This window comes from Mesoplodon mirus (assembly GCF_964341445.2).
Source record: "Mesoplodon mirus genome assembly, chromosome: 13".
NCBI classification, from domain to species: Eukaryota; Metazoa; Chordata; class Mammalia; order Artiodactyla; family Ziphiidae; genus Mesoplodon; species Mesoplodon mirus.
The window spans coordinates 88,478,063-88,713,397 of NC_138989.1; the positions used below are offsets into that span (position 1 = coordinate 88,478,063).

A 235,335-nucleotide genomic window follows, 5' to 3' on the forward strand; every position below is an offset into this window, starting at 1 on the left:
GTAATTCCTATTTGAATTTAAATATATTGAAATAAATGTAATGAGGTTTTCAATTATGGGAATCAGTCACTGAATGCATGCATTACTGGCATAATGGTGAAGGATTTTAATGACACTGGTTTTGGATTATGAATATACATGGGAAAGGTCATTAGCTACTTGGTAACAAAATGATGAAATGCAACAATTTTTAAGGCAAGATACACTTAAGAATGAAAACTAGGATCTTTTCTTGAAGTTTTTGGAAGATGATTTGTAATTCATACAGGAAATTAAGAAGAGTGGGTCTAGCTATACCAAAGAAATGGAGAGGCAAGATATAACTGTCCAACCAGAGGTGGTACAAGATTCAGAAATAAATCACAGATTTTAAGAAAGCTAAAATAAAAGAGAGGATTTTTACTTATAGTAGTTCTGTCCTGCAAAAATGTTTAAACTTTCAGTAGATAAAAACCATCAGAATCTTAATTTTATAGCTTTACCCAAAGCAGATCCTGGGAAGACTGTACTTGGTACTAATAGGCAAGGATTCCGTCCTGATAAATGACGCCTCTGACTTCTGAAATTACGCCTTTCTAGACATGAAAGAAGGAAGGTAGCATAATCTGGTGACCAAAGAATTATAAAAAGAAAACTCAGAAGGAGATATAAAATTGATTGATGACCTTAACTGTACAAAGCTTAGCCCTGAACCAAACAACTGTCTTGGCAAATACATACTTTTTATTTTCCTGACAATCTAAGAGAAACATTAACTTTTTGTGAATTATGAAAGAATGTGTGTGCTCACTGCTATACAAGTGGAATTTTCCACCCAAAGCTTTCTTTCCTTTGGTGCCGTAAATCTAACCCAACGGTGGAAAAGTAGCCTAAAAAGCAATCCAGTATCTTCAGCAAAATGGGCACAATCAGTTGTTGAGAAAAACATATTGTGAGTTTTGTTGAGAAAAATATATTATGTTTGCATCATTGAAGCATTTAGACATGTTCTGGACTATAGAAATAACAGAACCAAAATCCTCTTCACACAGGTAAAGTTTGTTTTAAATTCTGAAGTAAACTGATGTGGTCCCAGCAGCAAAGATGAATCTTCCCAGCCTGTGGGACCCGCTGCAGGAATATGAAACTGCACCAAGGAAAAAGAGTTTAGACAAAAAGGAATGCATTTCCAAGGTAGCCACACAGAAGGGTCTTTATACTGGAAGTGAAGATTCAAAGAAGCACCAGGACAGAGTTTGCCAAACCCTGCATTATCCAGAAAGCCCCCTCCTGGGGTGGATGTGAGTGACAGGTACCATTTCAGGGGTATTTTGCTCAGAGGTCTCTTTAGAAAGGGAATGTCACTGATGTGATTTGGATCCCCCTCCAAACCAAGCATGCTGTGTCAGAGGGTACATCATAATCCCCCAGTTCCTACTTTTCAAATTGTTCCAAGCCAACAGATCTTTGGTCATTCAAGAAACAACTACATCTCATCATCTGTTGGTTTCAAGGTTAAGGATCTGTGCTTTCCGAGTGGTTGCTGGTACCACTTTCGGTGCCAAGGCTGCTTTGAAAAGAGCTTTGTCTTGGTACCGGCTCCTCCTTATATCCGGATTTCAGTCTAAACCGTAGCTGGGTTGCTGCAGTCCACAGTCAGAGCCTAGATGACTTTGTATTAGATATTCCTTAAATTCGAGGGCAAAATCAACAGAATGGTATTTCCCAAAGCAGTCCTTGACCAACTTTGAATTTCAGTGTTGGACCATTTAATTTTTAGTTTGTTTTGACCAACGGTCACAATCTCCATGTGAAACACCCTTCAGCTTAAGTTCTTGCTCTGATTGCTCCCCCAGGTAATTCACATCTAGAAAGAATGTGTTGATCAAGTAGAGAAGGAAGCACAGGCGAGGGCGTGGGCCTGGGAATCGAGTTATTTGGGGAAACACTTGGGGAAGTTAAGCTGCGTTTCTGCTTTGCAGGACTTGTCAGAGCCTTAAATGAGCTAAGGAGCCTCGTGCATCTCCTGGAGAGGAGTGTAGTCTGTGTGGTTCACAGGTGTGGACCACAGAACCGAGTTTAGGAAACCCTGAACTCCACACCACGGCTCTGGCGACAGCCGCCATGTCCTAATGTGGACGGCCGTCCCCCAAACTCACCAGCCGAGATACTCCAGACACTTGCAATGGGTCGAATCCGCCCCAGGGCTGCCAGTTCCTCTTCTCCTCTCGTCACCTCATTTGTGCTTCGTTCAGAGGCCCTGGTCTGTAGTCCACGCTGCAGTCCCACCACCCCCAGATGGGATCCTAGGGCTGGAAAACAAAGGACCACAAAACTGGCTAAAAATGACGGAAACTCATTCTCTCACACAGCAGTAAGGCGTTGCAGGGCCGGGCTCCCAGGGGGATCCTTTGTCTCCCCCAGGCTCTGGTGGCTGGCCTGTTCCTGTCCCTGCCTGCTGTGTAGACGTGTGTGTCAAGGGCACCCTGTTGCAGGGCACCGTGGCCCAGTCACTGGTGTGTCCGTGGCTCGGGTGGCTCCACTTCCCACTGGAAGTCTGGGCGGGCACAAGTCTCACATCCATGGAAGCCCTGCGGCCGAGCTCCCAGCTCTCTGGGCCGGAGTCTGGGAGCTGCCCGGGCCTCATGGTGTGACCTGCGGTCTGAGGCCACCTCTGAGGGTCACCCGCATGGTGGGGGGGGGGTCTGTCCTGGCACCGCTCATCCCAACATCTGTCCTGGCAGCAGCCACGTTAACGTCAAAGCATTCACCTCGACCTTGGTTCTCTGGTTTGATTTCCATGCTTATCTTGTGGTCACCAACAGCAGAGAAATCTGCCCGACCCAGGTGGGCTTGGAAGGGCTGGGCTTCCAGGCTGGAAGGCGGGCGACCCTCAGCACCGGGGCGTCCCCAGAGCACGCGACTCCCCAGAAACCAGAGCGCGGGGCCCCCGAGTCATCAGGCGTCGTCTGGTGACATGGGCCCCTGGAAACAGCAGAGCCACCTGCCCTGGTCAGGAGGTCAGAGGGACGCCTGTTGTGTGAGTTCCCAGGAGGAGCCAGCCCAGAGGGAACTGCCCGGGGACCCACCTGGCCCGCACACAGCCCCTTCTCATCCCCACTGTCCTGTGGCCGCTCAGTAATGTCCCCTCAGCCTGAGCTGGGCGCCCTCACCCTGTCCACCCTGAGCTGCATCCTTCGTGTCCCCCCTTCATTTCACACGCACATTCCCTCTGCGTCTCCTGGGAGCTCGTCACAGGGGACAGAGAGGGTGAGGGAGGCCACCTGCTGCGCCCTCAGCCACAGACTCTGCCTTTGCGCAGTCGCAGACCTTGCTGAATCGGGTTTCCCACCTGGACGAAGAGGGAAGGCCACTGAGGTTGTACACATTGTAAACAACATCAGGGTGTTTTGTAGGTTAAATACATGATGTTTGTGCCTAGAATTTGGTAGGTCCTGTCACCAGCTCTGACGCATCCAGGCATCCACAGGCCCACAAGCTCACACGCTGCCCAGGACAGGCTCCGGGGTTCAAGGTGCCAGTAGGAGACACATGCTCCCCGGTGAGAGATGGAGAACAGCTCATCATTTGCACCAATGGCCAGAGGCCCAGCCTTTGGCCCCAGTTCTCCAAGCCCCGTCCCCACAGGCGACTCCTGCACACACAGGAGAGGGACCCTGAGCTAGGGCACCCGTGTCTCTCAGGACGCCCCTTCCCCGGGGTGGACGCCCCTCACGCCCAGCCTGCAGACGTTCTTGAAAAGCTGGTCTAGAGCACAGGGCACCCAGCGCTCCACCCACAGCATGGGTGGAAACGAGAAATCCACTGCAAACTGTCTCCCAACACTAACTCAGCCTCCATGGATGGCTTCATCTCAGGGAGAGACGCGAGCCCCTGCTAAAAATGGGTATTTGCACAGTGTTTCCAACACTGTCAGTTTATAGGTATCCAGACTCTGAGTCTTATTAGATAGAGAGATTTTGGCCTTATGCCTAAAAATCTGAATAAATGTCCAGATGTATGACGCCTCTTCCCTAGTACATGAACCAAATATGGTCTTCAGACCCATTTTTTCCTTTTGATTTTCTGTCATGAAACATAACGTAGAAAATAAAACAAAAGCAATGCGGTCACCTTAATCTTGTGGCTAGATTGGCTAAAACGGATATAATGACGACATTAAGAGTATTTCTCACAATTGTCGTTGCCTAATTCACCGTCCCAGAATGACACTGATGGAAAATTCCTTTCAAATGGATGACTTTTTATGCTGAATCCACTTGGTTGTAAGAAACAGAAATGAAATTCAATAGCTGGATGAAGCAGGAAAGCATTTCCAACAGTGTCACTAGGTAGAAAATTTCTCCTTGTTGCTCTCATTCCTATTATTAAGGAAAATTTCTGCCCGAAGATGCATTTCTTTGGGAGTTATGCTGACTGAATAAATCATAAGAAAAACCAGCTTGACTTGTTGCCGCATCCAGAGTGCCCACAGGCTTGCGGCCCCTCAGCGCTGCCATGGCTTGGGCCCAAGGAGGCTTCCGGTCCGGCTGCTCTAGCCCCGCTTCCTGCTGCCCAGAGGGAGCCTCAGCCCAGCCTCAGGAGCTGCCCTGAAGGCAAAGGCAAAGGTGCCACGCTTGCTTCAAGGTTGCATTCAATCTGTGGTTACTCCTAGTCACCCACCTAGCACAGCCCCACCAAATTAAATCACTGAGTGGTTATTAATTATTTTTTTGAATTTTATTTTATTTATTTTTTTATACAGCGGGTCCTTATTAGTCATCAGCTTTATACACATCAGTGTCTACATGTCAATCCCAATCTCCCAATTCATCCCACCATCACCACCACCCCCCAGCACTTTCCCCCTTGGTGTCCATACGTTTGTTCTCTGTATCTGTGTCTGTATTTCTGCCCTGCAAACTGGTTCATCTGTACCATTTTTCTAGGTTCCACATATATGCGTTAATACACAGTACTTGTTTTTCTCTTTCTGACTTACTTCACACTGTACGACAGTCTCTAGATCCATCCACGTCTCTACAGATGACCCAGTTTCGTTCCTTTTTATGGCTGAGTATTATTCCATTGTATATATGTAACTAAGTGGTTATTAACTATTAAATAACTAATAATTTTAATAATAATTATCTGGTTTTGCTGTTAAACACAAGTTTCTGTGATTAAACTTTCTGATTTTAAGCCAACTTCTGAATGAGGCTCTGTGAACCTCAGCACGCTGGGCGCACGGGAAAGGGACTACAGCCCCAGCCCTCAGTGCTCCCTAGTGTGTGCCCACACCAGTCACACCTGCATCCTCAGCAAGGAGGCTGGGCACAGGGAGGCCAGGGAGCAGCAGGATTTGAGCTCGGGCCCCAGTACACAGATTTGCACATCATCCTTTTGTAAGACGGGAACAGAGGAGGATTCTCTGTTATAAAGAACCTGAGTGGAAGACACCTGTCTCTAATGAGCGTAATGAAAGGATGAAGCCATACGGTCCTTTGCTGGGCATTCTGGGGACACTGAGAAGTCTCTAACTCCCTGAGCTCACCGTCTGAGGAATGATGCAATCATCACAAACAGCAGCGCACTGTGAATCCTGGCACTCTCCCATTCTGCTGCCTCGTGGTCTAGTCTGCCTTCTCTAGTCGAACCCCCGTCAGTAGATGCTTGAGACATAGACGTGATCTTAAGATGCTGGTACTCCGAATCCTGGAACAAAGGAAAAGGCTCTAACCTGCCTGATGACTAAGTGTGATGTGGGGGCCCGAGCAGGAAAAGCACCTCAGAGGAAAACTAAAATAGAAAGCACGCACTTCAGTTCATATCAGTTGTATCAGTATTGGCTCATTAATTGCAACAAGTGTGTCAAACCAATACAGAGTTTCTAATAAAGGAAACTGGATGTGGGGTGTATGGGGGTTGCTTGTACTATCTTTGCAATTTTTCTATAAATCTAAAACTGTTCTAAAATAAACCTTTATCTAAAAGTAAACCAATGAAAAGAATGGACTGAACTGATCACGTCTGACGTTATGGGTCGTGACAAAAGCTGTTGAATCTCTCTCAGAAATACGGAAACGATGCATACACGTAAGACTATGGATATTTGTTGGCGGAGGCGTTGCATAACCTCAGGTCACAAACCCTTTCCTGCATGAACAGGAAACAAGGGGCAGTAGGTGGGCCTCGGGACACCAGACAGCAGCGAGGTATAAACAGAGCTGGGACGCGCTCTGCATCCCGTTTCCAGAGCCTGTCTGAGTGGCTTTCATAGAATTCTGTCATAGGGGATGGCACCCAAATGTGTGTCCACACAGGGCCCATGAACCAGCCCGTTCAGCTAGAAAACCATGCAAGCTGGTTGCTCGAAACCTCTGGTTAAAAACCATCAGCTGCTTCCATGTCACCTGTGGTTAATTTCTACAACTGACCTTGCGTTGGAGGAAGCTACCTGCATCATCTCTATTGGATGACAAGTACATTAAAATTTCAAAAAAAGCGGCTTTTAATCCCGTCTCCTGGGAATGTTTTCAGAGTCTTCGGAAACCAATTGAATAGGATTGATTGTCTAAGGCATATTATCCTCCTGCTGCTGCTATTTTTAATGGTGCTTTAAATATATATTTACATCAAAAAATTTTTCTTCTTAGATAAACTCATTCCTGTTTTTAGAAAACATGGACATGATATATTAGTCCACTCACTTCTTATGACCTGCAAGCGTATCTAATAAAACTACAGATGGAAATTACAACAAACACCCATAATCACGTGACTATATAGGAATATTTTAAAGTATCTGTATGTGTGCATCATGATGTTTTAAATGTACATATTGATACATACTTTATATTCATAAGAGTAGAAGATACCACTTTGCAAAACTCCATAAGCAGAGTGCATGACATAAAATCGCACTAGTTCCAGACACAGACCGTGAACCACTTGCAAAGGAGGTGCCATGGGGCAGAGCTGTACCCCGTGTCTGCACGGCAGCTCATTATCTTTTCTCACAATTTAATCCTCTCTATAAACAGACACTTCCCTGACTGTGACAAAGACGTCGTTATAACGGTAAATACTACAACCTTGGGATGTTTACGTACCTGTTGACCATCAAAAGACTGATATTTACCCACGTCGTCCAAAGAAAGCCGCTCTATATTCAAAAACAAAGGTCGACATGAATGCTGCCACCTTGTCTGACTCTGAATGAAAGGGTCGTCGTGAGACGTTACAGGAAACCAGGGCACGAGTGGTCCACTCACCCCAGCACCGCGAGGTGTGGTCACTTCCCAGGAGCACGATGCCACTTCCTGCTGCGCCCACCGGAAAGTTCTTAAACACAGACGTACCTGACGCCCTGGATGGCATTTCCAGTTTACACAAACTCCCTGCAGCATATTAAGGTCTTTGTAAACGGAGGGAGGAAAATAGCTTCAGAGAGAGAAGTCACCAACCTGTGGAGTGTCCCCAGATGGTGTCACTGTGCAGTCAGAGTAACACACATGGGCTCCCCCCACCCACCCACCCAGGGATGAGCGTGGCTGTTCCTCACGGTAGGAGATCTGCTGTCCCCTCACCAGCTTGGGCTCCACCTTCACAACTGGACTCAAGCTTAGCATGCCATCCCGACCCTGTCTAGCACAGGCAACCCTGATTCACATCAGGCTCAGGCACAGCCCTGGGAAAAGGCATCAGAGTCATGGGTCTCGGGCCCTCCCCTCACCAAGACTTCCTAAGGAGGGCTGGAGGGCTGCCTTCATCATCTCTTGAGCCAGAGCTCTGAGCAGGAGTGCGCCAGGGGCTTGGGCCACCCCAGGTCAACAGGATCTGAGTAAAAAGGGAGCACTTGCCAATAGCGCCATGACAGGCCCCTGCCTTCTCTTCCAGCTACATAACTGCCCTCCTGTAAAGAGATTCTAGAACTGCCCACCTGTGAGGACAATTCAGCTCTACTCAGTTGTTCTGACCTGTCCCCCCAAAGATCCCCAGTTGGTACCTGGGGGGTCTGTGTGTGGAACCATCATCTTAAATATGGTTCCAGGCAATTTAGCAAAGGTGGACCGTTCTTTGAAAACCTGAGACCCAGAGCCACATAAAGATGGATTCTGGAGTCAAGAACACCAGGTAGTAACAGTCTGGATCTAAATCGTCAAGACGCTCCGCATAAGGAAGCTGCTGGCCCAGGCTCTGATGGGGATTCCAGGCTAAGACACACCATTAAGCTGGGAAGTAGATACAGGCACCAAAACACTCAGAGAATCTAGAAAAACCTCATGTCCTGATGTCTCCAAAAATTACCTTTAGGATGTGGTCCTTGAATATGAGTTTGGATTTAATCTAAACCTAAATATCATTCAGTAGTTTACTAACAAGAAGCTTGAACAAGCTTAAAATTACAAAAGATATAAAGGACCATTAGCTTAGGAATATTCTCTCTGTGGCCAAGGACAGAAACAAACAAACGATGTGGGAAGCACAGGTACCGGGATGAAGCCAGGGAAGCACAATGAGACGTCAGTGAGGGGGGTTCTGGACAGGAAGCTCAGTCTATAGGGTCAGCGTTTCTACAGATTTCTCCCTTAACAGCTCCTGGGGTTATTGGTGCAAGTCAAATTATCCAGCCCAACTTTCATGTGTTCCCGGAAAAGTCCTGCTAAGGATTAACCAGCTGCCTGCCTCTCCCTTGGTACAGGCTGTTGGGTTCCAGAATTGTCCCTATGAAAAATAAAACACTTAAGGTCTCAAGAGCTGCTTTTAATTAAGTCGCCAAGTTTCCCATTGGGGGTTATCTGCAAATTATGCTGCTTTCTTTTTTTGTGTAAAATGAGCATTGTTCAGTGGGAAATGCCGTGAAACCCAGGTCTGTGTCCCAGCCTGCCTGGAAGGGTGTGGACGAGTGAATCACACTGACACGCTCACAGACTGCCAGAGGAAAGGGGTCTGCTGTGATGGGGTGACAGTTACGGAGACATGTCCCCATAGGTGCAAAGTGCAGACCCCTCCCAGAGCAGGTCGGGAAATCTGAAATGCTCTGAAAACCAGCAGTGGTTCTATTATTTAATGGATGGTGAACCTGACCCGAACTAAAGTGAAGTCATTTACAGGAGGGGTGTGTGTGTGTGTGTGTGTGTTGTACACATGTGTATGTGGCTCTGCATACTCTCTGGCTGTGCGTGTTCACGTCTCACTGCAGACGTGCATGACTGACTGGCTGTAGGACTCTTACCTCCCTAGAGGGCCCTGGAGGTGTACGTAATGCATGTGTTACTTTTCTCAAATCCAAAAAAATCCTGAATTCCAAAGTGAAAGATCTCGGTAAATGGAGGGACGTTCCACGTTGGTGGACTGCAAAGATGCCCGTTTCTCTCAAAATTGATCTATAGATTCAGGACAATCCCAGTCAAAATCCAGCACTATTTTATAGAAGTTGGTGAACAGATTCTAAAATGGAGACGAGAGAGGGGCTTCCCTGGTGGCGCAGTGATTAAGAATATGCCTGCCAATGCAGGTTCGAGCCCTGGTCCCGGAAGATCTCACATGCCGCGGAGCAACTAAGCCCGTGCGTCACAACGACTGAAGCCCGCGTGCCACAACTATTGAAGACCATGTGCCTAGAGCCCGTGCTCTTGCAACAAGAGAAGCCACCGCAATGAGAAGCCCACACACCACAACGAAGAGTAGCCCCTGCTCACTGCAACTAGAGAAAGCCCGCGCGCAGCAACGAAGACCCAACGTAGCCAAAAATAAATAAATAAATAAGTTTAAAAAATAAAAAAATAAAATTGAGACGAGAGACTAAAGGGCCAAGAACAGCCAAGACCACCTTGAAGAAGAACAAAGTTTGGAGACTTGTTACTGGATTTCAAGACATGTTACAAAGCTTGGCTGACCACACAGTGTGGTCTCAGACAGCAGAACAGAAAGTCCAGACACGTCCAGGTAATTGTAGATGGACTCTCACTGTATGACAGAGTGGCAGTGCGGAACAGCAGGAAGGATGTCCTTTTTAGTAAAGACCAGGGGGTGATGTGTACACGCATATGAAACTTGACCTCTGCAACCCCACACCAAACCAAACAAAAAAATTCCAGGTGAATTATAGCCCTAAACGTGAAAAGTAAAATAATAAAGCTTCTAGAAAATAACATAAGATAAAATACCTTTATGGGCTAAGAGACTTTTCAAAGCAGAACATAAAAATGACCTTAAAAATTGGTCAAGGGCTTCCCGGGTGGTGCAGTGGTTGAGAGTCCACCTGCCGATACAGGGGACACGGGTTCATGCCCCGGTCCGGGAAGATCCCACATGCTGCGGAGCGGCTGGGCCCGTGAGCCATGGCCGCTGAGCCTGCACATCCGGAGCCTGTGCTCCGCAACGGGAGAGGCCACAGCAGTGAGAGGCCCGTGTACCGCAAAAAAAAAAAAAAAAAAAAAAAATTGGTCAAAATCAAGAATTTGCATGAATCAGAAGATGAAAGAGACAAAAACATCAAGCTACAGGTGAGAGGACATTAGACCACATAATTGCACTTGTGTTTCTGGGAGGAGGAGTAGACGTGCTTTTCCTTTTCCCTCTTGCTAAGGACAACAAAAACCATGGACGTTACACGTAAAGCAAACAGGGGAGACTGAAAGGGGGAAGAAGGCAGAGGGGCTGGGCCTCAGCCTGGAGGGGCAGTGAGGTGCTGGCTGCCTTGGGTTTCCCCAGACTCAGGGCTAAATTGTCCTCCACCCAGAAGCACCAACGGGCAGAGACTAACAGTGCCCAAAGGAGCTGCTCCCTCCAGACGAAGACCTGGAAGGGGCACCTGGCAGGACAACGTTTAGACCCCCGTACTCCAGCCCCCCAACCATGCCAGCAAAGGGCGAGTGGGGACCCGGATGCCCACTGACTCGAGGCTGTCACAGCACCCCAGGGTGGCCTCAGAGCATGCGCAGTGGGGGGGCAGGCCCCCCTCCTTCCCAGCCAGAAACGAGCACCCTCACAGGGTCAGGGCCTGGAGCCCACCCACCTGCAGCGCCCGTGAGGCGCCAGACTCTTATGGACCCTCCCACGTGCCAGCGGCGACCACGGGAGCTGGAGTCCCCACGGGTGCCCCAGCGGATGTTAGGGACAGCGGTAAGTGGTCTACTCTTCGACTGAGCCGGTGAAAGGCTGTCGTGGGCTGCGATGGTCACCTGCGTATGAAGTGATACCCAGAGCAATCACTGGAAAAACTGCACAAGGAAACGCCCTCAAAACACCACAGTGAGGGGCTTCCCTGGTGGCGCAGTGGTTGAGAGTCCGCCTGCCGATGCAGGGGACAAGGGTTCGTGCCCCGGTCCGGGAAGATCCCACGTGCCGCGGAGCGGCTGGGCCCGTGAGCCATGGCCGCTGAGCCTGCGTGTCCCGAGCCTGTGCTCCGCAACGGGAGAGGCCACAACAGTGAGAGGCCCGCGTACCGCAAAAAAAAAAAAAAAAAAAAAAAAAAAAAAAAAAGACCACCACAGGGAGAGGGCAGTCCTTTCTTGATAGTGTCCTTTGTAGCACAAAAGTTTTTACTTTCGATATAATCCAACTTTTCTATCAAAATCATACCTCTTGACTCTCTCTCGTGTTCTTTCTTTCTGATACCGCAGGTCCATCACCTGCTAGTAAAGACCCCTGTAGAAGCAAACCGGGACTTAGAACAATTGACAAAGATGAGCTGCATGGCCAGGAGTTTCTCTGGTCCCGACGCTGAACTCCACGTCTGGGAACGGGGTCCCAGGTGGGCTGTGGGACAGACGGGGGGTCCCCGAGTGCCCCTCTTCTGACATTGCTGGTCTGGGAACAAACGCAAGGAGCAAATGCAGATACGTAGATGTGGCCAGCCCTCGCCAGGCCACTAGGGTCTTGGGCAAAAGCTTGTCATTTCAGTGACAGTTGATCAGTGCCCCCCTCACTTCACACCTCCGCTCACTTAGTTATTAAAAACTTATTTTAAGGAGCTACCAAATGAGATGCATAAGAGGGTGAGTTCCTCTGCTACTAACACGGAAGCCTCTAAGGACTTCTTAAGGACACGGAAGTAACCCTCACTTTACTGGTCCCAGATTCCCCTGTGAATCTGCAGATGCCTGAGTCGCCAGGATGCTGACACGCGCACTTTTTATATCTCTGAACGGTTGTCACTGACGTCCTGCACGAGGCCAACACTCGTATTTTCATCAGGTCAACGTGAGCAGGGTTACCAGACCCTGGTCTCATCGTTACTTGATTGTTAACCATCACACATTTAATTCTGTGGCGGGAACCACGTGAAACAGGACGAGCGGACGGAGGACAAATCCGTGTTTGCACACGGTCCAAATCCCATCGCGGCCACAGGTGTGACAAAGGCCCACATTGCTGTCTCAGGCAAACACCGTTTTCTGTGAACCCGTATCTCCGCGCTGTCCCGAAACACCCGGTGGGTGAGGGCCTGCACCCCGCCCTGCGGCTCCTTCCTCCACCGGAGAGGACCCTCTTCCTCCCCACTCTGTGGTCTCTTCACAGTAAGTACATTTCCTCCAAGGGTTCCTGCATTTTCCATTTCATTCTTAACGATGAAATTTAAAAGAGAAATTTCTCTGCAATGAAATTTCTCTTTTAAAAGTTTTTTTCCCTCCAATTTCTCTATTATTCCGGTTCATTGTAGAAAATGTGGCAAATATAAGTAAATATATTTGAAATGTGAAATCCACCGCAAACCCCACTACTGCTGATGTGTTTTGCTAACATTTTCGCATATCTCCTCCTAGTCTTTCTCAATGTACATATATTCCATCTATGCAAACAGACAGCAGCGGCCGCAGAGCACAGGGAGATCAGCTTGGTGCTTTGTGCCCACCTAGAGGGGTGGGATAGGGAGGGTGGGAGGGAGACGCTAGAGGGAGGCGATATGGGGATATACATATACGTATAGCTGATTCACTTTGTTATAAAGCAGAAACTAGCACACCATTGTGAAGCAATTATACTCCAATAAGGATGTTAAAAAAAAAAAAAGACAGCAAGGTATGGTGCTGGCCCTGGACTTTTGTATCTTGCCAGATGACTCTAGTTTTGGAAACGTGGGCCACTGCCTGGCTGTACCGATGCTGATAGTTTCTGTGGGGTCTTCGTGTCACAGGGGCCCCTGAGGTTCTGCGATCACCATGAAGGTCATTGTTCATAGGTTTCCATGATGAGGTGACTGTCCCAGAGAGACTGAAAACATGCCTGTGTGGCTCCCACAGGGCTGGCCAGAGAATAAACAAAATAAAATAAGAGTGCGGTGGTCTGATAGGTTTCTTCGAATATCCTTCTAGTGTTCCTACACTTTAAGGACGAAATACTGGAGCTCAAATATTGAAAAGGAAACTGCATCTATGTCCATAGGTGTTTTTTTTCCAACCTTTCAACCATAAATATATTAAATGATGATAGCTGTTCTGGCCACAGGTATTTGAGTTGATACTTGCAGACACACGTTATAACATACATGTCTTGCATTTTAATTATACGGGCAGTGGTTTCGAAACAATGTGGGTCTCTTGCAACAGAAGCTATTAAATCAACTTTCCCAGTGCCTGTAGTTTTATTTTGTGTATCTAGATCTTTTCACACCATCATTTCTTTTCTCTTGGGAAGGAAAGTGCTGTTAACACATGCTATTATGTTTCTGTATTACGCTAAAAGATCATTTGGGTGCCAATCCATACTCCACAATTATCCAGGTTTTGACTGAGACCAGGTGAGCATCCATAGGAGGCTGGCGGCCGACGGGGCAAAGCTCACCTGGATGGGGGTCAGAGCCTCTATTCTGGTCCATGCCACCTCTGTTTAATGGCGCTGTCATTTACACGTCTCAGTGGACAGAATCAAAGGGTGATCTGAATTTATTCCAATTTCTCCTTTTGTTTTTCTTAATTCATGAGTATTAATATTCTTTAATAAGGATTTTTTATTTTGAGACTTTTTTTTTAGGGAGGGGGCTCTGCTTCCCTCCTTTCAGAGTGAGGAGCATTAGTGAACTCTAAGTGATGGAATGTTCTAGCAACTTTCTATAAAAAGGAGGGAAGAGAGGTTCTCCAATGACAGTGGATGACACTGTAATTCTAGGGTCTGGGGGAAGCAGCGTCGTCCAGCGATGACGGTGCCAGTCTGATGTCCTGTCCTGCAGGCTCTCCTGTAAGGGGCAGATACTTGGCCGACAAATATCTGAGCCAAGAAACGAAGGGTAGGTGGTGCTAGGGGAGGACCCAGCATTGTAATCACGTGGGCTGCCGGCTCCAGCCCTGTGCCGAGGACTGTACGCATTCTCATACTTCATTCTCACACAACTCTTTTGAAGTTGGTACTATTATTATCATTCCCACCCTTCGAGTAAGGAAGTTGATACTCGGCGTTTAAAACTGGCTCAAGTGCACAAGCAGGTAAGCAGGAGAGAAGAGATTAGAACCCATATGGCTTCCTCCCAAACAGCAACTCTTGGACCATAAGCTATATTCTGTCCTAGAATTTAATAAAGGCATCACTACACCTTAAAATACATCTGAAAATAAATTTGTCATATTCTCTGATGGGTGTTAAGTTTCCAGAGTCAAAACTTTTTGCCAAAAATTTTCAGTAGGAAGAGTGGAGAGTTATTAATAAAAAATAACGTGAAAATAATAATAAACATCCGTAGAGTGCGCTTTCACAAAACAAACTTAAAGTTGTTGGAAAAGTTAAAGTTTCTGGAGCTTCTCTTCTAGAGAGGAGAGGTCAGCGGGGGTGGCAGGGGGAGGGATGGGAGGGAGGGTTTGTGGATCACTGAGGGACATCCACCCTCCAGCCGTTCTCCATCCTAATGGGAGCCCAAGGCACACGTTGGACGGAGGGCTCTGTTTAAACATAAGACGTCCCTGGCATTGAGGGTGGTTGAACACTGGAATGCGTCTTTGAGGGGATTTGTGAAGTCTTTCCAGATAGGCTGTGCTTCTGCTGGTCATCAGGCCGTGGTGTCACCCGGCCGACCACTCCCGGGGCCTGGGCCCTGGGATATTAATTCTAAGACCTGTTCTGATTTTTACAACTGTATCAAGCACATCTGAAAACTCGGTTATAACAACTTGGTAAGTCTAGATGTCTGAAAACCCCAAAGGAAAAAGGGTTTCAGCATTTGGTTTATTCTATTTGACTATTAAAATAAAATCAGAAATACTCCACATATAATATAGGAAAACATATTATCAATAAAAACGAACATAGGAAATTAATGGGAAAAAAGTTAGCATTCATGTAAACAGTAACAGTATAAACAACGCAGGGAGCAGTGTTTCTGCTCTATGTCGACGATCAGTGCTGTCCATGATCAGGAGGAAGACAGATAAACGCTTCACAATGTATGCAACAAATATTTATCAGCCACTTAGGCTGGGTGAGACTATGGTGGTCACTAGAGGAAACAGATAAGATATAGTTTCTTTCTGCACGGAATGAATAAGCCAACTGTACAAACAGCAAAATACAGATTCGACTGTGTTATGGACAAGGGAAGCCCCACAGGTGCTAAGGGAGTTCAGAGGGGAAGAGATGTCTAACTGAGAGGGTCCCCCAAGGTGCCCCGGGCAGTGCGGCTGCCGAAACAGAATCTACAGCTGGGGGCATATCAATCAGCAGAGACGCTGGGTTCTCACAGCGCCGGGGGCTGGAAGTCCAAGATGTGAGCCCGCAGATCCTGAGTCTGGGGAGGGGAGGACCCGCGTCTTGGCTCACAGGCGGCGTCTTCTCGCGGTGTCCTCACATGGCGGGGCGTCAAGGGAGCGCTATGGGGTCTCTTACGAGGGCACAAGTCCCATTCGGGCGAGGATTCCACCCTCATGACCCGAGCGTCTCCCAAAGGCCCCGCCTCTAACAGCATCCCCTCGGAGGTTAGGTTTCAAGGTGTGCCTTTTCCGGGGACACAGACGTTCTGTTCATTGCACGGGATATTATGGATGGTGCTGGCGTTTGAGGGGCAACTTAAGGCGATTTCAGCAGAGACGGGAAGCACGAGGACCGCGGGAGGGCCAAGAGCTTTTCCGGCCCCTGTTCTTCAGCTCCCGCCTGCAGCTGCTGACTGTGTCCCGGCCTAGAACAGGGCCTGACGCAATTCACAGGGTACGATCGAGTCTGTGGATGAATTGTTCGTGGTTCACGCTTATAATGTAAAATAGTTTACGTAAGGATCTCTCTGGACTGCAGGCCAGCAGCCAGCCGCTGATGGGGGCGGGGGTGGGGTGTAAGGTGGGGGAGAGCTGGGCGGTGGAAGGGCTGGAGCGGGGCGCGGGGAGCACCGTCTGAGGAGCGCTAGCCTCCACGTGGAAACCCAGAGACTCGGTTTTCAAGAAAGCAGCTCATGAAAAAAGCCAAAATGTATCTCAACTATGTACCTTTTCCATGACAGTGAATGGAGTTCATGCGCTTCTTGGAGTTTAATAATTTAAAATACCTTCTAAACAGGAACAGTCAGAGCCTGACAGCAGGGCTCAGCCGGGGAGCTCAGGCACGTCTGTGTTACCGGCGTGTTTGCACGTGAAGGGTGAGCCTGGGCTGGGCGCCGGGCCTCCGCTGCCCTGTGTGCTTCGGACTGTCTTCCCACTGGGGGCAGTTCCTTGGGAATTTCACCCAAACGGTGGTCTCTCTCTCTCTCTCCAGACTTCTTTATCTTTGATACGGCTCCACATTTTCCCGGTCATCCTCAAAGCACCACAGACGGCATCCCTCTGGTTACGCCCCTGCCTTCGAAATACATCCAGATTAGGACAGCCGTACGGCAGTCAGAGCAATGTTTTACAAACACAACCCGGACTACAGAGCCCCGTGTTCCAAACCCTCCACCCCCTGCTCATCCCCGGAGCAAGGGCTGGAGTCCTCCCAGCAGCCACAGAGGCCCTGCTGGGGCGACCCCCAGCCGCCTTCCGACCTGGTCCCCTGCTGCCGTCCCTTTGGCTCACTGTCAGGCCCTGTTTTGCTGCTTCTTCTCACAGAGCGTGAAGCTTGTGGCGGGGTGGGCAGAAATAAAGGCGGGGTTGAGGCGAGCACGCAGGGCGAAGCAGAGGTGACTGCACCATCCTGCAGGGGCCAGGGGTGCAAATGTCCCGAAGGGACCTGGGGTAAGGGCCAGGCGGGGTGGGCTGCAGGGAGGGGGGTATCCAGGGTCGCAAGCTCAGCTCGCCCTGGGGGCTGCTGTGCGTTCCCTTGGACAGAGGGGTCCAGCCCAAGAGGGCAGGAGGGAACGGAGGACAAGCCTGTAGGGTTGGAAGGGGCTTGTGGGCCCGACAGGAACTCCACCCGGACCCGTCCTGAGCACAAAGGAAGGACTGAAAACCCAAGAGCCGGGCCCAACCTTTCTCTCAGGAAGACCCCCGTCATGGGAGGATGATGTGAGTGCACAGGCCACAGGTGGGCCCGGCGTGGAGGGCCACCACAGCTCGGCCCGTCACAGCCTGGACCCCAGCACGGCCAGCTCGTCTGCGCCCACTCGGGGTCCCCACGTGGAACTTTGTCTCCGTCACAGCATGGCTGTGACAGAAGAGCAGACTCCCCAGGTCGGGTTGAGAGTATCTGCCGTCAGCCGGCTGGAGACACAAAGCGGGGCAACGCGACGACGTGCTGTTTGACACGATAAAGCAGAATGTTACACGGCAACCCAGCCTCTTCCGGATTCACATTAATATCCCGGAATCACTCACATCTGGAACAAGCAAAGGTCATGTTTTTTCTGTCCTGAAATATCTAAAAGCGACACAGCAGAACTTTCAGTTTTAAAAAATGAAAGCCAGTAGACATCTTTGCATTCTGCCATAGAGGAGAATGGTAATGCATCTGTGCGTTCTTGGACACAATTAATATGAGCACTTAGTTTTGTCCCAAATAAACTTGCTCAGCTGTAAACAAACAAACCGTCACAGAGGTCGGACCAGATACCAAGCTCGTTGACTGGATGCTGGGGTAAATAAGGCCATCAGAGCCCTGCAGATGTCAGATGGACGAAGACTGCCTTTGCATCTTTATTGAGGTATAAATTACATATCAAAGAATACACCCATTTAAAGTGTACAATTCAGTGGTTTTCATATATTCACAGAGCCATGCAGGCATCGCCACGATCTAATTTTGGAAGATTTTCTTCACCTCCGAAAGAAATCCCATGCGCATTAGCAATTCTGCTCCTCACCCTACCCACACCCCCGCCCCAGGGACCACTAACCTACTTGCTGTCTCCATAGATTTGCTAATTCTGGACATTTCATGCAAATGGAATCATACAACATGTGGTCTAAGAAGGATTTTTTTTATTGTGATTTTAATAGCTTTCTACCCATAATAAGAACTTGTTATACTGCAACTTAGGTCGCTCGTCCAAATGACAAGCAATGGAAGAGAACCTGGTAAAGCTGTCAAGATGCCTGGACCTGAGGAGAGAGGAAGCTCCCGTTGCTTCCTGTGCGATGCTCCTGGTCACCTCGTCTACTGAGTGTGTTAGAACCGCAGTTGGGATTTCTACAGTCGAGCATCACTCATTTGCTGAGCGCTGGCCCATATCATCTTTCAAGGTCTGTGCACGCCCACGCCATATGCACTCTTGAAGGTCCCGTTTTCCACCACATGGTGACCCTGCATCTACTAAAGGGCAGCCCCACGGGGAACTTACTGCATTGGTCTCACTTCCAGGACAGTCTGTCTCTTTTACACATGGAGTCCAAGAAATCTTAACCAATCTTGGGGGAAAAAAATCAAGAAAATCACATGTTCTGACCAGCTTACAATTTTCCCAAGAGGTTAATTTTAATTAGCAATCTTTCTTTTGTATGTATTTTGTTATCATCTCTCTCTTCTAGACTGACTGCATTCTTCTAACAATATCAGCAAAAGCAAAGATTACCACTGATTATTACGTATGTTCTCTGTTCTCACAGTAGACGTTCAGAGCAGAAATTCCGCACAAAGGTAGTCGGACACACAATCGATTTATCATCCACGTGGAAAGTTATCATATTACAACAATAGTTAATTTCCTTGGTGATGTGTTTCCACACTAGAGCCACTTTTAGACTTTCTACTTCTGTCATTATTATTATCTGTTACTGAAGTATAGTTGATTTACAATATCATGTTAGTTTCAGGTGTACAGCCCAGCAGTACAGTTTTATGTATATTGAGTATAGTCCCCTGTGCTATACAGTAGGTCCTTGTTAGTTATCCTTTTTTTTTTTTTTTTTTGTGGTACACGGGCCTCTCACTGTTATGGCCTCTCCCATTGCGGAGCACAGGCTCCGGATGTGCAGGCTCAGCGGCCATGGCTCACGGGCCCAGCCGCTCCGCGGCATGTGGGATCTTCCCGGACTGGGGCACGAACCCGTGTCCCCTGCATCGGCAGGCGGACTCTCAACCACTGCGCCACCAGGGAAGCCCAGTTTTCTATTTTATATACAGTAGAGTAGTATGTATATGTTAATCCCAACCTCCTAATTTATCTCTCCCCCCCTTTCCCCTTTCCCCTTTGGTGATCATAAGTTTGTTTTCTATGTCTGTGACTCTCTTACTGTTTTCGAAATAAATTCACTTGTATCTTTTTTTTAGATTCCACATATAAGCGATATCATATGTTGTTTGTCTTTATCTGGCTTACTTCACTTAGTATGATAATCTCTAGGTCCATCCATGTTGCTGCCAATGGCACTCTTTTATTCCTTTTCATGGCTGAGTAATATTCTATTGTGTGTTTATCCATTCATCTGTCAATGGACATTTAGGTTGCTTCCATGTCTTGGCTATTGTAAATAATGCTATAATGAACATCGGGGTGCATATTATCTTTCCAAATTATGGTTTTCTCCAGACATATGCCCAGGAGTGTGATTGCAGGATCATACGGTAGCTCTATTTTTAGTTTTTTAAGGAACTCCATACCGTTCTCCATATTGGCTGAACAATTACGTTCCCACCAACAGTGTAGGAGGGTTCCCTTTTCTCCACACCCTCTTCAGCATTTGTTTTTTGTAGACTTTTTAATGATGGCCATTCTGACCCCTGTGAGGTGGTATCTCATTGTAGTTTTGATTTGCATTTCTCTAATAATTAGCGATTTTGAGCATCTTTCGATGTGACTTTTGGCCATCTGTATGTCTTCTTTAGAGAAATGTCTATATAGATCTTCTGCCTATTTTTTTGATTGGGTTGTTCCACTTCTTATCATTATTGAGACTATGGTATTGTGCCTAGAAAGATTCTCAAACATTAAAATGAAAGGTAGAAAGACCCTGTCAGCCACAAAGCTGTTGATACTGAACAGCCTTATTGATTCCAAATCCCAACCAACTGTAACGAGACTCCAAAGAGTAAAGCTTGTTTCCAGTTTATTTATTCTTTAGCTAAACCTTTGAAACTCTCCATGAGAAGCTAGTAATTGCATTTTTTCCCATTTTGATAGAATAGTTGAAACATCTATGGTTCATTACAAAGCAGTAATTGAATGAGTAGTTTAGAGGAAACTATGGACCCGCTAAATACATGGATCTAAGTGTACTTCAGCTGGATCCTAAACAGCCAGGAGTTCTTTTTCAAGTTATCGGTTTTCTAGGGTATGGCTGAAGTTGCAGGTGCCAAATAAATGCCACGTATACACGCACCCACTCACACACATGCACGCACACATGCTCACACACACATTTTTGTGGTTGACTTAAATTCTTCCTTCAGAATATGAGAAGCTAGAATAAATGACTGCACAAAAATAAATTCATTTTAAAGTATGAACTAGCTATAATTAATGTGAGAGCATTGTGTGGTGAATTGAATAAAAACTTTATTCTGTTGGAGTTACATTTTTCCCCTTTGTAAGAAATCAAGGCATCATAAATCTGGAGGGTACTTAATATTTCCCCTTTAAAATATATTTCTATTCAAGGAATGAAACATGATGTTGGAAATCTTGTGTTTTGGTCCACGTTGGGATCTTCCGAATCCAGATATATGTTAGAGTGGGTGGGAGTGAAGATTATTTTTAACTTCCCATCTTCCATCCCCTAGGTAACCTGTAGAGAGAAAGAATGCATTTCTCTAGAGGGAGAGTTCCATGAGAGCAAAGCAAAGAAAGTATCAGGAAGAAATCACAAGTGCTAAAATTGGCCTATAAGAGAGATATTTAAAGGCAGATTTTTACAAGATTCATATTTTATGGTAGTTTTTTTTTAAAAAAACCTGTGCCTTACGATAGCAGTCTTTGAACTTCTTTTTTGTTCATTGACTCCCTAGAATTTTGTAGAAGTATGTATTCCTTCACATTTTGTACTGATAGTTCAAAGTTTTAATTATAAGTGTAAATAGTTACAACTGATGCATTTTGGGCATTTAGTATTTACATTTAAAAAACAGAACTGTGACATCACTCTTTCAAATGTATCGAATGGCATTTAAATTCCATGATTCGATACCCAGTCATCGTTTTAAAAAATACATAAGGAAGCTCTTTTTCAATATTTGAAAATTTGCCTTTTTGCTAAAGTATAATTTTCGAGAGGTAAAACAACTCTCGTGCAGATACATAAAGAAGATGGGCCAAAATTTTTATTCAACTTATTAAGAGGGAAGATAGAGTGAGTCAGATATTGAGATCAGCTCAAAGGGTATTGCAGGACCGAGGTATTTAGAGGCGATTTAACACAGGAATGTTAGGGTAAGATTGCTGGGTTATACACAAAACTGGCTAATAGCCTACAGGACAGTAAAGTATATCCTTCAGGGTTGTCAGGTGTTGAGAGTGGCGATCTAGCCGGACACTCGAGACCCACATGCTATTGTGGCAACAGGCACTGGCCACCAGCTTCATTCACCACAGGGGGGACCTGCAGGGACCAGGTGCGCAGGGGCGCCGCCGGACGGAGGAGGGAAGGCGGGTCGGCCCCGCGCGCCGCCAAGGTTGCGCACTGCGCTAAGGAGGTGGGCCGCGCTCCGGTTCGATGGGGTCCCAGGGGTGTGCGGCAAGGCCCTCGGTGCCCTGCACCAGGCTCTCAGGAAAGTCCCCACGGGCGGGGGCACACCTACACTTCTTACTAGAAAGCGCTGCTGCTCCTGTGCGCTCAGCACAGTCCGGCCAGCGGCGCATGCGCGCACGCACCCGGCGCATCGCGGTACCCCTCGGCCGCCGCTCTTGCCGTCGCCGCGCGGTGACGTCACCGGCGGCCGACGCGCGGGGAGCCGGGCCTCCGAACGCCAACGCCTCCCGCTCGCACCCTCGCCGCAGGTGACGTCACCGGCCCCCGACGCGCAGGGGGCGGGGCCTCGGGTGCCTCCGCCTCCCGCACCGCACCGTCGCTGACGGCGTTGTCATCGGGCCCCGACACGTGGTGACGCCATCAGGCCTCGACGCACGGTGAAGGGGCAGGGCGCGCGGGCGGAGCCTCAGCGGCGTCGGGGCTGAGAGGAGAGGGCGGGGAAAGGCGGCGAACAGAGGGGGATCGGGGAGGAGCGGGAAGGTGGCGGCCAGAACATGGCAGAACAGATCCCTCTGTACCCGGTGCGCAGCGCGGCAGCCGCGGCCAACTGCAAACGCGCGACCTACTTCAGCGCGGCGGGGCCCGGGCCGGGGGTCGAGCGGTCCAGCAGGTAATGATGGTGCCGCCCCACCCTTCCTCCCAGGCGCCCCTCCCCGCCCGGCCCGGTAGGGTCCGCCCAGGGCGGCCGGGTCTGGATCCCCGCGGGTGCGCCTGACCCGGGGAGGGCGTCCACGCTCCGGGAGGGGCCTGGGCGCTGCCACGACCCTGGCGCGCCCCGGCGCCGGGCTGATCGCAGAGGAGGAAGAGCCTCGGGTTCGGGGGGCTGCTCCCTCAAGTAGCACGGGCACCGCAGGTCCCACGGCACCGATCACGCAGTTGTTAGTTTCCGAGACCCGTACTGTGTCACCGGAGAAATCGCGAAGATGGCAGATACAACTTCCAGTTAGTTTTAGAAATACAAACCTTGTTGGGAATCACTTTCGCAAGTGTAAAGAGCAAGTGAAGACATTTCAGTTTGTTTACTAAGTGCACGTTTTACTTGAACGTGTACATACAAAGTACTTTGTGTTGACAAGAATTTTTGCTCTTAAGAATGGGAAACGGAGATTCAGAAAGGTTAAATTGTTACAGTTAGTAAGAGGTAGAATTAAACAGTGCAGACCTTTGATTTAAAATGGAAGTCTCATACCCTAGTTGGTTTTAGTTCGTAACTTATTTCTTACCCAAAGGGAAGAATACTACACTTATAAATGATAGAGTGGTTAGAAAAAGAAACTTATAGGAAGGGGAGATAATGCCTTTCAGAGTTGTTAAAATTTTATTCCTGAGCAATTGTAGAAGCAATCAGTCTTTAGTACATAGAGTGAAAAAGTACAGGTTTCAATATCCAGTTGCTTCAGGATTCCAATTTTAGAATAGTTTTTGGTTTGGGCTATTTGAGAGGCTGTAACATGTAGTCAAAAGAGTACATATTATGATGCTACACAGCTGAATTGAATCTTGGTGCATTTCCGTATTAGCTAGCTGTTTGATCTTAGGTAACCATAAGCCCTAATTTCCTCTGCTGTAAGATGGGGTGGGGGGGCAGTATTTTTCCTCATAGAATTGTTGAGGGTTACAGGAGAAGTTAGTAAGGTGCCCATTTTTAGTGTTTGGCCCTGAAGTGGAGAAGTATCGTTTCCTTTCTCCCTGATATTACCTGGAAGAGTAATTGCGTAGGTAATCTTCTAAGTGGTTGATTTTAGGAGATATTATTTGAAAACGTGCTACCTATTTCACAATCGGTTTCCATCAAAGTTCGCATCTGTGGGTTTTTGCCTTATATATTTTAAGGCTCAGTCATTTGGTAAATATACATTTAGGATCTCTGTGTCTTCAGTGTGGATACTCCTTTTATTGTCAGGTAATATTTCTCTTTTTGTCTCTGGCAATTTTTTTTTACTCTGGAGTCTACTTTAGTAGACTGGTGTGGGGCCACATCTGCTTTTTGTGGATAAATGTTTGCATGGTGTTAGCATTCAACCTATCTAAGTTGTTGAATTTGAAATGAGTTTCTGTTGGATCATGTTTCTCCATTATTCAATCCGTCAATCTCTGTCTTTTGATTGGTATATTTAGGCCATTACATCTCAGGTAATTATTGATACATTAGAGTTTTTTTTAAGATTTTTTTTTTTTGATGTGGACCATTTTTAAAGTCTTTATTGAATTTGTTACAGTATTGCTTCTGTTTTATGTTTTGGTTTTTTGGCCCTGAGGCATATAGGATCTTGGCTCCTGGCCAGAGATCGAGCCCGTACCCCCTGCATTGGAAGGCAAAGCCTTAACCACTGGACCACCAAGGAAGCAAGGAAGTCCCCGATACATTAGAGTTTAAGTGTGCCACTTTATTAATCTGTTTTCTGTTTCTTTGGATTCTCATTTTTCTGTTTCTCTTCTTACTTTCCTTTTACTTGAACCCTCTTTTGATATCGCTACAGTGTTTTTTGGTGTAGGTCTTTGTATAGTTTTTGTAGTGTTTGCTCTGGGTATTACAGTATATGTACGTGACTTATCACCATAGTGTATTGGTATCAGTATTTTACTATGTGGAGTGATTTGTGGAAACCTCATTTTGGTTCCTTTACCTCCCTTCTCCCCCCTGCAATTTAAATATCATGTACTGAGTATCAGATGGTGTTATACTTTTTGTTTAAATCATCAAATATGGTTTATAAAACTTGTGATGATAAGGATAGGTTATTGTATGTACCCATATTTTTGCTTTTTGTTCTTCCTTCCTGATGTTTCAGGATTCTCTTTTTTCATTTCCTTTCTATTTCAAGACCTTCCTGTAGCCCGTCTTGAGGTTTCATCTTAGAAGGTCTTTATTTCTCCTTTATTCCTGAAAGATAGTTTTATTGGATATAGAATTCCTGGTTGACACTTCTTTTCTTAGTACTTGGAAACTCTTGTTCCACTTCCTTCCAGCCTTCATAGTTTCTGATTAGAAGTCCACTGTCATTCAAATTGGTGTTCCCCATAGGTAACGCGTCATTTATGTCTGGCTGCTTTCACGTTTTGATGTATGTTGGTATGATTTCTTTGGGTTTAACTTGTTTGGTAGTCACTGAGCTTCTTGAATCTGTTGTATTTTTTTTTTCTCCAAATTTAGGGAGTTTTTAGCCATTATTTCTTCAAGTCCTCTTTCATTTCCACCCCTTTCTCCTCTTCTTTCTGGACTCCAGTGATACAAATGCTGGATCTTTTGTTAGTTTTACGTGATTCCTTTAGGCTCTTTTCCCCCCGGTTTCTTTTCTCTGTGTTGTTCAGACTGCGTAAGTTCTATTTACTTGTTCTCAAGTTCCCTAATTCTGTCCTCTGTCATTTTCACTCTCCTCTAGATCCCATCCAGTGGGGGTTTGTTTCTACTGTTGTATTTTTAAGTTTTATAATTTCTCTTTGTTTCAAGAGGATTTGAAATGGACTGTTGAAGCATATTTATGTTTGGTGCTTGAAATGCTTGTTACGTAATTCCAGTATCTGCGTTGATCTTAGTTTTGGTGTCACTCGATTGTCTTTTCTAATTCACACGGTCAGTGTTTTGGTTCTTTGTATGATGGATGGTTTTTGATTGTTTCCTGGATATTTCATCTATTATATTGGGAGAATGTGGGCCCTATTTGTATCTTTTATTTTAGCAGATGATCACCCTGTTTAGATTGAGCACATAGGTCCTGGCCTCCCTCTGTCGGCTATGGTTCCAGTGACAGTTTAATTCTCAGGGTTGTGGTTGTTGGTGTGCTTGGTTTATGTGGTGCTACTGCAGCTCTTACTTGTCTCTACGTACGCTGCGGAGGAAAAGAAGGGATTTCCCTAGGCCCAGTGTCTTTTGGTGAGAGGTGGTGGTGTCATCCCACGTGGATGGCGAGGCTGTGTTGGCTGGGCAGTGGCTGTGGATGTACCCTCTCCATACGTGCCCCCTGACTTCCCTGGTGTGTCTTGGTAGGAGAGGAGACTCAGCACCACTGTGGCCAGGAGGCTTTCTGTGCCCAAATCCTTTTTTTCTGGTGCCCCTGGCCGCTCTGGCATCTTGGGGAAGAGGAGGGGCCGTGGATAGAAGCCATTTCCTGAGCTGCTTCAGTCGTGGGGTTGCACTTGTTGGTGCTGCTGGCTGCCCCCCACCCCGCCGAGAGACGGGTGCCTCAGGCTCATGGGGACACAGAGGCTTCCTGAGGCCTCTAACCTCTTGTTGTGGCAGGGGCCCTAACTGGCGCCACCTGGATGCCCTCGTGTCCCTGGCTGGGATAGGGGAGTCTCGGGCCCGTGGGGAAGGATGCCAATTCCCATGGCTACTTGTCAATCTTATCTTGCTGGTGGTGGTGGACTCTTGGGCTGCCTTTTCTTGCTAGGTTGGGAGTTAGGCAATGCTGGGCCTGTGTCCTTCCTTTTGTCCGGTGGGGACATATAAGATGTCCTGCCACTGCGTTCCTCCAGTTCTGCATCCCAGATCAGCCCAGCTCTCTTCCTCTCACTGCTGCCTTCTTCCCACCTTCCAGAGCTCTCCTGTGGTTGGCTCTTGCTTTATTTCCAAGGTTTATAGTTGTACTTAGGTGAGAGGAGCAGGGAGAAATGGATTGTGACTGGAAGTTGTGCTTCTACATCATTTTGTGAAGTTTGGCTTTGGTTGTATTTTATCATGGTAATATTTACATATAGTTTAAAAAGTTAATTGGTGGTAAAAGGCTTATGATAAGGTACTGTGGCTCTCTACCCCTCATCTTCATTCTCCCTTATCGCAGCCTCTCATCCCACAGGCAGTTACTTTGGACTCTTCTAGCTGTTTCTTCTGGCATTTACACATCTCCATTATTTCAGTGGCGTTATTCCTGACTTTGTCAGCATCTGAAATGACTATTTCTAAAGGCTTGCTTGATCTCAACCCCAGCCAGGATAAAATGGGATGCTTCTGCCAGGCTCCTGTAGGACTCTGTTTCCCCTCATACCACAGATTTCACTTGACTATAACTGCTTCTCTTCTCATTAGACTTTAAATTCCACGAATAGAGTGGCAGTGATGGTCAGATTTTACCCGTTACCTGGCCCCACAAGATGAGTAGGAAAATGTTCCCTTCTCTTTTACTTTCTGGCCCCGTGAGATGCGTAGGGAAATGTTCCCTTCTCTTTTACTTTCTGGAAGACATTGTGTAAAGTCGGTGTTACTTCTTCAAATGTTTGTCATTTTCCAGTGAAACCATCTGGACGTGGAGGTTTCTTTTTAGGTTGTTTTAATTTAAAAGTCAGTGTCTTTAACAGTTATTGAGCTATTCACATGATCTACTTCATATTTGGTGCGTTTTGATAGTCTGTGCCCCACGACCAGTTGGTTTGTTTCAGGTGAGTTGCCGTATTTATGTGTGTAGTGTTGTTTGTAGTAGTCCTGTACTTCCTTGTGATGTTGTTTCATTCAGGTGCTGGTGGTTTGTGCCTTCACTTCTATTTGTTGGGCATTCCTGCCAGAGGTTTGATCTTTTCAAAGATCCATCTTTAGTTTACTTATGTTTTCTATCGTTTCCTTTTTTCAACTTCATTAATTTCTGCTCTTTATTTTTTCCTTCCTTTGCTTACATTAGGTTTCTTTTTCTCTTCCTCTCATTTCTTAAAGTGAGAGCTTGGATTATTGATTAGAGACTTCTTTTTTAGTGTAAATGTTTAGTGCTGTAAATTTCCCTCTTGGTACTGACTTATCTGTGTCCAACAAATTCTGGTATTTTGATTTTCTCTGAGACATCCTCTCTGACCCATGGATTATTTAGAAGTGTGTTTGGAAAATTTACTATTATCTTCCTGTTACTAATATCTAGTGTGATTCCTTTGTGATCAAAGAACACACTTTGTGTGATTTCATTTATTCTAAGTTTGGTGCAGTTTGTGACTGAGGATATGGTCTGCACAGGTAAGAATTCCTGGGGCTCTTGAAAAGAAAGTGTATGGGGCTGTTGTTGGGTGAAATGTTCTGAAATGTGATTAGATCGCGTTAGTTAATGGTGTTGAGTTCTTCTCTCTTTGCTGGTTTACTGTCTAGTTGTTGTATGGGTTGTTGAGGGTGGGTAGTTGAAGTCTCTTGAGTGTAATCATGGACTTGTCTATTTCTCCTTTTAGTTTTTTCCATCTTTGCTTCACATATTTTGCTGGTCTGTTGTTCGGTGCATTTGTGTTTGGGATTGCTTTGTGTTCTTGATGGACTGACACTTTTATCCTTATGTAATTTCCTTGTCTGTCTCTAGTAATTTTATTGCTCTGAAGATTACTTTAACTTACATTAAAACAGCCACTTCTGCTATCTATTTTTTTTTTTTGGTGGTACGCGAGCCTCTCACTGCTGTGGCCTCTCCCGTTGTGGAGCACAGGCTCCGGATGCGCAGGCTCAGCGGCCATGGCTCACGGGCCCAGCTGCTCCGCGGCATGTGGGATCTTCCCAGACCGGGGCACGAACCTGTGTCCCCTGCATCGGCAGGCGGACTCTCAACCACTGTGCCACCAGGGAAGCCCTGCTTTCTTTTGATTTATGTTGCCTGGCGTATAATTTTCCATCCTTTTAAATTCAACCTACTTATATTTAAAGTGAGTTTCTTTTAGTCTGTATATGGTTGGTTTATGTTTTTTATCCACTCTGCCTATCTGTGTCTTAGAGTTGATGTATTTAGAACATTTACATTCATTGTAGTGATGGCTAGTTAGTGCTTACATCTGCCATTTTACTTTTTGTTTTCTGTGTTTTTTGTTTCTCTGTTTTCTTTTTCCTGATTTCTTGCAGGTTACTTTGAACACTTTTTAGAATTCCATTTTGATTTACTTACTGTGTTTTATGTTGGATCTTCTCTTTGTATAAATACTGTTTAGCAGTTCTAGATATTATATTATACATACATAACTCATCACAGTATACTTGTGTTGATATTTTATCAATTTGAGTAAAGTGTATAATCCTTACCTTACATCCCTTTATTCTCCCCTATTGGTAATGTAATTATGGGCATACCTTGCTTTATTGTGCTTTGCATTATTGTGTTTTTTACAAATTGAAGGTTTGTGGCAACCCTGCATTGTTAGATGATGGTTAGCATTTTTAAGTAATAAAGTATTTTTCAATTAAGGCACTCTGTTGTTTTTTTTTTTTTACACATAATGCTGTTGCACACTTAATAGACTACAGTACATTGTAAACATAACTTTTATAGGCACCAGAAGACCAAAAATTCATGTGACTCACTTTATTGCCATATTTGCTTCATTGCAGTAGTCTGGAACCGAGCCCACAATAACTCTGAGGTATGCTTGTGTCTTGTAAAATTATATGTAAATTTTACATATGTAAAAGTACTTAAATATTTCCCTTACATACAATTAGAATTGCACATCAGACCGTGTTATAATTTTTGCTTCATCTCTCAAACATCATCTAGAAAACTCAAGAGGAGAAGGATGGTCTATTATACTGACCCATATTTTTGCTATTTCTGTTGTTCTTTTATTTCCTGATGTACCGAAATTCTTTATTTTATTGTTTCTGTTCTGTTTTAAGAATTCCTTAGCTATACTTTGAGGGTAGGTCTGCTGGAAACAAATCTTTTAGTTTTACTTCATCTGAGGATGTCTTATTTCCCCTTCATTCCTAAAGGATATTTTCACCAGATACACAGTTTGGGGTCGAGCCCTTGAAAAATGTTATGTCACTTCTTGTTGGCCTGCATGATTCTTGATGAGAAATCTGATGTCATTTGAATAGTTTTTCCTTTGTAGGTAAGATATCATCATTTCTCCCTACTTTCAAACTTTGTCTTTAGTTTTCAGTAGTTTGATTATTATGGGCCTTAGCATAGATTTCTTTGAGTTTATACTGTTTTACTTAGTTTCTTGAATCTTTTGTCAAATAGGAGTTTTCAGCCTTTATTTGTTTGAACACTTATGTTTGGGACCTTCTTTTTTCTCTTCTTCTGATACTCTAGTGACACCTGTGAGATCTTTTCTTTTAGTCCCATATGGTCATGAGTTCTGTTCATTTGTTTTAAGTCTATTTTCTGTTCAGATTGGGTGATTTCTGTTGTTCTGTCTTCAAGTTCATTGATTTTTCCTCTGTCTCTTTCATTGTTCTGCTGAGCCTGTCCATTCAGTTTTTAAGTCTCTGCTACTTTTTTTTTCTCGTTTCAAAATTTCCAGTTGATACTAATTTATATTAGCTGTTTCTTTGCTGAGTCTTTCTATTCTTTTGCATATGCTTCAACATGTTTGTATTGCCCATTGAAACATTTTTATGATGAATGTTTTAAAACCCTTGTCAGATAATTGCAACATCTGCATCATTTTGATGTTAACATCTCTTGATTCTCTTTTCTCATTCAAGTTGAGGTTTTTTGGGTTTTGGTGTAATGAGTGATTTTTGCTTGTATCCTGGACATTTTGGTGTTATGCTATGGGGCTGTGGACCTTATTTAAGTCTTCTGTTTTATCAGCCTCTTTTAAAAAGAGACTCATGCTGAGAACAGATGCCTATTGTCTGATTATCTCTAAAGTATTAGTACGTTTCTTGGTAGAGGCAACACAATTTTTTATTTTAGTGTTAGTTTTCTCATTGAGTGTCTGCACACAATTTTCTGTGAATCTTAAAAATTTTACAGTTATCATGATGATAAAAAAATATTTTACTATTTGTAAAGATGAAACTTTTCCTTTGCTGTGATGGTTTGCAGTTGAAAGCTTTTTTAAAATACAGAATGATTAGTAAGATAGCATTTATCCAAGTACCCAGGCCCAGGATTCCTTGGAATCAGAGACATAGTCTTCAAATTTATAGAATTAATTTCCTTTACAGGGGCTCTAGTTCGCGCACGTTTACGACATTCTTCACACTTGCCAGCATGGAAATGTCTCACTTAATTTTCTAAACCAACAGTGTCAGCATGAAGATAGAGTTGGTGATTGGGACAGCACATCTGGGCAACTGGAGTGTGTGTCCTGAGCTAACTGGCCTGCTCATCTGTAAATTTCTAGATTGACATTTACATATATTAGATATCATACCATTAACTCTGATTCAGAAGTTTGTCTCCATTTATGTATAGCATTAGTGTAATTTCTTCTCTGAGAAGTTGGTATTCCCATCGCTTACAGAACATTGTGTAAGAGGCTACTACAAGGTTACTGCATACACAGTGTGTGGCTGGGGCGCCTCAGCTTGAGGGACTGCCTGACCCTTGTCCCTGTTGCTTGTTTTTGCTGCTGATGTCAAGGCATGCTGCTCTGGTGCTGTTCCTTTAAAATTTTTTTTTTTTTTTAAACTATTCCCTTGTTCATCTCCTGCTGCTGTAGGAAGGAAGGCGTTCCAATTTTTCGGAAGTTCATACAGTTTTGCTGCTCATTAATGACTCATCAGTGACACAGTTGAACTTGGAAGCTGTATTTGATGAAGAAAATATGCACATTTCTCTATAGCATTTTGTCGCTTTGTTTTTCTGCGTTATTTACATGTAGGCAAAGAGGGAGTGTTTATTTTTCTTAAAGAAGGTTTAAGCATTAGGCATATTTTAAATGTTTTTCTCCCTTTAATATCAGTTGACTCTCAGAAATGTTTCTCATCAAAGTGGAAACAATCAGGCTGTTGGATACTTAAGATAAAAATGTGAGTTTAAGATAGTTATTGTATTGACCTACTTTTACTTAGATACATGTAAATTATTCGTCTTCCCGTACTTGAATGTTTTGTTGAAAGTTCCTAATTTTTTTAAACCTTTGGCAGCAGCTAAGATAGCTGTCTTCAGTTCTTACCGTGGCGGTATTCTTGGGTTCCGTATCATGCATTCTGTCGTCTTTGTTCACACTGTTTTTACTCATTTTAAAAATATGTTTCCAGAATTATACTTAATTGCTGGAAACGTTGATCCTTCTTGAGTGACAAACCAATTAAGTGTGTATGACACCAGGCAACAAAGACACTTAATATTCTCTGCTTATTCTGTCTCTGAAAAATCCATTATTCATCATCGTATTGTTTTTAAATACTGAGGTAAATTTTTTCAATACAATAGGAAAATTGCTTTGGAAGCGGAATAAATTGCTTGCCAGTTCAAAGGCTCCATTTCTGAAGCTGAGTTACTCAACATGATGTTGCTTATATTCATTATCTTTCAGACTCATTGTACTGCTTTTCTAGCATTAAACTTGATAAGATTGTGACTTTTGCTAAAAAACAACACAATGGCTAAAAGAACTTAATGAAAAAGACTAAAAATCTCATTTTGTATACTATATTATAATATATTTAAGTGGTGTTTTGAATTTTAATTGCATTTTGTATAAATATTCATTTTCTAGTTGACTGTTTTAAAAGAAGTAATCTTACACAGAAGTAAGAAAAAATGAATTTTTGAGAGGAAAAGTATTAGTTCTGTTTTAGATTATGTAATTTTTTGCCTAAACCATCTCAAATGATAGGTTGCTTGCCGTAGGGATGTTCGGTGATGGTACCAGTAGTAATTGGAGTTGTTTGTAGAAGATCATATGGAGAGATTCAAACGAGTATCCCTTTGATCAGTGGAGTAAGGTGTTCAAAAGAGAGGTGAAGATAGTGACTGCCACTTCTCCTGACATATGCTTTCAGCCAGAGGTCTTCCGCCCTCTTGTTTTTTGTGATGATATGGTATTCCATCCTGTACTAAAAGCAACTCTAATCATTGCTATTAAGGTTTCCCCAGGCTTTTGGGGTGATCAGCACAGCATGGTGATCATTATCTTTGTAGATATATCTTGTATATATTTTTAATTTTATGAGATAATAGAACCTGGGCGTTAAAGTTTAATTGCATTACCAAAAAAAAAAAAAAAAAAAAAAAAGGCTTTCGATGCATCTTCACAAATTAGTCTCCAAAAAGTTGTTCACATTCTTACCAGCAATAAGAGTCCCTGGTTATCCGAGACCGTTGGCCGTGCCAAATGTTAAGAATTATTTTTTCAGTTGTTTTAATTTGCATGTTTTAAATGTCCTTTTTGAAAACAAAAATTGTTCCCAGGCTTCAAGCCTTCCACTGTCTTCCCCTTCCACTGTCTTCCGCTTCCACTTTGAATTCGCATTGCGCCCTTCCTTTCCGCTTCCCAGTCTGTGGGGCTTGCCCCGCTGCGTCTGCAGCTGCATTTTGCGTCTGCAGCTGCATTTGCCGCAGCTCCTCCCGGCTCGCTCCCTCCAGCCACACTGGCTGTCTCTCCTCCTGCAGCCCTCCAGGCTCTGCAGCCCCTTCTAGGTCTTCCTAGACCTTGGTGTGCTTGGCTGCTTTTCATCCAGGTGTCGCTTCTTGAGACTCAGGCTCCTGGACAATCTGAGGAAGACCCCTCCTGTCACTTCTGGTCTCATCACCCCCTTTATTGTCTTCCTAGCACTTTCCCCTTTGAAAATAGTTTACGTCTTGTTTTTGCCCTCTTAGTACCTAAGCTGTGTATGAGCAGGGGCTTTGTGTGCCTCTTTGCTTCTTCACCCGCAGGGACAACGCTAGCACATAGTAGACGCTCAAGTGTTTGTTGTAAGGTCCTATTGTGGTGGAGTGTAATTTTCTAAGTATAGCTGTATTTCTTCCTTTGTGAATTGTCTTTGTTCATGTGTCATTCAGAGTGTTTGCTTTTTTATTGATTTGTGAGAACTGCTTATAAAGAATCGTTTTTTCTGTCATGTGCTGCATATTTTCCCCCATTTTCTCATTTGCTTTAAAGTTTTCTTCTTTGATGATGCAGAATACAGATCTCTAGAGTGCCTGGCCATAGTAAGGACTCAGTAAACTTTAGCCATCCATTTTCCCGGGCTCCTTCGTCTAAGATGCCTGCAGGAGTTCTTTTTCATTCTGGTTTATTGTCTGATTGACAAGCCTGTTCTCCAAATGATGGATCTCTTGAGTAAAGTTGCCCGTGCGTAAGGGTGCAGCACACTGACTGTGGCAGCCAGCAGGAGCACGAGGAGAAAGGGCCCGTGCTAAGTGCAGGGAAAGCCGTGTTGCAGGAAGTAGCTCGGCGCGCTGAGGGTGTGCGTACTGGTGAGGGGATATCCGTCTTCCAGCGGTTACTTGGCTGCCGGGGAGCAAGGTATCATCAACAATAATTACAGAAATCTGTTCTTTTTAAAACAATTGTGGTAAAGTATGCGTAATATAAGAGATACCATCTTAACCATTTTAAAGTGCACAGTAAATGGCATTAAGTACGTTTACCGTTGTGTAACCGCCACCGCCATCTACCCACAGAACTTCCATCTTCCCAAACTGAAACTCTGTGGCCCTTGGACACTGGCTTCCACCCTCCCCCACTGCCCGCTCACCTCTGTCTTCCTTCTGTCTCTGGAGTTGACTGCTCTTGGGACCTTGTGTAAGTGGAGTCATTCAGTGTTCGTCTTCTTGTGTCCGGCCTATTTCACTGAGCATAATGTCCTAAAGGTTCTCGTTGTAGCTTGTATCAATTTTCTTCCTTTTCATGGCTGAATGATATCCCATTGTATGTATGGTCCACGTTTGCTATGGACATTTGAGTTTTTGTTCTTTCTTAGAGTATGGTTTTCTGTGTTAATTGTCTAAACCTGGGAATTAAATGAATCTATGTGACGTGCCTAGATCACTGCCTGAGAGTCTGAGCTCTCAGTAACTGTCAGCGCTGGTTTCCTCTCCTTGAGGTCAGCAGCGTCGTCCCTTCACCAGCGCGCTAGTGGTCAGCAGGGTAGTGGAGGGACAGGCTGGTGGTTCCTTCACTCAGCCTTCTGTTTTCAGCACAGCCTCCCTTCCCCAGAGGAGGGGAGGGGTGGTTGCCTAGTTGGGTGGGAGGGGGGCTGCAGTGTAAGGGTCCAGATGTTTCTTTCAGAGCTTTCAGTCGGTTCTTATTTCAGCGTCCCTGCAAAGCCCTCCCAGAGGCACCCAGAGCTGCCGGCCTTCAGCCCTGCTAGGGTCCTGAGGTTCCAATCCCTTGGTTCTCTGGTTTCTTCACTGCTGGCTTCACACTCCATTGTTGTGGTTCTGCTTAGTTGTTTACCATCCATCCATCTGCTTTCCCCCGCTTCTTACATTTTGTTGTCTCCTCTTTTGTTTTCTGTTCTTGTAGATTTATGCTTTTAAAAAAAAGCAATTTTTTGCATAATGAAAGTAGATTATGTATTTAATCTTCCATGAAAGATTAAACATGAAACATTTTAATCTTGAAACATGAAACAAGAAACATGAAACATTTTTTTCATTTTACACATATCTGTCTGATTCATTCTTCTCTTTCAGAAGACTGGTTTTCTGGGTTTCTTACTCTACGTACTGGCATAGACCTCCAACAGCTCTTATCACAGGAGATAGTAGCTTTAGTTATCGAGGGAGACTGCCGACTTTTTCTCAGCTCCAGTTGCAGAATTTTCCTGGGCAGCTGTGGCTTAGCTTGGTTGGCTGCCTGTCCCCGACCAACCACAGGAGGGTTTGAGGTCCCAGGCAGCTACACAGCAGTCCTTCCTGGGTGGTGGGTGGAGTGGGCCAGGTTCCTAAGGAAAGAGGAGCTGGTGAGGCCAAAGAATAAATCCCCCTCCACTGCTGACCTCGCAGCTCCTGCCTGCCCTTGCCGGGCCAGCTCCATTTGTTGCAGCTGCCTGCGTCATATTTCAGAGACCTCAGGCTGAAAATGAAGAAAAGCAGACTCAAGATTCTCCCTCTGCTGCCAGAAGCCTGCTTCTGCTCGTGTTTTCTGTCCTGCTGAGCGGCACTGCAGTCCTTCTTCCCGTACAGGCCGGTCATCCTTAGGCTCTTGTGTCCTCTGAGTTCCTAGTCAAACATCACCTGTCTGTCTGCTCTAGCTCTGAAATGCCCCGAAGCTGCCCACTTCTCTCCTTTTTTCCCCAGCTCCTTTGTTCAAGCACTGCCGGTCTCTGTCCTGGACTCTTGCAGCGGCCTCCTGACTGGCTCCAGCTCTGCCGCGACCGGTTCTCCAGGGCAGCCAGAGTGCAGAGCGAATCTCATGTGTGCCTCTCACCTGAAATGGTTGTCTTTCCTGGGATTTGCAAGGGCCTCCACTGCCAAGTCCTTCTGCCTTTCTGGGCTCGCAAGAGGCCCTGATCTTACGTCTGCACGGGCCACCCCTGCTGCCCCTCTTATCTTCCGAACTGCGTCCAGCTAAAGTGAATTTTCCGTACAAGAGGGGAGCGGCCTCGGCCATAGTTCATTGGTAGTGTAGGACCCCGTGTGACACCAAAGGTGATCTTCTTCCCCTTAAATAAGTAAATGTGTTCAGCCCCAGTCTGATAAGGCTAAGGTAAATTGCTTCTAGTGTTTTTGGTATTTCTCATAGCTCTCATATTGGTGGGAGTTTAAATTTGCAGTTTGGCAATATGTATCAAGTATTTTAGAGCTTATGACTTTACATAACAACTCTAGTCCTGGCAATCTCTGAAAGAATTCATCTAAAATATGGGAGAAGTGCTATGCACAGGTAATATTCACTGTAATATTTTTTAAGGGGGAGTTACAGATGTCTTCCCTGTTGGGGATAACTGAGTAACCTGGTAAATCCACTCGCTGGACTATTTTTTAGTTACCACATGTTGAGAAGACGGTAGAGAAACTTAGGTGGGAGGTTGGCATTGGCTTTCACGTCCAAGGACCTTTTTCCATCATAGAATTCCATTTGGGCTTGGATTCTCGACAGCTAGGCACTTGTTTTAAGAATAAAGTCTCATGAAGACAGGCTTTGGAAATCTTGCCTGCTGACCTTTTCACAGGATCCTAGTAGGCAGAGTGCTGCATGGCACCGTTGCCATACACTCACATGTGCACCAGCACACACAGGCACCCACCCACCCATGCACAGGCCACACACACGTGCACACACACAGAGTTCCCTGAGGATTCTAAAAAGATAGCTAACTGCAGATATAAAGCTTGTTATAAACTGTAGGAGATGCATTTTACTAAAGTTCAGAGCAGAATGGAAATCCTGTTAGTGTTGTTAGATATCCATGATTATCCGGAGTAGCACTCATCATTGTCCATCCTTCTGTAGGCCTTCATTTCCAAAATGTTGGCTTTCGAGAGTGACAAGAGAGCTAGAGAAAGAAGATAGTAATGATGGAGAAAATGACGAGTGTCCAGATGACTACAGGTCATAGAGGCAGTGGCAGGAGAAAGGATGGAGAAGCTGTGGCTGGAAGAAGTCATGGAGAGTGGACATCTATTCTAGTCTTAAAATTTTTTTCTCTTGAGTATAATTTCCCCAGTTCATTATAAGATATTTCAAGCCTACAGAAACATCACAAGAACGGTCTTTTATGTAGATAGAACAACGACACGTGGAAGGCCGCTTGGAGGGTTCCGCTCGCGGCATGGCACCGGCAGCTTCCTTGCACAGCCTTTCCTTTCCTGCTTACCTTGGTGAAGTTTTTTGCAAAGGAAAGTAGCATTACTGTGCAGTGTTACTTGTAATGGTTTGCTTCCCCTGAAGACAGCTTAGTATGAGGGAAAAAGAACAGTGTGATTAGTAGAATCGGGCCAGCACTTGCCCTAAGGCAGACCCGTGTCGTACACAGGAGACGGCTTGGCCTGGCTTACTGCTCTGTTCTTTCCTGTATCCAGGTACCAGCTGGAAGAGGAGTCCGCCCATTTGGATGAAATGCCACTAATGATGTCTGAAGAAGGCTTTGAGAATGACGAAAGTGATTACCACAGATTACCACGAGCTAGGGTCACGCGAAGAAAGAGAGGCCTAGAGTGGCTTGTCTGTGGAGGATGGAAGTTCCTCTGTACCAGGTTCGTCATCCATTGCTGCCTAACCTCCTACACACCAAGGTTCCACAGTTATTTATAAGCTTCGCTTCTAAACACGTTTGTTTCTATATCAGACTAAAGAAGCCACTCTCTAAATGACATCATGGAGAGTATTAATAACCTTAGTCAAAACCGAACAGTGCTAATCCAAAAGGGACAGAAAACCAAATTCACTTTTTTGTGAGATGCTTTAATGTTTAAAAGATGGAGAAAATTGGTGATTTTGTAATTACTGCATGGTAGAATTAATTCTGGTCACTGTGTTGACATTTATAAACTGTGTTCCTTTCTTTTCCATCTGTGATTATAGAGGCATCCCTTGGTATCTGTGGAGGACTGCTTCTGAGACCCAAATCAGTGGATGCTCAAGTCCCTTTATTTTTTCAGTTATACGTATATATATATTTTTTCAGATTCTTTTCTATTATAGGTTATTACAAGATATTGAATATAGTTCCCTGTGCTATACAGTTGGTCCTTCTTGTTTATCTATTTTGTATATAATAGTGTGTATACGTTTATCCCAGACTCCTAATCTACACCCCCCCTGCCCTCCCTGCTATCCCCATTGGTAACCGTAAGTTTTTTTTCTATGTCTGTGAGTCTGTTTCTGTTCTGTAAATAAGTTCATTTGTATCATTTTTTACCCTCCACATATAAGCAATATCACATGATATTTTATCTTTTCTCTGACTGACCCGCTTCACTTAATATGATAATCTCTAGGTACATCTATGTTGCTGCAAATGGCATTATTTTGTTCTTTTTTATGGCTGAGTAATATTCCATTGTATATCTGTCCCACATCTTCCTTATCCATTCCTCTGTCGATGGGCATTTAGGTTGCTTCCGTGGGTTACTGTAAATAATGCTGCAGTGAACATTGGGGTGCATGCACCTTTTTGACTTACGGTTTTCTCCAGATATATGCCCAGGAGTGGGATTGCTGGATCACATGGCAACTCTACTTTTAGTTTTTTCAGGAACCTCCATACCGTTCTCCATAGTTGGGGTTGTAAATTGGTTGTACCAATTTACATTCTCACCAACAGTGTAGGAGGGTTCCTTTTTCTCCACACCCACTCCAACATTTATCATTTGTAGACTTTTTAATGGTGGCCATCCTGACTGGTGTGAGGTGATACCTTGTGTAAATCTGTCATGTATTGGGTTGGCCTAAGACAGACAGTTCTGTCAGATCCAGAAGCAGGGTCTGGAGATGTAGGTTTGAGAGTTGTTGTTACTGTAGTGACAGTGGAAACCACCCGGAAGGATGACATTCCTAAAATGGCAGCAGTGTGGTAGAGGTCTAGGAAGGAAGAAGGAAAGGGACCCCTTGGGGAAAAGGACAGTGTTGGAAGGGAAGGCTAATAGTCCTTTTTTCAGGCAGCAGAAAAAATAGGGGAGGAAGTGTGAAATAGTGTTGGAGAGGATGACTTTTATCTTAACCTCAATTGGGAACATTAGTTCATTTAAGTGAGGAGGTGTCTGGGATACACACGAGGACTAAAAAAAGGACAAAATTGGTCATGCCTTGGTAGAGATCATCAGTAATCACACATCTGTATTGAACCCAGCATAATTTTATTACTGTTTGTCCATCAAGGAGAAACCTGAGTCCTTACAGAACCAGCTGTGGAAGCGAGGGGGTGGGCAGTTACGGTGGGAATGGTGGCCAGTGTTGTGAGTTGAAGAGACGGCCGCGGCAGAGGAGCTTTGGGCGGTGACACAGTTGCAGTTTGATGGATGTGTGGTGTGTGTTTTCCATTAGTGTGGGGTGGAAGAAAGAGTGGGATCAGACCCAGCGGTGCTGTTTGAGATGAGCATTCTCACTGCTGTTTACAGCCGAGAACTAGAAGGGGCCCTCTCCTGATAGCTCAGGGCCAAGCCAGAAGTTGAACCAGAGTCTGACTTGACTCGCCACAGCCTTTCCTTGCTCTTTGCTCCGTGGACTGGGAAAAGTGCTGGGACGAGGAGGTGTGGTCCAAATGCTATAGGTCCTGATTTGCACTCTTCAAGTAGATAAGTGCCTGGTCTCACCCTCCTAAAGGGAACCTGACGTGAAGATCAGTGGGATTGAGAAGACTGAGAATCGTACCTACTGTGCATGGAGGATCCCTGGATAACAGAGTTGCTAAAAACTGGGGACGTGGGAGTGGGTACTGATGGACCTAAAACTTTAAGGTCATAGTCTCGTGCTCATGGTGTGGACTTCAAGAGGGCAGGCCATGTTTTGGAAGTGATACTTATCCATACCAGTCAAACAGTTGCCAATAATTGTGGACATTGTTGAAGGCCGAGTGCATTGTTGAATTAATTATTTTTGGTCTTTTACAGGATTTTGTTTTTACCAAATGGAACATAGCCAAATTTTGGATTTCATTTGTAATATTCCTTTTCTTAAGGAAGATATTAAGAATATATTTGAAAATCTAGGTGTTAGTGGCAAAAACTAACATGTTTTGGGGATATTAAAACAGCTCAGTAATATATACTCGACACGTATATAAAGTCTTTATCTTAGTAAATGGTGATCATGTGGGCAGAGCTGACCGAACCGTCGTGGTGGCTTCGCTCACGAGTGTCTCTTTCCATGTGGACGAGTGACCTGAGACATGGCCACACTTCTTGTTCAGTGTGCATCCACTACACCAGGAAATTGTTATGGAAATTAAAACTGCACCTGACAGAACAAACTGTACAGTTAGCAACTTAGATGGGTCTTATTTTCTTTATTTCTTATAAATTTCCAGTTTTGAATATTTGCTAACCTTTTTATTTTCTAAATACCGGGCATTATAAAAGTCAGTGTTATTAAGGTTATTAGGCGATGGGTCAAAGAGTAGAAGGTATATAAAATTACTTAGTTTAATTGCAGAAGAAAACGTTAGTGAATATTGTAGTAAAGATAGATAGCAAATGATATTAATGGGTTGCAGATTATTTCATTGTATTTTTATTTGTAGATTCTGTGAGTAGTACGGTTTATTTTTAAATTATTCTTCTTCTGGGATTGAGTAGGCTTTAATTTCTTCATGGCTTAAGACCTGCCTTCTCATTTTTATTATTTGGCAGAAATTCCAGCTCTGAAAAATTTGACTCTGAAAAACCTTTTTCTGTTATCTGTCTTCTAAACCTTTGAGTGTCCTCCACGTGGGTTACTGTGACGCACACCGGTATGTAGTTCTGGGGGACAGTAATGCCTTTCTCACGAGGTTTACATTTCACTTGCTATCAAAAATCACTTTGTCCCCATGAAAGTGGAACCCCTGAATGGCATTTCCATATGAAGGGGGGGTATCAAATGCTAGGATTGTTCCCGGTCCTAAATGGCCTCTACACTTTCAGTTAATCTGCAACACGTTTGGAGTGCAGAAGCATGGGAAAATGCTGACTCTTGAGAGGACATGAGTGCTGTGTTGCTTTTGGCTTGGTAACCAAAGGTACCTGTTGGAGATATAGATATATATATATATATATATATATATATATATATATATATATATATTTATTTATTTATTTATTTATTTACTTATTTGGGAAGGAGGCTTTCTAAGTTTTGGAAGTTATTTAATTATGGCCCCTTAAAATTTTACAAGACAGGATCTTGGTATATAACGATGTGCTTTATTTAGTGTTGGAGTACTACTTTGATTGTAGAGGCATTTGCGAAAACTTACTAGTCCTAAACTGTTTTAAGAAAAAGGTATAGTTTGTACGCTACTGGATTTAGTTTCAATTTGACTTGACGGTGTAAGGCGATTTACATATAAATGGGAAAGTGTCTTCTGAATACTGACTAACTGAGGCAACGTGCAGTGCGCTTAGAACTGTTCCTGGGTAAAGCTTCTGGTTTCTTTCTTCCAGGGACTCATCTGCATCTCCTTCTCACGTACCGGTATTTACCAGTATGTTTTACTCTTATTACTTTGCCTTCAGAAATGGCCCATAGTTTTACTTTCTCCCTTAGCTCTACAGCTCCGCAAGGCTTACTTACACATACTTTTTTGGTTGCAAGTATTTTCTTTACGTGGGGGGTTTGTCTTCTCTTTCTGGTCATATTTTCTGTTTGCATGCTCTGGTGGCAATGCTGGCGGAGCCCCAGGCTTTTAAAACTTCGAGACTGTGTATTCATTTAACATTGTGGAATAGTGGGTGGTTTAATAGTGGCTCCCTAACCACTGCTTCATTCTGTCTTTGCATGAAGAAATAACAATAAGATTTTAATTTGGTAATAGTAGGAGCAAAGTGTTATGAATAATTTAATTACGTTTTGGAAGTCTGGGAATCTTAGTTTTTTCTATACAGTGTTATAGAGGAAGACGGAACTGTTGAATATGTGTTTTTAGCCCCTGGTATTTAATTTAGTTTCTAGAGTATGGGGCTTTGAAAGTTAATGGGATGTTCGTTTCACGTGCCGGTGACAGTGGTGTAGATGTTGACGTTGTTATCCTAGCGAATGTTTACAGTGTCATGTGTTGAAGACAGTGGTTTTGCATTTATAGATCTTTTTGCCTGTACAATATGTCGATACCAGCCTAAACTCTGGAAAATCCACATTTCCCAAGTTTTATTTATATGTTTTCAAACCCTGAGCTTTGGCTATCCTCCGTTTCATCTTAAGACTTGTCTGACTTTTGCACATTAAACCATTAGATTAGATAATTATGTGTTTCAGGAGAAAAATTGACATCTGAATACATTCCTGGAGGATTCTTGCTGCATTTGAAGTGCTGAAGGCAGCGTGCACACACGAGGGCTGCCGTCCTGGCCGCCGTGCTTGCCTGCAGAGTGCTGTGTGTCCCAGCCCTGCTCCAGAGCTTCCCTGGGATGCTGAGAATATTCTAGATCTGTGACGTCCAATATGGTAGCCACCGGACAAGGTGGCTGTTGAGTCCTTGAAAGGTGGATAATGTGACTGAGGAACTGGACTTTCTATTTTACTTAATACTAATTAGTTCCCACTAAAATAGCCACATGTGGCCAATGGATGCTTTATTGGACAGTAACTTCTTGTGCCAATTAGTGTGATAAGTTTGGAGACGTTTTGAATGTGACAGCGAGAGGCAGCGCAGTGGCAGCAGAGCTCTGAATGCTTCCCCTGCGGCAGGCACTGTGCCCGGAGCTCAGAGCGTGTCACCTGTAATCTCATCAGCGCTTCTGCGGGTGAGGAAACAAAGACTTAGACCAGGGGACCACCCCAGCGCCACTTGCCAGGAGTCGTTCCCAAAAGCATGACCTTAAAGTCCATGTTCTTCCCATGGAGTCTTGTTGCCTGCTCATACATTTTTCCTTTATTTCCGTCATCTGTTGAATGGCTGCCGTGCTGTGTGCTATGCTCAGGACAGGCCGTCTGTGAAGATGAGCAGGAGCCGGCCTGCCTGTTGTTCTCGCGGCAGGAGGAACACGGGGTTGAGTGGGGACTGAGGTCCGGGCTCTGTGTCAGCCCTGCCCAGTTGTTGCGCGTACATCGCTCACTGACCTCTGTGGCCTCCGGTTTTCCCTTGTGTACCGTGTGGGAGTTCGGCGTCTGTGAGTGTGGTTGCGGGGGTGCGAGACGAGGAGTGGGTGTTGTAACTGGACAGAGTCGGGCGGTGCGCGCCCTCCCTCCCTCCTGGCTGCGGGGAGGTGCCCCAAGGAGAGGCGCGGGTCCGGCAGTTTGGTTCCGCGTGGGTGTTGGTGAGGGAGCTTGGGCTGGAGGCAATCCAGGTCCTATTGTAAAAGCAACAGGAAGGTGAGAAATAGTAGTTTGAAGCTTATTATATTTTATTTGAAGCCTTATTTAATTTTTGTCTCATACAAGCATAAACAAGATAAAATATTACCAACATTGACTGAGATCTACTTGACCAGTCCCTCTCCCTCCCCCCCAACAAACAGTAAGGATGGGAATGCTTATTTTGACAATCTTAAATCGTTTAATAATACTGTGATTTATAACTGTTGGGGATTTAAAAGTATGCTTTATGTGTGGAGACACTCTCCGTTCTGATTTGTTTTTTAAAAAGTGATGGCAAGCAGTGATAAGAAGTTTCTGCTCTTGGAAAGTTGGGTCTTCTTTGTCTGCTCCAATTGAACCAAAAGACGGGGTGCGGGGAATGTTTTAGAGCTGATCTGCTTGGTATACATTTGGCGTTCCTGGACCCCCCCATGGGGTAGCTCCTCAGGACGGCAGAGCCTGACACTCCTGCAGGTGATGAGCTGCGCCCACGCCAGGAGGACAGGGCAGCTTTCCAAGGGCAAAGCCCTGTCCTTCCAGGATGAAGGTTTTCTGAGCACAGCCAAGAACTAGGTGGATACTTAGTAGGGATATACTGATTTCAGTTTAAAGACATAATGTATTCCCTCATACAGGGTGCTGCTGTGGGTGATTTATAAAGTAACACATCTGAGTGTGTTAAAGGGAAGAAAGACATGCAGTGAATTTGACACATAAGTCCTGAGGGGCCAACCTCATCTTATAATCATACCTTCTAAGGCTGTCATTATCATGCAGAATTTCATGTTAACTTTTGAGCGAGCTTTGTCACAAAGTGAAGTTAGGAATTTCTGCCTTATCCTTCTGGCTTGCAGTTCTAGCCTTGGCTACATTCAGAAGATGAAGTTTAATAACTTCCCTTCCCTTAGCAAACCTTTCGGAGTCTTTCTCTACATTTTGGAAATTTTAATTAAACTGAATTGTTAATACTGAAGTTTAAATTCATGATTATTTTATGCTTAATAGAGGTGAATTTGATACTTTTTCATCATTTTCTGAAGTATTTTAAGAAAAGTTAGCCCGCTAGAAACTTTATACTCTCTATTCAAATATGGTGGTTTGGATGTCCAGGAAGGAGAAGAGTTTGTGCTCCTGGAACCCTGGGCGGGGCTGGAGCAGGGTAGGCTTCGATTAAAATCTTCATTGCATAGATGAAGGTAGCCACATGGAAATACAATCAAGCTTTTATTACCATCAGAATAGTCCATTAAACATTGGTATCCTTTCTAAATACTGAATTGAGCCATACATCTTAATTTTATATTAACGCTATCAGTTAAAGGAGGAAAGTCATCACTTAAAGGAGGAAAAAAGTGACTGCTTAAGACAAGGGGGTGGGTCACATCCTAGTTAATTGACGTCTGAGAACCTTTATCACTGAATCACCAAGTAGTGTATCGAGAATTACCCATAATTACTGATAACATATGGTGATTCTTTTCTCAGCATGTAAAGCATTGACTGCTTCAGAATGTTAATGGTTTTATTTTGCCAATAAGAGGGTCTAAACGGGGAAGATAATTTCCCTGAGGTTCTAGGAGTCATTGCACACTTATTCAAGCTCCTTCAGTATCTTCGTATCAAATTTAAATTAGTATAGCTGACCTGTTTTAAGAAAACCCTCACAGATTAACAGTAGATAATGCTATTGGTGTCTGGTAAATACAGAAACAATCAGTATTGGCTCTAGATATGTAGAATTAATTCAAAAACTTTTGAAAAAGCGTATGCAATATGTATCTTTTGTTTCATGCAGTTGCTGTGATTGGCTGATAAATATTTGTCAAAGAAAGAGAGAATTGAAAGCTCGTACAGTGTGGCTTGGATATCCGGAAAAGTGTGAAGAAAAACATCCCAGAAATTCTATAAAAAATCAGAAATACAATGTATTTACCTTTATACCTGGGGTAAGATTGTTAAATTATTGAAAACGGACTGCATATCAGAGATTGCTAACTTTGTTTTCATTTTTTTCCCTTATTAATTCTGTTGTATCCAAATCAGAGTCCTTTTGCTTTGGAACCATGGGTGTTTCAAATAATTGTTAAGTAATTCATATGCATTTGTAATAGCCACATGATAAGGGTTCAACTCAAGAAAATTTATAGTTTGATTATTGCCTTCAATTCTAGATAAACATCACATTTATATTATTGTAGAAATAACCAAGTAAAGCTAAATAAAATTATCAGAAAATAAGTCATAAATTTTGCTTGGCTGGGAATTTGTTTGGCGGGAAAAGTGGAATGTATCTAATGTTTAAAGCCTGCCAAGGCTGTCACAATGAAAGTAAAATGACTTTTTACACAAACATGACTCCATAACAAAATATCTATAAACATTTATAGATTTCTTTTCTACTTCACATTGTAAATTTCAGGCCTTGTTGTATTGTTATATCAGTAGTTATCTTTAATTAGGTATTATGCTAAATTTAAATTCTGAAGTTTAAATATTTATTACTTTTTTTGTTGCCAGTGATATTTCTGGCTTAAATTATAAAACTGAGATTATATATATTTAGAATAGTGGAATTATTTTTGCCTTTTATGCATCATTCCCTATTTTAATAGACAGATTTATTTATCTTTTTAAAGGCAAAAGAAAGCTGGCACTGATTATGTTTCCAGTATCAAAGTTTTTGGTATGTTCTAGGTGTTAGCTCTTATGCTATTTTTCAAAAACCCCTCTTGATTATGTGAAATGAGGGCTGCTTTATCTTTCATGTTTTTATTTAAATAACCATGCTGCCTTTATATTGGGCATTGATCAGCCCTCACCACCACCCCCATCCATCCAATAGTTGTCAGATGCTTGATGTCTAATATGCTCCTTTATTAAAACACACGAAACTAATGGCTTCATAATTAAAAGACTGATCTTTTGTTAGGACAGTAAAGTGTAAACTCTCTTTCAGGCAGATAAATATTCTCAACTTTATTGAATGAAGCTACTGTTTTCTCCTTAGGTTTAAATTATTAAATACTCCCAGATTGGCTAAGTATTGTACATTTTCCTAAAGCCCCCCAGAATTTCACTCAGCAGACAATAAAGTCTTGATTGCAGTGGTTTAAAGTGGATCGTGCAGCTTAGTTTTGTTCCGAGTGAGTTCACATGGCTACCAGGATGGCTGTCCGGAAGAGACCTGTTGATGTGTCTGTACAGCTGTTACCGTGGGAATGACTTTTTTCTTAGATTGTCTCTTAAATTAGTCTTTTCATCTAAAACGTAGTATTTTAGAAACATCTGATAATTGCACAGTAAGAATTCTATGCCATTTTTAGCACGAATGGCAATTTCTGAATTGCTAATAGATATAATCGATGCTAACTGAGATTTTAAAGAAATCACTGAGGAAAAAGAGTTTTCTCTCCTGCTAAGATTAATTTATGAAATGATTCAAAACATTTTTAGACAGCAGTTGAACATGATTATGAATATAAATGTGTTATCACTGTAACTGATTTTTTTAGTCACACACATAACTGTGTGATGATGTGTATAACTTCATTATATAAAATCTGTGGTTCCAGACTCTTTAAGTCAACAATAAGTACTTAACGCATTGCTCTGCCCTTGTTAAAATTTCTGTGCCTTCCACGTTGTATTAAAAAATGGCATCCCAGGAGATTTTGATTGGCAGTTTGCAAGTCTGTAAGTTTCATTGTAATTGTAGTGTTGAAGGTCAGCTATGGTATATCAGCTATCATATAAAGAATATGCAGGTAGCTGTCTTCCTGAAAATTGGTCTGTAATTTACATATTTTTATATTTTATCATTTCTTATACTTTGAGGGAAGTAAATACAGGAGATTAAAGTAGGTTTTTTTTTGTGTGTGAAGTCATACCTGTACATGATTTGCTTGTTCACTCGATCTTTGTAAAGCTACCTAGATGTCCACATTCACAAAACGTGGCTATCATGTTTTATCGTTTACCATTTCATAAATACAAGGTTAGCACCACTTTTCCGTAAGATTTTCTGAGTTGATACGAAGAGATACGTTTGTATATCTATATTAACTGACTTACTAACATTGGGAAGGCTTTGCTGTCTCATTTGGTGTGCATGTAAAGATTTATAGAAGATGAGTGTGGGGACCTGGAAAATTGCATGCAAGAAAATAAGAAACTTTTAGAGGACACTTAACATAGTTGAAAGTCCTAATTGTCTTTTTTTTCAGTTTATTTTAAATATAATTTGGGGTAACCTTAGCTCTTTTTTGTGATTTAGTTATTGGAAAGCCATTGTCAAAATTAATGTATTGTGACTCAGGGCATATTTTCACTGTTTGATGGAAATACAGTTAGATATTATGTTGATTTTAATTATTTAATTAAGGTATGAAAGATTTTCCTTGAAGAGATTATGTTAATTTTTTCTTTTTCTTTTTAGGTTTTATATGAACAATTCAAGTTTTTCTTGAATCTCTATTTTCTGGTAGTATCCTGCTCACAGTTTGTGCCAGCATTGAAAATAGGCTATCTCTACACCTACTGGGCTCCTCTGGTAAAAAGAAAAGATTTTTGAAATTAAGCGAAATTATTAAGTATTTAAAATATAGTGTTAAGAGTGGAGACGGTTAAAAGATAAATCAGTCGGATTCTTGAAATGTGATATGTTGCTGTGTGTCACTGGACTTTTGTTACACGGTTTCACAGCCTCCTCTGCAGCCCCACAGGAGTGTGAGGGCAGCGTGCTACGCTAGGTTGGCTGGAGACGCTACAGAGCGCCTTTGCTGGTGGGGCTGGGCGTTCTGTCGGGCCCTCAAGTGGCAGCTGTGTGTCCCCAGCCCCGCTGCCCCATACTGGAGGAGCTCTTGGGAGAGATGGGGCGGGCCTGTGCGAGTCCTCTCAGCACCTCTGACATCCTGACGGATGGGCGGCGTTTCCCTCTGCCTGATGGCGACAGTTCTGAAGTATCTCAGTGAAGTCTGACAGCTGCTGGTCGACAGCTTGGGGTGTGACATTTTTGGAAAGGCAAATGATGTTTGTCATGGAATATTTCCATTTCAGACCCGCTATCTTGATAGTTTTATACTGTTTGCAGGTAGTTTTCATTGCTTTTCAGTTTACAGAGGTAAGAGGTATGTCTCCTTCCTTCTTTTCACCTAGAAGGAGGTGCTGCTCCCTTTGGTGTGCTCCCTCCTGGGCAGGTCACCAGAGTGATCTGGGCAAGAAAGCATGGCGAGTGAGGTGATGCCTGTGGCGAGGGGGCAGGGCGGTGCTCAGGTCTCCCGCCCTCAGAGCTGGAGATGGGAGCCATCTGCTCCCCAGTGGATCTGTTCTGCTTCGTGCAGCCCTGCCGCCTTAGAGTCTGTGCTCTCAGGTGCGGCGGGAGGGCCGGAAGCGGGGCTCAGTTTAAGTCCCTCTGCGCTTCCTGTTCACATGGACTTTAGGGTGGCGTGGATCTGAGCAATGAAAGCAACTTATGTGTAACCTAGATACAAAATTACTGAATAAATGAATACCTTTTCCACTTATTGTATTCGCCAGATCGACAGAGACATTGGTGCTGATGATGTAAAGCTGTGATTCTCATCCACTGTTGTGTAAACGTAAATCTGTGTAGCCTTTTTTGGAGGATAGTTTGGAAATATATATAAAATACCTTATAAATGGATTCAGCATTTTCATTTGAGGAATTTATCTTAAAGCAATAATGATCAGTCACAGAGTCTAAAAAATGTCTTTACTAATGTCTATTATTATTCTTTTAAAAATATTTATTTATTTATGGCTGCTCTGGGTCTTTGTTGCTGCATGGTCTTTCTCTAGTTGTGGCGAGCGGGGGCCACTCTTCTCTGTGGTGCGTGGGCTTCTCATCGCGGTGGCTTCTCTTGTTGCAGAGCACGGGCTCTAGGCGTGTGGGCTCAGTAGTTGTGGCTCGCGGGCTCTACAGCGCAGGCTCAGTAGTTGTGGTGCAAGGGCTTAATTGCTCCGCGGCATGTGGGATCTTCCTGGACCGGGGCATGAACCCGTGTCCCCTGCATTGGCAGGCGGATTCTTAACCACTGCGCCACCAGGGAAGCCCTGTTATTCTTGATGACAACATTATTTGAAAAGTCAAATGTCTAACACTGGATTGTTTAACTGGGCTGTATGCCATGCATTGTTGGAATACTGAGCTACTGTGTACCTTTGAAAATGATGTTTAGAAAAAGTATGGAATAACACTGAAGGTGTACATATTAGAAAAATGGGGAAAAGCATGTTCAAATATGTATGGAATGAAATACACAAGTCTTTGCTCAGCCCCCACTGAGTTCATTGGTGCCCAGCACTAGTCAAAGCAGTGTTGATTCAATAGTGAATAAGACAAACCCTGTCCTAACAGAGCTTATATTCTGGGGGAGAAAGACAATTTAAATGATCCGTGATGCCAGGAAGCCTGCCATGCAGCCGTGAAGCTGAAAATGTAAAGCAGGATATGGGGGCAGAGAATGACTGGGTTATTTTAATAGAGTGGCTAAGGAAGTCGCCTTTGTTGGAGTGGCATTTGACGACATCTGGATGATAGGAGGGAGGGAGTGGGCCGTGTGCAGAGCAGGTGTTGCAGGCAGAGGGCACAGTAGTTGCACAAGGTCTGGGCGCCTTGGAGTGTGTGGATGTGCAACTCTGGTGGGAAGGGGGCCCAGAGGGGCGGTGGGCGCTCAGATTTCATCCTGAATGGGATAGGGGCGTGTGTCTGTGTGTTGCGTATGTCACACGAGGGAGAACACTGAAGCTTACGCCACAGTTTTAAAAGTTGATTTTAAAGCCACACAGCCATGGAGAGGGAACATAGGTGACTTTTCCTTCTTTCTTTTCTTTCACTTTTCTTCTCATTGGAGGTAACCTCTATTCTGAATTTGAGGTCAAATTGCTATGTATCTCTTAATAATTTTGCTACCTATGTTTGTATTATTAAAACAAGATGCACTGTTTTGGCATGCTTTAAAAATTCTATGTAACATTTGTCTTACTCTAAGTATCCTTTTGTAACATGCTTTTTTGGCTTTACATTGATTTATAAAACTGATCCATGTGGACACATATATATCTAGTTCATTCGTTTTTCACTCCTCTAAAGTATTCCATTGTGTGAATGTATCACAATTGATTTGTCCATCCTCTTGAGAAAGGAGACTTTTAGGTTGTTTCTAATTGTTCTCAATTACAGGCTGCTGCATGATCAGTCAAATTGTGTATAATTCCTTACACACTTGTGCCAGAAATTCTGTAGGCTGTGTGTGCCCTCATTAAAGGTGCTGTTTATTTTGTCCATTTTCTAATAAAAGCAGTCTAGCATTACAGAAATTTTAGAACATAGAAAATATACTTGCTAATGCTGAAAGCACAAACTTATTTATGGTTTTCATGTGTTTATTTCTAGCCCCTATTTTCTATTCCTAGCTGTATAGGAATAGAATATAACCCTTTAAATATAACCCCTTAAATATAACCCTTTAAACCTACGGCTTAAAGATTCACCTGGAGAGTTTAAATGCCATTTGTATGTCGGGGCGGGGGAGGGCGTCAGTTCCCTGAAGATTAGAGGTAAAGGTACATATTTCAGGTAGGGCCTGAGCAAATCTGTGTTGCAAACAATTGTCTGGGTGATTCTGATATGCCTGTCTGATAAAAATCACTTCTTTAAAAATACTGTCTTCATTGTATAAATGAAGTATTCCTGACAGTCATTCTCCTCTTGTCTCTCAAGGTGAGTCAGTCACAGGTAGAGTTTTAAGAAATTACTTCCACACCATCACATGAGTCTGTAACAGTAAATATTCTCCTACACAAGAGTGGCTGCATAGAACTGTATTTTGTGGATTCATAGATGCATATTTTTCATGTTACTGAAATTGTGACTTATAAACGGTTTATGTATTTAAAGTGATATTGTCTTCCCACCAGGACTGTTACTAAACTAATAATGATGTATCTTTTTTTAAAATAAATCTATTTATTTATTTGTTTATTTATTTTTGGCTGTGTTGGGTCTTTGTTACTGCACACGGGCTTTCTCTACTTGTGGTGAGCAGGGACTAGTCTTTGTTGCGGTGCACGGGCTTCTCCTTGCAGTGGCTTCTCTTGTTGCGGAGCGCAGGCTCTAGGTGCGGGGGCTTCAGTAGTTGTGGCACGCGGGCTCAGTAGTTGTGGCACTCGGGCTCAGTAGTTGTGGCACACGGACTTAGTCGCTCCATGGCATGTGGGATCTTCCTGGACCAGGGCTTGAACCCGTGTCCCCTGCATTAGCAGGCAGATTCTTAACCACTGAGCCACCAGGGAAGTCCCAATAATGATGTATCTTAAAATCAACAGCATCTTTGAATTAGGGAAATAAAATATTTCATCATATAAGAGTATCATAAATTTCTTATTTGGACTTTCAGGTTTCCAGTTTTTTCATATTCAGTGCTGGGATCCTTGATTTTATTTTATTTTTTTCTTCAGGCTAAGTTTCTAGAAGTGAAGCTGCTTGGTTAATATGTGTATAAATTTTAAGGCTTTTGATAATACGAAATTTCTTAAAGCTAATTTTTTTGATATTTGATGCTTTTATTTTATTTTGTTTTATTTTTCTCTTACCTTTGCTAACCCTAGCTCTAATAAAATGATGAATTTGCATTCAAGATAAGAGTACTTCTCTGCCCCCAACTTATAGTTTCTTTGATGACCACTTTATTTCATCACGGCTTTGTCATGACAAGTTACCACCTTTGGAGAAGCTGGCCATTTGTCCCTAGAGCACAGACTTCCTTCTAGTATGGAGATACTTGGTCATAATATAGAAATCTCTCTTGTTCTTAAAATTTTGTACTTTGCACAGCTAACATACTTTTAATGGTAAAAGACTGGCTTCCCCCTAAGGTCAGCAGCAAGACAAAGATGGCTGCTCCCTCTGTTTCCATTCAACATTTTATTGAAGGTGAAATGAATAGTGCAGTTAGGTTAGGCAAGAAAAAGAAATAGGAGGCATCTAGATGGAAAAGAAGACAAGCTATCTGTCTCTATTCGCAGATGGCATGATCTTGTATATAGGAAAATCTAAGGAATCCATGCACACACAAAAATAGTGGGACAAGTTAGTGAGCTGTAGGGTACAAGGTAAATATACAAAAATCATTTGTATTTCAACACACTAGCAATGATCATCTGAAAATGGAATTAGGATAACAATTCTGTTTATAACAGCATCAAAAAGAAAACAATAGGAATAGATTTAGCTAAAGTGCATATAAAAAACTATAAAACATTTTTGAAAAAAATTAAAGAAGATCTTAGTAAATGGAAAGTCGTCTCACGTTCAAGAATTGAAAGACTTAGTATTACAATGACAGGACTCTCCAAACTGATCTACAGATTCAGTGCAATCCCAAGCAAAATCCCATTTGGCTTCTTTTTTTTCTTTCTTTTTTTTTTTTTTTTTTTTGGCAGTACGCGGGCCTCTCACTGTTGTGGCCTCTCCCATTGCGGAGCACAGGCTCCGGACGCGCAGGCTCAGCGGCCACGGCTCACGGGCCCAGCCGCTCTGCGGCATGTGGTATCTTCCCGGACCGGGGCACGAACCCGTGTCCCCTGCATCGGCAGCCGGACTCTCAACCACTGTGCCACCAGGGAAGCCCCCCATTTGGCTTCTTTTGCAGGCATTGACAAGCTGATTCTAAAATTCATGCAACAATGGAAGGGTCCCAGGGTAGCCAAAACAACCTAGAAAAGTAGATCAAAGTCGTAGGACTCATACTTCCCCATTTTGAAACTTCTTACAGAGCTGTAGTAATCAAGAGAATGTGGTACTGGCAGAAGGATAGATATGTAGATCAAGGGGTACAATGGTGAGTCCAGACATAAACATTTATGACAAATGGATTTTCAACAAGGGTACCAAGACGGTTCAATGGAGAAAGAGTAGTCTCCAACAGATGGTGCTGGGACGTTTGGGCAGCACGTGGGAGGGAATGAAGTTGGACCCCTGCCATAGCGTACACAAAGCGTCACTTAAAATGGATCATAGACCTAAATGGAGCTGAAGCTGTAGGACTCCTAGAAGAAAGCGTGGAAGTAAATCTTTGTGATCTTGGACACTAAAAGCCCAAGTGACAAGAGAAAAAACTTGAGTAAGTTGGACTTCATCAAAACTAAAACTTTTGTGCATCAGAGGACATCATCAAGAAAGTAAAACGATAACCCAGAATGGGACAAAGTGTTTGTAACATCATATTTGTAGGTCACATATTTGACAAGGCACTTGTATCCAGAATGATATAAAAGGCTCTTCCAACTTAACAATTAAAAGATAAGTTGACCCAGTTAAAAAGTGGGTGTACGATCTGAATTAACATTTCTCCAAAGAAGATATACACATGGGCAATAAACACATGAAAATTGGTGTAATCGTTCTAGAAAACAGTTTGGCAGTTTGTCAGGAAGCTAAACGTCGAGTTTACCGAATCACCCGTAATAGGCAAATCCACAGAGATGGAAGGTAGATTAGTGGTTTCCAGGGCGGGAACCGGAGGGGGAATGGGGGCTGGTTGCTGTTGGGGTTTCTTTTGGGGGCGATAAAATAAATAAATAAATATGCTCTAGAACTTGGTGGTGGTGATGGAGGCACAGCTCTGTAAATATACTAAACAAGTGACATGCATGCTTTAAAAGCATTTTAGGGTATGTGAATTAATCTCAACAAAACTGTTACTAAAAAAAAAATGTGTGCTAAAGGTCCTGCTATGTGAGGATCACACTCTGCCCATCGTCAGCTGTCTTTAGCACGGTGATGGCAAATCCCTGGCACGTGCCGTGCCTGCCTTCCTCTCTGCGGGTGGGGCCTACCAGCAACTGTTGTTCATGGCTTCCCTTTCTGATTCCAAGAGTAGCTTTGGAATACTTCTTAAAATAGTGCTTTTAGCAACCACTGGAAAGACACTGGCAAAGACCGGATGGGAGACGTCATGGTGTTTCAGGAGCCTGCTGCTAGTGTCCTGGCGTTGGAGGATAAAAGCGGCATTGAGTGGCCCATGAGGCTAGAGGTCTGTCCTTGAGGCTGTGCTTTAGCGAAGGAGCATAAACAGCGGGCACTGTTGAGTTTTCAGGCAGTGAATTGCTGGGGCCCATCCCTGGAGGAGGATTTTGCCACATATCTGTCAAATTTTTATTGCAGAAGATACTTTGGGAACTGTGGAGGGATGACTTTGAGGGAGATGAGGCTGGAGGCGGGGGGCTGGCCCAGTAGTGATGGCGGCCGTGAGAACCAAGGGGGCCTGGGCCGGGCTCCCACATCGCTGCTGAGAGTGGTCCAGGCCTCAGGCGTGCTGGGAAGCACAGTCAGCAGGTGCTGATGCGTGATGACACTGAGAGTCACAGAGCAGTAGTGACTCTGCTTACAGGTGGTGCCTGTACCATGAACGTCAAGACGGAAGGCTACTGGGTGAGTGGAGAGCTGGGCTGTGTGCACTGAGCCTGGAGCCTCACACCAGCCTTCAGGCACGACTGCTTAAAGAGGACTGCACTTCAGTAAACACAAGAAACATTCTCCCGAGGCCTACTTACTTTAGCCTATTGGTTAGACAGAAAAAAACCTATGTAGAGCTGTTCACTTTGCTGTACGGTAGAAACTAATACAACATTATAAATCAACTGTATTCCAATAAAAATTAATTTAAAAAAATAAAACAATAAAAGTGGGGATGGCAGACTTCCCTGGTGGCACAGCAGTTAAGAATCCACCTGGCAATTCAGGGGACACGGGTTCGAGCCCTTGTCCGGGAAGACCCCACATGCCGTGGAGCAACTAAGCCCGTGCGCCACAACTACTGAGGCTGCACTCTAGAGCCCACGAGCCACAACTACTGAGCCCACGTGCCACAACTACTGAAGCCCACACACCTAGAGCCCGTGCTCTGCAACAAGAGAAGCCACCGCAAAGAGAAGCCCGTGCACTGCAACAAAGAGTAGACCCTGCTCGCTGCAACTAGAGAAAGCCTGTGAGTAGCAACAAAGACCCAATGCAGCCATAAATAAATAAATTAGTTAATTAAATTCAAAATAAATAGAAGCAGGGATGGCAAACCATGGGCCAAATCTGGACCTCCCTCTGTTTTGTACAGCCTGAAGGCTAAGAATGGTTTTTAAACTTTCAATGTTTGAAAAACATCAAAAGCAGAATAATATGCTGTGACATATAAAAATTATATAAAATTTAAATTTCAGTGTCCATAAACAAAGGTGTTCTTTTAATTCAAAAAAACCCCCAAAAACCTGGAATAAGAGATTATTGTACTTTAAATGGAAATTCATCCAGTGTTGTGTAATTTACATGGTATGCTGGAGTATGTTTGTCATTAAAATGAAGCCTACTGAAGAGGTCTCTGTTTAGTCATAGGGAACTTGACTTGAAGAATATTCTTGTATTGTGTGTCAGAAAATACATGTGTAGCCTTTAAAAAAGATGGACGTTAGCCATGTGTTAGTAACAGATTTCACAATAGATTACAACCATACAGAAGTTTTATTTCGATAGCATCAAACTCATCTGTTCAGGTTTTTACTTAACAAAATGAGAGAAAAGGAGCACTGTGGCCATACCTGTGCTCTCAAATGCACTTGCATGGTGATGCATGATGTAAGAAAGTTGATGTGTAAGTGTCATATATGGGAATTGTTCTGTGTTCCTAAATGCTTTTATTCTATCAGAAAGATTTAAGTGCACATATTATAAGATTTTTATGTCAGTCTTTGTTAATGTGATATTTGAATGCCTGAGTGTTCTAAATATAATTCATGGGTTTATTGAAGATTAATTTCTTTTTCTTTGGGTTACTAAATATTTTCTGATGTTTAGCTTGAAGTACATATTAAGGTGTGAATTTTTTAAGTTTTCTGGGGTATAGTAAGAATTGTAAATCTTTTACTATGCATTACTATGTTCCTTTTGTAGTGATACTTTTTGTCTTTTTTCTTTGTTTTCATTTATTGTATATTTTACAACTAATATAAATTGAACGAAAAAAAGTAAAGCTAAACAGTAAAAGAATTTTCCCTTTTTGTTGAAGTCCAGTGTTCTCAAATACTTTGTTTTATTTTGTTTAAAGGGGTTTGTCTTGGCTGTTACTATCACGAGGGAAGCAATTGATGAATTTCGGCGTTTTCAGCGAGACAAGGAAGTGAATTCACAACTATACAGCAAGCTTACAATAAGAGGTGAGCAAGACACTTTTAATTCAGTTTATCATTGTTTAATATAATCATCATTTTAGAATTAACATAAATGTAAGAAAACGTCTTAATTTTGTTACTGAAAGTAGTATTATGCGATTGTGTGTTGTCTAATTAATTTTCTTATAATAATATAATGCATATAATTTCAGGGTAGCTTTTTATTCTCTAGATGCTTGGATGTATGTGTTTATGAATATTAATATATACACCAACCCTTAAACGCATGCATGCACACATACATATACATAAATATTAATAGTTTTAGAGTGCGCTCTGTTACAGTTTGTATATAATGCACGTGTACTGGAGACACGTGAAACTCAACTGGTGTGTACACACTGTCTGTGAAGGGTAGTTATCACTTTCTCTAAAGTCTCTCTTTGCTTTATATTTTAAACGCAGTCATTAAGGTCAGACATCTGGTATCTTGGCCTTAAACTATACTTAAGGAAGAGGGCTTTGAGCAGCCAAAACAAAAGTCTTGGTCCAAAGTGGTAACTGATGTGCGCCGATCTCCCTGTAACCTTCATTTAAGGCTTTTAACCCTCGCCTAGTTTATGTTTTTGAGAGTTGTTTATTTGGCTTTTCAGTCCATTGTAGAAAAGAAGCAATGTATTAGGGGGAGAGTGGGTGAAGCTATTACAGGTGAGCGTGATGACAGTAGAAAGTGACAGTGAAAAACTACATGGATATTCATAATGACTCAGCGTGTTTAAAAATGGAGAAGTTTAGAGTGGAGTTTATGTCTTCTGTTTATACATGGACATTTGTACAATGAATTATTATTATTTTTAATTGTCCAAAAAGTGTTTTTATGCTTTATTGGCGTATTTTTCACATAACATAAAATTCATCCATTTAAAATATACAGTTCAATAGTTTTGGGTATATTCACAGAGTTATGAAACCATCACCACCATCTAATTTCAGAACGTTTTTAACATTCTAGAAAGAAGCTCTGAATATCTATTAGCAGGCATTTCCCATTCTTGCCGCTTCCCTATCCCACTCCAGCCCCAGGCAACCACTGATCTACTTTCTATCTCTATGGATTTGCCTGTTCTAAACATTTCATATAAATGGAGTCATGTACTGTGTGGCCTGTTGTCACTGTTTTCTGACACTTGGCATCATGTTTTCAAGGTGCGTTCATGTTGCAGCACATACCAGTACTTAGCGTCTTCTTGTTTCCAGGTGATATTCTACTGTATGATATATCATATGGACGGACATTTGGGTTGTTTCCACTTTTAGGCCATTATAAATAATGCTGCTGTGAACATTTGTGTACAAGTTTTGTGTGAACATTGTTTTAGTTTCTTTTGTATATATACCTAGGCATGAAATTACTGGATTGCACGGTAATTCCATGTTTTTGAGGAATTGCCAAACTATTTTCATAATTGTCTGCACCATTTTATGTTTCCACCAGCAATGTGGGAGGGTTCCAGTTTCTCCACATCTTCAACAACACTTGTTGTCTCTCTTTTTGTCTGTAGCCATCCTAGCGGATGTGAAGTGGTATCTCACTGTGGCTTCGGTTTGCATTTCCCTAATGACTAATGATGTTAAACGTCTTTTCATGTGCTTTCTGGCCATTAGTATATCTTCTCTGGAGAAATGTTTATTCACATTCTTTGCCTGCTTTTAAACTGAGTTATCTGTTTTAATTGTTGAGCTGTAGGAGTTCTTTCTATATTCTGGATTTAAGTCCCATGTTAGATATATATGATTTGGAACTATATTGTCTCATTCTGTGGGTTGTATTTTTTCTTTCTTGATGGTGTCCCCGATACACAAAAGTTTTTAATTTTCATGAAGTCCGAGTTCATCTGTTTCTTTCTTTTTGTCGCTTATGTTTTGGGGTTGTATCTAAGGAACAGTTTGCCAACCCAAAGTTATGCTTTACTTCTGTATTTTCTTCTAGGAGTTTTATAGTTTTAGCTCTTACACTCAGGTCTGTGACCCATTTTCATTTTGTATTTTGTATGTGATATGGCTTCTCACTCGTTTGCATGTGAATACCAAGTTGCCCCAGTATCATTTGTTGAAAAGACTGTTCTTTCTCAATTGAATTGAAAAATTAATTATTAAAAAGCTTTAATGCTTAAAGTATTGGCATGATAGAGGAAAGGTGTGTTGCAGAAAATAAGGTAAGCTTTAGCTTTGGGGAAAAGAATCCCCAGAATGGTCAGGTAAATTAGGTGTAACTTTGGTTTGTCTGTTTTGGAATACAGTATAGGTCCTGGCTTATGTTTTAAATTGTTTTGCATTGTGGAATTTGGGCTGAGCAGAGATTTGTTTCTGGGCACTAATTGTATCATTCACAAATAAACAGTGCGGTGATGTCAGCAAACATGACCGAGTACACAGCTCCCCAAATCAAGCAGAAAGCGGCAGAGCTAACTTCGTCAAAACTCTGGAAAACAGTCACACTTTACAGCATCCAGGTGGTTGTTGCATCCAGGAAAAGGCCTCCTAAAAATCATAGGAAAGCTTTTTGGTATCTTCTCCTGCCTCGCTCCACCCCCTCTCTGTCATGGCACCCACCTGGAAGACAGCAGCAGCCATGTTCCCAGTCTGGGCTCTGGACCCGACCGTGGAGGGCACAGAGCAGGCCCTGGAGGGCACAGAGCAGGACGAGCTTGCAAAGCACTGTGTCTGTCTGTCTGACCTGTCTGGGGGCTACCTGAAGGACTGACCCAGTTCGCTCGCCTGTCTTTCACCTAACCTGGGATTCAGGGCAGGAAGGCTGAAAAGCTGCAGGCGTTTCTTCTTGTGTAAGGCTCGGGTACAGCCGGAGTAGCCGGGCAAAGATTAGCTGGGGTTCACACACGAGAGTGTCACTTCCAGGCAGGAAAAGATGGGAGAGAATCCAAAGTGCCCCAGTTTGCTCGGGGAATTTTGAAAGCTACATTCAGGGCCAGAGCTGGATGCAAGCTCAGAAAAGGCCTGAGAAGGTCTTTTGCTTCTGACCAATGTCTAGGCTCAGGACAGGCGGACGCGAAGGCTGAGGCGGAGTTATAAACAGCCAGGCTAAGTGACAGGGTCCCCAGCACAGAACCACAGCCTGCAAAGGCTGGGAGAGGCTGTTCTTCCTGTCTGTCTTCTTTCCTCCCTCCCTCTTTGTCACCATATGTGACAAAGAATACATGCATCACAAAAATAGTTTAGAAAAGTCACTAAATATACACGGCTATAGCATATACCAAGCAGCAAAACAAACCCAGGAGAGGGGGAAATAGCTCATTTCCTGGGTTACCAGATTATAGTACTCAAAATGTCCAGTTTTCCACAAAAAATTACAAAGCATGCAAAGTGTAGCCCATTCACAGAAGAAATTAGCAAAAACTGTCTCTGAGGAAGCCCAGACATTGGACTTACCAGACAAACATGACGTCATCCGCCTCAGATGTGCTCAGGAAGCTAAGGCAAACAATGGACCAATTGCTAAAAGAGACCAGAATGATATGTTAACAAATGGAGAATATCAGTAAAGGTATGTAAGTTTTTAGAAAAGAAGCCAGAAATTCTGGTGCTGAAAAGTACAATAGATGAAGAGAGAAACTCACTAGAGAGTTTCAGTAGCAGATTTGAGCTGGCAGAAGAAAGAATCAGTGAACTTGAACCTAGATCACTTGAAATTACCCAGTCTGGGGAGCAAGAAGTAGAATGAAGACAACTAAACAGATCCTGAGAGACTTGTGGGGTAGCATCAAGTGTACTGAGGGACACGGGATGGGAATCCTAGACGGAGAGGAGAGAGAGAGCAGAGAAGACGTGAAGGAACAATGGCCATTAACTCCCCGAATGTGGGAAAAGACGCAAATCTACACGTTCAGGAAGTTCACTGAAGCCCAGGAGGGTAAATGCAGAGATCCACACTAAGACACATCACCATCAAACAGCTGAAACCCCAGGACGAAGAGCACACCCTGCAAACGGCAAGAGAGGCGGCGTAGCACATACAAGGGGTCCTCAGTGAGGTGATGGGCCACCTGCAGACTTCTCATCAGAAACCTTAGAGGCCAGGGGGAAGTGGGGTGACGTTTTTAAAATTGGAAAAGGAGAAACCGTCAACAGAAAATTCTATGCTAGTAAAACTGTCACTCAAAAATGAAGGCGAAATTAAGATATTCCCAGATAAATTTAGAATTAAAAATAGGGACTCAAATACAAATACACATATACCCCTGTTATCACTGCACTGCATACAGTCGCCAAAAGGTGATGATGACAGTCCAGATGTCCATCAGTGAATGGATGGATAAACAAATTATGGTCTCTTCATACATTGGGATATTGGGATATTATTTAGCTATAACAATTAATGAAATGCTGATACGTGATAGAATGTGAATGAACCCTGAAAATACTGTGCTATGTAAGAGAAGCCAGACACTAAAGGTCATATATTGTATGACGTCCTTCTTTTGAAATATGCAGAGGAGGTAAGTTAATAGATATAGAATGCAGATTGTGGTTGCCGTGGCCTGGGGAAGTAGGGAATGGCAGCTGCTTAGTGGGTATGAGGTTCTTTCATGGTGATGAACCTGTTTCGGAACTTGATAGAGTTGGTTGCACAATACTGTGAATGTACTAAGTGCCACTGAATCATTTACCTTAAAGTGGCTGACTTTATGTCATTTTCACCTAAAACAGTATAAAATGATGAGGAAGACAGACTGGTATACGTCTTTTACAATTCTGTAATATTTGAATTCAAAATACTCTAAAAGCAATTTCATTGGTTTCATTTCAGATGCAAGTGAAAATTCACGTTTTTAAAAAAATTGGTCCTCATTGCCTATGGTCTGAGAAATCGACATTTCCCATGTAGGTAGGTGTCAGTAGCCACAGCTGCTCTTTTGGACTCCCGTGTGTGTCAGAGCACTTGCCCTGTGCTCAGTCACATGACCTCCGCCCAGGGGTGGCTGGTGTGGTCTGCAGTGACAATGAGAAGCCTGAAGCTCATGCTAAAGAATTTGCCCTAAGTTGCCATCCTTTTTGGCACAGTTCGTGTTTGAACCTGGACCCTCTGACCTCAAATTCAGTGTTCTTTCAGCTGTGGCACATTGCTTTGTGGCTGGTTATTCTGATGCAAGCGATTGATAAGTAAAATTTCGTATATAGAAAGTGCATGTGTATGCTTATTATTGAGTGTAGTTTAAAATTTATTTTTTGAATGGCATTGATTTCTTTGATTTATTGTAGTTTGTTGTATCATTTTATAGCATGTGAACTTTTTATATTTAGAGTTCTCAAGCACATTCTTGTAGAAATACATTGAGAAAATGTTCTGTCTTGTTATTTTTTTCTTTTGAACAGGAAGGCCACTTCCACTGTTAAGTATGCTAACGACTTGAAGGTGCTGTGTTTGGAAGCAGAGGATGTTTTAGCTCTGGCATATGACCTTAGTGAACACTGAATGATTTTTAGTTTGCTCTGTATTTCATTGCCTGCTAAGCTGCTTTTCTTGCGTGGGAATTTTCCATACCTGTTGCTGCTACCTTCCTTCCTTTCTCTTTAGGACTACTTGAACTATTCATTATCTCCTAGTGAATAGCACCAGAGGCAGAGGCAAGGAAGAGCAAATGAAATAGATTCTCCTACTTCTTGGCAGCTTTTGCAAGGAGTTTGAATCGTGTGGCCATTCTGCTTTTGGATTCTTGGAAACAATGCTGTTTTCTTCCCTTGTTGCTAGGGCGTCTTGTATAGATTGTATACCTTGTGTGTAACCATCCAGATGGCTAGTTCACCATTCATTTCCACAAATATTTACTAAGTATCCACTATGTGTTGGATACCATGAGAACTTGCTGAGATTCAACCGTGGGTAAGTCCTGGACTGAGCTTTTTAAAGAGCTCATGCAGTCAGGATTCTAGCGGACAGGATCAATTCGGAAGTCGTCATTTCTTTGTCTGTGTTTTCATCAGCCGCCGGATCTCAGCAGGGCTAAGCCGTGTCAACCAACCACTATTACTGTATTTCCCAAATGTAAACTTAAGCTAACATGGAACTTGATACTTAGAAATGAAGCTTGAATTGATTTTCGGCTGCTGGGTCCTTCATACAGCTTGTGATGATTGTTTTCCAGTATATCTTAGTTATTTCTTTTTTATTTTTTAATAAATTTATTTATTTTTATTTATTTATTTTTGGCTGCGTTGGGTCTTCGTTGCTGCGCGCGGGCTTTCTCTAGTTGCAGCGGGCGAGCGGGGGCTTCTCATCGCGGTGGCTTCTCTTCTTGCAGAGCATGGGCTCTAGGCCCGCAGGCTTCAGTAGTTGTGGCTCGTGGGCTCTAGAGCGCAGGCTCAGTAGTTGTGGTGCACGGGCTTAGCTGCTCTGCGGCACGTGGGATCTTCCCAGACCAGGGATCGAACCTGTGTCCCCTGCGTTGGCAGGCGGATTCTTAAGCAGTGAGCCACCAGGGAAGTCCCTTAGTTATTTCTTTTACTAGTTCTGGCGTTTTGTCGTTTAACATGTTTTCAAGTATTCAGACATAGGAGAGAGAGAAAAATGTCTGTGACTTGAGCCTTATATAAAGTACTTGTGTTTGTGTGTTCGTGTGTGTGTGTGTGTGTGTTTGAGAGAATGTGAGAGAGAACATTTGTGTATTTACATGTCTCTTGTGGTCCAGTTTCCTTGCCAAAAAGGAACCTTATCTGTGCAGAGTATAGAAATTCTTTATTCCTGTGTATTTTAGCATCTTTGATTCATATTATCAACACTGTGTTGTCCCACACTTGTTAACATTCTTACTCTGTTTTTTTTACGTTAAAAAGGTATTTATGGAATGTCGAATGAAATTTTGTCATCTTTTAGTGAAATTGACTCTATTTGTCAGTAATAATCATTCCTTGAAAATCGAGAGATTTTAAAATCCCTCGTTAGTGCCTTTTACATATTGTCTATGCAATATGTCGCTTTCACTAAGTCATCTTTCTTGTCTGTGGTCTGAGCAGCATTTTAAAATACCCTCTTCCAATGCTCATTCCAGAATATTCAGCATACACTATTGCATTTTTACTCTAAGTAACATTTATCAATCCATTACTATATGTCAGGCACAAACACTTTACATACACTCCCTCATTTGTTTGGTTCTCTGTGGCTGTATCATGGTGGACACGTATCCTCAGGACTGGATAGATAGGCAAGAGTGTATGTACATACTCATTATCTGCATAACTGGTATTTTTACTTAGGTCACCCTAAGAGGACCTGTATGAATTCATTTCTTCAAGATATTAAGCATTTAACATTTTTTATTGCATTGTTTGGAGATTAGCGCCTGGAACCCATGAGATATAACTTTAAAAAATACTTGCTTGCACAGGGTACCTTCTCACACAGACGGGCGTTTCGTGTATGTCTGGATGCTGGTAGCATCCTCTGCTTCCCTCTAGTGACTGGCATTACTGTGCTGGTTACCTGTAATGACTGGACTCCCAGCCACACGTTTTTTAAAATTTCCAGCTTGGTGAAAAATGCTCTCATTGTGTTTGCTTGCTGTTTATCTTTTAACCCTTCACTATTTGTTTCTTTTCCTTTATGGAAGTTTATTCCCCTGTTGTTCCTGTGTTCGTCTTTACCTTATAATTTCTCTACTAAGATAAATTTATCACATGTGCCAAATATTTTTATCTTGTTTGATTAATTTTTTCATTTTTTTTCAGATGTAGATAAATTTATATTTTTTATGTAGGCATATCTTCTGATCCTTTACCTTTGTGGTTTTTTCCTCCATCTTAGGAAGTCCATTCAATACCAATATATTATAAGTGACTATTTAATTTTATTTCTTTTAATTTTTTTAAAAAATTTATTTATTTTATTTATTACTTTAGGCTGCGTTGGGTCTTTGTTGCCACATGTGGGCTTTCTCTAGTTGCGGCGAGCGGGGGCTACTCCTCGCTGTGGTGCGCGGGCTTCCCATTGTGGTGGCCTCTCCTGTTGCGGAGCACGGCTCTAGGCGTGCGGGCTTCAGTAGTTGTGGCATGTAGGCTCAGTAGCTGTGGCTCGCAGGCCCCAGAGTGCAGGCTCAGTAGTCGTGGTGCACGGGCTCAGTTGCTCCGCAGCATACAGGGTCTTCCCGGACCAGGGCTCGAACCTGTGTCCCCTGCACCGGCAGGGCAGGCAGACTCTTAGCCACTGCGCCACCAGGGAAGTCCCTCCATGTGACTTTTAGAATCAGTTTGTTAATTTCTATTTTAAAAAAGCCTGCTGAGGGCTTCCCTGGTGGTGCAGTGGTTGAGAGTCCGCCTGCCAATGCAGGGGACACGGGTTCGTGCCCCGGTCCGGGAAGATCCCACATGCCGCGGAACGGCTGGGCCCGTGAGCCATGGCCACTGAGCCTGCGCGTCCGGAGCCTGTGCTCCGCAATGGGAGAGGCCACAACAGTGAGAGGCCCGCGTACCCCCCCCCCCAAAAAAAAAATGCCTGCTGGGATTTTGATTGGGATTGCATTGAATCTATAGATAAATTTAGGGGAGAATTGACTTTTTAATAGTATTAAGTCTTCTGATCCATGAATGAGGTATATCTCTTCCTGTATTTAAGTGTTTTAAATTTTCTCTCAGCAATATTTTGGGTTTTTTTCAGAGTATAGGTCTCTCTCTTAATATAATACGATGTGATATAATATAATATAGTATAGTATAAAACTTGTTTCCCAACTACCCACTTTGCTTCATAATCTGTTTTAAGTTAGACTCCTACTTAAAATGGTGAGAGAGTTGAGGGAGAATGCCATTCCCACCCAAATAATGAAGACAAGCCCAATAACCTGCTGATGTCACGGGTGGTGGTCTGCCCAGGAAGCAATACCTGTTAATCTGAAGTGACCTTCTAGAGGGCTCCTTATATGCGATCAAGTGCTTTTTAAAAAAGTTGCTTAATTATCTTTCACTCTTATCTCCTTGTGTGTGTTTTGTTGGGAAATAAGTAATTAATACATTTTCACCCTTATTTGGTAATGTCTGTGTCTAGTTAGATGTGGTTTTTAAGGTTATGCTCTCTTTAATCCATTCTGGCATTTGACCCATTTTAACTGATTAGGAGTAGAATAGTTATCAACTCCTTCTGTTCTTTTAAAATGGGTTAAGTTTGGATACGCATTTGCGAAGAACAAACTCAATGTCCTAAAAGTGCACAGGATCTGAAATTTGGTAGACACTCAGGTGTTTGAATATTTATAGCATTATAGCATTTTAAGCACATTGTGTAGCAGTGTGTATAAAATCCTGCTGATGCTTATACAGGTTACAGAAGGCTTCATGGGGTTATATTTGCTGTGCAATTAAGGAGGTCTGGGGAGGGAGGGGTTTCAGTCAAAAGGAGCAGCAAGTGCAGAGAACCTGTAAGGATAAGCAAGGGCCTCACACGGTTGTAGGATAAGGTGCCAGACTAAGAGCAGGAGCAAAGGGAAACACAGACAGTAGGTAAAGCTGGAAAGTTAATTTGAGATCAGTTGTGAAGAATGTGTATACGTGCTGCAAATTTGATTATCTTCTAAGTAATTGTCCAGTAATGGAGGGTTTGGGGTGAGGATGAACATAATCCTTAATTTTTCACCTAGTTCGTTTGGAATTATGCTGAATTCAGAAAATAGTAACAGTGGCGACCATTTAGTTGTGTCTTATCTCTGCAGGTGACGCTGACGAGTGGCAGTGAGGGTGGTAGACAGGGCGCGTGGTTAGACGCTCTGCAGGAAGAGGAGCAGTTCTTGGAGTGATTTTTCATCTCTCTCCGGAGGAGCCAATCAAACTTGGTTCGTGGGGCAAGTGAGCTAGATGCTTGCCTCCCGTGAGAAGGAGCACATAAGCCATCATACTTTTGAGGCATAGTGGCAGGGAACATTTATTGCTAGAAGAAGGATTGAATGGAAGGATTTACCTGCAGTAGTTGAGAGAGAGGAAAGGACTGCTGTTACCTTACTTGGTAATAGTCACTATTCACTATTTCATCAAAAGAAAAAGGCTGGTGAGGTACGACTTCCTGAGTACGTACTTGACAGTAAATGGAGTAGGATGTTTTTAAGGAAAACTCATTAGATTTGAATACTGGTGTACACGTCGAAGTATCTTTGTTACTATATTTAGAACTTGCTTCTATCAAGTGTAGCTCTGAAGTTACTAAATTTTAAACGCCCATTCAGTAAACACTTTGTGTTGTTTTTTTTGTTTTTTTTGTTTTTTTTGTTTTTGCGGTATGCGGGCCTCTCACTGTTGTGGCCTCTCCCGTTGCGGAGCACAGGCTCCGGATGCGCAGGCCCAGCGGCCATGGCTCACGGGCCCAGCCGCTCCGCGGCATATGGGATCCTCCCAGACCGGGGCACGAACCCGTATCCCCTGCATCGGCAGGCGGACTCTGAACCACTGCGCCACCAGGGAGGCCCCCAACTTTGTGTTGTTGATGGTTCCATTGGTTTGTGAGAGCAGGTGGCCGTTGTGTGTCTTCTGTGCTGTGACTTGTAAAACTTCAGGAATATCTCTTGTTACCAGTCTCTTCCAACTCTGATATTAGCATGTTGCTAGCTAGGATCAGCTATCAGTTCCGTTCACAAAGGGTGGCCAGAAATCAAACCGTTAGTGGAGGCGTGGACTGTGCAGATTAGGCTGCGGAAGGTCACGATGCTGGGCTGTCAGTGCTGGACAGGTGCATGGGGAGTGGGTGGCTTTCCTCCATCTTTTCTGTCCGATGCCTTCGCTGTTCTTTGGGAAAGAGAACGGAGAAGAAGTCCGTGAGTTCGTGTGACAAAGGCTGTAAAGGAAGTGCAGGCAGTCCCCTGAACACAAGATTAGAATTATTAGAGAATTCAGAACTGTTGAACAATTTGACCAATTCTTCAAAATTTATAAATGTGTACTTTGAACAGATAAGTGAGGCAGATTATCATACTGATTTGACACTGTGCTGTGTTTAGCCTTCTCGTATTTTGTTCATGTTGTAATATTGTATAAGAGTTGAGAACTTGCAACAGTGCATTTTACCATAAACTGTTTTACTTAAACATGTAATTGCTAGTAAGTTCCATAGAAATGAATAGTGATCACAATTAATGCCTTAAAAATTAAAGGCTATTAAATATAAATTGTGTCTATTACCATGTGAGAGAATAATAAATCTCTCAGAAATGTAAGGTCTTGATTAAGGAGTCAAAAAAGGATGCGTTTTCTTTGTTTCAAAATAGCTTAAAATTATTTACATTTACTACATCTTATGACTGCAACCATTTCTTTTTCTCTCTTTTTTAAATGTGCCTATTAAAATGTAAAAAAGCAGAAGGAAGGAAAAGTGGATTGGAGAGTAGGAGAGAAAATAAAATTAAATGATAAGACAGGAATTCTGCTGAGTTAATACTCAGGGGGTATGAGATAAGTAATATGTGTTTACTGCCTGATGCTTAGCTATAAAAAACATAATAGTGGGAGTACAGACCTGAAGCTTGAAGTGACCAGCTGAAAAAAAAGATTTAAAGTAGACATTCTTTTGCAAGTGTTTTTTGGCTACTAATTGATGTATACTTATCACTTATGAAGATATCATAAGATTTGCTTCACATGCAATTCTAAAGAACTTTGCTACTTTATAATATGAATAAAAAGTAGCTTCATCTCCCCCCTGAAAAGTTACTCCAGCCCTTATGTATTTATTGTATAATTGAGGAACATGGAAAAATATAACAGCAAAAATATAATATTTACAAAACTTTTTGATATCCTCAAAACAAATTGTTAGGAACTGGTATGATTCTATTGAAACGCAGCTGCTTTAAGAGGTATTTAGGAAATAAGCCTTTATAATAAGTTGAATTGGTCTAAAAGTCAGTGTAATGACTGGTAATGTTAGTATTTGATAATGTAATATGAACTTAGCTCTTGTTCTGTTAGCTTTCAGAATAAACTGAATGTAAAAGAAGTGGACCTTTTCCCATGTCAAAACTGTAGTTACAAAAATGTAAAGGCAGATCCATAGGCTGTTGCTGGTTTCAAAAGGGAGATGGACAGAGGGAGGGAGACCAAGGTAGGGAGGTGGGGAGAGAGGGAAGGAGGGAGAGAAACAGAGGGGCAAAGGGAGGCAGGGAGGGAGGAGATACAGGGAGCGAGAACTGAGCCAAGTCTTGCTGCTGCTTCAGGACGGCATCTCCCATTGTCCACGCCAGCTTCTCACCTCCTCTCTGTGGCACTAACATGATGTAGATGTTGTGTGTTAGATTTTGTAAATGATTACAGTGCACTAGATACTAGAGAGACAATTTAAGAATTTGCACAGTATACCATGTGGAAGCATCACTTTTTGTGTAAATCTCTAGACCTTAGTTTTCAGTCCTGACCTGTGTCTCTAAAGCTACCAGTGGAGGGTGATTTTACATGTAATTTTCTTCGTTTCTTTTTTCTGTCAGTTATGTGCCCGTCAGTGCCATCCACAATATTAATGTAAGGATTTTACATCTCCATGATACTCAGCTTCAGTCATCAAATTATTTTATTTAATGATATTTTTGATCATCCGTAACTTGACTCAGACCTGAAATAATGGCAGATGTGGGAAGAACTTTCCAGATGGAATCCTCTTCCCCCATCTCGCACGTCTTTTATTGGGGGATAGTTGATTGTATTTGGGAGTTCACTAGGAGAAGTAAGCTTTCAGCGACTGTGTGTATGTGAAATAAATTTATTTTGAACGTATAAGTATAGTTAAATTTCTAAAGTGTTATTTTTTTCTCCCAAAGTTATTTCTAAAGTATTATTTATCAACTGAAAGTTTAACTCTGTTATGCTATTATTTCCTTGAGTTGATTCTACTTCTTCTTTTTTTTAAGGTAAAGTGCACGTTAAGAGTTCAGACATACAAGTTGGAGACCTCATCATAGTGGAAAAGGTTGATGCATTTTTAATATATTTTAGACATGTATATGCCAGTTATGAACATTTAGCCTGAGTGCAAGTAACTTTCGAATCCGAAGGAAATTGTTTGAGACATGTATTTTAAATCTTAACATCTTTGTGTAAGGTTTGATATATGTGAAGAAAAAAATATAGGTTTTTGTATAGTCTGTTTTGCTAAAGTACATTTCAGTGGGTGTAGGTAGTCATATTTTGTCTAAAATAAGACATGTTAACTGTTTATTGTTGCATTATCAGAATTATATCTTTTGACCAAAGAATTGTATTAGTTAGAACCTATTTATAATGGAATATGTTTCTGTTTCTAGAGCTTCCTTTTACAGACAGATATATGTAATTATTGGATATTAATTCTTATGGCTTAAAAACTTAACGAGGGGGCTTCCCTGGTGGCACAGTGGTTGAGAGTCCACCTGCCGATGCAGGGGACACGGGTTCGTGCCCCGGTCTGGGAAGATCACACATGCCGCGGAGCGGCTGGGCTCGTGAGCCATGGCCGCTGAGCCTGTGCGTCCGGAGCCTGTGCTCCGCAACGGGAGAGGCCACAACAGTGAGAGGCCCGCGTACCACAAAAAACCAAAACAAAACAAAACAAAAAACCTTAACGAGGGAAAGGTAAATGGAAACAAAAGAGGATTAGAAAGAAAAAGTTTAGGTCAATGTAGGAAGAAGCCATTTTAAAAACCCCACAGTGGTCAGACGTGGCCGTCGGCAGGCTGCTACTGGCCTGGAGTCTGGAGGCCTGGGCTGTCTGCCTTGGTGGAGAAGCGTTTCTGCCTGAGTAACAGTGACTGAGGGCATAGTCTTTTTGTTTTCCCTTTTTTAAGGCTCTAGAACAACATTTTAAAAAATATAGAATGAGAGGTTTTCATAAGGCCTCTTACAGAGGAGTGTGAGCCCCTGGTACCAGCTGATATCCACATGGGAACCCGTGGGAACATACCCAGCCTGAGCCGCCCATGGGGAGGTTGAGTGAGAGACTTCCTCCTCAAGAGGAAAGCGGTCTTCATCTCATTGCAGTAATCTGTACACAGAGAACGTTCTGGGCTGTGTTTATCTGATTTTACGGAAAGGACAAAATTAAACATACTGATTTGCAACTTACTTACTTAATATTCAGTTATATGGATACTGTAAGTTACTAACTTTTGATCCATTGTTAGATTTTGGATGGTTTCTCTTTTCTTCTGTGAGAAGTGCTATAATGAACATTCTGGTACATACATCCTTGCAGGACTCTATAGGATAAATGCTGACAAGAGGGATGGCTGAGCTATATGTTAGTCATATAAATTTTGATGCAATTTCTAAGAAACAGCAACCTTTGTTTTCTCAAGTTTCTGTGGTCAGGAATCTGGGTGCAGCCTAGCTGCATGTCCTGGCTCTGGGTCTCCCTTAAGGCTCTCAGTCAAGTTGTGTCAAGGTGTCAGCCTAGTAGCCATCACCTCCAAGTTCCACGGGGGTGGAGCTGATGCCAGTCTCATTCTTGGGGTTGTTGGCAGGACTTGGTGCCTCTTTGGACTCAGGGCCTCAGTTCTGCGAGCTTTTGGCTTGAGGCCACGCTCATTCCTGGCCACATGGGCCTCTACACTGGGCAGCCCACCACCGGCCTGCCAGCAGGAGGGGGAAAGAGAGAGTGTGAGTGCCAGCAGAAAGGTTGCACCGTCTCCGAGACCTAGACTCCAGAGTGATGCCCCATCACCTTTTGTTTTCCTCTTGACTTTTAGGAGGATGTCTCGTGTTTCTTGTGTCAGGTTAGGATAGAATCTTCTTCGTGAATCTAATGAGTACTGTTTGGCCTTTTCATTCTTTCATCTCTTATTTCCTCCTTAACTTTCCTATTTACCCTTTTTTTCCCTTACCTTTGCTGTTTAGTTTGACGTCGCAGTACACTCACCTTCCTGTTTTCCCTCAGTCCTCCCATTTTTACTGAGTAACAGGTGCACCCTTCTTGGCCATCTCATTAGTCATACAGGTAGATGTGAAAGAGAGATCTACATCTGTGTAGATCTACATCTGTCTGGGTGTTCCTCTTCAGTGTCTCTCTGGCCTCACAGGTGTCTTCTCCATCAGTGAGAAAGATTGGTGAGTGACATAGGCCTCTGTAGACATCCAGGTAAAGGTTTCCCTTTGATGTGGAGCTGCACCTCTTTGTGTTTGTTTGTTATTTCCGTGTCCAGTGGATAGCACGCTGTGGATGATGCACCAGTGTTACATATATGTGAGCATGTGTGTGGTATCCTGTGCTACTCTGAAATTTAAAGATTTGGTAGCAAAGCTAGAGGGAAGACTTATAAAATGTCTTCACTAGCCTTAAGGAAGCACTGCTGCATACTAAAAAATAGGGGTGGCACCACTTACCTGATTTAGTTTTTTATATATTGCCAATTGTACTTTCATTTTCATATAAAAATTTTTCATATATTTTACTTCCCTGGAAAACATTGAGTATTCTGAAGTTTGATAACATAGTTTCCAGTAACTACTGGGAAATGATAAATTTTTAGTAGTAGATTCATGGTATTTGTCAAACCAATTTTGTGATTTTTATAGTGATAAAAGGTATTTCTTGCCAGTTGATATAATCGTCATAAGGAAATAGCAGAGATGTGGTAGCAAATGGCTTTGTCCTTCTGCTTTTTATTTAAGACTTCTGGGAATACTTATCACTAACCAGAAAAGCTATTTCTCTTTTTTTTTTTTTTTTTTTTTTTTTGTGGTACGCGGGCCTCTCACTGTTGCGGCCTCTCCCGTTGCGGAGCACAGGCTCCGGACGCGCAGGCTCAGCGGCCATGGCCCACAGGCCCAGCCGCTCCGCGGCATGTGGGATCCTCCCGGACCGGGGCACGAACCCGTGTCCCCTGCATTGGCAGGCGGACTCTCAACCACTGCGCCACCAGGGAAGCCCCATATTTTTCTTTTATTTGACCGTATTCCTATTTATAAATTAATGTTTGGGTATTTCCATGGTGGATTTTATGTTATAGGATAGTTGTAATTTTTTATCTTAACATGGAATTAAAATCAGTACATCGATATTCATTTTATGGGTATTTACAAGAACAATGCTAATCAGCTTTGGCTCAGTGTTATAGATGTCGGTAGCCGTAGAACATGGGAGAGCAGCAGCAGCCTGGGACAGAAAGTGGAAAGAGGATGATGCGGCCTTCAGTGTTCACTGCATCTGGGTTTAAACTCCTAGTTCTCCAGTTTCAGATTCAGCCTAGGAGAAGTATGTGTTTGACATGTACCTGGAAATTGGGAGGGTAGGACCATTCAGAGTCACGGTCAGATGATCCTATATGCATGCAAGGTGAAGCGAGAAATTCCAAAGATTATCTCTCAGCTTAATAAGGAAACCTGAACACTAACTGAATTCTTACACAGATGTATGTATCAAAATCTCAGCAAGGTTTTTTCTTCGTTTGTTTGTTTTGGTTTTAAAGACAAAATAAGATTTTTCTAAAAATAATTTGGCAAGGCACAGGCCCTAACATGGCAAAAACAACCTTGACAAGGAGAATAAAGTGAAAAGAGTCACTCTCCTAACGTTAAGGCATATTTCCTACTATATTGATTAACATAGTGCAGAAGAAGGGTAGAAACAAAGATAGTGAAACATCAATGGAGAACCCAGAAACAGACCCACCCAAATATGCTCAAGTGACTTTTGACAAAGTGCAAAAGCAATTAAGATGGAGGATGGATAGCCATTCAACAAAACAGGCTGGAACTAGTGGACATCCATGGGTGAAAAATGAACCATAATCTAAATGTCACACCTTATATAGATATTACATCAAAGTGGACCAGGGACTTAAATATATAATGTAAAACTGTAAAACTTTTAGAATAAAACAGGAGAAAATATTCAGAATCTAGGGTAGGAAAATAGTTTTTAGACTTGACACCAAAAGCACAATGCATATAAGGGTGAAATTGATAGATTGCATCATTAAAATTAAAAATTTGTGCTTTGTGAAAGAACATGTGAATATGGTGGAAAAACAGACTGGGAGAAAATATTTGTAAGCCATATATCCACAAAGATTTGTATCTAGAATATGTAAAAACTCTTAATACTCAACAGTAAAAAAAAAAATCAAATTAGAAAATGGGCAAAAAATAAATAAAGGAACATTTAGCCAAAGAAGACATACAGATAGAAAATAAGCATATGAAATGTTTATTCAACATCATTAGTTATCTGGAAATGCAAATGAAAATACAGTGAAGTATCACTACGCATATAGCAGAATGGCTACAATGAAAAATGATGAGAGCACAAATGCTGGCAGTGACGTGAAGACAGCGGAACACTCATACAGTTCATGTGGGGATATCAAATGTTACAGCTATTCTGGAAAATCATTAGACAGTCTGTTAAAAAACTGAGTATACAACTATCATTTGACCCAGCAGTTGAACTTTTGGACCTTTATCACAGGTAACTATTAATTTAGATTGGCACAAAAGCTTGAACATGAAAGTTTATACCTGCATTATTCATGATAGCCAAAACTCAGAAACAGTTCAGATATCCTGAACGGGTCATGGTCCAAGAAACTGCTGTACATTATACCATGGTAATTTCATGTTAAGAAAACACAGGTCCCTGCTCCTATATTGCTCAGAGTCTTGAGAGGAGGGAAAAATAAAAAGTATCCAATAATTATTTTGAAGTTTCTAGTGTATTTATTAATGCCTCATAGAAAATAAAACAGGATAAGGGAATAAAGGGTAATGGTCTAAAATTAAGAGAAAACTTCCATGTATGATATGATAGTATCAAGGGAATAAAATACTTATAAATAAAATCATGGTTAAGAATAAACTTAACAAAAGGACAAAACCTGTACTTTGAAAACTGCAAAACATGGTTAAAACACAGTAAAGAAGACCTGGATAAACGGGACGACGTCCCAGGTTCATGGGTTAGAAATATTCATACGTTAAAATGTCAGTACTCCCAAACTGGTCTACAGGTTCAGTGCTGTCCCTCTTCACATCCCAGCTGAGTTCTTTGCAGAAATTGACAAGCTGATTCTAAAGTTCATGTGGAAATACAAGAGATTGAGAACAGCCAAAGCAGTTTTTAAAAATGTGAACAAAATTGGCCTATTCACACTTCTCCATTTCAGAACTTTCTACAATATGGACAGTATGGAATTGGCACAAATTAAACGTTGAGAGTCCAGAAATAAAGCCTTAAATTTCTGGTTAACAGATTTTCAACAAGGGTGCCTAGAAGATCCAGTGGGATGGGGCTGTGTTTGGATGGGTGCTTATTTTTGACCCAGTCCTGATTATGAGAGTCTTCATTTTGTTGTGTGCAGCTGTAATTCATTCATGTCGTGGTTACATAGTATGCCTTTTATCCATTCTACTGTGGTGGATATTTGGGTTGCTTCTACGTTTTGCCTGTTAGGAGTGATACCTCTGGGTCATACGTGACCATGTCTTCTGGCTCACATGTCCACACATTGCTGCTGCATGTGTACTGAGGAGTGGACTTGTTGGGTCTTGGGGTGAGTGTGTATGTTGCACTTGAGTACTTACTGCAAATGATTTTGCAAAGTGATGTATCAAATTATACTCAGATCAACAGTGAGTAAGTGTTCCCATTCCTTCATGTTTGCCAACACCTGGCATTGCCAACCTTTTAAGTTTACCATTTCCAAATTGTACATGGTGGTTGTGGTTTTAATGTGCATTTCTGTAAAGACTAACAAAGTTGGACACCTTTTCATATGATTTTGGATATCTTTCTTATTTGGGAAAAGCCTGTGAGAATCTCTTGCTGTTTTTCTTCAGAGTTATCCTTTCTTAACAGTTTGCAGGCCTTCAAGTATTCTGGATGGGAGTCCTTTATTAGTTTTATGTTGTGAATATCTTTTCCTTCCTAGCGTGCTTTGTGGAACAGAGATGCTTAATGAATTCAATATATTATCATTCAAAGAAAAATTCTAATGAAGTCAACCTTATTAATCTTCACAACTGTAATAAGTTTTTTTTAAATTGTGGTGGTAGGGGGAAGGAGTCTTGTTTAAGAAATCTCTTCCTACCAAAAAGTCATGAAAACATTCTTCTGTATTATCTTCTAGGTTTTATTGTTTTGACTTTGACATCTAAAAAAATTTTATTTATTTATTTATTTATTTGTTTATTTATTTATGGCTGCGTTGGGTCTTTGTTGTGGTGAGTGGGGGCTACTCTTCATCGTAGTGTGCGGACTTCTCATTGCGGTGGCTTCTCTTGTTGCGGAGCACGGGCTCTAGGCGCCCAGGCTTCAGTAGTTGTGGCACATGGGCTCAGTAGTTGTGGCTCGCAGGCTCTAGACCGCATGCTCCGTAGTTGTGGTGCACGGGCTTAGTTGCTCCGTGGCATGTGGGATCTTCCCGGACCGGGGCTCGAACCTGTGTCCCCTGCATTGGCAGGCGGATTCTTAACCACTGTGCCACCAGGGGAGTCCCTGACTTTGACATTTAGAAGTATAATTCGTTTGGAGTAGATTTTCTTGTTTCGATTGAAGCAGAGGCCAGGTATTATCTCTTCTCATTGCCCATGGGTATCCAGTTTTCTGAGCACTGTTTATTGAAAAGATGTTTGCAGTGCCAACTTTCTCATAAATCTGGTGTCCATGGCTGTGTGGGCCGACTTCTGGATTCTCTGCTTTTTCATTAATATAATCATCCATCTTAGTGGAATACCATTTTGTCTTAATTATTCTATTTTAATATTTAGTTTTGTTATATTGTACAGACAACTCTCCATGTTGTTTCTCACACTTGTCTAGTCATTCTTGGCCTTTGCATTTCCCTGTAAATATTAGGAATATCTTGTCATTTCCCACCAAAAAAAATGTTAAAATTGTGATTGGGTTTGTGTTGAATGTATAGGTCAATGTATGCGCACTTCACATCTTTGCAATACTGTATATTCTAATTTCAGAACATGGTGTTTTCTATTTCCTTAGGCTTCATTTAACTTCTTTCATTAATGTTTTACAGTTTTTTGTTTAGAAGGCTTGCCCATCTTTTATCAGTTTTATTCTAGTGCTAGTTTTTTCATATTACCGAAATGGGCATATTTAAAGAAATATTTACCTTCTTGCTGTTTGTTACTGGTATGTATGTTTCTGTTTTCTGTGTCATTAATTTTGCTCTTATATTTGTTTACATCCTTGTACTTTCTTCGGGATTTATTGGCTGGGTTTTTTTTTTTTCCTGCTTTCAAATGGATATTTAGTCCTTTGTATATTTTTGGCCTCCCTTTTCTGTTGTATGCAGTTTAATCATGTATATTTTCCTCTTATCATTTTCCTGACTTCGGCTGTGTTCCACACATGATATGTTGATATGTTGAGTTTTTATTACCATTTCATTAAGAATATTTTCTAGTTTCCATTGTGATTTCCCCCTTCACCTAAAGGTTCTTTAGGTCTTAACAATTGCCTAAAGAAATGTTAGAAATAATAGCTCTATTCTACAGCATATCTTCTTTCAGCTTTAACAACTTACGTTTGTTTTTGTTGCTTGCTGACTGACAAGTAGTTCATTTCTTTACTGTGTGTAGATAAATCTTAACTTAGGTCTTAAAGAATATAAATAATTCATGAAACTATGTGAAGTATTCTTATTATAATTATATTTTTCTTTTAGTTTGTACATCTATCCCAACTAATTAATTAATGCTAATTAGTAATACTAATTAATACTAATTACTATTAGTAATACTAATTAATACTAATATTAGTAATAGTGATTAAATAAATGTATGAATAGTGACCTTTGAGTTTTTCTCCTTTTCTGCTTTGTAAATTTGTGGGGTTTTGTTTGCTTAGTTGTACATTTATTCTTTCACTCAACATTTATTAAGTGCTTTGTTTTCAATATGCTCTGTTTTGTGTAAGGTGGTGGAAGAACACTGTCCTCACTTTCTAGGTCACTTAGTCTGATAGGGAGGACATCATTTTTTTATAAGGCAGTAACTATTATATTGTACGTGTGAGTTGAGGTACAACAGAGGCCACAGAAATGGTAATATTTAACATTTTTCAGGAAATGAAGTAGTTTTCAGGTCATCACTAAATGCCATTTACATGGTTCATTGATGCAGAAAAAAACTTAGAGGTCTAACTAAAATATGAGTTAAAATATTCATTTTTATTATACAAATTATGAATGTTAATTGTTTAGCATAGAGTTGAAATATAACATTATTTTAGTTGTTTTTAGGAGCTATTTCTCCTTTGGAATGGAATTGTATTAATTTGTAAACTTGCATATAGATAATTAATATTTTATATTACTCTGCAGAATCAAAGAATTCCATCGGACATGGTATTTCTTAGGACATCAGAAAAAGCAGGTATTTTTATTTTTATTTATATTGCTTATGATTGGTATTTTGGCAGTTTAATTTTCATTTTGAAAGATAAAAGTTAAATTTATTCTTGTAAGAATTTTTCTTTGAATGATAATATATTGAATTCATTAATTTCTAAACCACATTTAACTGTTTATGTTTAAAACAATGATTTTACTGTATAATATGTTGGTTTAAAAAATATCCTTTCCTATATCAAGTGAAAGTTTTCATTCAAGTCCATTTTGATATCTAAATAGATGGTGATGTTCCTCAAAACTTGATTGCTATTCTGCATTTGCAGTTTTATTTCTCATTCAGCAAACATTTATTTAGGACTTACTATGTGCGGTGCTACTTGTTGCTTAGAATACAAAAGGGAATAAAACCAAGTTGCTCTCTTCAAAGAGTTCATGATCTACTTACTTATGGAAGTACACACATTGACGTTTAGCAATACTCTGATTGTATGGATAGTATAAATATTAAAAGACATGTGGAGGGCTTTGCTGGTGGCATAGTGGTTAAGAATCCTCCTGCCAATGCAGGGGACATGGGTTCGAGCCCTGGTGTGGGAAGAGCCCACATGCCGCGGAGCAGCTAAGCCCATGCACACAGCTACTGAGCCTGTGCTCTAGAGCCCACGAGCCACAACTACTGAGCCTGCGAGCCACAACTACTGAGTCCACGTGCCACAACTACTGAGCCCGCATGTCACAACTGCTGAAGCCTGTGCGCTTAGAGCCCGTGCTTTGCAACAAGAGAAGCCACCACAATGAGAAGCCCACGCACCACAACAAAGAGTAACCCCCGCTTGCTGCAACTAGAGAAAGCCTGCGAGCAGCAATGAAGACCCAATGCAGCCAAAAATAAATAAATAAAGAAACAAACAAATAAATAAAAGACATGTGGGGGTAATGGGAGGGAACAGACAATTTGCCTAGGTGAGTTGAAATGGGCTTCACAGAGAAAATAATACTTATATGGCCAGAGCTTTAAACAATAAGAAGAAGGTGCAAAAGGGGTAATGAGAAGGAAACCTCATGTGGTCAAGGAGAAAAAATCCATTGGTTGGAAATCAGGAAACCTAAAATCTAGTGTGCTTTGACCAATTTCTAATTATATGACCTAGCCACGTGGTCATACATTTTCATCATCTCTAAAATGATGAGAGGTTTGTCAAGTAATATCCAAAGTTCCTTCTGCCTTATATTTCTGACTTTGTTGCGTAAATGAGCAATATTTTTATGGGAAGCTCAGCATATGTATTATTATTTGTAGCATGAAAACTCTAGAAAGGACATGGTTAAAATTTAGAGTTGTTGATTTAGTTTTTTCTCCATTTATAAACAGTGGGGGTTTTTTTTTTTGTTGTTTTTTTGTATTTTTTAAAAAATTTATTTATTTGGCTGTACCGGGTCTTATTTGCGGCATGTGGGATCTTCAATGCCACATGCGAGGTCTTAGTTGTGGCACGCGGGATCTAGTTCCCTGACCAGGGGTCGAACCCGGGCCCCCTGTGTTGGGAGCGAGGAGTCTTAACCACTGGGCTACCAGGGAAGTCCCTAAACAGCGTTTTTTTAAAAGGACACTTTAAGTCATGAGAGAGAAGAAAAATGTTTTCTCTTTTCACCAACTGTAGTTATGATTACTTACATCGTAAGATGAGGCTGCCATTAACAGAAGAATTCAGTTACACCTAATAATCAAGTGACCTCTGTACACTTGATACCTTTACTTTATTGTGTGCTATTTAATGTGTGGTTTTGTTTTTCCCATAGGGTGGAGACTGGAGAACTACTTTTCCAGTCCATTTCCCTTTCCTGTCCAGTTAGATGGGGCCATGCCCTGAGGTGTGGCTGAAGGAGGGTGGCTGAACAGCATGTGTACCACTTCCACCCTCGGCTTTCCCTGTACTGGCTATGTGTCCATGGCCAGGGTAACCTTGGAAGCTGCCTGTTGAAGATGGCAGAGCTTCCCTCAGTTTAGGTTCCTTAATGACTGTGTGGAACAGACTCCCCTCCCATTCTGTCACCAAGTGGACTCTCTATGACAGAGAAGTATTATCAAGTACCAGAGTTGCAAGGTTTATCTTTTACAAATAGCTAGTGTTCCCTTAACACCTGCAGAGCTGTGTCAGGCAGTTAAAACTCTGCCTCTGCCTTCACTTCTTGCTTGTACAGAGCCTCAAATTCAGCCAGTGTGAGAGATTCGGGCCTCTCAGGTTTTCAAGGGCACTGTGTGCAGCCCTGCACTGGCAGGTAGCCTTCTAGGCTCTCGGGAATATGATAGAGCTTTTTGCTCCTTGTTATCTGATTTTTCAGCTTTTCTTTTAAATTTTTTTGGTCAGCTTGTTATTTACCCCAGTTTTAACCACCACCCAAGGTAGCTGTGACATTAAACAATTGCCACTGTTTGTTTTTGACAAACATTCCAGGGAAAACACATTCTCAGTGAATGAGCTGTGGGTTGAGTCAAATCCAGACAAGCTCTACCTGGTCAGGTGGTTACAGTTGTCTGGGCATGGGGTTTGGGGAGTCCCAGCCCTGGTTTGTTCCCCTCACTGGCTACCAGACCATTGGTTTTCTCAGCTACTGTGGAGTTTGACTGGGGGCAGGATACTGGAAAAGGGACAAGTCAAAACACCACACATCTCACTCATAGCTACATTTAGCCGTGTTTCTTGAATAAATGCACCTGGGATTGTTGCAAGTCTTTGATTATTTTCCAGAGTTTTGAAAAAGTTGCTGTAGACAATTTTTGCTTATGTTCTCATTACAGTTATGGAGGAATGGGTTTTCAGAGATTTTTACACTGCCATCCCTACTTATTTATGATTTCTTTGTCTTTGTTTGTAAATGTATTCAGTATAATGAATAACAAAAAGTTTGCATTTGGGAGATACTTTTTTTTTTCTTTTTTGGCTGCACCACTCGGCATGCGGAATCTTAGTTCCCCGACCAGGGATCAAACCCGTGTGCCCTACACCAGAAGCACGGATTCTTTTTTTTTTTTTTTTTTTTTTTTGTGGTACATGGGCCTCTCACTGTTATGGCCTCTCCCGTTGCGGAGCACAGGCTCCGACGCGCAGGCTCGGCGGCCACGGCTCACGGGCCCAGCCACTCCGCGGCATGTGGGATCTTCCCGGACCGGGACACGAACCCGTGTCTCCTGCATCAGCAGGCGGACTCTCAACCACTGCGCCACCAGGGAAGCCTGGAAGCACGGATTCTTAGCCACCGGACTGCCAGGGAAATCCCGGGAGATGCTTTTATATTTAATTGCCCTTGTAGTGATCATGGTAGGAATATATGTAAGATTAAGAATATTATGCTCAATGTGGAAATGGCTTTAGGTAATTAACTTAGAAGAAATAGAGTATACAAATTATGTTAGGAGATAAAATGTGAACAAAACCCATCTCTTTAAAGCTGGAAGATTGTTAGAAATGTCAGTTTTTCAGAGGAAGAATCTGAGGGCTAGTAAATGTTTGCTGAAGTTTTAGAAATTGTTCTTCAGCCACCGTATCATTGTTATGGCGTAATAAGATAGCAAAACATGAAGAGAATATTAGAGCATTAGGCAAGTGAGATACTCTCTGATGTGCCAACTACAGATAAATAACGTTATATCCAAACTGATTATGTTTTAAAAATGTTTTTTTTTCTCAAATTTTGTTTTGTATTCTATGTTGTAGGGACAGTTTCTCTCTGTAGGGTAATGATATTTAATATTTTGGAGGTCATGGGTCTTTCTGAGAATCTTAGGAATTATCACTTTGTTCCTCAGAAAAGTGTACATAATATACATGTATGCTAAATTTTTATTATTTAACATATTCCTGGATGGTTATTAATGGCTCCAAGTTTAGGACCTTACTGTCATCTGTTTTAACCTGTGGTTCTATTATATTCCTCAGTTTTATGATTTTTTTTCTGTCAAATTTAAATTGTTAAAACAATTACTGTTACTCTTAATGGAGATACTAAAATGTCAGATTACTGTTTCATGATATTTTTCTTCTCTTTATAAAATGGACCAGACAGCTTCCCAGCTGTATAAAATGTGTCGTAACACTGCTTTCAATCAAGATTCTTAGCTTTAGAAATTCTGTTTGTGTGACTTTATATAATTATTTAAGGTTTTAAATTAAAGCCTTGTTTTTAAACGTACATGTTTAGAATTTTTTGTGTATCTGCTAACACTGTTAATATTACTTTATTATTTTTCAGTTTCAGTTCAGAAAACCCTGGTAACACATTGTCTGTTATAGTAAGGATCTCTAAACCCTAGCCAGTATGAAAGTCTTAAATCTATGCAGCGTGTCGAGTTTGGACAATAGCCACTGGGCGTTTGTCAGTACGGCTCAGTGCGTCTCTTCGTGGCATCATATTGACTGTGTATTAATACAGGGTATTCTATTGGGCCGTCAGTTGATTGTTTAGAATGTAAATGAAGCTGTTGATGGATCTGGTGACTGATGGCTTAAGTTCCAATTAATCAATTGCTTCATCAGTTTCTTAATTCAGATCAAATATCTCCTGAACGCACACAATTCTTTTAGTGGTATTAAGAGAAATTAATGCTTTAGAACTAATTTTCATCCATCTCTTATAAATGCCAATATCTTTTTCACTTGTCTCCTAAGTGATGACATTATCGTTTAAGTGTTTGGGACATATTACAATAGCTCAGCTGTCTCTTGTTAGAGGGCGAGGGGTAGGTAAATGACACTGTACTCATCCACATTCTCTCTGTGGTGCTATTCATCTTGCCACCAGCTTAAAAATTTCATGCAGAGTCATTAAGTCATATAAATGATTTAGAAATTAAGTTTAATGGCAAACGATCTGGTGTTATATATGCAAAGTCAATGTCTATTTTTCTTTTCTTGGGCACATACTGTAGCCTGTCTCTTTCAGACCTATTGGATTTGTGAGCTGTTGCAGGCAGTCTGCTAATATTACAGGGTCACTTATTACAGCATACGACAGACTCATGTGTCCTGTCTCACAGTGTCCCATCAGTTACTTTATCACCACTTGACGTGGCTCTCCTTGGTGACATATACACGAGTTGATCTTCATTTGATTGTCATTAAACCTGTCCTTTGCTGTCAACTCTTGTCAATTATACCAAATAAAATCAAGTATTCATAAGAAGTCAGTAATAGGATATAAGCAGACCAATTTAATAATTCATTTTTACCGAGCCTTAACTGACATCAGTTGTAGCTAGTGCTTGCTGTTAAAAAATTACTAGATATACTTCGTGTAAGACAAGTCACGTTGGCCATACTTCAGATTTTGCTGCAGTTCATTCCCTCTCTCTGTCTCTCTCTCTGTCTCTGTCTTTAAATCATGTCAGTTACTGTGAGCCTAGTAATGTAATTGTACTTGAAGGTCAGTCATACGTCAGTTTCCTCTAAATTTTAAAAAGAGCGTGTAATTATTTAACATGAGGCATAGCCTTTTACTCTTAAGAATGGCAGATATATTGTTTCCCGTGTTTAATAAGTTTACAGACATCTAGATAAGGTATTAGTTTCACTTTTAGAAACACAAAATGTTTGAAATTTAAGAGACTGTAGATATTCTCACCTTCTGTTATTTTGTATGTTAGAAAGCAAACCTGGAGCAAAGCTGTTGGCATGGATGTCTCAAAGTATGTGTCATACAGAATCTAGAATCCAATCCCTTTTAAGTTGCTTTTATACTTTATAAAACACACACATACAGATATATATATAGCCATGCATATATTTAAGAGGGAAAAAAATCAATCTTGAGAAAAAGGTCTAAGTGTAAAATAATGGGTACTTCAAATTTCCTTGTCCTCCTTTTTAGTTGAAACCAGTTATTCTCCTTATCATAAATCTTTTGACAAATAATACATAACAAAATTTATTTACATAACTAGATACATTTTTCAAGGTGCATGAAATCAGATGAAGGTCTCATAGATATATCTTCAACGGATAAACTAGGTGATTGAAAAATTTTTTCTTAGCTCTCTATCCTATTATGTCTTACAGAAGTGACTTAACCTGTATGAATCTCCTAGATTCATGCTGGCAACACTAATGCCTGTGCCATCGGTAGTTAAAAGGATTGAATGTACTTGGTTCAGAAATCAGTGGGGCGCATTTCAGATACTGAATTGCTGGTGGCTGTAATTAGTTGAAAGTGCATTGGCTCCAAGAGAAAAGTATTTGGTATTTACGCAGAGTAAGAGAGCCAGGAAATGCTTACAGATGTGCAGGGGTCCATTTCTTCTAGGGGTGGATGTGGATCTGCACGGACCCATTTTAGTTTTAGAACATTGTGCAAAAGGTGCACTGGACTAAGCTGTGTAAAGGTGTGTTCTTACATAGCTACCTTAGCTAGTTCCCCAAATTTGAGAAATAACTAGCTAAGTAATTAATAAGTTCCTGGTGTATACCATTCGCTGGCAGATTTTAATAGAGTTTCCTCTAAATTTTACACCACCCCTCCAAAGTAAGTCTTATATTTTCCACTGTGCACATGAAAACCTTAATAAGGTGAAGCACCTGGACAGGGAGCGTGAGTGAGTGGATTGTCAGGCAGTGCTCAGCCCAAGACTGGCTCTTCCCACTGCTCCACCAGCTTGTAGGTTTTGCATTGCCTTCAGTACTGTTGACGCTTGGGGCCTGGTATTTCTTTGTTATGCTGGCTTGTCTCTGCACTGCAGGGTGTTGAGCAGTATTCTTGGCCTCCACTCCCCGGGTGCCAGGAGCACCCTCCCAGCCCCCACCCCCAGCGCCTACTGTGAAAACCAAGTCTCCAGATGCTTCCTGGGGGCAAAATCGCCCCTGGTTGAAAATCACTAGAGGATTGTTTCATCCACGAAAATCCCTAAAATAAATCTTCAGTATTCAGTTGTATATCTTTTGAAAGTAATTGTTTTAAAATTCTTCAGAGATCTTTCTTGGTAAGAACAGTTTGATTCTGTGGAATTTTAGCCATGACCCACCCCAGCTCCATGTGAAGGAAGCTTCTGCTCTAGGCCAGTGCAGCCGAGAAGTCAGGGCCCCCATCTCCCTGCAGCTCCCAGGCGAAGGTCAGAGCCTCACCCTGGAGGGGTGCCCACCCGTCGAATGCTTCTGTTTTGCTGTAGTGATCACTACTTAAAGCTGACCTGTCATACGGCAGCCTCTTCCTCTGGATAAAAGGTAAAAGGCCAGGAGATAACTTGTTGATGAAATTAGCTGCTGAAGTGGAGAGGACATGCAGTGTGAGCTCTACTGCAGGACCACGTTTGCAGTCAGCTGTTCACCAGAGCTACACTGGTGCTGAACTGCGCTGATCGGTAGCATAATTCTACATGAAACTGATGGGTAGGAGCAAACACTGGTACGGGGGAAGGGGAGCTCGGAAATACAAATATGAGAAAAGTACAATGGAAAGTAGTCTCCGTCCTTGCGGGTGTTCAAATATAAAGTTAAATGTGAATTTCTGTAGTGCAGTTTCAGTTATTTGCAGTGTTCTTTTCCTGCGAAGAAAAAAGTTTGTATAATATGTTTGGTGTATATTTTCTTTTTTTGTTTGTTTTTTGTTTTGTTTTGTTTTGTTGCGGTACGCGGGCCTCTTACTGTTGTGGCCTCTCCCGTTGCGGAGCACAGGCTCCGGACGCGCAGGCCCAGCGGCCATGGCTCACGGGCCCAGCCGCTCCGCGGCATGTGGGATCTTCCCGGACCGGGGCACGAACCCGTGTCCCCTGCATCGGCAGGCGGACTCTCAACCACTGCGCCACCAGGGAAGCCCTGGTGTATATTTTCTGTGTTAATCTGAATATGTTTCTTAAAATTTTTTTTTATTTTGTACTTTTTAATTTATTTTTAATCTATTTTTTAATGTTTTTAATTTATTTAATTTATTTTTATTTGTGGCTGTCTTGTGTCTTCATTGTTGCGTGCAGGCTTTCTCCAGTTGTGGCGAGCGGGGGCTACTCTTGGTTGCGGAGCACGGGCTTCTCACTGCGGTGGCTTCTCTTGTTGTGGAGCACGGGCTCTAGGAGTGCGGGCTTCAGTAGTTGTGGCTCGCGGGCTCAGTAGTTGTGGCTCTCAGGCTCTAGAGCGCAGGCGCAATAGTTGTGGCACACAGACTTAGTTGCTCCGCGGCATGTGGGATCTTCCCGGACCAGGGCTCGAACCCGTGTCCCCTGCATTGGCAGGCGGATTCTTAACCACTGTGCCACCAGGGAAGCCCTGTACTTTATTTTTTTAAGTTCACAGAAGAAAAGTGAGAAGGCGGTACAGAGATTTCCAGTACACCCCCTGCCCTCACACCTGCGTAGCTTCCCTCATCAGCAGCATCTCCCACCAGATGATGCATTTGTTGCAATTGATGGACTGACACTGACACATCATCCTCACCCAAATTCCATAGTTTACATGAGAATTCACTCTTGGTGTAGTACATCCTATGGGTTTTGGCAAATGTATAATGACATCCATCCATCATTATATATATCATACAGAGGATTTTCACTGTCCTAGAAATTTTCTGTGCTCTGCCTATTTACCTCTACTGCCAACTCCATCCTGGGCAGCCATGGGTCTCTTTAGTGTCTCCATGGTTTTTTTCTTTTCCAGAATGTCATGTAGTTGGAACCACATAGTATGCAGACTTTTCAGATTGCTTTCTTTTACTTAGTGATAAACATTTAACATTCCTTCTTACCTTTTCATGACTTGATAGCTCATTTCACTGTATTGCTGAATAATTCTCCATTGTCTGGATTTACCATAGTTGATCCATTCACCTACTGAAGGACATTTGGTTGCTTCCAAGTTTTGGCAGTTATGAATAAAGCTCGTATAAAATGTGCATGCAGGATTTTGTGTGGACATGAGTTCCCCAGCTCTTTTGGGTAAATGGCAAGGAGTGCGATTGCTGGATCGTATAGTAAGATTATGTTTAACTTTGTAAGAAACCACCAAACTGTCTTCCGAAGTGGCTGCACCATTGTGCATCCCCACCAGCAATGATGAGAGTTCCTGTTGCTCCGCATCCCCACAAGCCTTGGTGTTGTCAGTGTTCTAGAGTTTGGCCATTCTCGTAGGTGTGGAGTGGTGTCTCGTTGTTTTACCTTACATTTCCCTGACCATGTGATGTGGAGCATAGTTTCATATGCTTATTTGCCATCTCTGTATCTTCTTTGTTCTGGTTTGGCCCATGTTTTAACTGGATTGTTTTCTTATTGTTGAGTTTTAAGAGTTCTTTATATATTTTGGCTAACAGCCCTTTATCAGATGTGTCTTTTGCAAATATTTTCTCCTAGTCTGTGCCTTGTTTTGTAATTCTCTTGCTGATATGTTTGCAGAACAGAAGTTTTAAATTTAAATTTAAATTTAAATTTAATGAAGTCCAATTTATCAGTTTTTGCTTTTTTTTTTTTTTAATGGATCACGTCTTTGGTGTTGTATCTAAAAAGGCACCACCATACCCAAGGTCATCTAGGTTTTCTCCTAGGTTATCTTCTAGGACTGTTATAGTTTTGCATTTTACATTTAGGTCTGTGATCTATTTTGAGTTGATTTTTTATGAAGGGTGTAGGTCTGTGACTAGATTCATTTCTTTTGTGTGTGGATGTCTGGTTGTTCCAACGCTATTTGTTGAAAAGGCTATCTTTGCTCAATAGTACTGCCTTTGCTAGTTTGTCAAAGATTACTTGACTATATTTATGGAGTTCTATTTAAAGGTTCTCTGTATTCTGTTCCCTTCATCTACATCTACTCTTTCACCAATACTACACTGTCTTGATTACTGTAGCATTATCGTAATTTTTTTTCAAGGTTGGTGAATGGTTTTACTTTTGAAGTGAATTTATTTTTTTTCTCTTTTAACTGTGTTCAAACACACGTAACATAAAATACACATAACCCCCAGCCCTGGTGCCACCGTTCTACTTTGTGTCCATGAATTGGACAATCTAAGACCCTCAGGTAACTGGATTCATGGCAGTATTTGTCTTTCTGTGACTGGCTTATCTCACTGAGTGTGATGTCCTAAAGGTCCATCTATTGTAAAATGTCTGTCCTTTTTAAGTCTGAATAGTAACTTCGTTGTATGTATTTACAACATTTTCCTTATCTATTCATCCATCAGTGGACACTTGGGTTACTTCCATGTTTTATTTATTGTTAATAATACTGCTATGAACATGAGTGCACAAATGTCTCTTTCAGACTTTGCTTTCATTTCTTTTGGGCCTACACCCAGAAGTGGAATGGCTAGGTCATATGGTAGTTCTTTAAAAAACTTTTTTAGAAACTGCTGTACTGTTTTGCATTGAATATCTTCTTCCATCCTTTCACTTCCAACTTTTTTGTATCTTTGTATCTAAAGTGAGTCTCCTGTAGACAGCATGTGGTTGGATCGTGTCTTTGTCCATTCTGCCAATCTCTGTCTTTGATAGGAGTCTGAATAATATTTACCTATTTACAGTTAAAGTAATTGCTGATAAGGAGCAACTTCTTTCATTGTGCAGTTTGTTTTCCTTACGCCTTATAGCTTTTTTTTTTTTTTTTTTTTTTTTGGTCCTTCATTTCCTACATTACTGTCTTTTCTGGTTGATATTTCGTAGTAAAATATTTAACTTCCTTTCTCATTCCCTTTTGTGTATATTCTATAGCTATTTTCTTCGTGGTTGCCATGGGAATTACATTTACTGTCCTACAGGTAACAAACTCTAATGTGAATTGAGACCAACTTAACTTCAACAACATACAGGAACTCCGCTCCTTTATAGTTCTACCCCATCCTTCCAGTTGTTGATGTCACAGAATTACATCTTCACACACTGGGTTCCCCAGACATAAACTAATAATTAGTTTACACGCATTAACCTCTTAAATTACGTAGAAAACAAGATTAGAAGTTACAAACCAAAGTTACAGTAATTCTGGCTTTTAGACTAATAATTTCTTTTCTTTAAATTTATTAATCTCTTAAATCGTGTAGAAAAAGTGCAGTTCAAACCATTCTTACAATAGTACTAGCTTTTATAATTGCCATGCATTAATAACCTTTATTGAGATCTTTATTTCTCCACACAGCTTCAAGTTACTGTCTACTGGCCTTTCATTTCACCTACCAGACTGCCTTGAGCACTTCTTGCAGGGCAGGTCTAGTGGTCACCAGCTTCCTCAGCTTTTGTTTACTTGAGAATGTCTTGATTTCTCCCTCACATTCAAAGGGCAGTTTTGCTGGATTGAAGATATTTGGTTGACAGTTTTTTTTTTTTTTAGCACTTTGAGTTGATTGGTTCACTGCCTTCTGGCTTCCATAGAAATGCCATCTCCTTCTGATGAGAAATCTGCTGGTTATCTTACTGAGGATCCCTTGTATATGATGATTCTCTTTTCTCTTGCAGTTTTCAAGATTCTCTTTGTCTTTTTGAAAGTTTGATTATAATGTGTCTTGGTGTGGGTCTGTTTGAGTTCATATTACAGGCATACTTCAGAGATATTGCAGGTTTGGCTCCAGGCCATGACAATAGAGTGAATATCACAATAAAGAGAGTCACACAAATTTTTTGGTTTCCTGGTACATGTAAAAGTTATGTTTACGTTATACTTCAGTCTATTAAGTGTGCAGTAAGTAGCATTATGTCTAAAAAAAAGTACAACCTTAAAAAAATACAAAACAAAAAATAATGTTTGTCTTTGTAGTAACAATTTTACTACAACAGTAAAATCAAAGAACAATGATCACAGATCATCGTAACAAATATAACAATAATAAAAAGTTTGAAATATTACAAGAATTACCAAAATGTGACAAAGAGATGCAAATAGAGCAAATGCTCTTGGCAAAAATGGCCCTGATAGACTTGCTTGATGCAGGGTTTTCACACACTTCCAATCTGTAAAAAAACATAGCATCTGCAAAGTGCAACAAAAGAACGTTATGTCTGTGCTTGGATTTTGTTGGGGTCCTTGGGAGTTTATATTCATGTCTTTAATCAAATCTGGGAAGTTTTCAGCCATTATTCAGATATTCTCTCTGTTCCTTCTTCTCTGTCTTGTCCTTCTGGGTCTCCCACAGTGCATACGTTCGTCCACGTGACAGTGTCCTATGGGTCCATTTGTCTCTGTTCACTTTTTTCCCATCTTCTTCCTTCTGTTCCTCAGGTTGGATCACTTCCATTGTCCTATCTTCAAGTTTGCTCATTCTTTGCTATGCCTGCTCAAATCTGCCTTTGACTCCCTCTAGTGAAATTTTCATTGCCCTTGAATTTCTTTTTCATTTCTTTTTGGGTTTTCTCTCTCTTTATCGATATCTCCATTTTGTTCATACATTGTTTTCTTGACTTTCTCCACATCTTTCTTTAGTTCTTTGAGCATCTTTTTAGACAGTTGCTTTAAAGTCTTTGTCTAGTAGAACTACCGTCAGGTCTTTTTTGAGGACAGTCTCTGTTGATTAAGTTTTTTCCATTAAGTTGGCCATACTCTCCTGTTTTTGGTTTTGGTTTTTTTTTTGAACACTGGACATTTCAATCTAATAATGTGGTAACTCTGGAGATTGTCCCCCAGTGGTGGAGACTCTATAATAATAGTAATGGCATTGGAGTGAAACTCCTCAAGTACTGGAGCTCATTCAGCACACACACACGCACACGCACACGCACACGCACACATGCCTAATTGGTCTCCTTCTGAGGATGGCAGGGTACTAGTTCATTGCCTTGAAATGTGGGTAAATAACAACAGGAATCAGTGCTTTCTTATAGGAACTTTTCCACTAGGTGAGCCAACTGGATCCAAAGAGCAGAAGCCTCTCCTTTTACATTTTATTCTAGGTAAAAGGTGAAAAAGAAGGATAGCCTGCTGCCTTCTGCACCCTCTAGTGCGGTAACGGGTACCTCTAGTGGGCATTAAGCATGAAGGGCTGTTGGCATCAGAGAAGAGCAGGACGTTGTACCTCTGGACGGAGGCAGGGCAGCGTTGCTGAGGGTCAGTGGAGCCTGAGCTGGGCTCTGTGTGCAGGAGCCAGCGTCGTAGGACCCGCAGAGGGAAGGGGAGCAGGCTGGCCTGGACCCGAGTGTTCAGTCAGCAGCAGCAGAGCCAGCCTTTCAGCAGACACATTGGAGGAGGGGTGGGGAGGGCCTGGCGTGAAAAGTGACTTTACAGGCATGCCCAGAGTGGGCTCTGCTAAGGATGTACATCTGCACAGGGACGTACAACTGACAGTCCTGCTGCTTTACAAGCAGGGAAGGGCTGCAATGGGGTCCAGGCACATGCAGCATCTCCTAAGGGGTCTCACAGTTGTGCACAAGATATTTGTCTTGTAGTAATTTCTAAGGTGTACATATGCTTGTGTGGCTTTCTATAACTATTTTATTTTGCAGTTAAATTTTTGAAAAACCTCAAAAGTCACTTGAATTCATTCTGTGGTTAAACTACTAATTTGTTACTTTGTTTTATCTGATTCCTTTTATATTTTACAGGTCACTCTTTTAAAGTTTGATATGATTTGGCTTTTTAATTATGTGAATCGTGTGATCTCAGAGTGAACAGTGTAAAAGAGGATGTACTCCCAGAGGTGTTGCTTCTAGTCCATCCCTTCCCTTTCCCCTTCCTTCCTTGGGGTCGTGTCCCTCCCTGCACACGCTCACACAGACACACATACTCACGCTCTCCCCACCTTGTTCTCCAGTAGCTGGTGTTACTTTGTTCCCAGTGTTGTGCACCTGGCTTTTTTCATTAGATGGTATATATCCTAGAGAGATTTATTTCTCAGTAGAAATGGAGGCCTTTCTCATCTCTTTTTCTTTTTTCTTTCTGTTTCTTTTTCATTCCTTCCTTTCTTTTCTTTTTTTTTTCACTGCTGCATGTGCTCCCTTGTATTCAGCTGATTCCCTGATTTTGTGTTCCCACTCCTTTGGTTATGATTAATAATGTTGCACAGTGGCCCTGTATGTATGTGTTTTGTGCTTTGCTGTTGTGTATGGGGATACGTTATAAGAAATGGTATGACAGCATGGGCGAAGAGTAAATGGATTTTTGTAATTTAATATTTTTTAGTTTAGAATTTGATGGGGTTGTGAGTAAGACAGTAGCTCTTTTCAGGCTTTAACATTTTTGTTGTTTCTTTTTTTTTTTTGTGGTACGCGGGCCTCTCACTGTTGTGGCCTCTCCCGTTGCGGAGCACAGGCTCCGGACGCGCAGGCTCAGCGGCCATGGCTCACGGGCCCAGCCGCTCTGCGGCATGTGGGATCCTCCCGGACCTGGGCAAGAACCCGTGTCCCCTGCATCGGCAGGCGGACTCTCAACCACTGCGCCACCAGGGAAGTCCCCAGGCTTTAACGTTTTAGCTGTGCTTTTATTATTGAGCATATGTTTTATAGTGGTACATCCTATATTTTATTAGCAAAGTTATATCACACACTCTTGGGTATTTTTGTATATTTACTTATTATTGTGTTATTATCAAAAACATAAGCTAAAGGTAGAAATGATCAATGTAGTCTTTCTAAAATAAAGTAAACCTTTATTACTAGTAAACCTTAATAGTCTAGAACACCAACTAGGAGATAAGTGAATAAACAATTAATGACCTCTATCTTTTCAGCAGACTCATTTTGTGAGTCAAATAAATAGTACTTTTACGGATTTTTGTTAATGGGAATCTGTAGATATATCATTTCTGTATCCCACTGTGCTGTGAATTGTGGCTTTAAAGTACCTGTAACTTAGGAGTTTTTCTTCTCTCATTCCAAGGTTCATGTTTCATTCGAACTGATCAACTCGATGGTGAAACTGACTGGAAGCTGAAAGTGGCGGTGAGCTGCACGCAGAGGCTGCCGGCTCTGGGGGTGAGTGTTGCTGTCATTACTCCGTCATTTACTGTAGTGGCCATTTCTGTGCAGTAAGTACAGTTCTGTTTATACCAACTAACTTAATTAATGCGTTGATAGTGTTTTAAAATAATTTCTTCATTACTAAATTCATTGAAAATTATGCCCACGTAATTCCTCTGGTGTCTTAGCACATAATCTTTTTGAGGTATAGTTTTAAATGTTCCTTTTGGCTTGACTCTTAGGTTTTCTTTCTTTTCTTTCTCTTTCCTTTTTGTTTCTATTTTTAAAACCCCCCTCATTTGAGTAATCTTTGAAATCGAGAACTCTTGGTGGGGTTAGCTACATCCATTTTTGGTGACTGACTGACTCCCAGGAGGCTGTTCAGATACTGCTTTGGTGGAACTCACATGGGCTTAGCCTAGCCTTGGACACCAGCCTGTCCACTTCAGCTTCTCCCTTTGAAGGTGGAGAGCCCTCTCTGGGGAGGGGGAAGTGAAGTGTTCCTGTGTGTCCCAGCAGAGTGAGCAGGGGAAAGACACCTTTGGACTTCTTGCTTGGCCTTTGCTGCCTGGGGAACGGGCAAGAGGTGGGACCAGAGGGCACAGTACTTACGGATTTCAGTGTTTTTAGTGATCTCTGAAACGGATCTCTCACGAGTGCTCAGAATCTCCTAAACTGCTATACATCTTTTTTTTTTTTAAGCAAAATCACAGTTGTGGTCATTTGGTGTTTTTTATGTTATACATATGATTTATCTGAATGAGAGAAGCTTTATCTTACATGATTTGCTGATATTCACTGGAGAGTAAAGGAAGATTGAGGTGTGTCTTAAGAATGACCTTGGACCCAAGCAGTTGTTGGTTAAGGGAAAGGAAATTGAATCCTCTGGATTTGGTCACTTTCCTTAGATGGATTGGATTTGATAGGAATAGCTACTGCACATAGCTTACAGTTAATTACTGAATAGCAGGAACCTTCCTTATTGTAAATATTGCACTTTTTGGAAACTAAATCTGTTTGACATGCGTAAGACTTGGCAGTATTTTGTTTCTTGAGGTATTTTCCATTGCCTGTACTTTAGGTGGTACCCAGGTTGAAACTCATTCCCTGCTTGGAGTTTGCTGGGTTTCCTGGGTCTGTGGGTTCCTGGTTTTCTTCTCTTTTCCCTCCTCCTTTCTGCCCAGACCCCTCTCTCTGGGACACGAGCGACACGTGTGTTAGACTTGATGTTCCTGCAGGTGTCGAGCTTCTGTTGCTCTCTTCTCAGTCTTGTTCTCTTTCTGTGACTCAATTTTGACAGTTTCTATTGCTCTGTCTTTTTTTTTTTTTTTTAGCTGCACAGCTTTTGGGATTTTAGTTCCCTGACCAGGGATTGAACCTCAGCAGTGAGAGCACGGAGTCCTCACCACTGGAGTGTCAGGGAATTCATTTTGCTCTGTCTTTAAATTCACTAATTTTATCTTGTGCAGTGTCTAGTCTTCTGTTAAGACCACCCAGCTAACTTTTTTATTCCAAATATTGTATTTTTAACCTCTGGAACCAGGTTCCACCTGGTCACCCATTTTTGTTATTGTTTGAATACTTTTCTTTCCTAATATGTTCATAGTTTCATTTAAATCTTTCAGCAGTTTATAACACTTATTCTTCGTCTGTTAATGCCAGTGTCTCTGTTATTTTGGGTATGTTTCTTCTTAAAAAAATGTCCTCCTTGTTACAGGTCACACTTTCCTGCTTCCTTGCACAGCTGGTAATTTTCAGTTGGATGCTGGATGTTGTAAATACTATATTTTTTTCTTCCTTCAAAACCTGTTGATCTTGATTTTCTTAGTTCAGTAACTTGTGGATAAACTTGATCTTTCCAAGACTTGTTCTTAAACTTTGTTGGGGTAGGCCTAGATTCCCCTTTGTCATGGTGCTAATTTAATCCTACCACAAGGGCCTGCTCTTTGTGGGATAACCATGGACAGCCTCGATTGTTTTGAGGTGCCTCTAACTCTGGCTGGTCAGACTCCATGTCTCCCCAGCTCTGTTGTCATCCCTGGGGCTGGTCTGGAGAGAGCTCTCTGCTCACACTCTACCAGGCATCACTTCACCCCGACCAGGTGCGCGGTAGCTGTGGGCACACTCAGGGAGCACCGCATAGCTGTGGAGCACACTCAGGGAGCAATTCGTAGCTGTGGAGCACACTCAGGGAGCACTGCGTAGCTGTGGGCACACTTCGAATACTGAATAGCTGTGGCGCACACTCAGGGAGCACTGCGTAGCTGTGGGCATACTCAGGGAGCACTGCGTAGCTGTGGAGCACACTCAGGGAGCACTACTTAAATGTGGAGCACACTCAGGGAGCACTGAATATCTGTGGGCACACTCAGGGAGCACCGCAGGGCGCTGCCACTCCTTTCCTCTTTGTTCCCTTCCCGCTTCCCTGGTCTCTGCTCTGTCCCTGAGCAGAAAGGCCGCCTTCCTCTGCTCGGCTTCCCCCAGCCCCGCGATATAGAACCTCCCCTTACGCAGGAAGCTGGCCTCACCTGGGGCTCACATCTGTGTCCTCTTCTCCCAAGGGTCACAGTCTTGCGATTCTGCCAGAAGCACTGTGTCCTGTGTCTGAAAACGGCTGTCTCATGTGTTTTGTTCATTTTACAGCATTTGTAGTGGGAGGGCAAGTCTCATACCAGTTACAGTGACACAGCTTGTGGAAGTCCTTGATTAATTCTCAGTGAGAAATATGTGTCTTGTGTACTAACTGAGCTACATGATACTTCAAATTAAAATTAAAAGGTGGTCCATTGAGCATAAAATTTTGAAAAGACCAAAGCAGCGGGTCTTTGTTACTGGAGGATTTGCTTATTTTAGGGACGTGCATGCTGGGAGGACGCGGCGCTCCATGGGCCATGTTACCTCTGCCCTGGAGGGCACTTCATACCACTGTCCTCTTCCCTCACAGCTTCTTTCACATTTCGGGCTAACCATCCCGCTCCTCAGCACTCATTCTTTCAAAAAAAGAGAGTTCCTGATTATAATAGTAATATGTGCATTGAAAATAATATATAAATGATAAAGAAGATGAGAAGCACTCTAATTTTCCTGCTTCGCAGTGGCTGCCGTTCACGTTCGGGCACAGACCCTCCTGACAGTACCTTTCCCTGGCCCTCCCCTCGCCATACACACACCTGCACACTTGGGTGAAGCTGTACGTACTTCTTTTCCTATAAGGGTGTTTATTCAAAAGTATGTTTGGGAGCTTCCCTGGTGGCGCAGTGGTTGAGAGTCTGCCTGCCGATGTAGGGAACACGGGTTCGTGCTCCGGTCCAGGAAGATCCCACATGCTGCGGAGCGGCTGGGCCCATGATCCATGGCCGCTGAGCCTGCGCGTCCGGAGCCTGTGCTCCGCAACGAGAAGGGCCACAACAGTGAGAGGCCCGCGTACCACAAAAAAAAAAAAAGTATGTTCGGGGTTTATCTTTCTATGTTAGAAAATGTGTATCTCTGTAAGTACTCTATTAGCCGCGTGGTATTTGACAAATTATAACTTCAGTAACCAGCCTGATATTGGTGAATATGAAAGTTAATACTTTTGATGTTTTATAAATACTAACAGAGATCAACAAATAGGCATATTTTAAGGATTTTGATTCTTTTGCCAGAATGCTCTCTAGAAGACTACAGTGACTTGTACATCTCCTGTAGGTTAACTGAAGTCAGTTGACCTGTCAGCCGTCTCCAATCTGATGACTGAGAAAATGGCATCCCCTTTAAATTTGCATTTAATCTTTTTGTGAGGTTGGAGATTCCTTATCTAAGAAAGTATACTTCTCATATTTTTATTTTATAAGTTTCTGTTCATGTTGTCTGTCCATTTTCCTGTTATATGTTTTTAAAGAGGCCTTTATATATAGTTTGCTAATCATCTTTCATTCATTTGTTTTAATCTCTTCTAAATATTTTCATTTATAGTTTCTGTTGTCCGTATAAAAGTTTAGCATCCTTATATAAGGTGACCTAACAGTAATTTTAAAATAGTCTTTAAAATAGTTACTTATGTAATGTGATAGAAGTGCTAATTATTACTATGGTGACAATCATATTACAATATATAAATGCATCAAACTGACTTGTACACCTTAAATTTACACAATGTTATATGTCAAGTATATTTCAATAAACATATTTTTTAAAAAATAAATAGTTACTGCTTTTGGTTTTATGCTTAGGCCATTTCCACCCCATGACTGTGTTTTAAATGGTTGCTTTAAAATCACCCCTGCTTTACGCGTGAACTCTCCAGTCCAGCTAGCGTTTGTTTGGAGTCGAGCTCTGAGTAGGAAATCAAACGTAAAACAACCTGCTGGCTGGTCGCAGCAGTACCGTTTGCTGAATAGCTCACTGTTTCATCACAATTTTAAAATTGCCCTGGGAGGTTCCAGTTTTAAACTCTCGCCCTCAGTGTATGAGTGTGCAGGGTTCTCCAAACCTTTGCCGAGTGAGTACGTGTCGCAAACCTATTCCCCCAGCCTGTTTCCTGACTTTTCGCTTTAAAATACCTTTTGCCGTATAACTTTGCTTAGGTAAATATTAAAATTAACTTTTGTTTAGGTAAATATTGATATGTTTTCCTTTTTGTTTGTGGATTTTGTGTTGTGCCAGAAGGCTGTTCCCCCACCAGTGTTCATATCTCATCTTAACCCCTGTCAGTGTTTGTCAGCGGTTAGTCTAAAAGTGAGAGGCTGGTCATTAGCACTTACTGTCTTGTAATTATTAAAATATTCCCTGCACGTAGACCCACAGAGAAGAAAGTTCAGTCACGTCACGAAACCTGTGTGGCTGAAAGACAGTTTTATGAGTGAGGTCGAGTAAGTTCTTGTTATTACAGCCTGCAGCCGCCGGAGTTTCCTCCGCCCAGGCCCCTCCTCCCTGCTCTTTCCAGCCTCACTCAGACTCCCAGTGTTTTCTGTTTGCTCTTCCTTCTTTCGCGTGGTGAGATAAAGCTGTGCCGTCGCCTTGTCACTGAAGACACCCAGCTTGCAGTTCTCATGCTACTTGTTAAAATGGTTAGTTTTCATCCTGAGACAGTCATGGAGCCTGTTGACTTTCTAACGTGCTTTGAGCCCGTCGCTGGGCGCCCGCTGCTCTTGTGCAGTTGCCTTTTTCCTCCTCTGTGTGCTTTCTCGTTTTTCTAGCGTGCGTCCTCAAGTGGTCTCTCCAGGATTGAAGGGGGCGGAAAGGTCACGAACCCCAAGCGACCGAGGGTTTCTGTTTGCCATCAGGCTTGGAGGCCGCACCTCGAAGTCTGTCCCTTTGCACCTCACTTCCAGCAGTCACAGGTGCTCCAGGGGACACTGGGAAGCAGTTGCACAGACTAATCCTTTGTAGCAGATTTAATTCGCTGAGAGTGTTAGAAAAGAAGTGCATTGTTAAGATACTACCTTAGAATTTTTCTGAAAGAAAAGCCAAACAATGAGTATGTGGTATGGGATGGCATTACCTGGATTCCAGGAGAGTGGGTCAGCTGTGACAGAGGCTAGTGTCGGGGAGGGGCGTGCAGAAGACTGCTAGAAATGTCCACCCCTTGGTCGTGGTGGTGTCGTCGGTGTGTGCTTGTATTCAAATGCAGAAAATTGTACACTTTGCACGCATAATTTATTGCTTGTAAATGATATCTTAAGAAAGTATTTAAAATTCCACTATGATGTTATCTATATTTTTGAATATTCCCTTTGCTGTGATCACAGGAGGTACATTCTATTATATTCAATATTATAAGGATGTTTTCCTCATTTTTATTAGCGACAGATATGTATAAATTGAAAATACTTAGAAAGTTAGAGTATGCAATTCATACAGTGCTACTTTTAAAATTTTATGGCTGATACACTTTGATAGAGAGTGTGTTAAGCATTTGGGTGAAGTAACTGGAAAATGAGAATGTTTTAAGTTTTGATATGATCATAAAATTTACAAAAGGCAATATATTTTAGAAAAAAGGAAATTTAGCTGAATTTGTGATTCGTCCATCAATTTATTTATTTATAAAATTTATTTATTTATTTTTGGCTGCCTTGGGTCTCCGTTGCTGCACGCGGGCTTTCTCTAGTTGCGGCGAGCGCGGGCTACTCTTCGTCGTGGTGCGTGGTCTTCTCATTGCGGTGGCTTCTCTTGTTGCGGAGCACGGGCTTTAGGCGCGCAGGCTTCAGTAGTTGTGGCACGCGGGCTCAGTAGTTGTGGCACACGGGCTCTAGAGCGCAGGCTCAGTAGTTGCGGTGCACGGGCTTAGTTGCTCTGCGGCATGTGGAATCTTCCCGGACCAGGGCTCAAACCCGTGTGCCCTGCATTGGCAGGCGGATTCTTAACCACTGTGCCACCAGGGAAGCCCCATCCATCAATTTAAATTTGTAGCTTCATAAAATTTGACATATTAGGTATAAACTTTTTTTCACAGGAAAGAAAGCTCTGATTTCATTATGGACATAGGCAAGGCAATTTGGTTTTTCATCAAATAGCTTACGCTGTCCATAACTGTCACTCATTTTGACTTTTCTGTCTCTAATGTGATGGACCTGGGGAGTGTTTGGTGACATTCGCTGTTTGTTGCATCATCAGTGGAGCATTGTGTCCACAGTGACACCAAGAATGAATAAACCTGCAGTCCTTAGAGCTCTTTTTAAAGAACTGAGGACGCCACCAAGAATAAGCTCTCTAATTCTGTTGTGTCCAGAGCACCTAATGTGATCAGAGAATTGAAATTTAGTTGGAGCAGTGCTGCTGATCCAGTCCTGTGACGGCAGGTCCGGCTTCTTGCTGTCGCGGACATGGAGACGTGTGGGAATGTGTTTCTGCTCTTGTGATCAGGCAGATTTATTAACAACGGTGAGGGCACAGTAATTTTCAATAAATCATGATTCGCTGATGTATTTCAAAAGATCCATATAGCAGTAAACAATACCATTTATATTTAATTAGTTTTATTGAACGAAAGGCAATTTTATTGGTAATGAACCACATGTTATGATTAAGGATGTATTTTAATGACCTTTAAGTAATGCGAACAAATGTTGCCCTTGATCTAGTAGCAGGGGCTTTCCTACATTATTGAAAACTTCAGAATGATTTTTAAATTATCGTGAAAAGCTTCGAATGGCATTCTCATTATTGTGCCATTTTTCAGTCATTTGATGTCTAATGTACTAGATGAAATGCAGTCCTCTGAACGTTCATGTACACGTGGAAATATGGGGGCTGCTGCTAGGCGGTTCTTTATTTCCATGTATCAAAAGATAGTCTGTTATAGGAGAACTTCATTTTCTGAAAATGACTGTGACGGTGTAGGACTTAAATGATGAGTGATCCTCCAGCTTGCCTCATCCCAGGAGTCGGTTGGCTGTCTTTTCACAAGTCTAAAATTATTACGCAATGCATTTCTTCTTGTGTAAACTAGCCTGGCTTAATTAACTTGAACATAAATTTTTATTAGTTAACAAATAATCTAAGCTGCAGTAGCAGACCCATTGTGGTGAGCTGGTGTGTTCACCCTTCATCCAGTGCGGCGTCTCTGTTCTTCAGAACCTTGAAAACTAACCTGCGCGTATTTTGCAGCCCCACCTGAAGGCATGTGAGTGAGCTTCCCCAGGCTTGAGGAGCTCTCAGAGAACTCTCAGGGCAGGCTGGGGGGGAGCTGCCCCTCTGCCCCACTGGCGTTCTCAGCTGGCAGGTGCTGTCCTCGGCCCCAGGGCTCTGTGTGGCAGTTGCTGTGTAGGCGGTGGCCGCCCTCGCAGCCTGGAGTCACGGCTCCCCTGCTGCGTCTGGAACTCAGTAGTGGCCGTGGTGTTTTCTGCGGAGGATCATTCTGAGGCTGATGTTTGGAGGTTCAGGCATGAGCTCAAAGCTTCCTAAGGCTTTGGGAGCACTGCATTCCATGTGTTAAGCCCCTTTCTGCTCTGAGGTCTAGAGTGATACATCCCAGATCCAGAGAGACGGTTCTTCTCCCTCACCTAACAGCCCAGAGGTGGGTGGTCCCAGCCGAGCGCGCAGCTCTGTCGTCCGCAGTCAGTGACCTTCAGCCGCGTCCCAGTGTCCCTCCCCTGCAGCCTGGCCCGCGGGAGCGGAGGGCACGGGGATGGGGCAGCGGCCTCATCCTCCTCCTCCCTCCAGGTGGGCGGCGTGGGGAGGGCTGGCTGTGACCGTGCTGAGGGGAGCCACGCGCCCACGCAGGGTCGGAAGTTCCGTCTTAAAACGGCGATGGGAAGAATGGTGGAGGTGGTCTCTGTCACCAGGTCTTCATTTTGTTTTCCGTCGGGTTTCTTTGATTACTTCCTACACTTCTTACTGGGTGGTGTACGCTAACGCTTCTCCGTTGGTTCTCCTGGAGGATTTTACTGCCCTCAGAGCAGGGTGCTCCATTTAGAACTGTTGTTACGATTACCATTTTTATTAGAATCAGTTATTTCCCACTTGTTCTCCAAGGAGCTTGAAGCAACATGAAAATTTGTATGTCCCTCACCTACGTTAGAGTAGGAAATAAATGAAATGTAAACTGCCAAGTCGTCCGTATGTCTTCTAGGAAGGAGAGAAGCCGTATCAGTTGTGGAGTGTTGCCTGTTCTCTGTTGAAGAATGTTTTCTTGAAGGGATGGAGCTTTCCAGACAGCCCATCAGGCAGGGCTCCCCTGGCAGAGAAGCTGTCCCGGGGAAGAGCCCACAGGCAGCTGCCCCTCCTGAGAGCCGGTGGGCGGCCGGGAAGGCGAGACCCGTGTCAGCTGAGCCCTGAGCCTCTGTGAATGCGGGGCGGCAGGAGCGGAGACAATAAAAACGGATCTCGAGGTCGCTGTAAGAGATCTGAGAGGACATTACAGTCCAGACAGGAGCTGTGAGAAAAGATCAAGAGCAAAGTAAGACCTCTGGGCAAGACACATGATGGCAGAGGTCCGTCGAGTATCAGGACAGGAACGTGGCTCAACAGGGGAAGCAGAGTGGCAGTTCCGTGTCTAGCTTGGTCCTCAGCACTACCTGTCACCCTCCTCTCTGCGTGTTGTTAACTGTCCCGAGGTAAAATTGGCATACAAGAAATTGCCCAGAATTAAACTGTGCACTTCGCTACACCAGTGAAACCATCACCACAGACGAGAGAGGGAACCCCCTGTCACTGCCAGCCTGCCTGCCATCCTTTGTGTGTGTGTGGGCAGCTGGGGTTCCTCTTTTCCATAGCAGTGCTTTCCGACTTTTCCACTCTCCTGTAATTTCTGATCCACCCGCCTTTCTCTCATCAGATGAGCTTACCTTGCAGAGAAAAAGCATTATATCAAATGGAAATCCCCTCCAGTTCCCACCCTCCGGGCACCTCACCCCCCTACCTGCTGGTACAGCGAAGCCTTGTCCCCTCTCCTGTCTGAAGGGAAGTCTTCCGCCGCCTTCGCCTCACCCTGCTTTCTCGAGACCTCCATCTGCCGGTCACTCCCTGCCTTGCCCTCTCCTAGCCTCTCCCTCTGCCGGCCCCTTTCTCTTAGCCCTGAGGGCTTCAGCCAACTCTAGTGTCTCAGGGGTCCCTTCCTCAGTTTTAGGTTACTTGAATATATTTAGAAAGCTGACTTGCTTTGTTCATTGGCTTTTCAGCTATTCTACCTCTTTGCATTTTTTTTACTACTTGCTAGAGATGGCAATATGCATTTAACTAAAAGTGTATTGTGAAAACTTAACGTTCTATCACTTCACATTAAACTAAGAACCTTGTATTTGAATAGATCCATTTACCCCACTCATTTTTGAGGCTAAAGCACATTGCACATTTTTTGTGTGCATATTTATTTGTATGCATTTATATACTTTTTCAATATGCAGTGTATCTACATATATCATAAACTGTTCTGTTTTATCTGTATCTTAAAGAAGTAAAGTGAAAAGACAGGATTTTTGTTTTTCTTTTGATATTAACCATGTTTGTTCCTTACCATTCCTTCCTAAAGACCTGAGTTTCTACTGGATATCATTTCCCTTCAGCCTAAAGAACTTCCGTTAGCATTTCTTGTAGTGTATGTCTGCTAGCAGTGAATTCTCATTTTCATTTATCCGAAAATATCTTAGTTTCACCTGTCCTGTTTTTGTGAAGGATATTTTTGCTGAATATTGGATTCAGGGTCGACCAGTTTTTTCTCCCCACAGCACTTTAAATATTTTGTTCCATTGTGTTCTGCTTTCATTATTTGTGATGAGAAATCAGTGTTATTTTGCTAGTTTTTGCCTGCGTGTAATGTGTCATTTTTCTCTAGGTATTTTTGAGATTTTTCTCTATCTTTGGTCTCTTATTTAGCTGTGACTTTGATTGTTTTAAATTTTACTCATCTGTCTAGGGGTTTGCTGGGCTTCCTGAATCTGCACATTTATGGCTGTCAGCCAGTTTGGCATATTTTCAGTCACTGTTTCTTCAAATACCTTTTCTTCCTCATTCTTTCTGTGCGCTGCTTCCAGGAACCCAACTGCAAACAAACTCCTGCTGTTCTCTCAGGGACGCTGCGGCTATACTCATTTTCAAGATCTCCCTCCTCTGTGTTCTTCAGATTCATCATCTCTTGACATGTCTTCAAGTTCACAGACTCTGTTCTCCAGTCTGCTCTTAAGCCATCTAATGAATTTATTTCAGATGTATTTTTTTTCAATTCTAGAATTTCCAGTTGGTTCTTTTTTTGTATACATGTTTTCTTTTTCTCTGCTGTGGTTTCCTCTTTGTTTATTGTTTAGGAGAATGTTTTCCTTTAAAAATTTGAGATGTTCTAGTAACTGCTTTGAAATTCTCATCTCTTAATTCTGATGTCTAGTCATCTCAGAGTTAGTCTTCTTTGATTGGACTCTACTTGAATGTGGATCCTGTGTTCTCATTTCCTCCTATGCCTGGACATTTTGATTGGATCTTCAACATTACTGATGCATTGTAGAGACTCTGGATTCTGTGATGTTCTTCTGAAGAGCATTGGGGTTTTTGTTTGGTTTTGTTTTGACTGGTGGTTAACTGGCTGAAGTCAGACTGCCAGCTCCATCTTCCCTTCTGTGAGGAGCCGCGGAGGTCTTTGTTCCTTTCTTCTGGCTGAGCCGGACCGCTTGAAACCTGCCTGCACGAGCGGCTCGGGCTCAGCATCGGAGCGCACACAGCACTGCGGCCCCCTGAGGCCTCCCGTTCCTCTCGCGCTTCAGCGTCTGTGGTCAGACCTTTGTTCTTCATGTCTGGAAGTCTGTGTTTTCTAAGTGTTAGCAGCCGTGAGGCAAAACCAAAACAAAACAGAAAACAGAAACAAAACCTATAAAAATGGCAAGCTGTCTGTGACGGGGGATCCTCCAGACCCCCCCAGTTTTGATGATTCTCTTGGAGGACTCCCGGGGCTCAGCGTGTTGTCCTCCTTGTGGCCATGGGTGGTTACAGTGAGAGGGCTCAGAGCAGTCAGCACAGAGAACAGGCACAGGGCGACATGGCAGGGAAGCAGGCAAGAGCTTCCAGACTCCCCTCCCAGGGGACTCACACAGGACACGCCTAGGTCCCCAACGTAATGTGGGAACACGTGGGAAGTAGTTTCTACCAGGGAAGCTCATTAGAGACTCACAGGGCCTTTACTGAGGGCTGGGCCTGGAGGCACCCTCTGCCTGGCACGTACTACATGCCAGACGCACCCCCCCATACCCCGCCCCCCGCAAGAAGGAAAGCGGGTGTTTGGCGTGAGCCATGTCGCTTGAATAAGTGGTTTAGGCACACACTCTTATCCGGGAAGGCTGGCAGCTCTCCTGGGATCCACATTCCCAGACCCCAGCCAAGGGCCAGCCTTGCAAGCAGGGCTTTCTCGGGCCTGCTGTGTTAAACTTTCTGCACGGCCCACTCGCTTGGCCGGGGCGTATTTGCAGCAAAAGTATACGCAGCCTTGTTATCCTTAGACCTGGCGCAGCTGGGTGAGACCAGCCCGCACTCTTGGTGTCGGCGAGTCCTTTGGGAGGGTTGAAGCGGTGCCCATGCACCGTCGCCGGGGAGCCCGAGCTGTCAGGTGTGCCCAGCAGCCCCTTTGGATTTCAGGCACCAGCCTCTGGCAGAAGCTCACAGGGCAGTGCGGGTTTCCTCAGCGGGAGGGGAGCCTGTGGACTCTTGTGGGAGGCTCGGGTGATCTTGTCCTCCTCTCTCTGCTCCTCCCCAGGCTCAGGGCTTTGTTCCTTCTGTCATCATAGGATCCTCGTGCACCAGACGGCAATCCTAACTCTGTCTCTTCAGACATCCCCTCCTCCCCAGGCCTTTCAGCTGGAAGGGTTTTAGGCAAGAAACAAAGTATTTTTTTGCAGGAAAATATTTTCCTATAACTTAACCAGGAAGGCACACCATGTTCAGGATTTGGTCAAGGGGAACGCTGAATCCTCAGACTTTTTCAGATGGCTCTCCATAGCTCCCACCCCTTCCATCCTGAGCGTTAATCTTGGGTGTGGCCCAGGAGAGGCCACCCCCTTGCTGGGACAGCGCTCTTAGTAATCAGACCACAGCGTTAGGTGTGAGTGTCGGGAGGTGGGGCAGGCTTGCAGGCAGCGCAAGGCCCGCGGGGCAGCCCCAGTGCCGCGTGTCTTATAAGCGCCGCCGGCTGCTTCTGACACAACCTGCCAGGGGGGCAGCAGTTGTCCATTGGAGTCGGGAGAGTCCACACACCTGTTGGCCTCAAAAACTGGTCCTTTCAGTTCTCTTCCATCCTCATCCGTAGCGTTGGCAACAAAACATAAGAAAACCGTCACTGTTGGTAAATACGATATGAAAAGTAGTCATTGGTAATTGGAAAATTTCCAAGTCATTTTGTTTAATTATTATGTAATTAATTCAGATATTCTGTTTTCCAGGACCTTTTTTCTATCAATGCTTATGTTTATGCTCAGAAGCCACAACTGGATATTCATAGTTTTGAAGGCACATTTACCAGGGTAAGTTAAGTCTTTTGTTAAACACAAATATATTCATTGTGTGAGTTAAAAGTAGCAAACCTTTATTTTGAAAAAAGTAATTAAATCAAGAATCAGTTCAAACAAGTTCTGAACTAAAAAGTGAAGACCTAGAGAATGTTTCAAGTTTTTAAATTTTCCTATAGCAAATATTTCTTTGAGGTACATTCAGTACAGTTTTTCTATTTTTAGCATATTTACTCTTTTTTAAAAATTATTTATTTATTTATTTTTGGCTGCGTTGGGTCTTTGTTGCTGTGCGCTGGCTTTCTCTAGTTGCAGTGAGCGGGACTGCTCTTCGTTGCGGTGCAGTGGCTTCTCTTGTTTCAGAGCGTGAGCTCTAGGCGTGTGGGCTTCAGTAGTTGTGGCACGCGGGCTCAGTAGTTGTGGCTCGCGGTCTCTAGAGCGCAGGCTCAGTAGCTGTGGTGCACGGGCTTAGTTGCTCCGCGGCATGTGGGATCTTCCTGGACAAGGGACCAAACCCATGTCCCCTGCATTGGCAGGCAGATTCTTAACCACTGCTCCACCAGGGAAGTCCCAGCATATTTACTCTTGATAAGATCCTTCTCCCTTAAGATATTATGAGTCAGTAAAATGAAGTAATTCAGCTATTTCAGTTTTGATTTTGGATAATAGTTAATATATTATGATATCCACATCATTTCTTGATTTTTATTAACTGGTTGGCTGGATAGCTGTATGTGCACATCCATTTCCTTATATACATATGTGTGTTTCATTCTACATTCTCTTCATTATTATGGCGTTTTGGTATAGCCACCTACTTCTCTCTTTTTAGAGTTGATACTTTGTTCTGTAAAACCATTAAAGTCAAAGGGAAAACTCAGTATTCCTGGATTATCTATTTCTGAGTTAGGCAGCTTTTATCTCTTTACCTTGAATGGCTGCCCTGGTTGTAAGCACAGGGTGGTTCCCTGCTGGACAGTTTCCTGTGAAAGAAACAAGGAAGGGTGCTGGGGCGCTGCAGCCAAGGACTTGGATAAGCTCACGTGTTGTGAAGACTGTAATGATGGTGTGTGAGCCACTGGGCAAGAGCTTGATTTGATTCCGGACACATTGGAAATTTATAAATATATTATCACCATTAGTATAAAACGATATAAAAATAAAAAGGTTAAGGGTATTAACAATGTCATAGCCTCACCATCCTAACATAAACAGTCACATTATCCTTTTGACCCTTCCCCTTCAAAGTGTGTCCCATGTGCGTACATACTGGAATAATATAAGCCTCATTTTTTTCCCCGCTTAAGATATATATTTCCTTAGTATTTTCTATATTGATGCAGCCATATAATTATCAATAGATATTTTTAAGCTAAAACTACTAAATGCAGCAAGTGTAACATATTTTACTTGACAAACTGTAACTCCTAAGGGACTTTGAAATGAAGGCAGAAGTGTGTGTGTGTCTGCAGAAACAGAGAATGGCTGTGTGCTGGCTTCAGAGTATGGAGGAGACAAACCCCTTTAATCAAGGGCTGTCTGTGGAGCTCCTGCATTTCAAGACCCAGTTTAAGTACCATCATTTGGAAGGCTTCCATGTATTCCCTTTTCTGTGGTATCATTGCACTTCTGCCTGCCTTTATATTTGCCCTGGGGGCTCTATTTTGTCATTGGTATGTGCTTGTTTAGCTCTCACATGAAACCAGAAACTACTTAGGTGAATGGCTGTCTTACTTCTTCTCGTAGCTCCAGTTTCTAATACAGGGCTTGGTGTATATTCAGATACCAAATACACATCTGAGTGAATTGAAGAACTCTCCTATTTACAGATGATATAACTAAGGCACAGTTAAAAGAAACACCACTTTGTAATCCTAAAGTGAATTGTTTCTTGAGGAATAGCACCCCACCTGTGTGGGCAGGTAGGGTTGCTTCTATGTTTTAGCTCTTGTGAATAATGCTGCTATGAATATGGGAATACAGATATATCTTTGAGACCCTCCTTTTAGTTTTTTCAAGTATATACCCAGAAGTGGAATTTCTGGATCATATGATAATTCTATTTTCAATTTTTGTGGAACTGCCAAAAGTAGTTCCACAGCAGTTATACTATTTTACATTCTCACCAGCAGTGAACAGAGGGTCCAGTTTCTCCACATCCTCACCAGAACTTGTTGTTTTCTGATTTTCTGATAGTAGCCATGTTATTGGGTTTGAGAAGTTACCTCATTTTGGTTTTGATTTGCACTGTACTAGTGATTAACAATGTTTAGCATCTTTTTATGTTCTTTATGGCCATTTGTGTACCTTCTTTGGGGGAATGTCTATTCAAGTCCTTTGCCCATTTTCAAATTGGATTGTTTGGGTTTTTTGTTGAGTTTTAGGAGTTCTCCATATATTCTGGATATTAATTCCTTCTCAGGGACTTGATTTGTACGTATTTTCTTCCATTCTATGAGTTGCCTTTTACTCTGTTGATAGTGCCTTTGAAGCACAAAATTTGTTGATCTTCATGAAGTCCAGTTTGTTTATTTTTTCCATTGTTACTTGTAACTTTGCTGTCATATCCAAAAAATCATTGCAAAACCTAATATCATGAAGCTTTTGTTCTATGTTTTCTTCTAAGTGTTTTATTATTGTAAGTCTTGCATTTAGATCTTTGATCCCTTTTGAGTTATTTTTGTATATATTGTTAGGGAAGGGTAACTTCATCCTTTGCATATGGATATCCAGTTTTGTCAGCATCGTTTGTTGAAAAGATTGTCCTTTCCCCATTGGGAGGTCTTAGCACCCTTGTCAAAACATTTAACCTTATATGCAAGGGTTTTTTCCTGGGTTCTCCACTTTATCCCATTGGTCTATATGTCTGCCTTTAGGCAGCACTATGCTGTTTTGATTACTGTAACTTTGTATTACACTTTCAAATCAGGAAGTATCAGCCCTCCAGTTTAGTTTTCCTTTTTCGAGATTGTTTTGAATATTTCAGGTCCCTTGATTTTCCATATGAATCTTAGAATGGATTTTTCTATTCCTGAAAAAAATGTCATTGGGATTTTAAGGGATTGCGTTGAATCTGTAAATCACTTTGGGTAATACTGACATATTAACAATATTCAGTCTTCCAATCCACGAACATGGGATGTGTTTCCATTTATTTGTCTTTTTTACTTTCTTTGGAAATAGTTTGTAGTTTTTATTGTACACATCTTTCACGTCCTGGTTAAATTAACTCCTACATATTTTATTGTTTTTGATGCTATTATAAGTGGAATTGTTCTTGTAATTTCCTTTTCAGATCATTCATATATAGAAAAGCAACTGATCTTTGCATGATGAGTTTGTATTCTGCTACTTTGCTGAATTCATTTATTAGATCCAACCATGTTTTTGTGAACTCTTTAGGATTTTCTACATATACGATCATAACATCTGCAAACAGAGATAATTTTGCATCTTCCTTTCCAAATTGTGCCTCTTATTTCTCTTTCCTGTACAGCTGCTCTGGCTAGAACTTCCAGTATTATATAGTATGTTCAGTAGTTGTGGTGAAAGCAGACATTCTGATCTTAGAGGAAAAGGTTTTAGTATTTCACCATTTGGTATCGTGTACACAGTGGGTTTTTTATATATGGCTTTTATTATGTGGAGCTAGTTAGTTCCCTTCTATTCCTAGTGTGTTGAATGTTTTTTATCATAAAAGGGTGTTGAATCTTGGCAAATGCATTTTCTGCATCAATTGAGATGATCGTGTGGGGTTTTTCTCCTCATTCTGTTAATGTGATGTATTTTGTTGATTGATATATATGTTGAACCATCGTTGCATTTCAGGAATAAATCTCACTTGGTCACAGAGTTTAATCCTTTTAATATGCTGCTGAATTTGGTTTTTTAGTATTTTGTACAGGATTTTTGCATCATTGTTCATAGAAGATATTGGTCTGTAGTTTACTTTTCTAGTAGTCTCTTAGTCTGGCTTTGATATGAGGGTTGTGCTGGTCTCACAGAGTGAGTTAAGTAGTATCCTTCCTCTTCAATTTTTTGGAATAGTTTGAGAAAGATTAATATTAATTCTTTAAATTTTTGGTAGATTTCACCAGTGAAGTCATCAGATCTAGGGCTTTTCTTTGTCAGCAGATTTTTTAGTATTGATTTAATCTCTACAAGGTATAGGTCTGTTTAGTTTTTTTATTTCTCCATGATTAGTCTTGGTAGATTTTGTGTTTTTTAGGAATTTGTCCATGTCACCTAGGTTATCCTGTTTGTTGGCGTATGGTTGTTCATAATACTCTCTTATAATCCTTTTTATTTTTTTAGAATCATAGTAATATCCCTACTTCCATTTCAGATTTTAGTAATTTGAGTCTTCCTTTTTTTCTTAGTCCATCTAACCAAAGGTTTTTCAATTTTGTTGATCTTTTTGAAGAAGTAACTTTCATATTTATTAATTTTTCCTGTTCTTTATTTTGTTTATCTCTGCTCTGTTATTTTTACCTTCCTTCTGCTAACTTTGGGTTTAGTTTGTTCCTCTTTTTCTAGTTCCTTAAGTTCTAAAGTTAGGTTGGTGATTTGAGATCTTTCCTGTTTTGGAATTTAAACAATTATAATTTGTTATAAATTACATAACTGTATAAGCTATAAATTTCCCCCTTAGCACCACTTATGCTGCATCCCATGGGTTTTTATAAATTATATTTTCCTTGTCATTTGTCTCTAAGTATTTTCTAATTTCCCTTTTCATTTTAATTCATTGTTTTTTTTTTAACATCTTTATTGGACTCTAATTGCTTTACAATGGTGTGTTAGTTTCTGCTGTATAACAGAGTGAATCAGCTATACATATACATATATCCCCATATCCCCTCCCTCTTGCATATCCCTCCCTCCCACCCTCCCTATCCCACCCCTCTAGGTGATCACAAAGCATTGAGCTGACCTCCCTGTGCTATGCGGCTGCTTCCCACTAGCTATCTATTTTACATTTGGTAGTGTATATAAGTCCATGCCACTCTCTCACTTCGTCCCAGCTTACCCTTCCCCCTCCCTAGTTCATTGTTTTTTAAAAACAATGTTGTTTGATTTCTACAATTTTGTGAATTTTGTTATTAATTTCTAACTACATCTTGTCATGGTTGGAGTAGATATGGATACTTTGTATGATATCTATTTTTTAAAATCTACTGAGACTTAACTTGTGGCCTAGCATAAGGTGTATCTTAGAAAGTACCCCATATGCACTTGAGAACCCAATGTGTACGCTGTTGTTGTGTGGAGCGTTCTATGTATGTCTGTTAGATCTAGTTGGCCTGTTGTGTTAAGTTCTCTATTTCCTTACTTCAGCCTGGTTGTTCTACCCATAACTGTGAGTGGGATATAAAAGTCTTCAACTGTTTCTCCCTTCAGTGCTATCAATTGTTGTTGCATCTATTATCTTTCATTAGGAGCATAATAGTGTATAATTATCATATCTTTTTGCCTTATTGAACATTTAATTAATACATAATGTCTCTTGTGATCCTTTTTGATTTAACATCTGTTTTTTCTGACATTAGTATAGCCACCCCTGCTCTCTTTTGCTCACTATTTGCAGGGAATCTCTTTTCCCATACTTTAACTTTCAACTTCTTTGTGCCTTTGGATCTAAAGTGAGTCTCTTGTAGATAGCATATAGTTGGATCATTTGTTTTTATCCATTCTGCCGATATCTGTCTTGTGATTGGTGAGTTTACTCCATTTATATTTGAAGTAATGAGTGATAAGGAGCAGTTTACTTCTGTCATTGTACTATTTGTTTTCTATATGGCCTCTAGTTTTATTGTCTCTCATTTCCTGCATTACTGTCTTGTGTTGTGTTTCGTTGATTTTTTTTTATAGTGAAATGTTTACATTTCTTTCTCATTTCCTTTTGAGTATACTCTGTAGCTGTTTTCTTTTTGGTTACCATGGGGATTACATTTAACACCCTGCAGTTATAACACTCTAAGTTGAATTTGCACCAAGTTAAGTTCAAGAACATATGAAAACTCTGGTCCTTCACAGCTCTTTCCTCGCCTCTTGCAGTTGTAGTTGTCACAAGATGATATCTTTATATATTGTGTCCTAAAAATAGAAACTAATAATTCTTTTAAATGCGTGAGTGTCTTAACTTATGTAGAAATAAGATTTGGAGTTACAAACCAAAGTTAGAAGAATACTAGCTTTCAGAATAATAACTTGCTTTTTTTCTCTAAATATATTAGTCTCTTAAATCATGTAGAGAAGAAAGAGTACAGTTACAAACCATTGTTACCATAATATTACTTTTATAATTCTTCATCTTCATTGAGATCTTTAATTCTCCATGTGGTTTTGAAGACTGTCTAGTGTCCTTTTATTTCAGTCTTCAGGACTCCCTTGAGCAGCACTTCTTGCAGGGAAGGTCCAGTGGTCACCAGCTCCCCTCAGCTTCTCCCCCGCTCCCCAATTTGGCTAAGCATGAATTTTTTTAAAAATTGTTATTGGAGTATAGTTGATTTACAGTGTTCCTCAGCTTTTGTTTATCTGGGAATGTCTTGATATCTCCCTCACTTTTGAAGGACACTTTTGCTGGATATAGGATTCTTGGTTGACAGTTCTTTTTCTTTTAGCACTTTGTCTATACCAGTGCACTGCCTTCTGGCCTTGATAGTTTCTGGTGAGAAATCTGCTAATCATTTTATTGAGGATCGCTTGTATGTGATGATTCACTTCTTTCTTGCTATTTAAGATTCTCTCTTTGTCCTTGTCTTTTGAAAGTTTGATTATAATGTGTCTTGGTGTGGGTCTCTTTCAATTCTTACATGGATTTGATTGAGCTTCTTGAATACTTACATTCATGTCTTTCATTAACTTTGGGGGATTTCAGCCATTATTTCTTCAAATAGTCTCTCTGCCCCTTTATTTCTCTCTCTTCTTCTTCTGGGATTTCCACAATGAGTATTTTTCGTTTTTTTGTTTCCTGCAGATCCCTTAGGCCCTTTCAACTTTCTTCAGTCTTTCTTTCTCTTTCTCAGCCTCAGTAATTTCCATTGTCCTACCTTCAGGTTCACTAATTCTTTCTTCTGTCTGCCCAAAACTGCCTTGAATCCCTTTAGTGAATTTTTCATTTTGCTCATTGTACTTTTCAGCTCTTGAATTTCTTTTGGTTTCTCTTTGGGTTTTCTATTTCTTCATTCACATTTCCGCTTTGTTCATACATTGTTTTCTTGACTCTCTCCACATCTTTATGTCTTTGAACATCTTTAATATTTTTCTTTTAAAATCTTTGTGTAGTATAACTGCCATCAGATCTTTTTCAGGGATAGTTTCTGTTGATTTATATTTTTCCTTTGAATGGACCATACCGTTCTGTTGGGTTTTATGCCTTGTTATTTTTTTTATTTTTTTGATTGTGGTAGGCTCTCTCTCTGCTGAGGATCAGCCTGAGGTATAAACTTAATGTTTTCTTATGTCTTTTCTGAGCCTTTCCTTGGGCATGTGCCATCATTTTCTGTTTTTTCGTGTATATGCAGTTGTTTTTGAATGTCCTAGTCTTTAATATCTGTCTTCCAAAAGGGGAAAAAGAGAAAAACAAAGGGGGATAAACGGGGCACTCGCCCTTGAAATCCACTTGGTGGGGGAAGGGTTTGCAACAAGGGGGGAGGTGTGACAACAGTGGCCACCTGCCTTTTTGGCTGCATCTCTGCCATCTTAAGCAGCATCAGAGCACAGGTTCCTGATATTGGAGGACAAGGTCCTTTTGGTCTACCCTGGCTGGCTTGTGCAAGCTGCTCTAGAAACACGTGTATGGCCTCCTGCCACGTGGCTGAGGGTGGGACGGGTAGGTGCTGCATGCTAAGACCTGAAAGTCACCACAATTGACTGCAGTAACCATCCAGTGCTTCCCCTGGAACTTGCAAGCCTTCACCAGCTCCGGATTCCAAATTAGTTACATCAGACAGATTCTGTCCCTGCAGTTGTGGTCCAGGTTGGGGGCCATTCCGGGTGCTTCTTGCTCCGCCGTCATCCCAGAATCCTCTGTGTAAATTCCTGTCTTTTACCCCTATTTTTCACTGCCTTTTCACTGATTGTTAGCTGGATCCAGCTGGTGGACTTGTTTTGACACAATGGATATCTGAAGTATGAGTAATAAAAGCGTTGCTAATTTGCTTTTTTCTTACGTCTCTCTCCTTGAACAGGAAGACAGTGACCCACCCATTCGTGAAAGTCTCAGCATAGAAAATACCTTGTGGGCAAGCACCGTTGTTGCATCAGGTGAGAAATAAGCTCCACTTTTAACACGGATTCTCACATACAGGAGATGCTTTGTGCTTTCAAGCGACCCCAAACAAATGTTTGTCAAAGTGCTTTGCACCACAGGGACCTTATTAAACATATACTCCCGTTCAGTGGGTGTGGACCAGGCCTGAGAGTCTGCATCTCGGACAAGCCCAGGGTGAGGCTTGTGCTGTTGCTCGTCACACTTGGAGGAGCTGGGCTGAAGCAGCTAAGGAGGGTGCACCCTTGTGTAGCAAGGCAGGGGCCATTTTGCTAGTTTTGACATCTGTTTCATGACAGATTTGTCAGTGTGCCTTAAAGACAGGTGGCACAGCAGAACCGGGGAAGCAAACAGTGACTTCAGAGGGCTCTGACCACTTCTCATGCATCTAACGGCTGAGGAGGTCGGTGTGGTTGCCTGTCTGTGGGGGAGAGAAGTATTAGATGAGACAGGGACCTTAGGAGGTAGATTGGGTTGGGCCTTTAGCAGCCACGATGAAGGTTCTTTTAAGTAAAATTGGAGTATGTTGGAATATTTCTAGTGGTTGAACAGAGAGGCCACTTAGATATACATTTTGTAAAGTAAATTTCTCTGAGAGGCGTTGAAAATCTAAGTGATTATCACCTTTTCAGAAAGTGGTTGACCGTGTGGATGGTACCAGGAGGTAGCAGCAGGGAGCGTTACGGGTGCTGGTGGGTAGGATGCGGGGAGCACCCAAGGGAGGAATGTCTGTCTCGGCACCTGTCACCAGTGCTGGCAGCGCTCCCCTCAGAGCACAGTCCTCCTTCTGGGGTTGTGTATGGATCTCCGCTCCAGACCTGGCGCTGGGATACAGTGTGGGACAGCTTATGGTGAGAAAGAAATGAAGAAAATGAGCCAAAGGGAATTCCCTGGTGGCCTAGTGGTTAGGACTCGATGCTTTCACTGCCGGGGCCCAGGTTCATCCCCTGGTCGGGGAACTAAGGTTCTATAAGCCGCGTGGTGCAGCCAAAAAGAAAAAGAAAAAGAAAAAGAGAGAAATCATTTCAGCTATGCCGAGTATCTCAGAAAAGTGCAGGGTGCTTGAAAACAAAGAAGTGAAAACCTTACCTGGTCAGGGTCTGGAAGAGGCTTCCCTGAAGAAGAAACACGTGAACTAGATTTTAAACCACACAGATGTTCCTGGGTGAGGTGGACACTGGGGATATGTGGCAGCACTGACTTCTCAGCACTGACTGTGTGCAGAGGCCTCGTGCTGAGGGGCACAGCAGGCTGAAGACAGGGTTCCGAGGGCCATGTGCCTGGCACGTGGAGCAGGAGGGGCTCAGATCCATGCGGGGCACTTCTGCGTTTGTGCTAAGATGGGGCGTGGCTACACAGAAGGGTCAGGCAGCTCCTAGACGAGAGCACATGTCCCCTGTAGAGGACAGGGAATGAACAGAGTTTGTTTGTTTATTTATTTATTTATTTATTTATTTGAATTTTTGAATTTTATTTTATTTATTTTTTATACAGCAGGTTCTTATAAGTTATCTATTTTATACATATTAGTGTGTATATGTCAATCCCAATCTCCCAATTCGTCCCACTACTGTCCCCCCCGCCACTTCCCCCCTTGTTGTCCATACATTTGTTCTCTACATCTGTATCTCTATTTCTGCCCTGCAAACCGGTTCATCTGTACCATTTTTCTAGGTTCCACATATATGCGTTAATATACGATATTTGTTTTTCTCTTTCTGACTTACTTCACTCTGTATGACAGTCTCTAGATCCATCGACATCTCTACAAATGACCCAATTTCGTTCCTTTTTATGGCTGAGTAATATTCCATTATATATATGTACCACACCTTTATCCATTCATCTGTCAGTGAGCATTTAGGTTGCTTCCATGACCTGGCTATTGTAAACAGTGCTGCAGTGAACATTGGGGTGCCTGTGTCTTTTTGATTTACGGTTTTCTTTGGGTAATATGCCCAGTAGTGGCATTGCTGGGTCATATGATAATTCTATTTTTAGTTTTTTAAGGAACCTCCATACTGTTCTCCATAGTGGCTGTATCAGTTTACATTCCCACCAACAGTGTGAGAGGATTCCCTTTTCTCCACACCCTCTCCAGCATTTGTTGTTTGTAGATTTTTCTGACGATGCCCATTCTAACTGGTATGAGGTGATACCTCACTGTAGTTTTGATGTGCATTTCTCTGCTAATTAGTGATGTTGAGCAGCTTTTCATGTGCGTCTTGGCCATCTGTATGTCTTCTTTGGAGAAATGTCTATTTAAGTCTTCTGCCCATTTTTTTATTGGGTTGTTTGTTTTTTTTAAGGTTGAGCTGCATGAGCTGTTTATATATTTTGGAGATTAATCCTTTGTCTGTTGATTAGTTTGCAAATATTTTCTCCCATTCTGAGAGTTCTCTTTTCATCTTGTTTGTAGTTTCCTTTCCTTTGCAAAAGATTTTAAGTTTCATTAGGTCCCATTTGTTTATTTTTGTTTTTATTTCCATTTCTCTAGGAGGTGGATCAAAAATGATCTTGCTGTGATTTATGTCAAAGAGTGTTCTTCCTATATTTTCCTCTAAGAGTTTTATAGTGTCTGGCCTTACATTTAGGTCTCTAATCCATTTTGAGTTTATTTTTGTGTATAGTGTTAGGAGTATTCTAATTTCACTCTTTTCCATGTAGCTGTCCAGTTTTCCCAGCACCACTTATTGAAGAGACTGTCTTTTCTCCATTGTATATTCTTGCCTCCTTTGTCATAGATTAGTTGACCATAGGTGTGTAGGTTTATCTCTGGGCTTTCTGTCCTGTTCCATTGATCTACATTTCTGTTTTTGTGCCAGTACCATATTGTCTTGATTACTGTAGGTTTGTAGTATAGTCTGAAGCCAGGGAGTCCGATTCCTCCAGCTCCATTTTTTTCCCTCAAGACTGCTGTGGCTATTCGGGGTCTTTTGTGTCTCCATACAAATTTTAAGGGTTTTTTGTTCTAGTTCTGTAAAAAAATGCCACTGGTAATTTGATAGGGATTGCATTGAATCTGTAGATTGCTTTGGGTAGTAGAGTCATTTTCACAATATTGATTCTTCCAATCCAAGAACATGGTATATCTGTTTGTGTCATCTTTCATTTCTTTCATCAGTGTCTTATAGTTTCTGAGTACAGGTCTTTTACCTCCTTAGGTAGGTTTATTCCTAGATATTTTATTATTTTTGTTGCAGTGGTGAATAGGATTGTTTCCTTTATTTCTCTTTGTGATCTTTCGTTGCTAGTACATAAGAATGCAAGAGATTTCTGTGCATTAATTTTGTATCCTGCAATGTTACCAAATTCATTGATTAGCTCTACTAGTTTTCTGGTGGCATCTTTAGGATTCTCTATGTATAGTATCATGTCATCTGCAAACAGTGACAGTTTTACTTTTTCTTTTCCAATTTGTATTCCTTTTATTTCTTTTTCTTCTCTGATTGCCGTGGTTAGGACTTCCAAAACTATGTTGAATAACAGTGGTAAGAGTGGACATCTTGTCTTGTTCCTGATCTTAGAGGGAATGCTTTCAGTTTTTCACCATTGAGACTGATGTTTGCTCTGGGTTTGTTCTATATGGTCTTTATTATGTTGAGGTAGGTTCCCTCTATGCCCACTTTCTGGAGAGTTTTTATTATAAATGGGTGTTGAATTTTGTCAAAAGCTTTCTCTGCATCTGTTGAGATGATCATATGGTTTTTCTTCTTCAATATGTTAATATGGTGTATCACATTGATTGATTTGCGTATATTGAAGAATCCTTGCATCCCTGGGATAAATCCCACTTGATCATGGTGTATGATTCTTTTTTTTTTTTTTTTTTGCGGTGCACGGGCCTCTCACTGCTGTGGCCTCTCCCATCGCTGAGCACAGGCTCCGGACACGCAGGCCCAGCGGCCATCGCTCACGGGCCCAGCTGCTCTGCGGCATGTGGGATCCTCCCGGACCGGGACACGAACCCATGTCCCCTGCATCAGCAGGTGGACTCTCAACCACTGCGCCACCAGGGAAGCCCTGTATGATCCTTTTAATGTTTTGTTGCATTCTGTTTGCTAGTATTTTGTTGAGGATTTTTGCATCTATATTCATCAGTGATTTTGGTGTGTAATTTTCTTTTTTTGTAACATCTTTGTCTGGTTTTGGTATGAGGGTGATGGTGGCCTCATAGAATGAGTTTGGGATTGTTCCTTCCTCTGCAATTTTGTGGAAGAATTTGAGAAGGATGGGTGTTAGCTCTTCTCTAAATGTTTGATAGAATTCACCTGTCAAGCCATCTGGTCTTGGACTTTTGTTTGTTGGGAGATATTAAATCACGGTTTCAATTTCATTCCTTGTGATTGGTCTGTTCATATTTTCTATTTCTTCTTGGTTCAGTCTTGGAAGGGTATACCTTTCTAAGAATTTGTCCATTTCTTCCAGATTATCCATTTTATTGGCACAGAGTTGCTTGTAGTACTCTCTTATGATGCTTTGTATTTCCGCGGTGTCCGTTGTAACTTCTCCTTTTCCATTTCTAATTTTATTTTATTTTTTTAAATTAATTAATTTATTTATTTTTGGCTGTGTTGGGTCTTCGTTTCTATGCGAGGGCTTTCTCTAGTTGCAGCAAGTGGGGGCCACTCTTCGTCGCGGTGTGCGGGCCTCTCACTATCGCAGCCTCTCTTGTTGCGGAGCACAGGCTCCAGACGCGCAGGCTCAGCAGTTGTGGCTCATGGGCCTAGTTCCTCCGCTGCATGTGGGATCCTCCCAGACCAGGGCTTGAACCCATGTCCTCTGCATTGGCAGGCAGACTCTCAACCACTGCGCCACCAGCGAAGCCCTCTAATTTTATTGATTTGAGTCTTCTCTTTTTCTTGATGAGTCTGGCTAAAGGTTTATCAATTTTGTTTATCTTCTTAAAGAACCAGCTTTTAGTTTTATTGATGTTTGCTATTGTTTTCTTTGTTTCTATTTCATTTATTTCTGCTCTGATATTTATGATTTCTTTCCTTCTAGTAACTTTGGGTTTTGTTTGTTCTTTCTCTAGTTCCTTTAGGTGTAAGTTTAGATTGTTTATTTGAGATTTTTCTTGTTTCTTGAGATAGGCTTGTATTGCTATAAACTTCCCTCTTAGAACTGCTTTTGCTGCATCCCATAGGTTTTGGATTGTCATATTTTCATTGTCATTTGTCTCTATTTTTTGATTTCCTCTTTGATTTCTTCAGTGATCTTTTCATTATTTAGTAATGTTTTGTTTAGCCTCCATGTGTTTGTGTTTTTTACGTTTCTTTCCCTGTAATTTATTTCTAATCTCATAGCGTTGTGGTAGGAAAAGATGCTTGATATGATTTCAGTTTTCTTAAATTTACCGAGGCTTGATTTGTGACCCAAGATGTGATCTATCCTAGACAGTGTTCCGTGTGCACTTGAGAAAAAAATGTAATCTGCTGTTTTTGGATGGAATGTCCTTTAAATATCAATCAAATCTATCTGGTCTACTGTGTCATTTAAAGCTTGTGTTTCCTTATTCATTTTCTGGCTGGATGATCTGTCCATTGGTGTTACTGAGCTGTTAAAGTTCCCCACTATTATTGTGTTACTGTCGATTTCCTCTTTTATAGCTGTTAGCAGTTGCCTTATGTATTGAGGTGCTCCTATGTTGGGTACATATATATTTATGATTGTTATATCTTCTTCTTGGATTGATCCCTTGATCATTATATAGTGTCCTTCCTTGTCTCTTGTAACATTCTTTATTTTAAAGTCTTCTTGATCTGATATGAGTATTGCTACTCCAGCTTTCTTTTGATTTCCATTTGCATGGAATATCTTTTTCCATCCCCTCACTTTCAGTCTGTATGTGTCACTAGGTCTGAAGTGGGTCTCTTACAGACAGCATATAGATGGGTCTTGTTTTTGTATCCCTTCAGCGAGCCTGTGTCTTTTGGTTGGAGCATTTAATCCATTCACATTTAAGGTAATTATTGATATGTATGTTCCTATTACCATTTTCTTAATTGTTATGGGTTTGTTTTTGTAGGTCCTTTTCTTCTCTTGTGTTTCCCACTTAGAGAAGTTCCTTTAGCATTTGTTGTAGAGCTGGTTTGGTGGTGCTGAATTCTCTTAGCTTTTGCTCGTCTGTAAAGCTTTTGATTTCTCCGTCAAATCTGAATGAGATCCTTGGTGGGTAGAGTAATCTTGGTTGTAGGTTCTTCCCTTTCATAACTTTAAATATATTGTGCCACTCCCTTCTGGCTTGTAGAGCTTCTGCTAGAAATCAGTTGTTAACCTTATGGGAGTTCCCTTGTATGTTATTTGTCATTTTTCCCTTGTTGCTTTCAATAATTTTTCTTTGTCTTTAATTTTTTCAGTTTGATTATTATGTGTCTCAGCATGTTTCTCCTTGGGTTTATCCTGCCTGGGACTCTCTGTGCCTCCTAGACTTGGGTGGCTAGTTCCTTTCCCATGTTAGGGAAATTTTCGACTGTAATCTCTTCAAACATTTTCTAGGGTTATTTCTCTCTCTTCTTCTTCTTCTGGGACTCCTAAAATGTGAATGTTGTTGCATTTAATGTTGTCCCAGAGGTCTGTTAGGCTGTCTTCATTTCTTTTCATTCTTGTTTCTTTATTCTGTTCTGTGGCAGTGAATTCCACCATTCTGTCTTCCAGGTCACTTATCTGTTCTTCTGCCTCAGTTTTTCTGCTATTGATTCCTTCTAGTGTATTTTTCATTTCAGTTATTGTATTGTTCATCTCTGTTTTTTTGTTCTTTAATTCTTCTAGGTCTTTGTTCTTTAATTCTTCTAGGTCTTCGTTAAACATTTTTTGTATCTTCTTGATCTTTGCCTCCATTCTTTTTCTGAGGTCCTGGATCATCTTCACTATCATTATTCTGAATTCTTTTTCTGGAAGGTTGCCTATCTCCAATTCATTTAGTTGTTTTTCTGGAGTTTTACCTTGTTCCTTCAGTTAGTTGTTTTTCTGGAGTTTTATCTTGTTCCTTCACATCCTCTGCCTTTTCATTTTGTCTATCTTTCTGTGAATGTGGTTTTCCTTCCACAGGCTGCAGAACTGTGGTTCTTCTTCAGAGACAAAGTTTTGCACTAGTGTTTTACATCATTAAAAGAGCATGATAGCAAACATAATTTTAGTAGGTGGAGATTCTCTTCAGGTAGTAGATGTTGGTTTTTTGTCATGATGAATTTTTAAAATTTCTCACCATAAAAAGAGAGCGGAAGTAAGTGTAGCACAGCGTGAGAGACATCAGAGGGGGCAGGCCAGTCCTTCTTGAGGTCCAGGTAAGGGCTGTGGCTCAGAAGGCCCACCATCGTTAGCAGGGTCACGTACCCAGGATTTGATTCCAGGGGTGCCGTCCTCCATGGCCTTTGCCCTTCAGCACTTAGCATGTAATAGTTTATAGGAAAATACTTACAACATACCACATTTACATACCTGGTCACAGATTTTACATTTTCTGTATCTAGTTGTATGTAGCTATTGTATCCTATTTTTTTCATCATGTTGATATTTATTCTTTTTAATAAAGGATCAAGATTGAGTTCACTCATAAAGATATTTGAAGATTCTCTTTTTCTTTTTAAATTTATTTCATCTTTTGTTTCCTGTATGTTAGAATGTTGTTACTGATCCCCAGTACTATTGATTTTTGGCCTCTCTTCTCAAAGAGCCAGAAGCAACCGAAGCTGGAGGCTTGAGGTATCTTAGATAATTCACTGTGCACAGTGTTCATCTCCTGACTTTCATTCTCAGGATGACCTTGGCAAGTGGTAGCTCCTAGTTGTGAACTTCGGCAACACAGACACAAATGTAGGCATTATAACATGTTTGTCGCATAGGTAACCCTTTCTTATTCTTCCAGAGATAGAATTCAGTGGCCAGAGTATTGTGTCTTCTGAGAGAGTATTTAGGTTGTTTAAAACAATCGTTCCACAAGTTCAAATAAAGTGCCTTTAATTTTAAATTTTGTTGAGTCATTTTTAAAATGCAAGGTTTTTTCATGTATTTCAAATCTTTTAACACATGCTTAACTCTATTTAAAAGCCTATTAATGTACTAGACTCTATATATAACCAGACTTCCGTATACTGAGATATGTTTGAAATACTTTGGATTTCCAGGAGTAATACAAGGGCTCTTATCTTCTTTACACTTGATTACAAGTTGAGAAGGAAAGACCAGAATTTTTAAAAATTTTATTCTTTAAAAGTTATGTGTCACTACTATATTTAAAATAGATAACTAATAAAGACCTACTGTATAGCACAGAGAACTCTACTCAGTACTCTGTACTGACTTATATGGGAAAAGACTCTAAAAAAGAGCGGGTATATGTAGATGTATAACTGGTTCACTTTGCTGTACCCCTGAAACTAACACAACATCGTAAACCAACTCTGCCCCAATACAGATTTTTAAAAAAAAGTTATGTGTCGATTGAATTCAGGTTGCCTCCTGGTGAAGTGAGCTCAGGCCTTCCTCTCTGGCTGTAGAAACCAAACGCATGGGAGTAAGGACTCAAGTTGACACAGACAGACAGACAGACACAAGGACTGAGGGCACCAGAGAGGGACAAACACAACTTCCCAGGGTGCCATGCTTCTTCTCCTTGTTGGTTCAGAGAACCAGGAAACTTGCCATGTTTCAGTAATAGGTGGATATGGGAGCATTCCGATCTTAAGTTGCCGAGAGCCTGGAAGGAAGGATGAGTCCTCTAGAACCCGCTGGACGTATGTGCCCAAATGGGGGTCCAGGCTGAGCCCCAGAGCAGGACTGCAGGTTCTGTGCACAGAGTCAGGGGCCCAGGGCTGATACGGATGGTGAAAAATACAGAAAATGAGAGTAAACTTTTGGAAAATTTATAAGAATTTGATGAAGGAATTTAATGTTAAGAAGATTGGGACATATGTTTTGTCAAATTTGTTTTGTTATTTGTTTCTCTTGGTAATTTATCGATGTGGTATTTTGCAAAACTAGGCCTTGTGACCGATTAGAAATTTAAAAGTAAAACCTGTACCACACATAGTTTGCATGGCTTCTGCTTTAGAGAAAACTTAGTATCTGGGATCGGCCAGCAGGGGAACCGGTCCCACTCGGGCGTCACTCGAGGGGCCGGACCCAGAGAGCTCTGGTGCAGGGACACAAAAGCAGCATGGAGGCTGAGAGGCAGGAGCAGTGGGGGAGCAGGAACGCACACCAGCCTGCAGCTTATGATTCAAAACAGGTTCATGTTGCTGCTTCTCAAGCTTCCGTCTCATGGGGCAGTTTTTGTGGGCTGGGAAGTGGGCGAGCAAACTCGGTTCCTCACTTCTGTGGTCTTGCTCCTTGATGCTCCTGATGCGCCGTTTGGAGCCCAGCTCAGTGCAGATGTCACCAGTCGCTCTCTGTGTCCTCCGCTGGTGGAGTGGGGGTCCATAGTCACATGGGGCCACTCTGCTTTGAAAAGCACAGTAAATGCAAGCCTCACAGCTTCTCAGGGCACACAATTAAAAAGGGGAAAAAAAGAAATGCTTATTCTAAAAAAGAGCAAACATGTAACCTCTGTAGGTGTCACTGCCGAGCAGTACGTACCCTGACATCTTCTGTCTCCCTGGGCGTTCCGTGGAGGAGGCTTTTGGTGGTGTGCTGAGATGTGTGGTGCACAGCTGTCATTGTTACGTAGACCCGAGATCACCTCGGTCACATTTACTCCACGGGTCCTGCCTTAAGACTCACTAAATTCCACACATTACATTAATGTGACATCAAAGAGTTTTTGTATAATTATTAGGGTTAATTCTGCAGTGGTTGTTGATTTCAGTGAGTATTATGGATATATCATCTTTCTCACCTTAATTGTGTTTCTCACCTTCAAATTTTGTGAAAATTAGAAATATAAATTATGCACAGCAGCAGTTCTAGAGGCGGACATCCATGGTTTTTAATTTGACATTCCAGAGATGAATGCCTCTGATCTGAGCCTTTGTAATGTATAGGTCGTTCTAGGGGTATTTTACTGTTCTTTTATCTCAAGTTTGATAGACCACAAAATGATCATTTCTTCTTAACATGTACAATTAGAAAACCAAACTTTCAGGAGGCAGGAATAAAAGAGACATAACATATACATTCAAAATAAAATATTGTCTTTATAATACTTCTCTTACCGTTTTCATTGTCTGTGTCCTGAAATGTGAGCAAAGGCTCTTGTACCTGGTTGTCCTGCATCTTTACAGTGAAAGCATGCTCTCAGACTCTTGTTCAGAGAAACTGAGCCCCCCCCCCCACCCGGTACCATCTTGTTTGGGATCACATGAATTGATCAGTTAGAATGTAAGCTCCCTTAATGTAGCTTCAGTGTTAGAGTTACCATTTTAATAGGCATTAATGAATGAACAGTGTCACGCTTTCTGTTGCCAGTGAAAAGAATATTAGTACATTTTCTAATGTTTTGTGTAGGTAAATTAGTATCACTTAAGAAATCATGTGAGTTTTTCAAAGTTTATTTTTAAAGTTGAGATTAGATTTTCTTGAACTACTGAAATTAAACATGCTGTCGGATACATCTATGTAACATCAAATGGTGTCGTAATGTTTTCCATCAGAACCATTGATTAGCAAGTGTTGCTTCTGTGCATATCCTTCAAGTTTCCCTGTAAGGGACCACTTTTGTGTTTTGCAGGTACTATAATAGGTGTTGTCATTTATACTGGAAAAGAGACTCGAAGTGTAATGAACACATCCCATCCAAAAAATAAGGTAGGCTAGCTTGAGGACCGACCGCTTGACTGAACTCACCTCCTCCTTTCAGTGAGAGAACACGTGTAGTTCTGAGTAGCTTGTTTGTGAAACAGAGTTTCAAAATGTTGGTGATTCAGGATATGAATTCTCTGTGTTTGTATAACAGCATGCTCGTGTAGAAGAATTTTCAAAACTATTTTTTCTTGGCTAATCAGAGTTTTGTATGTCTCTTAAATTTTCATTGTTGTATATATAATTTGCCCATAATTTAACAGTTAATTGTGGGTCTTTTAATTTCTCCTCAATCTATTTATTTTACAATTTGCACTCTATTTGTATGTTGATGGTTCTTTTTTAAAATAAAGGAAGCTATATTAATGTTTTTATGGTATGTAATTTGATAGTGTTTTATTGTTAAACCAGTTTTATTTGTTATTTCCATTTCAGAAGAAGCATATTGAAAACCAGATTTTAGTTTTTAGACTGCTTGATTATATTCCTAAATTAATTATATTCCTGTTATAGTCCTAAAATTGTTATTTATGCAGTCATCGTGTGTGTAAGTTAAATCATAACAAAAAGTTAGTTTGAATTCTCAGTAGTTATGATTTGAATAACACATTTTGTATCAAGCCGTAATACGTGTTAATATCTACTGAATGAGAAGCTCTTTCTAACTGTGCATTTTACTCACTTTTCTTTGAAATATAATTTGTGTGTATCTAAGTAGAGCAAAAAAATCCTCTCATGGAGTCACATCTTGCTTTGTGAGTAATTCATAGGAAAGGTTGTCTTCTGCAGGAAATTTTATAACAAAGCAATAGAAATGAAATAATTCTTTGAAAGATATCTTTTAGGACAAGATGTGTTTCATTTTTTCAGCTAAATACTATTTTAAAAAATAGTTAACCCTTCAAGAACTAGGGAAGCATCCCTGATGCTGTGAATGCCTGGACCTGCTTGCAGTGCAGCTGACTGTGCTCCCTGTATGGAGAGCATCCCCAGCTGCCTCCCAGGGTTGCATCTGGTGACATTTTATATTCCTGTATTTGTTAGGGCTCCAGATGTCTGTGGGTGACATGTTTACAGAAGTCAAAGAAAAATGTTGTGCTACTATTATTTTAGTATAAATTCTGATTTTGATAATGGGGGAAAAATTCTCTGTCGATTTATATATATATATATAAAACTTGGCTTTAATTTGAGTAAATCAAATATACCCAAGTCAGTGATTCTACAATATAGTTAAATTATTTAAAAACAAATTACTAAACTAATGACAGGAGTTAGAATCGCATACATAGTTATGTGTGTTTTCTGGCGAGTATGGTGTTTTTAGTAAGCAAAACTTGGATGTCTAGTAACACGTATATGATTTCTGGGGTCTTTCCTTAATCATTTTACTTTTACATTTATGATGGTATTTGAGGGTAAATTTAATTTTAAATATTAAGTTTAAAACCTGAAAACTTTGTAATCCAGCTTCTTTTCTTGTTCTCCCTTACCCTTCAGTGCCGCTCGCTTCCTGTCACTTTCTCACCATCTGTCTACACACAGCCACTTCTTTCCTCGGGGCACCTTCGGTTTTGGCGCAGGTGCTTGTTCCCTTGGGTGTTGATCCAGAGTTATTTAGGTGACCTTTCCCAGGTTTCTGACCGCAGTGAAGAACTCTGGCCCCTGGGGGTGGACCAGCCTGGGTTAGAGTCTGGGTGTTGCACTGACCAGCTCTTTGACTGTGGGCAAGCGGCTTAATTCTGCGCCTTATTACTCAGTAAATGCCACCCGTCACTATTACCTTTCTACAAAGTGCAATGTGAAATATGAATGAGTGCCGTGGTTTTTCAGCCCCGCCCTCCTTGTCAGTCAAGACACGCTCCCTGAGTAGCTCCCAAGCCCGGGGCTGGCTTCCGAGCCGCCCGCCTTTCAGGTCCCCCGCTCTGCCCTCCCGCCTCTGCCCTCCTCCACCTCCTCGTCCTCCTCGTCCTCTCAGCCTCCCTTCCTCCTTCCTGATTCAGGCAGCCTTCCCAGCTTCCTCGGTGTTAGCAGAATCTCTCTTGCAGCAGGAGGAGCTCCTTTGGCGTCTTGCAGGGTTGGGCTCGGGTCCTTGCTCTGCCGCTTGGCAGCCTCACGTGGGGAGCAGACGTGCTCTTTTTGGGGCCGCACCTTTCTGGGGCTTGACCAGCGTTTGCCTCACCCCTTCTGGTTGAAAGCCCTAGGGAAGCTCTCCCACAGGCAGGCACTGATCTGAGCGCTTTATGTCCGTTATGCCGTGAGTCTGCATGGCAGCCCCGGAGGAGCCGGAGCCGGCTGGCTTTGGAGCAGGGCGACTGCAGCTCAGGGAGTAGCCTCATCGGTGAGGGGCTGCCGCTCCCTCAGGGCACTGCGCGGGGTAGAGCTCCAGCCTGAAAACGCTCTTGTAGATCAAGGCATCATCTTAGGAGAGAGAGAAAATCTCTCAATGCGCATATGTCATTAAATCTTTCTAAGTGTTAAATGCCGGATTTATAAGAATAAAATTCAGGAAAATGTTGCAAGCATGCTACAGTGGGCAAAAAGCAGCAGATGTAATTTATCTAGGGCAAGTATTGATATATGCTGAAAGAAAAGAATACGTGATGTTTGAATCCTAAACAGAGAGGGAAGACAGAAATTATGCTCACTGTTTGTAAGACATTATTATCTGCAGACTACATTTCAGTGTTCCTCTGTAGCTTACTAAACCAGCAACTTCTGGATTTCACAGAAGGCTAGTGGAAACAAAAAGCAAACATTTAAAATGCTTTGAATCACTTGCCTGAGTTTCATTGGATTTCTTTGGGGAAGCCACACTGTGCCTTACCCTCCACTCTGAGCGCTGCCCTGTGCATGCAATGCCTGTGGGGATAGAGTGTCAGGTCAAACAGCCCTGGAAGCACAGTGGCGCACACACCAGACGTTCCTTCTCTCCTCGTGTACACGTCTGAGATGTGGGCAGGCGCTCTGCTCGGCACCGTCCCTCGGGGGCCCCTCCTGGAAACACGCCTTGGTGACCGTGGGGATAAGAAGAAACTGGCGTGGCAGGTTACACACGCCTCCCCGCTCAGCCGGTCAGCAGTGTGGGCGTGTTTCCTTGGCCAGAGCACTTGAATGGCTTCACCAAAGTTGGAGGAATTAGGGACGTACGGTCCTACCCCAACCGTGGAGGAGGGAGAATTGGGGATGTTTAATGACAAGCGCTGCTGACCACCGGCTTATGGGCGAGAGTTTCCAGCCTTTCACAGAGAGTTAAAAAACAAGGAGGAGCCTCTTAGAGCCCTAAAAGTGCCAGCAGCGAGGGTGAAGCAGGGAAGGGTGGCCAGGAAGGAAGGCTGAGAGGACAGCACTTGCGAGTGGCCGGCAGTTCGCAGCGGGCCGTGGGGCGGAGGCCCCGGGGGTGGAGAACCGAAGGGTCCGCGGACTAAGCACATAGAAGTCATGGTGAAGTGAAAAGCTCGGGTGGAGGGCAGATGCAGGGGTAGGTGGAAGACTCTGAAGGAGGAGTCTGGGGCCAAGGCTGAGCGGGGGAGGCCGGACACGCCTCTAGGCAGGGCCCGAAGCACCAGAGAAGCCATGGTGGTAAGAACTGACTGATGCTACCCTGGGGAAAGGATTTTATTGATTTTGTTTCTGGTGAGAAAATCAATACCACAAAACTATTGATGCTTCCAGTGAAAGAAGAGAGGGTCTTAGTTTATAAAGAGGAAAAATATTCTTTGGAAGAATAAGTTTCATAGGCATCTAATAGTAACTTAAATATATAAATACAAAATGACTTAAAAGGAAAATTATATACTGTTATATGGAAAACAGCTACCATAGAAAATATGACGTGGCTTCTTTGATTTTGCAGAAAATATTTACACTCACAGACATAGAAAACTTACGGTTACCAAGGGGAACGAGGGGAGGGGAGGGATAAAGTAGGAGTTTGGGATTGACATACACTACTGTGCATAAAATAGAGAACCAACAAGGACCTACTGTAGCTCACAGGGGGCTATACTCAATATTTTTAAATAACCTATAGGGGAAAAGAACCTGAAAAAGAATAGATATGTGTGTATAACTGAATCACTGTGCTGTACACCTAAAACTAACACGAAATTGTAAATCAACTAACTATATTTCAAAAAAATAAATAAAAATAAGAATAAAGAAAGAAAAGATTTACAGTCATCTGTTAATCAGCCAGTATCTCCCTCCTTCCCCCCGCCCCGCTCTTACTCCATATTTCATTATAGTGTATACAGGAGCATCATGCAAATTTGTAAATTGCTCTAAGTTCCTAGAATGAAAAACGCTACAGTTAAAGCAGTGCTAATTTAAGGGGAAAAAAGTTAATGATAATAACAATAATTGATGTAGTGAAATTGATGCAGAACATGGTAAGAATTTGAGACAGTTCCTAAAAGCATTGAGAAAGATTATAGCCTAACAATTTAGGCTCTTAAATTATTGGGCAGTGTTAGGGACCCAACTGAATCTTAAATTTATCATGGAGCCAGTAATGAGTATGTGGCTTTCTCAGGCTGATGTTCAGGAGTCCCCAGGCAGAAGTGAAGAAATGGCTGGTCTAAAGTTTCAGCTTGTGGGGTGGGAGGGTCAGAGGAACTACCCACAGATGCCCCCGGGCAGAGTGCTGAGACACAGGGGCCCTGCACGTTATGCCACGGGACTTCATAGCGTTGTTAGTACTCACGCCCACTCGCAGGGCCCCCTTCCCCTGTCCTGCGCACAAGTTCGCATCTTTGGTGGCGGCTGTTCCGAAGAGCCATCTCCCTCTGGCATTACTACGGCCGCCTCTGCTGCCCTAGGAACGTGAGTGTCACTTCCCCGTTGAGGCTGGGGCTTCTTGTGGACCAGCCTGGGCACCTTGTAAAATGTTGTCCTTGGGTTGAGCAGATGGATATTAGATAAGTTGACCAGTTCGTATTGGTTGTTTCATAAAATGTATCTTAAAACTTAACCTACTCAGCTAGTGTCTGAAGCCTTTTTTGGGCCACTCTCCTATTTGTCATCATTTTGTCCATCTTGCTCTTCTCTAGCTGCATGACAACTTCAGACAGAAAAGTAAGGAGAAAAGTATGATCACTCATACACCCTGAACCAGGTTAAACACAAGTTCCCTACTAGTTTCATCTTTTTCTGTGGTTACAGATGTCATGCCACTTTAACCCAAGTGTGCATTCTTAAAAAATAGAAAGTCCGGCACTTTCTGTAGCTGTGCCTCAGCCTCCTGTCTTACTCTGTGGCTCCTGACCTGCACAGCCCAGTTGAATGGCCCTAGGTTGGCGACATCAGCTTCACATCCGGGGCACTGATTCGACCCCCTAGAGTCCCTCCCCTCAGACTTCCCGAATCCGAACCTCTGGGGGCTCTGACACACACTAGAGACTGAAAGCTACCGTCCCCTCGGTGGACACCGCAGTCGGAGATATACAGAGAATCCTGCAAAATTAATCACACTGTAACTGAATTCTGTGACTGTGACAGATGTCCCACTTGAATTCATCCTTTTAGAATGGCCTTGAAGTTCCTTCTGGAAATCCAACTTGCAATTTTATGTAATCAGCATATACAGTTTTGCCCTTACAACAGGACCTTAGTAGAATACTTTTTAAAATGTAGCATGTTTTATACAGACATGGAGATTAGGAATAAATCCTAAAATGTTGTTAGGTGGAGGAAAGCTCTAAAGTGTTGAGAAATTCCTAAAGTTCCTTCTCAGGGTTAGAATGTGCCCCTCACAGTGTTCACGGAGGCAGATGTAAAGCAGGGATTGGGGTCTACTCAAAGTTTGAAAATTGTATTTTAAAACTTTGAACAGATCAAAAGTTTTTATTACTCAGCCATTACTTTTACAGTAATATTTGGTGAAAGTTTAACTTACAAGGACTACAACTTGAGTTGTGGGTTGTTTTATAAAACCTAGCTTCGGATATATTTAATAAGATGATACTTGATTACATTTAAGAGGGAAAAATTCTTACAGGAGGTTAAGAAAAATCCATTGCGACAGGTTGCCATTGTCATGCCATTCATAATAATAAGTCGCTCAGAGCAAGAACAGCAAGGATGAAATGATAATACAAAGTGCTTCCAGCAGTTATTGTAATCCCTGGGGCACATTGATTTGTGTTTCTAATAAAAAAGAAGCTTTCAGATGTCTCATTGACAGACAGACAGGTGATACGCGCCATTATGTGAATTAGAGCCGCTTCTTGTTATCTGAATGGTTGTAAAGGCATTTTCAGATAATAGAGCAAAATAGAATCAGCTATGGTGTACTTTGCAAGTTGAAATATCAAGGCTGTTTGGAGAATCGCTCTTTTATTTTAAAAAGGGCAGTTTATTAATATTTTAAAAGTCGTGTTGATTTATATTAAAATTTTACAGTAGAAAGATTTATTATTCTGTCTTCTTGTGGTTGCATACCATCATCGCACCCCTTAATTTTTTTAATAGTTACCTTCTTGAGTAATAAAATATTCTTGAATTTAAAAACTTGTTTAAAAATGGGATCATGTGGTTCACAAAAGAGCTATATGTTGTGGAATATGGTCTTACAGTCAATCTACATAGATAGTAGACCGGAATGCTTTTTTGATAACTGTTATTAATATGAACAAATCATAGCATTTCAAAGCCTCACCGGGGAGAGATCAACTAGAGAAAGAAGCCCCCAATAAAGTCATTCAGTGGCACGTAGACAGGGCCCAGTGTGGCTCTCGGGGTTGTGACGGCACACACACTGCCTCACTGCACTTGTTCAGCCGTATACTTTGATATTACAGCTGCTCACAATTAAAAGTTGTGTTTCTTCATCAGCAGTGTGAATATAAATAAACTTATAATTTCAGGAAAGCAATAAAGAGGCAAGATGCTGAATGGAGAAGCAGTCCTAATGATAACCTCTGGGACGTGATGCTCTATCAGAGTATGTAGGAAATATCTCAACCGGAAAACTTGGATTCAGTCCCTCATTCCTTTTAAATATGAATTTGATTATAAAGCAGGTGTTCTAAATAGGAAACACAGCATATTTGTTATTTAAAGTAAATACTTTGTATCACTAAAAAGACTTAGTTTTACATAAATTTCTGAATGAGAAGGGCTTACTCATCACCTGTATATATAATAAGAACTAATTGATTGCATTTCATCATTTCTGAGCAGTACAGCTAAATTCCCTATAAACAAATTCTTAACAGAGAAGTATAACTTATTCTAGAAGCAAATAAGTATTTTGCCCTTGTTTTTTGAAATCTTTGATTCCTTATCCTGAGGCCATAATAACTGTTAGAAATTAGTGGAACTTGTGGTGACTTATTTATCATGACATTTCCATCTTAATTTATATATGCTCACAAAACTAAGTATTTATCACTCCCAGAAAGCATTTTTGATGAAAGCCTTTCTGAATGGATGAGAATATGGTCTGAAATATCTAGTGAGATTGAAAATGAGAAGCTTTCAGAACTTCTGTGTGAACTAGAGTGGATGGATGATTATGCTGTGAACGAAGACAGAAGAGGATCATGAGATTTTCCTATTGTTTTCAGATTCTCTCAGTAAATATCACCTTCCCAGGTGGGCTGCGAGCCACCAGGCCGTGGTGGGTACGTGTAGTGTCGATGTCCTAGGTTATTACGCAGAGCGGGTCCCTTCATGGTCACCGTGAAGAGAAACAGGTCATGTGCATGGCCAGGGTTCAGAAGCAGAATTGGGGAAAATGCCAAGCCAGAGGTCAGCTGGAAGGGAAGGTTGCTCGGTTTTCTTGCTGTGCCCTGGGAAGGCCTGGGACAGGTAGGACTCTTCGGCCCCCACTGTCGTTCCTCCTTGAGAGGTCAGGGGAAAACCAACGTCACTGCACCTGGCAGGCCGTGCGGGGTGCTTGTCCTTGGGGTTGCCGCTGGTGAGGACACCAGTGGGGGCATGGGAGGCTGAGTTCAAGGCCAGCCCTTCCCCGCCCGCCTGCTGGCTCCTTGGGCCGTGAGCCCCCGGCCCGCGGCTGCCACCTGCGACCACAGCGACACTGGTCTGGTGCCCTGGTTCCAGTGCCCAGACCAGGGACACTGGTCTGGTCCCTCCCAAAGGCAGGTCCGGGACCGGCACCCTTACGTCGTCGTGGCACCAGTTGGTGTCTCAGCCTCCGGCACAGTGATGACACATGTGTTGAGTGATCACGTTACTTTTCTTAGGAGTAGTTCATGGTTTTTCCCCTCCACAGTTACCTTTTTCTAAGCATTCTAATTTAAAAAGAAGTATATTCCTCAGAAACAAATCTTAACACATCTGGTTTCAACTTAGTTGTCTTTTCATACGTCTGAAAATATATTCTGGATACTAATTTTTTTTTTAATTTGAGTTGTCGACAATTAGAGTAGCAACTGGACCAAACTTTCTTTTTTAAAACCTCATGAACTAAAACATGTATATAATACATTTAACATGAAATTAAATAGCTTTCTTTTCCCCTGTGTAATTAGCATTGTCAGCTAATAATTACCTTTTGCAAAACTTTAAAATATATCATGTGAGTTTGAGTTTTCCCACTATAATAAGCTCTTAACTGCATGAGATTTCTTTTTGAGGGACAGTTATCCATATCAAACATTTCTGAAAGGCTTGTTTTTTGTTTGTTTATTTTTTAAAGTTTTTATTGGAGTATAGTTGATTTACAGTGTAGTGTTAGTTTCAGCTGTACAGTGAAGTGAACCAGTTATACATATACATATATCCACTCTTTTAGATTCTTTTCCCATGTAGGCCATTACAGAGTATTGAGTAGAGTTCCCTGTGCAGTACAGTAGGTCCTTATTAGTTATCTATTTTATACACATAAAATAGTAGTAGTGTGTATGTGTGTCAGTCCCAATCTCCCAATTGATCCCTCCCCCGACTTTCCTCCCTGGTAACCATAAGTTTGTTTTCTACATCTGTGAATCTGTTTCTGTTTTGTAAATAAGTTCATTTGTGCCCTTTTTTTAGATGCCACATAGAAGCGACGTCACAGGATATTTGTCTTTCTCTGACTTCCTTCATTCACTCAGTACAGGTTCTTTTTAAACTGCTGAATACCATCAGAATCAAATATTTTTTTGAGGCCTTGAAGTAAGAATGAAATTTTTTGAGCTCTCTTATTTGAACAAAGTTAGAACACAAAACTTCTATGGGATAAATTACTACAATGTAATAAATGATAATTTATCTATGGGATAAATTAATTACAATGTAAATTGGTGTGCCAGTGTATTTTCAAGAGACAATAGGAAAACGAGCCCAAAACATATTAGTGAAGGTTAATTAGTCCCCTCCACCAGTGAGCAGAGCCTTCTAATTAGAAGGCTTCAGCAAAATATACTAGTTCAAATATTTGCTGCTTAATATTTTTAAATTGTGGGATGGTGGTGACATCTCTGGAAGAGCTCTGGATGGGGCAGACGGGGCAGTGTCCCTCCCAGTGTGCCCTCCAGGTGTGCCCCTCCTGCTGTGCCTCTGTACCTGCGAGGCTTGCGGCACTGCCGTGTGGAGAGCATTAAAAGCAGGGGAGGGGGCTTCCCTGGTGGCGCAGTGGTTGGGAGTCCACCTGCCGATGCAGGGGACACGGGTTCGTGTCCGGGTCTGGGAAGATCCCACATGCCGCGGAGCGGCTGGGCCCGTGAGCCATGGCCGCAGAGCCTGCGCGTCCGGAGCCTGTGCTCCGCAACGGGAGAGAGCACAACAGTGAGAGGGCCACGTACCGGAAAAAAAAAAAAAAAAGCAGGGGAGGTACGGAAGGAATTTGGTCTGATGTGGATGCTCAAAATCTGTTAGGTACTTCACTTCTGAACAGCTCCATCCTGTTAGTTAACGGTGCTAGATATTGTGTGAGCTGTCTTAAATCAGCTTAGTTAACGAGGGTGGGTTTGTTCAGTAGACTGAGTGAGTGAGCTGTTTTGCTTGGTTGATTAGAATTTGTGCTAAAGTGAGGTCTCGGAAGACCAGTGCCCGTCCTGCTGGAGGCTCTTAGTCGTAAGGTTTGTGGAGTTACTTTTCATTTCTGGAGGAGGAAGGAGTGCTGGCAATATTTGTTTTGACAATGACAGGCCAGATAGGTGACTGTAATGAGATGCTGATGGTGCAGCAGAGGAGACAGGTGCCACCTGGGGCACCTGAGCCGCTTCTGCGTCCCTTGAAACTTCTAGATTTCTGAGCAAGCAAACGAAACACGGTTACAGACAGACTGTAACTCGACAGTCCTTTTTGATTCTTATTCTTTTTTTTTTTTTAATAATTTATTTATTTATTTATTCATGGATGGCTGTGTTGGCTCTTCGTTTCTGTGTGAGGGCTTTCTCTAGTTGCGGCAAGTGGGGGCCACTCCTCATCGCGGTGCGCAGGCCTGTCACTATCGCGGCCTCTCGTTGCGGAGCACAGGCTCCAGACGCGCAGGCTCAGTATTTGTGGCTCACGGGGCTAGTTGCTCCGCGGCATGCGGGATCCTCCCAGACCAGGGCTCGAACCCGTGTCCCCTGCACCGGCAGGCAGACTCCCAACCACTGCGCCACCAGGGAAGCCCTATTCTTATTTTTTGAAGCAGATTTAGTTTACAAAATTTTATGCTTTCAAAACAGATAAAGGAGAGGAATTATTTACATGAAAAGTTTATGAATTTATTAAACAGTTGCACCCTAACACTCTAAGCATTTAAAATTCTGGTTTTGGTCGTGGGGGGGCGGAGAAGGAAGGATTCATTACTTGCAGCAAGTAAGGAGGACGCCGGGGATCTTCCCCAAAGCAGCGTCTTGGATTGAAAATTCTCCTAGTCCTGTGACACACACAGTCTTTGTGGTTTTTTTTTTTTTTTTTTTTTTTTTTTTTTTTGCTGTACGCGGGCCTCTCACTGCTGTGGCCTCTCCCGTTGCGGAGCACAGGCTCCGGACGCACAGGCTCAGCGGCCATGGCCCACGGGCCCAGCCGCTCCGCGGCACATGGGATCCTCCCAGACCGGGGCACGAACCCGTATCCCCTGCATCGGCAGGCGGACTCCCAACCACTGCGCCACCAGGGAGGCCCTCTTTGTGTGTTTTATACAGACACACAAACATGTTTGTTCCCGGAACTTTGAAAATGCAATTAGTGCCAGGTTGCCAGTCACGTTTTTTGTAGTGGTCTCTTCGGCAGGAGATGAGGTAAATTTAAAACGGCGCCGTTTATCTGGAGCCGCCCTGGCTCCGGCCGCTGGGCTTCGGGGCCGCTGTGCGCCGACTGCGCGTGCGCACCCTCCCTGGCGGCCGGCCTCCCGCTCCACGGGATCCGGGATCCGAGTGCAGGCAGGCGGGTCCCTGGCCCTCCGAGCCTTGTCTGGGATGCCGCCTCCGTCAGGACCCTCCCTCAGCCTGGCTGACTGGTTTCCCGCAGTCGGAGGAGGGCGCCCCCGTCCCGCGTGCCCCCATCACGATCCGTGCTTCTCCCGTTACAGCACGCACGGGGCACCGTCCCTCAGATCCCTCTCCCCGCTCCTCCCCGCAGCCTGCGCCCCGGGGCCTGCCCCACTCTGTGCTCTGCGCACCCAGCGCCGCATTCATGCGACAGACGGGCCAGGGCTAGTCCCCTGCCTGGGCTGTTGCTCTGGTGGCAAACACCGGCCCTCCGGGCTCTGCTGCTCAGGCAGCGGGTGAGCCTGACTTGGTGTGGGCCGCCGGCTGGATCTGCCGTTGCTTGGAGATTAGGAATAAACGCTGTCTTTAAAGAGATTGTAATCGAAAGAGGGAATCTCTCATAGAGACATTTGTCTTCTGCCTCTTTCCCTACGCTTTGTACGTGGTAAACCCTCAATAAAGAATGACTGGCTTTAGGTGGGACTTGCTGTGCAGGCATTAAGGATAGTTTTTTTAAATGTTCCAAATTAAGTGACTTCAGAGTGAACAAATAGGTTTAGGAAGCCAGGCCTAGAAGTCAGACTTACGTCTTCTAGCTAGAAGTCATAGCTAGCTTTCTGTTCACTTTGCTGTTAATACTGATGTGAAAGAGAAAGGTTTTCTTCACTGCAGTAATGTTGAGAGCTGATGCTGTGTTACATGCAGCCATGTGACTGCAGTATGGACACCCGCCCCAGGGGCACAGAGTGAAGGCATAAAAATAAGACAGATTTCACATCACTACATACAGTTCATTAACCTGTGGAGATGAGCAACTGTGTACCATACGATTCAGAGAAGGATTTGTTTTGTTTTGGATGAATATTTAGTCATTCGAGCAGCAATTTTCTTAAGTTAAAGTCAATAATTTGTTTTTTTATTACAATTACAAAAATTGTTTCATGGCCTTAAGATACAGACATGGTCTGACACACACAATATAGAGAACAAAATTTTCACAATAGATCAATTTAATGTTTCTAATTCTAAACAATATAAAGAAAAATGACTCCTTCCATGGTTTAATTTCAATCTAAGATGATGCCTTTGCCCCATACTTGAGGTGAATGTGATGCCATTGCGGCAGCCTCGTTTCAGAGGGTAAATGCGTGCCCTTCACCCTGTGAGCAGTCAGCTCAGGTCACTGAGGAATGTGCTCTAGATTCGAGAAGGAAATCAGATTGAAGTGTCCTTACAGTCTCGAATTAGTAATCAATCCTTACTCAAGATATGCTCTTAAATCTTGGCTTTCTGGATTAAGAATCGTAACGATTTTAAAGGTAATTTATGGTTGCTAATTAAATAAAATAAAAATAAATAGGTTCTGGACATTTTAAAGTATCATGTCATTTGCACAATTTCATTCAGTACACATTTTAAGTCATTGTAAGGATGTATAACATGCTAGGTTGTAATTACACGTTCTCTTTTGTTGTTACACTGAGTTAGTACATTAAAGACAAAGCAGGACGCTCAGGATCCACATCTCCTCTAGAAAGTAGGAGTAACGTCAGCAAAGACGTTTCGTATGTAAGATTTAAGAGTGACTCAAGGGTCGTTGAGTTATTTTCCCCCTAAAATGACTATAATTAGTTCAAAAAGTACAACAGTGTCCAACTTGTTATTTTGTTAATGCTACAGTATTAGTTTTTCAGATTAAAATGTGAGTTGCTTGGCCGTCCTTTTGTCACCCCAGGAAGGCAGGGTCCTCCCCTTGCTGGTCCAGCCCGCTTCTGTCTCCTGTCTGACCTGAGTTTCTCTGTTAGCTCTAGTTGTTGCGTGCTGGTCCAGCTAGTTGCTGCTGTTACTAGTTAATGTAAAGTTGTTTCTTTCTGATTATCCTCTTTTGATGTCCATTTACCATATAAGTTGTGTTTCACTCTAGCAAATGGAGTGTAAACTCTCTGTGGGCCATTTAGCGGGTGACTTCTCTCCTGAATGCCCTGGAATGCTGATGAGCTGCTTCTCATCCACTCAGCAGACACGTACCTGTGTGGGTGCTTCGCATGGTGCAGTAAAGACACAGGTGCGTGAGCATCTTTCCCTCAAGGAGTTGTCATCTGCTGATGTGGCAGACACATGAACGGATCATTTAAAAGCTAACTTGACCTTGATAGTCTTCGTGTTGGTAGGGTGTTTGGGGAGCACTGAACATTGGCCCTCACAACCTGGCTTGTTAGGGAGGCCTGGCCCGAAGTGAGCCAGACCTGCGAGGAAGGATACACGGTGGCCAGGGCAGCGGCCTGGACCAGAGCGGCTCAGCTGTGCTGGCGTGTGCATTTCGGAGGGAGTGGCGGGAGCCGGGGTTGAAGAAATGGTCGAGGGTGGATCTTGGAGGGTCTCCCATGCCTCTGATGCCTGAGCCGCATCCGGGGCCAGGGCCATGAGCCCCGGCGGGGGTGCACGCTCCAGCTGCTCTGAGAGCTCTGTGGAGGGCTGATGTAGAAGAGGCGGCGGAAAACCCACTGGGCCCGCGAGACGCACTTCAGACCCTTGAATGTCGGAGTCGCAGCAGCCTGTGATCAAGGACGCGTCGCTGGACACCTCAGAGATGCTCGGAAATGTAGTTAGCCGCACAAGAGAACTGGGAATCTTAAAATGTTAATGTAAAGGAAAAATATAGCAGTCTGGTGCTCAGCTTTTGAGTTTCTAACTCCAGGCGTACCTCAGAGATACTGTGGGCTTGGTGCCACACCACTGCAGTAAAGCCAGGCATGCAAATTTTGGGGTTTCCCGGTGCACGTAAAAGTTATGTTAGACTACACTGCAGTCTAGTAAGTGTGCAGTAGCATTACGTCTAAGAAAACAACGTACGTGCCTGGATTGAAAATGCTTTCTTGCTAAGAAATGCCAACCATCATCTGAGCCTTCAGCGAGTCACAGTAGTAACGTCAGAGATCAGTTATCACAGATCACCCTAACAAACGTTAATGATAATGAAAAGGTTTGAAATATTGCAAGAATTTCCAAAATGTGACAGAGACATGAAGTGAGCAAATGGTGTTGGGAAAATTGACACCGATAGCCTTGCTGGACACAAGGTTGCCACCAACCTTCAACTTGTAAAACTCACAGTATCTGTGAAGGGCAATAAAGATGAGATGCGCCCGTAGGTCTAAACAGGTTTGACAGTCCTGAAAACCGAGACTTTGATTTGCAAGAGCTGGGTGCTGTGGAGGCTGAAGAGGCCAAGGGCACAGGGCGGAGTCGGAAGCATGAACAGTAACAGAGACGATGCAGACCCCCGCCGTCGACGCCCCGGCCCAGGCTGCTCTGGGAAAGCGGAGGAATCAAGAAGCAAGGAGGTTGGACGTGATTGGGCGTCTTGCCTCTCTCGGCAGCTCCCCGGACTGGGGTGGACTCGGAGGCCAGTGCTTGGCCCCCCGGAGCCCTGACTGTCCTGGGCTCCAGGCTCATGCAGGACGGGGCCCCCAGGAGGAGGGTGCGGACTGCAGAGAAGGGGCCTGGGCCTCCGAAGCATTCAGTGACAGATGGGAAAGTGCCCTGTGTGGTGAGAGACCTACGCTCCCAGAGCTGACGTCACACGGGGAGCGGGCAGGGGAGGCTGAGAGGGTCTCCCTACTCTCAGAGGCCACTAAGTGCGCATCATCCTGTGCCACAGGTTAGATGTCGGGGAGGGGAGACGGATTGGCAAAGGCCCAAATACAATTTAAGTTAAATCCGGAATCCTAATTACTAATCTTCATGAGTTAGCTAGAATGTGACCGGATTATATTCCCTTAGAATAAATGTTAAGAAATTTATTTTAGGAAGATAAAAAACTTGGCACATCTAAGCCTATGTCCTATAAAAATGATATCCACTACCTAAAACGTACCAAATGTTGACCCTTTGAGGTGCTTTTATCCTTGCAGGTAGAGAACCTAGATGCAGTGAGGTACGATTCTGCATCTCCTGGTCAAGATAGAGACCAGAGGGTCAGGTGGGGTCGAGGGGGTGAATCCTGTACCCATGGAGACCGTGTGAGGAAGGCTGGGCCCAGGGCGAGCTCCCTGCACCTCGAAGAGCTGGGGCAGGGCCAGCCGAGGACGGCCCGCGGTCAGGCAGAGGCAGGCGTCGAATCTGAACTGGAGAGAAGTCTCGAGACCCGAAACGGCCACAGGTGTCCAGTGCGGCGGAGCAGTGCGATCTGGACTGGAAACCAGTAACGGCACTGACTGGAGGACTTTGGTGAGCTCTGAGCGACAGAACTTTCCAGGAGACGAAGGTGGAGCAAGCCGCAGGGCAACAAGGCGGGGTCGGAGGCGGACGTGGTGAGTGGGTGTGCCGAGGCCCGGGGCAGAGACGGCTCGGCCGGGCCAGTGGCAAGGGAGGCGCCGAGGACTCCAGAGAGGCAGAGCCGCTGGAGTGACGTCCCGGCGGGAGCAGCAGCGGCTTCGGCGACGAGGAGCGGTGGCCCCGAGCTGCCTCAGGGGCCTGGCCTCCATGCAGCAGGAGGCGCTGTGGGCGGGTGCAGGTGAGGTGAGGCCCAGGCGGTCCTGCAGTCGGTCGGTCAGGGACAAGCTGGGGAACGTGGAGAGAGGAGGCTCGGAGGCCAGCAGGTAGAGGACAAGGACACGGACAGGCCCGGTACCGAGCGCCCGGCAGAGGCTGGAGACGCGGTGTCCAGGAGAAGTGTCTTAAATTGCTGCGTGACTTTCTCTAGCAGAGCTGTGCTGCTCAGATGGAGAAGCAGTGACCCAAGGTTTGGGATTTGCTGTCCAAGTTCTGAGGGGGGCGATTCAGAGGAAGGCGGTGTGCAGTAACACACGGTGCCCACGTGCACGGTGGCTCGTGTCCGCGGGGAGCGTGCTGCTCGGGGTGCTGCGGCCGTCCCTCCATCCCCGGGCCCTCGGCCCTGCTTCCGCTTCTAGAGGAGCTGGGGGAGAAAAGCACCGTCACAGCCAGCCTCAGCCCCAGCCCTACGGCGGCAAAGAGCTGAGCGCACAGAAAGTCCCCGGACAGACACATCAGGTCGCAGCCCAAGCCTCTGGGGCCGCCAACCAGTAGGAAAACAAATGGTCACTTTGACACACTGCTGGAGGGCGAGTGCCGACTGGCGCATGTGAGAAGCCCTGGGGGCCGCAGTGTGGGCGGCTCCGGCTGCAGGAACTCGTCGGGAGCCGGGGTGGAGGTCCGAGAAGGGGCATGCCCTCTGTCACAGGGGCTTACCTGTGGGTGGGGGTGCCCGTCCCTGCCCCGTCCCACCTGGGGAGGGCCCTTCTCCTACCCAGTCCCCTCGTCTGCCCGGCTCACCGGTGGGGTGGGAGTTGAGAAACACCCGTGAAGGTGGCCTGGATGGGCCATGAGATCACAGGAGGCTCCCTTCCCCGCCTTGCACCCCGGCGCCGGCGGGGCTCCAGCAAAGGGAGGCTCTGAGGAACGGCGTCTCAGAAGCGCAGAGTCAGCGGGGGGACACACGGGGCACCGGCGGACTTGGCAGCCTCTGTCACCCACGGCTGCGGCGACGTCAGACACACCAGCTCCTGCCCAGATTAACGTAAAACCCCCCGCCGAGGCTTGTTTACCTCTTCTCACTACCTCACGCTCATTCCATGTCCTGCTGCAGACAGGCATCACGAGCTGTGTACCAAAGGGTAGGGAAAACGGTCTGGAGAAGCAAAGCAAGCATCAGGCCCAGACTCAGGTATGGCACAGCTTTTGGAATTACCAGACAGGGAACGTGAAAGAACTACGAGTAACATGCTAAGGGCTCTGGTAGAAACAGTAGACGTCCTGCACGGACAGGCATGGGAGTGTCGTCGGGGTCATGGAAACTCCAAGGAAGACTCACATCAAAGTCAAGTGTAACAGAAACCAAGAGTGCCCGTGATGAGCTCTCAGCAGCCTGGACAGGGCCACGGAAGACATGTCGGGAGAAACTTCCCAGGCTGAGAAGCAAAAACAAAGGAGAACGAAAAGGGGGCAACAGAAAACGGGACAGAGCAGCTGAGAAGCGTGTAACGGCCTCAGCAGGTGTAACGCGTCTGCACGGGGCACCGGCAGGAGGAGAGGGGAGCGGCGGAAGAAGTATTCGGGCTGAACACGGCTGAGGGCTTTCCAGACTCGGTGACACACACCTAATCACAGATCCGGGAGCCTAGAGGACACCAGGCCAGATGAAAGCCCAAAGGTCTAAGCCCGGTGTAGAGCCTTCCCACTGCAGCCAACCACCGGCAGAGAGGGAACCCGAGAGAAGCCAGAGAAATAGAGGCGTTGGCCTGGAAAAGGCGCGGGACACTTCCCACCACATGGGATTGGGGGAGGCCTGGCTGGTGTCATCGTCATTATGCAGGAGCGGGCGGTGGTGGGAAAGGAGTTGACACAGCCTGGAGCACAAGCAGGGAAGGTCCTGATGACCCGAGGGTGGCGAGGACTGGCTGGAGGCTTTGGAGTCCAGAGTGACAAGGAGTCAACACGTCCAGGCAGGTCAGGAGTTTATAGGGCGTGGGATTCCCCTCACCTCTGCCGCCTCCCCAGACCCCCTGCGCCCAGAAGCCGCGGGTACTGCCAGGCCTCCCCCCGCAGTCACTGGCCAGGGTCGGGGCTGGGGGTGTGGGCTTCCTGCCAGCCTTGCCCAGCCTGCTCTGCCTGCCGTCTGTGAGGTCCACTGGCCGTGTCCAGTTTGTGGTCATGGAGCAGAGGCTGAGCCCGTGGGTAGGGTTTCCTCAGTTGACTTCTACCAGCATTTCTGTATTATAACCTTAGATTAATGCATATGTTATTTCCTCAGCTGCCCACTCATTTTCTGAGGTTTCAGAAATGCTTTTTATTTAGCAGCTTTTAGGTCATCAGATGCAGTTTTGCACCCGAGATAGTCCTCCAGGTGTCATTTGACTAACACGCCACAAGGCAGCGTAAGCTATGCTCCCGTGCAGTTGTGAGGCTTGTGGTCAGCACTTGAGTTTTGCTTAAGAACAAGAATAATACTTCATTTCTGTTATACTTTTTTGGTTTTCGTTCTTTAATTTTGGTTGACTTAACATAATACACAAAAGTATACCAACTTTAAAAAGCATGGAACTCACTGAGTCACCACAAAGCGAGCACACGCCCCAGCCCCTGACGTGGTCAGGAAATAGCGCTGTGCCACGGTTCCAGAAGCTTCCCTCTCTGCACACGTGTTCTTCCAGAAGGGCACTGTCCCCGTATCTACTTGACTGGCTACTTTTGTCTGTTTCTGAAGATTACAAAATGCGGCTGTACAACGTGCATTCTTCTGCGTTTGGCCTCCTGTGTACAGTGATGCGCATGGGGGTTTTGTCCACGTGTCACATGTCACGGGACTCTGTTCATTTGCGTGTCCGTGCACCGTCCCGCCACAGGACCAGCCGTAGCTGCTCGAAGAAGCCATCCTGCAGCTGATGGGCCCTCCGCTGTCCCAAGTCGCTCTGCCCTGGCGTCTGTGTGCACCGTGTCTCAGTGCAAACATGTGCGTTTCTGCCGCGTACGCGCCTAGGAGTGGAGTTGCTGGGTCACGGATACGTTTACATTCATTTTGTGGAATCCCGGTCCTCCAGAGTGATGGCGCCAGCGCTCACTCTTCCCCGCAGCGTGAGGATTCAAGTTCCTCTATGACCTTGTCCGCACTTGGGTTGTCCATTTTATTTTTAAATGTGTTTAACGTTCTGTTGAGGATGTAGTAATGTCTTATTGTGATTTTAGTTTCCGTTTCCCTGAGGACTAACGAGGTTGCATTTCCTCTGCACGTTGACTGGCTGCCTGGGCATCTTGGTTTGAGGATCACTTCAGTGTGTCTTTTGTGCATTTTCCCATTGGATTGTTAGTCTTTCTTCATTATTTTGTAGGAGTTCTTTATATATCCTGGCACGAGCACTTCGCTGGTTATGTGAGTATTAGGTCCTCCCACTCTGTTGCCTCCTTCCTCTCTTCAGTGTGTCTTGACAAATAGCCATGCTCAGTTCTAATGGAATGCAATTTATCAGTCTTTTCGTGGTTTAAGAAATCTTTCTCTACCCTGGGTCACGAAGGTACTCTCTTATCTTCTAGGAGTTTTGCTGTTTACCTTTCTCAGTTAGATCTCTAGACGTCTGGAATTGGGTTCTGTGTTTGTTATGAAGATGGGAAGTTTCCATTTTTTCCCCACGTAGGTTTCCAGTGGACCCATAACCAGCTGTTGCAGGTCCGTCCTTTCCCACCGCAGGTTCCGGCGTGAAGCGGTGGGTGTGCATCTGGACCTCCTCTCTGATTGGTCCTCGATTCCCTTTTTGTGCTAATTGTCTGTAATTACTATAGGAAGTTTGATTGGGATTGCATTTAAACTCTGTAGATCTTTGAGGAGAATTACTTTTTAAATTCTGGTTTTTTATCAATGAATATTCTGTATCCTTTGTTTATACAGGTATTCTTTAATTTTTTTAATAACGTTTTATGATTCTCTCTGTGTAGAGCTTTTTTTTTTTTTTTTTTTTTCTTTTTGCGGTATGCGGGCCTCTCACTGTTGTGGCCTCTCCCGTTGCGGAGCACAGGCTCCGGATGCGCAGGCCCAGCGGCCATGGCTCACGGGCCCAGCCGCTCCGTGGCATATGGGATCCTCCCAGACCGGGGCACGAACCCATATCCCCTGCATCGGCAGGCGGACTCTCAACCACTGCGCCACCAGGGAGGCCCCTCTGTGTAGAGCTTTTATATACCTTTTGTTTGATTTATTTCTAGGTATTTAGATTCTGTTGATGCTGTTTCATTCATTATCTTTTTAAAATTTTTTATTTTCTGTTTGCTGCTCTATAAAAATACAATTGCAGCAAAGCTTTTTATTTCCAAGTTGGTTTCCCATTCAAAATATTAAATATATGCTTTGCACTGTAGTTACAGGCTGAGTCAATGTTGAGCTCTGTCATCTCAAGAACTGACCCTGTCTGGCTGACTGATGGGTTTTTCATGAGAAAGTTGGCGTCTCATCCGCAGTGACCCCCTCCCTGGGTTAGTGAGATGCCGCTGTCGCGAGGCCACTGGGAGTCCGTCCGTCTTTATGGGAGCGGGTTGGACTGTGGGTACTTGCAGCACGGGGAAGAGGCCATGCACACACTTGTACTCCTGGTTAGTGCCAGGCCAGGGTGCAGCGCGACTCTGAGGACCCGAAAATCAGGTCGGCCCCGCCATGTTGATTCTAACTCGCACACGCCCGGATCACAGGAGTGGTGGCTGGTTGCTTTGAAACTGCTCTGCGTGGTCCAGATATCCCCCAGCCCCCTCTCCTCATGGAATTGGTGAGGCAGGGACCGCCTCTCATCTGTGGGCACAGTGTACGGAGGCCCCCGACCGTCCTGGCCCTGGACTCCCCTCCTCGGGAGCTGCGGGCGGGCGGCAGGTAGGGTTTATTTGAAACTGGCTTCCCTCCTCTGCCTCCTGTGTGGGGATGGTGGCCAGTGAGGAATGGCTGAGGGGCTGGAGCTGAGGCAGCCTCCCTCCCGCGGGAGACCATTGTCGCTGTACTTGGTTGGGCTTCAAAAGGGGGAAGATCTGCAGTGTCAAGGTCGGGTATCATACAGCAGCATTTTCACTTAGATTTGAAAGTAAGTGGGGGAAATAAAAGTGAAGGTAAAAATCAGATCAAAGGAGAAAGATATGTATTTTTATCACATCAGTAAGAAGAAGAATGATAGCAGTGGGCATTTAAATGAGCAATTACTGTGTGTCGGCTGCATGCCTAGGACAGGAAGGTGGCCATGGAGCCCGTCCTGAGTCATCAATACAAAGGGTCAGAGACCCGGATGTGCCCAGAGCTATTTCGCCTCTTCAGAGCTTCAGAAAGCCCAGCTGGAAGGCGCGCGGGGCAGCTTCGTGGTCATGTAGAGTGACTGGTCCAGACGGGGCTCTGGCCGTGGCGCACGCCCACCCGCCCTGGCTGCTTCCAGAACAGCGGAGCCTCGGGGTCCCCACTCACTGTCACTGCCCCGCTGGTGCTGAGTAGAGGCGTCCACAAGAGAACCTACGTGTAGCACAGGAAGAGCGCCCGTCCAGCAGAAGGCTCAACACAGAGCACGTAGGTAGGATGAGGTGCTTTGTCCTTTAACTCCTTCACCAGGCAAAAGGCCCTCAGCTGACTGTTTACTTCCTTGGTCCTTGTTTTGGTTACAACATTTAATCACTTTGTTTAATCTGTTCTTCTTTTCCCAAAGTATAGTAACGGCTGCCAGTTGAGCAAGTTTCACCACTTTTAAATAAAAATAGTGAAGGAAAACATTTTGATAAGCAAGATCTGGCCAGTTTTCATTTCATAAGCCTAATGGAAGTTTGTGTAGTTTATGGAAAGTACAGCTACAGATCTCATTACGAGAGTGGGAATAATATCATTTCTGGTTCACGTCCGCCAGCCAAGGAGGCCCGTCTGCGGCAAGGGGACGGAAGCCGCAAGCTTGGCCATACACCTTAGCTCCCTGGAAGTGAACCAGAAATTTAACCAGGCTGGAGTTAAGCCGAGTAACAGAAATCATGCAAAAACACTTAGCAAATTGTAAAGGCTATTGGCTTGGAAATTGCTATGGTCATAAGGGGTCAGAAATTCATCAGTTATAAACAATTAAGACCAAAATGAAGGCATTTTATGTGTTATTAATGGAAGCTCATCTTGTTATAGTAAATTGATTATGCATTTTGTTTGTTTGTCTGAAGCATTTTTAAATTTTTTTTATTTATTTAATTAATTTATTTTTGGCCGCATTGGGTCTTCGTTGCTGCGCGTGGGCTTCCTCTAGTTACATCAAGCAGGGGCTACTCTTCATTGCAGTGCGCGGGCTTCTCATTGCGGTGGCTTCTCTTGTTGCGGAGCACGGGCTCTAGGTGTGTGGGCTTCAGTAGTTGTGGCACACAGCTCAGTAGTTGTGGCTCGTGGGCTCTAGAGCACAGGCTCAGTAGTTGTGGCGCACGGGCTTAGTTGCGCCGCGGCACGTGGGATCTTCACGGACCAGGGCTCGAACCTGTGTCCCCTGTATTGGCAGGCGGATTCTTAACCACTGCACCACCAGGGAAGCCCTGTCTGAAGCGTTTTCGCCTGCATTTTTTTTTCACGGGGAACATGTCAGGTGAAGCTGACACTGAATGGCCCATGAGGGGTCTGTCCCCCGTGCGGATGCCACAGTCTGTCTAAAATCGTACCGCCTCCTGTCTCCTGGCTTCAGCCAAGCTGCAGCGACCTAAGACCTTAGTTTTGAGCCAGAAGCCTTGACAGACCACCTCGAGATTAGAAGTCTTTTCTTAGCTCGCCGGATGCCCTTTCATGGTGACGCGTGTCCCGGGTCCTCGGGGGCTCTCCTTGCCTCCATGACAGGCCAGGGTGCCAGGGGGGTCTCGTCAGACTCCTGCTGCTTGGCTGGTTCTTGCTTTGGCTGTAAACGGCCTCCACCCAAGTCAAAGCCTGTTGGGTATACTTTGCCCTACGACAATTCACTAGAATTACTAGAATTTTAGCTCTTTTAGTGTAGGGCACCCTCTTCGTCATTAGGTGCATGTTCTGAACAGCTAATATGTGTAATTACGTTTAAAATAAGTGCACTCCAAGTGATTAACAGCATTTTGATATCAGAGTTGTGACCTAGCCGTTGTCTTCTGGTGGCTGAATAATTAACTTGTGTCTGAGAGCTTTCGAGTGTGATAGTTGCCTAACACAGGGCTTCCTCGTGGAAGGTTTGCTGGCTTCCGGTGACCCTGAGCTGCCGTCTGGTGCAGACTCTAAGTGCTCCTGTCATCTGCTGCTAATTGCTGTCACCTGCCGTTGCAGGCCCTCGGCGGAGATGGCGTGAGCAGGCGGCCCGTCGCCGTTGGCGCGGGTCCTCTCGGCACGCGCAGGTGCGCCCCGGAAAGAAAGCACGGCGGCGGGCTGCGCTTTCTCAGTAGAAGCACTTTTCAGTTAGTTTGCATTTTAATACACAAGGTGGGGAAAATGGTGACCGTCTTGTGAAGGTTATTACTTCACTAAGTCCAAGTGTGTTGCCTGTTTTATGATTTGTTTTAATGGTTCTGGCGCTTAGGAGCCTATTAGGCTGGCGAGATTGTTTCCACGACATTCTACAGAAGACTTCTGTAATCCTCTTTCTCAAGCGGATAAGCTTCGGTCGGGGCACTCGCCTATAGCACCATATTATATTAATGTATTTTACTTGTAATTTAGAGAGCAAGAAGGATGCCCTGATTTGAAGGCTAAGCTGTCCCCTGTGGCACTGGCACAGCTGATAATCGGGAACTAGAAAGATGTGTATATCGAATAGTTTACAAAATGAAGCCAGCTGTGTTTCCCTACATACTGTGGCTTCCTGACATGCATCATTAAACCTTATTAGCTACTTCCTTTTACAAAGATTCTTGTAGTCTTGAACATTGCATATTAACATTTTCTGCCCCTCCAACTGGAAATTATTTGCTTTATTGTAGAGTGTCAACTTGCTCTGGTTTCTGATGCGTTCTAATTGTTACTTTAGAGTATAATCATCGTGAGATACCACGCCATGCATTTCTTTATTTGGAAATTAATACAGACCTTTTCACTTTATCTGTCAATCTGGGCAACTTTTCACACAATTTCCAACTCTTGCGATTGCTTACAAGCCATTAAGTATGAAATGGTTCATAAAATGTCCGTGAAGACATAAAGTAACACAAAAATTTTAGATGCTTTAAAGCAGTGCCGTATTTTGCCAAGATACCAGTAATAAACCTCTTAAAAGTAGACAGTTAATAATAAAAGGGTAGTTAAGAAGATGAAAAGTTTATTTAACCATATTATGCTTGTCATTTAAACATTTCAGCAAATCTCCTGAATTCAGTTTTCCTTTCAAAAGAATGCAAATCATGGGCCTCCCTGGTGGCGCAGTGGTTGAGAGTCCGCCTGCCGATGCAGGGGATACGGGTTCGTGCCCCGGTCTGGGAGGATCCCATATGCCGCGGAGCGGCTGGGCCCGTGAGCCATGGCCGCTGGGCCTGCGCATCCGGAGCCTGTGCTCCGCAACGGGAGAGGCCACGACAGTGAGAGGCCCGCATACCGCAAAAAGAAAAAAAAAGAATGCAAATCATGAGAACTACGGATTTTGAAAACTAAGTAACGTTGATTCAAAGTTAGGTGTTAGGCCAGTTTGATAACTTTCTTCATTCTTTTTCTCTTTATGCCGTTCTGTGTCTGCCATTCTGCTACGCTGCCTTAAAAATTAATTATGTTTATCTACTGTTAACTTTCATTTGTCAGCTAGTTTTGCTGATATGTCGGTGGGACAAAGAATGGACAAGATGATAGCAATTCTGAGGTGTTTCAAACACTGACCAGGGTTTTCCATATCTTTTCACGTGTTTAATGTAATCACAAAGAGCTGATATGCGTTTCATTGAGACAGAATTTCGTGAGTTCAGTGAAACGGTGATCATAGTTTTGTTTCCAGTAAATATCTTAGACACAGATCTTGTCAAGTCAGCTAGTGACTTGATTTAAAAACCCTACTGAGTGGTTTTATGTCGTGATGGGTGCCAGATATCTGGAGATTGGGGTGGAGACCTTAAACGGTCCATAAATTCCCACATATTTACACAATAAACCAACAAGCGGTGAAGGAGGTAGTGACACCATCGCAGCCTTGGTGTCTCTTCGCGGGCTGCACGATACAGTGTACATTCTAGTAGTACCACGCTGCCTGCAGAAACTGAGATGTGAAACACGCTAAGCTAAACTCCGCCACACGCAGCACTTAGGCGTTGAGGATTTTTCCTGCCGATTGTCTTTTTTTTTTTCCCCTAAGATACTGTTACTTAGAATTAATAACTTTATAATACTGTGTATGGGACTGAAGTAGTCCTTAATGAAACCAGACTTCCTGGAATCTATTATTATATAGAAAAATTGTTAACTAATGTCTAGTAAATTCCCTGGCACAAACCATTAAATGCATTTTACTTGTTGGTATGCCAAAGAAAGAATTTAGATGGTAACGTTTTGAATCTCCGAACAAATCTCTGACTTTGTTATAGAAAGTCATCCGTATCATGACCTCTTATGAAGAAAATCTAGGGCTGGAAATCAAAGTTTCATTATAAATGAATGACCTTGTTTACTAATAAAAACTTAACCATTCCCTTTCCCAGAATTTTATTAGGAAAATAACCAAGCAGGTGGAAGGGTGTTCGCAGCGCCCCCCCGCCCCAATCCCATGCAGTTTCTTTAAAGAAACACAGCAGTTCTTCTGGCCCTGTCCCAGGCAGGCTCCAGGGAGAAGGGCGGCCCTGGTACCTGCCTGCCCGGCCATTCCCTGTGCCTCCCGTGCTGGGGGGCCACCAGGTACTGGCTTTCCCTGAGAAGGGGCTCTGATCTACTCCCGTCGCCTAAATCCCAGTCTTCCCCATCATGTACGGTCCAGCAGTTTCAAGCCACTAACAGGAATGCGTCCTTCAATATGTCACTTCCTGGGTGTTAGAAAGCCGCCAAATACTTTTCCAGCTCTTTGAAGACTTCAGAGGGTGCCCTGAAGGGATGCAGTCACTGTGCTGGGGAATTTCGGGTGCAATAGTGTTAGAAGCCCTGACTGTATTAGCAAGCAGTAACAGAGCCCAGATTTTAACAGCATTACTATTGATGTGCTTAAAAATCTAAGAGTATTTTCTATTCAATAATATATTTTATAAATTATATTTAAATGAATATTTAAGAGTATATTTGAAGGGTGTTTCTAAAATGCACACATACACAAACAATATTTAAAATAAGGGACTTGACACATGCAGGAGAAAATAAAGTCACACATACACCCCCATACCTCCCAGAAGAACAATGTGCTAAATAGCATAGCCTCCTCAGTATGAAAAATCAACCAGAAAATGAAGGGTGAGGACTGCCCTATATTTCAACAGATTTACAAGAAGCCATGGTCTGCCCTTTCTCTCTGAGTCTGTTAAAATTTTAAGACTCCTCATAAAAGGTTTTCTTTAAAAATATCAGAACCATTTAGAGTTCTTACTAGAAAAAAATCTATTTTTCATGTTTCTAGGGAAAAAAGAATTTCCAGGAGTGTGGGGACTTTTAAAGTCTTTGAAGAAGCATAAAATAAAAGTCAAAGTTCCTGAGCATATCAGTGACCATGCACAAAATCTGCTCTTGCTGGCGTTTTTCCAGACTTTTTTTTTTTTTAAACACAGTTACTAATCCCTGAACTCATGGGTATTGTGTTTTTAGATAGTAAGAATTCGAGAGTAGGGTAATGCTACTTGTAAAATATCTGTTAAAATAAATATAAAATTACCAAAATAAACTGCTTATTTAATTAGATTAAATTGAAATCAAATGCCTGACCTCAGATTTCACTTACATGACTGATGTTGAATGTTGAGGTTTCTGGTGTCGGTAGATAGCTCAGGCTTGAAGTAATCATTTTGAATTGGTGGGTGGTCTTAGCAAAACCATTTAAAACTGATAGCTTTGTTAAGACAAAAAATAAGGTAAATATATGCAGGATCTCTAAACCATTAATGTAAGCTGTTGTTACAACTTTATTGATTTAGTTTGTAGACCTAAATCTTTTTTAAAAAAAAGCCTTCGCACTATACTACTGTACGATTACCTACAGTATTTTGGTTGTCATATCTTTAAATATGACAAATATCAAATATCCTTATTTGATAGTAGATTTTTATTTGGGAAATTTCCTTCAATATAATTAATTCATCACGTTGAAGTCTATAAATTCTGTCTTGGATTCTTCGTGACAACATAGATATTTATGGTAACTTTTTGTTGTTGTTAATAAAACTAAGATAACATGTATTATATATACTGAATTGGCTGATTAAAGATCGAAGTTCTGCTTTCACCAAAAGCAGGCTTTCAGCCTTCGAAAAACAAAAAAAGCAACAATCTTGAGCGCCCTCTGCTGGCGAAGCTGCAACAGACTTCACCTTCGCTTTTGCTTTCTCTCCCCAGCTAAGAGAAATGTTTTTATAAAAGCAACAGCGGACTATCAACAGGAAACATGACAGCAATGCACACAAACCGTGTTCAGCATAGTGTTGGGCTGATAGTGGTTTGTGTGGTGTAGGCTCCTTGCATCCCTGGCTTTTAAATAAGCTGTGTGGACTATTGTGAAATAAGGCTGGAACTACTGTACGTTAGAAAATTATGGTCTCTTTGAAATATTCAGTGCTGGATTCTCATGTAGTTTGTGTACATAGAGTACAAATTAAATCGCCAGACGGTTTCCAGACCGTTTTGCGTATTTGTGCACACTCATCTTTGTTTTAAACATGGCTTCGATGTGTCACAAGTTGAGCCTATTTGAAATAGTTTATAGTAATTATTAGAAACAAAAAATTAAACTAACCACTTAAAGTCACTATATTGCTTTAAATTTGATGACTTTTTAATATACTGGTTACGCCTTAATAAAGGCTCTACTGTGACAGAGGCTGTCAGACAGTAACAGGCTTGACCAAATTGTCCTGCATGAATATAAAAGTAAGTCTGCATTTTGCAAAAACAGACCTGACGTGTATTTGTGTATGTCCATATGTTCATAGATAAAGTGCTATTTTCTGGCATTTTTGATGATTATAAAATGTTACGTGGATATGTGTTATAGCAAATGCTCAAGCCACTATTGAAGTTTCTCAAACGATCTGGTAAGTTGACGGCTTGAGAAGGCAGCCGCATTCTGCACTCATGAAGCCCCCTTCGAACTCAGCAAGTAATATGTTTGTAGATTATAGGAATAATTTCACCCTTAACAACATGTTTATCGTGTCTAGCGGACAGAGTGATCTGATGACGTGCATTGTCCTAAACACGGAGCTGATCGGTACCAAGGTTGTGTAAACTAGGTGAGGGCTTGCACTGGGTCCCCCGTCTCCTGAGTTTCTCACATTAACATGGAAAGCGGTTGTACTTCCTTGCTGAGGAGCTGAGCTTTGCATTAAGGCTTTTTTTGTTTATCTAAAAAATATAATAACCACATTTTCTTTTCTTTTTTTTTAATTTTTTTGATGTGGACCATTTTCAAAGTCTTTATTGAATTTGTTACAATATTGCTTCTACTTTTATGTTTTGGTGTTTTGGCCACAAGGTATGTGGGATCTTAGCTCCTCAACCAGGGATCAAACCCACACCCCTGCATGGGAAGGCAAAGTCTTACCCACTGGACCGCCAGGGAAGTCCCCCCATTTTTTTTTAAATGTTAAATATTCAAGAAAAAAAAATATCTTCTGTGATAACTATTTGGTAAGCAAGGAAGAAACGTTAAATGCTGAATATAGAATAGTCAGGCAAAATTTATTTGCAGGTAAAAATGTAGAATATGAAATATGCTTTCAGAATAGACTTTTAAATGTTTATTGTGTAAATATAGATTTTGACTTTTAAAAATTAAGGTGATATAACATTAAGAGTTATCGTGCTGATACTTACTTAGGGAGCTTTTAAAGCACAGATTATTGAGCCAATAGACTAGAACGGCTAAAAGAAGCACTTCTTATTTCGCAGATCACTGGGGCAGTAAATGATAATAGCCGAGTTGTCTATGGGTGGGTGGCGCCTGCGTGCAGGACAGACACTTAGGACTGAGGCGTTCATATCCAAAGATGAATGAATAAATAAACTGGAGAATAAGAAAAAAAGGGCTACATCGCATCACTTAAAAAAAAAAAAAACTAATACTTTTAATTTAAACTCCAAACTGGAAAAAAGTTATTGCTGTAAGATTTAGGAGTTAGATTTAGTGTAAGAGTTTCAATTATTTGAATTGAAGGTATACTTATTTTTTTCTTATTTTTAAGATTCTACTAAAAGTAGAAAATATAGGACCGATTTGTTTCAAAGATATTTAAAAGAAATGTGTTTTTTAATTTTTTAATTTTTATTTATTTATATTTTTAAAATAGCACAGCACCTGACTTTTTTTTATTAATTAATTTATTTATGGCTGTGTTGGGTCTTCGTTTCTGTGCGAGGGCTTTCTCTAGTTGTGGCAAACGGGGTCCACTCTTCATCGCGGTGCGCGGGCCTCTCACTACCGCGGCGTGTCTTGTTGCGGAGCACAGCTTCCAGACGCGCAGGCTCAGTAATTGTGGCTCACGGGCCCAGTTGCTCCGCAGCATGTGGGATCTTCCCAGACCAGGGCTCGAACCCGTGTCCCCTGCATTGGCAGGCAGATTCCCAACCACTGCGCCACCAGGGAAGCCCCAAGAAATGTGTTTTTTTATAGGAATTTCAACTAGGTTAAAGCAGTAGCCCTATGTCAATTTTGTAATCAAAATCCAAATTCTGAATGATGTGGGGCTGATGGGCTGATCCGAGAAAAGTTTAGCTGCTAAAAGATAAACAACGTTAACGGTAATGTTATAGTTTCCCCTAAGTAGTCTCTCACGTGTGAAGCTGTATTTCTGTCTGTGTAGAGTCGTCGTGAGTGCATTTGCTAGTAGATTGGAGGCGTTTCTGGTTTTCAAATTGAGATATATTTACAGGGAAAATATAAGACAAATTAAAATGATATTTATCTTTCTGCAAGAGTTTAAATTGGCTTTTTGACATTTTGCATCTTATGGTTTTGCTATACTAAAATACTTTCATGTAGCAAATAAGGAAATGTGAGTTTTAGAAGCAGGGTTACAGTACTTGGATGTTCACATAACATTGATCCAGGGGTAATATCACGTGAGGAGAAGTTGGCAGTGCTTATTTTTATGCCTTTTGTTTTCTCTGCTACTAAGTTTTTATAACACGAGACTCTACATTGATTTCTTGGGGACTTAGGGGGACTTTGAGATGGGCTGGAAAGGCGTTGTGTTACTGAGATAAGGTGGGGTCTCATTCATCCATGGGTGCCTTAAAAAACCTGACTGATCTTTTCTTGATTAAGCAGGAGGTTACCGTATTTACCCTTCATTGTTGGTATAAACCATTATTTTACTGAGAACCATTAGCTGTTTAAAACTTGCTACATAAATTAAAGAGGAGCTAAGTGGATTTGTGATCGTTGCCATTAGTAGCGTTTTAGATTATACAGGCAATTATTGTGCTCATTATCCCAGAGCAGCCCCTTCCCAGAACCATTGTGCCATCTTAGACATTATGCACAGATTTTCCCTTGGAGATTAAAATTTCCAGTAGCGTATTTAATTTTGTTATCACAGTTGTTTCAAATCAAACAAATATTATGACAAGTGGAAGAAAATTTGCTTTACTAATATAGGAAATTACAAAAAGGTTGAAAATTACTTCCTAGTGTACTTACCTTTTCTTATACAGTCATAATTACTTCAACTGATTAGTAATATACGTTAGGGGTAAAAAGGTCTTGAAATCATAGTTAAAGGTATCTGGCCTGTTCAGATGTTCTAGGAAATTTTTGAAAGAAAGAAGAGTTTCCCATCAAAACTCAGGCTACCACCTTCTTTATAGAATCTGTAGCTTTAAAGTTAACTAGCTTTCATATTGAATAGTTTTTGAGTCCAGATTGCATTTTAGGCAAGTGGAAGAAACTTTTAAGGGTGTTCTAGTGAAATGAGTATAAAATTGAAAGTGACCTTTAAAAAAATAGTTGAAGTATCTCTTTTCTTCTCACTGTGCTTTATTAGAATTGACCGCCCCCCCCAAAAAAAAGATCATACTATATATACTATAGCTCGGTTGCAATTATGTTCCAGGAAGAATAGTCATAGTTCAGGAAAGGCTCCTGAAAGAAAGCAGGGAACAGCCCATTACTGAGAAGCTGTGTTTTCTCTGCTAAACCTTTCATTCGTCCTTTAAATTAGAAGGGGTTGGTGAAGACGACATTTAGTTATAGCCACTAGCCAGGCAGTTGACCACATGTGTCCTCGTCAGTTAGAAAGGTATTAATACTTTGAATTAGCTGAATATCAATGTGCAGTGGGCTGCTTGTAATGTTTCCATCCTATATGGGTCATTTTTTCAAAGGAAACTTTGTCCTCATTCCTGACTGTTTTGTCCCAGCTCTTACAGTCCTTTACGGCCGTGATGCAGGGAAAGTGTGAGGCAGCGGTTATGCATTTTGCAAGACAGTGATTCTTTATTTTATTACAAAAAAAGGCCAACTCTGGAAGGCCAGATTAAATCATTCCTTTCACTTTTTAATGGGATTTGGATGAATAGAGTAAAATATGCACTTTGCATTCATTGATAGCATCTTTACGTTGAGGTAATTGAGTCTTTTTTCCCTGACTGAATGAGTAATGGCTTCATCTGACCCTCCGCGAGGCTTGGAACTTGGGCCGCCTTTGTCACCGCAGAGGGCCCGGGCTTGGAAACATGCTCTACTTCCCGGGCTTCATTTTTCTTCATTTTAATCCAAAACCCTATTTTTCTCAATAATTCAAGCATAAACTATATAGTAGTTGAAGTAGCGGAAATTGCAAGGTATTTGTTCTGGTTCTGCCGGTTTTTAAATGGAGTTGATAAATCAGGCGCCATGGTCCCAGCCGCTGCTCTCACGGAGCCCAGTCCCGCTCCACCGCAGAAGCTTCTAGAACCGTCGGCGCGGTCCTTCCCGCTGCTCGTCCCGGCCCAGAGGTGGCGAGCCCGGACCGGCTGGCCCCATTGCCCACTCGCCCGGTCACTACGCTGAAGTGACCGCTAGGGTGGCAGGGCGCTTCCCGCAGAGCCCTGCAGACACGGCCGGCTGGGCCGGGAAGGGTCTCATCTGCGCACAGGAGACAGCACATCTCTAGGACTTGCCTAAAGTCTCTGGGGTTCCGAGTCTGAACAGTGCGCGACCAGAGGAGACCACGTGTCCCAGGCGAGGGGGGCGTGGCCTGAGGAGGGCGGGGCTTTGGAGAGGTGGGTTCTCTGTGGGGGTGGTTTGGAGGGGCGGGGCCTGCCGGGGTGGTGGCTGGGGAGAGGAGGGGCCTGGTGAGGGGAGGGACTTAGTGGGGGTGGGGCCTGGAGGGGCGGGGCCTCTGTGGGTGGTGGCTTCGAGGAGCAGACGCTGCAAAGCCGCCTCGCCCCTGGCCCCACTCCCACCCCCAGGGCCCTTGCAGGTGGGGACCCGTGGCTCCCAGACCACTGCACAGAAGATTTCCCTTTTATAGGATATATTACTGGTGTTCACCTTATACTTCCTACTAGATTGGCTGTTTCTTGAAGGGTAAAATCTCATAGTTTACTCATTTTTCATAACCAGAGTTTGGCAAAAAATGTAGTAGGTATTTAAACTTGCTTGTATAATGAATGAATTTTCTTCACTGCTGCACTTAACTGGGTTTTCTGACAAAGTTTTATGCTTTCTTTGTAACTACAGGTTCTAAACGTTCTCATGAGGCTTTGTGGTAAACCCTAATCAAAACCAGATATAAACTAAACAGTGAAGTGTGGAAAAGGCTAGCTTTTTATTGGCCAAAGACATGGTATTCAAAAGGCACTCCAAAATAAACTGGTATTAAGTAGGTTAGTAATTCTAAAAGTTTTAAATTTGAGAATAATAGTTTCCCATTTATTTTATCAAAGTTTTGGTAATCATGTTTTCTTTTTTAATTTCTCTTTTTCAAAATTTGTACCAGATTCAGGAGAAACTCTGATGGCAGATGGATAACCTGATAGGATTCAGTCTTCTGCTAGTGTCATATAAATTACAAATAAGCGGTTCTGTTAAGCACCTGCTGTGCCCTGGCCTGAGAGTGACCATTAGTGACAGTGAGCTTTGCCACATTGTTTGGGCTTCTCCAGGCACCTCTGTTAGGAGATGGGTAACACCAGTTTACAGAGGAGGAGAGTGAGGCTTAAAGAGTGTAAGAACATTCCCCAAGGTCACACAGTTAGTAAGCAGAGATTCAAACCCAGGTTTTTAATAATAGTAACAATGAGAATAGTAACGAGAATAGCAATAGCATGCATGTAGGCTTGCTCTCTGCCAGAAGCTGTGCTCCCTCAGCTGTGCATCATCTCTTTCCCCCCAGGTCCTGTCAGGAAGACATGTTACAGCCCATTTTACAGATGGGAAAACTGATGCTCAGCTTGCCCAAGGTTATGCAGCCAGGTGGCAGAGCCAGCATTCAAGCTAGCCCAAACACAGAGTCTTGAGGGATCTTAACTGCTGTACGGCGTCACTTGTCCTCTTTGTGGCTCTAAAGCCCTTCTACAAAGCCTGGCACCGCCCTCCCCGCTCCTCTCTCTGCCCCCCACGCTGCATTGCACGGTAGTCTTTCAGCAATGATGCTAAGCATGGAGCAGGACTTGGTGGAGGTGCTGGGCTTGAAATTGAAGCTGCATGCTTCAGAAGAGCTGTGTTCTCTTCACTTGTAGAATGGATGGTGTTTGGGTATCTCGTTCTTACTGTCCCCAAGATCCCACACAGAACGCACACAAAAAGGGAACTAATTCTTATTGACATAATTTTCCCTCACGTTTTGCTCAGCTGGTAAGTGACCCGCAGGATGAACTGGAGTGTTTTGTGCCTTACTGGGAGGACCTAAAGTACAGGACTTCTGCAAATTAACAAGTTGTCATTGCAGGCTAACTACTCCACCTGTTGCTTTTCTTCTTAATTAAGAGAAGTTCTTTTCAGGGAGGCCTTGGCAGAGAGGGATGACAGACATACTGTCCTGTCCTGAAGAAAATCCTAAGTGACTCCCCGACGTGGCACGTGCAGAGGAAAAGGCGCGTGTGCTCCCGGAAGGAGTGGCCGGGCTGCCAGGCCGTCCATGCGGCTCTCGTCCCACATCCCCTTTTGTACAGTTGCCGGTCGTAACCTCATCTAGAGAAAGGATCTGAGTTTTTTGTGGTTGGATACTCAGGACTCGTGTTTTCTCAGTAGACTCTTTCTGGAAATGCTCTGGGGACCATGAGTCACTTTCAGAAATTCTCCCTAAATCTCTAAAAGGCTTTTCATCAGGAGGAGTTTTCGGAAGAAAATGTAAAGTTGGTACCTTTTTGTCTTTCAGGATAATACAGGCTGTAGCACAAAAGGGAATTTAAGAACGTGGTTCTGTCCTAACTCTTCGTTTTCTTTCAGGTTGGTTTGCTGGACCTTGAGCTCAATCAGCTGACCAAAGCCCTGTTTTTGGCGTTGGTTGCCCTCTCAGTTGTCATGGTGACCTTGCAGGGATTCTCAGGTCCCTGGTACCGCAGTCTCTTCCGCTTTCTCCTGCTCTTCTCCTACATCATTCCCATAAGGTGGGTTTAAGAATGAAGAAAAACAGATGTCTGGTTTCATTGAATATGATGTTATTGAATGTATTGTCCTCAGTGTGAAAGAAATGATCCACCTAGAACGAAAGAGGGAACCCCACTGACCCTGCTGTGAACCCCACTGCCTGGTGTGAACCCCACTGACCCTGATGTGAACCCCACTGCCCACTGGTGTGAAGCCCACTGCTTGCTGGTGTGAACCCCACTGCCTGGTGTGAACCCCACTGACCCTGGTGTGAACCCCACTGACCCTGGTGTGAACCCCACTGCCTGGTGTGAACCCCATTGACCCTGCTGTGAACCCCACTGCCTGGTGTGAAGCCCATTGACCCTGCTGTGGACCCCACTGCCTGGTGTGAAGCCCATTGACCCTGCTGTGAACCCCACTGCCTGGTGTGAAGCCCATTGACCCTGCTGTGAACCCCACTGCCTGGTGTGAAGCCCACTGACCCTGGTGTGAAGCCCACTGACCCTGGTGTGAACTCCACTGACCCTGGTGTGAATCCCACTGCCCGCTGGTGTGAACCCCACTGCCCCCCTGGTGTGAACCCCACTGACCCTGATGTGAACCCCACTGCCCACTTGTGTGAAGCCCACTGCCCACTGGTGTGAACCTCACTGCCCCCTGGTGTGAAGCCCACTGCCCACTGGTGTGAACCCCACTGACCCTGGTGTGAACCTCACTGCCCCCTGGTGTGAACTCCACTGACCCTGGTGTGAACCCCGCAGCCCCATGTGAACCCCACTGCGAGCCCCACCCAGTGCCAGCTCAGCCGGCCTCCTGGGGCTGAGTCTCAGGGTCAACACTGCCCATCATAGCTGTTAACCCAGTCCTTCCCTCCTGTCCTTCTGCAGCTGCTAACAGACAGCTCCTATTCCCATATCTCTTAATTACATCTTTTTTTCTTGGGAATTCCCAGGGTTTTTTCCTTTGCTTTCATTAATCTTGTTTTTCTTCATTTCTGTTGCTTGTATCAGTTCTGAAATGTTTTGTGGTGTCACTTCACTACTATTTCTGTTGTACGATGTGAAAGGCCAAGTAAGAACTCTCTTCCTTCTTGTTTCTGGGGCACTTCTATCTTTAACTGATAGAAACCATTGAGCAATATCCAACTTTTGTTTTTTTAATATTTTATTTAATTCTCTTTATTTATTCTCTTTATTTTTTAAAATTCTCTTTAACTTCTTTCTTTAGTGAACTGACAATGTCAGTATGTATACCCTTTTTTTTTTAGAGTTTCCTGTGCTATACAGCAGGTTCTTGTTAGTTATCTGTTTTATACATAGTATCAATAGTGTATATATGTCAATCCCAATCTCCCAGTTCATCCCACCTCCACTTCCCCCCTTGGTAACCTTAAGTTTGTTCTCTACATCTGTGTCTCTATTTCTGCTTTGCAAGTAAGTTTGTCTGTACCATTTTTCTAGATTCCACATATAAGTGATATTATACAATATTTGTTTTTCTCTTTCTGACTTACTTCACTCTGTATGCCAATCTCTAGGTCCATCCACATCTCTGCAAATGGCACTATTCCGTTCCTTTTTACGCCTGAGTAATATTCCATTGTTTATATGTACCACATCTTCTTTATCCATTCATGTGTCGATGGACGTTTAGGTTGCTTCCATGTCCTGGCTATTGTAAATAGTGCTTCAGTGAATATCGGAGTGCATGCATTGTATATCCTTTTAAAAAGTCTGATTATATGGGACTTCCCTGGCAGTCCAGTGGTTAATACTCTGCGCTTCCACTGCAGGGGGCACAGTTTCGATCCTTGGTCAGGGAACTCAGATCCCACGTGCCGCGTGGTGTGGCCAAAAAAAAAAAAAAAAAAAAAAAAAAAAAAGTCTGATTACAAAATGAGAAAGGTACAAGGCTTTCTGCATATCTGGCTTGTTCTAGTTTTTCCATCAACAATTTTATATTTAGGGTAATGTGTTCGGTCAAGCTTGGAGAGACTTACTAGACAGAATTATGACTGTACCTGTGTTTACCTCCATAATATCTCATGCATACTTCAGCATGATACTTTTCCTTGTTTTTCACAGTCTGAGAATGCAATTATACAGCTTTAGCAGAAGGGATGAAAACTATAAAACGTAAAAAGTATAGAAGACACTGATTTAGGGGCTTAAGGCTTACATTTGATTCAACCAAGTTTGTTTTCCCATTGCAAAGTTTCCATTGAAATATGAGTAGCAATACTTTTAATATTTACTAAATATGCTTCTGCATTTAATAAAGAATAGATTAAAATTTTTTTGTTTTGCAGAATACACAATTCTGAAAAGTGAAGTACTTTTTCTTCTACTGACCTAACACTTTTTTTAAAATTTAATTTTATTTATTTTTTTGTACAGCAGGTTCTTATTAGTCATCAACTTTATACACATCAGTGTCTACATGTCAACCCCAATTGCCCAGTTCATCACACCACCACCACCACCCCCAGTCACTTCCCCCCTTGGTGTCCATATGTTTGTTCTCTACATCTGTCTGACCTAACACTCTTAAAAGGCTTTTCCAGCTTAAGAAAGAAAAGCTGTTTTATAGAAATTCTCTACAGAATTAAAGATGTTTGAGTCACCTGATCCAGTTTACTTTGTCTTTCAAGGAAAATAGTACAAGACATAACTCCTGTAACTCTAAAATGAATGTATGTTCCTTAGATCGTTGTGTCACCGATAGCACAAAGCAAACGATCAGAACACTTTACGGGCATGTCACATTCCCTCAGGTCAGCAACTTGCAGTTACACGTCTCTAATGATTATGTTCTTTGCGCATACGCGTTAAAATGCTGCATGACCGTCTAGTTGGTCAGAAACAACCATCTTGACGGTGCTGGGTCAGGGAGGGTTTACCCGCGTGAGGCGGATGTGGGTAGTACAAGCACGATGGTGTTCCCCAAGGCGATAGCGCGTTCCTTCCGAGCAACACTTGAGAACCTCTTGCCAATAGGGTGTCTTTGTGTAAACGCTGATGTCGATGAGAGCTTGTGTGGCTTGGGAGGCAGTTTTCCTCTCATTATCTGTAGGTCGGGCAGCCGGATCAGCGGGTGTGCAGGGGGCTTGCCAGGGAAATGCCCACACGCACATTCCACCGTGTGACCGCCCAGGGCAGCGCCTGGTGCTCTGTTCAGAGCCCTGCTCAGTCAGCACACCAAGAAGGGAGTGTCGAAAACGTTAGCTACACAGGTACAGAATTCACTTCCAAAGTTGGAATTAACTTTCCTGAAGTTTTATTGAAGGAAGACTCTTAGGAGATTTTTGTCAAGTTATTTACAAGTCAGGTGCCCTTTCTGCGACATTTTACAAGTTTGAGTTAACCTACCAGATATTTTCAGTAAGGCCTCATTTTCCAGGAAGCATGCTTGGGGAAAAGAGTTCTTTCAACCTTACTTAGACCTAGGAATGATCTTCAGGTATTGATGGCTTGGGAAATTTGCAGCCTATCCAGGTTGCAGAAGATGCTAATAGTAGAAGATTCAGCGTTTGGAAAGCGTGCACAGGAGAGGAGTCCAAGGATGTGACTGGACAGCCTTTTGCTGAAGAGATTAGGTGTGGTACTCATGGACCCACTTAGCCATCTCAGCAGAAGCGAGGAATAGATGGGGTTGTCCAACAAAGACCTGTGGAGGAGCCTTTTGTGTGGACGTGTGGACCCCCGTGACACACACAAGAACCCCACAGAGGTTTTGAGAATATTATACCAGCAGTAACACTGCCAGCTTGGACTAGAGGGACAGAGACAGGACAAGATAAGAAGCCTGTCAGAATCCCAAATTCTGCAGGCTGAAAATGGGCTGATAGAGCTTCCTAGCTGTAAACATGTGCTGCGTTTTGAAAACAGAAGAAGAAATCAGAGGCCAGAGCTGGCATGGGCCAGGCAGAGGGCTGTGGAGCTGTGAGTCCAGAGGGTGGAACATCCAGTCACAGAGAATTATTCTCAGCTCTTGAAACGTTACAGAATCTGCCTTGCTGGGCAGTTTGTAGTTACTTATGTGTTCTGGATGTTAGTACTTTTTCAGTTCTTGGTTTTGCTAATAATCTTTCTCAATCCCTAGCTTGAATTTTTACTCACCCAGGGGTGAAATTATAAATAAAATTGTTAATTTTACACAGTCAGATTTATAGTTCTATTTTGTTGCTGGCTCTCAGTCTCTGTATGTTTAAGAAATCCTCCTCCGCTCCAGGATGGTGAAGCTGTCCTCCGGTGTTAACTTCTCAAAGCTTATCAGTTTTATGTTTTACCACTGGAAGCGTTTTTCTTTTTCTTGTTGTCTGTTGTTTTCTTAATGGTGTGAAGTAGTATTTTCACATATTTTTCCCATACCGGTCGTTTTAACACCCTTTACAGAAAACACTCTTTTCCCCAATGATCTAGGGCCCCCTCCATCACGTACTAAGTTTTCATATATGCACAGGTCTGTTTTGGGTCCCCTGTTCTGGTCTGGTTGTACTTTGCTGACCAAATAACAAAGTGCCTTAGTTCATAAGCCCTTATAATAAGTCAGTATTTGATAAAAACAACTCCTTCCTCCATATTTGCTCTCCTTGGTCATTTCTATTTAATAGTAAATCTTCCAAACCACGAATCTGGCATATCTGTTCATCATTTTAGGTCTTCTCTAACATCTCAAAATTTAAAAAAATTTCCATAGGAATCTTGCACAACTTTTGTTAGAGCTATTATTAGATATTTGATATTTTTTAAATGCTGTTAATAAATACTGTTTTTTGAAAGAACTGTTTCCTATATATTTGTTGATGGTATGGAGAAATAAAGTGGATTTCTATAAAATGATTGAATCCATCAATTTTGGTAAAACTTTATTGATTTTAATTATTAGTCTGGAATCTATTGGATTTTCTCTGTAATCAGTAGATAATGACAGCTTTCTTCCTTTCAGTTTTTTGCACCATTTCTTTCTTTCCCTTCTCACCATAGTAATGATTTATAGTGTAACCTTAAGTAGAAGTAATGATAATGGACATTCTTCTCTTGTTTACAATGTGAAAGGCAAAGCTTTCAACATTTCATCAGTAAGGGTGCTACAAGTTTTTACAGAACCCCTTTTCTATAATATATAATAGAAGTTTTTTTCTACTCCTATTTGCTAAATGTTGTTTTTAAATCATTCATATCATTTAAAAAATACTTCTTACTAAATCTATTGAGATGATTTTTCATTAAAATTTTTTCTTCTTTAATATATTAATATGCTAAATTAAACTGAATGACTCTCTAATGCTATACTTACCTTGTATTCTTTCGGGGGGAAAACACAACTTGGTCATGGTATAATACGCCTTCATGTATTACTAGGTTCCATTTGCTTGTAATTTCTGTGAAATTTTTGCATTGGTTTACATGAGTGAGATTGACTTATAACTTTCCTTCTCACATCATTCTTTTGGCGTTTAGCATCAAGATTATGCTATTCTCATAAAATATATTGATGAGTCTTCTCTAAAATATTTTTGTTTAAAATTGTAATTATTTATTTCTTGGACATATTTACATCAAGGAGGCCATGTCAGCCTAAACTTCTTGTTGTGGAAAGATGTTTGACAGAGTTGATTTCTTTACTAGTTTAAATATATTTCTTAAATAGTTATAGTTTAAATAGTTAACTTTAAAGAGTTAAAAAAGCTGCTTTCAGGCTTTTAATTTCCTCTTGAGTCAGTTTTGGAAAAGTTATGGTTTTCCAGAAGTATGTCAACTGTACCTAAATATTCAAAATTTTTTTTTAATTTATTATTTTTTTTGGCTGCGTTGGGTCTTTGTTGCTGCGGGCTTTCTCTAGTTGTGTTGAGTAGGGGCTACTCTTCCTTGTGGTGCCCGGTCTTCTCATTGTGGTGGCTTCTCTTGTTGCAGAGCATGATCTCTAGGTGCATGGGCTTCAGTAGTTGTGGCACGTGGCTCAGTAGTTGTGGCACGTGGGCTGTAGAGTGCAGGCTCAGTAGTTGCAGGCACGGGCTTAGTTGCTCCGCGGTATGTGGGATCTTCTGGGACCAGGGCTCGAAACTGTGACCCCTGCGTTGGCAGGCATATTCTCAACCACTGCGCCACCAGGGAAGCCCGATATTAGTGTTTTACACATTCCCTCTTTTAAAAAAAATATTTATTTATCTATTTAGTTATTTATTTATTTTGGTTGTGCTGGGTCTTAATTGTGGCACTCAGCATCTTCGTTGCAGCATGAGAGATCTTTAGTTGCGACATGCAGACTTCTTAGTTGCAGCATGCAGACACCCAGCTGCGGCATGCAAACTCCCAGTTTGCGGCATGCATGGGGGATCCGGTTCCCCGACCAGGGACCGAACCCGGAACCCCTGCATTGGGAGCGTGGAATCTTAACCACTGGACCACCTGGGAAATCCTTACAGATTCCCTCTTAATTTTGGTTTATCCATGTTTTGTTTTTCTTGTTGCGTTTCACACCTTCCATGTAGAATAATTTTCCTTCTGTCAGAAATTTATTTTTTTAGTTTTTGTTTAGTGCTGGTCTTTGTTGGGAACTCTCTAGATTTTTGCTTGGCTTTTCTTCTTGAAAAATAATTTCACCTGTGTATAAATTTCTAAGTTGTCATGATTATTTTACTCTTTTGGCTTCCATGGCTGCTGTCTACTAGCTGCCATTTAAGTCTTACTCCCCTGTGACCCTTCCAGCCTCTTTCAGATTTTCTCTGTGTTGTTGGTGTCCTGCTCTCTGATATGATGTCTAGATGAATGTTTATTCTTGAAACTGTAGATAGGTTTCTTTCATTCATCCAAGAAAATTCTTAGTTTGTCTTTTTAAATACTGCCTTTGCCCTATTTTGTCACCTTTCTTTCAAGGTTGGTTAGATATCCACACTGTACCCTTTGTTTCTCCTGTTTTTACTTTTGTATTTCCCACCTTTTTGTCTCTGTGCTTTATTCTAATAATAAATAATATTCCTAGTGCCCTGTCTTCCAAGTCACTAATTTTATCTTTGACTGTGTATAATTAGCTAATCAGTTTCTTAATTTCAGTTATTGGTATTTTTTTAGTTCTAAAAATTTTATTCAGGGCTTCCCTGGTGGCGCAGTGGTTGAGAGTCCGCCTGCCGATGCAGGGGATACGGGTTCGTGCCCCGGTCTGGGAGGATCCCATATGCCGCGGAGCGGCTGGGCCCGTGAGCCATGGCCGCTGGGCCTGTGCGTCCGGAGCCTGTGCTCCACAACGGGAGAGGCCACAACAGTGAGAGGCCCGCGTACCGAAAAAAAAAAAAAAAAAAAAAAAAAAAAAAAAAATTTTATTCAATTTCTATATCACATTGACTTTCATTCTTATATTTGCCTATTCCGTGCAAATATTCTTCTAATTGTTCTTGTGTATCCAGGTGTTTTATAGTTTGTGTCTGTCACGTGTAATATCTGATACCTTTCGCAGTTTTGTTCTCTTGTATTTTTTCCTTGTGGCTCTTGTTCATGGTATGTTGTTTGACTGTGTACTGTGTGGCATTTGCTGTTGTGCTGTGGTTTATTTGGGTTTTGTTTGTTTGTTTGCAATTATATTTAAAAAGCTAACTATAGGAATCATTTGAAATAAAAGATGAAAGTATGTTTTTCCAAGACAAATACCCTGCTTCTAAACTGTGTACTTGGAGGTACTGCCTGTCTTGGAACATCTTCATCCAAGTTCAAGGTTCACAGTTACTGAATTATTCAGGAAATGTGAGCCTGGCTCCATCGCCACGTGTAGGTGCCTTGGTCCAGGTTCTCCCTAAGTTTGACAGTTAGCCCTTCATGGCCCCACCCATCATGGGAAGGAGGCCCTCTTGTTGGACCTCCACCTTTTGATGTTCCTGGTCTTTACTTTTGCTCCTTGCACAGGTGGTCTATGGAAGAGCAAGTCCAAACTCTTGGGGAGGGTGTGTGCTCTCAGGGCAAAAGAGATTGTATGGTCCCTGACCTCTCTGGTAGCTGATTTGGATTTAGTCCAGAAATTTCTCACTATCTACTCAGTTCTTTATTTCTTTTAAGAATTAAAAAAGAAATTATACAGTATTTCTTATTGTTTTCAGTGGGAACATTGGTTCAAATAAAATACCTCCCATTACCCTAGGTCACAGAACTTTTTTGCAATTTTTCTTTTTTTTTGACCGTGCTGTGCAGCTGTGGGATCTTAGTTCCCCACCCAGGGATTGAACCCAGGCCATGGCAGTGAAAGCGCCAAGTCCTAACCACTGGACCACTAGGGAATTCCCTGCAATTTTTGTGTAAAGGAAGTTATACAAATTTGATTAACTTCCATGGCAGTACTTTCCAGCCTAAAATTTTGAGGTCTCAAATATGATCAGCCTTATTCTTGAGAATGCACCAAGCTTTCTTTTAACAACAAAATACAACTATATCATAGCAAACCTGGGAAATGAAGGCTTTTAAAAAAATATCACTTGGATAAACAAACTATAGTATATCTATACAATGAATACTATCCATCAATCAAAAGGAATAAACTGTTGATCCATATGATAACTTGGACATAACATTCTTGAAGTTACAAAAGTGTAATGGTGGAGAATAAATCACTGGTTGCCAGGGGTAGGGCTGGGACAGGTGTGACTCTTGAGGGGGAGGGGGAGGAGGATCCTTGTTATGATGGAAACGTCTGTGTCCTGGGGGAGACGGATGGACCCGGTGGTGATGGGAATCTCTCTGTGGGACACAGAGCAGAGAGTGCGTGTAAAGCTGGCAGAGCTTGGATCAAGTCTGCATTTGAGTTAACCGTATTGTCGCATGAGGTCTGTGTTTGGATAACACGCAGTGGTCGTGCAACATGTTACCTTCAGGGGAAGCAAGTGAAGAGCACACGGGACTCTCTGTCCTGTTTGCCTCTTCTTGTGAGTCTAAACTATTTCAAAATTAGAAGTTATTCAAAAGCACCCTTGATCTGTGAGAGTGAGTATCTGTCTTAGAGGCAGACTGCAGGCTTTTGAATCAGGGGCTGTGAGTCTGCTTTCTTGCGTTGATGCCATGACAGCTATGGCGGTGGGCAGGTCTCCCAGCCTCTGCACCTCAAGTTTTCTCACCTGTTTCTCCACGGGGCGAAGTTGTGTATAGAACAGTGGGCCCAGAGCGTGACTTTGCTCTGTGTGCCTTCGTCCGTCTGGCTCTTCTTACATTCAGCTTCTTGTGTCAGCTTGTGTTGGCTTTTAATAGAACGCTGAGCACCTCTTCCACCTTATCCATACAGTTACTACCTCATGTGCCTTTTCACTAGACTATGGTGTTTCTTCAAGAAAGAGCTACTGATGCAGTTTTTAGTTGATGTGAGCGTAAGGCAAAGGGGGATTACGGACGTGCGGGACAGCCCCTGGGGAAGGACGGGCCGCTGCTGTCTGGGTGTGGCTGGAACAGGGATCCCGGCCGCGCCTGTGGACTCTGCTTCCCTCTGGCCGAGCGCCCTCCTCACCTGGCTACACAGATGGCGTTGGAGGCCTCGGGCTCACGTTCTGCTTGCTTAGTTACGCTCGTGAAAAGGGAGTACTTCTCTCCAACCCGTTGAGGAAAACTCCCGAGAGGGCACCAGCCTCCCGGTGCCACTGCTTGCCTGCATGCAGTGTGGACTGTCCAGGCCCAGCACGGGGGTGGCCGTACCCACTGGCCGGGCAGGGCAGGCTCTGAGAGCGTGGGGCCGCCTCCTGCCAGCCCCCCGGCCCTGCTGCGTGGGTTTGCTGTGGGCAGTGTTCCCTTCGGGACGAGAGCCGAGCTGAGCTGAGCTTCTGCAGCCCCGGGGAGGCTCCTGACTTTCTGCCCCAGCCTCTCCCTCCAGCAGCTTCGTTATTAAGATCCTGCCGGATCGGGGGTGTTCGCCCTGTTTCCTTTTGCTGTTCCTTCATCCTGTGACTTTTGGAGACACTTTAAGGTGTATCTGTTAAATTGCTTGTAACTAGTATATTGATTTATTTGTTTAGAAACTGAGAGACGTGCTATTTTTAATAGGAATATTTACCCTTTCACATAATTGACACAGACTATTTGGCCTCACTTCTGCAGTGTGTATTTGTACTGTTGCTACACAGATGTTTTACATGCACGCGCGCACATACAGCCCTGCAAGGCCCCCCCACATGCAGCCTGAAACCGCTGTGAATGCTGGGAGAATCCTGAATTCCTTTGTCTCCATTCACCCCAGGGTTTGACCCTCTGATCAGTATTTGGTTGTTGTGGGACCTGAGAAGATGGGCTGATTCCCCCTGAGGAAACTTCTGGGTTTGTGCCCGTCCTCCTGACGTGGGAGACACGCTCTCAGAACCGCGGGACCCATGCTTACCAAGCCCACAGCCTGTGCCACCTCCTTACTCGCCTTCTGGCCTTCAGGCTTTCTCTGGTTCTGTCCACCTTGGACACTGAGGCTCAGTTTATTTTTTGAAACACTGCTTTATTTCAAATCCCCAGTCCACCCACGCCCACTCCAAAACTTGATAATGTGATTTAGAATTTTGCTTCTACCAATTTCAACTACCTTTCATACTTGACTAGATTTTCTGTTCCTTGGGACCCAAGACTACATTTTGTTTATCCTCTTGTGTGTTGCAGTGGATACAAATCACAGGGGCAGTTAGCCTACTGGAGGAAATATCCGATCCGCCAGTGACGGAACGTCCATTCCTTCTGAGCCCCGGAGCCTGGCTGAGCCCCTGCCTTCCTAGGTGGCACCCACATGCTTCCCACCCCCATGCTTTCCATTTCAGCTCTGCCTTTTCTATGAAACCACCTCTGGCTGTTCAGGGCCAGTGATCACCTGCTCCACCAGCATGACTCTCAGTCACCCGCTTTGATGCGCTGTTGCTGACACGTGGCATTTTCCAGGTGCTGTTACCAAGGCTCAGAAGGGTCAAGTCTGTCATCAGCCCAGATCATGGAACTAGTACATTTGGGAATTAGGAATCCATACAAGTCATATGTAACGTCATTCCTGTAAAGTTCCATTAACCCATGCTTCCCCCCAACGCAGCAGCTTCAGGAGAATTTAGGGGGTTGATTTGACAGGAGTTGACTATCTGGAAAAAGGAACCTCGAATCACTTCCAATTTCTGGCTTGGGTGACGGGTAGATCACACCATTCATTGGTGGTAGAAGCGTCTCCTCCTCCTTGAGCAAGAGTAAATGTGATCTTATTTTGTTTGGCACAGGACAGGGAGGAAGTGGGAAAACTAGCCTCCATCGTGTGTATGTTCATTTAATGGTATTTGTGGTAAATCTAAGGTCAGATACCCTGTAGGCAATAGAATATGCAGTCTGAAGCCCAGGAGAAAGGTTCAAACCAGTAACAGAATATTACCTTCCCGGTGCATGGCCACGGGTGAATTCACCTAGTGAAAACATTTTGGAACCATCCCTTGCCATCCATGGTATGTCATGAAAATTTTAAAGAATCACAGAATGAAAAATTTGGCGGGGAAATTCAGATAAAATAGCATCTGTGCTTTTTCCTTTAAATGACAGTTTACAGGAAAAGGTTTTGATTACTTTAGATAAAACTTGTCATTTAAATGACTTTTCTTTTGCTCAGATTAGGATCTAAACATATGTCTCACTTCAGAGGAATGCGTGTGAATTATTTTGGGTAGATTCACTCCCTGCGGAGCCTGGTGTGAGCTGGGGCTGTTTCACCTGGTTCTGATAAATGCTGCAGGTTTAATTGTAACAAATTAAGTTGAAATGTAGCAGGCCTCATGGGGCACCAGTGGGGTGGCACTGCATGTTTTAGCAAGGTACACCTCACTTATTCAGGATCCAGGTTACCTCCTCAGACACTTTTATAGCTGTAAGATGAGACTGTTTGGAAAAGGAAGTGCCACCATTAAGATGATCTTATGTTCTAAAATTAACCTTGTGCTTTCTTCCTGTAGTGTGAAGCAGGTTCATACATGTTCCTCTCCGTGACACCCCTGAACACCCTGGCCCATGAAGATGGTTTATTTCATTTTTCTTATTTTATAACAGTAGAGGTCACAACTGCCTCTGGCTCAGCTGACCATCTAAAATTGCAATGACTTTTCCACTTATTTGGAATAGGTCTCTAGATAATTTCACAGTTGCTAAATAAGCAACATAATTTAGCTTAAATATATATATGGTATCTATTACCTTATAATCTATTAATGTAACACTCAAAATAGTAGGCTTAACATATATTTTGTTCACAAATCATGTTACTATAAAGTACTAGTCGAATAGAGGTCTGGGTTTTAAAATTCCATAAAATTAGAACATTACTAAAAAGTAAGTTAAATATGGTGATGATAATTGTCAACTTGGTGTTTGAAGTTTGAGCTTCTAGAAATTTTTACCATTAAAAAGCAAATTATTGTAAGTTAAATATGGTTATAATTACTGTCAACTTGGTGTTTGAAGTTTGAGCTAGAAATTTTTTGCATTAAAAAGCAAATTATTGTACTAACATTTGATCAAGATGTACCGTGTGAACCAGAGTAAACTTAAGCTCTACTTCCTACCTATATGGTATTATTGTCCTTAGTTGAAGGTATTTTTCCTTAATAGTTTTTCACTTATAAACCATGAACTTGTGTTCTGCAGTAGTTCTGCTTTATTTTTCTGAATGTGAAGGTTATCTCCATTCCCTTTTTCACTAGTAACTACTGCTTTGTACATTCTTTGAGGGGATTTAGGTCTGTAGTCAACCTAAATGATTCCAGTGGTATTGATTTGTGATGTAGTATTTCATGAAGTATTATATTCTTACAATTCTGTACGACAGTGGTTGTGTTAGTGAACCCCCTCTGGCCGAGGAGCTCAGGAGCACGACCTGGAGGAACCTGAGAGATGCTCCTTTGGTTTCCGCTCAGCCCCATGCCCAGTGCAGACTGCAGGCTCTTGAGAAAGGCCCGTCCGGCTGCAGATAGGAACCCACTTGCCTTGAGATCCCTGAGGCAGGCTGATGTCTTCAAAAGTAATTCAACCAAAAGCTGCAAGGAGACCACAGCACACAGAGAAGAGCCCTGTCTTCCCGATTCCAAGGAGCCAACTGGGCCGTCTTCACAGGGGTCACATGCCCCACCCAGGCCCTGCCCCTGCTCTGTGCCCACCAGGCTCCTGCTCGTTCGTTGGCCATCTGGCCTCGTGTTACCAAGTGACTCTGACTCTCACTTTATTTCCTGACTCCTAGAGACTCTGTCTTATGACCACACCCAAATCACAGATAAGTCCCTGTAAAATCCTTCTTTTTTTAAAAAATTTATTTATTTTATTTTTAATTTACTTTTTAAATTTTTGGCTGCGTTGGGTCTTCGTTGCTACACACAGGCTTTCTCTAGTTGCGGCGAGCGGTGGCTTCTCTTGTTGTGGAGCACAGGCTCTAGGCCTGTGGGCTTCAGTAGTTGTGGCTCATGGGCTCAGTAGTTGTGGCTCGCGGGCTCTAGAGCACAGGCTCAGTAGTTGTGGCGCATGGGCTTAGTTGCTCCGCGATACATGGGATCTTCCCAGACCAGGGTTCGAACTCATGTCTCCTGCATTGGCAGGCAGATTCTTAACCACTGCACCACCAGGGAAGTCCTGTAAAATCCTTCTTTTTCTTCTTCCAACCTTCCTCGCACCCTGAACTCTTCCTGGACCGCCGCTACTCAGTGCCTGTTATCAGGGCACTCCCCAGTACTTTGCCAGCCTTTCCTCCTGTCTGGCCACCCCTCTGGGCGCCTCCCCACAGCTGATGGGAGACCCCTGGGGCTCACACAAGCCAGGTGCTGTGTGCAGGTGATGGCTCCTCCTGGACCAGCGCCCCTGGGGCAGGGGAGGCCCGGGGACTGCGGTGCTCTCCCCGCAGGTCACCTTGTGCAGGCCGTGTCCTCACCCTCCTAGCAGGGTTCGGAAGAGCCGGGAGCTAGCGAGGGGCTGCTTTACAAGGTCTGTGTCGCTGTCAGTTAGAGATTTTCTTTCTGACCAGTACAGGTCTTATAATCTGTAAGATGTGAAAGTTATGGACAAATGAATTGTGATTCTTTTACTTGAATTTCTCTGACTCTCCAGCAGGCTTTCTTCGCTGACTGACTCCTGGAGATCGCCTTCCAAGTGTGCGCTTATGAATAGGCAGGTCACAGGGCTGGACACAAGCAGCTTCAGCACGTGGAGGTGGTCCATCCTGTCTGCTGCTCTCCTGGTAGAATTAGGTGAGGCGCAGACTTCCCGGTAGAACTTGGAGCCTGAGTGGTCTTAGGTCTGATTGTTAATGAGGATGAACGAGGGCCGGCTGCTTATGCCCGAAGGTGTAATTCCTCTGTCCGTGGTCCACCTGGTGACGGTCTGGGGCTGAGGGGCTCCTTGCTGACTAAAGGGCTTCACCAGCCTGCCTCGGAGGCGTGCAGAAGGGCTGCCGCTCACCCACCCACGTTTTCGTGTCCTACCTGCCGTGAAAGTGGCCACCACCCACGATCCGCGTCCCGCCTTGAGGGACAGTGACGCCCACATCCCTGTGCCAGATGTTTGGTTCCTTACTGTGATTTGATATTTTCTTTACTGGCTCTCCAAATTCTAGCCTCTTGAACAAATGAAATTTTCTTACCTCTAAATCTAGGCCCTGTTTTCACCGTTGCTAAGGGGCCTCTCATTTGTTGGTGGTTCTTTCTTTTCGCTGAAACCCTGGGAGCCCTTCCTGGTTCATGGGCTGCTTCTGTGCTGGCTTCTTCCTGGAGGTGTCTCAGCGTTAGCTTGAGCCGTGGCACATTTTTCCATGCCAGCCCCTGTCATTTCAGTGCAATATTGTTCCACGTCCCTGGGTGTCTGCCTGCCTACCTGCACACCCCTGGATATCTTTGATTTTCTGGTTTTCGTTAGCCAAATTTCAGTCTCTTTCCCACACTTACATTTTGCATTTCTTGCTTGTACATTCTTTTAATCAAATGAAATAAAAATCTTGTGAATAAAAATATTCTATGTAAAAAAACTTAGACACAGCTGAACATTTTTGACACACCTGGAATATAGAGAGAGCTGCCCTGGGAACAGCTAGCAAGCAGCCCTCCCCGCAGTGGTACGTTCTAAGTGCGTGTCCTTAAGGGGGCTCTTTAGAATTCCAGGCTTGGAAGGACTCTATTCCAGTCCTGTGCTTTCAGGTAGGATTGCAACAAAACTGTCCAAGGTAGGATGGACCACCATTTGTTTTAAGTTGCAATCTTACTATACAATTATAAATTATGAAATTTCTAAGGTAAGTAAAAGGTCCAGAGTCTAGTGACAAATGCCCTTGTGTTTGCCATAGATTTAACATGTTCAGTCTTTGTTCAGATCCTTTTTCTTTTTAAGAAGGTAGATGTCATAAAGTCATGGACCTTCCCTCCCTCTGCTCCTGGCTTCCCCAGAGGTGATTTTTCTCCTGAAATTGGGATGGGTCCTTTCTGTTCATGTTTTTATGGCCTTGGTGCATATGGTGGGACCCGTGAACATTATAAAGTTTTGTGTATTTTTTAAAAATTCATAAATATGATTGTATTAAGTGTCTTTGTACCTTGGTTTGCTATTGCCCCAATTTTAACTATACTGTTGCTGGGCGGCTTGGATGCTTTCATGATCATTACCGCATGGACGGCATCCTAGTACGGCATCCTAGTACGTGCTGCTGGGCGCACATCGGGGCTTCTCCTGGTGGGCCGATGGCTGGAAGAGGCGTGTCCGGGAACACTCTGGCCAGTCTTCATTTCACTGCGTGCTGCCAGGTCCTCTCAAGTGGCTCCACTGTTACGCTTCTACTTGCAATTCATCAAAATACTTGTTTCCCCACATGCTCACTAATGTTTGCTGTTCTCAAGCTCTTTTGTTTTGTTTCACGGTTCTCTAATATCCTAACTATTCTGAACTCGTATTTAGAATAACTCTGTGGTTATCCACAGAGATGATGGTGTGTGGTAGAGGCATCAAAGGAAAGAGCGCTTTTATTCAGGCCCTTGCTGGTTGGAAGCAGAATAAGGGTGAGCAGTCTGGAGCCCCACACGGGACCCCAATGGACTGTCCACAGAACAACGTCTGCCCCCCCGTGGGAGATGGTGGTATCGCGAGGGTGTCCAGGGAACAGGTTTCAGACATGGGGAGTTTGTGTATGTGGAATTTGGGTTTTGGAGAAAGACTCACGGGGAAAAGTTGGGTCAAAGAGTAACACGTAGACGTCTAAGGTGTTGGGAGTGTGTGGGGAGACGCGAGGGGGACAGGCGTGTGCAGCACGACTCTGGATGCAGGCTGGCGGGGAACGCCGGTCGCGGTCTGGATGGCTCCATGGGCTCCGCAGAAGGCTTGTCCCGGGGGTGCTGAGGCCACAGGTCAGTGGACCCTGCACAGGGCAGAGCACAGTCCCCGGGCGGAGCGCCTCAGCCGGTGTCCTGCAGGCCCTCCTCCTGGACCACCTGCCCGCGTCCTGCACAACGGGGCTGCTTAAAAATGGGTCAGCGAGAAAAATGAATTTCTACAAATCATACACATGTGTTTACATTACGTTTTACATTAATTCATAGAAATGTATGTTCATTCACTAGTCTGTTAATGTAGAGCTCTGGCCCTTTTTTTAAGTATGTTTTGAAAATCTACGTTTTCCTCATACAAAGAGGTATTCGTAGTGCATGGTTTATAATTTCCACTTTGGATTTCCTTACGGTGGAGGGAAAATGATTTTGCAGATCTGTCTGATGAGAATCTTCCCGAAGATTTAAGTTCCTTGTTTTTTGTCTCACCCACACCTTATTAAAAATGTTTTTTTAAAACAATTCATCACTATCCAGTCTTTCAAAACCATTCCATTTCACTGAAGTGGAAAAACAGATCTCTTGATTTTGGTTTATAATCCAATTTAATCAAATTATATAACATCAGTGTGTACACCTGTCACGGGTGGGCCACAGCGGCTCTTGGTCGGTGGAAGGATACGGTCAGCGTCGTGTTGAAGGGCAGCTTACAGGTGCTGGTGCCGTGGACATCAGTCACCCCAGCAGAATGGCGCATGCCAGGCCGGTGCGGGACGGTCCACCGTAGAGCGTAATTCGGGCCATGGCTCAGCCTGCTCGGGGGTCGTGGCTCTGACCCTGAAGTCCAGGCTTCGCGAGGCGTGCTGGCCCCGCCCCCCGCTCTCAGCCTTTCTGGTCCTCTGGTCTCAGGGCCCGGCCCAGGGGCTCGCGCGCTCAGAGGGCCTTCCGCCCACCCGGTCCTCCCCCCGGAACCTGTTCCCCTCACACAGGGCGCTCATCACACTGGAGATGCTTCTTTGTTTTTGTAAAATGACGGGCCAGATATCCAGACCCGTTTCAGATGTTGATTCCCAGGAAGGCCAGCGACTTCCTTCCACGTGGCGCTCTCCCCTTTGAGCCTGCATGGGGAGCTTCGCCACGTCCACCTTTCCCAGGTCCGGCTGCCATCAAAGACCGGGCTGGAGGGCCAAGTAGAAGCACCTGCTTCACCGGCACCTGCAAACACGCTCTGGGCTGAAAAGACGCCTGTTGACTCAAATGTCAACACGTTCATTTATCTTAAAGTCTAAAATCCAATATGACCTATTTATTCCATACAAATTAAAGACAGTGCATTTAAGTAAATAAATTCATATGGAAAACCTGGACGTGAGGTGTTGGCTCACACTGACGACTGCGATGGGTTTTCTTTGGCAGTTTGCGTGTGAACCTGGACATGGGCAAAGCCGCCTACGGGTGGATGATTATGAAAGATGAGAATATCCCCGGCACAGTGGTCCGGACCAGCACCATCCCGGAGGAGCTGGGGCGCCTGGTGTACCTGCTGACCGACAAGACAGGTACCGCTGTCTGCGCGTTCACCTCTGGAGGCATCTAGTGGTGGGGGGGTCCTGGCGTGTCTGTGCCCACACACGTTTATGGTGTGTGTGTGTGTGTGTGTGCATGCGCCTGCACGTGTGTGAGAAACAGAGTATTGAATTCACGGTTAGAATTCCCCAGACTCGGGACTTCTCTGGTGGCAAAGTTGTAGGAATCTGCCTGCCAATGCAGGGGACACGGGTTCGAGCCCTGGTCCGGGAAGATCCCACATGCCACGGAGCAACTAAGCTCATGCGCCACAATTACTGAACCTGCACTCTAGAGCCCGCGTGCCACAACTACTGAAGCCCGTGTGCCTAGAGCCCACGAGCCACAACTACTGAGCCTGCGTGCCACAACTGCTGAATACTGTACGCCTAGAGCCCGTGCTCCGCAACAAGAGAAGCCACCGCAATGAGAAGCCCGCTCACCGCAATGAAGGGTAGCCCCTGCTCGCCGCAACTAGAGAAAGCCTGTGCACAGCAACGAAGACCCAAAAATAAATTAATTAAATTAAATAAAAGAAACTCCCCAGACTCAGCCCTTGAAACTGGCCTCCAGCTAATCTTCATCTTCTAACATAAGAGTATCATCAGAATTAGCAAAATGTGACATTCTTAGAGATTTAAAAGACATATTTCTGTATTTTGAACACTTTCTACAGCCTTACAGTTGTGTTTTTGTTTTATTTAACTACCTGTATTACACCTCTCTATTGGCTTCTTAAGAGCAAAAAGGACTTGTTTATTATAGAATGATAGTTATGAGCTATTAGAAGAAAATAACAATAAGATATGTGAATTTAGTATTTTAACAGTGACATTCTCCTAAAGAGCTGCACCACAAATGATTTATCCACCCTAAGTTTGCATGCTCCAAATTCTCTTTGTCCTTATTTCATTTTTTTCTTTCTTTCATCAAAGAATTCTTGTCAATCCATAACATACTAAGTAAAAGACAAATTGAATCCAGAACTATAACAAGAGCAGTATCTAAGGGTTAAAATCCCTTTCTGATTTGTTGATTCGTGGTGTAAATTCCTAGTAATTCTTAGCGAACCAGAAATAAAAGAATATTTATATAAACGGTAAAGAAAATATGTCTCGAATAAAATTAAAAACTTTATTTTTAATAAAATATTAGAAGAGTCCTCACTATAGTCAGGAAGAAGAAAGACTAATCTGTACCATGCTTTGATTTAACATTTATTATTCCAGCCACTGCTGTGAGACAGGAAATAGAAGATCCACAACCAAAAGAAGAAACAGATATTTACAGATATAATGATCAACCAAGGAAATGAACTGCTAAAAATAAATCAGTAAAGTGGCAGCTTACGAATTAAAATAACAATAGCAATAAAAATAGCTCCCTTATGTGTAGAATAGACTGAAGAAGAAAGATCGCATTCACGATAGCTCAAGTACATGTAAAACGTGGGCGTAAACTTGGGGAACATAAGGGCACGTATGAAGAAAGTGACCAGACCTGACAGAGAAACGTGAAAGACTGGCGTTAGTGGAGAGATGTACCGTGTCCCGAATGTGAAAATTCAGTATTCTACAGCAGCCAGCCTTCATGAGGAATTTGTAAGTTTACTGCAGTTCAGTCAAAATCCAGTTGTTGGATCGTATTTGGTTTTCATTAGGACTTGTCTTGGTGAGACATTGAGGAATTGACCCGTAAGGTAATGCTCCATAAATCAAAATAACTCAGAAATAACAACTTGAGAGCCTCAGGGTCAAGAAGGTAGACAGAGAAAATGCCTTCCCAACTCACTGCACGGATGGGAAAAACTTTAAAGGATAAATCTTTAACAATACTAAAATCAAGCAAAAGTACCATTAGATGATCCAGAAATTGGAATTCGTTTGATGGAGAAGCAGGAACACAGCAAACCCAAACTCAAAATGGCTCGTGAAGAGATCCTACAGAAATGTAAGAAAATGTCTCCAGAACAGAGTCCTGGGGAGAGACTAAATTCATAGTCAACAAGGATCTGCAGTGAGATACAGGGAGTCACCAGGCTGCCCATCATCAAGAGAGGACCACCCCGAGCCCCTGGCTTACAGCACCAGGCAGCCTGGCCTCTGTGGATACATACAGTCAGAAGCCAGGAGCCACCAAGATGAGATCAAAGTCCAATTCAACCAGGCGAACTGTTCCCAAAGAAAACAAATTCAATGATTTTTTTACATAGAAACCAAAAAGAACCATCAGGAAAATTTCTAGAATTGTAAGAGAGTTCAATTACATATATCAACTCAATATTCAAAATTAAACTGCATTTCTCTATACCAGCAACAATTGGGACACTTAATTCTAGAAATGCCAATTAGAATAGCAACAAAAAAGTATAAAGTAATTAGAAATAAATTTTAACAAGAAATGGGTAAGAACCGTGTGGATGTATGTTTTTAAATTTTGAAAGACCTTTTACTGAGACCTAGTTAAATGGGTGGGCACCCTGTTTTCGTGAGTAGGACACCTTAATGCAATGAACGTGTCATTCCTCCTGCGTTAAAAATCTGACGTGTCTGCAAGTACAGGACGAATGGGGAAGTCCTACTCACTGTTGGTGGAGCGGCACGTGGCACACTGCCTTGTAAAGCGGGTCTTGGGTATTTCGGCCCAGCGTCTGTTCCCTAAAGAAGCATCTGCACCAGGAGATGTACCAGAATATTCACAGCGATGTTCTGGCCACAAGAACAAACGGTCCGGATGTGACACAGAGAAAGTCACCGCCAGGACAGCGGCACACTGTGGCATGTTCTTACAAGAACACACAGCAGTGACACGGAGTGCAGGCATTTACCTCCGCATGGACGGGTGCCGCGGGGAAACGCTGAGCAAGGGAAGGGTTGGGAGCAGGGATGCCGGACACAGCTCTGGGCTCATCCTCGGGCCTGGGCCCCACCAGCCGCCTTCCCTACCACCTTCCAGAGGCCTCCTGCGGGTACCTCCTGCACCATTCCTGAGCTTATGGTTGTCCTTATCGGGGGGAAGCAGGTCTGGTCTGGACCAGAAGTCCTCTTGTGGCCATTTTAAATCTGCATATAATGGTCCTAGAATGATATTGACCTATTATTTCATGTTAATTTACAAACAGAAAGCACATGCCTGAGAACACACAGTAAACTCAAGGCTCTGTGTCTCTGGCTGTTTGATATCAGTAAGTAAAGGTTTTGTGACATTATTTGTCCTTAAAAGGCTAACTTTTATTTTGCATTTTAAACAATAATGGGTTTATTGTTCTGTAGCTCCTCCGTTTTTCTTTGGTGAATTGGAGTTACATTCAGGGTAAGGATAAGTGGTTTTTGCCCAGAGTCATAAAGACAAAGTCTCATTTTTCCCACAGTTCACTCTGCTACTTTTAAAAGGCAAGAACACCACTTCTTAAGGTTTTAGCTTAATAAATAATCTTGGTTCCTGAGATTTTTTTTAAAAATCACAGAAAAATTATATAAAATTTATTAGAGAAAATATTTTGCATTTAATTTTCTAAAAGGCCTCTTTATGCTAGAAGTCATCTGTTCCTGATGTTGAAGCTGTGCAGAGGTTTTTTCGAATTTTTTGGTCTAGAATTTTTTTCAGGCCCTTCTCAGTAATCCCAAGATGAACGCCGTCTGTGGAGCACCTCCTGTCGGTGTCAGAGGCAGGGGAGGAAGGCAGTTGGCAAACATCTCAGTGGCCCAAGCATCAGCCAAGAAAGTTAGGGATGAGCTGTTGGCAGGAGCCTTGCGTGGCTCCCGAAACTGTGAGGTGGTCCTTCGTGTGGCTGTAAATTGGGTTTGTGCTTCATCGATAAGCTTTCTGACGAGAAGCGTCCATCACGGTGTCTCTTATTTGCCACAGCAGAATAGAAAATGAAGTATCCCAGTAATTGCATTCTAGTTTCCTTCTCGTGGACAAGAAAGCGATGTGCTATAATTAGGTTTGATTGGAGTGCACATTTCCGGTAAGATCTGAAATTAATGATGTTGCTATAGTGACACATCTGCGGCCACCAGTGCGTGAAACATAAAGTAATTCATTCGACAAGAGTAGACATCTGTTCACTGCCAGGATGCAGAGCATATTGACACTGACCAGAAATACTAGGCGTTATGTGCTCAACGCGCAGACGATGCTGAACCCGGAGGACAGGTCGTTTGCGCTGAACCTGCTGGGAGGACCTCCACCTCCTCTCTGGCTACCCCGACAATGCCATTGTTTGACAGCAACGCTGCCGAGGATTCATAAATTTTAAAACTTGACTCAGGTGCAGCCTATTAAAGCAATACATTAATTCCTTTGTTAGTTTTTATCTTCGTATAGAACAAAGCCATTCCTGAAACACCCACTGAAACAACAGGTTTTCGGACACATTTTAATTATAGCATCCGTTACCCAACACGCCACTTTGTTTAGACTCGAATCACGTGTGAGTTTCATAGGACGGCATCCTCGTGGTGGGGAAGCGCTGTTTGCATGGTTTCCAAGGGCACCAGAGCACGTGTGTGCCAGTCAGTGCGCACACATGCAGCGGAGCGTGTACTGGTGTCCTTCGACCGGAGGTACCACTGCAGCCTCTCCTGCCTGGTGGCCATGACTGGGGCCTTAGTTACGACGGGCATGCACGGTCTCACTGATGCAGCTGTTTGCTGACACAGGTGCCTGGATGTGAGGGAGACTGACGTTTGGGGTGTTGGGCTAGTCGAGGTAGCACACACATACAGAGGCCAGCAGTGCAGGGCTCGTGGTCTTTTGAGAAAGCCTCACATACAGCAAAGAGAATATGTGACTCCGCATCAAAGAATGTCGAATAATTTTTAAACAGATGCGTACTCTGCAGTCTGGTAAGTTAGTCATCACTTTTTAGAACTTTTGTTTCCATTCCTGCGCCATAAGGTCTAAGTAACCGTGTTTCAATACAGCCATTGACTGTGTGTCCTTGTCACTTTGCTTGACCAGAATCTTTGCAGAAAGACCTGCCCAGTGCGGATGGGCCACTGTCCCGCAGCCGCTCCTCTGCAGCCTGCAGAGTATTGGTCTGAGGCCAGATCACAGCCCAGGAAGGTTTGACCAGAAAGCGTTGTGTCTGCTTCTCCGACACCTCCTCTGCGTGGCTATGAATCACATCTGTCGCCACCCGGAGAATGGTGCCCGCAGGACTTTTTCTTTGGAAACTAATTTTCTTTTTGCCTGCTTAGCTCATTGTAGTCCAAAAAACTGCTTTGATAAAGAGCTACAGCTTTCTTTTTTTTTCCCCCAGGAATCACAAACAAACCTTTTGTCACGTTTTCTGTCCACAGAGCTGCCACGAGGCTCAGGTCACTGTGAGGCCACTGCCCACCTCTCTCAGTCCCCGCCCTTTTCCACGTTTCAGATTTGGGACATCTTAACTTTTGTTGTATTAAGATGACAAAAATTGTAGAAACTATCAACTGGCTGGAATCATGAAAACATTTAAGATAAGACTTGAAAAATCATTTTGCATTGCTGACCCTTCAGTAACCAGTAGAATCTTATACTTACCTGCTATCAGGAGGGCACAGAAAGCCCGAACCTAGCACGGACCTTCCCGCTCAGCACTTTACAGAGTCAGCTGCAGAGTACAAACACCACTGAAATTTTAAAAATATTTTGATGATGCATCTTAATATGTTAAGTAATTACATGTGACACATGAAGGACTGTCTGCATAAATATTACAGTTTCTTCAACCCAACAGGATGTGAGTACATTTACTCAAGTGGCAAAATAACTAATATTTTATTATTTATTTGATGAGGAGTGCTAGTCATTTGTTCAAATGTATCAGTTTTAAGCCATTGAAAACATGATTTATTAGCAACTTAGAAACTTTGGAAGATGCCACAGTCATCACTACACAGTGTTGGGTTCAAGTGACAGAGGTCAGGCTGTGTCACCCTTAGCGTTTGGTGTAGCTTTTGTCTTTTTATTCTTCGCCATATCCATGCGGGACCAGTGGTAATTTCTCTAGTTTGCAGACAAGCACTGAGGCTTGAGAGTTTAAAGTATCTCTGTGAGGCGCCACCAAAACCCAGCATGTAGTGATGCCTTATAAGGAGTTTTTTGCCAAACGAATGATTGAATTCCAAGTTCATTAGAGACATGGGGGAATGTGAGAGTTGCTGGTGTGTCTGGAGAATGGTGGCCATGTTCCTAGGCCGGGTGGACTGTGGCCTCTTTATTTAGGGTCTTTCTTACCTGTACGAGGTGGTTTTAAAAACCTAGAGAATTAATAGTTCATTCTTGGTGGGAGCTGTACAGCCGTTTGTTGTAATATTCTTTAACTTTGCTGTACAGATTAAGTTATTAGTAATAACAAGTCAGGTTAAAAGAAGTGTCATTCACCACAGTCCTGGTTATAAACTCTTTAGCATGTGTGCCTAGTTACCATCCCCACCGTAACTTCCTGCCTCGTGACATTCAAGGTATATCAGAGAGAAAAAGTCTAAATGAAATTCTTCAATCACATCAATTAATCTGAGACGTAAAATATTTTTAATTTAAATAACGTACTTGATCATTTCTCAGAGAACTGTCCACTTGGGTGCATGTAATAGAGGTAAACTTCATACTTAACCTAATAGGAATCAATGTAAATTTTCATTATCTTTTGACCATAGGTAAATAATAGAACTGTTGTTTTCATATCAAATCTTTGAAATAAAGCATTTATAGAGCTTCCTTATTTCATTTGGAGGCTGAATTGTTGCTAACTACATTATTTAATATACCCTAGTATTTAAGTTAGTTATTCTTTATTTAATGAGGATGGCATAACCAGAAAGACCCCTTTAAACTGCAGTTCTCGGGCTTCCCTGGTGGGGCAGTGGTTGAGAGTCCACCTGCCGATGCAGGGGACACGGGTTCGTGCCCCGGTCCAGGAAGATCCCACATGCCGTGGAGCGGCTGGGCCCGTGAGCCATGGCCACTGAGCCTGCGCGTCCGGAGCCTGTGCTCCGCAGCGGGAGAGGCCACAACAGTGAGAGGCCCGCGTACAGAAAAACAAAAACAAACAAAAAAAAAACTGCACTTCTTATGTAATTTTGATTCTGTTAATCAAAGAACCGTAGGAGCCATTTATTAAAGGGGCTACATAGAATTTTGTAAAAGGCAGAATTTATAAAACTGACAAGCATCCCTGACAGTAGCTGCTCTTTGAAATTTATGAAACCCTGGATAATATGTTATATACATTCTTTTGAGAGTGTTTGCCAAAACAATCTCTAAATAGTAATTGTAAATTATAGATTTTCCCTTTATTTTCAAATAACCTCTGGGTGCTGGGGGGAGTCCTGTCAAATGAGCTGTTTTGCTTTGAACAGTAGTCCTAAGTAAAGGGCACGGAGTCACAGGTAGATATGAAAACAGTTTGTATTATATTTTCAACATTGTGTGGGCCAAAGAAAACAAAGATTCGTTACTGTAGCGTCTCGTAGACACGTAAAAGGTCCGGCTTCTACTGTGGCCACGTGGCCCTCTGTTCGTGTTCACAGTCTTAACTGCGTCAGTGCCCGTGGGTGACCCTTCTCTGTGCTTTGAAACAAGTGCAGAAATCCCGGGGACAGGGTTGGGGGGGACAGCTCGTAGCGCGCAGTGCCGGGCTTCACAGGGGGTCCCCCCTGCACACTGTGTGGCCCTCCTTCCATAAAACTGGAGCAGCCAAGACTGTGTGCGTGTATGTTTTCATATTAAGTGCTAGATGCACAGTGTTTAGGGTCTCCTGTCAGGGTCACAAGATAAATAACACTGGGAACTTATGTGCCACTTTTTTTTTTTTTTTTTTTTTTTGGCGGTACGCGGGCCTCTCACTGTCGTGGCCTCTCCCGTTGCGGAGCACAGGCTCCAGACGCGCAGGCTCAGCAGCCATGGCTCACGGGCCCAGCCGCTCCACGGCATGTGGGATCTTCCCGGACCGGGGCACGAACCCGTGTCCCCTGCACCGGCAGGCGGACTCCCAACCACTGCGCCACCAGGGAAGCCCTTATGTGCCACTCTTAATGGAAGTTCACCAAGTTTTTGAAATACACGGCGTTACCTCTGCTGCCCCTCTGTTCATTGCTGTTACTTCACTGCGTTTGGTTGTGTATCTTCTGATTGGAAGCTGAAGCCTAAAACTGACCTGCCCGGGTTGGTGGGCAGTGCCAGGGCAGATGCAGAGGGCCAGCACCGGGGCTCACAGGCTGGAGACCAGCTGGAGAGAAAACGCCTCTCCTTCCTCACCGCCTCTCCATACGACACACGTGGATGCCAAGGCCTAAACGCATTGTTTCTGTTCAATGAAAAATACTTAATTTTTCTAAATAGACTTATTTGAAACGGATCGATGCACTGGTCTCTCAGGCAGCGTTCTAGGGTGTAGTTACAAAGAGAGTGACTCAGAACTGGAAGACAGAGTCCAGACCTTCTCCACAGAACCAGAACCCTTGCCGTTACTAAAAGTTACTGGAAGGGGAACCTGACGTTCCAGGAAGAAAGCTCTGGTCCTCACTAGTGAAATGAAAACATAGTGCAGGCGACGCTGGAGGACGCTTCGTGTGGCCGAGCAGCATGTTCGCAGGTGCAGAGCGCGTCCAGCCCTGGGCGTGGGGCGTGTGGGGTGCGGCCTCGAGCTGCCTGACGGGCCACCCGAGTTGACGGTGTCCTTGCTGCTTCTGTCCTAGGAACCCTCACCCGGAACGAGATGGTGTTTAAGCGGCTGCATCTGGGCACCGTGTCTTACGGGACGGACACGATGGATGAGATCCAGAACCAGCTCATGAATTCCTACTCACAGGTGAGCCGGTTCAGTCCTGCAGGGGATTTTCTGGCAAAAGTACCCGGTGCCGCTGAGTGACACGGAGCCTGTTACCTGCTTGACCTGCAACGTGGCACCTTCTCTGATGATGCTAAGGCATTACTTTACTCATCGTTCGTTTATAAATCAAGAAACAGTTTTTGGACTAATTTTAAATTAAAATTTCTATATTGTATAATCATAGGCTTAACGACCTTAAATCGTTTATTCTTGTTAAATTTGCTTAGTGGATTATTTGTATAAATCACTCAGTAAACATAGTATTTTTAATAAGAGTATTGAGTGGAATCCTGCATCGAATATGTGTCTGAACCATCCCTCTGGTTTTCCTCATAATAAGGCTTTCTCATATTCTTTAAAGGTACATATGTTGAACCTTTTCAGTAAACGGAAGTAGGAACCGTAACTTTTCTGCCCTTCAGCTTCCACGGTTATCAGCGCGGCTGATCCTGCTTCATCACAGCCATGGTCCTTCAGATGGTTATTTTGAAGTGAAACTTGAATATAATATCACATTAGTTCATCTGTGAATATGTAGTCTGTATCTCTCAGAGATAAGGACAGGGGTTTTTTGTTGTTTGTTTTTTTGTTTTTTAAGACAAAACCTCAATCTTGTCTCTTTCACTGGAGCCTCTACAGGAAGAGGAATTGTTTCTTTCACGTGAGGGCGCAGCCTGGTGGTTACAGCATCCGTTCTCTGCCAGGGCGTCTGGGCTGGGATCCTCCCAACCTTTCAGACTCCCGACGTGAGGTGTGTCAGGGCCACTGGGTGCCCCAGGTCAGGCGGAGACCATGGAGCGGTGGGGATATAAGCCACCTTCCAGTTTATTTTCGGCTGTGTGGTTTCCACGGCCCTTTCCCAAGTAGGGCTTGTGTTTCAGTCACTGGGTTTCTTCTTACCCATTGTATAACTTGCAGTCACTGATTCGGTGTCATCAAACCCAGCCATCCCAGGGCATTGATTCAGGATCACTTCCTGAGGCCTTTCCTCTCCTGAGGAGCTGAGCGAGGTGTGTGGGGTTGGCACGCGCAGAGCGCTCACGGGCTGTGATGTCTCCCTGCTGCCGCCAGGCTCCCTGGGCCACACCGGCGCCCTCACCTGCCGAGGTCGGCAGGTTCTTGTTTGCAGGCCTTTGTTTCCCACTTGGTTTCACGAAGACTGGACTGAACTACCCTTGCCCTCTGCAGTTCTTCCTTGTATGTTGTCAGCCTTATATTCAGTTTTGTGAAAACTGTCTCTTTTTTCTGTAATGTGCACCAGTCTGGCATGTACTTTACTTTTGAGATGCTGTCAAATGAAAACCTTATATGAGTATGTATTTATTATATGTGTGGTCATACGTGCCCAGAAGCACACATACGTGCATGAACACTTAAAACCAAGCATTTTATTAATTTGGATGTCATTCATTTTAATACAGAGTATTTTGTAACCTAGAATATTTATTAATAGAAGAAAATATTTTAAAGGGGAAGGAATACGACTTCCCTTCTCCTTGTAATCTATGTCTAGATTAAATAGTACCAGGTAACATCTGTTTTAAAAAATATTAATTTATATTACCCATGAATATGATTTTAATAATTCCAAATAAGTTATTTTACTAGAAAAAAAATTAAAAGCAGAAAAGATGAGTCATACAAATACAGCAAACAGTATTCCATCTAAGAATTTTAAAAATCCTTTTACTAAAAGCTGTGTGTTGGTTAGCTGGGCAGACAGGCCTTTTACGTGAAACTGATTTTATTCCTTACGTTTCACTTTTAAGATGATACTAGTCTGCTAGGTCCACAGTAATGTAACACAGATCTTGTGTAACCCGGTCATGTCTACCCACTGGAAGCACCTGGTGATGAGGAGGACGTGATCGTGAGTGGAATCTGTGTAGAGTGAAAGGATGCAGCCGCCAATGAACACGGCACGTTCAGCAGGAAGAGGCCGCCGCATGGCTCGGCTGCTCTAGCGGCGGGGCAGGCAGGACGCAGGTGTGGGTCGGAGGCGCGGGCTGGACGGGGCACCAGCTGAGCGGAGGAGCTGCCCCTCAGTAGCCGGCACTGTGATTTGATGGGCTCTGCACAGCCGCCCAGAAGCAGGGGCCTGGCTTTCTAAGGGTCGTCGGGAGTTCCCCTGAGGTTCAGGGGAGAAGTGTCTGATGGGCCTTGGGGTCGGGGTCCTCCCAGGCCCCCCCCACCGGAGGAGGTGAACACGGGCGGGGCCAGGGCCAGGGCCGTCAGGCACATCCGGAGGAGTAGGTGGTGGCTTCAAGGGAACAGTTTTGAAATATGACGGGAGGGTCACTTTTCCTCCCACTGCGGTGATTATTGTATCTGATGATTATTATCTACAAACCAGACACTCTAACTTCAGAGACTGTTGCAAAGCTGGATGAGTTCATAATATTAAGGGAACGTTCATAATCATGTTTTCCTGCTTTTAGCTATATACCTTTTTTTAAAAATAAATGTTTGGGTTTTTTGTTTTTATTTATTTTTGGCTGCATTGGGTCTTTGTTGCTGGGCACAGACTTTCTCTAGTTGAGGCGAGTGGGGGCTACTCTTCGTTGCGGTGCGTGGGCTTCTCATTGTGGTGGCTTCTCTTGTTGCAGAACACGGGCTCTAGGCACACAATTTCAGTAGTTGTGGCTCACAGGCTCAGTAGTTGTGGCTCGCGGGCTTCAGTAGTTGTGGCTCGTGGGCTCAGTAGTTGTGGCTCACGGGCTCTAGAGCGCAGGCTCAGTAGTTGTGGCGCATGGGCTTAGTTGCTCCGCGGCATGTGGGATCTTCCCAGACCAGGGCTCGAACCTGTGTCCCCTGCATTGGCAGGCGGATTCTTAACCACTGCGCCACCAGGGAAGCCCAGCTGTATACCACTTTATGCACAGCACTTTTTAAAGAGAAACGACAGCAGTCGTGAGTATCCTATTCCATTCTGTTTTTAACTTTGCTTTTAGAAAGGACTTAGCAAATTCGTGCCATGGTTACAGTGAATCTACTCAAAGGAGATGGTTAGATTTTGAGTATTATAGCAAATATTTTGGTTACTTGACAGCTGGGGAATGTCGGAGCACTTTGTAGTACAAGGATAAAAGGGTAGCTTGTCACCCCAGTGGGGCGCATGGCAGAGGTGATCGTCTCGAGCTGGTCTACTCCTGACTAAGGCTAAGCAGCCCGTCAAAGTCATGCATGTTACTCATCCCAGCACCGGCTCTGCTGTCTCTAATTCTTCGGCGTCCTGTGTTTGACAGATGCAGTCTCAGGCCAGTGGAAACAACGCCAGTTCAACACCCCCAAGAAAAGCCCAGTCCTCAGCGCCCAAGGTCAGGAAAAGCGTGAGCAGCCGGGTCCACGAGGCCGTGAAGGCTGTCGCCCTGTGTCACAACGTGACCCCCGTGTACGAGGCCCGCGGCGCGGCCGGGGAGACCGAGTTCGCCGAGGCCGATCAGGATTTCAGCGACGACAACCGCACCTACCAGGCCTCCAGCCCCGATGAGGTCAGTCGGGCCGAGCGGCCCATTCCAGACGGGTCCTCTGGGTGCAGACGGCGCCTCCCCGAGGGCTCATCGGGCTCCGGGCCTGAGGAGTTTCTTGTGGGGTGAGGAGGGGGCTTGACGGTGGTTTTCAGTGCGGGCTTTCACCACAGGCCAGAAATCTGGCCAGCTCCCTCCTGGTGGGACCCCTGCCCTGACCCAGGCCTTGCGTGTATGTGCCCATACATCCCAGAACGGCCTCGAGTCAGTTCCAGGAAAGCCGTGAGTGGACTCGGGGAGCTTACTGACTCCGTAAGGTCTGCAGGCTGCACCCTCCCGTGTCCTCTTCTCTCCAAGTGAATCTTCAGATTTGCACATTAAATTTCCAGTTATTTTTGCCAGAATTTAGATACGATGTATGTATTTCAAAACAGAATTAGGGGGCTTCCCTGGTGGCGCAGTGGTTGAGAGTCCGCCTGCTGATGCAGGGGACACGGGTTCGTGCCCCGGTCCGGGAAGATCCCACCTGCCGCAGAGCGGCTGGGCTATGAGCCATGGCCACTGAGCCCGCGCATCCGGAGTCTGTGCTCCGCAACGGGAGAGGCCACAACAGTAAGAGCCCCGCGTACAGCAAAAAAACAAACAAACAGAATTAGGATGTAAATAATTTCAAAAATCTACAGAAGACAGAAATGGTAAAATCTTAAATGTGATAAATGAGTCATTTCTGACTTTACATCAGTCATTCTTTGATTTTTAGGTTTATAAAAATTATTATTAAATTAATTTGTCCACTTCCTGTACAATCTTAGTGTACTTTATATATAGTTTTCTCATCTACCCTTTGCACTCAGGTTTCTGATAATTATGTAAAGTCATCAGACTTCTTCAAATATCTTGTAAAACTGGATCATGTAAGTAAATAACCTCTCAAAAAAGTGCCTTCAATCAAAGGTTTTAAGAAACCTGACCTAATGTCTTAAAGAGAGGACCCTGCTGGGCTTCCCTTGTGGCACAGTGGTTGAGAGTCCGCCTGCCAATGCAGGGGACACGGGTTCGTGCCCCGATCCGGGAAGATCCCACGTGCCGCGGAGCGGCTGGGCCCGTGAGCCATGGCCGCTGAGCCTGCGTGTCCAGAGCCTGTGCTCCGCAACGGGAGAGGCTACAACAGTGAGAGGCCCACATACCGCAAAAAAAAAAAAAAAAAAAAAAAAAGAGAGGACCCTGCTGATCCCATTAACAAGTTGATTTCCAAAGAGAAGAGTCCTTCCTCCCTGACAGCACGCCCCCAGCCCCCGGCTCTGCATCCAGGAGGGGCCCCTCTGCTGCCCACGGGCAGGCTCCTCTGTGCTGTGCAGCCTTCCTGCTCGGCCACAGCCGGCGGTGTCCCTCCTCTGGTTTCCACGACAGTACTCTCATTCCCTAAGGTGCCCGCACGGCCTCGTCTGCAGACCCCTGGGGGCTACAGGTGGACCACCGGCTCGGGCTCTTAACCCTGTCTGCACACCCCGTGGAACTAGCTTTGCTTTGTTCGGTTTTGTTTGTTTCATACTCGCCGTTCTTTACACACATGCTCAGTTCTAGAAGTGCTGATTTTCCAGCAGGCCTGGTGGGACTGAAGTTTCTCCGCTCTGAAAATCCAGGAAGTTGCACCCACAACTGAGAACCCCTGAGTCTTGTAAATCTTTCCTTTCGACGTGCTTTCAGGATAGGAGGTGAGGCCCAGTGCTGTCAGCAGCGCCCCGACAGTCTCAGGGGGCAAAGCACAGGGGCCCCAGCTACAGCATTCCCACTTCCTAATGATAAACCCTGAGTGCACCAGCAGCCTCAGGGCATTTACCAGCTCCTAACACAGCCTTATTTTTTGAGAGCAAATTTATTTTTGAAGCTTTAGTTACATAGGTATTCCCTTTTTTTTTTTAATTGAAGTATAGCTGATGTACAATGTCATGTAAGTTACAAGTGTACCGGATAGTTAGTGATTCACAATTTTTAAAGGTTATACTCCTTTTATAGTTATTGTAAGAGATTGGCTGGGTTTCTTCCCTGGTGGCACAGTGGTTAAGAATCCGCCTGCCAATGCAGGGGACACGGGTTCGAGCCCTGCTCTGGGAAGATCCCACATGCCGCGGAGCAACTAGGCCCGTGTGCCACAACTACTGAGCCTGTAGAGCCTGTGAGCCACAACTACTGAGCCCACGCACCACAACTACTGAAGCCTGCGTGCCTACAGCCCGTGCTCCACAACAAGAGAAGCCACCACAATGAGAAGCCCGTGCACCGCAACAAAGAGTAGCCCCCGCTCGCCGCAACTAGAGAAAGCCCGCGCACAGCAACGAAGACCCAACACAGCCAAAAATAAATAAATAAATAAATAAATAAATAAAAGATTATTTTAAAAAAAAGATTGGCTGTATTCCCCGTGTTGTACAATATATCCTTGTAGCTTGTTTTATACATGATAGTTTGTACCTCTTACTCTCCTCCCCCATCTTGTCCCATCCCCTATCCCTCCCCACGCTGGTAACCACTAGTTTGTTCTCTATATCTGTGAGTCTGTTTTTTGTTATATTGCCTAGTTTGTTGTATTTTTTAGATTTCCCACATATAAGTGGTATCATACAGTATTTGTCTTTCTCAGTCTGACTTATTTCACTTAGCATAACACCCTCTAAGTCCATCCACTTTGCTGCAAATGGCAAAATTTTATTCTTTTTTTATGGCTGCATAGTATCCCATTGTATATATATACCACATCTTCTTTATCCATTCTTTATCCTGCTGATGGACACTTAGGTTGCTTCCATATCTTGGCAATTGTAAATAATGCTGCTACAAACATTGGGGTGTATGTATTGTTTTGAATTAGTGTCTTCATTTTTTCCAGATATATAGCCAGGAGTGAAATTGCTGGGTCATATGGTAGTTCTATTCTTAGTTTTCTGAGGAACCTCCATACTGTTTTCCACAGTGGCTGCACCAATTTACACTCCCGCCAACAGTGCACAAGAGTTCCCCTTTCTCCACATCCTTGCCAACGTTTGTTATTTCTTGTCTTTTTTTTTTTATTTTGCGGTACGCGGGCCTCTCACTGTTGTGGCCTCTCCCGTTGCGGAGCACAGGCTCCGGATGCGCAGGCTCAGCGGCCGTGGCTCACGGGCCCAGCCGCTCCACGGCATGTGGGATCTTCCTGGACCAGGGCACGAACCCATGTCCCCTGCATCGGCAGGCGGACTCTCAACCACCGTGCCACCAGGGAAGCACCTCTTGTCTTTTTGATGATGGCCATTCTGACCAGTGTGAGGTGTTGTCTCATTGTGGTTTTGATTTGCATTTCTCTAATAATTAGCGATGTTGAGCATCTTTTCATGTGCCTGTTGGCCATCTGTATATCTTCTTTGGAAAAATGTCTATTCAGGTCTTCTGCCCAATTTTTAATCAGGTTGTTTGTTTTTTGATGTGGAGTTGTATGAGCTGTCTATATGTTTTGGATATTAACTCCTTATCGGTCATATCACTTGCAAATATTTTCTCCCATTCAGTAGGTGGTTTCTTTTGTTTTGTTTGATGGTTTCCTGTGCTGTGCAAAAGCTTGTAAGCTTAGTTAGGTCCCATTTGTTTATTTTTGCTCTCAATTCCTTTGCTTTGGGAGACTTCTAAACAAACATTGCTGCGATTTATGTCAAAGAGAGTTCTGCCTATGCTTTCTTCTGGGAGTTTTATGGGTTTTGGTCTTACATTTAGGTCTTTAATCAGTTTGAGTTTCTTTTTTGTATGTGGTGTTAGAGAATGTTCTAATTTCATTCTTTTACATGTAGCTGTCCAGTTTTCCCAGCACCACCTTTGTTCTGTCAATTTAGAAATTATAACATGTTGTTAGTCATGTCAGAGCTTATAGGTGGTGAAAAAACAGCCAAAAAGATGAAAGCTTGGGTTTTTTTCAACATGGGAAGCTGAGAACATTCCCACTTGGTCCTTCATCTCCACTGAAACTCAGCGTTTCCTCTTTTCCCTGTGGTTGTCACCAGTGCTGTGACCTCGGGGTCACGCGTCCAGTCTTGGTGCCCAGAGTTAGGAGGCAAGGGCACCTGCCTTGAGGACATCGCTCCAGGCCCAGCCCCCTGGCGCCACACCGCAGGACGGACCTCCCTCCCCCCGTTCACTCCCGAGGGGCTCCTGCACGCAGCTGTACCGCTGTCCCTGGCATTCTCGTGCTGGCAGCCGTCTGCTCCCGAACCCGTGGTGCCTGCCCCATACCTAACACCTTCCTGCTCTGCGAAGTGGGCCTGGACCTCATGGTGATTTCTAGACATGAGGCGCTCAAGTCCGGCCGCTTGTGTGGTGCCTACGGGCCTGACCTCTGCCCCCGGCCTGTGTCCAGCTCTACCTGACGCCAGCACTCGTCTTGGTCTCGAGCAGCTAGTGGGCTGGGTGCACCCCTGTGACGGGGGCGATGGGGACGTTCTGTTTTCCAAGCACCGTTTATTATTTGAAGCGTTTACAGTAAACTTAACTGCTCTTATAATGAGTCAGAGTTTTGGTATTCAACCAGAAGGAATGAAAAACTGAAGGAAAAGCAGCAGCTCTGCACCTGATCTCAAGTGACTGTGGCCTCGCCAGCTTCTCCCTCCTAATGCCCTCGGATGTTTCATCCACGCCGTGTGATGTGTCCCAGCCACGCGGTGCTCCTGTCACGTGCAGAGTCTGTGCTTTCATTCCGTCTTCCGGGACCTGGGCTGTGTGCATCGTGGCAGACGGAACCCCAGGCCTGGGAGGTGCTGGGAAGGCACTGCTGATCCGCTTGGAGGGGGGCCGGAAGGTGTGATGGTGACCTGAGATAAACCTCATCGACACAGGGCCTCGGTACTGCATCCCCGTCACTGCATCCCCAGCTGGTCCAGGAGGAGCTGTCCCTGTGAGTTAGCCGGGCGGTGTCTCGGAGTTAGGTGCCTTTCCTTTTTGTGAATCGCCATGCCTCTCTTCCCAGGAAGTGTTAGGAGAGCCCGTGGAAACTGGGGCTGCCTGTGGTGTGGTCAGTTGCTGAGTCGCTCCACAGGGTAGCTTAGTCGCCATACAGAGGGGAAAGCAGGGGGTGTGGAAGCACCCCGCTGTCTTCAGGGCGCATATTCCAGGCGCCACATCACAGGTCAGTTACGCGGTGGGCGGGAGCTCAGGGTCCCCTTCATCATCACCACTGCTCTGTTTTATAGATTATGTCAACCAATAGGTGTGTGAGAATCTCTTTGCAGCCACAGCTCAGTATGACTTTTGGAATCGTGTGTGTGTACCAGATGTTCTTACTGGGTGACGGGGAACCTAGGAAGACGTGCACAGCTCAGTGGTCCCAGCAGATGTGGCGGCCTCGGCTGATGGGGTGGGTGGTTAGGACGCACAGGAGCTGCACCTGTCACCCTGCCGTGACCTGTCGGCCTTGAGACAGGTACCGGGTCCTGGTGACGCTCTTTGAGAGGACATGCACCACCGCTTTTTCTTACAAAGGAAGGGTTAAGCACATTGGTTTTCATAGTCCAGCATTCTAGAGATTCTCTCAAGTTCCATGTGATTACCTACTGAAAACGTGTGCTTTTCCAGTCCTGAGCATGGGAAACTTAGACCACAGATGTTTCCCAAGGAAAATTTTATTGGAAGTTTCAAAAATCCTGTATTACGTATTTACCTTATTACCTCCCAAAAGTAAATCAAACTTTTACTGAAAATACCTGGGATTTTTTATCTTTAGGTTTTTATGTTATAACACTTTTGAAATCTTAAATTAGGAATTCACAGTAGAGAGGGGTTTCACTGATTCCAAGATTTCCAGAACTAAATAGAAACTGCTAATCTTATATTTAAATTTTTTACTTCAAAATTTCTTCCTACTTTGGAAATTGGACAACGATTAAAAGTGGCATACCATTAAATAACCTTTAAGAAATCCCAAACATGTATTTTAAATCCAAAAATGAAAAGCCTCAACTTCATCATCATTTTTAAAGCGCTCTGTGGCTGCAGTGTTTGCAGGTCCCCAGAACCCAAGGAAAACCATCTGAACAGTTCGTTATTTCGCTTAGTGAACTTCGCTGCAGTTAGGTTGACGGATGATAGCAGTGTTTCCCAATCACCAAAGTACCGTTTTAAAAGCATTTTTTATTGAATAAAGTGCTTAGAATATTGCACCCTGGAGCTTTTTTCAGGGAAATGGCTCGGTTGATGTTCTCTGTTTGCCCTCAGCCTTGACCTATCACAACGTGTACGGTTAATAAGCAACCTTATCGTTTAGGAGACTTAATTGGCTTTATACACTCTGCATCAACACCATTCTCTTATAATCCCTATTTGCTTATGGCTCTTGTGTCATCTCATCTTAGTTTTCAGAAAGAATGTGACTTATGGAGCAGAACGTGCTGGTTTTTGAGTCTCTGATCTTGCAGCAGTTCTTCATTTTCACTTTCCTGAAAACAGAGAGGCTCTCCTACCTTACCTGTGCATGTGCGCAAATGCATTTTTATTATACAGATAATGGAATTCTGGGGAATTTACTTTAAGCTGTTCAAGGCTTTCTGAGGCGTGGTCACTGGGCACTTTGCAGTGACGTGTGTGTTTGGAGCTGTCACGTGCAGTGGGTGCTGGAGCATCAGAGCGGGAGGGGTGATTTCGGATTCAGAACCTGCAGCCTACTTAGGCCCCGGTCGCTGTTTCTTATGATAAGTGATCAATATTTCATTTTCTCCAAGAGCACAGAAAGTTCTGCTTGCCTGTCACTTTGCCTGTACAGCCTCAGCATAGCAGACTCCAGCTTAGCAAACTTTAAATGTTCCTGGAAATTCCTGGACAAGGTTAAAATCCAGCCCTCGTTAGCTGTGTGTCCAGTGCAGCTGCAGGAAGCTGAGACGGAGCCAGTGTCACCAACAGGCGCCACCGACTCAGCTCAGGGGGCAGTGCCTCGGGCGCCAGGTCATCACCTCGAGTGAGCAAGGCCAGTGCGACGCAACCCCAAGACCCCTGGCCGCTTTGGTTCAAAAAGATTGATTGGCCATAATTTTCAGTGACTCTTAAGCCTGTAAACTTGCTGTCTGTTGGTAACATCCTTTCTCCTCTGTGGCCATGTCCCTCACATATATAATTTCTATATTAAGTATTATTTCAGGGTGTAGGTATCATCTGCTCATGTGGACATTTGTGTGCAAGAATCAGCTCAAGTTTATGACAAACCATGCGTGGATGACTTAAAAACAGAAGCGCGTCCCACCCTTAACAGCACTGCTTTTGATTTACTCTAATGTATGCAGTGTGCTGTGGATTTAAGTTCACCTTATCATGTCTGCTTATTGAAGCAGGACACACTGTGGTGTGGCGTCAGCATGTCTGTGGGGAGCAGGTCCCTGTCTGTGACGTGAGCCCCCCACCGTGACCCTCAGGAGCGGGACAGCACGTGAAGCACACGGCCTGCCATGAGTATTGATTGGCAGCTTCTCCAGGCGATCAGGTTCACGTTTTGTTCATAATTCTATTAAACTGTAACAGTGATGGTAGTACCACAGTTGAAAATGAAGACGTGTCAGTGATCGAATTGTGATTTATAAAGTACACGGTAAAAAAGGTGTCCCTGGAGTGTAGCTGGCAGCTATGTGGGTGTAATTGCTAATATGGTAAAGGAAACTTCTCCCAAGCTTTTCAAGAATGATAGCACAGGGCTTCCCTGGTGGCGCAGTGCTTAAGAATCCGCCTGCCAGGGCTTCCCTGGTGGCGCAGTGGTTGAGAGTCCGCCTGCCGATGCAGGGGACACGGGTTCGTGCCCCGATCCCGGAAGATCCCACATGCCGCGGAGCGGCTGGGCCCGCGAGCCATGGCCGCGGAGCCTGTGTGTCCGGAGCCTGTGCTCCGCAACGGGAGAGGCCACAGCAGTGAGAGGCCCGCGTACAGCAAAAAAAAAAAAAAAAAAAAAAAAAAGAATCCGCCTGCCAATGCAGGGAACACAGGTTTGAGCCCTCATCCGGGAAGATCCCACATGCCGCGGAGCAACTAAGCCCGTGCGCCACAACTATGGAGCCTGCGCTCTAGAACCCACAGGCCACAGCTGCTGAGGCCCGTGTGCCTAGAGCCCGAGCTCTACAAAGAGAGAAGCCACCGCAATGGGAGGCCCATGCACCGCAACGAAGAGTAGCCCCCGCTCGCCACAACTGGAGAGGGCCCACGCGCAGCGGCAGAGACCCAACGCAGCCATAAATGAATAAAAAAATAAAATAAATGTAAAAAGGGGGGAAAAAGGAAACCATGATTAAAGAAAAGAATGCTAGCACAGAAATTTCTGAATAATGGAATTATAGAGAAAATTAATAATAAAATCTTGCCCCGCACGAGTTACTTAGCATGGAGAAGTGTGAAAGCATAAACCAATTGCCTGTGACAACAATTACCCAAGTGTGTTGCTAACTTGGCCTCTGGATGAGATTTAGCTTAGGCTCCCACTTAGATACGTAATTTTTAGACTCACATTTTAATTATTTTGACCTTTGTATTATTGTCACTAATCACATTGTTAGAAATGTCTTACAGCTAAGTTAGAGAACTAGTCATTCCTACGTGGCCTGGACCATCACTGGCAGCACCCAAAGGAGACAGGAAGAGGTGGCACCTCCACTGCCCCTTCCACTGGGAGCGCCACACCAACGGGGAAAGCAAGCAGCAGTGTGTTAACTGCTCCTGAGATGAATTCTGAGTCAAAGACCTAAAAATTCCACCCGCCCCCAGAAGCTTTCTTCTTCTGTTAGAAGGACCCCATGTAGCGGCAATCTGACCCAATATGGGGATAACGTCCCAAGAGGGGCCATGGTCAGGGGAGGCCAGTGGTCAGAAGCAGCCCCATGCGAACACGGAGCATCTCCCGCTAAGACACCACCTCCCGGGAGCGGTCAGCAGATGGAAACTCCACCTCCACCGGCTTATGTGTTAGGCAGTGCCTTGCAAATCAAACCGGGGCTGTGCAGTGGTAAAAAGAAATGAAACAAATGAGGTTGGCATCCAACTAAAAAGTTTAGAAGAAAAAGGCAAGACCAAAGGAAAGTAAGAGAAAGAAAAGATAAAGGAAAACGTAAAATTTATGATTGAATAAGCAGTGAATTCAAAAGCTGATCCTTTGAAAGGTAAATAAAATGGAAAAACTGTTGGCAAAAATAGTAAATAATACAAAACTGAATGCAGACTAAGAATACACACATAAAATTACGCATATGAAGAGGGTATAATAGATGAGCTTAAATTTTTATGAGAGTATATTAAGACACAGCCCAAATGCTATTATTTTTGAAAACCTCATTAAATAACCATGTTCAGGAAAAATATATATTAGCAAAATGGAGTCTAAAGAACTACATAAAACCGGGGTAGGCTAGAAAAGAGGAAGAAACAAAAAACTGTCTCTTTTGTTTTAATAGATGATATGATTGTCTCCATATAAAATCCCAAAGGCTCTACCAAAAATTTAACTCTCTACTAAGATTTAATGTGAGTTTACCAAAGTTGCACATTATGATATCCATATACAAAAATTACTCATATTTGTATATACTAGCAATGAGCAATTAGAAATTGACATTTAAAAATGTACCATTTGTAAAGCACCAAAAAAGACAAAAAAAAACCCCATAAAATGCTTAAGGATAGATCTAACAAAATATGTATAGGATTTGTATGATGGGAAGTGTAAGACAATGAAGAAAACTCAAGGACAGTCTATATATGAGAAATATATTGTGCACATGGATTGGAAGGCTTTCTGTTACCAAGATGTCAGTTTGTTACCAAGATGTCAGTTGATTTTTTTATAAAGATGCCAAGGAAATCCAATGCAGAAAGGATGATTATTTAAATAAATGGGACCCAGAACATTTTTTAACATCTTTATTGGAGTATAGTTGCTTTACAATGGTGTGTTAGTTTCTGCTGTATAACAAAGTGAATCAGCTATATGCATACGTATATCCCCATATCCCCTCCCTCTTGCGTCTCCCTCCCACCCTCCCTATCCCACCCCTCTAGGCGGTCACAAAGCACCGAGCTGATTTCCCTGTGCTATGTGGCTGCTTCCCACTAACTATCTACCTTACGTTTGGTAGTGTATATATGTCCATGCCTCTCTCTCACTTTGTCCCAGCTTACCCTTCCCCCTCCCCGTATCCTCAAGTCCATTCCCTGGTAGGTCTGTGTCTTTATTCCCGTCTTGCCCCACGGGTGGGTCAGACCTCAGCATAACCCTGGGAGGTCGTCACCATTGTATCGACGAGGAGACCGGGGCTTAGGGGTGCAGCCTGTCACCCAGATTCATGGAGCTGGTACACGGCCACTCGAGGGTTCCGGGCTGAGCGGTCTCACCTCGGCACCAGAGCTGCTGGGGATCTCGTCAGACGGGAGTTTTCAGGAATCACTAGGAGAGAACAGTAACGTCTGCACACTAGACAGAATTTAAAACGCTCTTGATGATATGATTTCTCAGAACCCCAGGTCAAACGCTGAAAGCACCGGTGGTGAAAGGAACTGCAGGTGAGGGCGAGGCGCCAGGGTGAGGAGAGGCCCGGAGCCCCCAGGGGGAAGGAGCCACTGCCCGCCGGCCGCGGGGTCCTCACCTGCACAGCGGGGGCAGCACGCCATGAATTTCTTGCAGTGAGGTTGCTTTTAAAGACAAACTGAATTTTTTCTGAAAACGCTTAGTGTCATAAAAATTACTATTCATGAATGGTGAACTTTAAAAATTATTTTTCCACTTAAGATTTTTATGTTTAAATCATAAATGATTGTAAGTAAGAATACTTTCTATTTTTGAGTCCTTGCCACATGCCAGGGAGCCTCCTCTGATCGCTTCCCCTTTAGAACAGTTTGCAAATACATCTTCCACAGAACGGGCGGGTGAGCCTCAGTACGCAAAGGACCAGGTCACGGGGCTTCCAACTGTCAGAGTCGGGCTTGGCGCCCGGGCCTGCCCTCCCCGCAGACGTGCTGGCCGTGGAGCCCCCAGTCGCCAGTTGGTCCGTGATTGAGACACACGAGGGATTCAGGGCATCACTGTCGCGGGCGTCCTTGAGCCCGGCCCCGCCTGCTCTCCAAGCCGTCCAGCCCGGCGGGCGCTCCGTGTAGAGTTTAAACCCTGGCTGTAGGCAGCTGGTGACACAAATCGCAACACAAGTGTGCTCACCAACGGCCTTTATCTTAGACGGTAAGACCAAGGCCCTCAGTCTCGCTGCGTATCGCTTCCCTGTAATGAATACTAGACGCGGCCTCAGAAACAGCAGGGCCTGGACGTGTTCAGTTTCACCTCTTGGTGGCATCTCGGCGAGCTCACTGACCGCTGGCCTGATGCCCCCTTCCCGGCCTCACGTCTCGCTGGTCTCCCGCAGGTGGCCCTGGTGCAGTGGACGGAGAGCGTCGGCCTCACTCTGGTCAGCAGAGACCTCACGTCCATGCAGCTGAGGACCCCCAGCGGCCAGATCCTGACCTACTGCATCCTGCAGACCTTCCCTTTCACCTCGGAGAGCAAGCGGATGGGGGTCATCGTCAGGGTACGCTGGCCTCTGTCCCCGAGCTGGGTGCCTGCTCTGGTCACTGTGAGGACACCGCAGCGGTCTCTTAAGGCTCACTCCAGGGCTTTATGCTCGTCACAGTGTTTTGTAATAATAAAATCCAAACTGACAATTTATGCTGAGAAGCTGGTGTGGCTCTAATAGTCATGATTTAAAACAACCTTCCTAAGACGCCTGAGGCAGAATAAGTAGAAATGTTCATGAAGTTTTTGAAATCAGCTCGAGCTGCTTTGTTTCCCACAGCAGTGGCAGCCAAAGAGTTTACCTGAAGAATGATTTATGAGCATAAAGTTGCTAAAATATACCCCTATTAAATTTTTTGTAGCGAATACCACAAATACATCTCGGAAGTTGGCTAAACTAGGAAGCGTATTCACTCAAGCTCTGGAAATTTGAGAGAATTTACCTTGCAGTCCGAGGCGTATGTTCATTTACAGATTTTATTTCAAAACCCTCAGCACAGCATCTGGAGAGCCACAGTTATGCTCTCGGTTGCTGGTGGCCTGAGCGCCTAGGGAGGACACAGCCCTGCCTAGAAGGTGACTCAGTGACTCACCCGGGGGGGTGGGTTCATGGAGAGTTGCCCTCCCAGGGCGTTCCCGTCAGAGCAGCCCCGCAGTAGCCGCCGCGCGGCCTCAACGTGTCTGTGTTCACTCCCATCTTGTTACAGGACGAGTCCACGGCAGAGATCACGTTCTATATGAAAGGTGCCGACGTTGCCATGTCCACCGTCGTCCAGTATAATGACTGGCTGGAGGAGGAGGTATGAGCTGTCTCACGTTGTGCAGATGTTTTTACAAAACTCAGGGCAGTGATAGAAGCACGGCCTCCTTTCTCCGACTCGTAGGTACTTTTGCTGGCGTCACTGGAGCGAATCAAGGTGCCAGGTTTCACACCCGACACCGTCGGTTCATAGAGCAGAGAGGACAGGAGTGCTGTCCATCATCAACACTGTACTTTCTGTGTGAACAACGGCTACTTTTGGTGTCGGTGTGAATACGCGTAGATGTGTACAAGTGGGTCCTTAGGAAGAATCTTTTGTTTATTTTGGTGAAAAAATAGAAAGCATCCCTCATCATTCACTAACATATTCTGAAATAGTATTGTGCGTATAACCAGAGTTATATTGTAACATGATATTTATTTTGTAACCTATTTACCAGGATAGTTTAGTTAGAGTTTAATTCTAATACGTACATAGGATTCACTTTAAACGTGGAGATAAGGTCCAAATATAACCCATCCTATATTTTCATCCAATTCTCCCTGAACAAATACGATTTGTATTTTGCTTCATGAGATTATTTGTTGTTTACATTTATGTATTTGTAAAAACTTAGATTTCAGAGTAAAACTAAACCGCTGAATTTATGAGCGTGACCTCCTTCACTGGGTGCATGTTGTCGGTGGGGCTCAAGCGTGTCCACCCCCTTCAGGCCGGGCGTCTGTCTGTCAGTCCAGGGGCCACAGCCCACGTCCACGACGGTATTGGCAATATGAATCAATAGCTCCTTCAGGCACTGGATTTAATCAGGGACATGAATAAATTAAACTCCCTGAAGACCTAGTAAAATGCCATAAAAATTACTTTGGGTCATAATGATGTGCAATTAATTATAAAATCCTTGTTTAATTTATTTAGCTTTATGAGGTCAAATCGATAAATGTCTTGCAACAGACAGATAATGTCAGACTGTTTTTCAGATAACTTTATTAAAAATCCTTTGTGCATTTATTTCCAACACTGTAGTTTCTCCCATCGATAAATCCTTCCACACCCTCCCACCGCAGTCTTTGTTCTTAATACTCTTGTCGTGGGGAAAGCCTTTCACTTTATCCAAAGCCAGCAGGTGCTCAGAGCCTGAGTTTACAGGGGGCTGTTGTGTGTCACAGAAGCTCCCAAGCTGGATTCTTGGGTATCAGCGTGTGTTCCCCAAATACTAAGAAACCAAAGCACACCTACGCGGTCTGTCACGCGGCAGAAAGGGCGCTTTTGTAAAGCCTGCAGCGCGAGCCCGTCCTCTGTGTGGACGCGATGCCCACGAGCCGAGGCGGCGGTGCCTGGGGGGCAGCCCCTTCTCCGCGCAGGACCCCCTCTTTGCCCCCAGATGTGTGTTTGTTAAAAACGAGACGGAGCTAGGACCGGGGAGCAGGGCGGTATGAAGAGGCACCGTGGCGTCGCCCGCCGGGCCCCAGGATCCACGGGCCGCGGCGAGTGCGGGGCTGGTGTGCAAGCGGGGACCTCTCCGCACACGGCCTGGTGTGTGACAGCGGGAGGCAGATCAGGTCTCCCCGGAGGATTAGAAAGGAACCCCAGAGACTCGGGATGGTTTATCCTGCGGACGTTAAGTGCAGTGAACGAGCTTTGTCAGAGGAAGGTGCCGTTACCCGGAAACGGGGACCTCTGCCCTTGAACGGACGGGGCCGGGCGGGATGGGCGCGCATGGAAGTGTGTCCCCGGGCCGGGCGCAAGCCCCCTGGTATCGCTGATTCCGAAGGGCGGCGGTCGGACGCTCCGAGTCCCGGCTCCCTCGGTGGCCGTGACGGCCGCCTGCACGGCTCGTGGGGCCGTGTCTGTGTCGCGCACACGTGCAGCCCGTCCCGTCCCGTAGTGGGGAGAGAGCCGTGCCCATTGTCCCCTCCGCATCCCACCTGGCGGGCAGTCGGGGGGGCGCAGGGACCCCGGGTCGGGTCGGCCGCGTGGCACGGCGGCTGGGGAGCCGGCCGCTCCCGCCCTCCCACGGGGATGTGGGTCTGGCGGGATGAGCTAGCGGAGGACGTGGCCGCGGCTGCGGGCCGGCCGGGCCGCGTGTGACCTGCCTCTCTCTTCCAGTGCGGCAACATGGCCCGCGAAGGCCTGCGCACCCTCGTGGTGGCCAAGAGGGCGCTGACGGAGGAGCAGTACCAGGACTTCGAGGTGAGCGGCCGGCCTCCCGCCGTGGCCGTGGCCTCGGGGAGACGGTGTGCACGGGGGCAGCGCCGCGGGTGTCCCCGCCTCGGCCAGTCCTGCGCGAGTCACAGCACGGCCCGCCTGTCCTCAGAACCGCTACAACCAGGCCAAGCTGAGCATCCACGACAGGACGCTCAAGGTGGCCGCCGTGGTGGAGAGCCTGGAGCGGGAGATGGAGCTGCTGTGCCTGACGGGGGTGGAGGACCAGCTGCAGGCGGACGTGCGGCCCACCCTGGAGATGCTGCGCAACGCGGGCATCAAGGTACCGCGAGGGAGCGGGCGCCCCCTGGAGGTGGAGGGGGTGAGGGCCTAGGTGAGCGGAGGTCTCTGCGTGTCCCGCCCCGGGGGCTGCGCCCGCCCGCCCGCCACCCAGAGGCAGCGGCGCTCCCGCCTTCCCGGCGGCCGTCTGTCCTCCTCGGCCGCCTTCCCGGCCGCGGGCGTCCTCACAGCAGCCGGAGGCCTGGCCCGGCCCGAGCTGCTCCCCACGGCAGGCTTCTGTCCGCGTGGGGAGGTTCGCCCCGTAGCCCGCACGGTGCGCCCTGCCTGACCAGCTGACCCGCCGTCGTCTTCTAACGGTGTGTCCTCTCCGGGTCCCGGGGAGGTGAGCACGCTGTGCTGTAAGTTTTCGTCCTCAGGAAACTGCCTTCTTGCCTCACTTCCCTGTGCTCCCCCTGAAGCTGAAGTTCAGGTACAGATGGCTGAGAAAATGCGTTTCAGTGCTGCCTCAAGGACTGAGAATGAGCGAAGTACAGCTTGCTTTTAGAAGAAACACTTGTGTCTAACTGGAGCACAGGGAGAGAACTGGAGGAAGATGTCAGAAGGCAGAGCCGTGGCCGGCTTCAAATAACAGTACACTCGGCACGTTTTGATGAGGGCACTGTGACGGGCACAGCACGGGGGCCCCTGCCGTCCAGGCCTCTGGGCGGGGGAGATGTCGGAGCCTCCCCGCCCGTTCACGGCCGTGGAAGGGGCGGCCGCTGGTGTCTGCGTGTGCTGTCCAGGTGCTAGTCAGAGTGGAAGAGAGCAGTTCAGACCCAGAACTGTGACCCGGTCTAAGCCTGTGCGACCAGAAGCTTGCGTGGAGAAACGTGATTGACTAGAGGCAGACGACCCGCTCGTTCCGTTGTGATTGTTCACGAGCTCCCCGTCAGTCTCGCTCTTGGCTGTTGCTGCTGGCTTGTCAGCACAGCCGAGGCATGCGCGTTTCTTGTGTAAAGATTTGGGTGCTTGTGTTAGCTGCTTGCTAAGCTCTGAAGTCAGTAAGACTCGCTGGGGTTCTGCCCTTTTTCCTTTCCATGTTCCGTCAGGAGAAGCAGACTCGTTTGTCCCGTTATAGTTCAAGGATGTGGTTTCAGCCTGTCCTCTGAGCCTGAGAGGTGGCGCTCGGCCAGGCCCACACTTATCCCTGAGTCGGCAGCAGCGGGACTTCTTGTTCTGTGGCGTTAATTGTTCCCAACTTTGTCACGGTGACGTGTCGTCGTCTTAGATCCAGGCTCAGTAAAGTGAATATTAATGTGTAACATAAATAAAAAACACAAACCCTCAGACACTGAAAAGAGCCACAGGTAGATTGTGCCTAAGCAGAGAACCAGTATACCATGTAAGTTTTTTGTTTCCTGTTCCCCAAAATGCATATTTATGTATGATACATCTGAAAAATTCAGATGATAGCGAGAAATTGCTGCTGTTATAGAAAAGATATATAAACCATCCTGTTATATATAAACTGTCCTGATTTTGCTCTCTTTTCAGTCTAGGGATATTTACACATACAATACGTGCATGTGTTTGATATTTTTAAGTAAAAGTGGTGTTCGGGAGTTCCCTGGTGGCCTAGTGGTTAGGATTCCAGGCTTTCACTGCCGTGGCCCGAGTTCAATTCCTGGTTTGGGAACTAAGATCCCACAAGCCCTGTGGCGTGGCCAAAAAAAAAAAATAATAATAATAATAAATAAAAATAAAGTAAAATAAAAGGGCTACATTTTTTTAAAATATATATTTTTTAAGTGGTGTTATTTGACATGACTTATTTGATACGAAAGAACTTTCAGGTTAACTATTGCCCGTTTACCCATTTTGAACTTCAGTTTTCAACCGAAAAACTCACACAAGTGAGAACAAGGATTTCAGGGTCCCCCTAACTCTGCAAGCCCTCAGCCTGTGGTCCTTGGGCCTGTTTGCTTGGCCTGCAAGGCCGTGTAGACGTGGCCTTCTGACACACTCAGACGGCGTCCTCAGCCCCAGCCGCGAGGCTCCTAATCCCCAGTCGTTCACCTGCCTCAGCTCTGCTGCTGTGTCTAAACGTCACTTTGCTCTTACCTGTTTCAGTTAAGCAAGTTGGCAGAGACTTTTATTGTGGTAAAATGTGCATGATGTAAAGTTTACCATCTTCACCATTTTTAAGTGCACTGTGCAGTGGCACTAAGTACATTCACACTGTCGTGTAACAACCAGCACCCTCCACCTGCCCTAACTCTTTATGCTGTAAAACTGAAACTCTGTCCCCGTGAAACGCTGGCTCCCCCTCGCCCTCCCCCAGCCCTGGCACCCACCATCTACTTCCTTTCTCTACGAGTCTGACTCTTCTGGGGACCTCATTCAGGTGGAATCATGCAGTGTTTGTCCTTTTGTGACTGGTTTGTTTCTCTCAGCATGGTTGTTGCAGGTGTCAGAATCCCCTGCCTTTTTTAATATTCATTGTATGGATGGACCACATTTGGTTTCTCCATCATCCATCCATGGACTCATGCGTTGCTTCATGTTTTGGCTGTTGTGAATAGTGATGCTGAAAACACGGATGTGCAAATATCTTTTCAAGGGCAGACACTTTTCAGAGATGAACACGTGATAGAGTTGGGGTTCACCAGCTGAAACTGTTTCCTAGATATGGATGCTGACGGGTGATAAACTGGAGACAGCCACGTGCATCGCCAAGAGTTCTCACCTGGTGTCTCGAATGCAGGACACACACATTTTCAGGCCGGTAAGTGTACGTCCACATCACTTTGAATTTTAAATGTTTTGAATTGAAACTTACTGGTTTTGTGAGAATGTATACGCAGGTATTTATTAATTAATAGATACTATTTTAAAAGAGAAGTAAGTTTCTTACTCAATTTATAAAAACATGTTAAAAATAGATTTCTGTTAGTTACATATATTAAATGTGGTCAAAAAGCTGCTTTTGGTAGAGTGAAACAAGGTCTAAATTCAAGAGTATTTTTCTGTTGTACTATTAGAATTATTAACGATTAAATATCTATTTTAAAATAGACATACTGCAGTCATTTTCTGTTCAATTTATAAAAGTGTATTTTGATAAAAAATTACATTTGTCTGGGAATTCCCTGGAGGGCCAGTGGTTAGGACTTGGCACTGTCACTGCCAGGGCCCCAGGTTCCATCCCTGGTCGGGGAACTAAGATCCCATAAGCTGCGCGGTGCAGCCAAAAAAAAAAAAAAAATTACGTTTGTCTATTAGTTAGACACAATACATGTGGTCCAGAAGCTGCTTTTGTGAAACAAGCTTTAAATACAAAGTAGAAATGTGTTTTGAATCTACTACCATCTTCAGATTAAATGATCTTCCTCAATTAGATCAAAGAAAATTAATAGAAATGATCGAAATTTGTGTGTTAACTGTATCTACTAGTTATGATGAAATTTGATTCAAACAAAAAATAAAAGTTTCTTGGGTCTTGACTGATGGCGGCTGAACAGACGTCGTGTGTCTCTGTTCCAAGTGAAGCCCTTGCACCTACAGAAATAGTGATTTGAGTATAATTTACATGTAAATGTAGTTTTATTTCGAAGCATCAGAATCACAAATTAGGCCCTGCAGACTACTATTTGCAATTAAATTATTAATGATTCTGATAAAACTTCAGATCAATTTTTGTTGACTTTGCAGTGTTATAGCCCCACAAATAAAATTTCCACAATAAAACCTACCTATTTAAAGATGAGTCTGGATTGATTAATCTGGACCCATGAAGCTTTTTATTTCAGTCCTGTTATATATCATTTCTTTTATGCCCCATAAAGTCTCCACAGAAAGAATGTCAAAAATTAGTATGTTGGTTTCTGAAATATTTTCATTCAAAAATTAACGATATTTCGAGATTACGACTTGATTTTACTCTTCTCCATCGTTCAATCTTCCAGCTAACTCAGTTTGCTTGAACTAATAGAACAAGTTGAAACCCATGGTAGAGACAACAGAAAACAGTTTTATAAAAGCATTTTGTATCACTTGGCACGTTATGAAAAGAGCCGTCTTTAAATGAACCCTCGACTTTAGGTCATTCCGTCCCTCCCTGCTGTGTGGCCACAAGGAACTCAGCTTCCTCGGGCTGTGATGCTGAGGTGTGTTGACGTGTGACTATGCAGAGCGGCATCCCTGGTGTTAACACTCACCACCACCACCCCGCCCACCGCCCTATGAAAGTAGAGAGACTTTCAGTTCATGGTCATCATGCTGTCTTACCCGCGTATGTTCAGAAAAGCCAGTTGTCTTTCCCAGCTACGCAAAGGTGCCTGTTAGCTCATGGGGGGCAGTGGGGGGGGGCATTTGTCCCCCTTTCTTGACAAGCAGTTCTTCTGTTCACTTCGTCTTACTGTAACTGTGGTACTTGCCCTGCACTTTACAGCGTACATTTCCTGCCTTGAGTTGCCACAGGATGGAAAGCAATTCGTATTAAATAAGTAGGTCTTTATTCCCAGCACTGTAGAAGAAATTTGAAAGAGCAGTTTGTTATAGAATTTCCTGTGTAAAGCACCTTCCGGTTTTTAGAAGTGTCTAAAGATCTGTGATTTGTATATCAGGGCTTGTTTGTCTGTGTGACTTAAATAACATTGTAATTGGGTACTTTTTCCCCTTTTGTGGAGGTAACCAATCGGGGAGAAGCCCATTTGGAGCTGAATGCCTTTCGAAGGAAGCATGACTGTGCACTGGTCATATCCGGGGACTCCTTGGAGGTGAGGCTGGGCCCTGACCAAGCAGGTGTCTGTCTGTCTGTCCTTCTCCCTGGAGATGAGGCTGGGCCCTGTCTGTCTGGTGGACTGTGGGCTTCCTCAGTCAGCTGTGTTTATCAGCCTGTGTTGCCTTCTCCACTGGTTTTGACGTCTCTGCTCACAGCAGTGATGTGTGCGGGTGGAGCCTGAGAAGAGGCCAGGGCCATGTCGCAGTGAGAACTTGGTCCTTAAGGCTCTGGCGCTCGTCTGTCCTGGGCTCGTTCAAAACTCTTCGGGCGCTTGGAGGCCTGCTCTTCGTTCCTGGCGTGGCCGCCTTGGAGCCTGGCTCTGGTAGCCGTGATCTCAGTTTATCCAAACGCATGTTTCCAGCAGCGGCCCTGGGACCCAGGACCCTCTGCACCTGGAGGCCCCGCGTGGGGCTGGGTGACCCGCCCGGGTCCAGCCCCCTCTCCTCACTCGGTGCCAGGGTCGCAATGGCCGGAGCCGCCGGGTTGGGGGATGTGCTGGGGGCCCCTCCCCCTGCAGCTTTTGCCCGCGGTTCTCTCAGATGTTTCCAGAAGTCTGGGCGGAGCAGCGCAGCCTCTGGTGACCCAGTCAGTGTGGCCACTGAGGCCAGCCTGGCGGGGGGGTGGGCAGGGGGCTGGGGGGGTGGACGGGACGTCAGGAGCAGTGGAGACGGCGCGCTCTCTGTGGCCACGTGTGTGCAGATGGCGCTGTGTCCGGCTGGCTCTCCCGCCTCCTGCATTGCTGGGGCCGCGCGTCCCGACTGTGCAGCTGCTTCCGCAGAGCCACCGGGACTGCGGGGCCTGGACAGTGGGGGCCGACGGCAGCGCTCCTGCCCGCCCGTGCTGGGATGGAGGACTTGGAGGTTGCCCCGTGCTCCCCGCCATGCCGTCCCCACGAGCTGACCCCGGGGGCGCCCCCAGCCTCGCTGGTGTTCACTGTGTGTGTGTTGTTTTATAGGCCACGTGGGCCCCTGGCTGCCTGTCCGACTTGCTGGCTCGGCTCCAGCCTCACGTTTGCATTTCTCTGTCTGCACCGCGGCGTCTGCGCGGCTGCCGCGGGCTCCCGAGTTCTGCTCCCGTCCCTCCCGTTGCGTGTGCGGGACCCGGGACCCCTCGCCAGCTCTGCACACCCCCATTCCCGCCCATCCCCGCAGCGCTGTGAACTCACGGTTGGGTCGCCTGTTTCCGTGGTGCCCGGTGCTGTGCGACCTGCCCGCCGGTCTCCCCGGAGCCCGTGGTGTCTGGTCCCCCCCCAGGCTGGGCCCTCCATCCGGCCGCTGAGCCGGTCCAGTGCCCGCCGGTCCCGGGCTCCCTGAGCCCCAGCTCCTGCCCAGCGCAGCGCCCTCTTGATGGTGCCAAGGAGCGCGGTCCAGTCCCTGTCCACACTTCCTTGGTGCTGGGGGACGAAGGATGGCTGTTCCCTCCTTCCCAGCTCTGGCGGCCTGAGCGGGGCCTGAGCGCGGCCTGAGCGGGGCTTCGGGCCCCTTTCCTTTCCCGGCTTCTGGCTCTTCGCTCCGCCCCCCGCCCCTCGTCCAGTGGGTGAGGCCGGCCTCTCCGGGGCAGAAGGGCTCCGTTCCCCGCCCCAGCCCCCCGCCCCCTGGCTGGGGGTGAGGAGGGGTGAGGGGCCTGGGCCTCGCGTGTTCTCGGCTGGTCCCACCGCCGGCTGCAGGTTGCTCACAGCAGCCGAGCCATGTGCACGTGGCTGTCTGCTTTCCAGAGCCCAAAACGTTTTGCAAATTTCCCCTCCGTTCTGGCCCCTCCTTGTAGGTCGATGTCTTTTTTAAAACCTGTCTATAGTTGGGACTTGGGAAGGGAGCAAAAGTAGCTACTTGTGTTAAACACGCTTCTGTGAGTGTGTTTTTATTGAAATCTTTTTGCTGTTTCTGTGCCCCAAATCCACGTGTTGTTCCTGGCAGCCAGTCAGCCCCAGAGAAACCGCAGGTTGGAGAGCACATCCCCACTCCCCGCCAGCACCCCAGTCCTGCTCCCCAAAGGCAGCGTCCGCTGTTTCTGCTTCTGGGTCCTGCAGTGGTTACTCCCCTCAGCGGGGATACCGTGTCCGTCTGTTTCCTGCTGAGTACCTGCCGTGAACGCGGGTTTTCGCTCACCGCCCAGGTTTTAGGTGGCAGACGGCCTGGGACTGCGTCTCGACCCCTTCACGTGGGACACGGGCGCCCGCACGGGTCCCCTGCAGGAGGATGTGCTGTTGGTGGTAGTTGGCGCCCCGGGGGCTCAGGACCCTCACCTCTGACTCCTGTCCTTCATGCTGGGGTGACTCTCGGGGTGTCCAGCTCAGCAACAGGCCCCCACAGACTTCAGGCAGCTTTGGGGAATTTTTATTTTCCCCACCAAGATGGGGAACTAAGCATCGTCGCTGAGGGTGTTGTGTGCTAAAGACCAAAGACCTTTTCAGCCAACCCCGGAAGGTGGTGCTGGCATCCCCTGAAGGCAGACGAGCTTGTCCGGGGCTTCCCTGGAGCGCTCCTCCCCTCAGTCACGTGAGCCCGGCCCCCGGCCCGCGTGCGGGCTCTGTCCATCCGTCCTCCGTCCATCTGTCTGTGCCCTGAACCCCGGCCTCGCTCCTGCCGCCCCCAGGTCTGCCTGAAGTACTACGAGCACGAGTTCGTGGAGCTGGCCTGCCAGTGCCCGGCCGTGGTCTGCTGCCGCTGCGCGCCCACGCAGAAGGCCCACATCGTCAAGCTGCTGCAGCAGCACACGGGCAAACGCACGTGTGCCATCGGTGAGCACGGGCGTCCAGGAAGCCGGGGTCCTGAAATGAAACACACGGGGACGTGCGCCCCGTCTCCCTCCCGCCCGCCCGGTGGATGCCCCCTGTCTTCCTGGGTGTTGAAACCCCGTGCACTGGTTGGCGAGGAAAGCCGGCCCCTTGCAGGTTCCCACTTCACGTCCGTGTTCCGTGCTTCCAGGTGACGGAGGGAACGACGTGAGCATGATCCAGGCAGCGGACTGCGGGATCGGGATCGAGGGCAAGGTACGTCTGTCCCTTGTCCCCGCCAGGCCCCTGGTCAGCCCGCTCACACACGTGGCCGGGGGCTGGGGGGAGGCAGACCCACGCGCTGAGGGAGCAGCTCCACGAGGGCAGGTAGAGGACAGGCACGTCCTGCCGGGACTCGGGCGCCTTCCTGGTCCCCGAGCCGTGCGGGGCTGTGCCTGGGCCGCTCCCCAGATCCCTGCAGCCCTCTCTCAGCCCCCCACACACGGCCCGCGCTCAGATGTCCAGGTCTCCCAGCCAGTTGGGAGCTGTGGTCTGCCTCCTGTGCTCACGTGAAAACACCCAGAGAGACCTGGACACAAGCTGGATCCCGGGCCCCTCTGCTTCGTGAATCAGGCCACAGTGCTGAACCCACAGCCGCTCGGCGGGGTGGCAAGTTCAGAGAACTGTCTTGAAGATGCCCCGGTCCCTGCTTAGTTTCCGTGACGCCCGTCACTGCCGGACCGGGTCCTCCCAGGGTGCTGGCGGGCGGCTCCCGGGGCGGGGCCCGCACTGTGCCCCTGTCCGACCCTGAGCCGGCCCCTCTGCCTTGGTCGCAGGAGGGCCGGCAGGCCTCGCTGGCGGCCGACTTCTCCGTCCCACAGTTCAAGCACATCGGCCGCCTGCTCATGGTGCACGGGCGCAGCAGCTACAAGCGGTCGGCGGCGCTCAGCCAGTTCGTGATGCACCGCGGCCTCATCATCTCCACGATGCAGGTGCGGCGTCCGGAGGGGCCGTGCGGGGGCCCCTGGTGCCTCGCGGCCCGCTCGCATATCGGCCGACCGTGAGTAACGGGCGCTGCTCTCCTCCCTCCAGGCCGTGTTTTCCTCCGTCTTCTACTTCGCGTCCGTCCCCCTGTACCAGGGATTCCTCATGGTGGGGTAAGTGGGCCCGTCACGCGCAGACATGGCAGCGGCACATCGGGAGGGCTTGTAGCCCGGGAACACATGCAGGGGTTTGCTTGCGTGGCTCCCGCACACTCAGCCTGAGGACGAATCGACTGGTGTACGGAGCTACGAAGTGGGGCACCCAGAGGCAGTACGTGTCCGCTTGTCCCTCCTACAACCCCGCTGTTACGCGTTCTCGTGGAATTTCTGTTTACGTGGGGCAGCGCAGCTGGGTCGGGAACTGTGTCGGAGCCGGGACTTTCTCCATCCCTCAGCGGCATCATGGTGGGGTGGAGGCGGGGGGTGACTGGGTCGCTCCCAGGCTGGGGAGCCCCTTCCTGAAGCCTGTGCCCTCCTGGCCGGACACGGTTAATCCTGATGGCGGCGTGAAGCTGGCAGCAGAGCCTTCGAGAATGGGTGGTGCTGGCACGGGACCTCATATTCCGGGACAGACTCCGTAAGGCCTCCCGGGGTAACGAAGCTCATCCTCAGGGCACCCGCCGGGCAGCTGGGAAGCCCGGCCACAGAGCGGCGGCCTGGGGCCCGGGGCGAAGGCTGTGCTCGTTGCGCTGCTGAAGCTGCAAAGCAGGAGGCCTGTGTCAGGCGACAGTAGGCCGGAGTTTCCTCTCCTCATCCTTCGTGACCGCACCGGCAGGTGAAGTCAGCGTGGCGGCTGCTGTGCGGTGGACAACCCGCGCGGCTTCTCTCCTCCGCGAAGCCCCTCAGCCGCGGGGCTGGGCCTCTCCACCGCGTGGTAAAGGCGACGGCAGTTAGCACACGTGTCCCGGCGCCGTCCTGAGCGCCCTCCTGTCCCCCCGCATCCCTAGGACATGGGTGCAGCCCCCCGTGTCACAGGGAGAAGAGGGAGGCCCGGCGCCCGGGGGGGCTGCGTGCCCTCTCCCGGCCTCAGCGTCTTCCCAGGTCGGCGGAGGACAAGCCCGCGGGTTATCGCACCCCGTGGAGCCCAGTTCAAGGGCACCGTTACATGCGTGTCGCCTGGCGGCTCCCTGAACCCTGAGAATCCCGGGGATTTCAGCGAGAGGCATCGGGGGCGTCGGGGGCGCGACGTGGGCTGATTTCAGGGCGAAGCTGGGCGGGCGAGGTCCCATCGCGAGTGATGGGGCTCCCTCGGCCTCCCGTCCTGTGTCCTGCCCTCCTCCCCCCGGGCCAAGGGCGTCCGCTGCCTCCGCACACCCGTGTCTCCAGAGTGGACGTCAGAGCGAACTGGGGACCTGGTGGGACCTGCTCTGGGGGTGTCTGGGGGCACAGGGCAGGCGGGAGGGGCGGTGGGAGGCTGGCGAGGGGTGGGCCGAGCCTGGGGTGTGGGCGCAGGTGAGCTTTCCAGGAAGAGGGAGCCCTGGGGCGGGTGCTTGTGCCCCGAAGAGGACAGGGCGCTGAGCTCAGCAGCGGGGGGCCGGGGCAGTGGCGGGGGTGTGCGGTGAAGGTGCCGCTCTCCTGCCACGTGGATGCATCCCTGAACGCCCAGCCTGCCACCCAGGAGCTGCAGGGGCTGGACCCCGGTCCCCCTCGCCCCGGTTCTCCATCGTTTCTCCCCTCCTCCCCTGGCTCCTGTGTGGCTTGAGCTGTTGAACAGGTTAGGTTCTTGTGGAAATTAGAGCGTATCCTTCCCCACGGAACTCATGCAGACCCTTCCCGGGTCCCTGGAGGTGGTGGGGAAGCACTGCCCCTCCCCCGCCCCCAGGCCCAGGTCAGGATAAAGGCTCCACCGCGACTGGCTTCGGGCTGGGCCATGAGCCGGTTCGGGCAGCCCGCTGTTAATCGCAGCAGGTGTTCCTAGAGTCCTTCAAAGAGAGGGAAAAGCCTAAAGGTACAGAAAGCTACAAATTTTGTTACATTTTTCCGTTGGTTGCTTAAGTCTTTGCAATAATTATCACATTAATTACTCTAAATAGCACAGAAGTTGCACAGTAATGCTGGTGACGTCTTGAGTTTGTCCAGTGCATTTCTTCCTTGGAGGCCAAAGAAAAGCATAACCATTCTCACTTTCCATTTTTCAAAGTATGGATTTGAAACTTTAAAAGGAAATTTTAAGGGGCAGTGGTGATTACTCCTTAAATAATAACTGCCTGAGTTCATGAAATTACAACTCTAGGCCTGATTTCATTTCCCGTATGCAGCCTGAGCCCTGTCAGCATAAGCACGCATTATTTTTAAAGCTCCTATTTATTATCAGACTTCACTGAAAGTTTTTTTTAAAGTTTCTCTGCATGTCCACCACTGAAACGAGGCGCCTGTAATTCTCTGAAGCATTAGTTCCTTGGATTTGGCAGGAATGGAGGGAGATGCTTCTAAGTTAAGCTTCTTCAAAAATAAATAATAAAATAGTTTTGCCCTCACCTAGAAAACAAATATAAAGAACTGGGCGGGAAGCAATGTGGTGTTTTTATCAAATAAAATCTAACCAGACCAAATTACTGACCTTCCATGATGGAATAGCTGGCTCTAGAAACTACAGGACAGTTGATAGAATTCCGTTCCGCCTATGTACGGTTTTTATCCGAGTTCATTTCATTAGCTTCCTAGGGACTGGTGACCCAGGTGAGGCCCACCGGCACTGCTGGTTACTTCACGGAAGGAAGCTCGTGCCGAGGCCACCCCGGTGCCCCCTGGAGCCGACCTGGTGGCACGTGGCCCACTCCCCTCCCTTAGCCTGCGCTTGCGTCTGCCCACATACCTGAGGTCCTGGGAGGGGCTGTGCCCTCCCTCCACACGCCCCCCTTGGCAGGTCCTTTGGGGAAGCACCGTGCATCCTGGCCCCACTTAGCGTTCACGGGCGTCTGCACATCCAGGGTTCTGCGAGACCCGCTCCACGTGGTCGAGCCAAACCCCTCCTTTGCCCGACAGCTGCCGACGTCCCGTGTTCAGGCAGCATCCTTGGAGACACGCAGGTCTGCTCTAGCTGGGGTGTCCCTCTCGTGATGGCCCCAGCTCCCAGGAGACACCCCCGGGACATCACAGGTTCGCATCCTCGCAGGGGACTTCAGCGGGGAGCCTGAGGATGCACGTGAGAAAACTGCCAGGTGCCGTCTTCACGGGGTGCCAGGAGGACACGTGACATCTGAGGAAGAGTCCTGAGCTGCAGGCAGGGAGCGTGAGCGAGTGATTGAGGAGGTGGGCTCGCAGCCTGTCACCGAGGGGCACCATGGAGCAACAGGAAATGCCCTGTCCCCCCAGCCCACGCGACTGGAAGACAGGGTGAGGTACAGGGAGAAGCTGTTTTCGGACCGTGGACACCAGGCAGCAGGCACTGATGCCAGAGACAAGGGAAGCTGGCAGAATTCACAGGTGGAAATCCCTGGAACCTTGAGGGGTAAAGATTCCTTAGGCACAAAATGCGTGAACTGTTACAGGAGAAATGGACAAGATGGACTTCATCAAAATTAAGTCTTCGCTCTTCTAAAGACAATATTAATCAAATGAAAAGGCAGGCTGGGAAACAGCCTTTTCAGTACGTATATCTGATAAGAGCTCTGTACCCAGAATGTTTCATGATCTCCAAATAACTCAGTTTTTTAAGAAAAGGCTGAAGATTTGAATGTACATCGCAAAAGAAGATGTAAGAATAGCCAACAAGCACAAGAAAATATATCAACATCATTAGTTACAGGAAATGGAAATTTTAACCCCACTTAGAGGCCAGGTTAAGACAGACCTCACTCGGTGTCAGCAGGAAGCTGGGGCTCCCGGGACTTACAGCTCCTGGCTGGAGCGCACAATGGTGAAACGAGCCCAGAAGACAAGTTGGTCGGTTTTTCATACGACTAAGCATACGGCCCAGTGACCCTCCCCTCCGAAGCCTGCTCCTCCTCTATTTGCGGTGAGATCCACCATGCCACGTCCCTACCGCCCCGGGGAGGGCACGAAGGCTCAGCCAGGGAAGCAGCGGAGGTGAGGTCCCTGCGGGCCTGCAGGTGGCCCAGCCTGGGGGCTGATGGGGGGATGGGGTCTGCGCTGGGACCTGGAGGAAACCACCCAGTCGCACGCTGGAAACTGCCCTCAGCAGAATCAACCGATAAAAGGGGTGGTGATGATGTTTGTGATTTGGTTGAAAAGCCGGAGGAGTTCCTGGCACAACAACAAGGGTTCTCATCGAGGCTCTTTACGAAAATAGAGGCTCCTCGGGCCTGCGCTGTGACACTCATGAATCCCGGTGCAGGAGGGTCCCTGGGCCGGGTGCACATGCAGCTTGGTCCTCGTGCGTCATCTGGCTCCGGGAGATGTGGGCCGGGTTCTGCCTGGGTTCCTTGGCCCTTTCAGCCCCCTGAGTCCTAAGGGGACTAACAACAGCAATTAGAGATTTAGAGGAAAGTAAAGAGCATGTGCTTGTTGAACCTGATGCAGAAGTTAGAGGTTGAACCTGTACGTAGAGAATCTGGAGCCATCAAAGTGCAGGCTGACACTGGACGGCAGACGGGCCCGTGACGAGGCGGTCAGTGTCATCAACCACCAGGAAATGCTTATTTTAACCACAGTGAGCTGCCCCTCCACGCCTATCAGAATGGCTGAAACACCTGTGACAATACCGAAGTATGGTGAGGATTCAGCGTCCGGATCCCTCACACACGCTGGCAGGGATGGAAACTGGTGCGGCCGCTCTGGAAAGCAGTTTGGCAGTTCCTTATAAAACTAAACATACAGCTGCCCTATGACCCAGTGCCTGAACTTGTGGACATACGATCGATTGCAGGTGGCACCCGTGTCTGAAATAAGTGCAACTTACTTTTACAGAAAACCTGTGCAGTGGATGTTGATAGCAGCTTTATTTGTAATAACCGGACACTGGGAACGACCCAGATGCACTTCAGAGAATGACCTGGGTGCAGAGCTGCTCTGTCCGCAACCACGAACGCTCCTCAGCAACCAGAGGACGGCCTGTCGTATGGCCACACCTGGGTGAACCTCCAGGGACTGGGCTGAACGAGAAGACGAACCCCAGGGTCACCTGCGTGCATGTGTGGTGCGTGCGTGTCACCTTGAAGTGACAAAAGTTATAAGATGGAGGACAGTTGCCAGGGGTTCAGAGGGGCTGGGAGAGAAGCAGGCTTCAGGGGGCCCTGGTGGGCTTGGATGCTGTGTCTGGACCATGTCGGTGTCGGCGTCCCCCTGGAGATTGGCTGCGGTTTTGGAGATGCTGCCTCTGGGGAAAGCTGGTTAAAGGGTCCCCGTGACCTCTCTGTGTTACTTCTGATAACTGTACTCACTTCTGCAGTGATCTCAAAATAAAAGCTTTAATTAAAAAAAGAAAAAAAAAAGGATCCTGCTGCCTGTCAGCATTTGTGGCTTGTAGACCTTGCTGCTGTACTGTGGGTAAGTATTCAGTTTTAGGACAAGTCGTGCTTGGTTGCCAACTTGTTCTTGTTCTGTTTAGGGTCTGACCTTTGGCCTCTGGTTCAGAGGTGTGCTCCTGGTGCTGCCGGGTCCCCCGTGTAACCTCCCTGCTCTCCTCCAGGTATGCGACGGTCTACACCATGTTCCCTGTCTTCTCCCTGGTGCTGGACCAAGACGTGAAGCCCGAGATGGCAATGCTGTACCCAGAGCTGTACAAAGACCTCACCAAGGTGCGGCCCCAGTTAGGCATCAAAGGGGAAAACGGCGTTTGCTCGAATGTTTGCAGTGCAGCTCTGATTATCACGCGTAGAATGATAATTGCGAAGGGTGCTCATAACCGTTTGGGGAACTTCTGTGGATTTAGAACCGTGGCTGAGGGCTCCCTCCTTCTGGGCTCCCGGTCAGCATTGCGCAGTGGGCGGGGCCGGCTCCCTCTCCACCTGGAGCAGGCCCGGCGTTCAAGCCGGTAGGGACCTGGAGCCCTGACCGGAGCCCCTCTGAACGCCCACATCTCCTCCGGCCGTGGGCTTCAGAATTTTGTCTGAAAGGGATCTGCAGTATGTTTCTGTCCCGGAGACCCACGCTGTTGTCACGGTGACGCTACTAAGGTAGAAGTCCACTTCCCTGAGCTGCGCAGGCTTCATTCACGCAGCCCAGAACTGCTCTGGGACAGTTAAACATTCCTGAAAGAAGTTTTAAATTTATCATGTTTTTTTTATGAAAGCGTATCTCCGTAGCATAGAAAACATGGTCCACTGGGTGGAAGACATGCCCAGCTCCCCACACACAAACCATGGTGACCTCAGAACCTTCCAGCAGTGATTGACATATATGCACTAATATGTATAAAATAGATAACTAATAAGCACCTGCTGTATAAAAAATAAATTAATTTAATTTAATTTAAAAAAAAGAACCTTCCAACACTGAGAACAAAGTCCACGGACCCCCAATTAAATTTAGGTTTACCGTTGATAACTTGAAGTCACCAGCTCTGATTTTTAAAGCGGTAGCCGTATGTTGTAACGGAGAAAGAATCAGATTAGGCATTAACAGGTAGACTCGCCCAGCTAACCTCTAACCAGTCCCATTGGTGTTGGGTAAGTCATGTAAATCTTTGGATTTGATGGCGTTATTGTAAGAATTTGATGAGATTAAGATTTTTTTTAATTTAATTTTATTTATTTTGGCTGTGTTGGGTCTTTGTTGCTGCGGTCGGGCTTCCTCTAGTTGCGTCGAGTGGGGGCTCCTCTTTGTTGCTGCACGTGGGCTTCTCATTGCAGTGGCTTCTCATTGCGGAGCCGGGCTCTAGGCGCATGGGCTTCAGTAGTTGTGGCACGTGGGCTCAGTAGTTGTGGCTCATGGGATCTAGAACACAAGCTTAGTAGTTGCGGTGCACGGGCTTAGTTGCTCCGCGGCATGTGGGATCTTCCCGGACCAGGATTGAACCCATATCCCCTGCCTTGGCAGGCGGATTCTTGACCACTGCGCCACCAGGGAAATCTGAGATTAAGATTTTTTAAATCCATTGAAAAAAAATAGAAAATGCCTGTATTACTTCTATAATCAGGGCAAAAATAAAGCTAGCTCAACAATGTAGTATAAAATAAGATAAAATAGCAAATATTATATGTGATAATGTAATATTTTATTTGATAATAATATATAGATTTGAGACGTATATAAAGCATTATTATCATGATAAAAATATCATTGTGAATGTTACAAGTAGAAGAAAAACGTTTTGGTTTAATATCCTAAGATGGTGCAACCATCATCATTCAGTGAAGCAGAATAGGATCAAAGATCCAAAAACTACAGGAGGCTCTTGCGAATAATTATAATTTTAGTAGATTGTGTGTTTCCTTATTTCCAGTGGCTCCAGAAATGTTGCCCTAAATGCTGCCTCACGGATATGAAGGGGAAACAAGCTTTTTATGAACATCAGTGTAGGGGCTCGGTGGCTGCTCAGGGTTAAGGTCACTGCAGGTGAGGCCAGGTGATGCTGCCAGACCGTCAAGGTGGGAGGACTTCCTAGCAGGACTTCAGTGTCCCCACCAGTGAGGGGACACGCCGCTTTCACTGTTGCCCACCAGAACCTTCTTTGTGGGTCGCCACGTTACTCTAGTGATAAAAGCAGGCTCCCGGGGGTCACAAGTGTCCAGCGTTGAGTCCCGGCTCCCCTCTGACTGTAGCCGCGAGGTGGTGAATCCACACCATTAGCTGATACATTTGAACTTGAGGGGATGTTAGGAAACCATGTCCAATTCCAAGTAAGTTGGGTCTCGTTAAGGGTGCTGGCTTTCCTTTCTTGTTAGGGTGACCAACAGAATATTTCAATATCCTAAAGTCAGGAACGCATTCCTAATTTTTTTGACAAGAGTTCAGTCACTTATTTTCTCTAGACTCCTTTGCTTCAAGATCCAAAATCTGTACTTCTTGTCTTTAAAGTATATATTTCTTTAAAAATTGCATACACTCTAAATCCTTTGAAAATAAAGTAGCACTAAGGCACTCAGCCAGTTAACTTGATAAGAAGTGAGTATTTTTCTTATTGAAGCTAGAGGAACATTCTGAAGCTCTACGTTGCTTCTGAGCCCAGCACTCTGCACCCGCTGGGGACAGGCAGTCTGTCCGAGTCCGTCACTGTGGGTGGCACGGTTGAGGGTCCCGTGCCGGGCGCTTGTAAAGACCTAGAAGGCGCTGCTCCTGGTCTCCACAAGCCTTCAGTTGGGAAAAGAAAACATGAATTCAGGGTAAATTAAATGATGGTTGGACAGTAGCAGAAAACAAGCCACAGGCTGGAATGTAAGTTACTGTCCAACAGATGATTTATCTTGTAAGTTCTGAGCAGAAATCTCAGGTCACGGTAAATTCATTAAATACCGCAAAGGTAACCAAGGGAAGCAGCGTGCACATCCCTTGTAAAACAGGAAAGAACTCTACTTCGAAATAAAATATCCTGGTTTTATACTTATTTCATAGCCAGTCTTTTTTTTTTTTTTTTTTTTTTTTGCGGTACGCGGGCCTCTCACTGCTGTGGCCTCTCCCGTTGCGGAGCACAGGCTCCGGACGCGCAGGCTCAGCGGCCATGGCTCACAGGCCTAGCCGCTCCGCGGCATGTGGGATCCTCCCGGACCGGGGCACGAACCTGTGTCCCCTGCATCAGCAGGCAGACTCTCAACCACTGCGCCACCAGGGAAGCCCCATAGCCAGTCTTTTTATTTTAAGAGTATAAATGCTCCAGGCATCACCAATCTGACTTAGGGTTCTGACGAGATGAGGCGATCCTGAATGTAAATATTTGTTCTCTGCACTGTCTCCAGGGCCTAAACCTGGACACAGTGTCTGTTCCGTAATTGGTGAATGAAGGAGGGAGGGAATGAATCAGTTAAAGAGGCAACATTGCCTTCCTCTTCCTAAAACCACATAGTTCTCATTCCTTACAGAAAAGGACGTATTTGTAACGATGTTTGGGTCGAGTTCTGCTTTGAGCTGTTAAGCTTTGCTCACGGTGAGTGCAGTCACTTCTGATTTTCTGGGGCTGCCAGTTAGAGGGGAAACATGCACTCATCCCTCCCCTAACCCTACACATGACTTTATTTGTCCTGAATGGTCTGTGGCCTCTTATGAAAAACCACCTGAGCCTGAGCCCTGGGGTCAGGACTTAGGTGACCCGTGGTCAGCTGAGCCAGCCTGTGTGGTCCTGAAATAGTTCAGTCTTGTAGCTGTGAGTTCAGTTGCCAAGTCATAGTGTTATATTCATGATAAATTAAACTACTCACTACAGAGACACTTGAGTTATAGTTGTACTGATTGTCAAGATATCAAGTAGGTGATGTGCAGTCCTTCATAAAAGCCCTTGAAACCGTTAGACGTTGAACTATTAGGACTACTTCCCTATTTTTATTTTCTGTTGAATAGTCTCAAAATGGTTTTAGCTTTTGAAATGTGTATTTGTATCCTTGTATAATTTTTAAAATAATAGTGATAAGGCAAGGAAAGAAAATTCAGGGTATAGAAATTAAAAAGGAAGAAATAAAAATATCTGTTTGCAGATGCCAGAATTGTCTATGTAGAAAATCCCAAATAATCCACACAAAAAAACCCTGCTAGACTAGTAAGTTTAGTAAGGTTGCAGGATACAAGGAAAAAATATTTTTAATTATTTCTAATTCTGTATAGTAGCAATGAACAATTGAGATCTGAAAACAATTTTAAACACTGTTTATAACAGCATAAAAAAGTGAAATACTTTGGTCTAACTAACAAAATATGTGCAGGATCTCCATGCTGAAAATTGTGAAACTGGCTGAAAGAAATCCTAGAAAGGAATAAATGAATGCATGTTCGTGGATTGGAAGTATCAGTGTTGTTGAATATTGACAACTGATTCTAAAGTTTATATGGAAAAGCAGAGGAACTAGAATTACCAAAACAAATTTGAAAAAGAAGAACAAAGTTGGAAGACTCCCAGTACCAGGTTTTTATCACTGGCAAAGGATAGACACACGGGTTAGTGAAGTAGACCAGAGAGCCCAGGACTACAGCCACGCGTGTCAGCCGGTCTTTGACCATGTGAAGGGGTGTCCAGTGCAGGACGGCCGTCTTCTCCACAGACGGCGTCGGGACAGCTGGTCACCCTCGGCCCACACCTCAGGTCTTACACAGAAATTCACTCACAGTGGCTCATAGACCTAAACGTAAAATGTAAAACTATAGACCTTCTAGGAGAAGGAAATGTGCATGACCTTGCATTAGGCAAAGAGCTTTTAGATATGAGGTCATAAAGGAAAAAATGGATAAATTGGACTTTATCATAATTACAGACTTTTTTTTCTGTGAATGACACTGTTAAGAAAATGGAAAACAAACCACAGACTGGTAGAAAATATTTGCAAATTACACTTTTGATAAAGGACTTGTATCCAGAATATATAAAGAACTCTCAAAACTCAGAAAGAAAACAACCCACGTTTTTAAATGGGCAAAAGACCTGAATTGACACCACACCAAAGATGAGGACGTACAGACGGCAAGTAATCACTTTTATGAAAAAACACTCAACGTCCTATTTCATTGGGGAATTGCAAATTAAAATCAGATACCACCGCCATCTGTTAGAATGGCAAAAATGTAAAACCGACACCACCAAATGCTGGCAGGGATGCTCAGCCGTGCTGGTGGGAACGCAGGCTGGTGCAGCTGCCCAGGAAGACAGCTTGGCGGTTTCCCGTACAGTCAAACATACACTTAACCACGTGACTCGGCAATCCTACTCCTAGGTGTTTACTTAAGAGAAATGAAGAGGTACGTTCACACAAAATCACATGCAGAAAAGTTGATGGTGGCTTTGTCGTAATTACCAAAAACTGAAACGACCAGCTGCGCTTCCCCCTGTGAGGGTGCAGCCACACAGTGGGATCATGTCCGTGACGGGAGAAAACCCGTCCGTTCAGCAACGCAGACGACTCTCAGATGCCTTTTGCTGCACAGAAGAAGCCAGACTCAAAAGTGAGTGTGACCCCAGTGATCTGCCGCTCTGGGAAATGCACAGCTTTAGGGCCAGAGGACAGATGGGCCCGAGGTTTGGGGTGGGAGGTCGTGACTGGAAGGGGGCAGCGCGGGAGCTTTGGGGTGAGGGACTCTTCTGTCGCACCGTGGTGGGTAGAGACTGGACATCTGCCAGCACAGAACCATCCACCCGGGAGCTGGCATGCAGACTGGGACAAAGGGCTCCAACCGCAGGACACATGAGTCACAGAACCACAGCGGGGGTTGCTGCCCTAAGAAGCCTCGGGGAGAGCGTCCATGAGTGCCTGGGGAGGGGGCTGGAGACAGACAGAGCTGCCGCCAGAGACAGGGCTCCCGCCACGGGACGCAGCACCGCAGGACCCCTGCACTTGGCGAGTCGGCGGCAGCGTGTCTGGTGCAGGTACAGACAGAGGCAGGAAGGAGGACCTGTGTGCACGCATGCCAGGGTCTGTCCCCGAGTGCGGCTGTTTTCTTTCTTTAAAAAACAATATTGCTTGGGGCTTCCCCGGTGGCGCAGTGGTAGAGAGTCCGCCTGCCGATGCAGGGGACACGGGTTCGTGCCCCGGTCCGGGAAGATCCCACATGCCGCGGAGCGGCTGGGCCCGTGAGCCATGGCCACTGAGCCTGCGCGTCCGGAGCCTGTGCTCCGCAACGGGAGAGGCCACAACAGTGAGAGGCCCGCGTGCAGCACAAAACAACAACAACAATATTGCCTTTTAACAAATGATGACATGTTTGAAGGTTGCTGTCCACACTCACACGCAGTGAGGCCTCGGGCGCAGCCAGGACGGTCTCAGGTGGCCCCTCGGGACCAAGCTGCTGCAACCGTCTCTTTCAAAGGTGTCCGTGGACACCGGGTGGACGGGGTTTAGCCTCTGGGTGTCCTTGTGCTGGCGCGTCCCCGTCCTGTGTACGGTTCATTCTTCCCTCGTGCCGTTTAGCGTCACGTGCCACCTCTTCCTGGCGGGGATGCCCTGCATCCCAGCAGAGCTTTGGTCTCATCCGTTAGGCCTAGCTGCAGTGTGGCCTTGAGGAAGTCACCAGCTGCCGGTGCTTCTCCATCCATAAACGGAAACGATGTCTGTGGGCTGTGCCGGTGGGCGGGAGACGCGGGGGACGAGCGTGATGGTCTGTGAGTCCCGTGCCGCGGCCTCGCCGGGCTTCGTCCCAACACCCTCATCCACAGGCCTCGGGGACGTGCACTGCCTCGACCAGCCCTTGGCAGGAACGGGCTGGGCAGCGACTTGTGACCCCACCTCCTTCTCAGATAGAAGCGTCTTCGGGAGTGTGGTCGGACAGACGCAGGCTGAGTTTTCAAGGTGAAGGTTGCTGTGCCAGAAACCCTTGTTTGTGCTGGGCTCGTTGATATGGCATCTTTTCCAGAAAGGACCTCGGGGCCTAAATTCTGACTTCAGGTGTTATAGACCATCCTTTGTCACCTAAGGAAACTAAGAAGTAGATATAGGAAGATTTGTTCCCAAGAAGTAAAGAAGCAGTAAAGGGAAACTGTTTTTACTATGCAGGATAGTGCGTTTCAATTTTTGTTTTATACACGTCGACTCCTGGGTCACTAGGAAGCCCGGGAATGGACAGCCGTGGCTTAAGGTCACCAGAGGTCAAACAGAAGAGACCGCTCACCCCTTTACCATAAGCTGAGCAGGGCGGGCAGCCCGGGTGCACGGGAGGAAGACGGTGGCTGGATCAGTACGTGGGTTGGGCTGGGGGCCTGGGGTCTTCTACAAGTCACCCGCACGTAGCTACTTGAAAACGTGTGTTCTGCTCTGTTAACTAAGCTGCTCCACTGTCTACCCTAGGGAAGATCCTTATCCTGTAAGACCTTCCTCGTCTGGGTTTTAATCAGTATTTACCAAGGTAAGACGGACCCGCCTTCTCCTGCACTGAAGCGTTTTTGTCTTCTATGGGCAATATTGTTTTCACCTCCCAGTTAAGTTCCAAAAGCTTAACATTTCATCAGCAGTTGAATATTGCTTTCAGTTTATCTTGTGAATCGATACCCCAGCAGCTGGTCCCGCAGGCCTCTTCACAACGCAGCGGGGGTTGGCGTTTTTACTGGTGCAGGTCACCTAAAAACTGCCCTGTTTTTAAATAAAAGTCAATCCAGAAAAATTTAATCAGCACTTACCACACTGCCTACGCCCCACAATGGCTTTCTTTCTTGGTGTGATAGCCGGACTTCGAGAAATATGAATTACGAAGTCAGAAGTCACCAGCTGCTCTCTGCTTGGAGTCCCAGACAAATGGGAGCCTGTGGGGAGTTAGCAGACAGCCCCGGAAGGTGACAGCCAGCCGTAGTTACTAACTGGCGTGCAGGCACGGCTCTCCCCCCAGACTCTGCCAGTCCACATCTTACTCTGTCCCCAGTCCAGAGCTTACACGGATCACTGGGTGCCGGTGTGCACAGCCCGTGTCCGTCAGTGTCAGCGGCTCTCGCCCCTCATACAGTGACAGAGCTGCCGACCCGAGCAGCAAGGTCGTCGTGTCCAAAGCCACACCGCTCACCCTGGCTGTTTTCCAGGTGGCATCCTCATGTCCGGGGCCCTGGTGCTTTTCGAGTCCGAGTTCGTGCACGTGGTGGCCATCTCCTTCACGGCCCTCGTCCTCACGGAGCTTCTGATGGTGGCCCTGACCGTCAGGACGTGGCACTGGCTGATGGCGGTCGCCGAGCTGCTCAGCCTCGGCTGCTACGTGGCCTCGCTCGCTTTTCTAAATAAATATTTTGGTAAGTTGCTTTAGACTTCTTTTCTGAATAGCTGTCTATTACTGGTTTTTAAACGTTTTCTTTGTTGCTTCTAACACGTTATCTTAGATTGCAGATCGTAATAAAACCCACATCAGACAGCTTCACAACACAGAGCTTATTTCTGTGGAAAGATTAAACCCCTTGCAACAATACATGAAGTCGCGCCGAGTTCTCCCCACAAGAGCTGTATTGTTTGTCCCTTTTCCTGATGGAGGCCGCTGCGGCTGCAGGAAAGAGGGCTTCCAGGACGGGGCCCGGCGCCGCCCGCCCTCGTCCCCTGGAGCCACGGGGCCCAGCGGCGTCAGAACCTGCAGGCGGCACATGGCCCGGGCCGCTGCACCCCTGCCCCCTTCTCGCCTGCCCCCCGTTACCAGCAGGGCCCTGAGGAGGGGGGCTACTTGCTGGGTGTGAGCACTGGCTGGGGTGGGAGGGAGGGTGGGTCACCCGACGTGGCCCTGGGGGAGGGTTGAGCTGCTCTGGGTGAGTTCGCACGGCCGTCCCCAGTCCCTCTCCAGGACTCCCGCTCCCCGTCCATGGCCGGCGCTCTGATCTCGCCTCACCTGACGCGCCTTGTCAAACCCGGCTCTTCACTCGCCACTGTCGGAAAATTCATCTAAGGCAGAGCCCCGGCCCTTGAAGTCAAAAGTTGGCATCTACTTCCTGTTCCTAACACCAGCGACCTGGGACGAGCCGACTTCACTGGGATGACGACGAGAGCCTCACACTTCTGCGCAGTGGAGGAGAGCAGCGGACCGTAAAGCTACTGCTGGTGAGAAGTGGTGGTGACGTCACTTTTCACGTATTGTGAAGACATCTCCATCCTTCACAGCAGAGCTATAAATTACAAAATGAACACTTAGGCAGGTTTCAACGGCGGGAACTGATGAATTTTGTGCCTCTTCTATAACTTTTAACGTATTATAGATGGTAGAGAAGTAAAAAGAATCCCATCATAAAAGCAGAAGTTGGGTGAATTCACATCCAAGTATCTACTCAGTGGTGAGTACGTACATAGGAAAACTATTACAAATTCGTGCTTTTGCATTAAAAGAAACATTCACCAAAAAAATAGCCATGGCACATAAGAAGTGGTTATTTTCAAATTACAATATCTTGGTTACTTTGTTTTGAGAATACACGTTTGCTTTCCTGTGTGAACGCGAATTGACACTCTTGGACAGAGCGGTGTTGGCTTCTTCTCGGGCGTTTCCCTGGGCCCGCAGCTCCTTCTCCCAGCACGTGTGCACAGAGCACAAAGCAGAAGCTACAGCTGGGACACCAGCAGCAGGGCTGCCCGGGGCCCCGTGTGAAGCAGGCACAGGCAGGGTGTCTCGTGGAGCCTTCTCGGGTCGTTGACGCTACCACATCCTTCAAGACTGCAGAAACTTAGCAGAACGCGGTCACTCCAGAGGCTCGACTGATAAGAGCCCCGCCCCTCCTCTTCGTGGCGTTTGCTGTGGGCTCCTCCCACCTGGCGACAGTGCAGGAGGCCCTGGGCCCCGTCGGGGTTCTGCGGCTCATCAGAGGGGACGGTGCTGGGCGTCCTGCATCCACCGATGAGCACCCGTGTCCGTCAGGCGAGCGTGCGTCATCCCCGCAACATTTTGCTGTTAATTTTTAGTGATTGAACCCCTGGAAAACACTTGCCGGGTTTTTTACAATGTGCTTAAACACAGCCTGGGACCCCGTGTGCCCTGCACACAGACCCGGGGTTTCCCTGCACTTTCCTGGGCCTCAGCGTCTGTGAGCCTACCAGGCTGCTTCGCCCCACTTCCGACGACAGTCTCCAGGGATGGCTGTCCTAGGATCGGCCGCCCTCGGGTTCTCACACGCCTCTTCACCCGTGAGGATTAGAACAGCCGTTAACCCTGGGAACACCACCCCGTGGTGGCAGGACCGAGGGGCACGGGAGGTGGGCTCACGGGGACAGCTCTGCCCGCGGCCTCAAGGCCCCGATGCCCAGGGTCGCCTGTCCCCAGGACGACGAAGATGAGCCCGGACGTTCTGAGCCGGCCCCAGGCTGCGTTGCGAGGTTCTGCCCCCGGACCGAGCCCGCGGGCCGTGCAGCGCCTGCCCTGCGCAGCTGGGGCTTCGTGTCTCCTGTTAGAGGAGCCCCTGCCCCCGGTGTGCAGGGAAAGCAGTGCTGTAACCCAGACCCCGAGGCTCCACCAGGCCCGCCTCTGCGGCGCCCTGGGCGCCTCTGACACCTGTTCCTGGATTTCTCTCCCACAGATGTTGCCTTCATCACGACTGTGACCTTCGTGTGGAAGGTGTCAGCGATCACGGTGGTCAGCTGTCTTCCCCTCTACGTCCTGAAGTACTTGAAGCGGAAGCTGTCCCCTCCCAGCTACTCCAAGCTGTCCTCCTAGGGCCATGCACCTGCCACAGAAGGTTCCAGCACCTTCGGGCCCGTTTCCGTGATGCGGGGTGCGCGGCAGTGCTGCCGAGAGAGGGCGTGAGGCGGGGAGGGCCCGGGAGGTGGCCAGGGCGCGGCTCCGCAGACAGTCCCGCCGTATCCGTGCCGGGGCCGGATTTCCTTTCCTTCCCTTTTTATTGTTTCTCCAAGTTTAACTCCCATGTCGAACCAGCTTGACCTTCTGTTGAAAATGAGCCCTAATGATCTCAGTGCTACTGTAAAGCATCCATCTTTGTCCGCTGTTCTGAGAAGTGCAGTGAAAGGCCATTTAATGTTCTGCAGTTTCCTAACATTCAAATTCTTTCTTTGATGTTACAATACGGAAAATCTCCCCACTTAACCCGAATAAAGTCCTGATGCTGTAAAGCCCCGTGTCTGTGCCGCTCCCTCCGCGCCCGCCCCTCCCGCGGGCCACGCTGGTCCCCGCGGCACCCACGCGCCCACGGCAGCCACGTGGCGCAGGGCGGGGCATTTGCCCGTAAGTCCACGGCAGCACCTCAGGTACGTCCCGAGGCTCTGGTTCTGCTGTTAGTCAAGCCCGTTTCTGAGTTCCGATCCTTTCGACGTTTGCGAAATCACACAACTGCACACCTCGTTGGCGCCTGGCTCCGGCAGCCTGGGCCCCCGAGGCTGCGGGCGCAGCGCCTCGCTGATGCTGGGCTGGAACAACGCTTCCCTGAGCAGCCGAGTCCTTTTGTTCACGGGGCACTTCGGGGCGGGGAGCGGCTCCAGTGCTGGGAGCTGCTCGGGGTCTGCGCGCTGTGCCGGGACCCTCGGTGTGCCCGAGGCCCCCAGGGCTGGGTCCCAGAGGAGGAGGCGTGATGCCCAGAGCTGCTCAGACTGTCCCACCAGCACCTCCCAGGTGGCCGGTCCTCCCCTGCCCACCGGGCGTCGCTGTTTCGGCTCCTCGCAGAGCTGCGGGTTTGCGGGGATCTGGGGCCAAGGGAGAAGCTTGTGCTCAGGACCCAAGGGGGACCTGGGGGAGGCCGGCGGGGCTGCGAGGGGACGGGCGAGGCGGCTCACGGGCTTGTGCCAGCCATGTGCCCTGAGAAATCCTGGACGTCTCACCACGGGTTGGGCACTCACCCACGAGGCCTGACGGGCGCAGGTGGACGGGCTCCCCGCCTTGGAGGGGCGGGGAGGGGCGCCTGGGGGTGGAAGGGGCTGGAAGGCCCGCGTGCAGAGTGAGCACGGCCGCGGCCCTGAGGGAAGGGGTGACAGGACGCAGGCGACCAGGAGGGGGCGCTGTTTACAGGCCGGTAGGTGCGCCCTTCAGAGGGTGTGAAGTCGACGCAGCGGCGGCCGGCGGGCGGGCGGGCGTTCTCCCTGAGAGCCCAGGTCCGTAGTTCGACTGTAGCTGCGTGTGGGGAGCGCTGGTGACGGAGGGAGGGCACGGGGGGTGTGAGGAGGGCCCAGTCGCCACCACCGTATCCCCGAGAGCCTGGACGCCACTGGCCCCCATTACTGTGTGACGTAGACGGATGGGCAGGGGGTCAGATGGACAAGTGGAGAGAGGGTGGGCAGGTGGATGACGAGTGGAGGGGCGGACAGGCGGGTGGGGGGTGAACGGCTCTTCCGCAGCCCCTGGAGGTGGCCCCGTCCTATTCCAGACTCGTGACCGTCATCAGTGTCTCCGAGTCAGGGCTGCACTGTGTCCGCCGAGCCTGCGGCGCCCCGGGGGACGGGGGTGGGGGCTGCGGAAGTGGCCTGTACTCCTTCCAGCTGGGACGGCCCGCGTCGCCTGCCCCGGCCCCTGCTGGGCCTCCTGCCATGGGAGGGCTCAGGGACCCCGCCAGGGAGTGCGCCCCCCGCCCCGTGGGAGGGTGGCCGGAGCTCCCTGCACCTCAAGCCCGTCCCCTGAGCCACGTGGGTGCAGGCGTGTCCCCACGTCCTGTCCGGGGGCCCCTGGGAGCCCTCCTGCTGGCCCCCCTCCCTCGCCTCACCGAGAGGCCCTGGAAAGGCCCCTGTGCTCTGTGGGCCAGGGACTTGGGCCAGGGCCTGCTGCCTTGTCACCCCGTCCCACCGGAACCCCAGATGGTCCAAGGGCGGGACCCCGAACGGAGCTGGGGCCCCTCCACCCTCTCAGGCTCCGGTATACCAGAACCCGCGAGAGGCCCAGCCCGGGCCCTGGGACGGGGTCACCCGCTCGAACCCAGCGTCGCTCCCCCGGACGTGGCCTCGGTCCGTCCACTCAGCCTACCAGGCCACGCCTTGGGGGGTCACTGCCCCGGCGACTCGGTGCCCTGGCGCCCCCGGCCTACCGTCCCCATCCCAGGACAGCGCCGGACAGACAACGAGGGATGGGAGACTGAGGCTTGGGGGGGTTAAGGGACTCCCCACCTGGCCCGTGGCAGCATCCCCACCCCGTGCAGGTAAGGGCTGGGCGGGGACCCCGGGGCCCTCGGGCACAGGGTCAGGCTCTGTTCCCCTGGAGCCACAGCGACCACACCCCCTCTTCCTGCACGCGGGCCGCCTGGGGACACCGTGGCCAGAGGACGGGCCTGGCGTGTCCTCGATCCCAGACACGCCTCGGCCTCGGGCGGGGAGGGTCCATCACTGCCACCTGGTCCCCCAGCCAGGTCCCCACAGTCAGGCCGGCAGCCCCAAGCCCCTCAACACAGCCCAGCCCCTCGCTCAGGAAGCAATCTTGTGTCCCCCAAACAGGCGGGACCCTGGGGCGCTGCTGGGCGGGTCCACACCTGGACGGGACCTTCCTGCATGCTATCTTCTGAAAGCTCTTTATCTTGGAATGATTTAGACTCCGGAAGCTGGCTGTCCATGCGAGGAGGACTGTGCTGGGCTCCCCGACTTCCCACTAAATCCTGGTCTGAGCCCTGCGGTCGGGAAGGTTCCTCGTGTCCCTCTGTCCTGGCCGTGGGGAGCTGGGCGGGGAGCCCGCGCCCCGAGCTTCTGGGCAGGGCTGGGACGGGCCCGGGGCACGGCGGGCAGGTCGTATCGGTTTGTGTTCTCAGGAAGGGGGTGCGGTGGCTGCTCCCCTGCGACCCCGCAGTCGCCGGGCACTTTGGGGCCCAGCAGGCCCAGCTCAGCCGAGCTCCGGCCGCCTGGCTGGGCTCCGATAAACAGGAAACGCCTCGGCCACCGCGCCCCGGGGAGCGGCTGTAATTCCGGGAGATTCCAGCAGGCGGCGCTGGAAGCTAAGAAATGCCGCCCACGACCCGCAGGGTCCAGGCTGATGTCTGGCCTCTTAGGATCCGGGCGTCTCCTTGGGCTGGAACAGCCGAGCCCAGAAAGTGTGATTCCCTGAGGGGCCGGGGTTCGTCGCCTTGAAGAACCTGCCTTCACCCGGGCGTTTGTGTCCACGCGGCGTCCACTCTGCCTGCATGGGGCCCGGGGTACCTCCTCATAATAAAGCCCAGGCGGCACCTCCCTCCGTCCTCCCGGGGAGGCCCCGCCAGCGGCCCCGCGGCGCTCCTGCCCCCGTCCCAGTGGAGGGGGGCTCCTGGTGGGCCCAGAAGGCTCTGGGGCCTTGGGCCTCGGAGACGACGCCTGAGCGGAACCACGGGACCCAGAAGGACCGAGGTCTGAAAACAGTCCCCCCTGAGCTGCAGGATTTTCCGAATTATTTAAACCAGAGAACAGCCCCACTCCACCCCCCGGTGCTCTTTTCCAAGGCTGCTCCCGGAACTGGCCGCCTGGGCTCCGCAGCTGCAGCCGCAGCCCGTCCCCGCGCTGCTTTCGGGGTCCCGAGGCCCTCATGGCTCAGGGAGGCCGGGAGGCCGCAGACGCCAGGCCTAGCGCGTGGCAGGGCACCTTGAGGGCACTTGTGGATGTGGACGCCCCCCCCCCCGCCTCTCCCGTCCCCTCTGCCGGCCGCAGGGGGGCGGGAGGGACACCGTGGACGGCTCTGAGCCCCGGGGGACAGGTGTCACGTGGCTGCTGCCCGGCCCCCAGGGTCGCAGGAGGATCCGCCCACCGCGGGCCGCCCCGGGACACGTGGCGGCCGGCGCCCGCATCGGTCATCCATCTGGGCCCCTCCTCTGGCTGCCCGGAGCTCCACGTCCGTCCACCTGGCGGGGTGGCCAGTCAGTTCCGGGGGCAGAGCCGGGTTCGCGGCCAGAAGGTGCCGGGCTGAGGCCTGGTCAGAACTTTGGACCCTCTGGGCCGACGAGCAGACACGACCTGAGCAAAGGAGGAAGAAAAGGCCAGAACCGGCAGGGGAGCGGCGCGGGGGACGCCCGGCTGCCACTACACAGGGCCCTGCGGGACGGGCTCCCGGTTCCCGGGCGTGGACGGGCCCCCTCGCCCCCCGCGGCCCAGCAGAGCCCCTACCGTGTTCACTCAACATGACGCCCTCAGCAGAGCCCGAGGGGCTGTCGTCCCAGCCGCGACCCCCAACACCCTGGGAAGGGGCCCCCAGACAAAGCACTGCCAACCAGGTGGAAGGACGGAGGTTCACCCCCTCGGTTCTGGAGGCCGGGAGTCGGAGTGAGACGGCGTCCAGGGCCGCCCTCCCTCCCAGGCTCAGGGGCCCCGCCTGCCTCTCCCCACCTGGCCTGCCGCGCTCTTGGCTGTGGCCGCGGCGCTCCGCCGACCTCAGCCCCGTCACTCCCTGCGTGTCTGTGTCCAAAGCCCCGGGTTCTCTGACGACGCCGGCCAGTGGGTGGGGCCTCGCTCCGGGACATCATCGCTCATCGCGGCCGAGCCCATCTGCAAAGACTCCTCCCAAGTCCTGCGGTCCCGGGCGACCTGCAGGGGGTGCAGGACACCTCAGCACTGTTGATTCGGAGTGACTTGGTATCACTTCAAGGGGTCCAGTCTCTTCCTGACCCGAAGGTGCAGAGAAATCGCCAGCCAAGCACTGAGATGGTTTTAAGTCTGTGATGGAATCAGGTGCCAGGGTATGGGCTGCGCCCTCGCAACCACACTGTGCTGGGGACCCTGTCCCCTGCCTGGCACCCAGCCCTGCCACCCGACCCCAAGGAGCTGGATCTTGAGAAAAGTCAGACGCCTGGGTGGCTGAGTGGAGCCTCGGCCTTTAACCTGTTGGCTCCCAGGAGCCGCCGGGGGTTTCTGTGCACAACTGCAGGGGTACCGTCCACACACAGGTGAGCTGCTCTGTGGGACGTCCCCTCAGTCCCGACGTCCTCCCGTCCTGAGTGGCCCTGACTGTCACTCCGAGGGGAGTGGGCTTATCTGAAGACACGGGGAGCGGGGGTCCTCTGGGCGTCTGGAGGCTGTTGCCGTGACGACGACTGTGGGTCTCGCCCCAGGACAAGGGGTGCGATCCTCCTTACTGTTTTCCTCAAACAGGACAGGAAGGCCGCTGCGCCCCCAGACCCACAGCCCTAACTGGGCGACGTCTCACAGCTCGGCGTGCAGCCTCCTGGCCCATGAGCCTGGGTGAGGCCCCCGCTCCGGCTGGTAAGTTCCACCCTTATCCGAAACCACAGAGCAGAGTAACCAGCAAATGTCGAGTTTACCTGCCCGCCCCCCTGGGCCCGGCCTGAGCACCTGATCTGCGGCAGGTCCTGAGGAGGTCCTGGAGGAGGGAGGAGATTCTAGAGAAGGTTCTAGAGAAGGTCCTGGAGGAGGTCCTGGAGGAGGTCAGCTCAGGACACCGTCGTCACCCTCCAGCCACACATCTCACTGATGTCCTCGGAGTGGCTCCTGTTTTTCTCTAAGGATCTGTGGTTTTCAGTCCCTGAAGGGCGTGACGCTGCATCACTGTCACGGTGCCGAGGCCACTCGGGAAGAGCCACCAGCTTCCTGACGGAGGTGATGGCCCACAGGTCGTGGGTGCGTCCCGCGCGGCCACCAGCTCGAGCTCAGCGCTCCCACTTCCAGGCCCCACTTGGCAGGATGTGAGGCGTTCGTGCCCAGCAGACTGGATGGGCCCCTTGGTTCAGGCGCCACCGCCCCGATGCCGAGGACCCTGGGAGCCCGGCGGGGGCTCCGGGGGCGAACCTCCCACTCCTCCTCAGCCAACCTGCGTCCTCGGCCCAGCCCTGAGATCCCACTGCCCGGCCGCCTGGAGCCCGTGCCGATGGCGGGGCTGTGAGATCCCCAGCTGGCCGTCCCACACCCCGCCGCCTCTGGGCGTGAAGCCTGTAGCAGGAGCCTCTCGGCAGGGGTGAGGGGCTCCCCCCCGCGACCTGAGGGCGGCCACCTCCTAGCAGCAGGGCGTCCCTGGGGTGCCAGGGACCCCTCCTGCCCACCGACTGGCACCCCACGTGGGCACACATGCCAGGCTGTGGATTCTGCCCCCCTGAAATCGCTGGAACATTCTGACTGATGCCACCCCCGCCCCTCGGGAGTTCTCACTGCCCCCTGACCATCCCCCCAATTTGTGACAAAATGAGAAGAAGCTGACATGGCAGCAAGAAGGAGGCAGGTGACCCGGGCAAGCCGAGCTCCGTGTGCCGTGCGGGTCGGGGTTCGGGTAGATGGCGGCCGATCCGGGTCTCCGGGTGCAGGCTGGAGGGGTGGGCCCGGGGGTGGAGCCCACGGGGGGCGGGGCAGGTGACGGGCTGGGCGGGGCAGCTGCCCGGTGCTGG

The 235,335-nt window shown here is 45.4% G+C and overlaps 1 protein-coding gene across 4 annotated transcripts; it reads left to right on the forward strand.

The window, feature by feature from the left end:
* Nucleotides 1-22,432: 22,432 nt before the first annotated feature.
* ATP9B (ATPase phospholipid transporting 9B (putative)) lies at nucleotides 22,433-229,195 on the forward strand. 4 transcript variants are annotated; one of them, XM_082641455.1, is made up of 29 exons: nucleotides 22,433-22,605; nucleotides 37,601-37,774; nucleotides 45,307-45,457; nucleotides 47,947-48,060; nucleotides 56,627-56,735; nucleotides 69,581-69,639; nucleotides 77,984-78,035; nucleotides 92,779-92,873; nucleotides 105,698-105,778; nucleotides 113,956-114,031; nucleotides 124,702-124,778; nucleotides 159,127-159,287; nucleotides 176,942-177,084; nucleotides 185,779-185,891; nucleotides 189,158-189,403; nucleotides 200,770-200,931; nucleotides 201,623-201,715; nucleotides 203,786-203,869; nucleotides 203,994-204,164; nucleotides 206,787-206,885; nucleotides 208,789-208,878; nucleotides 211,476-211,620; nucleotides 211,808-211,872; nucleotides 212,433-212,588; nucleotides 212,689-212,753; nucleotides 218,230-218,338; nucleotides 225,458-225,515; nucleotides 226,180-226,383; nucleotides 228,637-229,195. In XM_082641455.1, the coding sequence occupies exons 1-29, from the start codon at nucleotides 22,490-22,492 to the stop codon at nucleotides 228,771-228,773; spliced, it is 3,405 nt and encodes a 1,134-aa protein (XP_082497581.1). In that variant the 5' UTR covers nucleotides 22,433-22,489; the 3' UTR covers nucleotides 228,774-229,195. The 4 variants fall into 4 exon arrangements, with proteins under 4 accessions (XP_082497581.1, XP_082497579.1, XP_082497580.1 ...); XM_082641454.1 differs by lacking the exon at nucleotides 22,433-22,605 and adding an exon at nucleotides 34,259-34,376; XM_082641453.1 differs by lacking the exon at nucleotides 47,947-48,060 and having other exon boundaries at nucleotides 22,454-22,605.
* Nucleotides 229,196-235,335: the final 6,140 nt, after the last annotated feature.

Coding starts and splice junctions, on each gene's coding strand:
- ATP9B (XM_082641455.1), top strand. CDS start 22,490: ATGGCAGAACAGATCCCTCTGTACCCGGTGCGCAGCGCGGCAGCCGCG. Junction 78,036..92,778: donor TAGGACATCAGAAAAAGCAG/GTATTTTTATTT, acceptor TCTCATTCCAAG/GTTCATGTTTCATTCGAACT. Junction 124,779..159,126: donor CATCCCATCCAAAAAATAAG/GTAGGCTAGCTT, acceptor GTTTTCTTTCAG/GTTGGTTTGCTGGACCTTGA.